Here is a 209,632-nt window from a genome sequence, read left to right on the forward strand (position 1 = left end):
CTATGATGGACCACTTACTTAACTGCAAAATTTATATTTAAATAAGTGAAACAATGACATTATTCCATTCAAGTTGAGCAGAATCACTGTTAGAGAATTTTTACTTTTATTTGTTTGCATGACTTGTTTTTTGGTCTATCCATCTGTCAGTCTGTGGTCCCCACCCCTCCCCGAAGGATAAGACTGACTTGATTGGTTTTATTGTGATGAAATACAGATTGCTTGCCCTTAAATTTTACTCCCACATTTAATGAACAATCAAATTAGAAGAATATTTTGATGAGATGAAACAGTGTCAAGTTTGCCCAGCTATTTACTTATTTTTAAAAAAATTAGATAATTAGATTGGGCACAAAGGAGCAGGCTGAAAGTCACTTATGTACTGTGTAGGTATTAAAACTGGGCTTAAAGGCAGTTATTTTCTTATGTTTTTGAGTGTAATTTTGGTAGTAATCAAAAAAGGAGAAAGCCACTCAAATTACTTCATGCTTTTTTGTAGAGCTTTCCAACAAGAGAGAGAGAGGGAGACCTTTTAACATACGTGGCATTTTTGTATTAACATTTGTTGTATTTTTTCATGATTCTCTATTAAGAGAAGGTTTTTCAGCATTTCAGTCAATATTTTCTGTGATGATATTTTTTTATTTTATTATCTTCTATTGTGCTTTCCCATTGATCCCCATTTGTGTCCTTGAACAATTAATGTCTGTGGCTATTGATAGTACATAACAGTGCGCTGAGATGAGGTGATGTTAATAGATAAATTTTACCAGATCATAATGCCATTAGATTGCCAGCTGGAAACAAGCACCTGCTATAGGGGGATTGCTGGATTATAATCTGCGTCAGATATTTAGACTCAATAGTGGAATGTCTTGTTATTTCAGTTGATAGTGTACATGGTATGTTCTTCAGGAAGAAGTAAGTGGTAAGTATTTTGTTTTAGACTTGCATATTGAGGGCTAGGAATTAATTAGTGGTTGCTGGTTTATTTTTTGTTAGCTCCTATTTGAATGTATTTACATGACCTGAACTGACTTCCTCCTGTGGAGGCAGATAGGGAGATTTACATTGTAATTGTGTAATAAAGATTGGTTATGCATTGGAAATCAGTTACCTGATAATGTAGGAAGGAATCGTAATGAGAAAAATGTCTTGAACCCTTGTAAGAAGTTTAGATCAATATCTTGGTCTTGTTGGATATTGGATGTGGGGAAACATTTCCTACAAAATATTGGACATAGCTGTGACATAAATTCCACTCCTATTTGTAGATTAGGAGGTAAGATTAAAGAACAGTGTTTTTCTATGCATAATGTTAAGTTCAAACACATATTATAAAAAAGTTAAATTTTAGTTGTCAAAACCAGCTGCGAAAGATTTGGAAATTCTCAGCCCAGAATTGACCATCAAATGATCATTTTAGCAACCATTGTCATGCCTTGAATTATTAGCTAGTGGTATGTATAATATATACTTACAAATATACTTACATATATACTTACAAATAAGTTGGATACAGCTGCAGACAGGAGTGTGGTGTGTCCTTGGGCAGGGCACTTTACTCCAGGCATTGAATAACCAACTTGTCTTCTTGTGCTGTGAAGCACCAAATGAAACAAAACAAAACAAAATGAAACCAAATTAAACTAAATCCAACTGCAAATTCATAGACCAGGCTATGTTGTCATGATGATTATTCCTAGGAAACTAAATGGATCTAGGTCTATGTTATTATGATGATTATTCCTAGAAAACTAAATGGATCTAGGTCTATGTTATTATGATGATTATTCCTAGAAAACTAAATGGATCTAGGTCTATGTTATTGTGTTGATTATTCCTAGAAAACTAAATGGATCTAGGTCTATGTTATTGTGTTGATTATTCCTAGAAAACTAAATGGATCTAGGTCTATGTTACTGAGATAATTATTTCTATAAAACTAAATGGATCTATGTGTGTGTGTGTGATTTGCACTTTTAACGTATCTTTAACAATTTTTCAGTCATATCGCTACAATGTCTGTAGTGTGGCAGTTTATAGTGATGTCTAGCACTGGGACATCATGCTGCAGACATGAAGCATGATGTCCCACCCAGTCACATTATCCTGACACCAGGCCAATCAGTCCTAACACTAACCTCTTAATGCTGAGCACCAAGTGAGGCAGCTGTTAGTACCATTTTTAGAAGTCTTTGGTATGACTTGGCCTGGGATCGAACCCACGACCTCCTGCATCCGATGTGCCTAAATGGATCTAGGTCTATGTTATTGTGATGATTATTCCTAGAAAACTGGATGGATCTAGGTCTTTGTTACTGAGATGATTATTTCTAGAAAACTAAATGAATCTAGGTCTGTGTTGTTTCCAAGTGGATGTGACTTAAAAGCAAATATACAAAAAAGCACAATATTTTGCATATACTATTTACCCCAACAGGGAAGTGGGTCCATAACTGACAATACTGTGTGCACCTTTAGATCCAGGTTTGTGCTGTTCACTTCGAAGCATAATCATTATGTAGTGGCAGGTCTGGACATTTATATTGTTTATAGTTGAGTAGTAAAGTGAACTGTAATTTACTGGAAACCATCAAAATATTATGCAGTCAAACTAAGAAACACTAGTTGTTGACGAGATTTGTTAGCTTGGGGACTTACCATTACATATTTTGTAGGCATGTGTGAAGTAGCTGGCAGGGACTTTCTTTAGAAACAGAATTAAGTTTCTTTTAAGATAATTTTTTAATGTTAGTAATGCAATGAATATAAAAAAATTCTTCAGATCTGCAAGAGATTTTGTTCACACACATCCTTTTGTAAATGTAATGGTTGGTCCGTTAGACAAAAGTTATAATTGTTTGACAGTCTAATTATTTTTTTGGGTGCTAAATTGTTAAACTGGGTTAGATGAGATTTCATTGTTAGTACAACCATATCCAGTATTTTACATCTGCAAGAGGGGGCCCCCGAGTGGTCTAAAGCGCTCACTGTTACGGATCACTGCCATCTCACCTCTGTCCATGTGAGTTCAAGTCTTGGATTCGGCTAATGTGTTTACATGAGAAAGCTTGCCAGTAGCTTCTCGTGGGTCGGTGGTTCTTTCCAGGGTTTTCCCAGGTTCTTCCTCCACCATTTATACTGGCTGCCATGTATAGCCTATCTTTTGCTGAAAATGGCATTAAACCCTGCAACAACAACTACATCTGCAAGAATGTAACACTTGGAAAAAGCTGTACACTTACATATACATGTACATCGTCACAAACATTAGTGTTTGTTATCCATGACAAAGACTGGTAGTTACCTGCCTGTGTTGTGAAATTTTGAATGGTCATGCATTGCCTGCCTGTGTTTTGATATTATGATTGTCATGCATTGCCTGCCTGAGCTATGGTACTGTATTATGGTTGTGTCATGCATTGCCTACCTGTATTCTGATATTGTGATTGTGTTATGCATTGCCTGCCTGTGTTTTTATATTATGATTGTGTCATGCATTGCCTGCCTGAGCTATGGTATTATGCTTGTGTCATGCATTGCCTACCTGTTTTGTGATACTATGATTGTGTCATGCATTGCCTGCTTGTTTTGTGATATTATGATTGAGTCATGCATTGCCTGCCTGTGTTGTGATACTGTATTATGATTGTGTCATGCATTAACTGCCTGTGTTGTGATACTGTATTATAACTGTGTCATGCATTGCCTGCCTGTGTTTTGATATTATGCATTTGCATTGCCTGCCTGTTCTGTGGTATTATACTTTTGTCATGCATTGCTTTTTGCAGAAAACCACTGTTCAGTGTACATGAATAGAGTACTTATTGCTTGAGTCTTTGTTGTTGTTTTTGCAGATTTATAGTCTTAAAGGTCAAAGTGGATTAATTAACATATCTATTCTTGTATGTCTTTCCAAACCACAGACACCAGTCATTCAGTGCAGTATGTATGTTGTGGGGTTTAATGCCATTTTTCAGCACACGATAGGCTATACAGCAATATGTATGTATGTATGTATGTATGTATGTATGTATGATACATATGTATGTATGCATGCATGCATGCATGTATGTATGTATGTATGTATGTATGTATGTATGTATGTATGTATGTATGTATGTAATGGCAATTTCAGTGTCTTTGTTGTTTTGCTGCTTAATTCTGACAAACTACAAAGACTCGGATCTGAATTTGGATTATGTGACAGCAGATCTGGTCTATGCTGTTGGAGTTATGTCTGACTTCTTAACATGTACAAAGCATTACAGAGGAGTACATACAGGATTCATACAAATATTAAAAGACAACCTGTACAAAGCATTACAGAGGAGTACATACTGGATTCATACAAATATTAATAGACAACAGGTATAAAGCATTAAAGAGGAGTACATACTGGATTCATACAAATATTAATAGAGAACCTGTACAAAGCATTGCAGAGGAGTACATACATGATTCATACAAATATTAATAGACAACATGTACAAAGCATTACAGAGGACTACATACTGGATTCATACAAATATTAATAGACAACATGTACAAAGCATTAAAGAGGAGTACATACTGGATTCATACAAAGATTAATTGACAACAAGTACAAAGCATTACAAAGGAGTACATACTGGATTCAAACAAAGATTGAAAGACAACCTGTATAAAGCATTACAGAGGAGTACATACATGATTCATACAAAGATTAAAAAACAACCTGCATAAAGCATTACAGAGGAGTAAATACTGGATTCATACAAAAATTAATAGATAACCTGTACAAAGCATTACAGAGGAGTACATACTGGATCCGTACTAAGATTAATTGAGAACCTGTACAAAGCATTACAGAGGAGTACATACTGGATTTGTACAAAGATTAATAGACAACCTGTACAAAGAATTACAGAGGAGTACATACAGGATACATTGTTTTTAATAAGAATTGTATTAAACTAAACAAAACCATACAGATAATTGTTTCTGTAGAAGTTGACTAAGATGTTTCATAAAATTCAAGGATGGGTCAAATGATCAGGGTGGAAATGGCATTCCAAAGTTTGGCTTAAGAAAAAAAATAATCTTTTCTTACTTTTCTTCTTACGTATCAGAAAGCTAACCCATATAAGGATTTATAGACAGCTCAACCCTTTTGAAGTTTAGTTCTCTTTTGAAATGGAAGACAGCTCAGTGGATTCTGCATAATAACACAAGTTTGAAGTTACTTACCATTAAATAAACTTATAACTTGTATTTGGGGCATTTCATGAATGATATTAAACCACCTCAAAGTGTTAATGCACAGAACCATTACATTTTGCACTCTTTATTAGATGTTGAGACTTTTTTGCAACTTTTCATTTGTTCTTTTTACTTTTTTAACCTTTTTTTGAAATCTTTTTGAAATCATTGTCAATCCTACACCTTTGCCACTACCAGGTATGTGACAATCGTTACAATGTGTATAATCTGATACTCATCAAATATGTCATACTGGTACACTTGTATTACCTATTTATTCTGTCATCTAATGTCATACTGGTACACTTGTATTTTCAGTTCATTTTGTCATCAAATATGTCATACTGGTACACTTGTACACTTGTATTATCAGTTCATTTTGTCATTGTTACACTTGTATTATCTATTCATTCTGTCACTGGTACACTTGTATTACCTATTTATTCTGTCATCAAATGTGTCATACTGGTACACATGTACACTTGTATTATCAGTTCATTTTGTCATTGTTACACTTGTATTATCTATTCATTCTGTCACTGGTACACATGTATTATATATTTATTCTGTCATCAAATATGTCATATTGGTACACTTGTATTATCTGTTCATTTTGTCATCGTTACACTTGTATTATCTATTCATTCTGTGACTGGTACATTTGTATTATCTATTGATTCTGTCATCAGATATGTCCTACTGGTACACTTGTATGATCTGTTCATTCTGGCACTGGTACACTTGTATTACCTGTTCATTCAGTCACTGGTACACTTGTATTACCCATTCATTTTGTCACTGGTACAGTTGTATTATCTATTCATTTTGTCACTGGTACACTTGTATTATCTGTTCATTCTGTCACTGGTACAGTTGTATTTATCTGTTCATTCAGTCACTGGTACACTTGTATTATTCATTCTGTCACTGGAACACTTATAATATCTGTTCATTCTGTCACTGGCACACTTGTATTATCGGTTCATTCAGTCACTGGTACACTTGTATTATCAGTTCATTCAGTCACTGGTACACTTGTATTATCTGTTCATTCAGTCAGTGGTACACTTGTATTATTCATTCTGTCACTGGAACACTTATAATATCTTTTTTATTCTGTCACTGGCACACTTTTATTATCAGTTCATTCAGTCACTGGTGCACTTGTATTATCTTCATTCAGTCACTGGTACACTTGTATTATTGGTTCATTCAGTGACTGGTGCACTTGTATTATTGGTTCATTCAGTGACTGGTGCACTTGTATTATCTTCATTCAGTCACTGGTACACTTGTATTATCTGTTCATTCTGTCACTGGTACACTTGTATTTTCGGTTCATTCAGTCACTGGTACACTTGTATTATCGGTTCATTCAGTCACTGGTACACTTGTATTATCTTCATTCAGTCACTGGTACACTTGTATTATCGGTTCATTCAGTCACTGGTACACTTGTATTATCAGTTCATTCAGTCACTGGTACACTTGTATTATCTGTTTATTCAGTCACTGGCACACTTGTATTATCTGTTCATTTTGTCATCAAATATGTCATATTGATACACTTGTACACTTGTATTATCAGTTCATTTTGTCATTGTTACACTTGTATTTATTCATTCTGTCACTGGTACACTTGTATTACTTATTTATTCTGTCATCAAATGTGTCATACTGGTACACTTGTACACTTGTATTATCAGTTCATTTTGATATTGTTACACTTGTATTATCTATTCATTCTGTGACTGGTACACTTGTATTATATATTTATTCTGTCATCAAATATGTCATATTGGTACACTTGTATTATCTGTTCATTTTGTCATTGTTACATTTGTATTATCTATTCATTCTGTGACTGGTACACTTGTATTATATATTTATTCTGTCATCAAATATGTCATATTGGTACACTTGTATTATCTATTCATTCTGTGACTGGTACATTTGTATTATCTATTGATTCTGTCATCAGATATGTCCTACTGGTACATTTGTATGATCTGTTCATTCTGGCATTGGTACACTTGTATTATCTATTTATTTTGTCACTGGTACAGTTGTATTATCTATTCATTTTGTCACTGGTACACTTGTATTATCTGTTCATTCTGTCACTGGTACATTTGTATTATCTATTTATTTTGTCACTGGTACACTTGTATTATCTGTTCATTCTGTCACTGGTACAGTTGTATTTATCTGTTCATTCAGTCACTGGTACACTTGTATTATTCATTCTGTCACTGGAACACTTATAATATCTGTTCATTCTGTCACTGGTACACTTGTATTATCGGTTCATTCAGTCACTGGTACACTTGTATTATCAGTTCATTCAATCACTGGTACACTTGTATTATCAGTTCATTCAGTCACTGGTACACTTGTATTATCTGTTCATTCAGTCACTGGTACACTTGTATTATTCATTCTGTCACTGGAACACTTATAATATCTGTTTATTCTGTCACTGGCACACTTGTATTATCGGTTCATTCAGTCACTGGTGCACTTGTATTATCTTCATTCAGTCACTGGTACACTTGTATTATCGGTTCATTCAGTCACTGGTGCACTTGTATTATCTTCATTCAGTCACTGGTACACTTGTATTATCTGTTCATTCTGTCACTGGTACACTTGTATTATTGGTTCATTCAGTCACTGGTACACTTGTATTATCTTCATTCAGTCACTGATTCACTTGTATTATCGGTTCATTCAGTCACTGGTACACTTGTATTATCAGTTCATTCAGTCACTGGTACACTTATATTATATGTTCATTCAGTCACTGGTACACTTGTATTATCAGTTCATTCTGTCACTGGTGCACTTGTATTATCTGTTCATTCTGTCACTGGTACACTTGTATTATTGGTTCATTCAGTTACTGGTGCACTTGTATTATCTTCATTCAGTCACTGGTACACTTGTATTATCGGTTCATTCAGTCACTGGTACACTTGTATTATCGGTTCATTCAGTCACCGGTACACTTGTATTATCTGTTCATTCAGTCACTGGTGCACTTGTATTATCTGTTCACTCAGTCACTGGTACACTTGTATTATTCATTCTGTCACTGGTACACTTATATTATTTGTTCATTCTGTCATCAAATATATCATAATGTTCCACTTGTATTGTACACTTGTGTTATCTGTTCATTCTGTCATCAGAAAAAGAAATTATTTCAGATTAAACAAGGAGTAGTGTCCACTGACAGAAACAAGAGGTCAAAGTCATTGTATTGTTTGAAGCATGGAGATGAATTTTGTTTCTGTCTGTATAAAACATGGAGAGAAGCATTTAACAGCCATGATCAAATTCCATATCATTTAATATTGAGTGAGTACAGTGCTAATTTGTATGTGTTCTTTAAAGATGTATAATCTGAAACATTTTGGAAGAAATTTAACATTAATCTGAACCAGATTTCTTATTTGAGTGACTACCAACTTGGCATGATGTACACTGGAGTTACCGTCAGCATATATAGGTGTACACTTTTGAAATGTGTTTTAACATTCACTAAGAGTTACTATTATTTCATTATATATACATTTTTGAGGTGTGATATGACATACACTGGAGTTAATATCATTACATTTAGGTGTACACTTTTGAGGTGTAATATGATGTACAGTGTACACTCAAGTTCATATCAGTAAGCATAGGTGTACACATTTAAAGTATAATATGATGTACAGTGTACACTGGAGTTTATATTAGGATGTATATGTGTGGACTTTTGAAGTGTGATATGTACAGTGTACACTCAAGTTCATATCAGTATGCATAGGTTTACACTTTTGAAGTATAATATGATGTACAGTATGAACTGGAGTTTATATCAGTTCATGTAGGTGTACACTTCTGAGGTGTGATAAGATGTACACTGTACAGTAAGTCAGCACATTTAGGTTGACACTATTGAGGTTTGATCACTAAAGATTTTGTTGAGCCTGCCTTTGTGGAAGCTCAAAATTTATTGCTTTGGTGATCATTTGTGTGTTTGTCTGCACACCCATCCATCCTTCTGTCACACCTACAATTTAGATAAGGTCAGTCTCAGTAGTTATTTTAATAGATTGAATGCATTGTAAAGTTTTTTGTAATACTTTTGTACCTAAATAACAGGTGGGCTCCAAAAAACGGGAATCGTTTGAAATATTTTTAACACATTTTAGAAATAATGTATGTTATGAATCAAATCTTTGTTTGCCTGATTAATCAAAATCCACTTGAGGTTGTCAAATGAAATTTGGTTTCTGTGTGTTCTTTAGATGGCCTGTTTTAATTAATTTAAATTAACATTTCTAATTTTAGGACAAATGTTTTTGGCATGCATTGGAGGCATATGTGATTTATAAATGCAAATCTAGTTAGTTCATTAAGTCGGGCTTTCTTTATTGATTTGTGTGTGGCAAATAAGAAGAATGTCAGTCATACGGCATATTTATCTGGTGACTCCAATCAATCTTCTCAGCATCAGCTTTTTGTGTTGTCTGAAATACTTATTTTTCATAGGTGTTTATCAGGATTTACATTTCCAGCTTCAGTTTTTTAAGTTATCTCAAATATGTATGTGGCCTGTTTTCATCACTGTACATCAGCATAACATTTGCTCATGTTATTATTGTATATAATCAGAAGGTCAAAGGTCAAGGACTTGAGGGGCTTTAAGGGAGAAACCATTGTTGTAGGTTAGACTGTACAACATCTGCCTGTTCACACTGGCATCTGCAGCAGCTTACTGCATACTTGATGCTTGAGTGATTAATAACAAATGAAATAGACTTTTAGAGTAAAACAGATGATGCATTACGTACTATGGCAAGCATATTTTTGAGATAATTCTTAGATAAGGCTCCCAAAAATATTGTAAGAAATGATATCCTTTTTCATTCATGGCATTTCCAAACCTGGAAATGGATATGTGTCATTAGCAGGTGTGCAAACTTTGTAGATGACTTGTACCTGGGATAGGAAAAGCCTGTTGGTTTTGTGGTCAAAGGTGAAGGTCACTGAAAAGAAGAAAAATGACTTTTGTATATTTAACTTCAGTTTCAGACCACATACCTTGGCTCAAGCTTGTGGAGGTTGAGCAGCTGAAGTATGGAAGGGGCCATTAGACTTTGGGGATGTAAAGTGAAAGATTCTGATCCTTTTGGGTCAAGGAAAAGTGGTTTTTGCAGATTAACTGTTCTTGAGTGTGTTCCATGAACAAAATTTCTGGATGACTTGCTCTTAGGGTAATAAAGAAACTTTAAACTTTGGACTCTAAAGGTCAGAGATCATGGTCTTGGTAAGTCAGGTAAGAAAATAAAGGTTTCTGAACAGTTAAGTTTAGTTCAAGTCTGCATACATTGACCTAAGATCAAGTTCACTGAAACCCATTGGGTCCAAATGTCCAGAGCAAGAAGTACCCTCCTAATGCCCACACTGACAACTGTTCAGAATTTGATGGGGCCATATAATATGCTGTTCACAGTATTGTTTTTAACTTTGGTGAACAATTTTTCATAGCTTTATCAATGTCAAGTTAATTTGACCAAGACCAGTGTCTCAACCTAGTGGAGCATATCATATTATCTATACATAATTGCAAACATCGCAGACTATGATGTGCCAGTGTTTAAAAGGATGGAAGATCTAGGACTGTGATGTTTGCAGTTTGAAACTTGCTGTACAGGGACAGGCAGGTACACACAATCTGTTATGTCAATTTCAGATTCAGCTGAAGTTGGCAATGTGGCATTAAACTGGTCTTCTGAAAACATCGAAAGCAGCTGGTGACTTCTGAATACTTCACAGTGTCTGACGATTTCTGAACACATCACAGAGTCAGATGACTTCTGAATGCATCACAGCTTCTGATTCCACACATCACAGTGTTCTTTGGTTTTTGAACACATCACAGCTTCTCATTTTTGTACACATCACAGCTTGTGATGACTTTTGAACACATCAGAGCCCTGTTGAATGGACTTTAATTAAAACCTCCTCCTTGTCCATGTATGTAATCCTCGTGGCATATAAACAGGGTGTGCATGCTCTTCATGGACCATGTTGACTTGTCCCGATCCTCATCAAGGTTGTGTTATGGACTGCGAGGTAGCAGAAGGACATCAAGAGAAGCACACAGACAGGGCTTGAGAGATCACAGAAACAATGTCTTACTCAGGGTTGAGGTAAGAATGTTATCATCATGTCTGCTTTAGCAAATAATGTGCATGTCATAGGTATCGCTTCTTGTACAGGATTTATTTTGTGTTCAATAATATTAGCATTTGTGTTTAAATTTGTTAAAGTTCAGAACAAATCAAGACATGTTCTTTGCAGTGTTAAAGAGACATTAACCATAGATTCTTTTAGAAGGAAAAGGGAATTGTTACTCGTGTCAGTCAGGTACTGACAGGTATCACTTATACCAATCAGGTAATGATAAGTATCACTTACATCATTCAGGTCTGGACAAGTATCACTTCCATCACTTGTCAGAAGCTGACAAGTATCATTTATGCCAATCAGGTACTGACAAGTATCACAGATGTCAGTCAGGTACTGACAAGTTACACTTATGTCAGGTACTGATAAAGTATCACTTATATCAATCAGGTGCTGACAAGTATCACTTATGTCAGTCAGGTACTGACAAGTATCACTTAAGTTAGTCGGGTAGAGACAAGTATCTCTGTGTCAGTCAGGTACTGACAAGTATCACTTAAGTTAGGTAGAGACAAGTATCACTTAATGTCAGTCAGGTAGAGACAACTATCACTTAAGTTAGTCAGGTAGAGACAAGTATCACTTAATGTCAGTCAGATACTGACAAGTATCACTTAAGTTAGGTAGAGACAAGTATTGCTTAATGTCAGTCAGGTACTGACAAGTATCACTTCCATACAAAAAGACAGCTTAATGCTTCTTTAATTTTATATGTCCACCATTTTGACAAAATATGTTATGCTATGACCCTATCTCTTCATCTGTTTGTCCTTGTGTCTGTCAAATAATTTTTCCTTCTCCATATGATAACCAATTTCTATTGCATGTACCGTCACCAAACTTTGTGGATAGCTTGCACTTGAGGTAAGAAACCTACCAATTTTGGGTCAAACGTTCTAAGAGCAAGGTAACTATGACTGAGACAAAAAAAAAAGGTTCTGCACAGAACATTCAGTTTTTCACATTTTACTTCAAAGTTTTGTGGCTGACTCGCATGTCGAGTAAGAAAGAAGCCTGTTCATTCCATGATCCAAAGGTGGAAGGTCGGTGATCATATTGGGTGTGCCATATGGAAGCATTTTATTGAATGCCAGCTCAATGCTTGAGTTGCGTAATAAGGGTCTGTGTTGTTGAATCTACTTGATCTCCAGTGAACTGTATAGACTCTGATATACCAGTAAATATAGTGTATGGCAGATCTGGGTTTTGTCTATTCTATTTTATTTCAGGTGAATAGTGTAGACTCTGGTTTACCAGAACATACTAGGTGGTAGATACGGGTATGTGTTGTTAATTATACATGGCCTCAGGCAAATAGTTTAGACCCTGATCTGCATGAACCTAATGCATGGTGGACCATGGTCTTTCTTGTTTATTCTGTTTGATGTTAAATGAATAATGAAGGCCCTGATTAACCATAACATGTTGTGATGGCAGCTCTGGGTCTATGTTAAATGAAGTGCAGGCCCTGATTTAGCTGAATATGTTTTGATGGCAGATCTGGGTCTGTGCTGTTTATTCTACTTGATCAGATGTAAGGGAACAGTGTAGACCTGGCTCCACAATAACATAATGAGCTGGTAAATCTGGGTCAATGCTTGTTACTTTTCTGTGCATTTTATATAAAGGAAGGATTGCATCTTAGATGCTTCATTGCATGACTTCCCAAATGTTTTAAGAAAAGTGTTGTGACCTTGCACTCAAATTGGCACAAAAAAATAGGCGTTATTCACATATATGAATCCAGCATGTTTTCTTGTTATGAATGGAATTCTATGCTCACTCTGTCTGGAAATAACAGCACACCAGTCAGTGATGTAATTGGATGCAGAGTTCTGATTAACTATCTTACCTATGTACACCTTTTGCCCCACATATGCCATTTAACAGAATAGAATAGACAGCACAAACTTTATGATTTTTTAGGAGGGTTTCGTATAGCTTTTGTTATAAATGTAAAAAAATAATAAAGACATCTTCTCAAAAAACTGTTTAGCAGAATGTGGCCAGATTTGACCAAAAAACCCCACCAAAATCCTGGCATAAATGGATTTAAACTTTTTTATTACAAATAATACCAAAAGAACATAAGGTAAGGCTGCTGTTATTAAAACAGAAAGAAAAAAATCTTTTAAATGATTTCTTCCCAGAAACTGCTTATCAAAATTTGACAAAGCATTCTGGTAATAAGGATTTTCGGATTTATGCAAAGTTCACTGTCGTAATTGACCACTATTACTAGAAATTAAAATCCTTCAAATGACTTTTTAAAAACTATTCAACAAAATGTTTTTTTTTTTACAGAAAGCATTTTGGCATGACGGACTTTTAAGATTATAGAAAAATATACGATTTCTGCGATCACATATGGCTACTTTATCTGCAGATAGAAAACCATTAACAACTTAATAAACACCAGTTAATGAACTTTGATCAGATTTGACAGAAAGTGTACTAGGCTGAACATGTTTTTGGAAAATTATGTTGTTCCACCTTCAAATATGGCTGCTGTTAGTAAAATTAGAAAAAACATTTCCACAAGTTTTTCTCCAAAAGCTGCAGAACAGAATTTGATTAACTTTGACGTAAAAATATTTGGGGAACCTTGAAACAGTTGTTTTAGTAGCATATATGAAATCAATAGAAATGGATGAAATTTAAACTGAAAGCATCTTCTTTACCCAAATTTCTTGTTTGAAGCATGCAAGGGAAGTAACCTACGATAGGACTATTTAGAATCAGAATTAAGTTGTGCAGATGTTTTTTCTGTAGATGCAAAAATAAATTTTAGAAAATACAATGCATACCTTTTCAGTAGAAGAAATTATAAACATGGCAACATAATGCATGCTAGAGATTATAGTTAGTGATTTTTAACTTAAGCTGAAGAAAATTACAAAATAGTAATATAACAAGTATTACTCTAAGTTGATAATAATTTGACAGTGTTATAATGTTTATTAGAGTAGTTTGGAAAATGAAGATGTTTTAATGAGGACAATCTTGTGAATGAATTTGTACAGCAAAGTATATTAAAGCAGGATTTTTCCAATAAAGCTAAGTATTGCATGTATGTTTGATAACCTTTTCTAACAATAAATGTTTTGCAGGAATTTACTAATAATGTCATGTCACCTCTAGGCTAGTGGTTCCCAACCATTTTTGGCTGCGACTCTTAAAAAAATATTTTTGCTGGGTCTCACAACCCTATTTCCACATTTTGAAAAGTTTTGCCACCCTAAAAATAGATCATGGTACCTTCCACAACCATCCAGAATGTCCTCGCAACTCTGATTTGTATCTCTGATGCACACAAATAAATGTCCCTAAGTATCAGAATGTTTTTTTTACATATTAATGTGCCAAAAAAAGATATTGCTTTAAGAAAAATATTTTTTCTTGTAAAAATGTTGCCCAAGTTCATACATTTATTTGTGAAGAATTACTGCTTAAGACTAGACCTTATTCATAATTCTTTAATATTTATAAGCAAGTTTGATTTATTTGTTTAGAGTCTGACAATTGCTAGAACTGCCATATTAAAGTGTCTGAAACAATTGTTGTTTATATGTTATCAAATGTATTGTACATTATTTCATGGCATTTTTCTGAATTATTTTAAATTTATATTTTGTATTTTGATGGTTTAAGTAAAAATGTAATAACACAATATGCTTTCCTCCAGAATAACAAGTTAGAAATTCAGTACTTGATCCAGGCTGATGAGAAGGTGGAACTTGAACCTGCAACCTTCTGGTCATGTGTCCAGTGCTTTAACTGCTCAACCACTGCAGCTCCCTTGGGTACTGTTGTCAGTGGTTTCCATGCTAGGACTTATGGGGCAGGGCCCCAGGGGTATAGTGATAGACCCAGGAGTCTATGCTAATTGCACAGATTAACTCCCCTTGTAATATCAAGTAAGTGTATTTATTTCAAGGGTAGAGACTGTCCTAAATTTATTAATTACAGCCAAATTCTCAAGTCCTTGTGCAGGTTGTAACAGTGACTGGTCCTTTTTATGCACATGTTGACATGTCAGCTACCCATGTGAGTGATATCTGGCTCACTTAGACCTCTTGCTGTCGATCTTGTATTGACATGAGGTGGACATAATGTAATCCAATAAATCACCCCACCCCCCAAATCTATGTTGATACTGGTGGACAATATGTGGGTCTGATGTCACCTGTTCATTAAAATGTGCAATTTTGCGGCATGCAGATCTTTCCAGAACAAACCTGTGTACACTTTAGACACAGTAATTGATAATAGCCATATCTAGTGTGAAATTAAAAATGGCCACAGAACAGATGGCTATGCTATTCCATGTGGATTTACAAGTTATCAAAAATAGGATTTGCTCCAGAAATATAATGTAAATGTCACCAAAAGAACCCTTCAGCTGATGGTTGTTCCACAGCTGCAAGAAATACTGGTAAGTGCATAAAATGTATATCAGTGTATGCATCCTGAATTGGGGGTGCATGGGTGGGGTGGTGATGTAGAGCAATGGATATATGTATGTGAGCGAATTCCAGAGGACTGAAATTGTTGAGAAGTGAGCAGAGGGAAACAGGAAAGTGTTGATGTTTACACTTGCATTAACAATTATAGTTTGAATGAATGTGATGAGCATGATAAAATGTGCTACCAGCATCAAAAGAAAGAATAGAGGACATGCCTTTAATTAGTTGATATGAAATCCCATCATGGAGCATGTAGAAGTCAATTAAATGCCTAAAAGGGTTGAAAAAGACTTGACCTATAATTTTACTTCTCCAGTCAAAAACTTGGTTGTTAGTATAACTTGTTTTACAGATATTTATTATTCTTATTCATGTGTTCTGTACATAATTTATGTAAAATATCGCTAAGTTTTACATGTTAAAAGATGTATATGTCTGCATGCAGGTATCGAAAAAAAGGGCACACATAAGTCAAGTATGATTTTTGCATTTTATTTTGATATGTCTAAAAGTTTTTAGTACTGGTATCATGAATTTCAGTCTCATCATGTTTTTGTCTTGAGTGTGATAGGTTGCCAGATGGCTTGAGTGTGATAGGTTGCCAGATGGCTTGAGTGTGATAGGTTGCCAGATGTCTTGAGTGTGATAGGTTGCCAGATGGCTTGAGTGCGATAGGTTGCCAGATGGCTTGAGTGTGATAGGTTGCCAGATGGCTTGAGTGTGATAGGTTGCCAGATGGCTTGGTAATCAAAACATGTTATATTAATATACAACAGCATGCCCTGTGAACACATTCATCCGCTCCCAAACTCCTAGCATCCCAAAAATTTGACAATGGGATACATTCTAGAACTCAAAATTTATGGAGAAAAGAAATCCTCATCCAAACATTAGACATAAAATGATGAATTTCTTTTAATATAGGTGAGATTTAATGGAGAAATAAAAATAGTTTTTGAAAATATGAAGGGCATTTTTTCACACATTTGGTTGCTGTTTCAGAAATCCATTACAATTCTGCATTTAATATCAATAATACATAACCTGTTAGTTTTGCATAGATTGCTATTCTGGGTGAATAATCTTTGTCATAGATGAACCTCTTTAGAGAGTTCTGGAAAGAAACCATAAGATAACACATATCCAGTTTGCTGCCCGGAAATCCCCAGTCCTCAACTCTTTTTCTTGAAAAGCATTTGCAGTTGCAAGTTTGCAAGATGCTGTTGAAATTGTATGCCTAGTCGAGTGTTAATTTGCACCATGAGTTTTGTATTTTCAATTTTTGACTTGGTCTTTTATTGCACTGCAAAAAAATTAAGCCCCCACCCTCCAATATAGTTGGTGTGTTTGGGTTGTCATTATTTATGTACCGTTTTATTAAGGCATTGTATTGTGCCATTCACTGGCAAACCTGACACCTGTTCTTGTCATATATTTCTTTAGTTGGTGAACATACTTTTATACTCCCCATTTTTTAGTACATGTAGATTGAGTTGGTTCAAATAAGGGGTTGCCTACTAGCTGCAAATTATTTTCTTTTTCTTGCTGGTGATTTATTTAGTACTGATTTGTCATCAGTTCTTCCCTACAGACACCTGTCAGTTCTTCCCACCAGACACCTATCAGCACTGGTGTATTTTTTTTACAACAGGTACCTATTAGCACTACTGCATCTTTTACAGTAGAGTAAGTTACTCACAAACCTTCTGTTTTACTAATTTCATTAATTTTGCATATTTTTTCCTATTAGTAATAGCAATGCTACATTCATTAAAGAACATCTAAATTGGTGTGTTACCATGTTATCATCGATCACACACCACATCTTCATCTCTTTACAACCCTTCATTGGCCGAGTGTTTTCATTAGTATTGTATTTGTAATTGTAAGTTCTGTTGTAACTGGTCTCACACCATTTGTCATGATTTGTATTTATGCAATAAAAAAAGTCTGTGACATTGTAAGTACTCACATTTCTTGTTTTTCTTGCATTGTTTGTTCCTTGTTTTCTGACTTGCAGTCACAACAAAGTATGGGAGATGTGGACACAAGAAGGATCCCTTGGGAAGAGTAAAAGAATATCTAGATTTGGGGATTGGGAGTCAGCATGCAGGTGTCCAGTGGGAAAAGGGGATCAGATCAGCTGTGTTCCTTCCCCTAATCCCTCTGAATCCCTACAGGACATTAGGTCATCCCTCTCAGGGAAGTGATTGTCCTTTTCCTTTTACACTGCAATGGACTTTAGGGCCCTGACATGCAGGCAGGTTTGATGTTGTCAGTTGAAGCCCAAGAGGAGGGAGAGAAGCAGGTCCTCTTCCCCCAGAGACTCCATGAAAACAAGAGGCAAGCATTCTTTAATAGTGTTTGCAATTTGGGAATATCTCCTCACTACACAGACAGAGTCTTTTGTGATTGGTGCAGTAAGAAGCACTTTAATTTTTGCTGTTTCTCTTTGACTTTAGTGCCTGATTTCCTTCTTTTCCTTTTCAAAGAGAAATAATACTCCGGTTCTACTATCAAGAGCTATAGGGCAACCCTGTCTAGTATACTCAAGTTTTCTAAAGACCCAACCATTGGTTTGAATGCTCACATTGCTAATCTTGTCAGGTATATGAACTGCAGAGACCAGTGTCTTACTCACTTATGCCAAAATGAATCCTCTGATATGTTTCATGCTTTTCAGCTAAAACCCTCTTTGAGCCTTGGGGTGAAGTTCATTGAAAATCTTAGAATATACTGTTCAGATCAAGGAAAAAACATAGGACAACCAGTTTATACAATCAAACCTGTCTACTGCAGCCACTGACAGGAAATGGCAAAATTGGCCTTTGTAGACAGTTGACCTCTGAAGGCAGGCTTAGCAGTCAAACTTGGTTCATGACAAACTTATGTGTTATGAAGTGAATAACATTTTTTATTTAGCATTATTCGTAGTAGTAACAGTATTATTATTCATATGTGTTATTACCATTAGTAGTATGCTACCATGATACATATATATAGTTTAGCTATTTAGGAAAAAGAAAAATAAGAAAACTTAATAAAATAAGTTTCACACAAAATAAGTTTCACATACTGTATCCTAACTTGGATTTTTTGACTTGCAAATGAGAAGAGGTTTTTATCTTCTCTCCAGGAGAGAAATATCTGTGTGCATTGATTATTCCATCACTCTGCTTTTCTTTTAGTGTCTTATAAAACTCTCTCGATCTCTCAAACACTTTTATCTGATTATTAGTACAATTGGCTCCTAAATAAAATTACTAATTGACAGCTTACTTGTAATTGTGAAACACATGACTGACTTTTTCTTAGGGCAGTTAGTATAATTTTCACATGAAAACAGGTGTTCACACTTTAAACAATTGATCGATTAAGTAGTTGCTCAAACTCACTGAGATAAAAAGTCAGTTGATTTTTGTTTGCAACCATTGATGATTAGATAATGAAAAGAAGCTTCCTGGGGCTATTGTTAGTAACAACTAAACCAATAGCCTGAGATTCCTCTTACCCTTCCCACCCCATTTTTGATGCTTCAACATTTATATTGTAGTGCAGGGTTGGAGTTAATTGTGTGTGGTGCAGAGTTGGAGTCAGTTGTGCGTAGTGATGGCTTAAGGCAGCTGTTCACCAGCAGGCCTAGCAAACCTAACTGATGTTACATCGAGTCATACCTACATGAAATCGATAGGAAAATGATTCATTTTCTGAGTAATTATGAGTATTATAATCATTACGTCTTTAATCTGCTGACTGATGAGACAAAATTACAGCATTGATGAAATTTGACCATTTACTCATCATTTGCATTTGTAGTCACATGACTACACAAATCTTGCAATCTACATGCTAATGAAATCAGAGGTCCAATAGTCATGTGATCTCAATAAACCCCTTTCCAGTGTTGTAAACAAATATGAAAATATTAAATGAAAGTCACAAATTGTTTGTAAAAGAATGAAAGGTTACATAATTCTTAGCATATCATTCTGAGAACAATGACCAGAAACCTGTCGCTGTTGCAGCAACTTGGAGAAAGTCAGATTCATCAGGAATAGAGAACATGTCTAGGATGGTTTTGTTGCATCAGATGACTACTGCATTGATGTGCTCTCTGCTTCATGACTCTGTCTTTGTCAGACACCTTTGGGTTCTACTGGATTACATTAATACATCATTCTTTATACCATGCCTTGCTCATCAAAGAAGAAGTTTCATTTGCATCCTTGAAGTGATTGTTGCTGATAATGAACATGGAAGGCAGGGTAAAATGACTGCTTGGTAAAGAAACACCTGGCTGCTGACTACCAAAGACTGGTAACTGCTGATTACATGACATTTATATAGGAAATGTAGGCAGCTACCATGCAACAGGGAAAATATGACATTGATACATAGACAGCAAAATTCAAGAATGTTTTAATTGTTAGTAATTAGCGCAAACATGATCACATAAGTTAATATGAGAACTCCAAAATTTTAATAAAAATTAATCAGTCAGTGTTAATACCTATCTTGTCTGATCAAGCCTGTGCTTAGATCTTTTTTCTAGTTTCAAGTTGCTCAAATGTAACATTTTCTCTCAAATTTCCCATACCAGACCATGTTCAAAGTTTGTGTTGAGATATGGAGAACGAAATTTATACAGGTTGAGCTGAGCTGACCAATAGGACAGGTTTGACTGTACTTCAGTTTTAGTACTCTGATTGTATGTATTGTATACAGGGTTAGAAGCAGACCTCAAAAACCTCGAAAAACCTGAAATTTCATTTTGACCTTAGAATCCAAAAGAAAACCTTAAAAAAAACTGAAGGAAACTTAAATAAAAAACCTAAAATTTTTTAATGAATAGCTCTACTCTGAGCCTACAAAAATGCTTTTAATTGGCTATCCAAGTGGTTGAGAAAGTGAGAAAGTTTCTTAGCACTTGCAGGTATTTGTTTTTTTAATTATTTATTGATTTTCACTTTATTTTCATTTTATTTAGAAACAGAGACTCATTTTATTTAGAAACAAACACAAAGCATACTTTATAAATTTTTTAATAAATTGTATGCTCACCTTGGAGATAATGTTATAACTGCTTTGTGTCAACTTTAAAACCTTGAGAAAGCCTTTAAAAAACCTTCAAAATTTAAAATTTAATTTCACTTTTAACCCCCATAAATAAATAAATTAGAAATTGTGGGCACTACAGTTGCTATTTATGATAAAAACAAATATAGTTTGGCAATTAAACAAATGTAATTATACACTATTAATTACTTTAAATTGGCTTACAAACCACTGTATCTCCTTGAAATTACCTGTACCCACCCACCATCATTTGAGTGGATGGATATACCACTAACTACACCATATCCTGATGTTAAGGCCCTTTATCGTAACAGGAATCCTCTTACAAGGTGGGCATGGTCGTAGATCCCATTTCATTAGGTGGCAGATGGTCTCACAATAAAGTACAACACTACCTAGACTCACATAGAAGTCAGATCAAAATGCACAAACCCAGATCTGCTGTCACATAATGTGCTGGTTGATCTGGGTTTATGTAGTTTGTCAGGAGTAATCAGAAGAGCAAACAACATAGACCCTGATATGCTGGTGTGTTATGCAACAAAAAATTAGGGTCTGTGTTGTTTGCATTTGGATCTGACTTATAAATGAGCATATTAGTAAATCTTTATGACGAGCAAGTGGAAAATTTGGAACTGTAGAATACTGTACAAAGGTGAGTGGAAATTGTGGAACTGTAAAGTACTGTACAAAGGTGAGTGGAAATTTTAGGACTGTAGAGTACTGTACAAAGGTGAGTGGAAGTCGTAGGACTGTAGAATACTGTACAAAGTTGAGTGGAAATTTTAGGACTGTAGAATATAAAGGTGAGTGGAAATTGTAGAAGTACTGTACAGAGGTGAGTGGAAATTGTGGAACTGTAAAGTTCTGTACAAAGTTGAGTGGAAATTGTGGACTGTAGAGTACTGTACAAAGGATAGTGGAGATTGTGCTACTGTAGAGTCCTGTACAAAGGGGAGTGGAAATTGTGGGTTTGTAGAGTTCTGTACAGTGGTGAATGGAAATTCTGAGACAGTAGAATACTGTACAAAGATGAGTAAAAAATTCTGGGACTGTAGAGCACTGTGCAAAGTTGAGTAGAAATTCTAGGACTAGAGTACTGTACAAAGGTAAGTGGAAATTCTAGGACTGCAGATTACTGTACAAAGGTTTGTGAAAATTCTAGGACTGTAAAGTACTGTACAAAAGTTTGTGGAAATTCTAGGACTGTAGAGAATAGGTTCTGAATACATTGATGCGCATGTTCTTCAATTTACATGAAAGTATAATGAAAGAGGAGAATTCTACTTTAGGTAATGGACTTGTCCATTTTTTCATGGCATGTAATATCAAAAAATAAGTTTATTGAAATGGAAAAGTGGTTTTCTATGATGTATGTATTACATTACATAGTTATAGAATCTAAACTTCATTTGAAAGGACTGAAGGGTTTAATGGATGTATAGATACCACAATAGAAATAAAATTATAGCAAATTCTGGAAATTTAAAAGATGAAGGTATTCAGTATATACAGTGTAAAGTACTCCTGTTAATTATATTCACCTGTTGTGTTAAAAATAGAATTTAGATATAAATATAAGTTTCTAGATTCTTGTAATGACTATAATTCCTATAATACCTATAATTCCTGTAGTGTGTATAGTGCCTATAAATCCTACACTGCTTATAATTCCTGTAATCCTGAAATTCCTATAATGCCTGTAATGCCTACATTGACTATAATTCCTGTAATGCCTATAATGACTGTAATTCCTGTAATGCCTGCATTGACTCTAATTCATGTAGTGCCTATAATTCCTATAATGCCTGTAATGCCTATACTTCCTAAAATGCCTATAATTCCTATAATGCCTATAAATCCTATAATGCCTATAATGGCTATAATTCCTATAATGCTTTTAATGCCTGTAATGTCTATAATTCCTGTAATGCCTATAATTCCTGTAATGCCTATAATTTCTATAATGCCTATAATTCCTGCAATGTCAAGACAGAGCTTTTTTCAGTATTTGATGTTCAGAGTTCAAATATGAACTGTCGAAAAAAGAATAAAAAACCTATTTGTTTCCTCACCTCCCCCCACATTTTGTAGAAAAAGAGCACCTATTAAAGTATTTCTGTCCATTCTTCCATTGGTTGGTCCCACTTAAATTACTGCAAAAATAACTCCCTTATTTGGTATACAATTTGATATTGATAAAACCTTGGCTGAGTTTGATTGTCAGCATTCTACATCATTGTCTTGTAGAGTTATAGCCCCTGATTATTTTATTTGCCCACATTTGTGTCCACCAAGTAATTGACTTAGTTATTGTTAGAGTTCAGGAATATTTCATATGCAGATCTAAAACGGATATAACTTGAGCAGAATTTGATTACCAATTTCCAGTGTTACCACTTACTGAAATTATGGCCACATTTGAAATTAGAGCCTGTCTGCCAATCAAAGGCCATTAATTTCTGGTCAGGTCAACAGACTGTAGAAGTAACTGGTGTTAACTGCAATAACTTGTTTTCGGTATCACCAATGTGTGCTCTTTCATCTTAACAAATTTACAATCCTTGACTTGAATGAAAAGATGCTGACACAAGTTCATGGAATCGGCTTGTTATTCTTGGTTTCTATATTAAGGCTTGAAAAGCAGATCTTTTATTTCAGTTTTCATTGTCTTTTTATTTTATCCATGCTTTACCAAAATAATTTAGATCAAAAGTGTTTATTTCTTCATTTATACACAGTTTAAGCGGAACTGTTGTTTATTACCAATGGAAATTGTTGTACGCTCTTTATACTGGATACAATTTAAGATCCAAGAAATCGTGTCAACATTTTGGTAACAACAAGCTTCAGTAGACTGTTTAATTTCCTGGGAAAATAAAATCCATAAAGCAATAGCAGCAATTACTGTGGTAAATGTACATCAAGGGCATTGAATGCAAATGAACAGGTTTTTCTTTTCTTGCCAGCTGATGACTCAACCTAGCTGTGACAAATTTAGCCACTACTGTTACCACTAGTACTGGTACAGGCAGATGCTGCAGGCTGTAATGCTTCCAAAATATGTATTGGTTAAGGGCAAAAGAAAATGTAGTACACTGCAACCAGTCAATTTCAGAATCAGATGATAACTGCTTTGGGTCACAGGAAAAATAACCTGGTAATTCAGAATACCATACAGGTTCTTATTGATGGTGCCTTTCTAAGCCCACTTCAAATCTGGAAACTCTTGTATTAGATAAATTTTAGAATTTTAGAGGATTCAGTTTTGGACACATCAACGAGAGATTGATGAATGCTATTTTTTAGATGATTACATCGATGCCTGATGTACTGTATGTACTTGGTTCTAGGTCAAGTCAAACTGTGATTGTGATATGCTGTAGCATAATGCACCAGCAGGTCAGGGTCTGAGTTGATTGTTATACTGACTACTCCTAACAAACAAGTCAGACCCAGATCTGCCAGAGCATTATGCATTAGCAAATCTGAGTCTGTTTAATTTGCAGTTGGACTCACCTTATACACGAATACATGCAGTACTCATGAGTTCGATCCAACTGCAAATTGTATAGGCCCAAGTCAGCTTTCACTTAAATAGATTGGCAGAGCTGGGTCTATACAGTTTGTTGGGATCAGGGTCTGTGTTGTTTGCAGTTGGACTTATAAGCAATATAGATGGTACTTATATTACTTGTTTCTTAAAAGCACGAAGAACCTTGTGGTTTACTGTCAAACTTACTTCACTTCACTCAAAACATTGCCATCCAAGCTTTCTGCCACCACACTCATTTCAAAACCTATTCCACCAATTGTTCAGTGTAGTGTAGTTACTATTAATTGCTTGAGGATGTTAACTTTCCATGTACAAAACATATTGATTGCAAAATATAACTTGTCAGATTTGTGGTCAGTCAAAATAAAAGGATGACTGGGTCAAATCTGGGCTAAGGCATCCAGTACCTAATGATGTAATGAGTCAGTTGTGTGCATCCAGTACCAAATGATGTAATGAGTCAGTTGTGTGCTAAGGCATCCAGTACCTAATGAGGTATTAAATGAGTCAGTTGTGTACTAAGGCGTCCAGTACCAAATAAGTTTTCAAACAAATCACTTTAATCTTCATAAATTAGTGTTAATAAAAATATGCCATGATAAAATTAACATAAACTCTCTGTTATGTTTTTTACATTTAAAAATGAAACAATGTTTCTTTGAAATATAATGTTATAAAAGAAATTTTTTTCAGTACTATTGGCAGGTAAACATTATGCATTGTTTATTGTGGAGTACAGACAGATGGAAGGACAGTCTGACAGAATGAGAGTATCAAAATATCTGCTCTCCAAGAAACAATTCGGATAAAAATGAATTAACTTTGTATCTCAAAATCATACAATTTAAGCATGACAATGTTAAATTATGTTATAATCATTCAGTCAAAAAATTTCATAAGGTTTGTGATCTTGTGAGAGTTTCCTCATGTTTCAGACAAAAATCAATGCTTCCATTCTGCCTTAGTTGAGCAAGTTGGACCATGTGGCATATTCAAAGCATGCTATGACATCATTCCTATACAACTGTGTGCATTGATTATTCTGCCTAAAAACCAATGAGTGAATCACTGTCCTTTATGGGGCATGTAGTTGAGAAGAATGTTTTTTTTATCAAATAGTACTTGCTGGACATTATCCAAGGTTGTAGCTTCATGGGACTTGGGTTTACAGCATTAAGAGGTAACATCTGGTGTAATAGTGTAATTGTTCTTGCATTTTTTTTAAAAGCTATTAAAATGCCTTTTTTTAAATAGTTTAACGATTACTGAAAATAGCAATGTTTCGGTGTTAATACTTTTATATTTTGTCATAAGTTGCATTTTTTTGTTTTTATTTGTTGAGAGTATTTAGGAACTTTATGTTCATGCAGTTAGTATTTCCTGCATTTGTACACTCAATCACAGGTTGAACAACCTTTTTACATTTGCATGTGTGGCTTGGTTTAAAATGTTTAATTCTTGTTGATCCAACACAAACTATTCAGTTTTGAAAAGATATATTACACCTTGCTGCCAGTAACATTTTTTGAAACTGTCATAGATCAGGGTCTGTTCTAGGATACACAACAAAGGAATTTTAACCTATTCCTGAAACATTGTTAAAACAACCAACTAAATAGCCTGTAACTCATACATAATACTTTTAAGCCCTGCCTTTATTCTTCATTAAATCCTTCGTATATTCAGAAAGTTTTACCGTTGGTAATTTCACCCTAAAATGTTCAGCTCTAGAATAGACCCTACCTAGATATTGTTTCTTGTGGGGAATTTAAATACATTTTCATCACATTTATTTAATTAAATACTGATTACTGCTGATTTGACAGCAGTCTTTTTTTGAATGACAATCCAAGAATATATCCTTATCTGAAATTTCAGCATAAATTCAAGTCTCTATTTCCTGGAATGTTATTTTTTGATGAACACTGTATTTCCAGAGAAGAATCACCTCAATAATTTGAATAAATGAATTCCAGCCCAAATGAATTACTGGACACAACAATAATACATTTGATTCTGCTAAGATCTTAAAGCACAAGTAATTAATTTCTAGATAAACAAGATTATATAGTCCTCTACCTGACCTCAGAAATAAAATCTTAGATATAATTAGAAGTATATTTCTAAAACTTTAATATAAAATACAACAGGTGTAATTTCCAAAGTTCTAGACTCAGATTGAGATAAACCAAAGTCAGTGATTCAAGACAGGTAGAAAATGAACTTTATTTTGGACATGGGTCAAGTCCAAAATATTATTATCAATAGCATATAATGAAAGTAAAAATAAAATAGAACAAACGATGCAAACTAAATATACATTGATTGTTTGTATGAGCAACTTAACATTTTTTTGTGTTGTTGTTTTAATCCAATATAAGGGCTTTATTAACCAAGCATGTGGCCTCACTTTTGATGCTCTGTTGAAAGAGACCAGCAAAACAGTATAAAATCCAGATCCAATCATTTGATTTTAAGTTTGAATTTTTTTAACATAGCTAGCCATGACTGACTTTTGACTTCAATTACATGACAAGATGTCAGAGCATCTAGCTGCTGGTAAATAGGCGGTCCGAGTGGTCAAGTGGTCTAAAGCACTGATGGTTATGGATCACTGTCATCTCATCTCTGCATGTGTTCAGGTCTCAGATTTGGCCAATGTGGGTATGTGAGAAAGCTTGCCAGTAGCTTCTCATGGGTTGGTAGTTCTTTCCAGGGTTTTCCTGGGTTCATCCTCCACCTTTTATACTGGCTGCCATGTATAGCCTATCTTTGTGCTGAAAAATAGCGTTAAACCCTACAACAGTGACAACCATAACTGGTAAGAATCATTTGGATGGAACTATGCTTGAAGAGTAAAATTAGTCCAATCAGTGATTATCTGCCAAAACTTACATTGGAGAAGAAAGGGAAAAACTTTAGCATAGGGAAAAAAATATGGAACTCCACAAGAACAAATGTGAAATTAGAAGTGGTTCAAACAAGCATCGTTTCAACAGTGCCTACAAAAATTTGACAAAGTGAATGATCTTTGATATAATGGTTTAGCCAAACTGGGGGCAAAAACATTTCAATTTCAGACTCTATAATATGTAATTTCTCTCTTTCTTGTGACATGAATATTGAGAAAAAGACATTTTGTCACATCTGCAAAAATTACAGTAAACCAAAAACCTTGTGCAACCCAAAAATAGTTCAGTCCTAAAGATTTTTGGTTTTGAGGGGTTTCACTGATTAGTCAAATCCATACAGGTGTATAATATCTCCTTTTTATGCAAAAGCCACTGTGTCTCAGTGGTTAGAATGCAAGACTTCCAACACAAAGGGTGCAGGTTTAAATCCTACCATCTGGTCAAGGCATTTCACTTGTGTTGCCTTATCACTGTTTAACTATTTGTGTTGTTCTACTGTAAAACACTAAAACCAAACCGATCCTTTTATGTCCCACCATGAAAATAGACAAGGCACATAGTGTAATTCTTTATTTGTTTTGTCCCATCTGTCCTTCTTGTCTGTTCAAATTTTGCACTTGGCACAATTGCTTCAACATTGTGGGCTTTAGAGTCATGTAGCTATGTGAGCAGATGGCTTTTTGTTAGGAAACATCATATACTTGCTTGTAAGTCAAGTGCAAACAACATAGACCTTAATCTGCCACTGCATAATATGCCTGCAGATCAGGGTCTATGTTGTTTGTTCTACTGATTACTCCTTATAAACTGCTTAAACCTAGAGCTCCCAGCACATTAATAATATGATGGTAGATCTGGGTCTGTGCACCGTGCAGTTCTGGGACTCATCTTTTAAGCAAAATATATGGTTTCACGGTAAACAATATTTATTCAATTGACTTTCAAGTGAAGTTTTATGTTCAGATCAGTATATCAGGCATTGTAAGTAATGGCTGCAGAGTTGGGAAACATTATATGTGAATGTAGAGTTGGATGTGGTCTTGCCAAAATTAGGTCACTTTGCCATATATTTCAAGCCATAGTGACCTTGATTAAATTGACATCCAGATCATTTTCAGAGGCTGTGGACTGCTGTGTCAGGGAATGTTTTTGTGCAAATGCCTTAATGAAGGCAACACAGTTCCACTTTCACACGTATGTTACTTTAATCTAAATTTTAGGCCCAGATGACTTGGACTTAGTTTTTCATATAGGTCAGTTTTGGTCACTTTCTAAAGTATAATTGGCTGGAGGTCAAGTAACTTTGTGTGTGGGTATTATTCTTGGCAAGTATAACACCTTCCCATCAAGAGAAGGTCACTGTGCATTTGACTTTCATAAATACATTTATTTAAATATTTCACTAGAAACAACTTTTTTTTAACCTAACGTGTACAGTAAAACCTGTCATGAGAGACTGCTGGTTTGAAAGCCAACCTGTCTTGAGAGACTGCTGCTTTGAGAGCCATTCTGTCTTGAGAGACTGCTGCTTTGAGAGTCAACCTGTTTTGAGAGACTCCTGATTTGAAAGCCAACCTGTCTTGAGAGACTGCCGATTTGAAAGTCATCTTGTCTTGAGAGACTGCTGCTTTGAGAGTCAACCTGTTTTGAGAGACTCCTGATTTGAAAGCCAACCTGTCTTGAGAGACTGCCAATTTGAAAGTCATCTTGTCTTGAGAGACTGCTGCTTTGAGAGTCAACCTGTCTTGAGAGACTGCTGCTTTGAGAGTCAACCTGTTTTGAGAGACTGCTGCTTCAGAGTCAACCTGTCTTGAGAGACTGGGTTTTCTCCTGCACAGATTATATGGTGCTGTGAACTGTTGTGAGAGACAACATATCTTGGGAGGGCATTATTGTTGGCAGAAGAGGTGGTCTTTAAAGACAGGTTCTACTGTATGCTATTTCCTCAAATTATCTGTTGTGCCTTTTCATAAAATAATCTGTTGACGCAGAATATAAACCGAGTGGGTTTTTGGACTAAATGAATAAGACAAACACAATGTGAGAAAGATGGAAATTTATGAAATGAATTAATAAAGAAAAAAATATATGATGTAAAAATATAATGATTCTCTCATGCTCTCAACATACGACTGACTCAAATCACTCTACACAACATTCACACATTGAAAATAAACCAAAAATATTAAATCAATATGAAGTACAGATCCAAGAAACCTCATGGACTGCAGATACGCTTCAAACAGTATTTTACACTACAAGAGAGATTCACATAATCTTGAATATGAACTCCTTTTAAGATTCAAAATAATCTTATGAACACAACTAAGATTCAAAATAATCTTATGAACATAAAAATGCAATTGGAACAACAATTGAACCAAACGTATGCTTCTAGACCCCTTGTACAGTTGCACGATTCCTTGGGTTGGCCCACACTCTTATTGGCCGCTCGCACCCTTTATGGATCCACCACATGTACAGTCATACGTATACACACGTACAGACAGCATACAGCCCCCTTTTGAATTTGCTACGTCTACGTCCGTGGCACAGACATACGTACATACATACGTATCGACAGCACGCAACCTTACATACTCAGGAAACTCCAGACAGCTCTAAACAACTTCAGACAGCTCTAGTCATATTCACAGTCACAATCACAGTGACAGTCATAATCAGCTACAATAAAACCAAATTGGTCATAATAATAGTTTTTGTATAATCTCTCGATTTTTGTAGCATTTGTACATTTAACTGCCAATCAAGAATGTACCAAACAAGAAGCTGGGGTATTACAGTTGCGATGAAGTTAAAATGTTACCAGACCATCAATAAGTTCTTAAATCAATATTATCCACTTTGTATACTGCCATGTATCTCCAATTTATCTGCAACATAATCCCTTAATTGCATGCCTAATTGACTCAAGTGACTAGTTCAAAACAATTTACAATTTTGATCCACGTCTGTCAGTAGAGAATCTCACATTCATGACTAGCATGGCTGCATTACAGGTTGTTTGTGCATGGCATGCAACTAAAAATTGATGAATGGCGCAGGGTTAGAAGCTATGTTAAGTACATCTCCCAATTTCTGGGCCAGTCTGTATTTTATTGAACTAAATATTTACATTTGTAAAGAATCTGTATGAGCCTTCAGTTTTTACAAGTAGTATGCTTGAACCAGAAATAATGAAATTGCAGTAAAACCAGTCTTGACATGACACACAAAAATATGTTTTACATGAAGTTTGAAGATAATATATAATTAAAGAAAAATTCCTTGCAAGTGCAGTCTATTTTAAACAGGTTTCGTGTATTTAGAGGTACTCAGAGGCTCATTTTAAAATGCTGTATATTCACATCTTTTATATTTGTTCATAATCAGGGCTGTCACAAGTTTGCATTGGATAAGACATTTCCCTTTGTGAGCATTGACTAAGCAGGATAAATTCTTGGGGAAAAATACTGCAAACTCCACACAATGCATCCCTCCCCTGGCTTGTCTCTTGGGTGGTTGTTCGTATCACATGCCTTATATGATAGCCCTGTTTGTGGTCTTACATCCAAAATTGTCACATCCACCATTGGTCTGTAGATTTTGTATGTTAAAAAAAATTGCATAAAGGGTTCATAATGCTTTAGAACTGTGCTGGACTCACAGCTGCTACAGTAGAGTTATCAGCATAAAGAGAAGGTGTAACACCTGACATGACATTCATGTGACTGCAGTGTGAAGGAGATGTAACACCTGACATGACATTCATGTGACTGCAGTGTGAAGAAGGTGTAACACCTGACATGACATTCATGTGACTGCAGTGTGAAGAAGGTGTAACACCTGACATGACATTCATGTGACTGCAGTGTGAAGAAGGTGTAACACCTGACATGACATTCATGTGACTGCAGTGTGAAGGTGTAACACCTGACATGACATTCATGTGACTGCAGTGTGAAGGAGATGTAACACCTGACATGACATTCATGTGACTGCAGTGTGAAGAAGGTGTAACACCTGACATGACATTCATGTGACTGCAGTGCTGGCCATAGCCAATACACCAATTCACCCCCAGAGAGTACATGGTTACTATTATTGCATTGGGGGGAGGTATCAATACATGTAATTCCACTAGTTTTTGGACAAAAAAACCATTTGAAGGTCCTCAAAAACACTTTTTATAGTTGAAATCTAACACCCTTGAAGTGTAAAAGATTTTTTAGAAACCAAGTTGAGTAAAACTCCATATCTATCTACACATTACAGAAATCAGTGATAACATAAATTGATTATGTGATTGTTGTAATTCGGAGAGTTTGGCAGCTGGTTGACAGGTCCGAGGTTCTTGTTGACATCACATGGTGCTGCATGGTCGAGCAGATGCATAGTAGAGGTAGCCATACTGTAAGTCTGCCCGCAAGAGCAATTTTGCATTGTCACATTGAATTACCAAATAAGGTTTGTCTTATTATTCTAGATTATATCATCAATATTTAATAAGGAATGAAAATAATGTTATAATTTGTATGGCTCTTTGAAATTTTTTACTGTCAGAGTTAAATTAGTACTGTGAGTCCTTAAGCCTCTATTTTGATATAGCTGTCAGGACAGAGTTGTTATAGGGTTTAATGCAATTTTTCAGCACAAGATAGGCTATACATGGCGGCCAGTATTAATGGTGGAGGGAAAACCCCGGAAAGAACCACCGACCCATAAGAAGCTACTGGCAAGCTTTCTCACATATCCACATTGGCCGAGCCCGAGACTTGAACCTATGCAGACAGATGTGAGATGGCAGTGATCCGTGACGGAGAGCGCTTTAGACCACTTGGCCACTTGGGGCCCCTGTCAGGACAGAGACATATCCAAAAATGTGTCATGTGTCTTTGTGGTTTATTTAAGCATATCATTTTTAGTACCATTTAAAACAAAATAAATTTTCTTTCGATGGGAAAACTTGTTTGAAATCTAATTCTAAGTTTAATAGCAGTATCCATACAATGACAAGCTGTTTTTGAAAAATAACATGTATTTTATTATGACCACATCTCCATAAAATATTTTAATTGTTCTGATTTGTGCATATTATCATCATCATTCATTGAGTTTGATTTGGTATTGTTTCAGAGATTGATCCATTAAACTGTTGAATTATTGATTTTGAGATATTTGTGAATGGTAAAATCATGCATAAAATTTGAGAGACAATCCAACAGCAGTTTTTAAAATCTCATTGTTGTTTCAGTTTAATTTCATTGGTGCTTCCTAAATTTTGTGTAATCATAGGTTTCAATATTTTTGAATGTAGCATTATTATGCATCTTAGTTTTGAAGACAAGCACTAACAAAAAAATGATGGATTTGATTAGAATACCACACCTTTCTCTGACTCATTAATTGATGGCAGTTCTCAGTTTGTCAGGAAATTGAACTGCATTGATTTTCATCAGCATCCAACTCATTCAAATTTGAATGGCCTGGAAATCCTGATGCTTTGTAGTGATAACTGTGCCAAACATGTATTATTTGTGCAGATATGTTGCTTAATTGTTTTAGTGATTTGGTAAATTACAAAACACACTGATGAAAACTATGTAATTTGTGTGAATAAGTTTGCAGCACTTGTTCTTTAGAAAATTGAATTATACATGCATGTCCACTAACATAAAACAAAATTTGGTCATTCTCAGATAAGGTTGCCTGCTGAAGAGTTGGTTGCTGCCATGCAAAATTATGTTCTTAATCAGGAAGTTCATAAAAAAGACCTGGGAGGAAATGGTGGATGAATGTGTTCATTTCCTGCTGGTCAGCACTGGAATTGTGTCAGAGTTTAAGGACTCACAGTACTAATTCAGCTCTCATAGTAGACATATGGAAACATCATCATATTTGAAATTCAATAACTTAACATTTCTGGGTGCTGATGATCAGACCTATATTTCTCCCTGCACAACTAACCTTGGTGCAAACTTCTGTGTGGAGAACACCATATAAACCATGGCATTTTTTTCATCTACATGTGCATGAAACACGTGTTATCAATTCTGCACCAAATGAATCAGCTGCTACTTTCATTATTCAGTGCTCCTAAGTCAAGTCTGTAAAAATACTAAAATTGCATCAATAGAATTTTGAATTCATTTTTTTAAAATTACAGATAGGATAAACTCTCAAAAGATATTTTTACTTAAATTTAACTTTTCTTTATTAACAAATTATGGACCACCAAACCCGTATATACTTTATTATTTGTTCACCCATATCTAGACTGGTTCACAGTTCTTCCATATAATTAGTACCATGTGTCCTTAACATGTTCACAAAGTTTTTTGTTTGTTCAAAAGCAGAACATGAAATTTGTGAAACATCTTATCTTTGTCTGATGAAAACAAAGTGTTTTTAATGGAAATGTTCTGCAGTCCTCTATTTTTTAATGGAAATGTTCTGCAGTCCTCTGACTATTTTTAATAGAAATGTTCTGTAGTCCTCTGACTGTTTTTAATGGAAATGTTCTGCAGTCCTCTGACTATTCTTAATGTAAATGTTCTGTAGTCCTCTGACTGTTTTTAATGGAAATGTTCTGCAGTCCTCTATTTTTTAATGGAAATGTTCTGCAGTCCTCTTTTGCAGGCTTGATTTTGATTTCTTAATGCCAAGTTAAGAATTTGTGACTTAATAAAACTGTCTGCCCAAATTACTGTTTGTGAAACAAATGGCTGATTTGTCATCATTTATCACTGGATGTTTACCTCCCCAAGTTGTTAGCCACCATGCAAGCATTAACAGGCACTTAATTTTGACACTCACCTTGTTAGCACCCTCATTTGCATGTAAAAGGACAGCAACATGATAGTTCAATAATAGAGGAGGTGTTTCCAATCTTTGTTGTAGATGTGATTGGTTGTACATGCCCATGAATGTATTTATAATTGAACTCAAGTAAGCTTGAAAAATGTGCAGTCTGTTTTATTGGCAGTCTAGGTACATCAAACAATTGATTTATTAATTCATATGGATTGAATGCAAGTGCCGGAGTTCTCTCCCATGATCTATTTAGAAACTTCCATTAATTACTTGGGGTTTAGTGTGTTATCTGGGCTTTGATATTTAATTTCAGAGTGGTTATTTGTAGTATAGTTGGTAATTAATTGAACTGTCATTAAAATTGTCTCTCATTAAAGGTGATATTTAAAAAAAATATATAGGAAGAACCAGAGAATATGAACTTTGTTTTTTTATCAGTTCAAAAAGTTTTCTGTTAACAATGATGACCTTTGTGCCATTATACATTTACTGGTAGTGATTAAGCAAAATTATTCAACAGCAGCAAGCTAAGGATTTTTTAAAGGAAGATTTCAGTTGTTCTACATTCTAATAGATGCAAAATTGATTTTAGCTGCTCATGGACAGCAGCAGTTGCCAAATAAATTCAGTTGATAACAATTCCTGTTGCTTTTCTTTGCTTGGGACATTTTACATTTTTAAGCCCAGGGTTGATGAATGAAGATTTCCGTTCTGGTTGGATTCATATACATTCTCAGGTAAACACATTTTGGCCTTTTAAATTATTAGACTGATGACTACGTACCATAACACGTGACTTTACTGAAGTAATTAAGTTCAGTGATATTGCTAGTTATGCAAGCAGGACTGCGGGAAGGTTTTCTTCCCCAAAAACATTGCTACAAATTAAGTAGTTCCCAGACATTGAAATTATCAGTAGTGCTTATTGTTTCATTATCCTTATACAGTATTAAATCTTCATGTTTGGAAATAATCTCCTGGAATGAAAGTCATGATGGTATTCATGGTTTGTACAACCTGGAATAGTCCTTGAATTTGAGGGGTTGTTTTGAAAACTTCTTAAATTAAGAAAGAAAATTGTTTTATCTGTGAATAGTCGTTGAATGTATCGAAAACCTCATTGAAATTTGCACAATATTCCTTGAAAATTTCTAAGGATTGCAGAATGTTAAACCTGGAAAAATATCACTTTTTATATTCAGAAATTTTGTTAATGACATTTCCCAAAATAATAACTAAACAAAAAAGTAAAATTGGGTTGCTTAAATGATGCATGATGTAGATAATATATCAGGTGGAGTTGTATTCCTTTCCTGTTGTGGCACAATGAAATAACACATAGAGGAAGCTAAATTTCCGTAAGAAAAAAAGTACTACATGTACTTAAAAACTTCTGGAAGCCCCTTTTAATAAGGCCTCTCTAGGGCCATGTGAATTAATGAATTTCTGAACATAAATTACAGTTTAGAAATTGAAAAATATCCATATGGTCAACATAATAACAATAACAATAACTAGGATTGGAGTAAAATGCGTGTATACTTCTAACAATAACTTGGATTGGAGTAAAATGTACTGTGTGCTTCTAACAATAACTAGGATTGGAGTAAAATGTACTGTGTACTTCTAACAATAGCCAGTACTGGAGTAAAATGTGCTTCTAATAGAACTTTGTAAAATAACACCATTGATGAAAAGAATAATATGTATCAAAAATAAGAAATTTTTATAATAACTGGTACTATGTAGTAGTAATAGTTTATTATAGTAATAGGATCACATTAGTTTATCATTAATTCTTTTAAACTACTTGGAGAATTAGTAACTCCTATCATGAATATTGTATCATTGGTAACTCCTATCATGAATATTGTAGCATTGGTAACTGCTATCTTAAATAGTGTATCATTGGTAACTCCTATCATGAATAGTTTCCTTGGTTACTCATATCATGAATATTGCATCATTGGTAACTCCTATAATGAATATTGTATCATTGGTAACTCCTATTATGAATATTGTACCATTGGTAACTCCTATTATGAATATTGTACCATTGGTAACTCCTATTATGAATATTTATATCAGTATTATCTTCTATCATAATTATGTTATCATTGGTAACTCCAGTCATGAATGTTGTGTTGCCAATCTGATATTTCTGATAATTTCATTTGGCATCACAAGTTAAAAAGTCATCTTAAAAATTTAAATTCTTGATCTGTATGCACAAGATAACACATTTCCAGTAGCGCTTCCTGAGGAGTTCATGGAGCCCTTGCTCCCTCTTAAAGTAAAACAAGTGCATATATTTGGTGTGGAAAACAGAGAACATTGGCTATTTTAAGCAAAATTAAGTAATTGTACACATCTCTAAAATGAACCCTCTCTTGGAAACTAAATCCTCGATCTTTTCCTGATCATGTGCCATCAGTTTTGTTTTCAGCAATAACAACATGCAACATATGCTAACTCAAAGTAGTGCACATCAGTTTGGTTAAATAATGTCCCCAGTGTGAGATATATTTTATCTCTCTGCAGAGAGATATTTGCTTAAGATAAATTGGATATGAATGTAAGAAAGCTCTTTGGGAACTAAATTTACACAGTTTTATGGAGACAGTTTATTATATTAATTTGCAGTGGCCTATAGAAGATTACTGGTGTCAAAATTAGTGTACACATTTGTTCAGGAGACAGTTTTTCCTTTTCCAATAGATCAGATATCACCAGGGAAAAAATGATCACCATTTAGAAGCGATTTTAACAAAGAAATGCTAAAATGGCTGAATTTTATTGTTATCCCCAATGATCTCTGATGAACTGTAAAGGGATTTAACTCTTATCGTGCCTTGGAAAATGTGTTGATTTGGGTACGTTATCACTGTTACGCTGTTTGGATTTTTGTGCATATGTTCAGATGATCTTTGCTACCTGATAGTTTGGAAACTATCCTTGGTGCCCTGGTATAACAGTGTTAATTATGATCATAAGGTACATTCAGATCTGCACTACTGTATTGTCTGTGCATTTTGTACACTTTTTCATTAAAAATCTTTTCAAGTGTAAAAATAATTTTTGTTAAATTTCTTTAGGTAAAAAAATTAAATACATTTTAATAAGAAAAAAGTTAAGTTCTCTGAACCAAAACTTTGAAGCCAAAAACAATATTGATTTATTTTATATAAAAAGGACCACTTTTCTAAGTGGCCACATTTTATGCAAGTTGTGTCAAAAAGAGGGGTGCGTGCTTACTAAGGCATGTGTGGATGTTGTCTTGACTAATTAGCACTCTCAAAACTATAATTAATTTAAAATGTTTTTAAAAAGTTGCTGGAACTTTGTATGTGGCTTAGAATAAAGAGAAATGATATTTCATATAAAAAGACTAGATGAATATATGGCTGATTATTGCTACATGTTATCCATCTTTGTGCTGTGGAAATGAACTTCTATTGCCCATAATAATGGACATCCACTATGGAACTTAACATGTATCAACTGAGCTACAGTAAACAGTGCAGAATGCTTTTTTTTTTAAAAACGCTATGCACAATGCATTTGATATTCAAAAGACTCACTCAATAAAATTCATTGATGTACATGTATTGTGAGAGAGATGAATTTGTGAATACAGACTACCTTGAAAATATTTATGTGTTCACAAAATATATCAGATTTAATGGTACAATGGTTTTAATATCTGTAGCTGAAAGAGAGAGGGGTTTTTTGCTTTTAAAGAGACAAAAGAAGAAATCACATGTAGGTATAAGCAGCTCGATAAGACAGGAAGCTGTTGAATCATTCTATGACATAATTGCACTGACTATTCAATTATTAAAATAATACATAATTGCATTGCTGTTCAATTATTAAAATAACACATGGTTGCGTTAACTGTTCAATTATTAAAATAACACATGATTGCATTGATTATTCAATTATTAAAATAATACATGATTGCATTAGCTGTTCAATTGTTAAAATAACACATGATTGCATTGATTATTCAGTTATTAAAATAACACATGATTGCATTGACTATTCAATTATTAAAATAATAGATGCAATACATGGACTGTTCAATCATTAAAATAAAGAAGATGCTGAAGCAATATATAACATGATTGCATGGACTGTTTAATCTTGTATTTAAAAAGCACATTTGTCTTTTTGTCACATTTGACAAACAAGAGGACACAAGTTCAAAACTCAAGTGGCATCTCAGCTTTTTAAAAAATGTTTTGTAGTATTTTTAGGTTCAAACTTTCTTCCAAACTCTCTTATCCTAATTTTAAATTTTTTTAAATACTTAAAAAAATTTATTATAGTAAAACTTTGACTCCCATCTAAGGACAGGCAATTAGGCTATATAAACATCCACATTTGTCTTTCTGTGTGTCATGACTGCCAAACAAGAGATAATGAGTTTGAAACTTGCGGTGGTATCCCAAGTCTTTTTAACTTTATTTTGCATTTTTATCTTCAAACTTTCTCTTAAACTTACAATTAACTTATACATAAACACCCACATTTGTCTTTCTCTGTTTCCTGGCTGCCAGGTAGCTGGATTTCAAAAGTAAAATTAAAAGCAATAATAATTTAATGTAAAGTGCCTAAAGATATATGTGTACACTGGACAGAAAAAAAAAGGATTAGGTCAATTTGGCTGTTGGTGTGTGTGTGTGTGTGTGTGTGTGTGTGAGTGTGTGATTTGGATTTTTAACCTAGCTTTAAAAAAATTCAGTCATATCACTATGATGTCTTCAGTGTGGCAGTTTACAGTGATGTCTAACACTGCAGCATCATACCACAGACATGTAACATCATGTCCCACTCGATCACATTATCCTGACACCAGGCTGACCATTCCTAACACTAACCTCCTAATGCTGAGCACCTAACAAGGCAGCTGTTAGTACCATTTTTGTAAATCTTTGATTTGACTCAGCCGGGGTTCGAATTAACAACCTTATGCATCCAAGCCAGATGCTCTAACCAGTTAGGCCACCAGAACGGTCCTTGGCTGTTGGTGCTGCTGTAAAAAGTTTTCTTTTTTTTCCATATTGCAGTAGTTGTCAATTTCTCCTGGACATGCATCATATCATGGTCTTTTGAAATTGAACTAGAATTTCCAATGCTATGAAATGCATATCTTTGCTAGAACTGACTATTTAGTCTTTAATAAATACCATATGTACTCGCTTGCAAGACAAGTCCAACTACAAACTGCATAGACCCAGATCTTCCATCGCATAATGCACCAGCAGATGTGGGTCTGTTCAGTCTGTAGAGAGTAATCAGTAGAATAAAAAACATAGAACCTGATCTGCCATTGTATAATATGAAGACAGATCAGGGTCTATGCAGTTTGTTAGGAGTAATAAGTAGAATAAACAACATAGAACCTGATCTGCACATGCATTATGCTACTTCATCAGGATCTATGTTATTTGCAGTTGGACTTATAAGTGAGTAATATGGCAGCCTAATATTTGTTTATAATTTTGGTTCTAGTTTAATAAAACTGAAATATCTTCTTGTTGATTGTTTTTTTGTTTTGTTTAACCTGTTTTGTACTAATATAAGCTGGACACATCTTATCTATAAATAAAGCCTTGCATACCTGAAATTGCTAAGCTATTTGTTTGCCATGGCTATAAAAATCCATTTCTAATTGCATTGATTGCTATTAACATGTGACAATATTTTTAATGGCTTCATTAGGTCTCCCAGGTAGAACTTTATCTAGTTCAAATAACAGGTGGAAGAGGTCTTGGCTTCAGAGGTTTTAAATCTTGATCATTTCTTGTTTATTGTGAACCTTTTATATTACATGCAATGCTAGGGTCATCACAAATATTGATAGTGTATTTGTTTTGATTACAACAGCAATACTGGCTTGATCGATTTTCAATCTATTCAGTTTCTGAAGCTTTTAGTTCATTTATATTTAACTATTACAAAGTAGTAGTAGTATAGAACCAAACTAAAAGTAATAGGAAAAGCACAATAAAACCAGGTTAATTAGCCAACTAATTACCAAAATTCTTCTTACATACACTATGCATTCATAAACAGCAATTTCCTTCTGAATAAAGAAAAGTATGAAAGTTTTATTTCCGTATTTTTATCAGACAAATTTCAAACTGATGTTTTATAATAATCAGTGTCATTTTTTGAGTTGATGGAAAAAGCAACAGGTTATGCAGATTAAAGGTTGGAATGTATAATTTCTCTTTTTTTTGCATATAATAAACTTGTTTTATTTGAAAGATCTCCAAGGTGCATTTTAAAATGTAGAGTACATGTAGTTGTTAAACATGTTATAGCTTTGTGTAGCTGCAATAGACTTTTATTTTATGAGAAAATTAATTGGCAGATAATTATTTTATTTTGTTTGCTTTATATAATGATAGAAACCAGTTTTTCATGAAAATAACGTCCTATTTTCATGAACTAATATCTCATTTTGAAAACAAAACAAAAAAGTTTAATTTAGTAGTTACTGGTAGTCTTTATTTTGAAATATTGGTGCTACACAGACTGAAGCCCTTTCAATAGCTGGTAGGAACATGTACATGTATTTCCTGATTGATGATTGTTGATTTAATAGGTAGGAAGCTAACACCCATAGTGGCTGACTTCAGAGTTTACTGTCACTCTGCAGGTGCTTGATGATTGATTCATGAAACAAGTGATGAACAAAGGTTTTATGAAAATCACTTCCTTTTTTAACATGAATTGCCACTGATAGAGTGCAGCCTTAAATACAGTGTAGAATTCCATGCATTTAAAAATTATCATACATTGAAATGATCAATATTGTTTCTTAAGTCTAAGGATAAAGTTACAGAAGAAAGTTTTCTAGCATAGCTTTTTTATTTTTCCAATCGGTTTAATATACTATGCTACACAAGTTAACTGAATACATTTTAGAAAGAATTACGACAATTGTGTCATCATGTCCCATATCTCGTATTATACATTTAAGCTATCCATAGTATGGTGTTTATTTGTACCCGTAATCTTTAGTTGTAGTCATTTAGTCTTTATGTTTATTCTCAGAAATTATTATTGCTGTAAGGACTGGCATTTATATAAGTTGGTAAATTTCAATATGCTGCTTGCATGATACTGTATGGGATGAATGCGGTAAGTGAATGTCCTGTGCATTTGTGAGAAGATGGGGATTTTAGGTTTTTACATGTGTACTACTTTAAATAATATGTTTAGTGTGGTCATGAAAATATTAAGAAATTTAAAATTGAACCATGACAAAATAAAAACCATTACAACAGATATCATTTATTGAGAAAGTACATCAACTTTGCCACTAATTGCAGACCAGTATGTAAATTTCAGCACTTGTGCATGCTTGCATGTAGTCAGTAAACATGATGTACACTGTAGTTAGGCAATGTTCTGATGTATGCTTAGTTATGGGGCAGTGATGGGGAATATTTAAGAAATTTTAAACATTTTTCTTCTATATTATATTTGTCTGTGCTTTCCCCTAGCTAGATGAGATATAAATTCCACAAGCAATGTTACTACTGTTGTTTGTTCATGTAACCATATGAAATTGACACCAACTGTGGTCAGGTGTAGTGTCAGGAAGTCTCCCTTCTGTTTGTTTAAAGTGTGAAGACTCACAGGGCAAATGCAGCAAAATTAGTGAGGGTGTCATAAAACTTGATGCAACTGATATAATCCATAATGAAGTTAAACTAGATTGAGTGGATATCCACTGAATGGAGTGGACATGCACTATTTGTAGTGGACACTTAAACCCTTGCTCCCTGTGTCCATTGTCCACAGTACTGAGTGGGCAATCTGAAATCCATCATTGTACTTTATGTTAAAATTAATGGTCTTAATATCCATTTTCAAATTATCTTTCTTTCCGTCTTTTTGGTTTTCAGTCAAAATCATTGTTGTACTTTTTATAATAGCTATTGTGCCTTGTGTAATGTATTTAAATACTGTCTGCACTTCAGTGTATCTGCCTCTTATTACCCATTTTCTCAAGAAAACATGTGCACAGAAATTAAGTAAAAGGATGGAGAGAGAGAGAGAGAGAGAGAATCACTTGATATATATATGTATGACTCATTAATTTGGTTACTGATAAGATGGCTTGATGAAACATTTTCAAGAAATGATTTTGAGGGCATGTTATTGTGGACCAGATAGTACAAAAGTGGATTCATGGATCTTTGATTTGGAACTGTGCTTTGCTATGTATTACAGAAAGATTACTGGTATCAGTCTGTAGATGGCTTGGATCAGCTAACATCTGTCATTTTGCCATACTGTAAAACTAAACACACACTCAGGATTTGTGTATGACATGATTTTATATTCATGAACAAATTCTAAATGCATTACATTTTAAAATTTTGTACATTTAGCTAAACATTTTTTAACTACACAAGACAAAATCTTCTGGGTGACTGTATTAGGTTTTTTATGTTCAGTTTAGAGAGTTAGTTTTTTAAAATATTTTTAATGACAGATATGTGCACCAGAAAAACTATTTCATTTGCAAGGTCATTTTGGTTTAATGAGGTTATGGTCTTTAGAGGTTTTACAATGGTGAGAAATTGTAGCAAAAAAATAGTTTGCATGGAATAGTCTTGAATTAAAATCTTTATGAAGCTATATCCAACTGAGCTTTAAAATCTATCTTGCAGATGCAGTCAGTTTAAGAACATTTTCATTGAAATCTCTCAAACTTTCAATTTTCACATGTTTTTTAATGCCATCTTTTTCTAATAAAGTGTAACGTTTGGTTATGATGGAGAAACATGAATTTGTCTAGGTTCAACTTGAATGCAGATTGTTTTGTGCTGACTTGCCTGAATAGTGTATTTGCTTTGCACTGTTGAAGTCCCAGGTTCATTATTGGGTTTTGGACTTTGCAAAAGTAGATGGTCACCAACGAGTATCTGTGCTTTTTTTGTATGTTTCTTGTACCATCAAAGACCATACAAAATGAGCTGTTTTAAGTTTGCAAAAATAAATCTTGAAGAGTTCATAAATAAAAATTTTTTTTTTAATGAAAGCAGGGTATATTTGTAGCATCTATTTCTCATGCATGCTTAAATAGCAGACAGCAAGGCATAGATATTAGTTTTTCTAGTGACATACCAGTAGATACCAGGTTTTCCAGTGACATACTGGTAGACTTCCAGTTACATATCGGTAGATAGGTTTTCCAGTGACATACCAGTAGATGTCAGGTTTTCCAGTGACATACTGGTAGACTTCCAGTTACATATCGGTAGATATCAGGTTTTCCAGTGACATACCAGTAAATATTAGGTTTTTGAGTGACATACCATTAGATATAAGGTTTTCCAGTAAAATTCCAGTAGATATTAGCTTCTCCAGTGACATACCAGTAAATGTCAGGTTTTCCAGTGACATACTGGTTGACTTCTAGTTACATATTGGTAGATACCAAGTTTTCCAGTAAAATTCCAGTAGATATTAGGTCCTCCAGTGACATACCAGTAGATATGAGGTTTTCCAGTGAAATACAAGTAGATATTAGGTTTTCTAATGATATACTGGTTAGACTTCAAGTGACATATTGGTAAATATCAGGTTTTTCACAGACATACTGGTATATATTAGGTTTTTCAGTTACTAAGGTGTCATTGTTAGCATTAACATTAATGTTGTTACAACATTTGGATTTTGAAAGAGATAAAGACATGTCACATAAATATTTCTTTTAAATTTATGATTTAATGTTTTACCTTTATCTTTTATCTGTTAAACAAAATTATTTTCCCATAACTGGTATCTACAAATTCTCTATGCAGCAGCAGATAGTCTGGGTAGGCTGAGACTAGTAATAACGACTTTATTTTTCTATTTAATTAAAGCAGGTAACTCAATTAGTTACAGGATCTAATCTGCAGTGAGTTCACCTGTATTGCACAGTATTAACTATATATGTGTGTGTGTGTGTGTGTGTGTGTGTGTGTGTATTTAACAGAAAAGCAGGAGGTATTTATATTAGAACTATTGGACTGGATGAAGATTTTGTCCATTTGAGACATTGATTATGAAAAGATGAAATATCAGAAGCAGCTATTGAGATTATATTTCCATTCTCTTCCTCCCCTCCTCCTCCCCCCCCCCCCCACCATTCACTCTTCTAGCATCAGTCAGTATGTCTTTCCATTAATGACAATGTGTCATCACTTAAGCTCATTGGATAATTTTTCTGCATTGAGGATAAAGGAGTGGCTGGTATGAGTGTTATATTCTTTCATCTTCCTGGTTTTTTAATTGAGCAGACACATGTAAACTGTAGGAAGAAGCTTGTTATCACTTCATGTACTTTGAAGGATTTGACTGCATTGAGGCTAAAGGAGTGGGTGGTATAAGTGTAACAGTATAAGTTTATATTTTCCTTATTTTGTGAAATTTATTTGATGAAAAACTGATGCATTTTCAGAGGTTAGGCTTTAGGAAGGTTAGGCTTTAGGCTTTTCATCACTTCTCTGAGCATCTTAAAGGGTCATACTAAAACTTTATTTGAAAAAATAAATGTGATCTGCAAATAAATAAAAAGTTTACATTTGTTTTCTTTGCTCATTTCTAGGCAGATTTCTTAAAAAAAAAAAAAAAAAAAAATTATTTTTAAGAATTGGTTTTCTCAGAAATTCAAGGGGCCCCGAGTGGCCGAGTGGTCTAAAGCGCTCACCATTATGGATCACTGCCATCTCACCTCTGTCTGCGTCGGTTCGAGTCTCGGATTCGGCTAATGTGGTTATGTGAGAAAGCTTGCCAGTAGCTTCTCGTGGGTCAGTGGTTCTTTCTGGGGTTTTTCCGGGTTCTTCCTCCACCATTAATACTGGCCGCCATGTATAGCCTATCTTGTGCTGAAAAATGGCGTTAAACCCTTCAACAACAACAACAACAGAAATTCAGTGAGTTATCATCACTTTGAATAAATGTCTGGATGGATTTTACTGAATGGTATGCTGGCTAAAACAGTTGCTGTAAAAATGTGTATACAGGTTGCTCAATTTACCTGGCTAAAAGAGTTGCTGTAAAAATGTGTATACAGGTTGCCCAATTTACCTGGCTTGCATACTGGTTGCCCAATTCACCTGGCTAAAAGAGCTGCTGTAAAAATGTGCATACTGGTTGCCCAATTTACCTGACTAAAACATTTGGTATAAAAATTTGCATACAGGTTGCCCAGTTTACCTGGCTAAAACATTTGGTGTAAAAATGTGTATCCAGGTTGCCCAGTTTACCTGGCTAAAAGAGTTGCTGTAAAAATGTGCATACTAGTTGCCCAATTTACCTGGCAGAAACATTTGGTGTAAAGATGTGCATTCAGGTTGCCCAATTTTCCAGCTTCTCCTGTATAAAGTTCTGAAAAAAATTATCAAAGGATTATATTTTAAAAACATTTCAGATGGCAAGTTTTTATCTCTCCTACTATGATCATAATTTTACTGAAATTTTGTAGGCTATACAAGTGGTTGATGTTGATGTGCAGTTAAGGATAATTAACTGGACTGAAGTTTATGGATATGTTTTAATCAACATATATTAATGAAGAACAATTAATAAACCTGAAGTTTTGGGATATATACCTCGTTGCATCAGCATTTATTTAATTTTGTAATATGTACATCTTTTAATCACATTTGTTTTAATTTGGTAATTTCATTCAGATCATGTCACTGTTATTGTCGGCATATATTAATGGAGAACAATTAACAAGCCACATGTGTGTGGATATATATATATATATATATATATATATATATATATATATATATATATATATATATATATATCTGATGTGGCATAATATACTGACAGATCTGGGTCTGTGCAGTATGTTAGGAGTAATTATTTGAACAAACAATATAGACCCTAATATGCTAAAACATTATGCCCATGCTGTTTGTAGTTAGACCGGACTAATAAGCGAGAATATATGGTGATATATTTTCTAACTTCTTTCAAATTATGTCACTATCTATTATTGTCAGTGTATATTAATGACATCACATCTGATAAAGGTGTGTGGACTTGTAGGTCATTTACAGCAATTTAAAATTAGAAATAAAATTGCCCCTAGACATACCATCCATAATTGCTTACAAGTCATGAAACTGCAAACAACAGAGATCCCATATCTACTACAGTATAATGCATCTACAGATCGAGGTCTAATGGTTTTTGTTCTACTGATTACTCCCAACAAACTGCATAGACCCCGATCAGCTGGCACAGAATGTGAAAGCAGATCTGGATCTGTGCATTTAGCAGTTGAACTAAACTTTTAAGCAAGTACATATGGTACCTAAATTGAACCTTATCAGAAGATCTCAGTCATGGAGTTCATTGCCTGTGAGGCAATCTTAATGTTTAATTTTCTTTACTGTTCATGACCTTCAAATTTACACTGTAGAAACAAAATATTTGAAAGATGGAGATAAAACCTGTCAGATGTATTCCAAGGTAAGAGTTTGATATTTTGCTAAATGAAGGAAGAGAAAGAATTAAGGAAAATAAATATGCCTGTTTTTGATTGTTTTAAATGTCTTTTTCCATTACAGATTCACATGATGAAAAAGATAGAAATTGAATATGATCTGATAGAATATTTTCAGCCTTTTCCCCATTGTAATACAAAATATATGTTGCTGTGAAAAGGACATGAGTAACTTCAGTGGCTGGTTTCACAAATCCACGTTTTATTGCTGTGCCTTTATAAAATTGATTGTGTGCCAGTGTGTGTATGTGTGTGTGTATATATATATATATATATATATATATATATATATATATATATAGATAGATAGATACATACATACATACATAGTCCTTCATTTCAGTAGAGTAACTTAAATTATCTAAATGTAAGTCTTCCTATCAAAGGTATATGTACATGCCTTTAGAGTAGCATGGTATTTACCCAACACCGGCATGAAACACAAAACTATATAAACATACATGTCTAAGATCAAACAGACAGCAAGACTGAATTTAAAAAAAATCAGACAGTATTTACTCACTTAAAACATGTCTGTATTAACATTTCAATTCTTGCGCAGCCGTAACAGATAATCACAAAGAGTTAAAGACCTTGCCACCAGAGTATTGAAAACTTCCTTTGAACAAATTGGAAAATTTGACAGTTAATTTGAGCCTCAGATGACAAGTGATATTTTTCAGTTTTACACACTTTATGAAGATTTTGGAGATAACCAGGAACCATCCCGTGAACATATTTGTCAATAAGAACGTCACAACAAGTTACTCAACCATGAATAGTCCTCCAATGTAACTGTAAATAAATATTCTTTGGAAATATTTAATGGTGCATCTAAAATGATACGTACAGCCCATTGTTGTAATTTTAAGACTACATTTACCTGTACAGTTGTTCATTACAAGATTAGGCAAAATGAAGGCATTAAAATAATTATTTTGCTGTCATGGGAAAGGTATTTTTCAGCTATGGATTGGAGCAAAATAATCAACATCTGTGTTCCATTCCATGTTATTATTAATATATACACCCAGTGGTGCTTCTGCTCATACATGTTCAATCAGGGTACCAAATGCTTAGACCCTGTCTATTCTGATCTAGCTAATCTCGGTTTGGCAGATGTCCACATTTAGCTTTGCTTTCATTAATTATCATTTTTTGTTGTTGAGTGGCACCAGTCAATGCGATTCTTAAGGTCATCTGACCAATATCTTGATTTGATTTTGGATTGGAAGCATTTTGATTAGTATCACCTGACTGCATGGGTTGCATGCATAGTAATTTATAAATATTGGAAATAATAGTGGCCCTAAAATGGAGCTTTGTGTTATACCTGATTTAGTATTGGGTGAAAATTCTAAAATAACATACTGATTTGCAAACTTGCTGATTTGCAGACTTGCTGGAATTTGTTACTTCCGTAAGATTAAGACTAATTAATTGATTCAAAGGAAAACTTTTAGCTTAGACAGGAATGTTTCAATGATTTACAAATTCCTATTCTTACTACATGGCCATCTTCCTTGTTATTAATTTTTCAGTCATTTTTGTTCAGACAGTAACACAGGAGTATGAAGCATGTAAGCTGGACTGACCTTCTTAAAATATTTTGCTCTGATATACATCTACTGTTGCTTGGCAATATACTTTTAAATTTTATTTAGACAATAATAAGTAAGTTCAGTAACTTCTTGGTCCTATTTTTCACCAGTTTTTTACATAGGCATACTCTTGCTACTTTTAATTCATCAACCTCCACCCCCCCACATTTGTGTTTATTGTCAAGTTGACAAGATAACAGAGTGATTTTGGTATTTTTTGGGCATGAAGTTTCAAGATCAGTGGTCAGATTCCATCACTGATCCTGTTGATTTGGATGTGTTGAATGTATGCAGACTGTCATACATTTGTTTCTAGGTAGCTTTTGCACAGAGAAAATTTTAGGCATTTATTTATTATTTACACATTCTTCATAAGGAGATATAGCATATTGTGATGAGTGAGATACACCAATTATTGTTTATAGCATATCGTGATGAGTGAGATACACCAATTATTGTTTATAGCATATCGTGATGAGTGAGATACACCAGTTATTGTTTATATTTGATTAGAGTAGGGAATGATGATATGAAACCTGTTTCAAGAGATCACCTTTTCTGCGATTGAAGGTGGTATCTTGAGGCAGGTTTTTTCTCAGGGCTTGAGTTTACTAAATTACAGATATATATGTTTTGCTTGCTTGCTCCAGTTTAGATTCTTAACAACATGAATTCCATAATGTTTTTATTATTTAGCATTTTCAATTTAGTTATCTTGAATATATAGCTCATGATCAAGATTTCTGTTTGCTGATAAGTTTTGCCTATTGCTATGTGATATTGCCATTGTTTTTAGGGGACTGATTAAAGTATTATTCAGTGAGCACCAATACTCAGTGTGATATAAATCTTCACCCATTTTTTTTTGTTCAGTGTTCTAACATTGGAATCAGACTTGTGCAAAGTAGAATCCTCAGCATATAGATCAGATTTTGAATGTTGTAAATACAGGGGTAAGTAATTTATAAACCATATAATACAGGCCCTAAAATAGATCCCTGTGTAATTCCTTTGTTGATGGACCTCAGCTCTGATTTAATGCTGTCAATAACAACTTGTTGGCTGCTGTCAGAAAGGTATGATTTGAACCATAAAAGTGATACATGACAATACTTTTACCATACCTGTCTTATTCCCAGACAGTGTTGGAGGATTTTATAATTCAAAGAGTGTTTTATGGTCTCATGGTGGGGTCAGTGCACATGAAAAATGATGCTTTGTCATCCAATTAAGAATAAACTATTTTTTTTGTATAAGTCTGTACAAAATGATTGAAAAGTCAAATCTAAAAAAAGAAAATAAAGTATTTAATATACATACTTACAAGCAAAAGAAACAGTTGGCAAACATAGTATTGTCAGATATCATCACCATACATATGCACATAGCAGTTTACATAATCACAACCATATTGACATTAGATAAAAACGTGAAAGTTTCTTTCTTTAAAATCCATTGGATGGCTAAATATGGTTTAATTTAGATGCAATCTTTGCTGCTGTCAGTAGTTCAGTAGGGGGTTTGAATGTAATGCAAGTGTAATTTGTGTTTTCTTAGCAATAAATAGGGACTGGATGGAACTGTTGTTCAAACTTTCCTGCTGGATTCTCAGAGCATGTCCTAAATGAGTCGTTCTTGATGACGGTATGTTTGCATTGTCAGAACTGTATCCAGTGCAGTGTGACCACAAGATATGCTTGTCTATATAGAAAAATGAATATACTCTGTACTTCACATTAGGGATTGACCATGTCACAGGAGTTGGGGGTTGGGGAGTGGACATAATATTTCAGATTTAATGGTATCTGTTCCAGTACTACAGTAGTAATAAACACCTATCTCTAGTATGGATGTTAAAACTTGATCAGCACAAAACAACTGTACAAACATGAGTGTGTGCTTATTATTGTCTGTCAGTCAGTTTCATGGCTAGAATCATCCTGAGAAACATTGGTCAATTAATATTTGATATTTTAACAAGATTACAATAGTACAAAATTGTAAAGGTAACAGTCTGTACATAATCAGTTGCATGTCAGATATACATGTATGCTGGTTTGTCCAGATGTTATGTACAGGTGGTATTTCTCTTTCAACATGTGTCATACACTCCAGAATGACTTAAGTCAATATGTTCTTTGCAGTTTGTGTATGTACAAAGAATTACTGGTAGATGCTCTCTGTTGTTACTGTGCTTTACAAAGTTGTTTTTGTTGTAGGGTTTAACACCATTTTTCAGCACAAGACAGGCTGTACACGGCTGCTAGTATAAATAGTGGAGAAAGAACCAGGGAAAACCCTGGAAAGAACCACTGACCCACAAGAAGCTACTGGCAAGCTTTCTTACATATCCATATTGGCAGAACCCGAGACTTGAACCCATGCAGACAAAAGTTTTACAAAGTAAAACTCTGCCATCCGGGAGTTTAGAAATTTAGTTTTGCTGGACTTCACTTGCTTCACCAATAGTTTCCTGAAGCAATGGAAATGCATTGAGATATTTTACCTTAAAATGACTGAAATAACCATGCTTTATAAACACTGTCATCCAAAATTGTCCTACTCAGCAGAATCAAGAAATATTTACCTATGAAAACTCACAATCTATACTACAAGTCATATATTCTTCCAGCAATGGATTATTGCTCAAATGTATGGGGAAACTGTTAAATCTGAGCTTGACAGGATTGATAAACTTCAGAAACAAGCAGCATGCATAATTTAGATGCATCTATTGATCATCCCGCAAAAGCATTGGTTACAGAACTCAAATGGTTCACAATATATGACACGGTAGATTTCACAAGGCAGTTCTTTTATATAAATGTTTACATGGAAATGCACCAGAGAATCTTCAGGAATTATTCAGGCCTTTTTCAACACAATACCAGTTGAGATCAATATCACATGGAAACCCTCTAGCACGAAAACCAAGAACAGAGCAATTTAAAAAGAGCTTCCAATACTCTGGTACAGTTCTGTGGAACAAGCTTCCATTACATGTAAAATCTTCTGAAAATATTACAGTATTTAAGAAGAGATATGAGCATGTATGTGTTTCTAATAGATAATGGAATTTAGTATTTTAATACTAACATGTTAAAATAAACAATAATTATTACTATCTTCACATAATGTGCATTGTTATACTCTCCTTAAGAGGGCCTCAAGGGAGAATAGTCCTTGACTAATGAGCCACCCTCTATAAATCATTACTATTATTATTATTATTATTATTATTTATTATTATTATTATTATTATTATTATTATTATTTTAATATATGGAGTAAAAATATATATGGAGTAAAATTTAACTTAAGAGAAATTTTGTCACTGTTAACAAACTTGCCACTAATCTTTAATACAGAAAAAAACATTCCTCATTCAAGGCAGTGATGTGTAATAACTTTGGTTCTTCAATAAGCACCTCTTTCATTTATCTAAAACTCAAAAGGAATTGGGTTGTTCCATTTTGTCAACTTTAGTGGGCAAATTAGCTTTATGGGCTCCCAAACAGCAGTTATCAAAGGACTTAACAGATCACCTTAGCTATTTTCAGTCAGTTGAGTAACAGGTGAAATGGTGGTCGTTTACATTTCAGCACCTTGCCCTTTAATTGCCTCTATGACAATTAACTGTATAAACTGCCCCAAGGATAGTTTTACACGAGCAGGACAGTGTACCATTTATGCATGGTACATGTTACGGTCATATATTTTATTTTCAGACTGCTGAAAAGTTACAGGTATTTTGTACTTATCAAGTTTCCATGCAGTTATGGTATGGTGAGCTAAATCAGAAGCCTTTTTAAAATCAGGTTACTTAGTTCTAACCAGTTCTCCACTATCCATAGCAAGCAACAATGCATAGATCCGAAATGACTAGATAAGCCTTGCCCCCCCCCCTTAGAGATTGTTACTGCGAACCCCAAGCTTCCCATTAAAATGGCTGAATCTTCACAGAATACAGGCACCATGTCAGATTCTCTCTCGTATATTCCCGATTACATTTCACTTAAATACCTTCCTGATCAAGAGAGACTTTCCAGTAAAGTGTTGCAGAAGGGTATGAACTACTTTACGCAAGGATATATACACGTGATCAAAGTTTTGGAGTTTGAAAATAATATTCACGTAGAAGTGAGATGCTGGCCATCTATGAAGAAGAACCAACCTCCTTACCGTCTGCACATTGAAATTACGGAGGAAAAGTTTGAAGATGCATACTGTTCATGTAAAGCGGGGTAAGATTTAATATTTTTTTGTATTTTTCATGAACTATTTTTATGTTTGAACTGTTTAGTTGTTGTTGTTGTTGTTGTGGGGTTTAACGCCATTTTTCAGCACACAATTGGCTATGTATGGTGGCCAGAATTAACGGTGGAGGAAGAACCCGGGAAAAACCACCAACCCACGAGAAGCTACTGGCAAGCTTTCTCACATACCCACATTGACTGAATTATAGACTCAAACTCACGCAGACAGAGGTGAGATGGCAGTGATCTGTAACGAAGAGCGCTTTAGACCACTTGGCCACTTGGGGCCCCGAACTGTTTAGTAATGGCAGCTGTTATAACATAAGTCATACAGGTCATGTATGTGTTTGGTACAGACTATTTAAGTAGTGTGTGTTATTTTTTACTATTTGATTGCACATTCTTTAAAATGGCAAGTATTCACTCTATTTGGATCCTCATACATCTACATTCCTTTAGAAAGTCATTATATACACACTATTCGAGAAGTACATATGACAAAAACAGATGTTAAATTATGTAAATGGATATATTTTGATGAGGTCAACCTAAAGGTGTTAGCGTACTGTAATCTCAATGAAAGCTGCAGCTGTTGAAAATAAAAATCATATTATCATGTTAGCTGTTAATTTCACCCTAGGTCCTTTTCTCTTTACCCAATTTAGCACCTGGCCACCTATGTAAATGTCCACAGTTTTAGTCTGGGGTCATCCATATATGATGTCACATAATTTGAGCGGATTTTTTTGTACCCCACCCCTGTCCTGATCACAAAACTTGGCTCCCTCATATGACATCATTTGTCAAAATTAAAGTTGATTTGAAATCCCTTTGCATTAGAAAAACAATACGACACTGCATTCTAAATTATTTCTCATGTAGATGGCACTGGTGTTGGTTTTGTGACATCACATTTTTTAAATACCCCAACCCCCATCATCATACTTGTTCAATCCCCCTCGGTGTACGATGTCATATATGGATAACCTCTGGAAGCTTTTTGATGACATTTAAGGTGTAAAGCTTTCATTAGTTGGGACTGAATAGACTTTGCATAAACTATATTACTATTCATTTTTAGAAAAATTAATATTTATTTTCATATGAGTAAATTCACTTACATGACCATGCCGACATACAGTATACTAGAATATTTAAAGCCCACATATGTCAGAAATCAAAGGCAGCAGCACTAAAGACAAACAAAAAACACATCTGACATGTTTTATTTTGTATTTATGTCACTGGGAGTATTTACTAATTGCAGTTATCAGAATTGTAACTTTGACACATGTTGTTTGGAAACTTAATACATGTAATGTGTAAACACTTTCTTTGGCATTTCAAAAAGTGGTGTAAACAGTATGCTTCAGATATATGAACCAATAGCATTTATTTTACTTATTAATATGTATGATATCTGAAAAATGTATTGTTGCAGGGTCACTGGGCATTGGTCCCATGTTGTAGGGCTAATTAAGTCCCAACAGGGTTTCAGACTACAGAACTTCACCACTGTTCCTGACCAGTTGAGCTGCACAAGCTTACCTCAGCAATGGCATGTGCCAAGGGGATCGAAAATAAAACCAGTGCCACTTAACCATGTTGTGGTTGCTAGACCGACAGAGAGTAGGAAAAAGAAGCCAGTGGTTTACCAGACAGATATAAACAAAAAGTGTGAATTTAAAATACAAATTATTTACCAACAGAAATACTTGTTTAAAATCTTATTGTAGATGGAACAGAGAGTTAACTATTTATTACTTCCAGACTAAAATAACACAACAACAAAAAAGCTTTAACACTATGTTTTTATTCATCATGCTGATGCAACATACTTGAATTGATATGTAAAAGAAAAATATTCATGTAAATGTACAGTACAATGTCATCAAATAGAACAAGTAATAAGATGTTCATTGAGAATATGTGCAAAAATTATAGATGCCTATAATAGGCACTGATATGATGTAAGCACAGAAATAACATTGTTTAACATGATTATTTCAGTACATTTCTTTTACATTTAGAGTACAAAAAGTGGATGAAAAGGACATGTCTCATCTCTCTAGTCTGAAGGGAACACCTCCATAGTGCAGAATTGCACCAAACATTCCTAAAGTATCAACACCTCTAGGAGACGTGCAGATCGGGTCAATATTATCGTATCAGGTACTATCCATTCATAGTATATTCAGTGTTCATGCTTAACAAATACATCTTGAAAAAGTGTTAGAAGACAACACACTGTCCATATTTTGTTGGCCTTTTGAAACAAAGATGTAGGAATACAGTGTGATAAAAGTTTGTACGTTTTAACTTTACATATGAGACGTTCTATATGTACCCTATGTTTGGCAATTTTGTTTCTCAAAAGTGTCTCAGAAGCTGTGATTTGCCTACTTGCCGATGCAAATGGTGGAATGTTTGCTTCCAAACCATGTTCATTTGTTTCTTTTGCAATGTTAAAACCTTTGTCTACTATTATGGCATCTCCTTCTTTAATATAACCAATTGATTTTAGTATTTTAAGCATATCATAAAAACCAGATTGGTCTGTGATAGATTTATCTGAAATTGATCCTGTACATTATTCTGAAGCAAACATTACACAACCATTAGGATCACAACATATCAACCCCTTTAGAGTTGTTGCAGATTTATAATCACTATATAACTGGCTCTGTAGGCAAAGTGCACTTGGAATTTGAGTTTTAACTTCAGTTCCATCTATAATAATAATGGTAGTGGGAAACTCTTTCCTATATTCAGATGGCATGTTTTCTATTATAGTATCTCTATGTGGTCAAATTGAAAGCTGGCCAAGTTTTAAATACAAAAGATCGAGCCATATGTTAAGCACAACACTGGCTGACTGTGCTGAGAGTCCAAACCGTGTGGCCAACTCTTTTAAACCAAAACCATGCCTAAGCCTACATATTGTTGAAAAACAGTCCATCTTCCTGACTAAGGCTTTTTATATCCATTCGTCCTGGTCCATATTTGACTGGACACTATATATGGGCTAGAAAGGCCAATAAAGCTAAAATTCTTATGTATGCGTATCCTGTATAGTATTTAAACAATGTTTTCAGTGTGTTTTCTTTATACTTCACAGTTGTTTCACTCAATGTTTGTTTCTTGGCAATTATTTTCTTCAGATGTTGAATTTCTTTATCTTTTGATTACACTTTAAGTTGAAGCTCTTGTTTCTCTCTTGAACTATTTGACAATTTGTGCTTTAGATCCTGATTCTCAACTGCTAATATATCCATTGCTGATATCCCTGTAAAAATAAGAAAAGTATTTCTTTTCTTCATTTCAGACAAAGTACCTGAGAGAAACTACACAAATAACTCAGGACTGTGGTAATACATCTGTGACAAGGGCTTCTCCATTGTGTTTACCAAATGAGTTCAAACCACTCAATGAGAACACAAAGTGCATAAATCCATGTGACACTGAGGTACAGACAAGAAATCAGGCCTTGTCGGATCACTGGTTTCATGAGAGAAAAGACAGACTTACAACATCTAATTTTGGAAAAGTAATATCAAGGAAATCTAAACCCAGTGAAAAGTTTATTAACAGTTTATTTTTAAAAAATGATGTGAAAGCCAAAGCTCTTGAATACGGTAAAAGACATGAGAAAACTGCTAAAGAAAGGTATCTTGAACTGTATGCTTCTAGGCATTTCCATGAGTGTGGCTTTGTGGTTAATAATGACTTTTCATTTTTGGGTGCCTTGCCTGATGGGCAACTGTGTAACAATGGAGTATGTGGAAATGTGGAAATTGAATGACCCTTCTCTGCTAGAAAAATGCCTATTGAAAAAGCATGCAGTGATATACCAGATTTCTATTTACAGAAGGATGAGCATGTATCATTAAAGAAAACAAACAGTTACTATGCACAGATTCAAGGCCAACTTATGGTTACAGGCAGGGACATATTTCAGCTTTGTGGGGTGTGGGGGGCAAAACTTGATTAATGCAAATATCAACATGCTGGCTCAGGATGAATAACAGATTAGAGAGATAGCAATAGCAGGGACATCATTTCAGGTTTCTTTTTTTTGGTGGGGGGAACTTGACGGGCTTGTTAATTTTCGTATATAGGCTATATCAATTTTACAGCACATGCAAATTCATGGGTGGGAGGAATGCCACCCTCCCCCCACCCATGACATCCCAGGTTACAGGTTGTGAATTTTGTGAATTCATTGTGTACACGCAAGAGGTAATGGATGTGGAAAGAATTAAAACAGACATTCCATTTATGACTTAATGTTGCAAAAGTTAGCTAAATTTTACAGAGATTGTGCAATTCCATATATGCAATCTTCAGAATAAGTGATTAAAATACTTACATGGGTTTATGTACTTTAAGATTAATGTCTGAATTTATTCTGAAATTAAAATTGTTAAATTTCATATGTAAAAGATTAATAAAGCTAAACATATTCTGTGAGTTTCTTGGCCCTTACTTAGTTGCGTTTTCTTCTAAATGCAGGCATTTGCATTTATGTTGACTGTTTTCACTTTGTTGTGAAGAAGCTCTCTTCACTGGAAGTTTTCTTGCTGGCATACTACATGAACCATCAACTTGAATGGGGTCTGGGTAATTCGCAGTTGGTCCATTTCCTCCAACAAAGTGCTGAAAAATATGTATATTTACAAAACAATATATGACAATCAAAAAAGCAAATTTGGCATTTTATATTAATATCAACAAAGAAACATTTTATATCTATATTTTAATTTAGATGTATGGACAATGTAGTCTGAAATAAAGAAGTTTTATTCTTATTCATGACCTAGTCATATCATAAATATATTTTCCATTATACATACACTGACAATAACCTAATGTATAAACCTGTTATTAATTCCTTCAATACAAGATAAAAATATCAATAGGGCTGGTATAGGATAAATGTATACTTACAATTAAAGCACTAATATTATAGGGTGACCTGGATGCCCGAGTGGTCAAAAGCTCTCACCTTTACTAGTCACTGCCATCTCACCTACATCCACATATGTTCCGATCTCAGGCTCGGTCAGTGTGGGTATGTGGAAATAGCTTTTTAGTAGTTTCCCGTGAGTCTGTGGTTCTTCCTGTGTTTTTCATCCACCAGATAAACCTGGCCGTCATGTATAGCTTATGATGTACTGAAGAAATGTAGTTAACCAATGATAACAACAACAATTACATAAACCAGCCTTACGAAATGTGTATTAGATATTTTCCTATTTAACATTACTTTCTAGGATACTAAATATACTTATTTACCATAGTGAAATCTAAATTGAATTACCTTTGAGCAAATGACCTTGTGTTGGTTCATTCTGGTGATATTAAGCTGTTTGTGCAGTCAACCACACCCTTTATCCATCGTTTCACCTTTTCCAAATCACGTTTTGGAGTCAAAAAACGTATAAAACAGCCTCCTTCCAACCTTTCTGGATATCTCTCATCTGCATTGCATGTTCCCCATGCACACTGAAGCACCATTTTGTCAATATATCCCAAAAATTTGTGGGTAAAACATGGCGGATGTTACTGTAGCATCTGACGCTGTTGTCCGATTGGTCAATATTTGTGGATTTGATTGACAGGTCGGATCTATGCATTCATCCTTGAGTTTTGTTAATGCAGACTGACAGGATTGTTTCCATCTATTATTCAGGTTGTGATGGGTGAAGTATTTTGAAAGGTAACCATAGAGATGTTTGGAAATGTGCCTTTCAAACAATTTTTTTTATAATGGATGGCAGAAAAGATATAGTTATCTGGATTTTATTTTGATCCCTTTTTATAAAGAGATATACCCTTGTCAGTCTTCAGTTGTGATTGGTCAGAATCCCATTAGCAATGTTTTTGATTATGTAGGTAAGCGATGGAACAGCAATAACGGTATAGTTATTTAAGATGAATGGAAATGTCTGATCCACTCCAGTTGATTTCTTAGAACTTTTTTGTTGACTTCATAGCTCTACACAGGACATAAATGGAATAGTGAATTCTTCGTTACAGGGATTTACACCTAATAATATCTTTTAGCTGGTTGTATCAATGTTTTTGATGTATTGGAGTTTGGGGTGTGGGTTGTATTAATGTTTGATGTATGGGAAGTTACATTTTTACATTAGTGAAGTGCTCATTGTATCTTAACAATATCATTTGCATATCATCAATTAATGTCCCAGCAATAATTCATTGATTTAAAATCTGACAGTAACTTAAATTGGAGTTAAAGCCTTCAGAATTTTTACATTTGTTTTGGACTCAACTGCTTTTTCAAGTGATGTTTTATACAAATTTCATTAGCAGACCATCAGTAGATCTTTCCTACATGAGTTTATAGCTATTCCAATCCCTGACTTTATGACAATAGTCTCTCTTTTGTATGACTTTATTGATTTATGTTACAAGCCATGCAGGTTTCTAAAGGGGTTTCACTCTTGTTTTTGAAGGAGTTATTATGTTGATATAAAACAGAGTTCATAATAGAGTACAAGGTTTCCAGTGATTCAGAGAGGTCTTCAAAGAGCTTAGAGTAAAAGGTTGTCAACATTTAATTGTTATGAAGCATGTGCAGGAGATAACCTTATGCTTTGCGTCATATATATTCATGCCATTACTTTGCATGTACATGTAATACAGATAGGATAATGGCCACTTGCTGATAAATAAGGGACCTGTACTTAATGATATTCTCTGATTTATTGGTATAAACATGATCAATTAGTGTATTTGACATTTCAGTGACTCTTGTAGGTGAGGTAGCAAGTTGATAAAACTCAAAAGATTCAATAATGTTCAGCCATCTTTCATTCTTACAAGCTGAGTAGTCCATGTTGAAATCCCCCATTACAATAACTTCAAGGTCATGATCTAGAGCTACCTCAAGTTAAGTATCAAACTTCAATATCCAGGAGACAGGTGAATCAGTACTACCAGTAGTATTGACTTCAATGAGGCAAAATTGATTTGTATCCATTGATATGGACTCAGACTGATTGATCTAAATATCTTTAAATAGGAAATCTTACTGTCTTTATATAGTTTCATATCTTGCCAAGTTCCATGGGTGTCCACAGAGATTTTTTCTGGTTGGGGTTGGGGAGGGTGGAGCAGAGCCAAAATCAAAGGGATATATTTGTATACTGCAAAGTAGATATTTTAAAACATCAAAATAGCACTTACAACCCACCCCACCCCACTCCCTGTGGATGCCCATGCCAAGCTCATTATTTTGTACCTTTACACTGTGAAAGGTTTCACATAAGCCTAGCACATAAACTTTTCTACTTTGATTTAACATGTCTGCCTTTGTCAGCTTTTGTCAAGATGTTTCTGACATTGATGTTTTGCCACTTGAAGCCCTTACTTGACCAGGCCTTGTCAGATTTTGTCAAGATGTGTCTAATATTGAGGCTTTGCCATTTTAAGACCTTTCTTAACCAGGCCTTGTCAGGTTTTGCCAAGATGTGTCTAATATTGAGGCTTTGCTATCTGAAGCCCTCTTATAACCAGACCTTGTCAGGTTTTTTCAAGATGTGTCTAATATTGAGGCTTTGCCATCTGAAGCCCTCTTATAACCAGACCTTGTCAGGTTTTTTCAAGATGTGTCTAATATTGAGGCTTTGCCATCTGAAGCCCTCTTATAACCAGACCTTGTCAGTTTTTTTCAAGATATGTCTAATATTGAGGCTTTGCAATGTGGCTACAACAGTTGCTATCTTGAAAACCTTATCACGCCTGGGAAGTTTTATTGATAATAGTTTTTAACCTAAATTTTGAAGATATATAGTTTGCACTAAATACAATGCCAGTTGGACCTCAAATATGACTGGCATGATATCCATCTTGAAAATCATGCACTTCCTACACTCCCTAATTGGAAGTCATATCAGTACAGTGTCTTGTTGGGCCTTAAGGAAAATGATACTGATTTGACATACATTATCTCCACCATGGTGATCCTCTTAAAAATCTTGTTATTACTACTTCACCAAAATTCATGGTCCTAGTGACATACGCTTTTCAAAAAGACTTTATTATATCTAGTTGATAATGCATATGAAGAAAACTGGTGTCCTGCAGGTATCCAACATGCCTGCCAGAGGTAACCTATTGAAATTCTTGACACTTACTGGTACTTTCTTGATTGGATGGTCATATTGGCATGGGGTTTTCACCAAAAGTCTTCCAAAGGTTTCTTGTTTGTGCTAAATCAGAATGGTGCCAGTCTTACATCTGCTGAATCCAAACCTGGAGAGATGCAAATGGGACTCTGCCTTATCACAAAGAGATCAACGGATTCCACAAAATGCACAAATCTAGTGAATGGTCAACAGATGAAGGGAACACTCAATTTGAAGAGTCGTGCCCCTTCTTGACAATGAATTGGCCAGAACACCGAGTCAGTACGATCTGAACCTTAAACTGGTGAAGCTGGGCATGGTGTCGGAATTGAAAATCTTATTGCTGAAGAATTTTGGAGATGGTTTCAACACTCTGCAGTTGTAAAGAGAAAATGGTCTAATCTTGAATTCCTGGAGAATAATTTTGGCCAGTTTAGCTTCCTTTTTGAGAGACTGCTTTTCTTGTGAGCCTCCTAGACCATGTGTGTGAAGTTGAAAGTTGAAGCATTCCTCTATTCATCTATTTTGAGGATCCAATGGTAAGGTATAATCTAAATTCCATCATTAGGATTAAACCTCTTTGATCTTATCATGACACAGAATTGCATGTTAGCTATATCTTTGAACAAAATTTGCTGAACGATGCTCATTTGTCTTTGTTGTCATTTTACTTTGAAATGGCAAATACATGAAATCAAGCACAAAGGAAATGACTAATATGACCAGACCATGACATTTTCACATGGTGTTGCTTTCAGGATAAACTTGTATTAATTATTTGAAGGAAATTCTTTTTTATGGATATTCATGTTGCCTAATTTTGTTTAAAAGAAATGAAGATATATTTACAATACAGTCATGGGGTAAGTTTGATGGGACACAGTACAGTGTGCACTGAGGATTTTGGAGAAAAAGATTAACCACTTCAGAAATCAATATCTTTGAACTTGTGAAAACAGTGTTAAATGTCCATACCATTGGTAACATACCATACCAGATTGGGCTTGCTATCTTCAAGGTCAAGGCCACAGCTCACTATTTTGTTTTTCATCACAGTTGCCCTTCTGCATTAAAACTTTAAAACTGTGTCAGATTAAGGGACCAAACTTGCTATACTTGTACATCATCATTCGAAGGTACATCTGTTTCCACATTGAGATTCCATTTGCAAGGTCATGGTTCACTGTACTTTCTCTTCATCTCTCAGATTTTCAGGCCATTTGAGATTAAGACATGAAATTTCATACACTTGTACATCATCACAGAAGGCGTGTCACATACCACATTGTGAATACTATCTTTCATGCCTTGGCCACAAGTAAATATTTTATGTTATCCATCACACTTTTCCACTCTGTAACTTGGAGCAGTTTGAGATTAAACAATGCAGCTTGGTATACATATATGTTTTCATTAATATGTGTGTTGTGTAAGATAATATAGTCTTATCTTCAAGGTCAGTCTCGATGTGTTATATACTGAATTTTTCTGTTACCCCTTTCTTTCCAATGAGTAATTTTAAAGTCACTTTAAATGATGGATTGAAACTTTCGATTATCAGTAATTGTGTCCTGTACCATGTTGGGATCTTATCTTCAATGTCAAGGTCATATTTAAAATTTGACCTTGAGCTTACTAAGATAAGAGCTGATTAAGATAAATGGATGAAGGTTGGTCTACTAATATATTGCTGCAAGAACATGTATTTCATGTCTAAGGTCTTGTTGTGAAGGTCAAAGTCACAGATGAATGCTTTTATATTTCTATGTTTTAGCTTGATATCATCATTGCTGTTTGAAGAACATGGATGAACTATGGTATACTTGCTCTCCTCAGTTCAATTGCACCCATTGGTGTAGCAACCACCCAAGCATCCTTCGCAGTTGTGGGGGTCCAAGGCCAGGCCCAATGGTGGTCCAAAATTCCTATCAACAATATTTTTTTATTGGAAGTGGGCCCCATATAAATTAAGATGTGGGAAGGGGGCCTTGAATTTTTTGTTTTGCTACTATTTGCAACTGGTTGTATGACTGTCAAGGTTTCATCTCCAAGGTTAAGGTCACTGACTGAAATACCAGTAATTTGTGTTTAAAAAAATCTTTTCCTCTTCTGATCTTTAAGATGGGACTCTGAAACTTTGTGACTTTCAACGTCAGTGCAGTAACTTTACAGGCCAAAGAAAAATAGTTTTTTTTTATTGTACTGGTTTTAAAATTTAAGTAGGCATTCAATTTTTTTAATTTGTTTTCTCGAAATTATATGTATATATCAACAACAAAAAATTGTTGTTGATTTTTTACCATGAGGGGGAAGTGATAGGGTTGGCAATAAGAAATAGGGACTGTTGGCCAATCCAAAACACATATTTTTCTTGGTGAAATGACCTCGCCTTGCTAGGCAGGGACAAAAATTCACAGAATTTGCTTTTCTTAATAAAGGTTAACTTGCTGTTTTGAGTTCCATTATATGAGAGAGAGAGAGTAAGAGAGAGAGATGTACATGTTTAATTTTGATTTATAATATATAGGGTGTACATAATTTTTTTTCAGATTTTATATAGTTTTCACAAGTCCAGGTATCTAAAACAGCATGAAATCACTTTACAAATACCATGGTTGTTCTGTATTATTGTGCCTTGAGTATTATACTGATTTTCCAAACTAGACAACAAATTACATTTTAAAAGGAGAGAGAGAGATTGATACTTTTGTTAACTTTTTCTGTAAATTAAAGATATCAATGATGAAATCTGCATTGACATTGTCATCAGACTGTTTTAGCTCCACATCTGTGTCACCATTAAAATGTTGGCTAAGGTCTATGCCAGTGAGAAACTTCCACTCTACATGGACATCACCTCACATCCAGCAGTCTGCTTGACTTTAAGATGCCCCAATCTGGTTAGGTTCATTGCAGGAGTTTATGACAGCTATTTCAGGATGGAGCTGTCAGGTGATCTTCAACAGATGTTGTAAACCACTCCCTGAGACATCTGTCTGCCCTCCTGGCTTCAACCTTCCACAGCATTTGTGGACCACACTGAACCACTTCCAGACAGGACAGGGTCATTGTGCAGTCACCATTGTCTGATGGGGCCAGGTCACTGACTCTTCCTTTTGCTGTGGAGTTCTGCAGATAATGTCACACATTGTGAACAACTGTCCACTGACAAAGTTCCCCAGTGGACTGCAGGCTCTGCGCCTTGCTGATGATGATGCTGTTAAATGGCTGAGCATGCACTGCACATGATAAATAAATAAATAAATAAGCTCTACTGATCATAGACCGATATCTTGTTATCGCTTGATTGGACCTGGAGTGTTCACAAATTACTTTATATGACGTTTTTGTAATAAATATATATTTTGTCATTCAGACATCAAACATGGCTATCGTGGTGGCCATCTTGAAAACCTTGTTACTGCTTCTAAATGTATTGTTTTATCTACATATAGTTCTCACTAAAAGTCCTATGATGTCTGTTTGGTACTGAATAAAAATTGATCTGATCTGACCTTTAACACATAATCAAGAATGTGGTATGTTGGAGTTTTTCGGGATTATCAGATTATTACTCCATTCCATGATAGTCCTTTTTATTCGGATTGGGCTTGATACTTCCTATCAATCTTCTGGGCAGTGTGACTCTGATTTCCATATTCAACATTCACATTTTTACTGCCTGAATTCTAAATTCTAAATGTGACCCAGTCTTGTGTCCCACATTATTGACATAGCAGCCATACTACATTAATATTATTTGGATATCATTTAATGAGGCTAATAAAAACTAGAATAGGCATGAAATTAAAATTGTCTCTCAGCTTACCTTGCCATTAACTTGACACAAATTATTTTCCATTGACCTCAGAAATAAGGTTGCTGAGTCACCAGAACATAATCATGTCTTGGAATCCATTCCATGTTACTACATATCCAGTTTGATCCAGTTTAGCTACAATGTATACTTATGAGCCAAGTCAAACTGCAAACTGCACAGAACCAGATTTGCTATTACTTAATGCACTGGCAGATCTGAGTTGGTGCAGTTCGTTAGGAGTAATCAGTATGACAAACAACACAGACCCTGATCTGCAGGCTCATTAAGCTATGACAGATCAGGATCTATGTTGTGTGCAGTTGGACTTGACTTACAAACAAGTATAGATGTTGGTTTTTCAGCTATGTGGCTTTCAAGTTGGTTATGATTAAATGATAAACTGCACAGAACCTTTTAGTTGTGATGGGGGTTGGGGGGGTGAATTGGCAAAAAGACACACATGCCTATTATATGTTTACTTTGAATAAATATCTTGTTAACACCCTGACATGAGTAATATCAAGTGTCACAGTACCTACTGAATATACTCATGTACAAGTCAGAACAAAATGCAGACTGCATAGATCCAGATCTGCCATTGCTTAATATGTCAGCAGAACTGGGTCTATGCAGGTTTGTTGGGTTCATATGTGCAACAAATTACATAGACTATGATATACTGGTACATTATTTGATGGTAGATCAAGGTTTATGTTGTTTGGAGTTGGACTCAGCTTATAAGCAGGTGTGCGCTAGTTTTCATGCAGACTTGAATATCATATTTTAATAAAATGTCAAACCTCCAGATCATTTGGGTGATGCTGTACCATCAGATTCTTCATTTCTTTTCTCCAAATTGAAATGTCAAACTGTATGCTTTCATATTTTCTGAAAGATCAATATTATCTGTATTATCAAGCCTTCTTACCCTCTGACAGATGTTGCCCCGGTAACGACCTAGAGCTACCATATACACTTGTTTATTAGTCCAATCAAAATGTAAATAACAAAGATCCTGATCTGCCATTGCATAATGCACCTGCAGATCAGGGTCTATATTGTGTGTTCTACTGATTACTTCTAACATACTGCACAGACCCAGATCTGTTGGTTCATTATGTGCCGGCAGATCTGGGTCTGTGCAGTTTGCATTTGGACTTGTCTTTTAAGCTGGTATATATGGTACTTTTCAGCCTTACTTTCTTTAAGGCATGGCAATGTCTCTGTAAAGATTTACTTGTTTTAATTTGGTCAGCATTTTCTTTTTGTCTCTGTAAAGATTTACTGGTTTTAATTTGGTCAGCAATTTGTTTAACTTAGTTCTCCATTTCATTCCAAGATATATCATAATTGTAACATTTTGGAAGGCAAGTTGATCTGAAGTTTCATTTAATGAGTTTTTGGTCAAATATTTGATCTGTTTGAAGGAATCCCAAGAATATGCATTATACACTGTGAAATAAGATGACTGCTGTCTTCCAAATCAATACATGTCTGCAGCTGTACCAGCTTATATGATTTCAGATGTTGTACTTTGCCTCGAGGTCATAAGAATTAATAATTCACTCAGTCTGCCAGACTCAGCAGTCCTGTATGTATGTGCAGTGAGTCAAATCTCTTGAATACAAAGAAATTTAGACAGGACAAAATTCGGTAAGGGTGTGTTAATAATTGTGTCTGGACATATAATCCTCTTCCAGCCATTAGCATTTCAACATGGAGTCTGTTATTAGAGGAAACCTACACATAAGGTAAATTCATTATTAAATTCAGGATTTTTCTACAAAGACTAATGTAGTGGTTGTTTATTTTATTTTACATTATCTTGACAATAGAATCATGATGTACATTTTTATTTGCACTGTAGGAAGAATTATTGATGTATCAGGTAGAATTGATTTTTATAATAATTTTCTTATTCTGGCTTTCATTGTATGTCACTTATTTCATTAGAAAGCTTTGGTCAGCTGGAACTGGTTGGATCCAAACCAGGAAATTAATCATAATTACCATTTGATTTATTGTTAGATTGAGAAAGTGAGCATTAGTCAGAGAGGTAACCGTCTTCAAGATATTGTATTGACTGGTAAACTATTCAGTTTTAATAATAATAATTTTATTTCAAGAAGATGCCTATTTGGTCAATAAACCAATTGTTCATGAAATGTACTGTCTACAGTATATTAAATGTACCATACATATTTGCATATAAATGAGTCTAACTGCAAATAGCAAAGACCCAGATCTACTGTCACATATCGCACCAGCAGTTCTGTGCTATTTGTTAGGAGTAATCTATAGAACAAACAACGTAGACCCTGATATGCAGGCACAATTTGCTGCAGCAGATCTGGATCTTTGTTGTTTACAGTTTGACTCAACTTATAAGCAAGTATATATGGTACATGATCTTCAGATTTTAGATAAGAGAACTATTAAACTTGATAATTGATCTACTACTAATGTAAAATATGTAAGGCATTACAGATGAGTACATACAACAGTCATATCAAGAGTATAAGGCATTACAGATGAGTACATACAACAGTCATATCAAGAGTATAAGGCATTATAGATGAGTTCATACAACAGTCATATCAAGAGTATAAGGCATTATAGATGAGTACATACAACAGTCATATCAAGAGTATAAGGCAGTGTAAGGCATTATAGATGAGTACATACAACAGTCATATCAAGAGTATAAGGCATTATAGATGAGTACATACAACAGTCATATCAAGAGTATAAGGCATTACAGATGAGTACATACAACAGTCATATCAAGAGTATAAGGCAGTGTAAGTCATTATAGATGAGTACATACAACAGTCATATCAAGAGTATAAGGCATTACAGATGAGTACATACAACAGTCATATCAAGAGTATAAGGCATTACAGATGAGTACATACAACAGTCATATCAAGAGTATAAGGCATTACAGATGAGTACATACAACAGTCATATCAAGAGTATAAGGCATTATAGATGAGTACATACAACAGTCATATCAAGAGTATAAGGCATTACAGATGAGTACATACAACAGTCATATCAAGAGTATAAGGCATTACAGATGAGTACATACAACAGTCATATCAAGAGTATAAGGCATTATAGATGAGTACATACAACAGTCATATCAAGAGTATAAGGCATTACAGATGAGTACATACAACAGTCATATCAAGAGTATAAGGCAGTGTAAGTCATTATAGATGAGTACATACAACAGTCATATCAAGAGTATAAGGCATTATAGATGAGTACATACAACAGTCATATCAAGAGTATAAGGCATTATAGATGAGTACATACAACAGTCATATCAAGAGTATAAGGCATTAAAGATGAGTACATACAACAGTCATATCAAGAGTATAAGGCAGTGTAAGTCATTATAGATGAGTACATACAACAGTCTTATCAAGAGTATAAGACATCACAGGCAGTTACATAAATATACATTGTTTTAAAGAACAGTGTTGAATTACATAGAATATTCCAAATGACTGTTTTTTTAAGTATGTTTTAGATTAGACGATGTTTAAAAAACTCTGGATGAGTTAATCATATGTATGTATAATATATATATATAAATATATATATAAATATATATATATATATATATATATATATATATATATATATATATATATATATATATATATATATATATATAAAATATGGTGGAAGGGAATTTCATAGATTGAACTAGAAAAAAGCTAAACTCTTGTGCAGTTGAGAAATCGGTTTAGGATTCAGGCAGATGCAAAGTGTTGTTCAAGATGGGTGACTTAAAACATACCAATACTACTGATTCCTTTTTTATTTTTATTTTTATATTTATGAGGTACCTGTTTTATTGACATTATCATATAATTGTGGAAATAATTTGACATTTTTTTCTCTAAGTTAATATTTGCAGTATATTTGAAATGGCTCAGGATGAAGTAAATCTTGCATCACTGCTAGACTTTGGTATTACTTGTGGCAACCATCAGACAGCTGATTTGATGCCATGATGTCATAGGAATTAATTTTTTGTGGGATCCTCCACTCCCTGTGGGAAGAGACTTCCTTTCAGCACTCTTGCTGATGCAGCAAACAGATTCCTGCATCATAGTCTTCCTACTTCTTTCTAGCTGTAGAATATTTGCAGTTGTGTATATGTACATTTTCCATGCAATTATGTGTATGTACATTTTCCATACAATTATGTATATGTACATTTTCCATGCAGTTATGTGTATGTACATTTTCCATACAATTATGTATATGTACATTTTCCATGCAGTTATGTGTATGCACATTTTCCATGCAATTATGTGTATGTACATTTTCCATGCAATTATGTGTATGTACATTTTCCATACAATTATGTATATGTACATTTTCCATGCAGTTATGTGTATGCACATTTTCCATGCAATTATGTGTATGTACATTTTCCATACAATTATGTATATGTACATCTTCCATGCAGTTATGTGTATGTACATTTTCCATGCAATTATGTGTATGTACATTTTCCATGCAGTTATGTGTATGTACATTTTCCATGCAATTGTGTGTATGTACATTTCCCATGCAATTATGTGTATGTACATTTTCCATGCAATTATGTATATGTACATTTTCCGTGCAATTGTGTATATGTACAGTTTCAACAAATTTGTACAGTTAAACTTCTCTTAAACAGCAGCTCGTGATGCAAGAGAAAAATGGACTAATTATTAAAAATATGGTTGCTTGATAGAAGTTGAATTTTTGTTATAATTTGGTTCAAGAAATCTTGAGAAAATGGATATTAAAAGTACCGAAAATATACACATCCCATGACCTCTTGATCAGGGTCAGTGTTGTTAATTCTACTGATGCTTCTAACAAACTATTTACCTATTCCACCCCAATACAAGCACAGTTTTAGCTTTACTGGTGACCGCTCCAGTGGCCTAGTGATTAGAGTGTCTGCTTCATATGCAGGAGGTTGCGGGTTTGAACACCGCCTGAGTTATACCAAAGACTTTTAAAAATGGTACTAACAGCTGCCTCACTTGGCACACAGCATTAAGAGGTTAGTGTTAGGACTGGCCTGCCTGGTGTCAGAATAATTTGACTGGGTGGGACATCATGCTACATGTCTGCGGCATGATGCCCAAGTGCTAGACATTACTATAAGCTTTCACACTGCAGACGTCATAGCGATATGACTGAGAAATTGTTAAGGCTATATTAAAAATCTAATTCATACACAGCTTTACTGGTCATAGACCAGGAGAGCAAATGGAATGGCCTGTTGTCCATCATCCAGGGTCTGTATATACATTAACACAAGTTTGTTTTTGCTGTTCCGCTTAATCCGCTTGGTGAGTTGTCATTGAACACATTTATCCCAAGTTCTAGTTAAGATTCTAAATGAAAATGGTGATGCCGAGACATTCAATATATCAACTACAGCAGTCATCTTGAAAATCTTGTTATGGATACTTTTTCTGAATGGATGGTCATAATCAGTTTTCACTACAGATTTCTTATGATGTCTAGTCAGTCCTAAATGAAAAGGGTGCCAATCTCCCATCTAATATGGCCACCATGGCAGCCATATTGAAAATCTTCTTGGCACTCCTCCTTACATGGGTTTTTTACCTGAAGATTTCATGTGATGTCTAGTTGGTTCTAAATGAAAATGGTTCTGCTCAGGCATCCATTGTAGTTGCCATAGTGGCCAATTTGAAAATCTTGCTTTTGCTACTCTTCCCAATGGATGGTTATACGAACATAAGAGTTTCATGAAAAATATTTCTAATGATGCCTAATTGGTCCTGAATGATGATGGTGCTTATCGGACATTTAATATGGCTTTCATGGCATGAAAATCTTGGTATCTTATCACTAGTTCTATAAGACGGAAAGACTTATTGTTTTGTCCAGTTAGTAATGTAATGAGGAAAACCCATGGACTTTAATTTTCATTTTGTTAATGTAGTTTTCTTTTCATTAAAGTTTTGTTTTGATTTTAAATGTTTGGCAGGCTTTGTAGTGCCATCCAGCATCTTAGTTTTTGGATCATGTAATTCTGCCAGGGTATATATATATATATATATATATATATATATATATATATATATATATATATATATATATATATATATATATATATATATATACGAACCAACTGTGGCAGCTATGGTGGTGTGTTAGGAAGTGGTATTGTGTGAAGACATCCAATTGCAAGTGAAGCAGTATAACCACCCTGCCAGAGCAAGCACATTTGGTCATATTTCATCGGACCAGAGAGGGCCAGGCAAGGGAATTGGAAAAGAGTAGGGACAAGGTCTTTCATCGACCAAAAGACCGGCACTACAAAGCTCGTCCAAGGAACACAGAGGTCTTGCGACAATACATTTTTGGACTGAGGATAACTCCTCTTTCATCATTTTGTACTGTTGTTTCTCTCTGTTGATCTCGATTGGATAATGACACAACTCTGCGACACTGTCAGCAACTCTGCGACCAAGATGGCAACTGGAAGAAGACACAGTTAACAACTTTGCAACCCAGTCAGCAACACAGTCAGCAGCTCTGCAACATAGTCGGCAACTCTGTGACACAGCGACCAGAGGATGACCCAGTCTGCAACTCTGTGACACAGTCTGCACCTGCGACACAGTCTGCAACCCAGTTGGTAAATCTGCGACCCAGTCAGTGACTCCGCACCCAAGTCGGTGACAAGAGGAAGACCCAGTCAGCCACTCAGTGATCAAGTCACTGGCAGTCAGCAACTCTGCAACCCAGATGTCTATCCAGTTGATGACCCAGCGTCCACAGGACACCAGGTCAATGACTCAGTGACTCAGTCGGCGACCCAGTCAGTGACAAGAAGCCAGGAATAAGACAGCATCCTGCTGAGGTAGAAATCTGTTGTACTCTGGAGTGCCAATACGATATCCAATATGGCCAGCTGTCTGGAAAATCTTTTTGTTGCTGTTCCTCCAAAATGCAAAGTCATATCAAGATGTGTTTTCAGCAGAAGACTTATGATGTTTAGTTGGTCCTGAATGAAAATGGTGAGGATCTGAATTCAAATATGTCTGCCACAATGAACATTCCTAATATCTTGCCACTAATTTTCATGAATGGATGGTCATATGACATTTTTCACTAGTAGTCTTCTAATGATGTCTAGAAATGAAAATGGTGCTTATCTTACAACCAGAATGGCTGCCACAGTGGCTAATTTGAAAACATTATAACTCAGAAATATGGTTTCCAGAGATGGTTTAAACACTTGGCAGTTAAAGAGAAGAATTGTCTTATCCTGAATACCTGGAAATTATTTTCAGACAGTAGAGCATTCAAGGACTCATTTTCTTCTCACATTACAAAGTAAAAACAAACATAATTAAGGCAAATTGGTACCCAGTTGGTATGGCTATGGGCAAATTATCCCAACAATATTTTGGATCTTTAAAATGATCGCATATTTGATTTGCTCTGAAGAATCCATAGTAAACTTCAGCATGTGGTAAAAGCATGCCAAAGTGTAAAGTTTAAAGTGCCTACTTCCATGCAGCAATCGATTTTACTTTGATGTGAGAAGAAATTTATTAAAAAATCTGGGTTTATTGAATTATTTTATATACAAAAACAAGGAATGTTATTCTTTAATTATTTTTAAAATGCACAATATTTAATCTGTGAGAACAGCAAGTGGCTAGCTTTCAGTAATGTTACCAGAAAGTAAGATGCATCCTAGGAGAATTAGAAATTAGGTATCAAATGGTAACTAATTTTTAAGTCCATATAAGGGTGATGCCATTACATAATATGCTCTGCTTCACTGTCAAGTGTATAAAAATAGATGATTACAGATTTTGATGTCATTCGATGATTATCACAAAACTAATTACACCTTGTGATTGAGGCTTTTAGTGCTCAGTCATAGACCTGTATGATTTTTTAAAAATTTAAAGTAATTTTTTTTATATTTTACAACTCATCAGAGCTATCTACAGACTACAACTATTACATAACAATTAACTAAGATTCCTGTAAGAAATTATGATTTGTATGTAAGCTAAGTACTAATTTAGTATCTAGCTGCTAAACAAAAAGTAATGTAAATGAACCAAATTACAGGTTTAAAATTACATAAAACATACATGAAGAAATTTATATTTTAAAATCAGATTAAAAAATTAAAATATACATGAAGTAAGAGTAAGTATTTACACTAGTCATTACAGAAAGAAAATGTAAAACACAGTTACCGTACTGGCTTGCTCGTAAGTCAGATCAAATGGCATACAGTATTTATTCATTTATAAGATTGAGTCCATCTGCAAACTGCACAGACCTAGATCTGCCATTGCATAGCGTGCCAGTAGATCCAATTCTGTGCAATTTGTTAGGAGTAATAAGTAGAACAAACAATATAGACCTTAATCTGCAGGCACATTATAAATTGGCAGATCAGGATATTTGTTGTTTGCAATTCCACTCAATATAAAAGTGAGTATATATTGTAGATAAGATCAGCCATAATATAATGTGCTGTCAGATCTGGCTGTTTGCAGCACTGTATATACTCACTTATAAGTTAAGTCCTGCTGCAAGCTGCACAGACCAAGATCTGCCATTACATAATGTACCAGCAGATCTGGGTCTGTTTAGTTTGTAAAGCTTAATCAGTAGGACAAACAATACATAAACCCTGATATGCAGATGTATTATACAACAGCAGATCATGATCTGTTTTTTTTCTCCAGTTTGACTTGACTTAAAAGCGAGTAAATATGGTTTGTTAAGACTAATCAGAAGAATAAACAACATAGACCTTGATCTGCCATCCCATAATGTATGATATAGCATGAGATATATAATTTTTATCACTTACAAAGGTACATGTATGATGTAAACACTGCAGGGAACTTATAAGAAACCTTTCTCTTACTTCAAAAATTGTATGTGAATGTACTTTAGTGACAGCTGCTTTTGTTGCCATATGAAAAGCTTATTTAACCGTCTGTTCTTGATAAACTGCAAAGGAAATGTTTTAAATAAATGCAGGGTATGTATTCTGCATTGACAGCCTTAGTGACTTATTATAAATGTGTTTCTAAACGAGTCCTAAAAACGTATAGTTCACCTCCTTGTGTTGGTAAATATTAGCTAACAATATATTGCCAAAGAAAATATTTCACAGTTCAGCTATGGTACACCCCAAGACAGTCACCTTTTTTTAAGTGACTACCTTTTATATCAAGCTAGGGTTTGATTTTCCCCAACTGTGCTAATGTGCTGTGGTATTGTTTCAGTTGCCATTTTCCACCAGAATCTCTTGCCATTTTTAGTCATCTCTAATTAAACAGTGAGTTGTCCAATTTCTTAGGTTGATACCAAGAACACTTTGTTTTTATCAAACAGCACATCATATGTTTTAAGGATTTTACCTGTTTTACCATTATCATAATTTGATTACGTTTTACAGAATTTTATCATCTTTACCTTTTCTATTTTATCGTAAAGTACCTCACATCTACATTTATTTAGAAGACTTTTTCTTAAACTTTGTGTACAATTTATGTTTACACTTTTGAGAACTTTTGCTTTTAATTGGCACTGTATAACCATTTTTGTTCTGAGGTGCTGTTAAATGTTGATAATGATTGTTACATTAGCATAAAACACATAATGCTGCAACTTTCTCAGTGCAGCAATAAAGTTTAAGAGATGTAGCAATCAAGGGAAGTAATTCATGTGATAGTGATGTTATATTTGGACTTAACCTGTGTTTCAAGAGTTTCTCCCCCCTCCTTTTTTAAATGCATAACTGTTTCTTGCTTTATAAGAACAGGACAAAATAAAATTGTTTTATTTTTGTTTTGGTCTTTTTTAATATAATTTTTTGGCACTGTTTTGTGATATTAAAGAAAAAAATGCTTTCTATCTGTTGTATATTTTGCTAGTAACCTTAGTGGAATGAGATACCACGATTTATTTATCTATTGTGTCAAACATGTCTGTAGGCAGGGCAGTTTGTTATTATTGACAAATTTTAAGTCAGACTAGCCAAACAAAGAATGGAATTGTTCTCTAAGTCAGAATTGTATTGTTAATCAGATCAAGTGTTTGTTGTGCAGATTATTCTGTGTTGTCAAAATCCCATGCTACTATGTATCACACACTCTGTATGATCATATGATCATGGTGATTCCAAGGCCACCAACTTTGGCACCATTCTTTTTCTGAGTTTTAAAAAAAATCTTAAGAATTTTTTTTATATATTTGGATATATATCCATTAGACATTATTTTGCCCCATTTTCTTGACCTTTATAATTGTGGTGAAGGTTGAAAAACAGAATTTAGAACAATGGAGGTCTTAAAAGTTACCTCCTCATTTACCGTATCAGTAACTACTCAATCGTTTGATCATATCAAAAATAGTTTTTCTTAAAAATTTATTCCATTGGACTCAATAAACTTTCCGTAGGTCATAACAAGAAAATTAATAAGAAAAATTGAGCTATCTTAAGCAGAAAAGTAAAATCTATTTGCAAAAAAATATTTATAAAAAAAAATACTGTCATTTTTATGCCCTGTTTGAATGTAGACATATAATGTGACATTTGTTAATCTGGTTTTCAGTCTATCACCGTTTCTTTTAAATTTGTGTTCAGGTATGAAATTCTTATTGTTTCTAAGAAGGAGAGAGTAGGGTATTCATATTTAGTGAATACATTTCTTGGGTTTTTATTTTATTTTATTTTTTTATTCTTTTGCACTAGCTATTAAAGCGGGTTCCTTCTGAGGTTTCTAAAGATCAAGATATGAATTATTTCAGGGGGTGATGATTCCAGCAAGGATGATGTAGTGAAAATGATCCAAGAAATTCAAGATTGGGCTAGTTACATGAAATTTCACTTATTCATGCTAGTTGAGCTTGGACATTGTCGTCAGCTGTATTTGAGATGGGTCAATAAATCCTGATTCGACCAGCTTCATAAAATATTTATTTTTGCTTTTGTCAGCAGATTTTATCATTATACAAACATATTGATTTTGAGATCAGTTTCAGAGCTTATGATTAAAAGATGTGCTGTATTAAAAATAATACTGCACTGTACACTTAAATTATTAGTTGGGGAAATTTTATTAGGTTGAAATATTAAGTATTAGCAAGCAAGTGTACACCAATGATATCCCAGTAATGTTTCTGTACATATTTAAGAAGAGTAAGCTCCCTTTGTGTTATGAACTCTCCATTTTTGTAGTTAATTCTCTTGCTAAATATCAGGTTATGCCAAATAAAAGAAATGTATTATCAGGTTTTTATACTTATTTATCCCACAAAATGAGGCACAAGGTAACCATGGTGCTTAATGCTAAGCCAATCAGTTCAATCGATTGACCAAATTTATCTGTCATTTCTAGCTGATAAAAACACTTGAGATGAGCTTTGAATTCGATAATTGATAAAGCTTCCTGCCTTATATACTTGCATATGGACTCAGACAACATTGCAGTGTAGAGACCTTATATACTTCAATAAGGGCTCTGAGCACATAGCAGTGTAGAGACCTTGTGTACTTCCATATGGACTCTGAGCACATAGTGTAGAGACCTTGTATTCTTCCATGTGAACTCTGAGCACATAGCAGTGTAGAGACCTTATATACTTCAATAAGGGCTCAGAGCACATAGCAGTGTAGAGACCTTGTGTACTTCCATATGGACTCTGAGCACATAGTGTAGAGACCTTGTATTCTTCCATGTGAACTCTGAGCACATAGCAGTGTAGAGACCTTATATACTTGCATATGGACTCTGATCACATAGCAGTGTAGAGACCTTGTATACTTCCATAAGGACTCTGAGCAAATAGCAATGTAGAGACCTTGTATATTTGCATATGGACTCTGATCACAGCAGTGTAGAGACCTTGTATACTTCCATAAGGACTCTGAGCACATAACAATGTAGAGACCATATATACTTGCATGTAGAGACCATATATACTTGCATGTAGACTCTGAGAACATAGCAGTGTAGAGACCTTATATACTTGCATATGGACTCTGATCACATAGCAGTACAGAGGCCTTGTATACTTCCATAATGACTGAGCAGTTAGCAATGTAGAGACCTTGTAAACTTGCATGTGGACTCTGAGATCATAGCAATGTAGACCTTATATACTTGCATATGGACTCTGATCACATAGCAGTGTAGAGACCTTGTATACTTCCATAAGGACTGTGAGCAAATAGCAATGTAGAAACCTTGTATATTTGCATATGGACTCTGATCACAGCAGTGTACAGACCTTGTATACTTCCATAAGGACTCTGAGCACATAACAATGTAGAGACCATATATACTTGCATGTAGAGACCTTGTAAACTTGCATGTGGACTCTGAGATCATAGCAATGTAGAGACCTTATATACTTGCATATGGACTCTGATCACATAGTAGTGTAGAGACCTTGTATACTTGCATGTAGACTCTGAGAACGTAGCAGTGTAGAGACCTTGTATACTTCCATATAGACTCTGAGAACATAGCAGTATAGTGACCTTATATACTTGCAGATGGACTCTGAGCACCTAGCAGTGTAGAGACCTTGTATACTTCCATATGGACTCTGAACACATAACAGCGTAGAGCCTTATATACTTGCATAAGGACTCAGAGCGCTGATCAGTGTAGTGGCTTACCTTGTAAATTTTCATATGAACTCAAAGCACTAGAAAAAATGTAGTGACCTTATTTTCTTGCATATGGACTCCAAGCTATATATATATATATATATATATATATATATATATATATATATATATATATATATATATATATATATATATATATATATATATATATATATATATATAATACAAATCATATGGCGAATAACAAACCTTTCAAGTGCACTGGATCCAGCAAGGGATCACATGTGTCAGGGATTGATTAAGATAAATGCGATAAACTGACAACAAACTGTGAAGCTAGTATCTTGCTAGCCTGAATGCTTTTGACTCTTTAATGAGTCTTTTTCAAAGGCAAATACAAAACATAGACAAGGCAAACAAATAAAACAGTTATTGTTGTTGTTGTTGTTGTGGGGTTTAACGCCATTTTTCAGCACACAATAGGCTATATATGGCGGCCAGTATTAATGGTGGAGGAAGAACCCGGGAAAACCCCGGAAAGAACCACCGACCCACGGGAAGCTACTGGCATGCTTTCTCACATATCTACATTGGCTGAATCTGAGACTCGAACCGGCGCAGACAGAGGTGAGATGGCAGTGATCCGTAACGGCGAACGCTTTAGACCACTCGGCCACTCGGGGGCCCCCAAATAAAACAGATAAATGGTTATGTTTGCAAACCTTTCATGGCTGTTTCTACAGGAATTCAAACTTTTAACTTAAGTATGTTTTAACTAGTTTATTTCAGCTTGTTGCTGATACTGGAAAATATTTGTATTGACCTCAGAATTGATGAGCCGTAATGACATCTGTTTATGTAAATTTATGTAAGTGCAAATTATATGTCTGATATTTATTGTTATAGTAGTCATAGGTTATTAAGCAAAGTTAGAGAATTAATTATAAGAAAATGTGTTGGCTGCAAAAGATAATTAAAATCTTTAAGTAAAGGGTATGTCAGTGAGTATATCTGACCGGTAGAATACTGCTTTGTCAGTCTTTGTCAGCAAAGCATCAAAAGCCAGACAACATGCCTGGTTAATAAAGTCCTGATATTTAATTCAAGTAAACAATGTTCTATTGATCATGCATACAAATGAATAACAGCAACAATCACAATTAAATAATATCCAGGTCTTCTTAGTCTTTCTGAAATGGCTTACATTCAGGCATTTAATTATAAATAATTTGCCTCTTTTTATGGTGCAATGATTTCAGATTAGCCTATTTTGAGCCATAATCTGTCAGTGCATGTCAATTATTTGTAACCTTGTGTGCCCTTGGGAGATTTTTATGATTACAGATTGATCAAATTCAGCTGCCAAATTGATGTGTCCAGATCGGACATTTCCAATTAATCTTTTGAAGAGACATTTGTAAATGTTAGTGAAATGACTGTTTAATTAACTCTGATTTTTAGGATTGATTTTGACCAAATTTCAGTTCTGGAAATTTCCATGGTTTTGTACATCAGGTTATTTGAAAAAAGCAGTAGTTGTTGTATTGGCAAGACATATATGGATACATTAATCAAATCTTAATCAATTAGTGATCAGTAAGCAGTCAGTTATATCTTGGTGTCAGATCATTTAGCGGGAACTGCTGATTGGTCATCATATTTGATACAGCATAGAATATGGGGTGGGGTGGGGGTTGAATTATACATATAGTACATAGATTATAGATTTGAGGATATTGTTGCTGTTGTTTCAGGAGATATTCCAAAATATGCAGAATAAATATGGGAATTTTTTGTTAGCTTCAAGGAGGTTTTCACAGTATTTTCAGCCCATTGAATCTAAAAACCATCACATGTAACATAAAGGGTTATCGTTTTGTGACCACCGCAGACCTGATCAAAATGGAAAATTATTTAATAGATGATTATCACACTTGCTGATAATAAAGGTAATGGTTTATCGCATTGCCTCGATCAAGGGCGAGGCTAATGTAGATAGTCATAGACTATCGTTGTTGGATTGCTTACTTGGCTCTATTTTTGGACATGAACTGTCCTAAAATAGAATGAAAAATAAACATAATAATAAAAATGCCCAAGGATAAATAAATTTACTGAGATGGATATTATGCACCTGATCCAATCACTGATGTCAACAATTTGAGTAAGCATTATGGGCATCAAAACAAAACATGCAAGTCAAGTGGATTGTATACAGTTAAATTGTCTAATCAGACTTTTAAGGGCAGACGATAAGATGTTTCTTCAGTTGAACTTTCATCAGCTCTTTAGATAAAATCTCACTTGGAAATAAATAAATCTGTCCAATTCAGTAGGATGGGTGGGTGTGGCTGGTATTTCAAAAAGGGGTACTGACAAACATTATTATAATGAAAGGAAAAATGAATATTTGATGCAGTGAAATGAATAACCATTTCAAACTTAATGCATTGAAATATAAGAGAATGTATTCTATAATCTGTCACTGTGTTCTTTGTATTGGATTGCTGTCAGGAAGTGGCTTCACACCCTTATCTTCATTGCCAGTACACTCTCTTGATGTGAAACAAATCTTACAAAAATATTGTGGAAAGGGTCTTATACCAGGTTTTGGGGTTCATGATCTATATAAAATGGTTCCAGACATTAAAAGGGTCTAACACCAGATCATGGAGTTCATGATCTATATACCATGGATCCAGACATTGAAAAGGTTTAACACCAGGTCTTGGGATTCATGATCTATATACCATTGTTTCAGGCATTAAAAGGGTTTAACACCAGATCTTGAGGTTCATGATCTATATACCATGGTTCCAGACATTAAAAGGATCTAACACCAGGTCTTGGTGTTCGTGATCTATATACCATGGTTCCAGACATTAAAGGGATCTAACACCAGATCATGGGGTTCATGATCTATATACCATGGTTCCAGACATTAAAAGGGTCTAACACCAGATCATGGAGTTCATGATCTATATACCATGGATCCAGACATTAAAAGGGTTTAACACCAGGTCTTGGGATTTATGATCTATATACCATGGTTTCAGGCATTAAAAGGGTTTAACACCAGGTCTTGGTGTTCATGATCTATATACCATGGTTCCAGACATTAAAAGGGTTTAACACCAGGTCTTGGTGTTCATGATCTATATACTATGGATTCAGACATTAAAAGGGTTTAACACCAGGTCTTGGTGTTCATGATCTATATACCATTGTTCCAGACATTAAAAGTGTCTAACACCAGGTCTTGGGGTTCATGATCTATATACCATGGTTCCAGATATTAAAAGGGTCTAACACCAGGTCTTGGGGTTCATGATCTATTCACCATGGTTTCAGGCATTCAAAGGGTCTAACACATGGTTCCAGACATTAAAAGGGTCTAACACCAGATCATGGGGTTCATGGTCTATATACCATGGTTCCAGACATTAAAAGGGTCTAACACCAGGTCTTGGGGTTCATGATCTATATACCATGGTTCCAGACATTAAAAGGGTTTAACACCAGGTCTTGGGGGTTCATGATCTATATACCATGGTTCCAGACATTAAAAGGGTCTAACACCAGATCACAGGGTTCATGATCGATATATCATAGTTCTAGACATTAAAGGGGTCTGTTGCCATGTCTTGTGGTTCCAAATCTATAGACACTATAGTTCTTGACCTAAAGTGAACACATAGATGACTGGATGGTACACTAACATCACTGTCGATATAATAGTGAAAGGTTTTATAGGGTTAATTTACTTGCTGAGTTCTCCCTCTCTACTGTATATTAGCACTAAACAGTTGCAAACATTTTGCCAATAAATAACTGGAAGATTTTATCTGTCTTTCATATACATTGTATATTTCAATTATAGAAGAGATTAATTTGCCATGTAGAGTATATTATTAAAGTGTTTATTATTGTATCATACAGTTTTAGTAAATTTCTTTATGTTCAAATATATTTGATAGGTTGCAAGTGTAAACAAACTACTGTGGGTACCAAAATTAATCCTCCTTGCATGTGAGTTTTCATTTGTTAATTTTATAAATCACTGACTTGGAAAGAAAATAAAGCGAATTTTGATTTTTTTCTCCCCCTTAATATTCAAGCCATTCGTCTGTAGCAATTAGTGTTGGGAATCAATTGAAATAAAAAGAATCAATAATTGGTTCACTTTAACCTATCAATCATTGATTTTATTTGTTTGGAGATATTATCTGTATTTTTGTCATGGACGATGTCATTTTCATATGCACTTCTCCTTTAATAACTCATGCATAATGGGGTCCAGAAAGAGAGAAGTCTGCTTAAGCAAGGGTACAAGTCATTTAGATACATGATGTCAGAAAATTTGATAAAGAAATGGAGACCTATGTAGGCATGGGGGTGGGAGTTGGTTTTGTTGGTTGATTACTTGTTTTCTAATAAAATTTGGTATAATTATCAATAATAGCTTTTTTCTAATGAACTTGCTCTCCTTTCTTCACAAATTGCCATTATTGGGTAGATAACTAATCTTTTTGAGAGATCATTAGATACAGGACTCCAACAGGCTGCAATATACACATCACAAGCATAATAGCAAAAACATTGTGTATTATGTCACTGCTTTTTGCATTTGAATTTGGATACATTCAAGTGTTATTGTTGATCGAGATCAGAACAAGATTTCAAGAAACAACAGAATCAGAACTTGCATTATTTATTTTATTGTTCTGTCATTGAAGTGTTGATACTTTACATTCATTGCAAGTAATCTGAAGTTTGTGTTCATCTTTGAGCAGAGCTCTGAGTGCCAACTCTGGAATTCTATGTTCACTTTAAACTTTGGATCATGTTTCTCCATCATGAACCCAATCTATGATACAAAGCATTTCTTGCACCTTGTATGCCTTTAGCTTGGTTTGAACCCAATCTATGATACAAAGCAGTTCTTGCACCTTGTATGCCTTTAGCTTGGTATGAACCCAATCTATGATACAAAGCATTTCTTGGACCTTGTATGCCTTTAGCTTGGTATGAACCCAATCTATGATACAAAGCATTTCTTGCACCTTGTATGCCTTTAGCTTGGTATGAACCCAATTTATGATACAAAGCATTTCTTGGACCTTGTATGCCTTTAGCTTGGTATGAACCCAATTTATGATACGAAGCATTTCTTGCACCTTGTATGCCTTTAGCTTGGTTTGAACCCAGTCTGTGATACGAAGCATTTCTTGAACCTTGTATGCCTTTTAAGCTTGGTTTGAACCCAATCTATGATACAAAGTATTTCTTGCACATTGTATGCCTTTAGCTTGGTATGAACCCAATCTATGATACAAAGTATTTCTTGCACATTGTATGCCTTTATCTTGGTATGAACCCAATCTATGAAATGAAGCATTTCTTGCACTTTGTTTGCCTTTTGCTTGGTTTGAACCCAATCATAGCCTATCTATGATACAAAGTATTTCTTGAACCTTCTATGCCTTTAGCTTGGTTTCCTTGATACAGTAAGTTTGATCACATTACGAATGAATAGAATAACAAGTTGGATTCTTTAATGATGTCACATGCATTAAAAAAATGTTTAAGGCAATATTTCACTGGTCACTTGATTAGAGTTTACCAATACATCCTCATCTAAAGGTCAAGTCAAACTGCTAGCAACAAAGACCTTAATCTACTGTATGATAAAGTGCGTGCAGAGCAGGGTCTCTGTTATTTGTTCTACTGATTATGCCTAGCAAACTGCACTGACCCAGATCTGCTGTATGATAAAGTGCCTGCAGAGCAGGGTTTGTGTTGTTTGTTCTACTGATTATGCTTAACAAACTGCACAGATATGGCAGTGCATTGAGACAAGACCATGACCAGTAGTTCCTTCATGGGCAGGATTTGTGTGCCTTTGAATTTTTTTATTTATTCTGCACCCTTTGATATAAAAGGTGTAATTTAAAAGATAAAACTTAAAGAAGAATTTCACTTGACAAGACTTATTTATTTAATGTTTATTTCTTTAGAGCATTGATACCCTGTTTGATTTTATTTTCCAACAATTTCAATGGTCAATGTTTTGTCCTATATTGTTATTTAAAATGCACTAAGAAATTTTTCTGTTTTAAAAAAAAATCAAAGAAAGTATCAAAACTTTAATGATGCTGCTTCCAAAATTAAAGCTATTTATGACAAATTTAGCAGTGTATCAGGGTTTTATTTACCACTTTTGCTTACAGTTTTTTTTTATAACACCAATATATTTATTTACACACACACACACACACACATAGAGTAATAAGCACTAAAAGTACTGGGGTACACCAGTTCAGTTAGATGTGCAAATCAGTTTTGGGTTTTTTAAGACACATTTTTTGGGGCCTAAGGGGCCTGTTTGGGGATATTTTCTTAAAGAAAAAAATGGGATTCATACTTGCCTCCTAATTATATATTGCAAGTGAGTTGTCTTGCTTGTTTGCCGCTAGCTTATAAGTTGAGTCCAGCAGCAACTGGCACAGATTCAATGTGTCGGCAGTTCGGGATCTGCAGTTTTTTCAGAGTAATCAGTAGAACAAACATCATAGATCCTGATCTGTAGGCATAATATATGAAGGCAGATCAGGATGTATGTTTCTTGCAGTTTGACTCGACTTATAAGCATGTATTTATGGTAAATTAGAAAGTGGTGTATCTGGTAATGATGAAATATCCTTTAAATGGTTATCAGTATAATTGTTGTCTGCATTATGTTGCTGCATGAGTTGTTCTAAATAATTTATATCTCTGTTTACTAGAAGCTCTTATATATTTTTTATTTTCCCCAATTAAGAAGCAAAAAACAAATGTGAATAATTTGTATTTGATTTTGTAACATGATAATCAGATGACTGATTGTTTGACTTTTGCAACCAGTCTGTGATTATTTTTGGATTATATGTAACACCACTAGTACCAGTCTGATTTGTGTGCTGAAAAAACAAGATTACATCATCATGCAGTTAGAAAGTAGTTTCTAAAAACACAAAACAAAAAATGCAACAGGGTGTCATCCATCATACGTTTTTACATGCTGTTGAACAGTGCACCTATTACCATAAATGTCCAATAAATGTCCAAGCAAGGACATTTTATGGTGAGTTGGGTCAGACTTGGTAAAACCAGATTTTACTTTTCTAATGTACTCCAAATATGCCTGTCAGTTTCAATCTTTGTTTCCTGGTGTGTCTTCTGTTATTAATCATCCATGTCTGCTTTTTGAACAAAAAATAATTTAACTCCTAGGGGTCTTTTCACCTACCACATAAATGCATTAGACTACAAACATTTTATCTGTTTGGTGAGGACTTGTCAGAAACTGGAAATCTGTTCCTACTTTCTGATGATAGTAATGATGGTATGTATTTATTTGCTTGAACAGCACATCAGCACAATTCTGGCTATATAGTGCTGAGATGATGTTAATGATGTATAAGATACATGCATTAGACTCCTTCATTGAAAATTAAGCATCATTGTCACATTGAGCTTTATGGGAAATAGTGTTGGATGATGGAAACTTTTTTAAAAAAATCAATATTTATAGTTAGATTCTTTTTAAAATGATGTTTACATTTGTTCACATTTACAAATGTACATTAATCAATAGAAATTGACACGTCATTATCAGAAACGTTTGGGAAACATTTTAAAAGCAATTTATTTTGTAATTTTAGCATTGTCATGCAACTCTTTGTATGTTCACTTTCAAATTAAATGGCCTTCCAACCACATCCTGCTTTGGAGTTTTAGCCATAAAATTAGACCTGGGTGTGCCCTTCAGTGTTTTTTATATATATATGACTTTTGTCTTGTCATGTGGATAGCCTTGTAGGCTACAAAAACTAATGTAATTTATGATGAACAAATTTGATGGAAGAAGTTAAATCATGATACAGCTTCGTGTTTATACGCCATAGCATATCTGCCCCCTCCATTTGTGCTGCATGAGTAATCATGTACAATAAATTGATCAATTCATAACATTGTAAAAATTTAGTTTTCAAAAGAAGTTTGCTAAAATATCCTTTACTGTAAAGACATAGAGGCATGATAGTATAAACCTGGTCCATAACCAATGTCAGTGGTATTCCATCACAAGATACATGTTTTGAGACCAGAAGAGCTTATCTGATGGCATGTTGTCCGTCTGTCTATATCACTATTCCTCCTATGCTGCTTCAAAGATTGCCATGAAACTTTACACACATATTCATTCCATGGTCATTTTGAAAACTTTGTTATGGCTAATACTCCAGAATGGAAAGTCATATTGACATGAAATTTCACCAGGAGACTTCTTATGATGTCTAGTTGGTCTTGAATGAAATGATGCTGATCCATTATCAAATATGGCCACCACAGCAGCCATCTTGATATTCTTTCCACTACTCCTAGATGGGGATTCATATTAACAAAGGGTTTCTGCTGAAAGGTTTCATACGGTGTTTGTCTAAACTAATAATGATAATAATAATAATGATTTAATAAAGACTTTATTTTTATAAGTGACTCGGGTACAAATGAGAAACTAATCTACCTTTTGGCCCTATATCATGTTCATACAAAGATAAAAGCTAATAATAACACACACACACACACACACACACACACACATAGAGTATTTAAACAACTATTCACATAAATGATACACTGCTGCAGAAATGAAAAATGAAGTAAAAGAGGTGGGTGGTGTGGCACATACTTTACTAAGTGCATCACTTTTTTATGATTTCACCCATCTAATACAACCTATTGTGAAAGGAAGAGATGCTTGGAGCAGATTTAATATCATGTGGAATGTTATTCCAAACAAGTGCACCTAAAAATAGAAAGCTATTTTTGAATAGCTCCTCTTTTGGCTTGGGTACTTTGAAATTTTGCCCTTTTAATGATCTTAGATTTAGGGTACCAGTAGATTCTCTTTCCTGGAAAATGTTGTTTAGGTAAGTGAGGGCAGATTTTTAAACCCCTTGTATATTATTTTAGCCTTTCTGAAAATTATTCTTTCATGTATTTTTAAAACTTTGAATGTAAACATTGCAGTTTGAACATTTTCTGTCTGCTGATCAAGAATTATTTTACATTGTCCTTTCCTGGCAGCTGGTAATTTTTCTCATATTTGTAGGTGTTGTGTTCCCACAGATTATATTACAGTAGTCAGATGCTAGTCTGATAAATCAACCCCATAAATCTGTGTTGATACTGAAGGACAATATTGTGGGTCTGATGTCACCTGTTCATTAAAATTTGCAATTTTGCTGCACACAAATCATTCTGGAACAAACCCGCGTACACTTTAGACGCATACTGGTACTTGGTAGCAGCCATATCAAGCGCAAAAATAAAAATGGCCACAGGGCAGATGGTTGTGCTATTCCAGGTGGATTTGCAAGTCACCAAACATGATTTGCTCAGGAAATATTATCTACATGTCACCAAAAGAACCCTTTAGCCAAGGGTAGCTTCACAGCCATGAGAAATACCAATGTGTGCAGACAAATTTGTATGCAGATAATTGCAGCTTTTAATGAATAGGTGATATCAACCCCTCACCCGAAAATCAATATCATCACGGGTGAAGGGCTGATTTATCGGCCTAGTCAGATGCAGTTGAATGTAATTTTTGTAAAAAGTAAATCTGTAATGTAATTGAATGAAGGCCTTGATTTTCTCTCGGAGACAAATGTAAGAGTTTATTTTCTTTGAGCTCCTTTACCTCTGTACAGTTAGCCAGGGGTCAGAACTCTATGTTCATTGCATATACATTATTGTATTATCACCCTTCATTCTAGTTACGCCATCCACTACAGCAAATTCACCTTAAACCATTGTATTTTGCCCTTTGTAACTGAAAGCAGCATCAGGAACAGAATTTTCTGTTCACAGTTACAAAGATTTTAAATCATTCAACAAATAGTAACATGCTTTTGTTTTGTTTTACCTTTGACTACTGCCCTTGGGCCCTAATGATCAGTGAAAGAATCAAAATCCATCTAATGCCTAAATAGTGAAACGCCATGATGACACGTCATGATAATATCCTGTTTTAATTTTTCTTTTGACCCCTTTCCCCCAGTAATAGAGCAAATTATGAACAATACATTCAACAATGACAACCACAACAACAACAACAACAATAATAGTAATAATAATAATACAGTAAAACCTGTCTTGTGAGACCACTTCTATGAAAGAACACCCATCTTGAGAGACCAGGGTCTTTTTGCACAGATTTATTGATTATATAGTGTTATGACCTGTGTTGAGAGACCATTATTTTTTGGCAGAAGGGGTGGTCTTACAAGACAGGTTCTACTGTAATAATAATAATAATAAAAATAATAATAAAAAAGACTTTATTTAGGGAAGGTAACTCAGTTTCAGAACTAATCTACCTTGAGGCCTTCTAGCTGCTATGTACAATATATACAGTATATACAACATGATTATAAAAAATCTTTCTTGAGAGTAAATAATCAAGTAAATTCTAAAAATCAAAGTTTCTAGCCTGGAACATATGTACAAGCATTTGTGAACACATAAACATACATAAAATATAAAATATCATCCTGTATTGGAACAGGGAACACGTATCAGGCTGGGACCTCTAGGTGATGCCTTGGGGTCTTTCCCCAAAAGCCAAGAACTTGGGCTCTGTGATACCATTTTGAGATTCCCACTTCTTTAACTATCTGTAGTATACACTTACGGGGTATGAAAGATGTCCAGTTTATACTTGCAACTGACATGGGCCTAAGGGTCCATATTTACTTTCCAAGAGACTTGACCCCTGTTCATAGCTTGGAAATGGTCAAGATCCCACCCTGTAACCATGAACATACATGCTTGACCTGTGAACCACTTCCTAAACAATTCATAACAAAATTATATTCATATATATTTACAAATTATGTATCATAAAAGGAGAACATTATAAGCCATTGATATTCATTCTATCCTTTACCTTGTACTACTTGTACTCTCCAAATACAAATTTGTGAAACATTTAAACCAAACAAATATTTTTATCAATTCAACTCAGTAATCCATACTTATTTGAGTTCTTAGGTACACTTTTTTTGCTTTTAGTTTTGGCAAAATGTTGGCATCTTACATCAGTAGATAAAATGCATTTTCTTGAGGTTACAAATTGAATTCAGCCAGTTGCATTTGCTTGCCATTGCAATTCCAAATATCACAAAGCGGTCTCATTTCTCTTTCCTGATCCAATATTGGTGACTGAGGGGTCATGCTCCAAAAATGTCATGCATAATGAGTCTTCCAGCAATAATTCCATGTTTATAAAGTTTTATGTGGAAAATATTTGAAAATGTCCTTGTAGATGTAATTAATGTTTTTGTGTATTTTACCTTTGACTCCCTCCAAGGGAACCCAGGGGTGGGAGCCAAGGATGACACCCTTCTTGCAAGTGGATACCACAGGGGCAACATAATAACAAGGTTTCATGAAATTCCATCCAGCAGTTTAGGAGATGGGATAACAGACAGACAGTTGGATGGATGGAACGATGGAGAGGTATCACAGTATCTCTGATGCTTTAAAAAAAAGTATGGGAGGAATAATAAATAATAACAGTAATAATGCCAAATAAAAAATATGTGTTGTTCTGGTTACCCGACTGACCCTATTTTTTGTCATGCGGACCCTGCAATTCTTTTTGGAAAGAAAAAGAAATTTGGGAAAAAAAAGTTAACAAAGGGATGTAATGGATTGTACTTACATAATGCAGGATGAGATGCAGTTTTACCTCATGTATGCTTCAGTTAGATCCATCTAAACAGGCTCCACCACCCAAAAGAACTTCGTACCAACTTACCTACCCTGAATTTGTTTTCAATGTAACCTGAACCACACGTTTTTATTTAGACGATGGTGATATGAATAATAATATTGACTAGAGCAACTGCATTATGGCTGAGCCGTTATGAATCCCCATACTTTTTATTCCATATTCCAAACTTCATAATCCATCACCCAACACCCCACCCTTACAGTGATCCTTGCATCGTAATGCAAATTCCATGTTATATATGATGTGTCTTCCTGGTATCATTGCATATATAAAACATGGTTAGAAAATATTTGAAAATATCATTGTAGTTGCATTTTTAGTATATTTGTCCTTTGACCCTGTCTCAGTGACCCAGGGGCAACATGACCACAAGGTTTATTGAATTTACACCTAGCAGTTTAGAAAGAGATGTAATGAATGGAAAGATGGAAGGTATCGTAGTATCCACAGCAGATTTTTAAAAAAAAATGTGGGAATAATTGGATTTGACACGTACATTATTTACAAGTTGAGTCCAACTCCCAAGAACATATATCCTGTTCTACCTTTGGTAATGTGATGGCATATCAGGGTATTTTTTTTATTTATTCAACTTGTGATTCCTAACCATCTGCACAAACCCAGATCTGCTGTTGCATTTTTGTTTTGTGCAGTTTGCAGTTGGATTCAACAAAGAAGCAAGTATAACCATATCAGTACTTCACTAAACCATGTGTACCTTTTTAAGATAAATACTGTACAATGTGGTTTACTCAAATTAAGAAGATTTTCAAGTCAAGCCTTTTGTTCCTCTCATTTATAAACATCTTAATTGGGTATGTTGAACTAATATTACCATATATGTTTGCTTGTGGGTCGTGTCCAACTGCAGACAGCACAGATCCAGATCTGTTGTTGCATAGTGTGCATGCAGATTTGGGTCTATACAGTTTGTATGCAGAACAAGGAATACAGACCCTGATCTGCATGCACATTATGCTACAGCAGATCATGATCTTTATTGTTAGCAGTTTGATTCAACTTATAAGCAAGTATATATGGTATATTATTTGCAGCTTAACTGGACTTGACTGGACTTAACTGGACTTGACTGGACTTGTAAGGGAGTGTCAAAGGTAGCTCCAAACTAATTAAATCCAAATTGTACAGGAGATTTTTCATAAACATCAGTCTACATTTTTAAAGTTGCACAAGAAATGTGTATGAATAAACAGTCGGTAACAGTGACTAGATAAAGGTCATTTTATATAAAGGTCATTATGGGTATGTGACACTTTAATGTTTATGTCAAGTTAAGCTTTTCAAAACAGCACTTTAACTACTTTGTCACTTGATCAAACATAATTTTGACAGATAAGCAGAGTTATTTCAGCAGATGAAATATTTATGTGGCTACATATATATGTGTACCAAGAGCTAAATATTCATATGCACACTTTGAGGTATTAGACAGGTCATGGTGACTGCTACATACAAGATCAAAGCATATTTTGCATTTCATTTTGTCATATACAATACCGTTGAAATTGTAATGGGTACATTTGATAATTTTGATGTAGTCCAAAGCTGATTTGCTATTGTGTAGTTCATGTCTGAGTATTCAGGTATTCAAACTGTGTTTATGTTTTGTTTGTATGCATGATCAAAGTTTTCAGGTCTGGCTGAATTATCATACATAAATACATTCCAGTTTTACGGGTCACACTGAAATTTTAATTTAAGGAGAATTGAGAGGTCACATTTTATAATGGCAAAATGAGATTGTCAGTGACTGTGCATTACTCAGGATCATTTTTAAGCAGTATCAAAATACACAAAATTCTCATGTCACTTTTTGAAAAAGTTTAATAATTGTAATCTTCAAATCAGTCAAATAGGTAACTTTAGCCCAAAATATTAGAATAATACTCATTAAATGAAAATAATTTGATTCCACCATGTTTTCAGGTGAAATATTGGATAAATTTATTAATCTCTTAATAGTCTGTTGTCGAAAACTTCTTTACCAATACCATATTTTGGTTTGAACTTGCTTCGTATTTCTCTGGATTTAAATCATGAATCAGTGCATTTTTTAACAGTTCTAAAAGTTACTCAATTGGCACAAAAGTTGATTTTAAAGCCTGTCTCATGTCTAAAAGCAAAAGTTTAATTACAAAATACCATGCAAGATTTGCTAATTTTGACAGAATAGCAATGGGTTGTTTGGGGCAATAAAATGGGGTTAGGCACTGATTCATGCCAAGGTGAATTTAACTTGAATGACCTTGCGTGTGAATGCAAAATTTCAAGAGCAACTGTTCCATTGTAATCACACCATACCTTACATACAGGTGGACAGACAGACGTGGATATTAACATATGTATGTACATGTATGTGTATATGCGTAGATATACATGTACATTTCCAGCAAATACCTGTAGAAATAATCTACCTTTTCCACAATTTTAAGTGGACATGGCTGTGATAAAAGAGGGAATAATACTGAGTATGCTGTGCACTGTAATGTTATTTTTTCTGTTTTGTTGTGATACAAAACTGTACATGGTTCTTGTTTGCTTGGTGACCTAATACATTAATCTGTCAATAAAGTTTTTCCTTTTATAAAAAGCTCTTAGAATTTAATCTGTTACCATCAACACATTATTTGATTGTTGATTGATCCATACAGAGTAGTTCTAATAGGTACCCTTGAGAATCTGATATATCTCCAGGTTGTCCATTCTCTGGAGGAAATCCCAATGACGTCATACTTTGTGAAGAAAAATCCATATTATGTCCATAGTCTCTCTTACCTTCTGTTACCAGTTTCATTTCCATATGTTAACTCAAGTTGCAATTTCTTTAGTTATATAATGTTATAACTTGCTGCTTACACGTCTTTTGTTATATGATAATAAGATGTCTACCCCCTTTAAAATGTTGACAACTGCATACTAAATGATATTTGTCTATTTATAAGCCCATCCACTACTTTCTGAAAAGTTGACTGCCCCCCCCCCCTTCAAATTATCGTAGGAAAAATGCTGTAAATGTAGTGGAATTCACTTGATTGGCATTGCTTTAACCTAGGTTTTTGGCATGCATGGTAAGCAATGCAGAGTTGGCAGTTTTCTTTTTCTTATGAATGATTGCTTTTTAGATGGAGTATTTAACTTTTGAAAAATGTTAGTTGTACATCCCGAAGAAAGGGTCATTACCTGAAAAATTGTGAAAAATTACTCTGTCACTAATTATTCATGAAATAAATATTGAAGAAGTTAAGTTTACAAAATTATCAAATACAAAAAGGAAAGAGCATGATGTAGATGAGTTCATTTCATCAGTATGACAACATTATTGAGATTACATCTGCAGTGGACCTGTACAATCTGCACCCATAGGCTGCATACAGCTTGCAACCATGATTTTATCTGGTTTGATTGGGTACATTTAGAAATCGTTATCCATCCCATGCCCTCGAGGAGGCTACACATGCTTGATCTTCAACATTCAACCCTGTTTGAGTATGAAGCCAACAGTCTGTATTTTTCTGAACTAAGAATTTAGCTCATGATCTCAAGAGGAATGATGAAAACCAGATTATCTTCACGGTCATTATCACAACCCAAGGGCAAAGATCCAGTACACTCCTCCTTTGGCTGTGGCTGCCTGTTGCAAGATTTCCACCGTTTCTCATCAATATCTATAATCAAAAATACATCATCGACAATGAAACAAGCTCTTACACTTTAACAAGAGTTATCTTTTGTCAGTTGACTGGTGACTTTGTTTGGAAGAGACACTTAAAGATTGACTTTCTTCAGTCAGTATTATAAAGGCCACATTGGGTCGACTTTCGGAGTACATTTTACTTGTACTCACGATGACTGGTCAAGCAGGTTTATGCATACTAGAAACATGAAAAGCTTGTTCCAGGCAGCCATGGGGGTGGGGTGGGGGGTGGATATTGTGGCATATTTTCACCTGTGATTTGTGAAAATTCTACAATGTGTACTATTACCCTTTGGTTTCAGTTATCTTGTTATTTCATCTTTGAGCAATTTGACTTGGGACAATAAAGTGTCAATTCAGTTATCTAGAGTTAGATGGGACATGGGTTAAATCGCTATTCACTGGACCTTGAACTGATAAGTGGGTTAAAATCATTGTTCACTGGACCTTGAATTGGGAAGGGGTTTAAATTGCTGTTCACTGGACCTTGAATTGGGAGTGGGGTTCAATCACTGCTCACTTAACTTTGAATTGGGAAGGTGGTTTAAATACTTGCTGGACCTTGAATTGGGAAAAGGGTTAAATGATTGTTCAGTAGATCTTGGATTGGGAATGGGGTTAAATCACTGTTTACTTGACCTTGAATTTGGAAGGGGGTTAAATCACTGTTCACATAATCTTGAATTGGTGAAAGGGAAGGGGTCAATCAGTATTAACAATATCTTGAATTGGGAAGGAGGTTAAATCAGTATTCACTGGACCTTGAATTGGGAAGAGGGTTAAATCTCTGTTCACTGGACCTTGAACTGGGAAGAGGGTTAAATCTCTGTTCACTGGACCTTGAACTGGGAAGAGGGTTAAATCTCTATTCACTGGACCTTGAACTGAGAAGAGGGTTAAATCTCTGTTCACTGGGTTTTGAATTGGAAGGTGGTTAAATTTCTGTTCACTGGACCATTGAAATGGAAAGGGGTTACATCTCTATTCACTGGACCTTGAGTTGGGAAGGGGGTTAAATGACTGTTCACTGAACCTTGAATTGTGAAGGAGATTAAATTACTGTTTACTTGACCTTAAATTAAAGTTAAAGTTCATTATGTCTTGGAGTTTATGGTTTGTAGCAACCATCAGAATTGGTATCCTGCAAATAAAGTTATTTCATTACATTAAAAACTATGTCAAGCCATTTCCCAAAATAAAAGTGTCTTCATTTTGTAGAGTGTAGCTGTCTGAGGTCCTAAGCCAAGCTGCAAGTTTTGTTTATTTCATGAAAAACACAATGAATATTGATAAAATTTGCATTTAGCTGCTTTTCAATGCATGCCAACATATTCTATTTCCATTGCTGTTGGTGTCTCTCTTGAATATTGAAATGCTGAACAAGCAAATAAATTTCTTCATTTTAGACCAGGATTAATATATTAAAAAAAGTAATTAAAATCATGTTCACTGTTTCAGCACACGTTGCATTTAAGGCCAGATGTGTTTATTACATGGCTATATCTCTATCGTGTTCATAAATGAAATGTATGCTATCACCCTGGAAACCAAATTTCTGATTCTATTTTGATCAAACTCTGAATTTGGAAATATGTCATCAAGATCTTGGATGAGTTTGATAATGAGAGAGATTCATGCAGTAATGAAATGATATTGTGCCTGATTGGCAGAGTTCGTTAAAAATTTGGATGCCTTATTTCTGATCCAATAACATTCAAACTTAGAGTAAGTGTTTAAATCCTTAAAATTTTAGATGGGATCAACAATTAGTGAGAAACATGCATATTAATGATGTGATCTTGCGTCATATTGGCTGAGCTTGAAACCACTCTAGAAAATTTATTTCAGATTCAGTGTTTATTAAACTTGGCAAATAGATTTAAATAAACTTTAATCTTCAACCTCTTGGATGAATTTGTTTTGTAGGTCTTAACATGATTTTTTAAACACATTTTTTGGCTCTATCATGCAGATAACGCAATGCCTTTCCCAAGGAGACAATTTTGGAAAGCCACCCGAGGTTGGTCTGAGCATGTATTGCACCAGCAACCCATGATTTACAAGTCTGATGCTCTTCCAAAATTGTTTCATGGTTTCAGAAAAATATAGCGAGCGAGAATCATGCATATTAGTGAAAGTAATTTTCCATTATATTAGTTGAGCTTGTCAACACTTTAGGAACTATGTCATCAGATTTTTTTAATTAAACTGGGTGAATAGGCTAATATCATCAGGGTATCCAACAAGTTTTATTATGAGCTCTACGCATACTAACAAGGTCATCTTGCATTTTATTAGCTAAGTTTGTTGCCATTCAAGTAACTGTATTTCTTACTAGATACCGTATATACTCACTTATAGTCCAGCTGCAAACAACAAAGATCCTGATCTACCATAGCATAGTGCACCTGCAGGTCACAGTCCTTATTTGTTCTACTGATTATTCCTTATAAACTGCACAGACCCAGATCTGCATTATGTGACAGCAGATCTGGGTCTCTGCAGTTTGCAGTGGGACTAGTCTTATAAATAAGTATATACGGCAGTAATCAGACTAAGTAAAAATAGACGGTCAAGATGTTGAATGTATTTTATTATGAGCAAGATCTTTGCATATTTATGAGGTGATCTTCATCTGATTGGTCCAGCTTGTACTACTCAGAGACAGTTTTTGGATGCAGTATTGATCAAACTTGGTAGATAGGCTTATATTATCAAAGTCTCAGATATAATAATGAGCGAAACCCATGCATACTAATGCCATGATCCTGCATCTGATTGGCAGAGTTTGTCAACACCCTAGCATCTTTATTTCTAATCAAATTTTGATCAGAGCTTTTAAATACACCTCTTCATCAATAACTCACAAGTGATGGTGTCGATAAATAATGACTATAGTAACAGAGGCTGTCTTTTCATTTACAAATAATGAATATTGACTACAACAGCATAGGCTGTCTTTTCTTCTACAAATAATGAATACTGGTTGCAGTTCTGGTGTGTTTCTATTTTCATGTAGATGTATTGCCATTGGATACAAGTATACACAAAGGTCTATCTGTCAGCATGTTTCAAACTGAATTATCTTCTTTGGTAAGAATGACATCCTGCTTTAGATGTAGGAAAGAAAGCGTAATTTTATTATTAATGTATTGTGTATTTTTAACATTATTTCAGCTCTCTCTCGTTACAAGTTCATGACTTTAAGTTGTTTACACAAAGCAACTATGTGGAAAGGATATGCTCTTTAGTTACCTGCCCTTCTCTGGTTCTCTTGGACAGTAATCTGAGGGGAAAAAATTTGGGGATAACAAGAGGAACTAACTGGGCTGTAAATAGTTTAATTAGTCTATTTAATGAAAGCAGTTTAATCTTTTGACTTTCATTTGTTAGTCACCTGTCTTTGAATATGGGTACAATGTTTACATTAATATATATTCCAGTAAAAAATAAATTAAAAGAAAATTTGTCAGTTTTAAAAATTAAATTTCGTGTCCATAAATTTGATGTACTATTGAAAAATACTGCAAGTTTTGAAAATATGGTGGGGGTGTGTGTGGAGTCCTGATATTTAGATTAATGGATGTAGATAAAATCAACGTAAGTTTAGGAGACATTTTATATATGGTTGCATTTTTACAATATTACATAATCCTGCTTAGTGAAATAGACAATATTTATTATGTAAGCCAGGTGAGCAATATAAGGTCCACCTGGGCCTCTTATTGTAGGAACTTGTTTTCTTTAAAATGTTAAAAATATATGTCCCTAACTTGATATTTTTTCCATGCTAGTTTTTAATTTTGAAAGCAATATTGGGCAGTCCATCTATATTATACATGTTCAAATACATGCAGACAAATTTAGGCAGTATCATACAAAATATGTGCTGGTTTGTTGTTGTTGTTGTTATTGTTGAATTACATTGTTTTGTATTCGTTCACAGTAGATGTAGTCTTAGAAATCATTGTATAACCTTCACTAAATCTGGATACAGTAGACATTACATATCTGGGTCAGACTTTGATGAAAATTAGGTTGACTGAGATATTTATAAGTAATGGTTGCAATTGAGATTACATTGTACAAGGACCCCCCAGATTTGACATTGATGACATTTTTATCTCACCACATGCCTTGCCTATTTTAATTTGGCCATAAGGTTTTGTCATACCAATGCAATGCAGGAGGTGTAGATGAGAGTAATCACTCTAACTGAAGCAGTACTTGACCCACAGCTTGAAGACTATGGTAGCAACCTTGGAGATAGCTACCAAATTTACAGATAGTGCTTTATCAGCAGGGATGTTTTCCACCATATTGCAAAACAATTTTGCCTTATGGAATAATGATAATGAGGTGGCTCAGTCCATCCATCTTTTCATCTTGTATTACACTCAGTTTAGGGTTTGTCTTCAGGTCATTTTTTTCAGACACTTGTAATCAACACAAGTTGGTAGTTAGATGTGTCATGTGGAGTACCACATCCTTCACAGGAAATTAGATCACTGTGATCTATATTTCACGGTTTATTGATCTGGTTAATTTTGTGCTTATCTCATTTACTTGGGAACTACTGACTGTGGAGTCCTGCATGTATGCAGGGCAAGAGCATTCATGTTCTGTGAGCACATTTCTAATTCAGGAAAGCATATCTAATAAGCCAACCCACCCATCCATCTGTTGGTTGTTTTTTATGCAAAATTTACATGGTCCTGTTTGGGCTTCATATAGAATTGTTGTAATTATTTTTTATAAAATGTTTGCGAAATTTTTAATAAAATATTCCTAATTGCACATCTTTTGTTTTTTTATCATATTAGAAGAGAGGGTAGACTTTAAAAGTTTAGGACTGCGCTGGTGGCCTAGTGGTTAGAGTGTCCGCCTCAGATGCGGGAGGTCATGGGTACGATCCCCGGCTGAGTCATACCAAAGACTTACAAAAATGTTACAGTTGCCTCGCTTTGCGCTCAGTATTAAAAAGTTAGTGTTAGGAGTGCTCGACCTGGTGTCAGGATAATGTGACTGGGTGGGACATCGTGCTACATGTCTGCAGCATGATGCCCCAGTGCTAGACACCACTGTAAACTGCCACATTGTAGACATCGTAGCGATATGACTGAAAAATTGTTAAAGCTACGTTAAAATCCATTTCACACACACGCACACTCAGAAGTTTAGGCTTTAAGAGGTATATCTGTTAACAATAATAAAGAGATTCTTAGATCGTTTCTCATAGCCATGACAATACAATGGCCTGACCTCAAGAGCAACAGCATTAGGTGAATAAAAACTGTATTCCAGATGGGTATGTTTAGTTCTCAATCACAGGTTAAGATCTATCCCATTTGTGTTTATACCAGTACATTAAACAAGCAAGACTTGCACACGTGTATTGACAAGATAATGATCTTGTTATTGCCCATGCTTATAAACACAACATTGTGTTTAACTTCACAAATAATTATTAGCTACATTTATGACTTTTTAAAAATTTGTGTTATTGTTGTGTAGAAGATCAGTCACTATTTGACATAATTCATGTCACTATGTTATTTTAATAAATCTAACAAAGGAAATTCCTCTGTTGCTTAGTCATTGACCTTTAAGACTCTAGGATTTTCTGAAATACTTAGACTAAGCTGTTAATGAATATTTTATTATAGCAGTGTTTTCATCTCCAATAAAGTTTTCTGAAAGGAAAAAGGCACCACAGGAGTTGGCAAAATTTTACAAGCCAGAGTAAATTCCTAGACATAAATACAAATATCTTTTGATTGATAAAATATCTTGCTGTCTGCTTTTCAGTGCCCACAGACAATGGGAAGAAATCATTAAACATGTTCTGCCATTTTCATTAATCCTAAATACAAATAAATTAAGTGCATAAATTGTAAGCAGACTATCTTCAAACTAAGGATGTTAATGTTAAAATACTGTGGATTTCAAATTTTTTTTGTATTAACTGCATTATTTTTGGAGCATCCTGTGATAGGCTGTTTTGTTTTACAACCATGCATGGATGCAACCAGGTACCATAGATACATGCTTATAAGACAAGCCCAACTGCAAACTGCGCATACCCAGATCTGCCATTGCATAATGCACCAGGAGTAATCAGTAGAATAAACAACATAGATTTTAATCTGCACATGCATTTTGCTACAGCATATCAGGATCTTTGTTGATTGCAGTTTGACTTGACTTATAAGCAAGTATAGATGGTTCATGTATTTCATGGTTATTTTTCACATTTTTGGTCCTACAGTGGTCGGTCATATGTACCATATACACTGCAAACATGTCTGAATTAGCTGCAGGCAGCATAGACCCCAATATACCAGCACATCATGAACCAGCATATCTGTGTTTTTATTATTTGTTAGGGCTAAATAAATTAAACAAAACAGACCCTGATCTGTCCATGCATTAAGCAGTGATAGATCAGGGTGTGTTTACAGTTGAATCCAAGTTCTTCCTAATTTTATGTGGCAACACGATGGTAGACCTGGGTTGATGCAGTTTGTTATGGCTGGTAAGTTAAAAAAAACAATAGACCCTGATCTGCTGGTTAATTATGATGAGGGTCGGAGTTTATTGTTCTGTTGATTATTACTACTCCTAACACACTACATAAACCCAGATCTGTCAGTGTATTGTGTGATGGCAGATCTGGGTCTTTGCAGTTTGATGCAACTTGTATGTGAGTACAGATGGTATTTATATTTAATTGAATTAAGTCTTCCCATTGCCACCAAATTCCCTCAGCAGAATCACCACTGCAGTTTGCAATTCTGATTGGCTGCATCAATGCTGACCACTCTGGTGGCTTAGTGGTTAGAGCATCCGCCATGAATATGCAAGGTCATGGGTTCGATTCCGAGTCATACCAAAGACTCACAAAAATGGTACTGACAGTTGCCTCGCTTGGTGCTCATCGTTAAGAGGTTAGTGTTAGGACTGGTCAGCCTGTTGTCGGGATAGGGGATAATGTGACTGGATGGCACATCATCCTTCATGTCTGCTGCATGATGCCCCAGTGCTAGACATCACTGTAAAATGTCATACTGCAGACATTGTAGTGATATGACTGAAAAATTGTTAAAGCTATGTTAAAAATCTAAACCACACACACACACACACACATGCATCAATGCTGAATTACAGGCATCGAGACAGTATACAAACAGGGTAAAAAAAAGTAGCTGTGAACATCTTTATGTGCCAAGAATATCAATGCACATTTTTTCTGGTCAACCTTTGGCATACATAGCCAAGTTATCTACCATCTATTGCTTCCTTAGCTGATTTGATGCAGCTGAATGTAAAAGATTCTGTCAGATCCCTTGTTACATTTTTGGCGGAATAATCAGAGTGGGCTCTGTTGATAACGACATAGGTCACATGTCAATTTCTCTAATGTCAACATTTCTAACAAATATTAATTTCAAGTCAGTGCATGTGAACATCGTGGAAATTGCCTTATTGAGTACACAATTATTGTAATGAGCTCATGCATTGATTACAAGTTGAACAAAGAATATATTAAAACAAAAATAAAAATGAGAAATATTCATGGAAATTTAGTAGTAAAAACAATTCATGGATAACAAATATCCATGAAATGAAATTTTGTTAGAAAAATGGTATATTCAGGACAATCTATAAAGCTGTTATCAGGAGCCAAGAAGTCAGTCAGGTGTGAAAAATGGTATATTCAGGACAATCTATAAAGCTGTTATCAGGAGCCAAGACGTTAGTCAGTGACTTATTTGAAATCCTAAACTGTTATTCAAACATAAAGCTAATAAATCTATAACTGTTTCTTGTTTTTTCTCCTAATTCGGGCCCCCTGCATCAAGTAAGAGGTGAATAATGGAGGCAGCCTATTTGCCATGGGACACATTCCATAATGATGTTCCCTTGGTGAAAGATTTGTATTTTATGAATTGTACACTTTTCTGCCTTTGTTTTCAAAGCCTTCTTTTTTCACCTAATCTTTGGAACCATACATTCAGGGTTGATAATAGAGCATACAGGTTCCTTCTTCTTTGAATGGAAAACTGACAGAATAGGACATTTTCCTTTGATTATTAATGCATTGCATTGACACAATCAATGGTGGGGGGAATGACATCAATTCAAATCAAGGTGAATCGAACTTCACTTTTTGGACTTGTAGAGGTGAAATGACAGACTTAAGTGTGATTCTAGAATTAATATTATTACCTGCTACAGCCAGTTATAGTTAATGAACAGGAATAGATACCTTTTTGCAGCAAACTAAATCTTGACTCCTTACCTTTCAACCTTATCACTATGCCTTCATCAAAGGAATGATGTCTGGACTGAGTTCCATGATGAAATAAATGTTGCTCATGCGACAGAATCCTTTTGTACAATGATGGAAGTTCCAATCCTGATGATATCATTGTTCAACTCTAGTTCTGCCTTCGTGATCTCAATAGCCTCCCATATCTTTGTCCTTTGGGTACCATTCCCTGTACTGAGTAATAGCCTCCCATATCTTTGTCCTTTGGGTACCATTCCCTGTACTGAGTAATAGCCTCCCATATCTTTGTCCTTTGGGTACTATTCCCTGTACTGAGTAATAGCCTCCCATATCTTTGTCCTTTGGGTACCATTCCCTGTACTGAGTAATAGCCTCCCATATCTTTGTCCTTTAGGTACCATTCCCTGTACTGAGTAATAGCCTCCCATATCTTTGTCCTTTGGGTACTATTCCCTGTACTGAGTAATAGCCTCCCATATCTTTGTCCTTTGGGTACCATTCCCTGTACTGAGTAATAGCCTCCCATATCTTTGTCCTTTGGGTACTATTCCCTGTACTGAGTAATAGCCTCCCATATCTTTGTCCTTTGGGTACAATTCCCTGTACTGAGTAATAGCCTCCCATATCTTTGTCCTTTGGGTACCATTCCCTGTACTGAGTACTAAGATGTTATCCCTAGAAACAGTATGCCCCAATTCTTTGCAGTGTTCACCAACCACTGTCAGGGATTCTTTAACTCCTGTTTCAAGGCTTCCAGCGGTCTCCCCAGTATAGTTTTTTTCTCTTCAAAATTATCACACTAGAGTTTGTAGATGACCGAGCACTTCTTCAAAGGAGTGCGGTCTTTAGGATGTTCTAAGATGGAACAGGCGGTGTTAAAGGGTGTGTGGATCCCATTAGCTCCATCCTTTCAGAAGATTACAAAAAATGTGTGGTTATTTCACCCAAATTGCCACCTAGTGTAGAAAGCAGAATAATAGTAACTTTTATTCTAGAGTAAATTTTTTCATCAAATTTTATGGATGGCTTGCCTTTAAGGTAATACAGAAACGTTTAGATTCTGCAGTGAAAAGGTCAGAGGTCATGATCATAGTAAGCTAGATAAGAGAAGTAGTGGTTTCTGCTCATTACATTTCGTGTTGTTAAGTAATTACATATGGGACAGTTAAACACAGGTCAGGCGTATACTGTACCATTTAAATTACATTTGTTAAAAATTATTAATTGGCAGCATGAAGACATACTACCTTGAAGATACATAAAACTTAATTAATGGGCATTTAAAGGCATTCTACAGTATAGTTTTTTTTTTATCAAGCCCTGAAAAAATTGTTTGAAGATAATTATAAAAGCTGTTTGCTGTTGCTAGTATCTTTTTTCTGTTTAATTAGGGTCCAAACTATACATATATTTGTTCCAAAGGTCTTATATTGTTGTTTCTCTACAGTGAAATTTTTAATTGGACATGGGGTGGGGGGGGTCAGGGAGTACCTCGAGTGTGTGTTGGCCATCATGTAATTTTGGAGAGTAGAATCTATTATTGTGACATTATTTTGTTTTATTGATTCTAAAAATATAAATTATAATGGGGGAGGGGTATGTAGTTTTAGCATAAAAATATAATTATATTTTGTTGTTGTTGTGGAGTTTAATGCCATTTTTCAGCACACGATAGGCTATGCATGGCAGCCAGTATTGATGGTGGAGGAAGAACCCGGGAAGAACCACCAACCCACGAGAAGCTACTGGCAAGCTTTCTCACATACCCACATTGGCCGAATCCTAGACTCGAACCCACGCAGGCAGAGGTGAGATGGCAGTGATTCATAACGGAGAGCACTTTAGACCACTTGGCCACTCGGGGCCCCTTTATAATTATATAACCAGAAGAAGAAAAAATGTATGATTTTAAGCATGTCTGATTTTTTTAAGTAAATTGTTGCATTATTGTTTACAGTTGGTAAAATAGCTCCAGTCAGCTAATTTTTCTTATTATGTAATCCAATTCCAACTTGAAATTTTTTTTTTTATTTTTTAATTTTAAATAAAATGTGCATGTATGCCTGTGTACATATTTGCTGATACAGTGCCACATAGTTAAAATGCACATGCAGGAGGGATTGAAGTAATGCCTAAAATACAGTTTTTGTGTTCAATTATTGAAAATGTGTGTGTGTGGGGGTGTTTGACATTCTTAATGTTTATTTCACTGATGTCTTTTTGTCTCCACATCTACATGGTTTCCATTTAAAAGTAAGATTGGATCACTTTTTTGTGTTCTTCTTTGTTCTCAATTTGTATTCCATACTCAACTTCTTTGGTGTGAATTTGTTAATTCTTGTTTAATTGCTAGACTGTGACACAGAAAATGTGCTTTTAAAGTTACCTGTTATAACTTAACAAACCTTGAATCAGCAGTGAATTTGAACAACTGCCTGCCCTGGTGATAATTAACCTATATTAATAAGATGAAAAGATGAGATTGGAACTTTGTGTTAAGTAGGTAAGATTAGGTAAGATTAGATATTTACCACAGTAAGTACTAATAATGGCATTTAACAGGAGTAAAATGATTTAAATGGCCTCTTTGAATTCAGCATTATATACTGTACTGTATATACTTGCTTAAAAGATGAGTTTAACTGCAAACTGCACACACCCAGTTCTGCCATCCGATAATGTGCCAGCAGATCTAGGTCTGTACAGTTTGTTAAGAGTAATAATTAGAACAAACAAGATAGATCCTGATCTGCAGGTGCATTGTGCAACAGCAGATCAGGATTTTCGTTGTTTGCATCATGACTTGTATGGTAATTTGATTGTGTAAAGGCCAAGGTCAATAGAACATGACATGTATTAGTGCTTATCAGTTCTGCTGATTGATAAGGAGAGCTTGATTTTAATCAGATGGCTGTAATGGTCATTTCTCTAAAAGTACAGTTTAAAAAATATGCAAAATAGTCATTACTAGAAAACTTCATTTTTTTAAAAAATATGATAGGATAGAGTCATTCTATTGTAGTTGGTGGCATTTCTCACAGGAGTAGACCAGGGGCAGTGGATAACAAACCTGTAAAATGAATCAGGTAATAATCCTATTGTCAAAGATACATTTGCAAACATTTGACAATGTTTTTTGGTTTTTTTTAAATCTGGCATGCTTAAAGGATGGGCTTATCATTGGGTAAATATGGTAATTTTCTAGGTTATGTTATCCTGCACAATATAACTCATTGACCTGCTGAACCAGTCTAAAATGGCAACGATTTTGAGTATGTACTGGGTTTAAATTAGCACATTTTTATTCCTCGGAAAATAGAACTAGAACACTTCACTCAAATAATGTTTTGTAAGAGACAAGTTACATTAACTGAAAAGTGTGGATTTAAATCTGACTTGTAAAGAATATCCTTTTATGGCGGAAAAAAAAGTTATGGGTTGAGTATCTTCAAGTACAAAACTTAAGATAGTTCAGAAAAACCAAAAACGTACAATATTACAGTATAATCAATTGTAAGCCCAGTCCAACAGCAAACGACATGGATTCTGATCTGGTGTTGCATAATGCATCTGCAGATCAGTATCTGTTTTGTTTGCTCTACTGATTACTCTTGCAATTTGCATAGCCTCTGATACTGATTACTCTTGCAATTTGCATAGTCTCTGATACTGATTACTCTAGCAATTTGCATAGCCTCTGATCAGCCAGCCCATCATGCAACAGCAGATCTGGGTCTATCCAGTTGGATCTGATCAGGATATGCGAGTATAGATCAGTCACCACAGTACACTGCATGGACATTGCCAAATGATGCAGTTAATTTGCTTTTGACTTTAATTTTGTAAAATGTGCAAGAATCATAAATCCTTTGGTTAGTTATTGTTTCAAATATCTGTCTGGACTTTGCACTGAAAATTAGGCCAGCCCTATAGTAACTGCCTTTTCCTTCTTTCTGTCTGTCTGTCCATGCACCTAACTGGATGCCATTTGACAGGTAAATGTTTATTGCACAAAGGTGTGCAGTTTTAAAGGTTTAGTCTTTACAGGTCCATTTATTTTGGAGTTTTTACTCTTATTACATCAATTTAAATACCCAATACACCAGATATTGGTAATCAGTATAACTCTCAAAGAATATATTCCGATGCAATTTGGTTTGCATAGTTTCTCATAGTATTATATCTGCCATTTATGACTCGCAGTGTTGTCACATCAGCTCCATTTTGGCTTGTTGTTGTTGTTGTTGTTGTTGTTGTTGTAGGGTTTAACGCCATTTTTCAGCACAAGATAGGCTATACATGGCGGCCAGTATAATTGGTGAAGGAAGAACCCTGGAAAACCCCGGGAAGAACCACCGACCCACGAGAAGCTACTGGCAGGCTTTCTTATGTACCAATATTAGCCAAGGCTGATACTCGAACTCGCGCAGACAGAGGTGAGATGGCAGTGATCCGTAACGGTGAGCGCTTTAGACCACTCGGCCACTCGGGGCCCCCATTTTGGCTTGCAATAATTAACTTAATATCTTCATGTGGGATGTCATAGTTCAAAAATTATTGATATATCCAGAGGCAATATGGTATGAACATTTTCATGGACTTTTAACATGTCCTTTTTAGGAATTTTATGTCTTGTCAGCTCAATTTTGGATAGAGTTATGACCCATTATAAGATTTTTTTTATTATCATATCATCACACAAGTTTTTCCTTCTTACCAGGATAACTCAAGAACTATTCAAAATCTGGTACAAAGAGGTATGAAAATTGTCTTATAGACTTTGTCTTTTATGGCTTTGGTCTCATTTCCACCAGAGGCCCCAAGTGGCCAAGTGGTCTAAAGCACTCTTCTTTATGGATCACTGCCATCTTACCTTTGTCTGTGTGGGTTCAAGTCTCAGATTTGGCCAATGTGGGTATGTGAGAAAGCTTGCCAGTAGCTTCTCGTGTGTCAGTGGTTCTTGCCCGAGGTTTTCCTCCATCATTAATATTGGCTGCTGTGTGCTAAAAAATGGCGTTAAATCCTACAACAACAACAACTCATTTCCACCATTTTTCAAATAGTTATGACCCTTGTGAAGCAAATTGTTGTTTTAACATGAAAATGTGGAATTTAAATTGTAATTATCATAGTCTCAGAGATGTTTTGTTTATAATATTATGATGGAATTTGGTAAAAACATCGTCTCAGTTAGCTACATGTCTTTTATGGTTTTTGTCATGAGTACATATGGTGCAATGTTGTATTCATTGTGAGTGAAGTATAATATATTGTGATATATAATCCATTGACCTTGTTGTTGGATATATCAGGTAGATAGTGATACATAACATATGCAATATATTATATATTTTATGATGAATGTTCTTTGCTTTATTCAGAGTGATTAATCTTTGTTTGGCGTTTATTTTTAAAAAAAAAAAAAAAAAAGCAGAGACCTTGAACTCATTTGGTATAAAAAGTGTTACATTCTTTTTCCAATGATTAATTCACCCCACTCTAGTGTCAATTCAAGAATATGCAATTCATGCTAATTGAAAAAAAATTAACAAGAAGTAAACCATAATATTGCATGAAAAACGTATTTTTTTACCCTATCTTTATTTCTTCATTAATTGCCTCCTATATTGGTGAAATCCCACCACCACAATCACAACTTCTTTTCAAACTGAGGGGGAGATTTTCTCCTTTAATTTTCAGTTCTAGAAGAGACATTGTTTAAATCTAGTGTCAATAAGTCCAAATATTGTACATAATCTACCAGTGATGAGTTTATCCTTGTTTGACAGTCAGGTGTAACAGTACAATCAAGGGTCCAACCAATGGAGATTAGAGAGATATTCTACATATACAGGTAGCTTTACGTGTTTAGCCCAAGTCATTCACCGAGTTTACTATGAACAGAACAGTGAGTATTACTGAATTACTGGCTAGACATGATGTTTTTCTGTTATCAAAGTGGTGGTGATGTACAGAATTAATTTAATTCCAATGCATGTACTGAGGATTATGGGACTTACAAGTTTGAGGATTAAAGGCCTTTATATATCATAATGACATCTTCAAGTTTGAGGATTAAGGGACTTTTTACATCATTATGACACCTACAAGTTTGAGGATTAAGGGTATTTTTATATCATAATAACACCTACAAGTTTGAGGATTAAGGAACTCGTATGTCACAATGACACCTACCATTCGGAAGAGTAAGGGACATTTATGTCATAATGACACAAGTTTGAGGAGTAAGGGACTTTTGTCATAACGTCACCTACAAGTTTGAGGATTCAGGGACTTTTGTATCATAATTACACAGACAAGTTTGTGGATTGATAGTAACAGATAAATTGTACTGTAATGAAACAAAAATTAATTAGTGTGATTTGCATATCAAGACATAAAATTTATGAAAAGTATACATTATAAGTAACTTGCAGTGAACAAAATATAGATGTAAATTAATGAAAATTCACATTGCTTGCATGCTTACATTCGAGAAAAGAGTGACACTTTTACTATTCTGCTGTTTGTATTACCCTTGAGTTGCAACATTGCTGTATAGTAGGTAGCCATGGAAACATGGGAGACTGATAGTTTGGATAGCTTGGAGACATATGACCTTTGTGATTGGAAAATCAAGATGTTTTTGGAGTCAAAGTCAGAGGTAAATACCTTTTGCCATGTATGGCATATTATATGCTGAAAAATGATGTTCAACCCACAACAGTAACTTCTCTTATCAAAGGTTTTTGTATGTATTGTTTGGATCCTGTTAAATATATGCAGTCATGCACTTTGAGTGTGATTTTAAATTCTTGTAATACTGTACAAAGAAAGAGGTGTTTGGTATATTGAGGTCTTGAAATATTTTTAAATCACTTCTAGTGTTTCAGTACAAGAGACTTTACTGTGACTTTTACTATAAGTCTTATGTTTGAAGTATAGATGAGACTAATACAATCTATTATATGCATTGATGTCAGATAGGAAAATTCCTCCTGAGGGTCTTAATTTGTTGGCCAGAATGAGGCTTTGCCAGGTGCCTGCCCACTAATTCTGATCTCAGGGGTAGACATTAATTTCCATGTCCAATACAATTGATATAATCAGAAAAGAGGGATGGCTGTAGATGGTGCATCAACAGCAGAGTGCTAGAAAGGTACAGCATTTTCTAAATATTTTTGAATCCTAGGGAAGTATATAAAAAAAGTTCAGTTACAGCAAAGAATTATGTTCAAGAATTATTGCTTTATTTTTTTGAATTTTATTTCTTTTTGTCATAAATTGTTTTAGAAACGTTGTAGACATTCATGATGTAGACATTCATGACATAAACATAATGTAGACATTAATGACAAAAACATAATTTAGACATAATGACAAAAACATACTGTAGACATTCATTACATAAACATAATGTACACATTCAAGATATAAACACAATGTAAACATTAATGACATAAACATAATGTAGACATTCATGACATAAACATAATGTAGACATTAATGACATAAACAATATGTAGACAGTCATAACATAATAATGCAGACATTCATGACAAACAATGTAGACACTCAAGATATAAACACAATGTAAACATTAATGACATAAACATAATGTAGACAATAATGACATAAACATAATTAGACATTAATGACTTAAATATAAAGTAGACAATAATGACATAAACAATATGTAGACAATCATGACATAATGCAGACATTCATGACATAAACATAATGTAGACATTAATGTCTTAAACATAATGTAGACATTAATGACTTAAACATAATGTAGACATTAATGACTTAAACATAATGTAGACATTAATGACAAAAACATAATGTAGACATTAATGACTTAAATATAATGTAGACATTAATGACTTAAACATAATGTAGACATTAATGACATAAACATAATGTAGACAATAATGACATAAACATAATGTAGACATTAATGACATAAACATAATGTAGACAGTAATGACATAAACATAATGTAGACATTAATGACATAAACATAATGTAGACATTCATGACATAAACATAATGTAGACAATAATGACTTAAACATAATGTAGACATTAATGACATAAACAATATGTAGACAATCATGATATAATAATGCAGACATTCATGACATAAACATAATGTAGACAATAATGACGTAAACATAATGTAGACATTCATGACATAAAAAATGTAGACAATAATGACTTAAACATAATGTAGACAATAATGACATAAACATAACGATGTACACTATAGTGTCACTGATTACACTCATGTGGGATAAGAATATCTCAGATGGCTTTTTTGTATGGGCAGTCTGTCAGACATGTACATGAATGAGAAAAGGGATCACTTTTCCAATGGGGTTGTCATTGGATTAGGTGTCAGCCTAATTTTCTTGCATTTACATGTAGCTCAGTTTCTTAAAATTGATGCATATATAATTCTTAAACTTGATAGGTATATTCATCATTGAGGGTATTACGATACCTAGGCACAATTATTGGTAACAGTGATCTGCTTCTATTGTCAAGCCTGGCTTAGTGGAAGTTGAGTGTGTGTGTGTGTGTGTGTGTGTGTGTGTACAAACCTATCTCCATCCACACCTTAGATGATAGTCAATACTCAACATGGAGAAAAGTAGGGTCACAGGGATTTGCTTTAATTATCAAGCCTTTCTGTAGTGGTAGCTCAACATAATGATCACTTAGGTATCATATTGTGTGTGTGTGTGTGTGTGTGTGTGTGTGTGTGTGTGTGTGTGTATGTGTGTGTGTGCGCCATGTAACCATCTACACCCTAGATTAAGGACAATGGTATAGTCTCTTTGCTTAATTTTTTTATTTTATTTTTATTTTGCCACAGCAGTGCAGGGGAGTCCGTGCATGATTGATTGCTGTTTGTTAATAAAACAGCCAATTGTCGTTACTTCCTACCTATCACTCATTAAGGAAGTGGACAATTAATGTTTTTTGTACTCAGTGATATTATCATTACATTTTGTGTTATGAGGACATGGGTCATTTTTTTATTATTTGGCTGCAGGTTATGTACATGCCTTTTACTGTGTAGGTTATATCACAGGGGCTTGCTTACAATTGACTGTCATACATATACTATATAATAGTTATTAGTTAATAGTTATTATATAGTACAAGTATGACAGGTCACTTGTAAGCATTGATACAAGCCCCTGTGGGTTATATTTAAATTTACTATTGCAGTACCAGTATTAATCCTTAGTTTGAGTATACACACAGTACTACCTGTGAAGACATCAATATAAAGCAACTCCCAATTACCTGTAATTGATGGGTCACACCTGTGCAAGGTGGATTTATAAAGCATGACATGACTTAAGAGTATCACCACACTAATTGAGTTTCTCACTACTCTAATTGAGGTCTTCATGACTGGAATTAAGGTCCTCACTATTCTAATTGAGTTTCTCACTACTCAAATTGAGGTCTTCACTACTCTAATTGAGGTCATCATTACATCAATTGAGTTTCTCAGGACTCTAAAAGCGGTTCTCACTACTTTAATGGAGGTATTCAGTGCACTAATAGAGTTTCTTGTGTATTTTCCTAATTTTTTTAAATACTTTTTTGATCAAATGCAATGCATTAGTTCCATGTTCAGGTGAACCAGGTCTGTCTTATTTGGATAAGGCACTACCCTGCCCACAACAGATTAAAAAAATCAATGTAGAATCAAAAATGTTTTACTTTGTAGCTCGTATTTAAATATTTGTTTTAGATAAGCATTTTTTTAACATGTAATTTGCTATTACAGAAGGTATTGGAATATTTGAAACATTTGTTCTTGTGTTTGTGTAGGCATACAAAGAGTACTAAAAGTGATTACATTAATATAAATCAACTCTTAGTTACCTTTAATAGACCCCGATTGGTCTAAAGTGCTCTCCATTATGGATCACTGCCATCTCACCTCTGCGTGGGTTCGCGTCTCGGATTCTGCCAACGTGGGTATGTGAGAAAGCTTGCCAGTAGCTTCTCGTGGGTCGGTGGTTCTTTCCGGGATTTCCCCAGGTTCTCCCTCCACCATTAATATTGGCAGCTATGTATCGTGCTGAAAAATAGCGTTAAACCCTACAACAGCAACAACAGCCTGTTGTTGTTGTTGTTGTGGGGTTTAACGCCATTTTCAGCACACGATAGGCTATATATGGCGGCCAGTATTAATGTTGGAGGAAGAACCCGGGAAAATCCTGGAAAGAACCACTGACCCACAAGAAACTACTGGCAAGCTTTCTCACATACCCACATTGGCTGAATCTTAGACTCAAACCGATGCAGACAGAGGTGAGATGGCAGTGATCCGTAACGAAGAGCACTTTAGACCACTCGGCCACTCGGGGCCCCTACAACAGCCTGTAATAGATGGGACACACCTGTGTAAAATGCATAACATATTGACAAAATTGAGTTTGTCACTACACTAATTGAGGTCATCAACACAGTAACTGAATTCATTAAATTAATTGAGGTCCTCACAATACCAATTCAGATCCCCATTAAAACTAACTGTATTCAACACTACACTAATTGAGGTCCTCACAACACCAATAGAGGTCCCCACTATAATAACTGAATTCATCACTACACTAATTGAGGTCCTCACAACACCAGTAGAGGTCTCCACTATAGTAACTGAATTCATCACTACACTAATTGAGGCCCTCATTATATTAATTGAGTTCCTTGTATGTTTCTTCATTTGCCCACATTTTTGATAAAATCCAGTCCATTGATTTACAAATTCAGGTGTGTCAAGAACGTGTTGTTTTTGTTAGGTACCAACTTGGATATTACAAACATTACAACAGCAGCATAGCTTATGTTGTATTTACTGGTTCCATTTGATTGAAATAACTGGAATTTTTAGTGCAATTGACCCTTCTGTGTACAGTTGATGTTGCCATTATATGTACAGTTGATGTTGCCATTGTGATGGTTAATGTTGCCATCATGTGTCAGTTATATTGTCATTTTGTACAATTGTTGATGCCATCATGTGTCCAGTTGATCTTGCCATCATTTGTACAGCTGATGTTGCCATCATGTGTACATTTGATAATGCCATTATGTGTACAGTTGATCTCGTCATCATGTGTACAGCTGATAATGCCATTGTGTGTACAGTTGATAATGCCATTATGTGTACAGTTGATAATGCCATCATGTGTACAGTTAAAATCATTTTGCTATCAAATCCAATGTTGCTGTTACTTAGACGGTCATTTGCTGGGAAAACCAGTCTCCATTTGTTAAGAGGATAATGCCTGATTTCAAGAAAACAAACCAATTACAGAATTTTTTGAGGCAGAAATCCTCAGGTTATGGGTAGTATTCTGTCTGTGTCTCTGTCTGTACGTATGTATGTCTGTCTGCCTCTCTTTCATTTGCTATTTCAAACAAAAGCCATTACAAAATCCTTTTATAAAATATACTCAAATACTGAAGATAAAATGTTTCATTTTTAATGATGGTACTTTTGGGCTTAAAGTTTTAGGAGTACCAAACTTGCATGATTAAAACAATTTGAGACACTCCTAAGCATATTTTATATGTTAGGCAAGTGATGTCAGGCCCATTTGGGCCCCATCTTTAATTTAGGCACAACAAACAATATGCTAGGAAATATCCATCATTTACATGCTAAACCATCTGCCCATAGTCTTTAGGTTGACCTTTCACCCACAGCTCCACAAGTTTTACCTTTTTTTTCTTTGCTGGCTGCTGTTTATTCAAAATATTGTTACCACTATTCTTTAGAAAAGGCACAACACTGTCATGTCATTATCTCAGTTTGTTATTCCATTATCTCAATCTTAATTTGTTTTATTAAAGAATACAGCATTAAAAATATATTTCTCTATAAAAAAATCTCATGATCAAAATGATCTGTATGGCTTGATGGTGCATGAAACGATATGACATATACATTACAGCAAAGCAACAGTACTTCATGGGGAAAGTCTTTATTTGGGTTTCTTTAAATTTCTGTACTTGCCATAAGGCAGAGAGCTTTCTGCTATCATGTCCATCCATCCATCAATTTGGTTTGTGTTCATTATCTGTAGTTGTCTATCATCTACATTTACCTAACCAGAGGTTGTGGATGACTTGCATTTGGAGTACGGAATATGTCTGTTAATTTGGGTCTCAAAGGTCATGGTCACTGACTGAAACAAGAAAAACTGGCTTTCACATAGTAACATTAGCTTTACATCACAGAACTGGCCCAAACTTTGTGGATGGCTTACATTTGGAGCAAGGCTGGCCTAGACTTTGTGAATGGCCTACATTTAAAGCAAGGCTGGCCCAAACTTTGGATGGCCTACATTTGTGGCAAGGCTGGCCCAGACTTTGCAGATGACCTACATTTGGAGCTAGGCTGGCCCAAACTTTGTGGATGGCCTACATTTGGGGCAAGGCTGGCCTAGACTTTGTGGATGGCCTACATTTGGGGCAAGCTGGCCTAGACTTTGTGGATGGCCTACATTTAGAGCAAGGCTGGCCCAAACTTTGTGGATAGCCTAATTTGGAGCAAGGCTGGCCCAGACTTTGCGGATGGCCTACATTTGGAGCAAGGCTGGCCCAGACTTTGTGAATGGCCTATATTTGGAGCAAGGCTGGCCCAAACTTTGTGGATGACATACATTTGGAGCAAGGCTGGCTCAAACTTTGTGGATGGCCTACATTTGGAGCAAGGCTGGCCCAGACTTTGTGGATGGCCTACATTTGGAGCAAGGATGGCCCAGACTTTGTTGATGGCTTACACTTGTAGCAAGGTTAGCCAAAATTTTGTGGATGGCTTGCACTTATGGGAAGAAAGTGACCTAGTAATTTGGGACTGAAAAGGTTAATGTTAATGTCACTGAAAGAAGAAAAATAGTTGTTGACATTGAAGATGATTAAACATGGGGCAGGAATATTATGTGCTGTTGAAGGTAATAATTTTTCCTGATCTAGTGACATTCTGATGGAGTAAAACTTGTTTTGAAAAAAACCACTGCTATTAGAGACCACCTGTCTTTAGAGACCAGATTGTCAAATACACAAATTTATTGATTATACAGTATTGTGACCTGTACATAGAGATGATCTGTCTTGAGAAAGCATGACTTTAGTAGAAGGGGTGGTCTTTCAAGACCAGTTCTACAGTATTCCTCCACTACCTTTGCATTATCATCATAAAATTGATTTTTTCCAATTCTGATGAACAATTTTAACTTTTTATTGATCATAAAATATTTTGATCTCACACATAAAATGACACATAAAAGATTAATATTATAAAGCAGGTGATTTGTATCGGAGACTAAGTCTTTTGTCATTATTTCTGATATTGGATGGGACCACACAGGATGTGGTGTCATATTCAGCGTGTATTATTTCTGAAGTATCGACAGAAATGCATTTTTAAACAATGTAGGGGATTTTTAGGGATCCTAAGAAGTCATGCAGAATTCCCCAATTTAGCAATTAGAACCTGTTCATTGTATTCACTTGTAGTCTGATTTTTTCAAGCCCTATTTTATTACACCAGACCACAGACAGTCAAAGCATGACCAGCATGTATGGATTTTTCTTAAACTCATAGCTTTAACAAAGAGCATAAAGTTGAGGATCTATTCTAGAAAATGTGCTTGGGGGATTCATGCTAATGTCTGAAAATAGCACATCATGTTTAGAACCCCTATGTTTATTTCTTCAATCAGTCTTTTATATGTACAAACTGCTCCCCCAACCTCTTCTTCCTTTGAAATGGAGAGGGGTGTGCGTCATAATTTGCCACTCTGTATGTTTAGCTCTGTCGTTGACCCATAGACCCTGGCCATTTGGTACAGTATGCATAGGCAGAGACCCTGGCCATTTGGTACAGTATGCATAGGCAGAGATTATTCTGTGCTTTTCATTATTGACATGCATCAACACCTGCTCATTCAGATCACCTTCATGAAAGCTACACAGTAATTGAATAAAATCTGAATACAATACAAATGCGGAATGAAAACCAAGTTTGTTGCAGTAAGCTTTTATACGAGTTTCACAGAGTGTGTATAGATCAGTTTTGCCAATCTACTACAATGTTGTCTTGAGGTTGGTTGGTTGCTTGGTTGTTTTATTCAATAGCACTTCAGCATTTTATATGGCTATATCATGCTAAAGAAATTGGATCTAAACGCCTTTATCAAAGAAAAGAACCCCAGGCATCCAACCTGAGCTGGCCTGGGTGGGTATCAAACACTCAACCATTGGATTACTATTCCAATGACAAGGCAGCTGAGCCGGACAGGCATGATATTATATTTGAAGTGTGCCATATTAACCTCATATAGAACCAGAATAAAATATATTCCACCCATTGTTAGAAATATAAAGACATTTTTATGGGTCTTTTTAGTTGTATACTTACTCCTAAGCTGTATAAATTTGAAGCAAATGCGTGAATGAAAACGTATAAGCTAACAGTATTTAAATTTGTAATTCCCAAGTTTATCTAATCTTAGTTATAAAAGCAGAATTAAATGACATTGTTCCTTCTGTGAGCTAGGAGAAAAGGTTAACAGACCACAATTAATGCTTTGGATATGATTCTAAAGCTAAAGGTTTTACACACACATACACATGTGTATACATACACACGCACATATACACATGTTCATACACACATGCACATACATATACACATGTGCATACACACACATGCACATATACACATGTGCATACACATACATACACACAAATAGTTATGGTCCAATTATGCATGAATTATTTCATTAAAAAAAATGACAGGAGACAAATTAGCAGGGATTCAGTTTCAGGCCTCATTTTGACTCCATGCCATGAATGCTGTATATTGATAGCAATTCCCTTTACTGTCTGTTTGTCTTCTTGGGGCCACAGTGACTCAGTGATTGAGTATAGGACTCGTAATCCAAGTGTTGGTGGGTTAAATGCCTACCCAAGATGGCTGTCTAAATGTGACCTTGGGAAAGGCACTTAAATTCATTTCCTCAGGGTGGCCGAGTGGTCTGAAGTGCTCATCGTTCTGGATATCTGCCATCTCACCTCTGTCTGTGTGAGTTCGAGTCTCAGGCTCGGCCAGTGTGGGTATGTGAGAAAGCTTGCTGGTAGCTTCTCGTGGGTCGGTGGTTCTTTCTGTGTTTTCATGGGTTCTTTCTCCACCATTAATACTGGCCATTATGTATAGCCTATCTTGTGCTGAAAAATGGCGTTAACCCTACAACAACAACTCTTTTCCTCAGCATGTTATAGCCAGTAAGTGCTAATGCTAATATTGCAGTTAAAAACCAACCAACCATGACTTTGTTCATCCGTCCATCACAAATGATTAAGCTTCGGACATAAGTTTTCTCAGTGTATGTGTGTGTGTGTGTGTGCTGCACCCAAACAGATTTTTCCCAGCACTATACATTTATTTTATACTTACCATATATACTAACTGCTCCGGTGGCCTAGTGGTTAGAGCATCCGCCTTGGATGCGGGAGGTCGTGGGTTCAATCCCCGACCGAGTCATACCAAAGACTTACAAAAATGGTACTAACAGCTGCCTCGCATGGCACTCAGCATTAAGAAGCTAGTGTTAGGACTGGTCGGCCTTGTGTCAGGATAATGTGACTGGGTGGGACATAGTGCTACGTGTCTGCGGCATGTTGCCCCAGTGCTAGACATCACTATAAACTGCCACACTGCAGACATCATAGCGATATGACTGAAAAATTGTTAAAGCTATGTTAAAAAGTCCAAATCCATATATTCTTGTTTAAAAGTCATGTCAGACTGCAAACAACAAAGATCTTGATCTATTGTAGAATAATGCATCTGCAGATCAGGGTCTATGTTCTTTGTAGTACTGATTACTCCTTACAAACTGCACAAACCACAGACCCATATCTGCTGACACATGTGAAGACAGATCTGAGTCTGTGCAGTTTGCAGTTGAACTCGTCTTCTAAGAAAGTATATGCGGTAAGTGACTTCGCTAATGTTTACATAGATCTAGTCAGTGTCTATGGGTTTGGCTGCAGAGACAAGCAAAATTGTGGCTGCATTTTGACTACTAAAAGACCATTGTGCAGAAAGTAGGTCACTGTGCTTGATTATTAATATCCTATGTAGTGTTTACGGTAAATATCTTTCACTGACTCTTAACCATGAAATAAATCTTCTGTTGAAAAAGAAAGCTTCAAAGGCCATGGGTCATTATCACTGGATTTTCAAAACACTCCCTCTTTCTGTAAACAACTGATTCAAAAGAAAGTACCTGACATTTTGTTACCAGAAAAAACAGTCTCTTCAGATTAAATTGATCCCACCAATGAAAACACCCTTAATCAATTTCTTACTAGTGTTACTGCATTGTGTCTTTGTGTCACCTGCTTTTTGGTTGCTATGATGGTGATAAATGATTCTTATCACTGTTGGGGTATATCACTTACAACTATGTTCATTTGTGAAAATGGATCCTTTGATCTGAATAGTGGTACTACCTACCACAAATTAATTTTGCCTGTAGTTGAAGTTTGCTTGGTGCCATATATCTAGCTTAACATGTTAAGTGTTACTATTTACTTTTTCATCCTATCCAGGATGTGTGAAAATAGTAAACTTTTAATAGTGTGTGATTAATGCCTTTGCAGCAGACTTTACCAGGTACAGATATCCTGTACTTTTCACCAGACAATTTATCAGCATGAATTCATTTCCCTTCTTTCATTAATTTAAACTGGGATTCATTTACATCAATGTCCACAGTAAATCTGTCTTCATCTTCAAAGAATTTGTGTGAAAACCAGTTTGGTTATTTAAAGTCTGAAATAGTTCAAAATTGTTGGTGACAGCCTAGTGGGCTACCTGGAAAATGACCTGGTTGCCCCGCTTAAGTTAAGTAATGCAGAAAAAACACCTTGAAATAACTGAAAGTTTTAATACCTTCAGTTACTTTTTTCTTGTTATGATGATAATTTTGTCTTCTTTATTCAAACATTTTAAGTTTAATAAAAGTAGAACAAATGATGGTGTCATTTAGTAGCCCATTTGCTGTCTGATTTAACATATGATATACTGGACAGAAGGATCATGCAGTCTTTGTAGTAACACAGGGGGATACCTGAATTCCAAATATGGTAGCCCATACCTAACCCTTTCATAATCCTTACAGTGTAGCCCAGCTACCTGAATTCAATATTTAGTATCTCAGATCCCTGTTTGGGTAGTCCTTGTGGTGGACGCCCACTGTGCTGTCTGAATCAACATATGGTTGCCCAGACACAACACTATTTGTAGTCATTGAAGTAACACTGGGGGATACATGAATTCCAAATTTGGTAACCCAGACATAGCCCTTTCATAGTCCTTGTAGTGTAGCCCACTGAGCTACCTGAATCCAGACCCAGCATTCACTTAGTCTGACCATTGATCATAAAACTGCCCAGACACAGTAATTGGAAACATGACTAATTCAGAGTTCATTTTTCATGCTGACTTAAGTTGTGCCATACATACAATACAGAACCTTGCATATTGTCCTAGTTTTTTTATATTGATTTTCTCCTCTTGAAATGTATAACCATATATACTCACTTGTAAGTTGAGTCAGACTTCAAAACAACAAAGATCCTGATCTGCCATATGATAATGTGCCTGCAAATCAGGATCTATTTTGTTTGTTCTACTGATTACTCCTAACTACTGCACCAACCCAGATCTGCGAGAGCATTATTCAGGTATCCTCCAGTTATTTGATGGCAGATTGCAGCTGGAATTTTCTTCTGAACTAGTATTATATTTTCCATGCTCAGTCTCCATGTTTATCATGTAACTTAATGATAGAAAAATATCAGAGACAAAGTTTGATCATAGCAGCTACTGCCAACTTCCCATACAGACAGAGTGTAAAATAGCATCACGGATCTGATAAATTATTTCAAATTTGGTAAATTTGTTATAAAAAATGGGTAATTTTAGTTTTAAAAATTTGGTTAATTTGTTATAAAAATTTGGTCAACTTGTTATGAAAATTTGGTCAATTTGTTATAAAAATTTGGTTAATTTGTTATAGAAAATTGGTAAATTTGTTATAAAAACAGTGTCCATAACCAATATACACTATTGGTAGTGTTGACTGTATTGATATAAAATATCTTAAGAGAATTTGTGCATTGTCTTCTTGGTTGGAATTCAATACACATTGCAATACTTGAGATGGGAATCAATGCATACAACAATATGTATCCTACATGTTACCCCATGCCCCATGTGAACATCAGTCCATCTGGATAAGTGGTAATATCAGTTAGGTCACAATACAACAATAACCAATCCATAATGACATATATGGCTCTCAGAATGCACACAGCAGTATGCCATATGAGTTGGGTAAGAGAACAGGGAATGCTGACTGCAGACATAACAGTTAAATAATTATTCCTCTCTAATATATATTTTACATTTTTTTGTATTTTCACTTCATCAATAATGTAGATATACCTACCATATATACTCTTATGTAATTCTAACTCTATATATATATATATATATATATATATATATATATATATATATATATATATATATATATATCTCTGTTGTTGCATAATGCAACATCAGATCTGGGCCTATGCAATTTATTAGGAGGAACAAACAACAGAAAATGATCTGTCAGTGCATTATGTGATGGCAGATCAGGTCTTCATGGTTTTGGCTTGGACTTAACTTCTAAGCGAGTATATACAGTAACTGATTTATTGAACTTGAAATTTTCCTGTATGTTCAAGGCAGCCTAGTCACATTTGAATGGACATAATAATAATATGATGGTAGTTGCTACAAAAATATAACTTTATGTACATGGAAATTTACATTTGTGCATCTCTAAACCATATATTTGGTAGCAAATTAGAATAAAAATGACTTCCATATTCACGAAGATGTTGACCCATGTGTTACCAGATGCAGAGTATGTAATTAGTGTATCCAGTAAAGCCTGCTGTCCTTCCGTTTAATGTTGCTACTTGGTGGCAATTTATGAAGTATGAGCTTTAGCTAACCCCAAAATACAAGTTGTTGTTGTTGAGGGGTTTCAGCACACGATAGGCTATGCATGGCGGCCAGTATTAATGGTGGAGGAAGAACCCGGGAAAACCACAGGAAGAACCACCAACCCACGAGAAGCTACTGGCAAGCTTTCTCACATACCCACATTAGCCGAATCCTAGACTTGAACCCACGCAGACAAAGGTGAGATGGCAGTGATCCATAATGGAGAGCGCTTTAGACCACTCGGCCACTCGGGGCACCTACAAGTTCAAGTAACGTCAATTAACAATAATTAAGAATCAGAAATTAAAAACGCCAATTTTCTGCACAAAATATACTCAGAAACATGACACATATTCATATTGTATGCCGTAATTGGGAATGTTTCATAAAATGGCATTCAACAGAACACTAGGTGTCTTGCCTGCATTTGTATGCTTGTCAGTTATAACCCTGCAGGTGTTGCACTCTAATTTTCAAAAACCTTGACACAAAACTTGGACATTTTTCACAGTAATGACTCAAGCTTTCTGCTAAAGCAGGTGAACAAAGGAAATAAGTACTCATAACAGTTGGCATATACCATCCATACTTGCTTATAAGTTGAGTCAAATTGCAAAAAACAAATATCCAGATCTGCCAAAGCATAATGCACCTTCAGATCAGGGTCTGTGTTGATTGTTGTACTGATTATTCCTCACAGACTGCACAGATCACAATCTGCCAATGCATTATATGACAGCAGAGCTGGGTCTGTGCAGTTTGCAGTTGGTCTCATCTAATAAGCGAATATATTTGGTAGCATCTTGACTCGTATTTGATATTGTCCCTTACTTTCAGTTGAATTCAGGAACTGATGTAGAACATGTGTGACTTTAAAAAGTTAGTGTGTGATTTAGATTTTTAACATAGCTTTAACAATTTTTTAGTCATATCGCTACGATGTTTGCAGTGGCAGTTTATAGTGATGTCTAGCACTGGGGCATCATGCTGCAGACATGTAGCATGATGTCCCACCCAGTCACATTATCCTGACACCAGGCCAACCAGTCCTACCTAATACTAACCACTTAATGTTGAGTGCCAAGCAAGGTAGCTGTTAGTACCATATAGTTTGTGAGCCCTAAGGACTGATGCTGGCAGCATGACCAGTAGACGTAACTGTAGTATGCCTAACTCTTAGTCAATTAAAGCATGGGGCCTGAAGGTGTGGGTCTTGGCTTGTTTGCCTTGCCCAAAGGCAAGTCCAATTGCTGTATATAACATTGTACAAGTGTAATCCAACAGTAAACTACATAGACCCAGACTGCCCATATGCAGTTTGTTAGGACTTATTAGTAGAACAAACATAAACCCTAATCTGCCTAGATTGGGGTCTAGGTTATTTTCAATTGGACTGGACATGTACATGAGTAAATACAGTAAGCACACGAGACAGAAAAAGATATGATTTCCTACCTTATCACTGCAAAAACTGTCTACGTTTAATGAAATATTCCAAAGTTTTCTTTAATGAAGCAAGAAGATTTTGTGATTTAAAAATGAAAAATTTGATTATAAAACTTGAAAGATGTCTTTGCCAGTAGAGAAGTTAATATGCTTACACAGATAAGAGAAAAATAACTCTTACAAAAATATGGAATGAACTGTTTATTCACATGTGCATCGTTCAGCAGTAATTATTACATTGAAAAAATTCATCTTGTAAAAACTGTCACATTCACACACTGTTCTTATAGTGAAAGAAAATTGTATTGATGAATTGCCAAGCTCCATTTTTTAACATACCAGCTGGAAGTCCTGTTATTTTTAGTTATTTACTGTGAAATATAGTTATCCACTGAAGCCTAATTGTTTACTGTGAAGTCTAGTTATTTACTGTGAAGTCTAGTTATTTGCTCTGAAGTCTGGTTATTTGCTGTGAAGTCGCTAATTCATGGAATATAAATTATCATTGATTTCATGTTTTGGATATTTACAGACCACCAACTATTCATGACACATAAAGTACACACAGTCAGATATGATTTTCATACAGTTCTGTTGGAATTATTGATAATGGATCTTAAATCAACCAAATATACAGGATATGCTTAGTTATTTTATACAGCACCCAAATTGAACCACCTCGTTTAAAAGCTTTGGCAGATCCAAGAGGGTGTTAGACAATATTAGGTCTTTCATTAAAATACTAGCATGACAGTTACTAAAAGCAGGTCAAACCTAAAGGAACATTGTATAATGTGAATAAATCTAAATATGTACTTGCTTATAAGCTGAGTCAAATTGCAAACAACAAAGATCCAGATCTGCTTTAGCATAATGTGCCTGCAGATCAGGGTCTTTGTTGTTTGTTCTACTGACTAATCCTAAGAAATTGCACAGACCAGATCTGCTGTTTGATAATGCTATGGCAAATCAGAGTCTGTGCAGTTTGTGAACTCAATGTATAAGTATTGCTGCATGCAAACCTGACTGGTATTGTAAAGGATTTGGACTACTGTTGAATTTGAAATTTTCATGCAGGATTTACTTTAATTAACATTTGTGGGTGACAAATATCCATGAAATTAGGTCCACCACAACAGGTAGTATTGTTGAGGAGCAGTATGGTAAACAGCATGACCCCACAATAATGTTATCTCCATCAAATCAGCCAGTTTACTCCCAAAACACAAAATTGTATACTTATGAATATTTTATGATTTTATAGTATGTGTGACCTTGAATTTTAGCAGTGTGTTAAGGTAATTCAAAGTCTGAACAGGTACTGTATGTTAACTATACATAACACTGGTACTGTAGGTTACAAAAGTGTACCTGTACATCACAGGCACAGTATGTTACATAAATGTACAAGTACATTCCAGTTACAGTATGTTATGTAAATGTACAACTGTACATTACAGGTACTGTAATATGCAACTGTACATCATAGGTACTGTATATTACATTAATATTACAGGTACTGTAATATGCAACTGTGCATCATGTGTACTGTATATTACAATATTATAGGTACTGTAATATGCAACTGTACATCATGTGTACTGTATATTACATTAATATTACAGGTACTGTAATATGCAACTGTACATCATGTGTACTGTATATTACATTAATATTACAGGTACTGTAATATGCAACTGTACATCATGTGTACTGTATATTACATTAATATTACAGGTACTGTAATATGCAACTGTACATCATAGGTACTGTATATTACATTAATATTACAGGTACTGTAATATGCAACTGTACATCATAGGTACTGTATATTACATTAATATTACAGGTACTGTAATATGCAACTGTACATCATAGGTACTGTATATTACATTAATATTACAGGTACTGTAATATGCAACTGTACATCATAGGTACTGTATATTACATTAATATTACAGGTACTGTAATATGCAACTGTACATCATAGGTACTGTATATTACATTAATATTACAGGTATTGTAATATGCAACTGTACATCATAAGGTACTGTATATTACAGTATTATAGGTACTGTAATATGCAACTGTACATCATAGGTACTGTATATTACAATATTATAGGTATTGTAATATGCAACTGTACATCATAAGGTACTGTATATTACAGTATTATAGGTACTCTAATATGCAACTGTACATCATAGGTACTGTATATTACAATATTATAGGTACTGTAATATGCAACTGTACATCATAGGTACTGTATATTACAATATTAAAGGTACTGTAATATGCAACTGTACATCATAGGTACTATATATTACATTAATATTACAGGTACTGTAATATGCAACTGTACATCATAGGTACTGTATATTACAATATTACAGGTACTGTAAAGTTTTATTCAAGCTCAGATGTCACATGAATCATGAGTAAAAGATGGCATGTTGGCTCTCTGCTGTCAGTTGTTATCAGTTATGTCTGGGATAGATAATTTATTTAGTAATTATAACTGAACATCAATTTAAATATAGTTTTAAGCCTCCCATTGTACTTGTGAACAATTATGACACCTGTTCAAAGTGCATACAGTGAGTCACCAAGTCATTTCTTATGTGAAAACTTTTAAAAAAATGAAACATGTTGCATATGGTCCTTAACGTTATGACTAAGATAGTTATAAACAAAATATAATAAAGAAGGAAAACAAAAAATAAACTGACAGAAAATACTTAAGACAGTTAGCTTAGTAACAAGACAATAATGTATGTTCTTGCTTATAAATCAGATGAAACTGCAAACAAAGATCTAGATCTGCTATAGCATAATGTGCCTGCAAATCAGGATCTGTTTTGTTTGTTCTACTAATTACTCCTAACAAACTGCACAGACCCAGATTTTGCCAGTGTGTTGTGCGATGGCAGAACTGGGTTGGTGCAGTTATTGTAAACTTTGTCCTCATTATTCACCTTGAACACTCCTATATATGGACATTCACCTTGAACACTCCTATATATGGACATTCACCTTGAACACTCCTATACATGGACATTCACCTTGAACACTCCTATATATGGACATTCACCTTGAACACTCCTATATATGGACATTCACCTTGAACACTCCTATATATGGAAATTACTTTCCAGAAGCTGCTCACTAAACTTCACCTTCCTGCTAGCTTTATAAAAAAAACCCCATCATGCTGATGATGTAAAACAAATATTGTGTATTGTAGACCTGTATCAAGTCTGCCAGACTGGCAGGCTTTGTCATTTAAGTAAAGTATACTAGGTTGTTGGAGATTTCATCTATAAAACAATTAAACTGTAAACCAGTCTTGGGTCATAGATTCACCATCTTCCAATGTAAACTATAAACCAGTCTTGGGTCATAGATTCACCATCTTTCTATGTAAAAAATGAACCAGTCTTGGGTCATAGATTCACCATCTTCCAGTGTAAACTATAAACCAGTCTTGGGTCATAGATTCACCATCTTCCTATGTAAACTAGCTCTTGGCACCTGCTTTTTTTATCTGCGCTATATCTCAATGTCACCTGGCATATATAGTCAAGCTTAAGAAATTAAATCAGCTCAAATCCATGTGATTTTATGTTAGATTGGGATCAATATTGACAACAGTGGAATGAATTGTAGTATATGAATCAACACTTTGACTGCCACAGTGACCAAGCTTGATCTTCACCCTCTAAAGAGTTTCAAAGGCATGGATCTCCCAAGCTCAGAAAACAGGTGGGCCCTTGTAATGGGATAATGGCCCAGTTTTTTATTTAATGAAATGCAAAATGGAAAAACATTGCACCATTTGAAAACAAAAAGGGTGATCGAAAAATATTATGGACCAAGTATATGTTTCAAGGACAACAAATGCTTTTTTTCAGTTGTTTTTTTTTGTAGGGTTAGTCTTTTGCCATGAAGTCCATGATAAAATATATATATATATATATATATATATATATATATATATATATATATATATATATATATATATATATATATATATATATTAAGGCACATAATATCCATTCCCAATAGGTAATAAATATATTTTGTTGAGATAAATATGTTTTGATTCTTTAAGGAAAAAAACTATTTGCAAAAGTACCCATCAAAAAGATCCACTACAACTGATAAAATATTAAGTGCTGCATTTATACAATAATGACATTGGTCTTTCAGATTACACTGTTCTAAATAAAGCAATTACACCAGTCTGATATACAAGTGTTTAAGATAGTGTACAAATATTTGACCTGTTCTCAAACTTTTAAAGAAGGTTTATATTTGCATAATAAGGCACCAGAAAAACAAATCTCTGTTTACACTGGGTTTAAAATATTTGTAATTGTCTGTTACCATATATATTCACTTACAAGTTGTTTCAAACTGCAAACAACAAAGATCCTGATCTGCTGTAGTATAACGAACCTGCAGATCAGTGTCTGTATTGTTTGTTCTTCTTATTACTCTTATCAAACCGCACAGAATCAGATCTGATGCACATTATGCAAATACAGATCTGGGTCTGTGCAGTTTGTAGATGTACTCAACTTATAATTGAATATATATGGTATCGGGCTTAGAAACAATGTTCAGAAATGGCATATCAGGCAATCGACATTTGATCAAGTATGTTTTCCACAAAACAAATAATCTTTATAACCCACAATATGGTATTAAACACTCTAAATGTTAATCTCTGCTACATAATTCAGTTTCCATGGTCATACTTGAAATATTGTCATTGTGTTGTGTGAATTTACATAATGGCATTTATGGAGTTTAGTGACACTTTATCTTTGCACAGTTTTTACAACATTTCTGTAACAATAGTCATTCCTTCCCAAGACAACAGCATTCCAGAGTGCTCATTTAATGCAGTAAGTAGGTACGATAAACTTGATATTAAACAATCAGCACAATCATGAAAATGTCACAATCCAGGGTTACCATCCATAGCCTTTCTTAAGATGATGTGACACTGGTCTAGATCTCAGATTTCTCAAATTCTTAATCAACAAGCATGAGACAGTAACTTTTTATTTGCATGGCACAATACTCTAAGTGTGAATCATAATTTGGTTTCAGTAATCATACTTGAAAATATTGTCACCGTGTTGTATGTGTTTGTGTAACATGATGGTGGTTATTAGGTTCATTGACACAAGTAAAAATTGTATCACAGTTTTGTTTTTTTCAGTATTTTGCTTTGATTTTATCTTGACATTAGTCACCAGTTCATTTCTGTACAATATCTCAGGTTGTTCAAAACCTACAGTTGCCAAACTTTGTGGATGGCTTGAACTTAGGACAAAACAAAACTCTTTCAGTTTCAAGGTCAAAAGGTCAAGGTCACTGATTTTAAGATAAACTGGTTTCTTTGCAATAATCTGAGCTCACCACCATCTTCAGTTACTTTATGGATATCTTGGAAGAAGCTTATTAATGTCAGGTTCAGAGATCAAGGTCACTAGTTCAAATGAAGAAAAATCATTTTCATGCAAATAATATTAGCACTGTTTATTCCAGAGATGGAAAATGTTGGGCCATACCAGGTCAAAAATTTGAATCATTTTGAAGAAAAAGGCATTTGGTAATAAATTCAGATGCATTATCACTGGCACTCTCATCATGGATTTATTATGTTTTGCAATAAATATTCACTTTTTCATCATTATATGATTTTAGTCAGTCATTGTATCGTTGGATCACAGCACAGATTTCTACAGTTTACATGTCCAATTAAGAAAAGTCCTTTATATAGATCATGAACATTTGAATTAAAGAAACTGAAGTAAACTGTGCTTAAATGGCCTGACTCAATAATGGCTGATTCAAAGTACGTGTAACACTAGACAACTGCTTTTGCTGAAGAAATGAATTTATATCTGGTTATAATTAAAATAAATTTATGTTTATGGGCATTAATCAAAATGTTCCCATATCTTTCAACCAAACATAGGTTAACATAATGCATCAGGTATCTACAACCAGACTAGTGTAATATTATTAGGGGAAACACTTCTGACAAGAATATTTACAAATTATTCTGCTTGCAGACATGTTCCAGATGATGCTGAATACATTACAAATGCAGTGAATGCTATTAAAATATTAACATTAAGTAAATTAATACTTTTAGAAAGGTCAGGTTTGTGCACAAAGTTTCAAATAGTGTGGCTCCATAATATATAAAGAAACTGTTTGATGTGTAAAATAAAACAACAAAACCCCCACTAAATTTAAGAACAGTTTTTGTCATCCATCTTTGTCATGAAAATAATATAAATAACTTGCCAAGAAAACTGTCAATATTCTTGGCCACTAATCTGGAACAGAATCCCAAAGAAAATTAGAGCAAGTGCAAATATACCAATAAATACTTTGAATTAAAATCTGATTGAGTAGATAAAAAGCATTTGGTTTAACAGATGCATTAAAACTTGAAGTAGACATTTTCCAGCTTTCCATTTTCTTAGCTCACTGTTTTTAGACAATATATACAGCATGTTCTTCTATAAAAAAAAATATTTGGGGTGGGGATGCTCAGAATTTTAGTCGGGATAAATTTTCTTTTATGTATCTCTACTAATTTCTTTCCAGGCCCACTAAAATTTGAATGATCAGCTCCTGTAATGGCCATATACAAAATATTTCTTATTAAAAATGCTTTTTTCCCCTTATAAACCCATGACACAAGTACTTGTGCTCATTGTCAACCTTCCCTGTAATGAGCCCTCCAGAATGGGATTTGAATTCCTCATGCATGAGTAACAGTAACCATTCCAATTTAAAATTTATTTCAGACATTTGAGTCTACATTTTTTCCTACATATACACTACCTTGGAAATAAATGCAGAGTCGTTTTCATGGAAGAGTCCATCATTTATACTTTATTTTTTCTATCAGTGATCATGTAGCAGGTGTTCTTGGCACCCAAGCTAATTGAAATCAGTGAAACATATCTGTCAGCCAATGAAAGTGATCACCTTGTGCTTGTTTAGCAACGGGCACACTTTATTCAGCAAGCTTGAATGTTCTTAGTTCAGTCTAAAATCATGCCATAATGATCTTTTGTCTTTATTTTCTTGGGTCTATCTTAGGCAGGGGTGGGCAAACTATGGCCCACGAGCCTTATGCAGCCTGCCATGGGCTTTCATGTGGCCCGCCAAAGGTTTTCATGCGGCCTAGGAACAAGTCATCATTCGCACTGACTCTGTTTATGTTACTCTGTTTATCAAATAAATGTGCTTCTTTTGAAGTTTAAGTTTTCAAATATTAACAGCATATTAACAACTGAAAATTAATTAGATGTTATTTAGAAAAACCTTTTGATTTTGCTATTTCAAATATTAATTATTTTACTTAATGAACTATGCAGCCCGCAACAAGGTGTAAATTTGTGTATGCAGCACTTGCACTGGAAAGTTTGCCCACCTCTGTTCTTAGGCAAGAGAAGTAAGGATCACTGTCCTAAGGGCACCAAGTGAACCTTGTATTATTTTAACATGTCAGACTTGGATCATTGTGAATGACTTGTACTTGGGGGAAAGGAAGAAGCATATCCATTTTGGGTCAGAGAGTCAAATCAACTGACTCCTAAGAAAAATGGTTTAGATTTAAAAAATCCAGTTATTGGCAATGTACTTTTACCAAAGTTTGAGGAAAACTTGCACATTTGGTAAAAAAGAAGCCTGTTGATTTTTGGGGTCAAACTGAAAGAAAAAAACAACAAGTTCACTGACTGAAGGAAGGAAAACAGCTTTTGTATAATAATTTTAATTCTAGGCCATGTACCTTGACCAACCTAAATGTATATGAGAGTTTGCACTTATGGTGTGGACTATACGTTTTGATTTTTTTAATCAAAAGCTCAGGGATCAAGGTCATAGTAGAAAAATTGGTATTGGAGCAGAACTTTTCGTTCATGAGTAATTTCTTTGACCAAACTTTTGGAATGTTGTTCACTTAGAGTAGTGAAGACACCTATAGATTCTGGGTTGTAATGGTCAGAGGTCATCATTGTGGCAATTCAATTTAAAACATGGTTTCTGCAGAAGTTTAGTTCAAGACCGCTTACCTTTACCAAAGATCAAGGTCGTTATGACCTGTTATAAATAATTTCTAAAGTCAACCATACCCAGTTAGTACCTATATGGAGTGAAATATTAAACAAAGGGCATGCATGTGCAATTGATGTACTCTTGTTAAAATTTATAATGTGAATAACAAACTGTAAGTGAAGGAAGTTTTACTGTAAACTTCTCGAAATGTTCATGCCAACTTCCCAAAAGGGTCCTGTTTTATAGAACATAATCATTGCTAATCAGATAAAAGGTTTTTTGACATTTTGGCCTTTTTTGCAGAAAAACCAAATGCATTAACAATGCTCACTACCTATATAATTCAAATTATTAATAAATTTGAATACAAACTGCCCATTCTATGACATTACAACCATTTGAGTCATTTTCTTTTACTCTTGGACAAGTGATCTCATGTATTTCTGTTTCCATTGATTTTAGCACATGAAATTGTTTCTCTTCAGCACCTGGCTGCAGTATTTTTGTAATAGTAAAAATTCAAAAGAAGTTTAATTTTTTTGTTGTAATATTATTCAAAAGAAGTTTAAAAATTTGCATATATTACAATTAAAAGACATGTTTTTGTGCACTTTGTGAGTTTCAATTGACTGTTGATTCCTCTAAGAAAGTCTATCTGATAGTCAATTGTAAACACAATACTGCATGTAATTGCAAGTGGGTAAATGCTTACTGTGCTGTTTCATTGTTATGATAATGTTCTCATGTCCACTACCTTGATATTTAATGATTCATTGATATGTATTGGATTTGTAATATTTTCTGCAATGATTTACTGCATCAGTGTGGGTATTATTGCCAGAATACTCCAATGGATAATGTATGCCAAGTCAGAAAAATACATCACGATCTGATTCTAACAATACGTCACATCCCAAACATGACATTACATCACATCCCTAACATGACAATACATCACATCCCAAGCCTGCCTATTCATCACATCCCAAGCCTGACAAACCATCACATCTCAAGTTTGACATTATATCACATACCAAGCCTGACAATGCATCATATCCCAAGTCTGTCAGTACTTCACATCACATGCTTGACAATATATCACATAACAAGCCTAACAAAAAATCACTTCCCAAGGCTGACAATATATCCCATCTCATGCCTGACAATGCATCATATCCCAAGCCTGACAATACATCACATCTGAAGCCTAACAATATATCACATCCCAAGCCTGATAATACATCACATCCGAAGCCTGACAATATATCACATCCCAAGCCTGATAATACATCACATCCGAAGCCTGACAATATATCACATCCCAAGCCTGAGAATACATAATATCCCAAGCCTGACAATACATGTATATCACATACCAAGCCTGACAATACATGTACATCACATACCAAGCCTGACAATATATCACATAATAGCCTGACTACAATACAATCCTGCCTGACGATAATTCATCTATGCAGTAACACTAAAAGAGGCTGTTTCACAATAATCATGAATTAAAGGGTCAGATCAATACCTCCATGATATTAAATTTATTTTTAAAAGTTTTGTTTTGAAATTTTAGGTGTGTCACTTTTAAATAATTGTTTTTATACATAGTGCAAGGCTCATGCTGTAAGTTATGTTTTTTTACACTAACACTGTTACTGATAGAGTTGTTTCCCTTCTAGAAGCACATTTAAGTGACTTGCTGGGAAATGTTTTCTTGGTTATAAGTGGATTTGATGATGCTTATAAATTCTTTATACATTCTTACACCTCTTTGTTATGTGTCACACTATATTTGTTTGGAATGAAATGTATTGCGTGATTGGAAAATTGTAACCCTATTATTCTATACCTGAAAGAAAAAGTACAATACTTTAAACTTGTATAAGATTATCCATCATTATCATATTAAGACATATTTATGGACATTAATGAATATCAGATGTTATTTTGAAGCAGGGTTGTATATACTTACCGTAATTACCTTTCACATACCCTAAGGTAAGTTGTCATATGCTCTTATACCTGTATAAAATGAGATTTTATAACCTTATTCTGGTATAGGGCAAGATAATTAGATAGGTAATGAAGTTCGACATTAGACTTTCAGCAGAATCAGCAAAACAGTCATGAAGTACACAAGAAATACTAGTGAACTTATCACAGACTTACAGTGGTAACATATAAATTACAAGCAAAGACAGTAGAAGGTAGATAAGTTTGTATCGTGATATATAATGTATCATTACTCTTATATCTAGTATGAATTATATTGCCTGCTAGCTGGTTGGTCAGGTCGCATTAACCTGCTGTCATCTCATGGCTTTATTCCTAAGATCATTTTCATCATGAATTCATTTCAGTCGTGGTACACTCTACTATTTTCACCTTGCATTGACTCAGTGACTGTAGCAGGTGAGACATTGAAAGTAAATTTATTCAGTAAGTTAATTTAATGAAAACTTTCCTTCTTATTGTTTCTATGTGCTGTTCTCCAAATAATCATTCTTCTGATGAACTAATAATAATAATACCTAATCCTTTATTTACACAGGCTAACTTGGCAGAACATCAACAGCTTGAACACTCTGGGACCTAACAAATAACTTAAGATATTGATTGTTCGGGTGAATTATGGATTACTATAATTAAAAGCTTTCTCTTGAGACTTGAGAAAAAAGTTAATTCAAGATGTTTAAGGCAGCAAGATTCAGATTTTTAAAAATAAATACACATTAATATCATTTATTATTTACCTGTTAAACTGTTGTTCAATACGCATTTCAATCAGTATTTGCCTATTGAACTCCCAATTGGGAAATATTTAAGTGTTTTCACTTACACCCATGTGGTAGTATTCTTGGATGTGCTGATTCAGATTTTATATATACATGTATCACAATTTGTTTTTAATTCTATTCAGATTGTTTAACTTAAATCTTTTGAGGACATAAAAGAGGGGGATATGTAATAAATACAAAACCACATTTGCATTTTATTTAGAGTGAGGAGGGAAATAACTCATTTACTAGAGCATATGAGTTGATCTCGGATGGCCTTGATTGATTCCTACACAGCTTAAAGAGCTGGTTGTTTTCATCAGCTCAGAGTGCAACATGCATGCAGTATTGTGTAAATTGATAACAAGCACGCTAAGTACTTGACCACAGTACATTAGTTAAAACAATATTTATTTGAGAAACTTTGTCAAATGCAATTACAATCATGATTTGGGCAGATTCAGTAGAAAGCCTACGCTTATTAGCACTGTCTTCTCGATTATAAGTAAAATCAATATAAAATCAATGATCTCAGTGCTGGTACAAGCAGTTATACAGAAAATATGCATAAACATGCAAAGCATAACAATGAATAAGAACTAATTAATTGCAATTCAAAAGGTTGTGAGTTCAGTCAATTATGTCAATCCTTGGTCATATAATTTTGCATGGTTAAGAGCATTTTTGTGTTGTTTTCAACAGTTAATGTAGGATTCCCAAATAATAATGTTTCAATTATAAGAGTGAAAGGGAGCATGCATAGGATTTGATCTTTAAGATTTGAATATTTGGAACAGTCTAGAAGGAAGTGTTTTGCATTCTTAATTTCACCGCAGGAGCAATAGTTATTATTAGATACATGATTTGTATATGAATCATCAGGGCTGGCGCCAGACTATCTGGCGCCCTTTTCAATGTTAGATTCTGGCCCCCACCCCCCTGAAAAATATCAATTTCAACATTTATAAACATAATGTACATTTGTCTTTTCATACCCAACAAACATGTAAGACTGAATCTACCTGACTGTTTGTCCCTGTATGAAATAAACCAGGATAAAAAACGACCCTCAATAAAAGTGAAATTTATTTATTTATTTTTCACAACTGTTGCTGATTTGGAGAAATGAGCCCCTTGAAATCAGCACCCTAAGTGGCTGCCTAGTTTGCCTATATGGTAGCACCACCCCTGTGAATCATAATTTAAAGTACTGTAATTTGTTCTTAGCTTAGCATGCATGATCTGAGACATACTATCACCAGCTAAGTAGTAACATGGAGTGTTTTTTTGTATCACAATTCAAAAAAGCTTTAACATTATGTATTGAAGGGTTGCTTCTTTCTTCAATGGGTAATAAGGTCCATATTCAAATTGTAGATGGTAGAAATGAATTATAGAACAAGGTCTTTCTGCACATTGGAGGTCAAACATCATTTGAAGATGGAATGGAGTAGGTGTTTTGTTCTGTAAATAAAGGTCGAATCAGATCTTGAAAATATGTATGATCTAGTCCACAGTACTTCCATTGGATATGAAGTACACCCACCCCCACTCCTGACTAGTTATGTCTACTTAGTATTCACTTTCACTTGATTGATTATATTTCAGGAATGAAAAGCTGATGAACAAAACTTTGAAGATATTGAATCAGTTTCCAGAATTAGGCTGTAGTTAAAGCTTTTTATTTGCATTTATTTCACAAAACTATGGATAGTTTCTTTTCATAATTTGCATGATTCATTAGGAAGTTAAGAGGATTCATTCTGTGACATGCTGACTTGACCCTTTTAACTTGGGGTCAAGGTTACAGTCATCAGAAGTTGGATTTAAAAAAAAAAAAAAATTCAGTGGTTGTAATTCCCAACCCCCTTGACAAATTTTCTTCATGCATGAGATGAATCTTTATGTAACTAACACAGTTCAGTCAGTGACCTTGCTCTTTTATCTCAGATCAAACCACTTGAGAGATTTCTTCATACTTGAAATGAATCCATATGAAGCCAAGACAGTGCATTTGGCGACATGCACACTACCCCTTTGATCTAGTGGTGAAGGTCACAATCATAGAAAATTTGCATGAAAGTTTTGGTTAAGGTTTTTTAATTTGTTAAAACTTCCTAAACCCCTTGATTTTCTTCAGAAATTTTATACTGCAGCATACTAACACTCCCTTTTTGACACTGATCAAGTTCCCATGTTTTACAGCAGTGTTTTGATTGGTGGGTTTGACATGCTGGTCCTTGACTTGTTATAAAGCTCATACTTGTATTGGGGAGTGATCATTTAATTACAGAAAAGAGCATGGGGAGTGGTTGGTTTGAGTAAAAATGTCATACTCTAAGAAAGGCTGAAGAAAAAAATACTCATGCTCAGATTTGTTGGGAGAAAAATAATAATGTATCCCACATCACAATACATGTCAGAATAATTCTGTATCCCATGTCTCAATACACATCAGAATAATTCTGTATCCCATGTCTCATTGCATATCAGAATATTTCTGTATCCCATGTCTCAATGCACATTAGAATAATTTTGTATCCCATGTCTCAATATGTAACACATCAGAATAATTCTGTGTCCCATGTCTCAATACACATTAGAATAATTCTGTATCCCATGTCTCAATACACATCAGAATAATGCTGTATCCCATGTCTCAATACACATCAGAATAATTTTATATCCCATGTCTCATTACACAATAGAATAATTCTGTATCCCATGTCTCAATACACATCAAAATAATTATGTATCCCATGTGTCAATACTCATCAGAAGATTAATTGGTCAGTGCCTTTCGGTCATACGATTGAAGGACTTTATATTTTTATGAAGGCTCAAACTTCCAGGTCACTTTGGTTTTACTACTGACCATTAATGGACCATCATTGGTAGCTATAAATGCCATAAAGGATTGATGATAAGGATATGGTCTGACATAATTGTATGATCAATATAAATGAGAATTATTCATTTTGCCACCTTCATCTGACTAGTTTATATTATTATCAGTAGTAGTACATGTAATATTATTATGTCTTACCCCTTATTGTAATATAAATATATTCATATCTTTGTCTCTTGTAGTGGAAATTATATCTGAAATGTAAAGATAGAATAAAAATATAACGCACCAAGTGATGGTGATAATTAGGTCACAGGAAGGAGGATACTGCTTCACAGCTGCATTGAGACATGACTGCTTAGTAACTGTAATCTTATTTTATCCATGATTTGTTTGCTTTCTTTAGACCACTTGATTATTCTGGATAATTTTGCTTCTAAATGCAGGTGTACTATCTAAATTGTTTGCATATCTCTCTTTGTGTGTTGGTGTTTTTATGCATGTTCTTTATTGTACCATGAGAAGACCTTGCTTTAGGTTGAGAAATAGGCAGAAATTGTTTATATTTCAAGCACCATTTTCCAACTTTCTTTTGTGTGTATGTGTGTGTGTGTGTGTGTGTGTGTGTGTGTGTGTGTGTGTAGCCAAATTGTAACAAAAAGTTGAAAAATAAAGCAACTTATAAAACAGCAATATTTAAAAGAAAGAAAATAAAAGATGCAGTTACCTTGTTGTCAGTTCTTATTCCTTATCATTAATATGCACATGGCATTGGTAAAACGGTAATTGTCCATTCCAATCCTGTGACATATGATGGGGGAAAAAAATCATCTTTAAATTAGGAAATCATTAAACTGTTTCATGATAATTATCATCTGGCAGAAATGTGTTTCAGTTTGTTAAATTGTCTATTTAATGTCTATCAGTTTGTCAAATTGTCTAATTCATGTCTGTCAGTTTGTCAGATTGTCTAATTAATGTCTATCAGTTTGTTAAATTGTCTAATAAAACAGCTTCAGTATATTGATTTTTGACATGATGTACCTAACTAGTAGTAGAAAGAACTCTTGCCAGGTCACTGTATAATTGCTTGCATGATCCTGGCCCCACCATATATGCACTGTGTATTTGTATGTCAGGCTAGGGGACACAATTGGTGCCCTGAGAAACAGTAAAAAAGAACATAAAAGATGATTGAAAAATACAATAATCAAATACTTGTGACTGGTGCAGGGTATGACTTGTCCCTGTTGCAGGGGCATGTGCCCATGCCCTGAATATATAACTGGTGACCAAACATGAGGTTTTGGTTTTCACTATAATTTATTCCATCTTTAAATTACTTACCATGACATTTGGTAGTAAAATTAAGATTTTTCAGGTATTAAAGTGCAGTTATACAAATAGTATATGAATAATCACACATGCCGATATATCACCCACAACAGAATTAAAAACCCCAACTTTTGTCTGAAACAACTGTTGGTTTTCGCTACAGGACTGATCAGTCACTAAATGTTGACAAAGTCAGTTACCATTCTCTACCATTTAACACAAGCATAAAACTGAGATACCACAAAAGAAATTACATTCAGAAAAGGAACAAAAACTTGGAGAAGTTTGAAACATTTTATGCATTGTATCATTGTATCATACTACGTGTCACCTATCAACTTGTTGGTCAAGTTGTATTAACCCGCTGTTTTCTCCCAATTATTAGGCTTTTTATTCTTATGATCAATTCAGTCAATAAGGCCTTTGATATTGTCACCTTGTATTGATGACCTACAGCAGGGGCTACTTTGGAGGTGAACTTATTCAAGAAAGTGATTTGGTGAAAAATACTTTTCTTGTGTTAATGTGCAGTGAGGTCTACTTCCGGTTCACTTCTTTTTGATTGATTACATTTCCTGAATGAAAAGGCCATGAGTAAGACTTTGATGTTGAATCATAGTTGTCACAATTATGTTTTGCTTAAAGGCTTTCATTCCCTAAAACCCATGGATGGAGTCTCATAGTTGAGATGAATCATTGTGAATCCAAGATAATAGATTTATTGGTTTGAGATGAATCATTATGAATTCAAGATAATTGATTTATCGATTTGTTAGCTTACTCCTTTTACAGTTTCTAAATTGGCTTATATTTCCTAAGCCCAATGATGAATTATGTTCATACTTAGCATGAATCATTATGTAGCTAAGACAGTGCACTCATTGACATGTAGGCTTCCTCTTTGACCTGGGCTCGAAGGTCATTGATCAATTTGCATTAATATTATTTCTAAGTTTTTTAATTTGCTTTTATTTCTCCTCAGTAGATTTTGTTCATACTTGGAATCAATCATTATAACATGAACATAATTCATTTGATAACATGCAAGCTTACCCCTCTGACATTTGGTTAAAGGTCATTTAATAAAAAATATGAATTTAGGTCTTGTTCATATGTCCTACACCCCTTGATAGATTCTTTATATGATGTAGCTGAGACAATTCCTTCATTGACATACATGCTTGCTTCTTTGACTTTAGTTCAAAGGTCACTGCCATAGAAGTTTGCATTTAGGTTGAAAAGTTTTCCCATTTGCTTTTATTTTGTAAATATCTTGATGGATTTCTCCATATTCAGGATGAATCATTATGAGGCTAAGACAATTCATTTTGCAACATTCTCCTTTTGTCATTGTGGTCAAGGTAACACATTTTGTAGCATTGTAATCAAGGTCACACACTTTGTAGCTTTGATCATTATGCATACCCTGGTCGTATTGGAAAGTTTACACTTGTATTGAAAACTGACTAATATTTGATAGGAGGGGTGGGGAGGGCTGAGAATTTTTTTATTTCCAGCTCCCAGTTGTCATGGAAAATTACTCAGACCTGATTTAAAAACAGAAAATATAATAATTGTATTCATATATTAGTTAAGAAAAATCTAAGTTTAAATGAAAAACCCAGCCCACCTACTCCATCCAGCACCTAACATTAAATAGCCAGTCTCATGTGCATAGGGATGAAGTGGATAATTATCTATTTTTTAGGAAGGGTCAGATAGCCCGGTCACTTTGGTTTTACTACTGACCATTAATGGACCATCAGTGGGAGATATAAATGCCATGATTGATGATAAGGACATGGTGTGACATAATAGTACAGTATGATCAATATGTATGACAGGCATTTTTATGTCATATTCGGAATGACTAGTGCATGCGTCTGGTCATATTTATACCTTTGGTTACCATGTAATTGTCTTAATTTTTGTGGGTTTTATCATTTTGCAGAGATTTTTTTCATCAGTTTCTTAAATTATATGGATTTAGTAAATAGTCTCTATTTTGCCAGGTTCACTTCAAATATTTTATCCACAAACATTGGTACTTCACAAAACATTTTAAATTCAGAATTATATCATTCATTTGGATTTTATTAAGCTTTGTGAGACCAGGCAAGGATCTTGACCAGGGATTAGAACAACAGCATGCAGATAAGTTTGCCAGATTTCATTGCAATATATATGTATATAAATTTTTTACATTTCATTCATATACAATTACTTGCATGTCAGTTTTTTATGTCTTGCTCTCCTCTAGTGGCATCAAGTTATTCTTGTTAGTAACAGTAGTATTATTGTGTCTTTCTACTGCCTCTCCATATTGTTTAAATACATAAAAAAATATTCAGTGGTGGAAATTATATCTGTCATGTAAAGCGAGAAGCAAAAACATAATGCACACTTCCAGATGGTGACTGATGAAACTTGAGCTCTTCCCAATGATGTAGATAACTAGGTCATGCCAAGCAGCATAACAGACATTTTATTCATAATAATATTGCTCATTCTAGTTATGTAGTTTTTAAAATCGATTATTTTCTGTTTCTTTAGACCTCTTCATTAGTCTGGATAGTTTATTTTGTCAGTGCCAAAATGTAAATATTTATTGTTCTGTGCACATCAATCACTCTTTGTGTACCGTCTTCTCTATGCATTCAAAACCTTTTCGTGATACCTGCCCTTTCAGCTTATAAATGAATTTTCATTCATTTAAGAATAAAAGCCAAAAAGCAAGAAGTATCATCAACCAAATGAAAAAAAAGATTATGTTTATTAAAAATAAAGCAGCTCATAAAATGGCAACATGAAAAGCAGTTGTCAGTTTTTATTCCTTATTATTAATAAGTATATGGCAAATATAACATAATAATTATTAATAAGTATATGGCAGATATAATATAATAATTATTATTAAGTATATGGCAAATATAACAATAATTATTAATAAGTATATGGCAAATTAACAATAATTATTAATAAGTATATGGCAGATATAATATAATAATTGTTAATACGTATATGGCAAATATAATATAATAATTATTAATAAGTATATGGCAAATATAACATAATAATTATTAATAAGTATATGGCAAATATAATATAATAATTATTATTAAGTATATGGCAAATATAACATAATTATTAATAAGTATATGGCAAATATAACATAATAGTTGTCCATTCTATATCTATCACTCATATCTGGTTAGAAAAATTAATCCTGTTCTGAAAGATATCATCAAACTGCTTCTTTGATGACAGCTATCATCTGACAAAAAATAGAATTGGATAAATTGTTTATTTCGTTGTTTATTAATGATTGTCTTCATTATATGGGTCTGGAAAAGGCTTGATTGGTTTTTGACATGACGTTTACGTACCAGTACCAAACTTCTAGTCAAAGAAAACTCAAATCACCATGGACTACTTCCCAACTCGCTACCAATTGAAATGCATGATTGTTCTCAGCTGAACAATTTGAAAATAACTTTATGTACTGTGTGTCTTGAAAATTATACATGTAGTTTTCCTGCAGACAGTAAGAATAGAAGATGAAAATAAAATAGAAGATGATTAAAAACAATAAAATACATGTAGTTATGCTTCATGACCAAACATGAACTTTTGGTCTACACTACAAGAATCCTTCTTTAAATTGCTTACAGGGAACATGGATAATAATATTAAGATTTTGCAGATATCAAGGTGCAGTTCTACATGTATTAGGTGTTTTTAAATAATCACTTGTGTTATTCAGATACCACTTATAACGGAATTAATAAACCAAAATTTTAGTCCGAAACTATTGTCTAATTACTCACTAAATGTTGACCAAGCTGACTAGCGTCTTGCCCTGAATTTTTGCCTAACAAACTTTTAATTTACCCTAAACTTTGAGATACTTGACGATACACTGTATAAGATCTGTGACTGTTTTTATTAAGAAACAAATGTAGTTTAATGCCACATTCAGTATTTGACAAATGAAAATACAGTATCCAGTATTTGGCAAATGAAAATACAGTATCCAGTATGTGACAAATGAAAATACAGTATCCAGTATTTGGCAAATGAAAATACAGTATCCAGTATGTGACAAATGAAAATACAGTATCCAGTATGTGACAAATGAAAATACAGTATCCATTGTTTGACAAATGAAAATATAGTATCCAGTATGTGACAAATGAAAAATACAGTATCCAGTATTTGACAAATGAAAATACAGTATCCAGTATTTGACAAATGAAAATACAGTATCCAGTATTGTCAAATGAAAATACAGTATCCAGTATGTGACAAATGAAAATACAGTATCCAGTATGTGACAAATGAAAATACAGTATCCATTGTTTGACAAATGAAAATACAGTATCCAGTGTTTGAAGCATGAAAATACTGCTGCCTAGAAAATAATGTAACTATTTCACACAAGTCATCATTCATAGTTTGACATGAATATTTTGTCCACAAATATCGGAAACTCCAGATTTTTAAAATTTATATTTATGTATATAGTTTTGATATGCCAGGTAGCATCAGTTAAAAAACATAATAAAAGAGTTTTTTGTGCAAGTCAGATGACAATTCTTTAAGATGGTTGGTACCAATGTAAGTCAAATAGTTGATGTCCTATGTAAATTGTCAAATGTTTTTTAAGTCACATTGTTGATGCCCCATTCAAATTGTCAGCTGTCTTATAAATCAAATAGTTGATGCCCTATGTAATTTGTCCGATGTTTTGTAAGTCAAATAGTTGATACCCTATGTAAATTGTCAGATGTCTTGTAAGTCAAATAGTTGATGCCCTATGTAAATTGTCAGTTGTCTTGTAAGTCAAATAGTTGATTCCCTATGTAAATTGTCAGATGTCTTATAAATCAAATATTTGATGCCCGATGTAAATTTTTAAATGTCTTTTAAAATAGTGTTCTGATAGCTTTAACCACTTTTCTAATGCATTGTAAAACAAAGAAAACACTGGTTTAGTAGATTCTGAAGTGTGCATAACATATACCCTTATGTATATCAGATATTTGTAATTTTTGTAATCTGATTTTGATTGATTGAATTAACGTATTCTTGGTTTTAATTTAATTCTAATTGATTCAATTATTATATTCCTGGTTTTAATATGATTATAATATATTGAATTATTATATTATTGGTTTAGTGTGTGTGTGTGTATATATATATATATATATATATATATATATATATATATATATATATATATAAAAGAATACAAATCATATGGTGAATAACAGTCTTTCAAGTGTACTGGATCCAGCAAGGGATCATGTTTGTCAGGGATTGATTAAGACAAGTGTAATAAACTGACTATGAACAGTGCAAAACTAGTATCTAGCTGGCCTAAGTGCTTTCGACTCTTAATGAGTCTTTTTCAAAGGCAATTACAAAACATAAGACAAATAAATAAAAGAGACAAACCGTTGTCTTTGTAAAACTTTACATGACTAGTAACAGCGGTTTGTCTGTTTTATTTTTTTGTCTTGTCTAGCATTATGTTGTATCCAATTTATAGGCACATTATATAATGGCAGATCTGGGTCTATGTAGTTTGTATTTGTATCCAATTTATATGCACATTGTGTGACGGAAGGTCTGGGTCTATGCAGTTTGTAGTTGTATCCGATTTATATGCACATTATATAATGGCAGATCTGGGTCTATGTAGTTTGTAGTTGTATCCGATTTATAGGCACATTATGTGATGGAAGGTCTGGGTCTGTGCAGTTTGTAGTTGTATCCGATTTATATGCATATTATATAATGGCAGATCTGGGTCTATGCATTGTGTAGTTGGGTCTGATTTATAAGTGAGTATATGTGGGGTTTTTTACTTTTCACTTAGAAACAACAACATTTACATAAAGGACAAAGTCAATTACAAAAAAACTTTGATTTTGATTTTGTCATATCAACATGACATACATAATCATTAATAGACTGACTCTAGAAATAAAAATAGCAATCTTACCCAACTGTCACCCATTCCAATGTTTTTAGACATAGAAAAATTTATATCTTTTCACATCCCAAAACTTGTGGTAAAGACTAGGTTTTACATACAAATATTATAATTATAGAAGAAAGAAACCTGTGTACAAACAAGATGAAATGGGGTTTAAAAGACTGACAAAATGTCTTTGGTCAGGACTTATCAAATGGTATATTTATTTCTTCTATTCCAGCTGTAAAACTTTTATGTAAAAATTTTCAGCTTGTACCGTTTAAAGATATTATTGACTGAACATTCATTTGATTGGTTCATTCATTGATTCATTCATTTGATTGGTTCATTCATTGATTCATTCATTTGATTGGTTCATTCATATATATGCACTTTCAGCAGTTGGAAATTTTCTCTCTTATAATTTTACATCTGCTATTCTGTTAACCATTTGTATGAATGGTGAAGAGCAGTTTATTTTTATAAAGATTTTGTGTTTCAGCTGAGACATTCGAAACAAGAACAATGTGTATGTAGAAAAGGTAACATGCTTCCTTGGTTCTCACTAAACATCAAACTACTGCATGACCCTGAGTCCATCCATCGTGTATCACCCATTTACTGTACTGCATCTATCAGCAATTGTTATTTTAATTTTCTCAAAAACTACTGAACAGAATTTTTAGCAAATTTGACAGCATTCTGACATGACAAGATTTCATGGATCCAGCCTTAAATAAAGCATTAATTACAAAAAATTAAAAAAATTTTAAATGACTTTTTCTTAGAAACCACTAACAGACTTTAGATACAATTTGACCAAAAAACATCCAGGCATACAGGGCTTTCCATATACAAATGATTCTTATCTGTCACGAAATAACTGCAAGTGCTGAAAATAGAAAAGAAACTCCTAAACAGCTTCTAAAAAATTGCTTAAAAATATTGTATAAAGCATACAGCCATAGAGGGTTTTTCATATTATGCAAATGATTCTTATCTGTCATCACATATGGCCACCATTATTGAAAACAGAAAAACCTTTAAACAGGTTCTCAATAACTGCTTAACAACATTTGATGGAATGCATTCTGGCATATAGGACTTTAAAATCGATACAAATTATGCACTTCTGCCTTAAAATATTAGTACCACCATTACCAAAAACTAGAAAAAATTGCTATATGACTTCTTCTAAAACCACTTTCGAGAATTTGACCAAATTTGACAGCATCCTAGCCTCAAGGACGTTCAGGTTTTATCAAAGTATGCTGATCTTCCATTAAGTAAGACTACTTTTTTTTAAAAAAAATACAAGCACTCTAACTTGACTATTTTTAGAAAGACTTTACAAAATGTTGACCAAAGTTAACATAAGGTAGCCAAGCAAAAGGGCTTTCCAGTTTCTGCCTATGCTGCCAAATTTATGTGCCATCAGAAATGACCACCAATACTAAAATTAGAAAGAACTTGAATGACTTTCAAAAACCACTAAACATATCTTTAGTAAATTTGACAGAAAGTACCCTGGCATAATGGCATTCCAGTATCAAACAAATTATGCTGTTGTACAGTTGGATATGGATACAGATACACCCCCCCCCAAAAAAAAACTTTCTTTTTTTATAACATATGCAGTCAACAGTATAATAAGAAATTTCTACAGAAAGCAGCCTGTTGACTCAGTTTTATTTGGCCAACAGCTCTTGTTATTAGGTTGGTGTTAAGGGGAGTTGATCTGAGGCCCACTTTGACATCTTGTTTAAAGATTGCAGTGTCTGTAGAAATTGTAATTTATTTGTCATTTCTCAGGATTTATTTCTCTATTGAAGATATGCATACTTTTTTTTAATACACCTTGGCCAATCATGTTATTTTATGTCTGTATGCTACCAATTTCAATTCCAATAAATCAAGTTGTGCACCATCTACACACCTTGTGCAGGGTTTGCACTTGAGGTAAGAAATCCTATCTATTTTCAGGTCTAAAGGTAAAATGCCAAGTCCACTGTGACTGAAAGAACAAAAACGATTTCCTTTTAATACATCTTTTTATACATTTTCTACATCACATAACTGGGCCAAATTTCATGGATTGCTTTCACTTGGGGGTGCTGATTTGGAGGTCAAAATGTCAAGGGTCAAGGTCACTGTGGCTGAAAGCAGAAAAATAGTTTCCACACCACAGAATTAGTTCTATTTTATACACCTGGACAAAATTTTGTGGATGGCTTAGACTTTAAGTACTGATTTGAAGGTCAAAATGTCAAGGGTCAAGGTCACTGTGACTCAAATAAGAACAGTAGTTTCCACACCACAACATTAGTTCTCATTTATAGACCTGGACCAAATTTTATGGACAACTTACACTTAGAGTAAGTAAGAAGATAATGGATTTTGTGGTCAACAAACTAGCAATCTAGTTGACTGTGACTAAAAGAGGAATTGGTTTTTGCACAGCGTGGGCATATAATGTACTATTTACAGTACTCTTGTAACTGAACTTCACTGTTCACATGGCTGATGTATCATATTGGTTCTGTTCTTCTGTTGGATGATCAAATATACAGGATACCCTTGTTGGACCTACATGTACCATTAGCACTCACTTATAAGTCCAGTCAAACTGCAACAACAAAGAACCTGACCTGCCATAGGATAATGCACCTGCAGAACATGGTTTATATTTTCTGTTATACTGATTACTCCTAGCAAACTGTACAGACCCAGATCTGGGGGTGTTTTATGCAACAGCAGATCTGGGTCTGTGCAGTTTTCAGTTGGCCTGGACTTACAAGCAAGTACAGACAGTATCTATAAACAGTTAAACTTATCAGCTGGAAAGTTGTACTGACCCAGGATGAAAAGCTGAATTGATGTATTTTTGTCACTTGATTGAATACATAAACATCAGAACCTTTTTTGATCTTAGCAAATAAGTGAAAGCAATTTAAAGTCAATGAAGGGGAGAAGCAACTAGTTAAGTAGCAGTTTTTTTTTACTTGACTATTTGCCCTCTATGTATCAAAATAAACTGAATGACTAAATGTTGAAGCACTAAGGAAATTACTGAAGGGACAAAATTAGTACAAGAGTTCAAACCAGTATGTTTTATGTGTCATACATGTAATTTGTAATTGGCTGAAAATGTAATTGGACAGTTTCCTGTCTTTGTTACCATATATACTTGTTAAAAGTTGGGTCCAACTCTCTGCACGCTGCATATATCCAGCTTGTTGGGAGTAATCAGTAGAACAAACAACATAGACCCTGATCTGCTGATGTGACAGTCGATACAGATATATGTTGCTTGCCATAGGACCTGACTTATAAGCAGGTATGTAAGGTAATGAAAAAGAAGCAGTAATTTCTAATTGGATCTATATGGTAGTGAATTTCAAGTCAACTAATGCATGTTTTTTTTAAAAAACAGATATGTATCAAAACTTTCTGATGTGATTCTGTGTCACTTGGTGCAATTTTTATTTATTTATCTGATAATTTTTGATGGAACCTTGCATGTGGAACAGAAAATAGAGAATTCCCCCAATAAATTACAACAGCTCATGAAGATTATGTTACAGTAATTTGTCTAGAAATGTACCTTTAAAACTTCATAGTTTCCAAATTAAAAACAGGCAATATGAACTTTTATTGTCTTATTAAGAAAAAAAGTTTTTTTAAAAAAAAAGCTAGATAGATAGTTAAAGTTAGACTACTCTTTTGGTGTACTTTCCTCATACTGTGTGTGCATGTTAACCTATATGTGACCTTTAGAACAGTTGCATGCTGTTTTCATCATGTGTTGATATTAATTTAACTTCAAAAGGGAGGCAACATCTAAGTTCATTATCATCCAACAATAAAACAAGCTTTTATTACAGTCTATTCTCCACTCTTTCATGAAACTTGTATCGGGAAAAGCACTCAGGGCCATAGAGAATGGTCACAGGCCCTGGGGTAAGAAACACTCGGGCCTCTCCTAGTTCTTGTTCAAACAAAATTTGTGTTTTATAACATTAAAAAGGCCCCCATCATGCGCATGGGCCCCAGGGATATATCCCCAATCCCCCCTCCACCTTGTATCGGCCCTGAAAGTACTGGCCCATATCCTAATTGGGTTGTATATTTCAGTATTGGGGAGGTTTTACTCCAAGGTACATGTACTTGGATGTGATCCTCTTTTTGCTGATATGAAAGCATCTTCATTGTCCTTTAATCAGTCATCAAGATATGTTATTTTGCATTACATGTACTGACCTTATATGCTAATGTAATTTTGTGTAGGTATTATTGAAGTTTTTTGTCTTTACATTTTTCAACATTCACATGTCAAAATCACTTAGTATAGTGACTTGAATTTTCTGTCAGAATATCCTGGTAAAGACTGAGTAATTTATTCCACTGAATGAGGCTGCTGTCATAAGGGAGATAATTGACATTTTTTTTGATAACACAAATACAAACACCAATAACATTAATGTTTTTAGATCAGTTTGTATCCAGCATATCAACCTCTGATTCAGGTTTATATCCAGTACAAAAAACAACTTTCAATTTAAGTCCATATCCAGCATATCAGACAACCTCTGATTCATGTCCATATCCAGCATATCAAACAACCTCTGAATCATGTCCTTTTCCAGCCTATCAAACAACTTCAGATTCATGTACATATCCAGCTTATCAAGCAACCTCCAATTCATGTCCATATTCAGCATATCAAACAACCTCTGATTTTTGTCCATATTCAGTATATCAAACAACCTCGGATTCATGTACATATCCAGCATATCAAACAACCTCAAATTTATGTCCATATTCAGTATATCAATCAACCTCTGATTTATGTCCATATTCAGTATATCAAACAACATCAGATTCATGTCCATATTCAGCCTATCAAACAACCTCTGATTTAGGTCCATCTCCAGCATATCAAACAACCTCTGATTTATGTCCATATCCAGCATATTCAACAACCTCTGTTTCAGGTCCATCTTCAACATATCAAACAACCTCTGATTCAGATCCATCTCCATGATATCAAACAATCTCTGATTCTTGTCCATGTCCAGCATATCAAACAACCTCTGATTTATGTCCATATTCAGCATATCAAACAACATCAGATTCATGTACATATCCAGTTTAGCAAGCAACCTCCAATTCATGTCCATATTCAGCCTACAAACAACCTCTGATTCAGGCCCATTTCCAGCATATCAAACAACCTCTGATTCATGTCCATATCCAGCATATCAAACAACCTCAGATTTATGTCCATATTCAACATATCAAACAACCTCAGTTTCTTGTACATATCGAGCTTATCAAGCAACCTCCAATTCATGTCCATATTCAGCCTACAAACAACCTCTAATTCAGGCCCATTTCCAGCATATCAAACAACCTCTGATTCATGTCCATATCCAGCATATCAAACAACCTCAAATTTATGTCCATATTCAGTATATCAAACAACATCAGATTCATGTACATATCCAGCTTATCAAGTAACCTCCAATTCATGTCCATATTCAGCCTACAAACAACCTCTGATTCAGGCCCATAATTCCAGCATATCAAACAACCTGATTCTTGTCCATATCCAGCATATCAAACAACCTCAGATTTATGTCCATATTCAGCATATCAAATAACCTCAGTTTCTTGTACATATCGAGCTTATCAAGCAACCTCCAATTCATGTCCATATTCAGCCTATCAAACAACCTCTGATTCAGGTCCCTCTTCAGCATATCAAACAACCTCTGATTTATGTCCATATCCAGCATATTCAACAACCTCTGTTTCAGGTCCCTCTCCAGCATATCAAACAACCTCTGATTCAGGTCCCTCTCCAGCATATCAAACAACCTCTGATTCAGGTCCCTCTCCAGCATATCAAACAACCTCTGATTCAGGTCCATATCCAGCACATTAAAAATCCTCCAATACAGGTCTATATCAAGCATTTCAGCATGAACAAATGGTTATACGAATCTCAAGAATGTTTCAATCATTCTTCCATCTTGGTTTTGTATTTTGGAACAAGTGAGAGCCTGAAAATATTAGCATTTTGTAACCTTGAATAAAATCTGAGAGTGTCAATATCCTTCCTTATACTAAAGCCATGTTTTGACCCTAAGGTTCTTATGCTGTCAGTAGAGGTGCCTTTAACGAGGTTCAAAATGAACTTTTTTCTGTACTGGCAGCATTTTGATAGTTGTAATATTTTCAGCTAGCAAACTTAAGGTTTTTTTCAGTGTCATTTAGCATATGTCATATTTTGAATCATATATTCAAATGAGAGACTTTTTGTTCTTTTTTCAAATAGTGATTTACTGCCATATCAGAGTTGTTGCAATTTCAAGCTCTGTTGATCCTGCGTGATAAACATAGTTTGATACCTGGTTTATAACAAAGGAAACACTCTTGCTTTGTGTTTCATTTTTTTCCCCTTTTATTCACAATGCTTTGCACTGCAGGTAACCTTTTTGTGAGCTTTTTTCTGACTAATTTTGTTAACAGTATTATGTCAGTACAAGTCGTTTCATGGGATGTTGCTCTATGGACAGCATATCGTTTTTACCTTTGTGTGATAAATTTGTAGCAATAAGGACATGTCAGCTGTGATTGACATTTCTTTCCCAAGTTTTTTTAATCAGGATACAGCTTGGATGTAAACTAAAGGAAAGTAAATGATTCAGACTATTTTTTTCTTTCTTGCAGGAACAGGTACTTCAATAGGCAAGTGTAACAATAAAAAAGTAGATTGTCACAAAGTACCTGTAACTTGATAATTTCCATCCCCCACCTACCATTAAGACGTGTAAGAGAATGAGAAAGTTTGGTTCCCAAAGGCATCAATGTTCATCAGCTTGTATTTGTATCAGCAGTGTACCATATGTATTTGTATCAGCAGTGTACCATATGTATTTGTATCATCAGTGTACCATATGTATTTGCTTTTAAGTCGAGATCTGATCGTCGGTTTCATAATGCATCTGCAGATTAGGGTCTTTGTTGTTTGTTCTACCGATTAGTCTTAACAAACTGCACAGAATCAGATCTGCTGGTGCATTATGGGATGGCAGATTTGGGTCTGTGTAGTTTGCAGTTGGACGTGTCCTATAAGCGAGTATGTAGAGTTTATTCACTATGGGTATATTCATTTATCATGGGACCACTCCGGTGGCCTAGTGGTTTGAGTGTCCGCCTTGGATGCAGGAGATCGTGGGTTCGATCCCCGGTCGAGTCATACCAAAGACTTACAAAAATGGCACTTACAGCTTCCTCGCTTGGCGCTCAGCATTAAGAGGTTAGTGTTAGGACTGGTCGGCCTGGTGTCAGGATAACGTGACTGGGTGGGACATCAAGCTACATGTCTGCGGCATGATGCCCCAGTGCTAGACATCACTATAAAACTGTCACATTGCAGGCATCTTTGCAATATGACTGAAACATTGTTAAAGCTATGTTAAAAGTCCAAATCACACACACACACATTTATCATGGTCTTTTGGGTTGGTCCATCCATAACAGTTGCTTGCCAAGGTCATAACATTGTTAACAGTTGAAAAAACTTAAATGAAAATTTGCTGCAGTATATATTAAGACTAAATGGCATGGCATGTATCATAGTCATGCCACCTGCCTCAAGGTAAAAATCATGCCCATGGAAAATGTAATTCTTTAACTTATCTGGAGTGCAGCTTTTGAACTGCTGAATATATTTTGATTGAAATTTAAATAAAACTGTAACCTGATATATATCTTGACAGTGTATTGCATATTCAGCTATACCCATTGCCCTAGGGTCGATGTCACAACAAGGGATAATTTAAGTCGGTGACCTGTTTCCATTACCATGCTGTCACTTTTTAACCCTTACATACATTTTCATGAAATTTTTCTAATGGCCCTCACTTTGTCATACAGAAGTCATGTTCCTAGCTTAAAAGTCAAGGTCATTAGCAGAGCAAAAGGTTACCAGATGGGTGTATCACATGCTGTTTTGGGTATTTGTGTTTAATTTTTTTAAAAGTGTTACTGTTACATTAAGTAATTAGTGAACAGAACAAAAATTATTGATTGAGAAGTTAGTCATCCAGAGCAAACTTTTTCACTGGCATTTTCATATCAGAGAACAGGTAATGAATGATCACAGAAAAATGTGTTTGGACAGAATTCTTTGTTCCATGTAACCCAATTGTTCTCTCACACATTGTCTGATAGACATTTTTATTTCTGTGACTGGGGAAGAAAATTTTGTATTGTTTAATGTAAATCTTAGAAAGGTCTGTACTGTATTTTACTTGCCAAAAGTTAAATTTGTGTGCAGTGCAGTTGTTGAGGCTTCATTGTCTTAGAACTAATGACTGTCTGGTTAGTTAAGTACAACATGTATAATTGGTTCCCGTAGGTTTTCATACACTTCATTTGGCAACAGTTTCTACACTTGTGTAATTCTGCCACCCTAGGAAGCACAAAATAATATTTTTTTTAAAAAGTTAGTTTCTGTTTACAATACCAGAGCAAATCAACCTTGACACACAGCTAGATGCCATTTGGTAGATGAATTGTATATGATGTGTTGATGTATCTTAAAAGGTTTCTTCTGTCTGATTTTGGGGGAGTTTTCTCCATATTTTGGAGGTCAGTTTTTGCATCTCCCAGCAGTAAATTCTTGTAACCAGCATAGCTTACATGAATATTTCAACATTTCTAATGCAGTGTGATATGTATATTGTCTCACTGAATGTGTCTTTGATGGGTTTTGTCATTTCAATTCTACTTACAGGTAGAGTTATGCACCATGAAAATTAACTTCATATCATTATATGGGATATTGTTGGCAACTAGTTACACAGCACACGAACCATTAAAGATATTCTTGTATGGTTTTCCATAAACTTTGTCTCATAGACTGGGACGTGCCCTTTAGGAGTTTTGTTTCATCAGTTCCATATTGGACTGAGTTATGGCCCTTGACAATTAATTAAACATCTTAACATGAGATGTCACATGTAATTGGCACAGCTCAAGAATTCTTCGGCATATTCTGATGCAGTTTGGTACAAACATGGTCCCTTTGACCAACATGGTCCCTTTGACCTGCATGTACCTTTTATGGGTTTATTCTTGTTTGCCCCATTGGAACAGTTATGCCACTTGTCAAGAAAATTATTGTCTTTACATGGAAAATGCACAAGAATCATTTTACATATTCTAATGGAATTTGATAATAAGATTTTCTCATAGACCAAGATGTGCATTTCATGGGTTTTGTCTTGTCTACACCCTTTGAGTTCTGGCTCTTGTTAGTCACTGAATATTTGTATGTGAGATGCTGCTATAACCAACATTGCTTAGTAATCACCTGACATATTCTGATGCAGTTTGGTGTGAACATAGCTTCATAGACCTACAGTAATTGTCTCATAAACTCTATTTTGGACAAAGTTATGGCTCTTATTTATTGTCATATCTTTATATGGGTTGTTCCATGCATTGATAAAGTCTTGAAAGAGTTGGATTGCAAGTATTCCACATCATTTAGAGGAAGTGTGGTCCCAGAATGATTATTTGCTCTTAACTTTGGTTTCCCAACACAAGTGTTTCTGTCTAAGGCATTAGAGAGCAAACTGTAATGAGCAGGTCCATTTGCAATAATAATAAAAATAATAAATATGATAATAATAATAATATTAAATACTTTGTTTGATTAGGGCATCTCAGTTATAATATTCTGTTTTCCCTCAGATGCATTAAGTTTAAAAGCACGAAGTTTATACCATATATATTTGCTTTAATTGAGTCAAACTGTAAATAACAAAGATCCTGATCAGCTATATAATAATGTGCCTGCAGATCAGGGTCTATGTTGTTTGTTCTTCTGATTCCCCATAACAAACTGCACAGACCCAAATATCCTGGCACATTATGTGGTGCCAGATTTGGATCTGTGCAGTTTGCTGTTGGAATGGACTTCTAAAAAGAATATAATACAAAATGATATTCATTAGCAGAGTGAGTTGGAGTGCATGTATTTCAATATTTAACATGACAACTGCTTTCCAGATTATAGTTATACAATTTGTTCTGAACATGTTTAGATTTGTTCCTGAGCTAATTGCTTTGAAGAGCTCATTCAGTAAAATAGCACAAGTGCACACAAATGAGTTTATAAAAGTATTTGAGTTGAAAATGGTTTTCAGCAATTACCGTTTGTACCAACACAGACCAAGGTGAGTAGGCAGTGATGGGCAGAATGAGTGCTTTAGGCCACTTGGGTCTCTTTGGGCCATCATCGATATGTTGCAGATGGTTTCAAAGTACAGACACACTTGTGTTTGCATAACAAATTGGTACAATTCTGAGGTGTCTTTAAATGATTCTGACACAGTCTGAGAGCATGATTATATTTATTTTTTAAGGCTATTGTCTCCTAATTGGGGGACACACACAAAACATGTATCAACTTTTTGCTGAGGCTTAATATTCAGTCAGACTGGCAGATGTTCAATACAGATGTGCATTGTAAATATATGCACCTTGAACTATTGATAACATGATATATATCGCTTTCAGCATAGGGGTGAGAAAAAGATTTTCAACAGATATATATTTATATTTTTATGAGAATAATTAGCTTACAGAGCATTAATACAATAACCATACCATTAATACAGATTAACCATACCATTATTACAGATTGACCATACAATTAATACAAATAAACCATACCATTAATACTGATTAACCATACCATTAATACTGATTAATCCTACCATTACTACAGATTAACCATACCATTAATACAGATTAACCATACCATTATTACAGATTGACCATACAATTAATACAAATAAACCATACCATTAATAATGATTAACCATACCATTAATACTGATTAATCCTACCATTACTACAGATTAACCATACCATTAATACAGATTAACCATAAAACATATACAACTTAACTATACCATAAATACAAAATGAACCATACGATTAACACAGATTAACCATACCATTAATTCAAATGAACCATACCATTAATATAGATTAATCCTACCATTAATACTGATTAACCATAACACAAATACAACTTAACCATACCATTAATACAAATGAACCATACCATTAATACAGATTAACCATACCATTAATACTGATTAATCCTACCATTAATACAGATTAACCATACCATTAATTCAAATGAACCATACCATTAATACAGATTGACCATACGATTAATACAAATGAACCATACCATTAATACAGATTAACCATACCATTAATACTGATTAATCCTTCCATTAATACAGATTAACCATACCATTAATTCAAATGAACCATACCATTAACACAGATTGACCATACAATTAATTCAAATGAACCATACCATTATTATAGATGAATAATACATGCTTATTTGGACAGCATGTACAGCTAGTAATATTAACAAACATTGCCATTGAAGGAATATTTTTCATTTGTATGAATGGTGAGGAATCTTTTTAGAAAGTGAATAATACATAGGTACCGTAGCTTCTTTACTGTCAGTTTTGTGCACATGAAGCTAAAAGTAAAGCTTTCTCCAAGTACTTATTTTATTTACTTACACTAACTCTATGAAATCTTAAATCTTTCAGATTAAATCTGGTGCTGTGAATAAAAGAAATGTGCAAGGGAAATGGGTGTGGAAGAAATGCAAATATTGACTTTAATTTCAATCTCAAATATACTTCCAAATTTGAATGCTAATCACCATGTGTAATTGGAAGATGAGGTATACAAAATTGAAAATAAAATTACATGCCATCTATACTCACTAGTAAGTAGAGTCCATCTGCAGCCAACATGGATCAAGATCTGCCATTGTGTGATGTGCCAGCAGATTAGGGTCTGTGTTTATTCTACTGGTTACCATATATACTTGCTTATAAGTTGAATCAAACTGCAAGCAACAAAGATCCTAATCTGCCATATCATAATGCGCCTGCAGACCAGGGTCTGTGTTGTTTGTTCTAGTGCTTACACCTAACAAACTGCATAGACCCAGATTGACCAGCGCATTATGTGACAGCAAATCTTTGTGCAATTTGCAGTTGAACTTATAAGTGTGTAGTTGGACTTGACTTATAAGTGAGTAGTGGGACTTGACTTATAAGTGAATATATATGTTACACTTAGCAAACTGCATAGACCCAGCTCTGCCAGTGCATTATGTGACAGAAAATCTTAGTCTGTGCAATTTGCATTTGGACTTGACTTATATGTTACACTTAGCAAACTGTATAGACAAAGATCTGCAGCACATTATGCAATGGCAGATTGGTCTGTCCAGTTTGCAGATGAAGCTGATTTGTAAGTTAGAATATCTGGTATGTAATTTAGTCACTGGAAAAATGTAATTTTTAGATATCATTGAATTTTTTATACCTTTGCCATTACATAAATTCATAATTTTCTTCATATGGTTGATAGGTCCAGCTAGTATTGTATCCTTTGCATATGATGCTATTTTAAGGATTAACCTTAAAATAATCTTTGTGTATGTTATTATAATTTTTGGAGACTTGGATGGCCAAGTGGTCTAATGCACTAACCTTTGCAGATCACATCACATCTCTGTCCATATGGATTCAAGCCTCATCTCAGCCAATGTGGGTGCGTGAAAAAACTTGCCATTAGCTTCCAGTGGGTCAGTGGTTCTGCATAAGTCTTTCCTCCACAAAAATGACTGCCATATTTAGTCTTATCACATGCTGAAAGATGTTTTATATCCACAAAACTAAAGCAAACTAACTAGTTTGTCAGAATATTTGGCTTGCCTGAGAAAATAAAGGCAAAACATGGGTACCATTTTTCTATTGGCAGTGTTGATGTTTTCTTTGTTAGTGTCATTGTTTGCACTGAGTTTCTGCAACACTATGAACTGTTATGAAAATTTGATGGGTGCTAATTGCAGGTAAAAAGAGGTCACAAGGACCTACTTTCATATTCCAGTGACTTAGCGGGTTAGTTTGAATAATACCTCATCAGAGCTTGCGAGACTACCCTGAGGAAAGTTTTGTTGCCCACTATGTGGAATTCATTTATAACAAAACCTCTCAAATCCTGCAAACTTTGTTGCTGAAACAGTGTCATGCAAAAGCAGGATTTTCATAATTGTCCTTTAGGTAATAGCTGAACAAGTTTTTAACACATCATCACAGGTTGAAAATCAGACTTTTACAAAAAACACAAGGAAAGAAAGATATGTTGGGAAATTCATTTTTTTTCTTCTCCATATGACAAATTTATCAAGATCCCATTAATTTTGCAGATGATAAGGCCAGTGGAACCACTTTACAGTAGACATAAATTGCTAAAGAATTCCCAAGGTCTTGTTAACTTTTTGTTGACTACACAATTTTTGTGCAACAGACTTCTGTGATTATTAAAATTTTAAAAGCATTTTTCTTTTTCATTATTTAATATGAGAGAATTGAAATCACCTCATTTTTTTCACAAAGTCTTTAGTGTAATGAAACATGAAGGTAAAAGATGATGTCATGCTGATGAGATCATAATGATATGATCATCGTATTTCAAGCTGCACACCAACACTGATTTTACGGAAGTGGAGTAGGTTTTGGCAGTGCACCATTGCTTACGTAATTTTCTTTCTTTATTTGCAGGTCACCCTTTGTGATGGTGGACCTTTTGACATGGCGAATCTCCCTGTTGTACAGCAGATTGACCGTGATTTCCTGAATTGTGGAATTTGTCTTGGCCGTTACAAGAAGCCCAAAGTTCTGCCGTGTCTACATACTTTCTGTGAACATTGCCTTACTGACTACATTCCAGCAGAGAGTCTTTCTGTGACTTGTCCAATCTGTCGACAGCAGTCCATTTTACCTCTTGATGGAGTAAATGCCTTACAAACCAATTTCTTCATAACAAACTTAATGGAAGTTGTAGGTCAGCCAAATGTGTGTGGTATGTGTGAAGATGATCAGAATAAACCCGGAACAAAATGCACAGACTGTTCACAATATCTCTGTGATAAATGTGTTTCTGAACATTTAGGATTGATGGATTCAAAAGAACACAATATTGTGAGCTTGACAGAAATTGCCTGTATGGCTAATGGTGGAGAAACAAAATTAGTTTGTCCAAATCATGCAGGCAATCCCATTTTGTACTACTGTACATCATGTGAAACAGCTGTGTGTAAGGACTGTACTGTAGTTGAACACATGGGTCATGTCACCATACAACTCACTGATGCTATCCAGGAACACAAGACAACATTGCAAGACCTGATCAAGCGAGCACGTTCACAAGTGCCATCTATAAATGTAGCAATTTCTACGGTAACCAAAGTAATTGAAAATCTGGACCAAAAACATAAAACTGCTGAAAAACAAATTACAGAGACATTTGATGATCTGATTCAGTTGATGCTGGAGCGGAAAAAGGTCTTATTGTCAGAACTCAGTGAAGCATACACTAGCAAACACCAAACCCTATCTGATCAGAAAGATATTCTGGAAAATATTCTAACTAGAATAGGCAACTGCTGTGAATTCACTGAAGACACCATTGGTCATGGGAGTGAAACCGAGATCCTCTTTGTGAAGAAGGAAATGGCTGATAAGCTAAGAGATTTTGCTGGTCTTAAACTACAGTACCAGCCAGAAGAAAATGAGTGCCTGTTGTTTGATACAGCCCATTTTCAGGGCCTGAAGAAGTCCATGAGCAACCTTGGCTACATACGCAGTAACAGTGCTGTTGCTTTCGAAACCACTGCCACAGGTGATGGTCTTAAGACCGCCTATGTGAACCGACCAGCAATCATCACAATCACAACCAAAGATCGTAATGGAGAACTTGTCAAGATTGGCCAGGCCTGCATAGAGTCAGAGTTAAAAGCCACAAATGGAGACCGGATCATCCCTGCAATTAGTGACCAGTACAATGGCTCCTATGAACTTGTATACTTGATACCAATGGAGGGAGATTACATAATGGACATCAAGCTGTTTGGCCAACACATTAAGGGGTCACCCTTCAAGGTCCGAGCTCTTTCTGGAGGAGAGGACATGGACGTCATGGGATGTTCATCCAGGATTCCACGCACTGTTGTGAAGCAGAAGGGAACAAAGCGACCATCCAGCTCAAGGTCTCATGGGTCCAACAGGAGAAGCAATCCAATCGAAGATGACCTTTTATTTAAGATTGGTGTCAAAGGTCGCAATAAAGGTGAATTTACAAATCCACAAGGGGTATGTGCAATAAATGGAAAGTTTCTTGTTGCTGACAGTACTAACCAAAATGTGCAGGTGTTTTCCACGAAAGGAGAATGCAAGATCAGATTTGGTTCACCTGGCAGGACAGCAGGAAAGCTACAGCGTCCAACTGGAGTGTGTGTAACCATGAATGGCAACTTTTTAGTTGCAGACTATGACAATAAATGGGTCAGTGTCTTTAGCCCAGATGGGAAGTACATTAACAAGATTGGAACTGGGAAGTTGCTGGGACCAAAGGGAATTGCAGTGGACAGGAATGGTCATATCATTGTGGTGGACAATAAAGGAAGTTGCGTGTTCATATTCCAACCAAATGGAAAGTTGATCTCCAAGTTTGGTTCTCGTGGCAATGGCAATCACCAGTTTGCTGGGCCACATTATGTTGCTGTCAATGCCAACAATGACATCATCATTTCAGATTTCCACAATCACTGCATCAAAGTTTTCGACTGTGAGGGAAATTTTCTCTTCAGTTTTGGATCCAATGGTGAGGGCAATGGTCAATTCAATGCTCCCACTGGTGTAGCAATGGATGACAATGGAAATATACTGGTTGCTGACTGGGGAAACTCCAGGATACAGGTAAGAAATATAAATAAATGCCTGTCCTGCAAGACTGTGTACACAAAGTCTTCTGCTTATAAACTTGTGCAGATTTTGATTTAACAAAAATGGATGGGTGTGTATTTTCATTTTTTTTGTACCATCAATTGATTCTGTATCTTCTTTCTTGGCAATAACTCCACTTCTTGGCATTGGACAAAATTTTGTGCTTGTTTGTTTAATGTTTCAAATGAAAATAATCTTAATTTCCTGTGTAATATTGTACAAATTAAATCTCCATTATCTACAATCTAAACAATCCCTACACCTGTGCGTGGGAAAACGGAAATAATGGATATCTGCTGTTGTTTACATTACGTTGTTGGAGTAACTTTTCCTTTTAAAAAAGCCTTTTAGAATATGCATTTGAATCGCTTGCATGCACTTTAGCATGTTTTGTTCAACTTCAGCTGTCAGGGTCACATTTTATTGACTATGATGCATCAACTGCTTTTAGATTAATAAAAGCTCTGTGAATCACTAAAGATGTAAAGATAAACGTTCTTTGGAATTGATTATCCATTCCTGTAGGTACAGTAGGTTTTTATGATCCCAGGTATATAATACAGGCAAATATAGTTATTGCTTTGCCCATCCTTCTGTCTCTCTGACTTAAATATTTTTGGTTCTGGAGTAAAACTCTAAATTGATCATGGTATCTCTCTAAAACTTGGTACACATATAAAACTAGTGGTGTTAATGCACATTTTGCTATTCAAAGATACTCAGTTCCGATATTTACTTTTATGTTTTTGTTTGATTTCTGTGCAGCATTCAATCCTTTATACACTTTCAATTCTCATGTATAATCTCAAACATTTAGGTATGTTGACAAAACTTGGTACAGATGTACCTTTTATTTACCTTTAAAATTTGTAAGTTTCTATGTTTTGTATCCATTTTTCTGGCCATTCAACAATCTATGCATTGTCAACCATTTCATTTTCAGAGTTTAACTTTCAAACTATTCTTGGTATCATATCTCTTTGAAAGTGGTGCATGCATTGGCGGTATCTCTTTGAAAGTGGTGCATGCATTGGCAGTATCTCTTTGAAAGTGGTGCATGCATTGGTGGTATCTCTTTGAAAGTGGTGCATGCATTGGCAGTATCTCTTTGAAAGTGGTGCATGCATTGGCGGTATCTCTTTGAAAGTGGTGCATGCATTGGTGGTATCTCTTTGAAAGTGGTGCATGCATTGGCTGTATCTCTTTGAAAGTGGTGCATGCATTGGCGGTATCTCTTTGAAAGTGGTGCATGCATTGGACTACTGATCCAGATGGGCCTTCACAATTCATCATTTTCAATATTTTTATGTTTTTATATTTTTTTGCCTTTCTATCCATTATCCACATTTTTTTGTTTTTCAGTTTAACTCTCAAACTGTTTAAATAGTTTAAGATATCTTTATTTGGCACAAATATTAGAGTAGTAGTGTAGGTGTACCTTTTGATTAGAGTAGTAGTGTAGGTGTACCTTTTGATTAGAGTAGTAGTGTAGGTGTACCTTTTGATTAGAGTAGCAGTGTAGGTGTACCTTTTGATTAGAGTAGTAGTGTAGGTGTACCTTTTGCTGTTCAGTATTTTGACATGTTCATCTGTTTGTCCAGCCATCCATTATCCACACTTTAGTTTTTTAGGGCAAATCACATACAGTATCTCATTGAAATTGTATACACTTTTGGGACAAGTGGTGTAGATGTACACTTTTGGGACAAGTGGTGTAGATGTACACTTTTTGGACTAGTGTTGATGTACTAATACTTTTTGAATGAATGGTGTAGATGTACACTTTTTGGACTAGTGTATATATGTACACTTTTTGGACTAGAGGTGAAGATGTACACTTTTTGTACTAGCAGTGTAGATGTACACTTATTGAACTGGTAGTGTAGATGTACACTTTTTGGACTAGTGGTATAAATGTTCACTTTTTGGACTAGTGGTGTATATGTACACTTTTGGACAAGTGATGAAGATGTACGCTTTTTGTACTAGCAGTGTAGATGTACACTTAGTGAACAACTGGTGTAGATGTGGGTGTGTGCTATTTTTGATTCTTCAGTTTCAGTATTTTATATATTTTTTTGTTTTGTCCATCCAGTTATCATTAACACTGAGCAGAGCTCAAAGCTATTCAAGGCATTTCTATGAATCTTAGTACACACATTAGACCACTGTTCTATGAATCTTAGTACATATATTAGACCAGTGTTCTATGAATTTTAGTACACATATTAGACCAGTGTTCTATGAATCTTAGTACACATATTAGACCAGTGTTCTATGAATCTTAGTACACATATTAGACCAGTGTTCTATGAATCTTAGTACACATATTAGACCAGTGTTCTATGAATCTTCATACACATATTAGACCAGTGTTCTATGAATCTTAGTACACATATTAGACCAGTATTCTATGAATCTTAGTACACATATTTGACTGGTGTTCTATGAATTTTAGTACACATATTAGACCAGTGTTCTATGAATCTTAGTACACATATTAGTCCAGTGTTCTTTGAATCTTAGTACACATGTTAGACCAGTGTTCTATGAATCTTAGTACACATATTAGACCAGTGTTCTATGAATCTTAGTACACATATTTGACTGGTGTTCTATGAATTTTAGTACACATATTAGACAAGTGTTCTATGAATCTTAGTGTACATATTAGACCAGTTTTCTATGAAACTTAGTACACATATTAGACCAGTGTTCTATGAATCTTAGTACACATATTAGACCGGTGTTCTATGAATTTTAGTACACATATTTGACTGGTGTTCTATGAATTTTAGTACACATATTAGACCAGTGTTCTATGAATCTTAGTACACATATTAGACCAGTGTTCTTTGGATCTTAGTACACATATTGGACCAATACTGGACAAATCTTAGTGCACATATTCAACCATTGCTTTGTGAATCTTAGTACACACATTAGACCTGTTCTGCATGAATTTTAGTACATATATGACACCTGTGCTCTGTGAATCTTAGTACACACATTAGACCTGTGCTCCAAAATGAGATGTGCATTTTGATATTCTCATTTTTCCAGTTTAAATATTTTTAGTTTTATCCATTTGTCCTTTCAGCCATTGTTCACAATTGTTTCTGGGACAAAGCTCCAACACTGTTTAAGATATCTCTGTGAAGTATGGTTCACATATCAGATTACTGACATTGATTAGCATTATGCTATTTACAGTTTTTCAGTTTTAAATATAGTAATATTAATGTGTCTGTTCATTGTCTGTCCACCATTCATTTTATTATTTCTGGAGCAAAATTTATGACGTCTTTCTCTTTGTACATATGAACTTTCAGTATACGAAATCTTAAACATATTCTCTCTTCTATCAGACATTCCTGAAAATTAGTTTTCAAGGGACTTGTATTTTCAGCCAATAGAGTATCAGTCCATTCAATGGACTTGTATTTTTGGCGAATAGCACATCAGTCCCTTTGAGAGACTTGTATTTTTCAGTCAAAAGAGCATCAGTCCCTTTGAGAGACTTGTATTTTCAGTCAAAAGAGCATCAGTTCATCTGAGAGACTTGTATTTTCAGTCAAAAGAGTATTAGTTCATTTGAGAGACTTGTATTTTCAGTCAGAAGAGCATCAGTCTATTTGAGGGACTTGTATTTTCAGTCAAAAGAGTATCAGTCCATTTGAGAGACTTGTATTTTCAGTCAAAAGAGTATCAGTCCATTTGAGAGACTTGTATTTTCAGTCAAAAGAGTATCAGTCCATTTGAGGGACTTGTAGTTTTAGCCAATATTGCATCAGTACCTTCCAGGTACTTTTATTTTCTTTTAAATCAACAAGAACACAATTGTTATTCAATAGAATACATTGAGACATAATTCACATGGTCAGGAAATCTGTGTTTTACTCATTTGCTAAAGGTTTTGCTTTCCAAATTCTTTTTCCACATTAGTGTCTGTTTTTGATTTCTTTAATTTTTAGAGACATCTAAAAGATGCACTTAATTGAAATGTGAATATGAAGTTCTCACAAGACCAGTTTTCATTAGTTTTTCTCTTTGTTGTATCCTGCTAAAATAGATTGCATTTATCTTATCATTATCTGATATCCATTATATTTGAAATGTGAACATTCCTGGTGAAAAAAAAAGCTCTTGGATTTATAGAATATCCTCAGTGACTTTTGGTGTTAGAAGGATTCATCCATGTCAGGCATATGGTGTATTGTTTACACTGTCTTACTGAACACAGTTTACATTTTAAATAATAGTCACTTTTCATATTTATCTCTCTTGGCCTTTTGATGATGTAAATTGAGTCCAACTATGTTTTTTTCTGTCTTGCATATATCTTGTAAAATAACAATCACTGCAGTTAAAATTATAAGCACATTTATCAAACTTGTCGAGGATTCATTTCTGTGAGACAGTTTAGTGGATATAGTGTAAAGCAATTTTACCTTATATAGTTTCTGAGTCAAATGTTAAGGACATGACCAAGTACAGTTAAGATGTACCAAAAACAGCTTGACAATGTACCAAACACAATTACAGCTAGGATGTACCAAAAACAGCTTGTACCAAACACAATTACAGTTAGGATGTACCTGAAAAACAGCTTGTACCAAACACAATTACAGTTAGGATGTACCAAAAACAGCTTGTACCAGACACATGCAGCAAGCATATAGGACTGTTCATAGATGCATGAAGATCCTATGGCATCAAACCATTTCAATGGCATTGATTATGATAACCAATACATTAAAAGAAATGATCAGGTGATTGTTGCTCTAATACGAGCTTGATGTGATATGACTGGTATTTGTCATGGACATAAATCCTTTTCAGTGACGGTTTATTGCCATGTCTTTAATAGCTTGCCAAAGAGACTGACAGTTGATGTGTTTAAGCTGTTCCTAATGGGTTTTTATAACTAACCTCAAATACACTCATGTCTACTTGAGGTGAGTTGAAATTAAAATTCCAAATATCTTTTTTTTTCTACAGTCATCTAGGTAGGACTGATTTCCCAAATTTCCAAATTTGGATCAGAAGCAAAGTGACTGCAGCATCTTAAATTGAGCCAGGCATCTCCATACAGCATTAACAGTATAATCTGTCTGTCTGACTGTCTGTCCATCAATCCATTCATACCTTGCAACCTAAATAACCCAGTAGCCATTTGTCATATTTTATTGTGATTAAGATGCAAGTTTCTTTATTCTCACAGTTATTAGTAATTTCCTTTCTGTGGTTAAATAGTTTGGCAGTTAATGCATGAAATGGGAATCATTGTATATTATCATATTTTTGCAGGTATTCGACAACAATGGCTCCTTCCTGACCTATGTCAACACCTCAGCAGATCCCTTGTATGGTCCCCAGGGACTGGCTGTAACTAAAGATGGCCATATTCTGGTGGCAGACTCTGGCAACCACTGTGTTAAGATTTACAAGTATCTTCAATAAGAAACTAACAGCGCTATCACCACAGCATAAAAGGAACATCATCCATCAGCAGGGACGAGAACATCAGTACACAATTTCAATGACAAGAGGAACAGCGTCCACCTGTTGAGACAAAATTGTGAGCCATCTGCATGTAAAAGAGGAACATAATCTGCAGGGACATGGGGAAAAATATTATGCAGGTATGAGGCACATCATCCACATGCAGGGATGAAAGGACCATCATGAATATGCAGGGATGAAAGAACCATCATCCAGATGCAGGGATGAAAGAACCATCATCCACAAGCAGGGATGAATTTAAAAGGACCATCATCGCTATGCAGAAACTAGAGCAATATGTCTGCAGAGTCAAGAGGAACATCATCCATATGTTGATGCTGGAGAGACATTAATATGTTTTAGCTCAGACCTAGCAACATTTCTGAACAAGATGGAAATTATCATCTGCTTCAACAGGAGGGACTAGCCCATCTTTTTGGGACAGAAATTACATTCCTAGTGAAAATTCGACTGCAATTGCAGTGAAATAACACTGTAACTGAAAATTTTGGTTAAAATATTAGTGAGATTTCAATGAAACTTTTGGCAAGATCTCTCTTAAAATTCCTAAACTTTTGTTTAGATTTCACTTAAATGTTGATCAAACCTTTGACTGAAAGTTTGGTGAGATCTCACTAAAAGTGTGACCAAAACTTTCATTGACATTTCATTAAATAACCAGTAAAATTTCACTAAAATAGTGAAATTTCGGAGTTACTTTAGAGTATTTTGCTGAAATTTCAGTAATTTTTCATTGTTGTTTTAAGGTTTCAAGTGGGATAATGGATTTGATTTATACAGCACTTTATTAACTACTGTAATAGATCAGTATAAACGAAACAAAATTGTACAGTTGTTATATCACATACATGAGATACTGCATCACAGTTAGTACATTCATAGGTCCAGTCTGCAGTACATAGACTGGTACATAGTCTACAGTACATAGACTGGTACATAGTCTACAGTACATAGACTGGACTTATGAATGCACAAACTGTGATGCTTTAATTGTGATCACTTGAATGAGCCCTCAATCCATAAGCAGTCATGGCAAATGGTTATCATGATAAATTTACACTTGTTTTACTCAGAACTCTCAAACAACTGGAGTATTTTGCTAATATAACATAAGATCACTCGTGACATTGAAGTATGATTCTCCTTTTGGGAAATGAAAACTCCGCAAAGATATGACCATTTTTGATAGACATGGGTATCTGGCAACAATATAAAAACTTCCCCGCCAGTGATCTATGTGATGTCCCTCCTTAGACTCTGGATGGGAATAAGTTTGGAATTATATTACTTCCAAATCATCCTGGTCGAATTCCTTGTCATTTGACACATTAGATGCTGCTGTTGAGTTGGTAATAGTAGTTAAAATCTTGATGGCAACATTCTAGTCCTGGCGTTTAGTTTTCATGCAAATTGACCAGTTACATACGTTCCTATTGACTGTGCATTATGCCATCCTCATTTCCATACATTTTTCAAACTGTTATTCAAACTTTTGTGTCTCTTTCATGCTTGAAAATTGGAAACGTCATGTTTAGCAAGCGTGTTTTTCCCCATCAATTTTTGTTAAGCAAAGATTCATTGGGCAAGTACAAACTTTTGACTAATCAGAAATCTCTTTACAGTGATCATCTGTTAAATAATATGTGGAATGAATACAGTTATAAGGATTCTTGTGGAATGGACCGGACAAACCATTATTTGAAAACTGGATCAGAGATGATATAAAAATTGGTCCATATCATGGAAAATCAGGTTCAGATCAGGAGAAAAGCAAGTTCTTGTTTTGAAAAGGAAACCAATCTTGTCATCTGTGGGCAGTTAAATCCAATTTAAGTTAAAAAATGGAAAAGTAATAAGAAAAAATGTGGAAAGAAATGAACAATAAAATTAGAGCTTTCAGAAATGGGAAATATGTTTTGCTGAATATTATTCAAAATGTGCAGGAAACAAAAAATAAATTATATTAAAATAGAATTGAGGTTCGTTTTTTATATCAGTGAAGTCGGTTTCTCATTGATATTTTTTTAGTGAAATTTGAATCATGTATTCTCACTGATATTTTTGGAAATTTTGGCAAGATCTCATGGAAATTTAACTAAAATTAAGTGAAATACCATAATTTTGATGATGTTTGAACATCTCAGAGAGTTCCACTGAACTTTCACTCTTCTGATTCTGCTAGGAAACCCACATTAAGTCAATTCTTAAACGATAATGGATAATGCCTGGAAACCTCCATTGACCTAACAAGCTTAAATGTAGCTGCATTTCCATGAATGGACACTAATCCTCATACACGTCTAATTGTCAGATTTGCACGCTTCCCAGATTAAACATCAGTTGTTTAGGTTACATGAACCATTTATTGACCAAATTTCTTGACAGTTTTTTGGCCATACTTTTTTTCATATTCATTAGAAATTCAGTAATATATTTATACTTGATTCATTGAAGTGCTTTTGCATCATCATGGATGCTCTTCAGGTAGGTATATTACATTTGTAAATAAATAATTTGATGTTATTTGTTCACATAATTTAATATATACATTGTAAAAATTATTTACTGATAATGAATAATTTAGAGCAGAAAAGAACTTAATTTCATATGCACTCTAAATCCAGGTCTTAATAGTTCTGATTATTCAAGATTCATGAAAACTTAAGGTGGGATACTTCTTCATACAGACTTAAAGTGGGATACTTCTTCATACAGACTTAAAGTGGGATACTTCTTCATACAAACTTAAAGTGGGATACTTCTTCATACAGACTTAAAGTGGGATACTTCTTCATACAGACTTAAAGTGGAATACTTCTTCATACAGACTTAAAGTGGGAGACTTCTTCATACAGACTTAAAGTGGGAGACTTCTTCATACAAACTTAAAGTGGGATTCTTCTTCATACAAACTTAAAGTGGGATTCTTCTTCATACAAACTTAAAGTGGGAGACTTCTTCATACAAACTTAAAGTGGGAGACTTCTTCATACAAACTTAAAGTGGGATTCTTCTTCATACAAACTTAAAGTGGGAGACTTCTTCATACAAACTTAAAGTGGGAGACTTCTTCATACAAACTTAAAGTGGGAGACTTCTTCATACAAACTTAAAGTGGGAGACTTCTTCATACAAATTTAAAGTGGGATTCTTCTTCATACATTATATCAATCTGCAGATACATTTAGGATAAAAACCCTCTTTCCATTGAATTTTTAAAGAAATACTTTGTTTTACCTTAATGGAATAATCCATACATTGTATCAGTTTCTTGATATGCTTTCAAAGCACATTGTACAGGACTGTATTCCGTGCTTTTCTAACCAGTTTTAAATTATTTTATTTAGCCTCAGACTGTTAGATGTGTCAGATAGTTCTGTCAAGTTATGCTAATGTCATCTTGTATACGTTACTGTTGTATATAGATGTAATTATATGTAGCATGCTCCATAAACATTGATGTAGTTGACATAATAATGACATCAAATTATTTATTTCCATAAATACTTTGCAAGTTTAATGTACCTACCTGAGGAGAGATCATCCATGATGATAATGTGAACTAGCCTGAAAGCTTTTAATTTGAAATGCTGTAAAAAATCTCTTTTCTGCCTATGGCAGATGTCTCTGAATTTTAGATATACTGGCAAGTCATAATGTAAAATGTCGCCTGCAGTTTCCTAATGTTATTGTTATAAAGGTCATGTGACTTAATTATTGGTGAACATAGATATGCATCAACAAAAGCAGTCAGTTGCAGAAAAGTTCATGGTCAGGGCCACAAGGGTTTTGATGTTTATCTAAGTGAAATATTCTCTAGATATTCTTGTTTTACATTACACTTTTTCTTATCCTTCATTTAAGCTTACATTTCAGTAAATATTTGTTGTTGATACATGTATTTTTTGTGACTGGGATCAGTTTTAATCGGGATCAAGGTTTAAAATTTTATAAAAATATGATTATGTTTATCACTGTTAGAATTGACATGGAGTTTTACTTTGGTTGTAAGCAATTCATGTCATGTTTGTTGCTCTTAGTTATTTTACATTCCAAAGTTAATTTAATTTTAAACTGCTATTTTATATCTTTAGATGCATGTTTTTATGATATTGGTTGTTTCTCAAGATTGTATTTTTCCTTTGTTTTATTATGAATTCAAAGGGACACAATGAATTAATTAGTCTGTTTCTCCACTTTTCATTTTAAATGCAGAGCTTATGTGAACAGTTCTGTTTTAGGTTATTCAGCAGTTAACAAAATAAGACAGTATATTGACAGAATAAGACAATATTTTGACAGTATGACAGTATATTAACAGAACAAGACAGTATTTTGACAGAAGATGACAGCATATTGATATAATAAGTCAGATATGAATAGAGTATGACAGTATATTGACAGAATGACAGTATATTAATAGAATAATATTGACAAAATAAGACCGTATATTTAAAGAATAAGACAGTATTAGGACAGAAATATCACAGTATGCTGACAGAATAAGACTATATTGACACAGTTTGATAATATTGACAGAATAAGACGGTATATTGACACAATAAGACAGTATTTTGACATTACTGAATAACCATAACATCTCTCCTGAACCAAATGAGAAATATCGGTGGATTTAGAGGGTTTGGTCAGCTGCTGCCCCATTTCTGGATCCACCCCTGAACAAGCTCTCAAAACTTGCTCTTTCTTTTTCTTACTTTCTTGTTGTTTCTTTCATGACACTTGGAAATTCAGGAACATAATTGATATGCTTAAAATTTATTTTTGGTGGTTATAAAAACATGGAAGAATGTTAGAATCATAAGTAAAATTTCTTCAAAAATTTGCTTAAGGTAGTTTGTTTATATTGAAAATAAAAGTTAGTGTACTTCTTACAAAGTTAATTTTATCACAACATATATTCATATTAAAACTCCCATGCTTTTAATTGATTGTCCTCCACCTTTTTGAAGAAACATGGGGGACATAGCATGCATATTTCTCTCCATCCATATGTCCATCATAATTTTGCTTCTGCTCTTTAACTTTAAAGCCATTAGAGATTAAGGGATGAAATTTGATACATTTATAGATTATCACTAGAAGGTCTGTCAAATTTTGCATTGGGTTCCCATCTTCAAGGTCAAGGTCTTGGTTCAATTAATTTCATTTCTATCTGACTTTAACTCATTACAAAATTTATGGATGAAATTTGGTATACTTATGCAGCATACTAAATGGTGTATTGTGTGCTGCATTTGGGTTCTTTTTGCTTGGTCAAGATCACAGCTAAATATTTTACATGTTTCATCACTTTCCCGTCTGCTCAATTTTAAAGCTGCTTGAGATTAGGGGATGAAACTAAGTATACCCATACATCGTGACCAAAAGGTGTGTCACTTAACACATTGGAAAACACTCACTATTTTCCATTTTGCCATCACACTTTCCCATCGAATCTAAAAATTAAAAGTCATTTGAGATTAACGGATGAAACTTGACATACATCATCACATGAATGTGTGTAATCACCACATTGGGGATCCTATCTTCAAAATCATGATTCATCATTTTTGGTTTTTATCAATCTTTTGCTTCTATTCTTAATTTTAATTTCTACTTGGTATAGCTACATCATAACTTAAACACAATGACACATGCCACATTTTAGGATCCAATGTTCAAAGTCAAGGTCACAGGACAGTCTTTAAGTTTCATTCATGTTTTTCCTTGGTCTTTGATCAAGGTCATACCAGGCAGGTGTACTTGTATAATATACTATTCACAGTACATGTACTAATTTTATTATAGAAAATTTAGGAGGCAGGCTGCTCTGGGCTTAATGTGGGAGAAATACAGTATTGATGCAGCTTGTTCCCGTAACAGTGAAATATTGGCTGCCATTTGTTAACAGATATTGGCATATATTCGCTCAATCTGATATATGTCATGTTGTGGATATTGTATGCAAGTTGAACTTAATGTGATTTAGTTAACATGTGCTTGAAAATAATTGTATCAAGATTTGTTGTGGAAGTGAAGTTTTAAATGACATTGGATGTTTTATGTGTATTGCTACCAGTATATGTTTACAAAGATATAATTGTGTCTGTAATAAAATCTATGAATATGGTAAATTTCAGCAGTTTTCTTTTTACATTAGTTAGACGTACCATAGATTGCCATGTCTACATTCAAGAAAGCTTAAAATTATGTTCTCAAGTACCGTCATTTCTCATAAGTCAAGTCAAACTGCAAACAGCAGAGATCTTCATCAGCAGTAGTATAATGTGCCCATAGATAAGGGTCTGTGCTGTTGGTTCTACTGACCCAGATCTGCAAGCAAATTATGCAACAGCAGATTTTGGTCTGTGCAGTATGTAGTTGAACTCGACTTGTGAGTATATATGGTAATTCATTTTACCACCCAGTCACTGGGCTGTAAACATTGAAAGGTTGTTGTTGTCATTTTAAGCCCACCTGCACAAAGTATAGAAGAGCTGTGCTTTACAGTTAGCGTCATTGTTACTGTGTTGTCATCTGCAGTCACATTAAAACTTGGTATAAATGTTTTTATTTTTGCCTGAAAATTGGTCACAGTTATCCTTGAATCATTCTGAACTTCTTTGGAGATTATTCGACCTATATTTTTGCGAACCCAACCTTTGCCAAAGCATGGCTTTTAGTTTTGTGGGCACCAGTGTGCATTGTACACACATCCACATTCTAGATTAACCCAAATGTTCAAGTTATCTAACTAGATAAAAAGATGGCTTGGGGAAGAGCATTTCTATTTTTTAAACTGATGATTTTTGCAGGTTAAACCCATTAAGAAATGTTTGTCTTTCTGGCAATTATGCTTTTTGAAAAAGGGAATGTTTATGGAACTTAGTTTGGGTGTATCTTGCATCATTCTGAAAAACCACTACATGATGACAGATCAGCATGACCTACATTCTAATGCTAATGACCGATGCTGACAGATTAAAGCATTACAATGTTAAAGTTATGTATACATGTACCTATCATTACCTGCAGCTTTATGCATGGTGTCTACATCAGACGTTTGGACAAAAGTTGCATTATTTTGCCATTCCCAATGGAATGTAGGTCACAGTGACCCGCCAATGTACACAGTGTTTTGATTACAGGTTAACTTCTGCCATAACTTATGTTGTATGCACTTTTATCTTTGTGTGAATTGATCAGAATGGTCCTTGCACCATTTGAATCTTCTTTGAAACAAATGTCAGTAATTACAGAAGTTATTGAATTACATCACATGTGCATGCTTGCACAAAACAAATGGGCAGTTTGACCCTTGACCTTTGTGTCTGCCTTTCTTTGAAAAACATTCGGATAACAATTGCAACATCAGACAGACACTTGCATGCAGGCATGATTGGTTGTCTTTCCAATTATTTCTCTTCTTTTATGTGTAAGCTAAAGAAATGTTTTTTTTCGGGGGTAAATTACTTGATTATAAATTAGGTTTGTAAATATTTAATAAATAAAAGGATAAAATATAAATGATGAGGAATATTAAAGCAGGAGAAATTCTTGTAAATGCTTTCCACTGGTTTTTAATTTTTTTTCTCCATAATGTTTGAAGTTTTATAAAGGTATGGGAAAGCCTTGATTTTTTTTAAGCTGCACTGGTGTAAAAAAGGAGACAAATTTGAAGAGCTTGAATGTCAATGTTAGACCTAGACTATCATAACGACACTACCCCCACCCCCAAGAAAAGTTTTAAGTCGTGACAGCCTTTTAAAAAAAGGTATGATTAAATGTTGTTGTAGGGTTTAACGCATTTTTCAGCACACGATAGGCTGTACATGGCGGCCAGTATTAATAGTGGAAGAAGAACCCGGGAAAACCACAGAAAGAACCACCAACCCACGAGAAGCTACTGGCAAGCTTTCTCACATGCCCACATTGGCTGAATCCGAGACTCAAACCTATGCAGACAGAGGTGAGATGACAGTGACCCGTAACAGAGAGTGCTTTAGACCATTCGGGGCCCCAAATTTGATAAAATGTGGAAAAGAACCAAACTGCTTGTAGACTTATTTATTCTTTCATCGCTAAAAGCTTTAATCTTGTGCATCTTTTTCTCTTTTTAGATGGGATGTGAGTTTTAATTGTATGTAAAGATGTTTCCAATTGCTAACATAGTAATGAGGATAATATGGGTACGCTTGACGCGTGATCTCTGCTGTTGGTGCTTGTTTTGAGTTATGAGACATACAAATGCAGTTCATTCTGATTTCAATACCACTCTTGATTTAACAAATAAAGGACTTTTATTAACTTGCAATGGCCGTTGTTTTTCTGAAGTCACAAAGGTTAAGGCAAGACTGGTTTAAGTTCTGGATCATTTGGATGGCAAGATCCTGAAGTACCAGTCTGTTTTTAAAGGCTCCAAACCTAGACTGCTAGCAAGCTAACAAAATACATGGATTTTTCATCATTCTGCGGACTTTCTTATGACAGTTGCAGTTATATGTACAGATAATCCAAAAGTGCAAATTGTTTTGGATGGTCACAAGAACCAGGCCAAATTTGATGAAGATTCATCCCAGATAAAGTCTTTCCGTGACCCATCACGTTAGTGTAAGGTACAGTTACAGCTCTGTTTAGATATGTTTGCAATTGTCTGTATCTGATAAATGAAAGGTAGATTGTGAAAAGAGATAAAAATAGGATTCCGGACTGATAGCTCAGGCAAATATTATGTTCCCTCAAACTGCAGAGCTGTTCTTAAAACAACATGGCATGCTATAGAAAAGCAATTAGGTCTGAAACCAATTATTACATTTTAGTATTAAAAAAAGATAACTTTTTGTGTAAATGAACTATTTTATTGTAAGATTTTCTTTTGAAGTAAAAACTGTGATGGTTGTCCATTTTACTCTCAGACTATGGTAAAAATTTGCTTTTCAGTGCCTTTCCCCCACCCCCTCCACTAATTTCAAATGACGTAATGGTTGCTAAAATTTCATTTCATTTCACGATAGACCTGTGATGTCACTTTTTTGTCTATTTTGTAAACTTAGATAAATTATGTAAAAATATCTGTATAATAAAAACTTGTTTTCACAAAGTGTTACCTACGTGCTTAGCTGACTGGGGATGAACACCCATTACATTTGGCCTTTATTTGCTTGTTTACTTCAACATTAGTTTTGAATTCCAAAATCTTCTGAGTTTTGTTGTTGATTCTCTTTTTATTGTTTCAAAATAGCTGAATAATTAAAACTATTATGAATAGAGTTCTGAATTACAGAAATATATCAAATTGACAGGTACATGTATCTCAATTTTTATAGATTTATACCAGTGGCATTGCTGATATACTTAAGAGTGCAGATTGCGGACAAAAAGAGAGGGATTTTTTGTGTAAGTACAAACTTTTAGACGTCACCCTCCACTAATACTGAATTAGCTTACACTTGGGAACATTCTAATACGTGACTTAACTTTTCTATCCCATTTCGTGAACTTGAGTATGATTTATCTCATCCCATATTTTCGGACTTCTTACGTGTCATTGAGAGGATATTAATACAGTACTGGAGTCGTTTAACAGAAGAAAGGGACGATAATCTTAAATGTGATACTTCATTAATTATAAACTGGCATGTAAATAATGGCTTCCTGTGCAAGGGCTTTTATAGAGCTAGATATCTCGTAGATGGGACACTGAAGAAATAGTGCCATGCATTGTGCATTTACATAATTAATTTTATTTTTTCAGTATTATTATTTTAAACGAGAGCTAATTTGCCGGAGCAGAAGTATATTTTTTTAAAAAGTTCATTCTTGAGGACAAACAAAAGATTATAAATATTATGTGTTTCTTGAGTCATGGCTTGGTGGTTAACACGTCATACTTCGTGACTGGGCGTGCAGGTTCTAATTCCACCATCGGATCAGTCCGGGTTGGCTACCGTGGTGTGTCAATGGATAAAGCATTTTACCTCAGTTTCCTCTGCACCAAATAACCTTCATGTATTACTGTGCTGTAAAACAACAATCCAAACTATTTTCCGCTTTGAAAGTGGGTTATCTTCTAAAATGTTTAATTTACTTCAACACTGCGGACATACTGAGTTGATCATATTCTTTAGCAAGTGTCGTCTACCTGTTCACATGTCTGGATGTATTTTTCACCATGAGATTGCTCCAGAAAGACTTGACAAATGACACTTCAAGACTCCTACAACAACGAAATTTATATTGTAACACGTCCCGACTTGTTTTAATTCTAATTTATGTGCGTTTGTATTGGTTTAAAAAATTTAAAGTGCAAATTATCTTAAAAGCGACCATTGGGGAAAAAACATAGTCTAGAGAAACGAGGTTTAGTTTTCTGGTTGCGGTTTCATTCTTGAGTAAAGTTTTGCTTATCGCCAGACACTTCAGATTAACTTCGAAATGTTTATATATCGTTATTTATAAATATTATTTAAGTTAAAAATATATTTGAACAGCCTTTGAATAGTTGGCATCAAACTGTAAATTGGCATTTGTTCATAGTTTAAAAACTACAATAAGTTTTCCTTTCTGAGAAATGTACATTCAAGAGTGGTGTTGTAATAACAGAGAGAAAGGTAATTACCTTAAAGTGGTGTTGTAATAACAGAGAGAAAGGTAGTTACCTTAAAGTGGTGTTGTAATAACAGAGAGAAAGGTAATTACCTTAAAGTGGTGTTGTAATAACAGAGAGAAAGGTAATTACCTTAAAGTGGTGTTGTAATAACAGAGAGAAAGGTAATTACCTTAAAGTGGTGTTGTAATAACAGAGAGAAAGGTAATTACCTTAAAGTGGTATGATTTGCATAAATGACATTGGCATGAATACCATGACGAATTTTCTTCTAATAAAGGTTTATACTCGAGGACATGCCTATATCTTGCACCGCTTCAATGATGTCAGTTGTATTTCTTGTGTTGTATACCTTCCTTCCAAGTTGAATTTTCAAGTTTGCCATACATTTTCTTTATTTATATGTGGGGATTGACTGGGCCAGTTTAAACACATTAGTCCATTTGCAGTTTTCCGTGTAGAATTATTATGTAGAAGTGGTCTTGACCGATTTCTTCCACGAGTTCGCATTTATTACCTACATTTCCGCTCTCTTTGAAACGCACTATTAGCCTTGATATTATACCTGTTTATTTGTAGAATCCCGGCATTTTGTGACTCAAACGGGTTATTCTATTATAATGGAAGCGGAAGTATCGTATATTGATCCCTGTCAAATCTCTTAACTGAAGGATATGACGTAACATTCTGAGCTATTATTTGTGTAATAAATAAAGATATTGATATATTTGAGAATCAGGTGTTTCAGGCTTGTGTCATTCTTAAAACCGATGTTGGGCTTTTACACCTCCCATAGTTACCTCACAGTATCTGGGCATGGAGATACCAACAGTTTTCTCGAAAGCAGGGATAGCCACCCAGAGCAGTAGACAAGGGGGGTCAATGCAAGCTGAGTGTCACCAAAACTGCCAAGATGGCTTGCATCAAGCTGTTTAGCACACAACGTTTTTTAAAATTGTAATCTTGAAATATGGCTTGGATTTGCAATGTTAGCATCACGTGTTGCCAGAAATGCCTTCGAACATGGAAAATGCATGCATATATTTGGGTTTGGGATGCGTAACCTATTTATGCGACGAACTTCCATTGACTTATACGCAGGAGTCTGATGTTTTATCAATTAAGTACGACGAAATCTATGACATCACGAAATCTCCTTTTCTGCTATATAAAGTAGCAAATCACATCTAGTCCAATCAGACGTTGTCGTTTAAAGATGTTTTATTCTGTTTTGCAAAGCGCTGAATATAAAACTCCTGAAAACGTGACTAACGTTTGTTGTGTCAATAATGGCACATCGCTATAAAGTAGTTGGTCGATTGTAAGCATTATTCAAGATTTGTCAGAAATTGTAATATAAGTATTTTCATTCCCGGAATTCTGAACTCCAAACATTACCCTGTCATTCTGCAATATGTCAGTAGAGTTGTTCGCACTTTGTATGGAGTATTAAATTTGTGCTTAAAAGATTCGTGTAAAGTTATAGCAAAGTTTTCATGGAAGGTAATACCAGTACTTCTTCGTTTATCAAAGAATTGTCTAAATATGTAAATGATCAATCTTTATCATATAAACATGTTCTATTGCGTTCAAGTAGAGCATGGATATCGATATTTTCGCATAATATCAACTTTAAATGATCAAATAATGCCTAGCTTTCCTTTGTTCGCTAAATTTTTGCGATTTGTCCACGAAATTGAAACTAACTGGTAAATCGGTTAATAGCTCAAGTTCTCTTCATCATCGTTCATGGCTGTTATACCGTCGACACCAGCAACACTTAAAGCAATTGCAAGTTCTTTAATCATGCCATCAGTGTTTCCAGGCGTTGATCATAGCAAGCCCAGACCTGCCAACTCTTTTGCCGTATGACTCAGCCGGGGATCGAACTCACGACCTCCCGCATCCGAGGCGGACGTTCTAACCACTAGGCCACCGGAGCGGTCATATATATATATATATATATATATATATATATATATATATATATATATATATATATATATATATATATATATATATATATATATATATATATATATATATATATATATATATTGTATTCTTTGTTAGATGTCTTTTAGGGGATTATTTTGTTTGTATTTCAAGACACGCTGTGGGGTATGTAAAACTGTATTTTTTTAAGTTGAGTTTGTCCAAAATCATTGACAGTTTTGTAACAAACATTGTTTACCTTTTTCTGACTGATGGATGACAATTAGGATTATTATCTTGCTCTGAGTCAAGGACACTGTTTACCATGTTCTTTATTATAGTATTAGTATATATTAAAAAAAACTCATTATAACTAAGATTTTACCTTGAAATCATTTGGAACCTAGAATTACATTTTCCATTAGGTAATACATTTTTTGAAATAGAAAATGCTAATTGTGATCTAGGTCAGGCAGAGGAGTATAAAATCTTTTTTACTGGACAAATTATTTATCCCTGCAATAACATCTGAACAGAAATCAGTCTTACTGTTGTGTCCAGTATTTCATTTGGGCTGGAAATGTTTCTTCATATAATTTATTCACTGGAATACAAAGTGCACGTCTAAAATAATATATTTTTGGAAACAGATACTTGGATTTATTTTGGAGTACCACTAAATTTTATTCAGAACTTTAATCATTAGGACATGTGCTAGAAATTCTGGGATCATTTGGGATTTAATTCGCAATACCGTACCTTATTATATATATATATATATATATATATATATATATATATATATATATATATATATATATATATATATATATATATATATATATATATATATATATATATATATATATATATATATATATATATATATATATATTCACTCGTTATTGTAGGGAAAGAAAATATTTGTTGAATTTTAAAAATCTTATTGCTTCTTGCTCTTTTCCATTGCCTATTTTAAGCCCACAGTGCTGTAAACAGATAGATAGATAATGACATAATGACGTACGTTTATTATCGTTAATGTTGTTATTCAAAACAACTATCATCGAGTACACTTTAATCCCATCCAAACTTGTAAACATTGAGGTATTATCGCTTGATACTGACACTGATGTTAAATTCAAGAAATAAAAGTACTGAATTCAGTGCACTGTTGGTTTGTACCATTAACTATGTGTTCAAAATCATTAGCGTTCTATAAATACTTTTTTATAGCCTCTATAGTAATTGTTATTTTTATTTTATTTCCATATTTTGTTTAAATTACAAGGACTTGAATTTTTGTGTATGATAATTTGGAAAACATATGAAATTCATATAATTGTTGAAATATCTAGAGCACAAAAATAGCACTTTACTAGAAGATGTATCTTCTTATATCATCACCATTTTGTTTAGTGTGAATATATTGCTAGATTAGAGAGGAATCTTTGTTCAAGAACATTTTAAAAATAACATTTTTACAATTCAGGTTCAAAATGCTTCTTTCCGACTAAGAAATAAAACACTCGATTATGACTCACTGAGATTGATATCTTATAACCTTTTTTGAAAATGTATAGTTTTAAATCTTTATCTCGTGTGTGTGTGTGTGTGAGAGAGAGAGAGAGAGAGAGAGAGAGTTTTAAAGACAAAAAATATGCCCCATACCTTAAGTAAGCTTTCCTCCAACGTTGTAGGTGATTGTTTAATATAGTGCAGATGAACTCCAAAGTATGATAAACGACAGTGCCAAAGTTAAAATGGTAAAAATACCAAATCCGATTTAAGTCTTGGACATATTGTTGCGAAATGTTGAAGGAAGATCAGTCATTTTAGTCTTTGTATAGTATCGTTATACACAAGTGGTTTCATACCGAATTGCTATAAAAGAAAAACTGTTTGAGCGTGGCTTGGTAGTCCATGTTTTCCCATATTTCCAAGGATCTCAAGACAACAATCTCTGTCAACTGTAGAGTACTTAAACGCGCATATACTACGGTAAATTTCCCTAATCACCTAATGACGACACATCACGAAACTCTAATCATTTGATTGCATGGTTCTTCTTGTTTCAATACATAAAATCCTCCCGAGAATTCACCATTTTAATTAAGACATCGAGGAGCATCCATTTTATGAAACAAGTCAATACTATCACAAAGTCCCCTGAAAACCATGACTTTACGAATTACTCGAGTTGAGAAATATCTTTCCAGTACTAACTCACCACAATCAAACAAATAATCACTTAAATCGAACAAAAGATACACGGAAAGGTAACTATGTATAACACATACCCTAATTTTATCACAATATAACTGACGATTATAACTTGACATTTTGTAGCATTAGCTTCCCGTAGTCGAAACTTGATAGGTTATTTTTAGAGTATGCAAACCTTATATTTACATTATTTTAGAGGCAAAATTATAATTTCATTATCTTTTGTTTTCTTTACAAAATATCTTGCACACGCAGGAATGTTCTTTTAATAGAAAACATACTGCAAATAACTTGACTTAGGATTTATTAAAAGCCACGTGAGAATTGTAGACGATACATTTTGTTTTCCCCCTCCATTTTGTTTGTTTCTTTGATTAAACTAGGTCCATTTTGCTATTTTTTAATCAGAACGTATTTACAAATTAGTTATGAAAAGTTAACATTGAATAACTCTAATGGATGAGCCGAGTGACAACATTTAAAAGAATCACTTCATCCATATGTAGGGATTAAATCCGAATTTAAAGAAGATCACTAAGGTAATCGGTAGAAGCAGTAATGAAAATTAAGCAAAAGATGCAGCAAACAGTACGCCAATTTTATCAAGGTCAGGTTCAAACGAAATGCCAATTTTAGCAACGTATAATGCAAATATAACAAACCCGCACTTTTTGTATTATCCATCTTACCGCAATAGTAGCTAGAATCCGTAAATGACGAAATATCTGTATATGTGATCAACCTGGTCCAGACCATGGATTAGGAAGGAAAAAAAAAACACAACCCCAACCCCTCCCTAACCCCTCAAATAAAACAAAAAACAAAAACAAAAAGCAAAATCAAAACAAAACAAAACAAACAACCAAATTTTAATACAAGTTTAATACCCCCTCCCCAAGAAAAACAGCAAACAAACAAACAAATTACTGTACACTTTGAAATCAATTACTAAAGCATCTCATCAGGTTTTAATGGCAACTGTCTCACTCGCTCTTCTTACTTTACTGCAACAAAAACATTTCTTTACACTTTGAAATTTTTTGCTTTGGAGAAATTATCATTACTAATGATTGAGGTTCGAGGGAAAAAAATTAATAATTAAAACAAAGCAATTATTTCTTATCCAAAAACAAATGATCACTTGCATGACCCAAGTCTTACCAAAGGTCGACTGAAAACTCACAAACTGATATTTACTTTGTATATTAGATGTATGGCGGTAGAGTCGGATAACTTTATTTGTGATTGGGACAATTGAAGCTATAACTTATATATTGTGTGACTGTGACAAATGGATGTAGCTTTTATGGCTGGAAATCAATTGTTGTTTGATTGGCCGATTAATATAGTGCAACAGATAAATTCGAAAATTGATTATTGCAGGACACAAAACTGAGCCGGGATTTCGCGTATGCAAAATTTGATATGCTGCCCATGGTCACATTAATGTATGTCTAAAGGTTACATTTGGGTATGGCACAAGTCCAACAAATAAACGTCAGTTACACGCGCAGTCATATAGGTGGCGTTCTACATTTTTGTATTTTGCATAAGGGATTAGAATTTTAAAGACAAAGAATTTCCCTGGGTTTCCTCACTGGTTATACTACCTATTTATAAAAGACCTTTTATATCTTAAGTATTGTTCAAAGAACATTTAATTCCCTTTATTTCTGGGGTATGATTGATGGATATAATATGGGTTATAGAGTATACAGCTTGGCCTTATTCCAGATGTGCATCTTTTAAAAACTGCTAGCTCCGCTTGGTCATTTTCACTAACTAGACCTCAGAGATAACTTGTTAAAAAAAAGAACCGATAACTTTTTTAAAAAAAATACATTTTATATATGTATTAATTCATCCATTGCACTTTCAGAAGCTGGTATTGTCTAACTGGACAAAATTCATTTTCCCTATTTTAATAGGTGCTAATGATAGTGTACTTTAGACTAATTCAGACTGATTTTATTTTAGCATAAGGGAACAGTCATTTTAGTTACCAGTGTGCCCAAATCATGTACAATTTCTATAAGTACAATATCAAAAGAAATGTTGGCCACATTACGTCAAAGTAGCATAGAAGTATGTCAACATTCTCTCCACTGTGCATGTTTCAAATGCAAACAACTTTATCTTACATACGTCACTCTCTCAAAAGTACATAATAACTGGTGAGCGCCCCCATATACAGAGGGTATCATACATTCTGGTGTCATGGGGGTGGGGATCAGCTGCAACGAATATGATTTAAAAAACAAACAAACAAACAAACAAGTAAAACAATTCTCCGTCACAAAAATGTGAAATTAAGCACACATTTTACGGTTGTGGCGAGCAGCAGAGAGGGTGGACAGACCAATTTTGGAAGCGTCCATAAACCAAAATAAGCCTTCCTACGAACGATCGAAAAATAAAAAAGCGTCGACAGATTTAAAAAAAAGCATCGACGTTACTGAGAAAATCTCTCCGGGGTTTGTCTAATTAATATTACTCCGTTGTCGTTGGTAATTTTTTCTAGTTTATTATGTACGCGTTTTACGCAATTACGTCTTCGCCGAGGTCCCACCCTCTCTGCTGCTATTCATCCAAATATTTTATTAAGTCCAATACGATATCTTGTTCTAGGATCATGCAACGTTATAAACCCGTGCGGAGTAGCTTGCGCTCGTGAAAAGAAGTTTCTGAATTTAATTTTATCCATGTCATCGCTGCACCAAGTTTGATGAATATTTCTCATCGTGTGTGTATCAACTCCATTAAACACAACTAAAATATTACATTTATCTCTGATCACTTTTGGTATTTGTGTGTATCGTTGAGTAACATAAATGACATCAGTGTTTTTATGTCTACCTCGAGAAAAAATCCTAGCTGGATTTGATTGTTTATCCAGCATCACATCGTCGTACACAACCAAATTATTAATAAATCTGTCTATGGAATCAACTGATGGTGCTTCATCAATATCGGTTATAAACTCGATAACATCGTTATCTTTATTTATTCGTGCTTTTTCATTAAAATCCTTGAGCACATTATAACATCGTTGATCATCAACTGACGGTGCTACCAAATACAATTTATCCCACTTTAACCATCTCATTATAAGATTAAGTAACAACTGTGTCTTTCCACTTCCAGATGGTCCTATTATTATCATTCTGATGGAATTTGGTAACGCAGGATGGTGTTTGACAGGCTCTCGCTTTCTTGTCCCTGAAAAATCAATTATATCCATGCTGTATAAAATATCTATGGATTTATATTGTGTGAAGTGCAGGACGCGTACCCCGACGGATACACTAACAACTATTACCACAAAAAATAATAGATCAGCGGTTACGGGTAAGTGTACGCGGTGTGGTACAAAGAAGTTTAAATTTATTCCCGGTGATAATTCAGGGACAAAGTCAGCGTTAAAAAAAACAACAACAACAAAAACAAAAACGAGGAGGTGATATTGCAACAAAATTAACAAAGTTACCGGGAACTCCGTGGGCTAAATACCCTGGAGAAAAACATCTACCAGGATATAATTATTGCGGTCCTGGTACTCGACTCGATATCAGGCTTGATAATCAGGATCAACCAAATCCAGGCGAGGAACCAATAAACGCTATTGATAAAGCATGTCATGCTCATGATGTTGCGTATAAAAGCAATGATCTACAACATAGGCATATTGCAGATGTGAAATTTATTCATGCGCTAGATTCTATAAAAAATAAAAATATCAAAGAAAAATTAGCTAATTGGTTAGTAAGGTCCGCGATGAAAGGTAAATTAGCGCTAGGGGCTGGTAATATATGAAATGGAATCGATTTATTATTCCCCAATTGGATATTGGAAAGGTAAAGCAGCAATTAGTAAACTTGCTGATGCAGCAGCGGTTAAACATTCTACTGCTAAAGCGTGGTTATCCAAACAGGCAGTATGGCAAATTTACCTACCGCCACCTAAGCAAATTCACTTTGCACATTTCGATCTTATTGTTCCTAATGAAGTTCATCAAGCTCATATTCTGTTTTTACCACATGATACTGTACGTAGAAAAGCGTACAAATACGCGCTAACCGTTGTTGATGTTGCAAGTATATATAAAGATGCAGAACCGCTATCAACGAAAACAGCATCTGAAGTAGCCGATGCTTTTAAACGAATTTATCAACGAGGTGGTCTGCGATGGCCACAGCTGCTACAGGTTGATCCTGGCAAGGAATTTCTTGGTCCAGTATCATCACTGATGAAACAACATACTACCAAAATACGACGGGGACATACTGCAATTTATCGTGATCAGGCAATTGTTGTACGATTTAATCGAACACTTGCTGAGCGGCTATTTGGATATCAATACGCGAAGGAATTTATTCAGGATACGAGATCTCGTGAATGGGTTGCAAGATTACCAAGTGTGATAGCAGCGTTAAATAATGAAATAACTAGAACGACCAACATGAAACCTATTCATGCAATTACAAGCGCGCATATACCAATACAACGACGTGATCTTTCAGCACAGCCAATATTAGGTAATATCACTGTCAGGTATTTATACGAGCCCGGTGAACTCGAAGGTGGTAAGAAAAGAGCGACTGATCCTATTTGGAGTGTTACCACACATAAGATATCCACCGTGACAAGATCCTCAGGTAGACCCGCAATCTACCGATTAGATTCAACTGCTCCTCAACGTGGATTTGTACGTGAACAAGTACAAGTAATTCCCGAGGATACACAAGTACCACCGCGATCACTTAACTAGCTCCGTTACGTCGATTACACTCAAGACAGGTCAACATGGTATTTTCTCGTGTATGACCAAAATTGTTATTTTTTCTGTCTACGGTAAATTGTCTTGGATCATTTTTCAGATACCGCCATAACATTATACAATTACAACTTGCACAATGATTATTCTGTTGTTGTTTCAGCGCATAGACAACATCAGTGTCTAGATCAAATTCTCGATTATTTTTTTATCAGATTGTTTATAACCAGCTATTTTTTTTCTTATTATATCACTTTGACATTCGTCAATATCATCACTAATCACTGATTCGTCCAAGACGATTCGTCTCAATTGAGATATTTTTCTAACTCGAGACACTGCGAGATAAACTAAGTTTGACCATTCGATGTGATCATCGACGATCCAAACAACTGCATCAGAGATAGTTAATCCTTGAGATGAATGAATCGTCATTGCGTATCCTAGCGTTCACGGGGATTTATCAGCACGTAGAGCATCTTCAACAACATTAACATCAACTGCGACAATATCATTCAGGACAAGATTCTGTTTCCTTGACGCGGTCTGTCCTGGTATATCAACATCAATATTCTGCCGCCGTGTATCAGCTGGTCGATAACATAACGGAACTGGCAGCGTCGGAAACTTTTCTCGTTGTAACTGAAACAATTCCCGTTGAAGTTTATCACGAACTATCTTTCTACTTGCAACTATCAGATCATTTGGTCGCCATGTTTGTAGAAAGTCATTCATGGGTGTTTCTGAACTTATTCCACGCATTACTTCACACTAAATTTTATTCGGTTGTAGTCTGATTAAATATTTAAACTGTTTCAACGTTGCATCAAGTGCTCTATGATCATCAGACACTTCTTCGTAATAATGAACAAAGTTCTTTAGCCATCCATGTGGAGATGGTCCAACAAACGGTGGTGGTTGACCATGATCGCCGCACATTATCACAGCAGTATTTCTTGTTAACAACCAATCTAGAAATGTTTTTAATGTTTCCAACGACACAGTGCATATTTCATCCCAAATGATGATCCTTGGAATGTATTTCTCGCCCATCCTTAAAGATGTCCATGTATCACCCTTCCATCGAAAGAAGCTGTGATAAGTACCTGATTGTACTCCTCGTTGTTTCATTTCTCGCGAGCGTCTGTGTGTAGGTGTCAGCACGATCATATCTGATTTTTGAAATAGTTCGATCGCTCGAGTGGTTTTACCAGAGCCGACTGGTCCGTTTATGTATATCGTTTTATATCTAGCTATTGGATCATATACCGATGGTAACAACGAAGTTGTCAATGATATATTTGATCGCTGGTTTTTATAATAATCATCTTTGATCGTAACATCTGCTGATTCTGAATAATCAAGTATACTTTCTTTCTTTATTCTCCATGAACCCCACGGTGCATCATCGTCCGTAAAATCATCCAACAACGTTGCATATTTCTTATCAATATAGAACGAACCCGTTGCAACCCTAACTGCGGTATCAGGGAATTTATTTATCATAGATAGCAAGTTTATGCTCACGTAGGCCTACATCGATGATCTTAAATGGGTATACTGAGGCGATTCTACATCCATATAGCTTACAATCGTACCTAATCGTGTTTCATTTGATAAATAAACATCCTTGCGGTTTATAAATATATTTCTCGCTGCTGCATTAGCAACTATAAAATCGTATTCGGTATCATCCAGAATTAATCGTGCATGACGTTGTTTATGATCATATGCTCCACCTTGAGTAAACTTTCCAATTATTTTTCTTCCAAGATCCTTTGCTGTTTTATCGCTATTATTGAGTTTAATCTCGAGTATTCTAGGAGCTTCTTTGATGATATCATCCTTGAAAGCATCAGGACATTTTTCTCTAAATTCTTTAATGACCCCATCGAGACTGATATTTTCCCTCGGTGGTAACCAAACCTCGGTTTGTTTCTTATATGATATAATTGCCTCACTAACCACCAACGATACCAATATCGCACAATCAAGCATATATCGTAATAAAACTATTGGTGCCCAGCATTTTTCTGAGAAATGTCTACCAAACCAAACATAACATATCGTATGAAGATCCATAGCAAACTCGAATGATTCAACACAAGCAAATCCAGTTAGATCAAAATCTGGCAATGGTCCATTTATCGATACTCGCGTCATTTCATGTGTTGGATGACCGAACCTTGCAAAATACTTAGAACAACCTCCGTATCCGAGAAAGCTTCCTGGATAACACGAAACCATATCAACAGATATCATATCGTTGTAATTATATTTGGTATTCCACAATCCGCCGTGGCCATACTCGACACAACTTGATTGGATATCCGAAAGAAATTCATTTCGGGTTGGTTTCCACGAATTTTTTTCTCTAGCAACATGAGCTGCAACAGATGGAACAGTAAAACAGTTGCTGAGCAACTCATCAATATTTTCTGAATATCTTTTAGCAAGATTTTTCATTTCTTCATGAAGGGATTCTTTACGATATATTTGACCGTTGGGTCGCACAAATTGATCATATTTTTCATCATCTGAGCTTTTAAATAACCACACTGACAGAGGATCGTTTTTATTTATTTTGTTAATAAAATCAAACATGTTATCATCATAAAATTTAACAGTTCGATTTCGTGGAAACACTGTTACTGCGCTAGTCCATGCATGCGCGTTATGATCAATAATTTCGATCGAAGCTCCTTTCGATTTATACTTGGATTCATATAATATTTCTCCTGTTATCGTCGCTACGGTTATTGGGAATTTTAATTGTTTTCCTAACTCAGTGACATCTTTGATAGACGCCCCGGTATCTTTAACTGTTTCGCCCCACTCATTATTATTTTACGTCTTTTATCTGTTAAACCATTTCCACGGGCCGCGTTTATAAAATGTTCCATTACTCGCTCGGCTACACAGTTTATTTTTGAAAATTTCATCGGCGCCAGTTTATCAACGCTAGGTTTTTCATTTATCACATAGATTCCATAAACAACTGCTGTTACAGGATACGCTCGCTCATACTACGGTTTGTGAGTACCGATCAATAGACCCGGTTTGGAATTTCTACTTAGTATGACAGTTTTTTTATTACCGTGGACAGGATCATATTTGTCACGGATAATCCAGTTATCTGTTTCTGCAAGTATGACAAATTTTATTCTGAAAAGATAACTTCTATCATCGAGCTGCTCAATAATAGCTGCTGCTCTTTTGTCATTCATCGTGCGTCGATGATACCATCAACACCTTTGGCCTTGATTTTGTCATTGCGAATAATCTTGAACGTTCACCAGACATGAGATGCACCATCTGCGTAAAATTCTTTCTTGGCGTCTTGAATTTTATTGATCAAACCTTTATTTTTCCGATCAACCAAATCTCGTATCGGCACGTCAGGAGATATCCTGTCAAGGTTGAATTTACTTGTTTTCCAAGGCTTGATTTGGGATAATCTCTCAAACTCATCCATATTATATTTCAGACAAGTATTTAAATAAAAAATATTATATATAAATGTCTCAATGCAAATGGTTGATGATCGGATCATTAATTCGTTGTAATAAATCCTGTAAAAAGGAATTCTGCGGACAACACTTGCAAAACGTTCACCGTGGAAGCTTAGGACCAATACCATGTCCGCCATGTGGTGCTGGAGTACGAGGAAAACACAGTTGTGTGCGTGTTGTGGTGGTAAACGATACAGAGAGCTTAAAATATATTATGATAAAAAAATAATGACCCTGACAGAGTCAACGACAACGCCATAAAATCCGTGGAGGATTATCTAACTAAGTTTTTAGACAAATTATGATTTAAACAAATAATATTATTATATAATGGAGCAAAATAAAGTTGACCCACATCCTATAATAACAAACTACTAATCAAATATTGATGGTATGATCAGAAATTGTCAGAAGAAAGTACCAGTTGGTTATGTTAATAATCATGGTTATCTATTGTTTACTGCTGGGAAGAAACCTTATCTCTGTCATCGTTTCACATACGAGTGTCACAAGGGGTTGATCAAAGACGGTTTTGTAGTCGATCATATTGACGGGAATCCTCAAAATAATTATTTATCCAATCTTCGAGCTGTTACACAGCGCGAGAATAATACACGTGGTAATACTGGGAGATGTAAAACAACCGGAAGGAGGGCGGTAAAATCTACAAACATAGAAACTGGCGAAGAGATTATATTTCAATCAATGAATTTAGCTGCGAAATATTTTAATATTAATCCGCCTTCAGTACAATTTGTCGCGGAAAATATAACCAGATCTACTTTTTCCAAGAAATATAAACAGAAAATCACCTTCCAATATTGTTAATGAGATGAACTATCATCACTACCTAGGTTATATTTATTAACCATTTATTTAATTATTTATCCTTTTTGGCAAAAAGCCTCACGTTTAAACTACTTATTTTTTGACTCACGTGAAGGGGAGATTATTCTCTAAATATATATTTATCCGTAGATTTCTGATTTTTATGATCGTAATTAGTCAATTAACCATCCACATCGTAATTAATATCAATAATTATACTCGTAGAAGGATATTTATGGTTTTTAGCTTACAAAATTAAAAATTTAAACGTATTTCCCATCATACAATATAGCGGAGTTATTTTTGGATCTGTTACGAGAAATCGAGGTAGAACACGCAGTTTTAACGCAGATATTTACAATCTGTTTAGGAACCGCTATTATAATACAATTCGATCTGCAGGTAAAACGTTTAATAATGCAGTGGTAGCATGTACATATATTTTATCAAGGCAAAACACGCTGTTACAATCTGTTACGAGAAATCTTGGCAGAACACGCTGCTAGTGCAGTTATTTACAATATATTTAGAAACTGCTGTTTTAATGCACAAGTATTTACAATCTATTCAGAAACCTCTGTTTTAATGCACAAGTATTTACAATCTATTCAGAAACCGCTGTTTTAATGCAGAAATATGTATACCTTACAATCTATTCAAAAACCGTGGTTATAATAATTTCTGAAACATATATTGTTAGATGATTCGATAGCTCACTTGATAACGCATCTGACCGTGATACTCGTGGTCCCAGGATCGAATCCCATGACTGATAACCGTCGGTGGTTTACGCATACTTGCGATTTTTATAATTAATTGGGGGGCTCCGCCTGAGGCCTCGAAACTCAACAGAAAAAAAGACACCCACCCACCACATCACTGGTGGTAGATACATGTTTTGTATCACCCACGGGCTGATTATATGGGTCGGTGTCAAAATCTGTTGAGCGTAGAGAAGGCCCCCCGTATATGTTGTGCCGTCCTTGTCATTCATTCATTGTATATATTCCATGTCATTCATTCATTGTATATATTCATTGTATATATTTCATATATGTTTGTACTGTCATTCATTCATTGTATATATTATAAATACTACGTGTTGTGCTGTCCTTAATTAAGATTTCATTCATTGTATATATTTTATGTCATTCATTGTATATATTCCATATACCCCTTGAACTTGCTAAAAGACTCGAATAGAGGTTCAATGTGGGGATTGTATATGTTGTGCTATCCTTAATTAAGATTTCATTCATTGTATATATTTCATATATCCCTGAACTTGCTAAAAGGCTCGAATAGAGGTTCATAGGGATTGTCATTCATTGTATATATTCATCATAGATGTTGTGCTGTGCCCCTGCCTGAACTTGCTAAAAGACTCGAAAAGAAGTTCATAGGGGATTATCATTCATTGTATATATTTCATATATCCCTGAACTTGCTAAAAGACTCGAATAGAGGTTCATAGGGATTGTCATTCATTGTATATATTCATCATAATGTTGTGCTGTCCTTAATTAAGATTTCATTCATTGTATATATTCCATATACCCCCTGAACTTGTTAAAAGACTCGAATAGAGGTTCAATGTGGGGATTATCATTCATTGTATATATGTATATATTCATCATAGATGTTGTGCTGTGCCTCTTCCTGAACTTGCTAAAAGACTCGAATAGAAGTTCATAGGGGATATTTTTTTTCTTTTAAATATATATATACTAAATAATGAACTATGAAAATATCAATGATGTAATTGTGCAATTAAAAAATTAGAAAAAGACAGTATTAATATATCTGATTAACTGATGAATCCTGAAAAGATTATTTCTGATTTTGAAATCTTACAAGAACGTAAAAATGATGGTATTTTTACACTGTCGTCTGAATACAAGTTCATGAAACGAATTCAGGCGGCGATGTTCCGGTCACTAGCTGCAGTAAAAGATGATCAGGTCAAGGAATTCGTTCCTCTCTCTGCCGCAGTAGAAAAAATTAGATTAGAGTTATCCCACGAATACGAGGCAAAGAAAACGATCAGTACTCGTATAGGACAATTGAGAAAAATCATGTTAGCGAGTAACCTCGTTACTGGTGAAACGATCCAAAGTAACTTCGTTGGTGAAACGACCGAACACGTGTAATATTATATATTTATTCTGAAATATTATATTTATTCTGAAATATTATATTTATTCTGAAATATTATATATTTATTCTGAAATATTATATCTATTCTGAAATATTATATTTATTTTGAAATATTATATATTTATTTTGAAATACTATATATTTATTCTGAAATATTATATATTTATTCTGAAATATTATATTTATTTTGAAATATTATATTTATTCTTAAATATTATATTTATTTTGAAATATTATATTATTCTGAAATATTATATATTTATTTTGAAATATTATATATTTATTTTGAAATATTATATATTTATTCTGAAATATTATATTTATTTTGAAATATTATATATTTATTCTGAAATATTATATATTTATTCTGAAATATTATATTTATTTTGAAATGTTATATTTATTTTGAAATATTATATATTTATTCTGAAATATTATATATTTATTCTGAAATATTTTATATTTATTCTGAAATATTATATTTATTTTGAAATATTATATATTTATTCTGAAATATTATATTTATTTTGAAATATTATATTTATTTTGAAATATTATATTTATTCTGAAATATTATATTTATTCTGAAATATTATATTTATTCTGAAATATTATATATTTATTCTGAAATATTATATATTTATTCTGAAATATTATATTTATTCTGAAATATTATATTTATTCTGAAATATTATATATTTATTCTGAAATATTATATATTTATTCTGAAATATTATATATTTCATAAAATCTGATTGATTTTGTTAATTTTAAGTACCAATCACCATATCAATTTCAGAATTAAAAAAATATTTCATAATAAAATATTTCTGAATAAATATATAATATTTTTCTTGTAGTATTTTTTGCAAAATTGATCGATTTACACGATTTTGAGTACCTAAGTACCCATCAGAATTAACAAAATGATCGATTTGCACGGTTTTGAGTATCAACCACCATATCAATTTCAAAGTAAATAAAATATTTCAGAATAAATATATAATATTTCAGAATAAATATAATATTTCAGAATAAATATATAATATTTCAGAATAAATACAATATTTCTGATAAAATACAATATTTCTGATAAAATAAAATATTTCAGAATAAATACAATATTTCTGATAAAATAAAATATTTCTGATAAAATACAATATTCTGAAAAATCTACGATCAAAGATTTTACGATAAAAGTCTTAAGATTTCACATACAGATTTACAAGTAGTTGTTCCCCACGCATATCAATAAAGTGTCCAAGGGGGTCAGTTAGTTCAAAATTTATTCGTGTTAACATATTATTATGACACCGCAGATAAACAGGATTAATTGGTTCTTGCACGATCAAATCCCCAAGGGGAACTTGTGGTGTGAACGGGTATAAAATGTATCCTTGTTGAGCCTGATTTGATTTTCCGAGATCTATTTGATAGCTACCAACGATCACATCACAAACTAGATTAACCGCGATCGTTGAGGTTATATTAACGATTCCTGGAGATACATGTCTGCCGCCGGCGTGTGGATCATTATTATATCTAAGAACAGTTGCTGGTGGGGATATTTTTCTCCATACATCGAGTATTTTAGGAAAGTTTTCATCAATGATATCATTGACGGATTTTCTTAATTTATCTGGATTATAATCAGGGAACTTAAACGTTGCAAATATCATCTTCAGTTATTTTGTATTTGGTTGCGAAGGATTTTTTGTAATCGTTTGATGACTTAAGAACTATATCTCTAATTCTATTATAGATAACTTCAGAAGAATTAACTATATAATTTAAAACTTCTATATACCTAATGATATTATCGCGCGCAGATGTCAAATCAAATAAATATTCCTGAAAACTATCACGTAAGTTATTTAACTGTATTTTATGGTCTGAGTTTATTGAAGAAAATATATAATCAATATTCAAAGCAATAACACGTTTATTAAGGTTATAAAAAGGAGCTATAGGATCATAATAACGTTCTCCCCCATCACCTCTGGTTTTACTTCTATGTAATCTAACCAATCTGAATTCATTTTAATATTATGACGAAAACTATTCTTCGACGTAAAATCACTCCTCGTTGGTTCTGGTGGTCCATGATATTCTGGCGCAATATCAGGCCAACCTAGTACGGATCTTATCGTGAACTGATAAATATCTACGACATAATCAGGAGAATGTATCTCAACCGCAGAAGATAGCGTCGGCTCATGAACTTTAATCGATATTTTTGATTCTTTTCCTGTTATTGATTTTATTCTACGCGCAAATTCCTCATTGATTTGTTCGATCTCATAACTACCAGTTGGTATTCCAACAACGACCCAGTCAGGTGTTCCATCGGGTTTGTTTTATTAGCAAATACAAGTGAATTATTTGCTGGTGTACCATTACATGATCTCGATCTGATATTTGGCCAACTATGGTATACTCGTAATTGCGCTAGTGCAATTTCATTCGCGCGAATCGCAGTTGGAAAATTGATATTAAATTCAGGATTACTCGAGCTTATCGAGATCATCGTGGTCTTGTGCGGTGTTGTGTTTGTCACGATCTGCTGGAGTAATTCCGTCATTATTAATACTCGTACCTTTAACAGCACTGTTATATATTTTAATCATTTCTGAAAACTCAAAATCAGATATAATTCCATCACTGAGACTCGCTGATAACAACGAAGATAACTTCGAGCATGCGACCGTCGCTGTATGCAATCTTATCATGTAATCGGATAATTTTTCATTCGTGCAAGTGCATATTTTTTTGCAATGATATTGAGCACACCTGCAATCGTTGTTGCTGCTGAAATACAAATAGTTACAGCTACTGGTGCCATCATTGTCACCGCTGATAATATCACACCGGTTCCAGCAACAACAGCGGATACTGAATAAACGATTACATCGACGATAACTAGTCGTCGTCGATATTTCTTTACTTTTACCGTGTATTGTTCGACTCTATCTTTTAAGTTCGTTTGCCATTCACGCGCTTGATTGTACCTATAATGTTGCGATGCAGCATCATTTTGAACGTCGATATAGGTACTCATTATATTTTATACAGTAACCAACTGAGGTATTTCAGCTACAAATTCCAAACACCACCAGTAAGATGTTACGGTTAATTTTTTATCAGCTGCTTCCAGAATAAATATTTCTTCGTTTCCGCTATTTAATACAACAGATACAACCCCGGAAAACTTATCAGTTGAATGGCGCCATGGATACGTTGTACATATTTCAAATTTTACAGCACTGAACACAGACAACCTGTACACGCCAGTGACTGTTGCGGTATATTTGATAGTTTTATTTTGCTGCGACCATGTTGCGAATCCCGATGATACTGTGTATACGATGTTGGTAATATGTCCGGGAGTAACCCCGCCGAGAATTTTAATCAATCTGGTTTTATTAACTATCTCAGGAATCCCCGCTACGATGTTTTGCTGTGTTTGTTTGATCGTGTCGATGTTCGTCTTGATATCAACGAGTTTTACGTCAACGACCAACGGATTACCAAAAAATTCCTCTGCGGTTTCATTAATTTTTCTAAAATTTCTGCGAAGATTTGTGAACGCGTTTGTGTGAACGTCATACTCGGCCCGCAACATGGATAATTTACCATCTACGGTGTTGTAGTTGACGTCGACGTATTTTTTTGTTGCGGCATCTTCGTCGGATGTTGGATCTCTCAAAACTATTATCTTATTCCCGTTCATGTTGAGTTCTCCCGTCATTTTCGGACTTTTTCTTAACGCGTGAAGAAGATCTTCTTCCGTAAATATCAACCATTATATTTTAAGATCTGTTTAAAACGAATTGGTTGCTTGTATAATCATGCGCGACTTTATATGGTGGTTTGGATGATTTTGATATAGTGTTAAGTACATTAATTACTTCACGGCCGCATATTGGCGGATCTGTCATTGTTTGTGTGGGTAGCGTTGAACACCAAACCTGCGCGTGAAGTGACGCGACATACTTGATAAATTCAATGGGTGGAGCTAACCCGTATGAATCAAAATAAACGATTCCACGTGGATCAACCGCGTATGATACCCAATGAGTACCGGGTCCTGAATTCGAGTCAAGATTAACGATACCTGTTTCGAGTTTGTTCGGTTGTTTCGGTAATTGATCTCGCATAAAAACACCTCTGAAGTTTTTTATTTTTAATCGTTTAGCAGCATCAAGTAAATCAAAATTTGATGCTGGAGTATCTAACGAAGTGATCCTGGAAGCCTCAGACCTCTTCCCCAACGAGATCCCGGTAATCTTAGGCCGCGTCCCTTTTTTTTGTACCCCTTTCCTGTTGCTTTCTTTAGAGCCATTCCAGCAGCGGTTCCAACAGCATCTAATGCGGCTGATTTTGCTACGGCTGGAGCCTCAGCAGCTATTAACGCTGGAATAGCCGCGAGAAGTGGAAAAATACCACCTGTTTTAACTATGTCCTTAATCGCACCCGCAGAGAGCTTAAGTTTGACGCCAGTCTTTGATTGTTTTGCGCCGTTAAACTGTTTAAGCTGGCGTTCTGATAATGATAGTTTATTTTGACCACCAGTGATCTGATCTCGCTTTAGTGATATTTTCATTCCGCAGTTTTTTGCGGAATTTGATTGAAGGTTTTAATCTGACCAGAAGTCAGACTGACACAAACGTGATGATATGGCATTTTATGATAAATACTTGCCACGCTCCAAATAATGATTAAAGATTTTCCACTGGTGCATCAACGACTCTCATTCGACCACTACCACCTTCAAGTAACATGGCTTTATCGCTGAGTATAACCGCGATTGCTCTGTAATCAACACCACCTGTATTTAACATTGCTTTAAGATGTATATCAACGACAGATTGTTTTGATAGATCAAGATGCTCCAGTGAAAAATAATAAATCGGATACAAAGTTCTGAAATCATGCTGTGATATTTGCAACCCAGTATCAACATTTTGATCACGTCCCATGAATGACATCAATCGATGATATACACGTCCTATACTATTTTGTTCATAATTTAGTTGTATATTCTCTGTTGGTTCTTGTTGTCCGTTTATCCGTAAAGAAATATATGTGATACCTAGTTTGTCAAATATCATATGAGAGTGAGTTTGTAAGCCTAATCGATCGTGGTTCTGAAACGCAATAAAAATATGCCGTGGTGCAGAAACACCTTGTTGTGATGCTATATGCCATGTAAACTGACGGTTAACGTCAGTTTGTATACTATCCGTGCTTGTTGTTAACCATGACAACAAGGATTTACCACCTGTGTCCATGAAAGAAATCAACTTTTGTTCTTTTGCGATCGTTGGAGTCATTACCGGCATCCACAACCATAGTTTTTTTAGTATTACTTTACCAGCATCACCAACAGGTCTCCACAGAGCATCGTTATCATCACCCTTTCTTACAAGAACAACCGTGTGTATAGCTCCAAAAATAACCTTTCTAACATTTCTACAAAATCCAAAAATATGCGATAGTGGAATTGTACATGAAAGACTTCTATTGGCTCCTGACAACATATTTCTACGCGCTGCAAATCCAAAGTTGAAATTTTCATTAGCACCATGAACTACTGGCCACACATCAGCATCAGCGTTATTGGCAAAATTTCTTGGTCGTCTTATATTATACGGATCACTTTCAGGGTGATTAGAATTATCTTTTACAAACATCATTGTGGGACCTGCTGATCTTGCATAATCATCAGAATATCTTGCCAACCCTATTATTGTTGTAGCAACGTCGACATCTTTCTGAATTGATTCAATATTTTTTCCATCGATCATATATGTGGCGCTATCAAATAATGCCATGATCCCGTTGTTGACAAAACCAATTTTTACTTCATTTGCGTAATTAGTATTATCCGTTTTTACAATTGTACCTTCTACCTTAATAAAAGCCTCGGCGGGTAAAAAGTATCTACTTGTGTCATGAACTTGTAGTTCAATTCTTCCTCCACGTTGATCTGGTGTTCGTGCGTCATAAGAATAAAACTGATAATCACGTACCGATTCATCTTTAAGGACAGGTTTTTCCACATCAAATGCTTCGTCGGATATGCGCTTGAACATTTTATTGTAATTTTTTCCGTTTAACACGTTGATTACCGCGTTCGGGAAATTCCACTTCGGGAAGTTCCACTTCCGATATCAAACTTGAAATATTATTCCTTGATTCACAGAGTCCTTGATCAGCTAACGCTGCCAGTTTTTGATTTGCAGCTTGATTTATTATTTTACTTACGTCTGCGGGCATAATTTCAGTACTTGGTAATTTTACTGGTTGTGATCTTCGTCGCATTAATCGTGCTAGTCTATCTTTGATCGCCGAGAACGCCTTACCAGCAACATTGACAATTGCACCAGGAGCTTTTTCACGAACACCATCGATAGCTTTTATTGATAATTGTTTTGAAATAGGCGCTGCTTTTGGGGCTAACCTTGTAAATAATCCCTGAATAACATCACCAAATCCATCTCCGTAAATTGCTCTATAGATTGGTAATCGTGAGTTTACCGCTCTGACCTGTACGGATTTACGATGATTATTATGTATGATCATCTTATTTTATTTACCATTTATCTAACAATTAGTCACTGTAATCATCAACAAGTTCGTCGATAAGTTCTCGGTAAACGCCGATATCCATGATACCACCTTGAAATAATCGCCGACAAATATCTTCTGCTTCATTGGTTATTTCTGTTGAGTTATTTCCGGCACGTTTTCCCCCTATGAGAACTTTTAACCGTGAGACATCATTGAGGATATTATTAGGACAAACATAATTATTTCCCACTGTATTCAGGGAAGAAAGACCACTTCCAGTTGCTCCTTCTTCTTCCTCACTTATTGTTCTGAGAGATTGTGATAATATTGATTCTTTTTTTACAAGATGCATGTTTATTTTTCTGCGATAATCATTATATACCTCATCATTAGAATAAACTCTATCTTTATTGTAATATATACTATATATCCATTTATACCAGATTTCGGGATTACTAATACAAGCGGAACTATATTCAGGTTTTAAAAATTCTTCTTTTTTATCCTTACTTTCTGCTGCAAGTTTTGATAACGTATCAATATCTCTAATTTCTCTTATGAATCTGATGCCCCCCTTGGTAACTTTATTGCTCAGCATAATCATTTCATTTTCATCATCTTCCTCTTCTTCTGGTTTTATTAATTCACGATATTTCATATCACCTATCTCAGTACGAAGTTTTCCAATATCTTCAAGTATTTCTTCACCAACGGGTGGAGGTTGAGCTGCAGCTATATCAGTTGGAAGATCTCGTAAAATCTTTTTTGTTTGTTTGGTTCTTCTTGCTATTTTTTCAGTCTGCGCTGCAGTTTGTTCTAATACTGGAAAAATACCCTTTTTTCTCTTCTCATCTTCCTCCTCAATATCTCCCCATATAGTTTTTTCAACAGCCGCTGCAGCTTTCTTAGTAGCTACAGTGACGGGTTTAAACAGTTTTTTAGTGTCTTCTTCGTACTCAACTTGTGATTGTTGCAGCGCTTGCAAGTTTTTTCTAAATGAGTCTCTGACAGGAAGAAATTTTTTGATTGCTTCTAATCGTTCTCGAGCTATCCTTGCAGTATGAGATCCCGGATGTACTATTATTTTAATATAACATAATGATTTAATTATAGCAGCAGAGAGGGTGGGACCAAGGCGAAGACGTAATTGCGTAAAACGCGTGCATAATAAACTAGAAAAAAAATCACCAGCGACAATGGAGTAATATTAATTAGACAAACCCTGGAGAGATTTTCTCAGTAACGTCGATGCTTTTTTTAAAATCTGTCGACGCTTTTTTATTTTTCGATCGTTCGTAGGAAGCTTATTTTGGTTTTTGGACGCTTCCAAAATTGGTCTGTCCACCCTCTCTGCTACTTGGCGTGACTGGTGTGTTACGTTAACAGTGGCCTTTGTCAATGCGGCAAACGGTGATCATATATACCTCCACGTGATATGGCTATCTTTTTCTCTCCTTCATTAAATGCATACATGTATGTTAAACGTGTGTGAATATATGAAGTCTTATTATAATCTTAATTCCACATTCCGTGCTATCCAAAATGCAAATATCTGTATTGGATAAGTGTAAGTGTAAATTTCAAAAGGGCATGGCTTTTCCTCTCAAGGGCACTAAAGAAAAAGCCTTTGTGTCTATTTACTCAGAGTATGCACAGTATCCAATAAACGTGCGCCAGAGTAAATTGATGGTCAAATTTCAAGTAACAAGTGACTGTACGTTTGTGTGTGTGTACGTTTTGTTTGTAGCCGGTGTGTGTGTGTGTGTGTGTCCGAACACCATGGAAACCCCTACCTAGCACCAGCACTGATCCAGTCCTGGACCTTTTTTTTTTTTGTTGTTATTATTGTTTTATTACAGAAGTCAGTGGAAGAACCCATTGCGCAAAGGCTTTACATGATGGCTTGTATCCCGACTTTCAAGAAACACTTTTCTTGTCTACAATTCTCAGTTGAATAATCGGTGTAATAAGACCAGGGTACCAGGCACACCTTGCGTTGACAAATCCACGAGAATATAAAAATATAAATGTCCAGCAGTTAACCTATATAATGCTCAGAAAATGACCACATAAACCAAACAATATCATAAAGTCTTAGTTTTGTTTTGACAAAACCAAATATGAACGATGAGTATACATCGGTTTTATGTGTAATATCTTGTATACAGTGTATATATTGCCATCTAATTTTCGTTCCAATAGAAAACACATTAACACCGAAGCAATATCTAGGACAACAGGTTTTTGTTTACTCCAGCTTGACCCGCTTATGACACAAACTAGTCATCAAATACCATATGTAGTTATTTTACTTATGTACTGTATATAATCGCATATAACTTGAACCCAACCGTAACAACATAGGCCCTGATTTTCCATTGCTCCGAGAGCCGGCGGATCACGTTCCATATTTCTACGGACTAGTTTTAACAGACTGCATATATCCAGATCTACCAGTTCATTACCGTATACACCAACTGAGGAGTCTGATTTAACTGCAAGCAACATAGCTTCTAATATGTTGTCGTATTATACGCCATCAGATCAGGATCTATGTGCTTTGTTCTATTGATAAATCCTAACAAGATGTAACGACTCAGATCTTTAGGTACATGTGACAATAGATCGGGGTCTATGCTGTTTGCATTTGTATCCGAATTAGCCGTGAGTATATACGATATGCGGTTTTATACTATTGGTTACGATGAAGACCAATGCAGCTCGAATGTTTGGACGGGATTTTAGGTGGTGAGTGGATTGTACTTTAAACAGGAAGTGAATTTATAAAGACATTTCAGTCAAATAAGAAACTTTAATTTTATTAATTATGATGTGAAATTAAGAACTCGTGCACTGAGGCATATTACAGTGGAAGCTCAGAGAGGACAGGGTGCCATGGACTTAATGTGAACAACAGATACACACACGACATGACCATGATTTAAATGGTCTTCACAGATAATTGCATCAGCAGGAATATAATAAACATGAATCACGCTTTACACTTTAAAAAATCCAGCTTTATTTAATTACGTTACATCTGGATAATTAGACACCTCTCCTGGTTATTATTCGAAAAGTCGACATAATGAAAGAACGGTCTTATTACACAAAGATGGCCTCCGTATAACGTTGCACATAAATCATTACTCACTGAATATTGACAATTCTTATAATACATGGACATATATGAATTAATAGAATCATATTTAATCTTAATATTCATGATTTTATTTTTGACTGAGAGCAGTTGCATCCTTTCAATATATAAAATACTTTGTTCTGATGGCATAGGTAAGCAGACGACTACTAAACAAAACAAATAGGAAGGAAAATACATTGAAATACATTTTAAATCTCTCTCTCTCTCTCTCTCTCTCTCTCTCTCAGGGTGGTATCTTAGAACTCGTTTCTTTTTGTGTTATGTAAAGATATGATAACTAGCACGGTTCTGATTGTAAGCTCTCATTGTAGGTAGACGACTGCTATCGTAGTTACACATTAAAATCCCGATTAATTTTTTTTAGAAAGCTTGGGGACAATAGAATCCTAAATTCTTTTGCTCACTGAAAATAAACGAATCATTACACGTGGGAAAGGCAAAGTGTATCATATTTGGATCGAAGCGAAAAGTTAGAAAGAAAAAAAAAATCATGGAATTTCAAAATGACTTGTAATGGCTACATAATCAACTCTCAAAACAGTATAACATATGTTGTTCTCCATAAAGAAAACTTACTTTTGGGTGAATACGAAGTTACGTCAATAGTTTATTTGAAAAGGTAAATGCCAGGTTATTGCTTCTTATTACACATAGTTAACATTATGTCCCGCGCTAGTATAGTATAATTGCGACTATTCTTGTTCTTCTTGAAATGCCAAAATTGAAATTGTCAAAAATCTCGAAATCAAACTGTAAATAAAGCAGAATAAAACTTTATGATTTGTTAGTAATATTAAACCAAGATCATGCACCAGGGACTACGAACTTATATATATATATATATATATATATATATATATATATATATATATATATATATATATATATATATATATATATATATATATATATATATATATATATATATATATATATATATATATATATATATATATATATGTGTGTGTGTGTGTGTGTGTGTGTGTGTGTGTGTGTGTGTGATGTTGGAAAACGGTGCGATGAAGCGGACAAATTAACAATGTCGGTGGTATGTTGTTTCAAAAGGGATCCTTTTGTTGTTGGAAGTTTTAAGGGCTTTTTTTGTATCAGACAAGACTTTATTTTTTCAGAGCATTGTCTGTTTTTACAGCCAGATCTATTTTTTTTTTCTCGTATCATTTTCTCTTTAAGTGCCCTTTCAGTAAGGTCCTCACAAGTCTGTGCTGGACGAAAACTTCTCTCCGGCGACGGGGCCCCGAGTGGCCGAGTGGTCTAAAGCGTTCACCGTTACGGACCACTGTCATCTCACCTCTGTTTGCGTGGGTTCGAGTCTCGGATTCGGCCAATGTGGGTTGTAAGAAAGCTTGCCAGTAGCTTCTCGTGGGTCGGTGGCTCTTTCCGAGGTTTCTCCGAGTTCTTTCTCCACCATTTATACTGGCCGCCATGTATAGCCTTTCTTGTGCTGAAAAATGGCGTTAAGCCCTATAACAACAAGTCCCCAGTGACCCCAACTCGAGAAAAGTTTACCGCAATCTCAGCAAAATAGCACCTTATCCCCATGAGCATATTTCCCAGGGCAATATCGCGAACCCCATACAATGGCACTGTGAGTTCCCCGTCTTCTCGTTGAGCTTATCCTTATGCATTGAAAGCGATCACATGGACCGAGGGGAAACTTTCTGATTATATGTTTTGTTAATATGGATTGGTCATACAGGAATGACCACTTCGTTGACCACTCCAATGTAAATCTGACTGTGGAAAGAATTTGCTAGCAAATCACCCAAATTGCCCGAGTTGCTCGAGTGTTTCTGCCTATTTACTCTACGCGTCAACAGTAAATTTGCGCAGGATTTCAGGTTTGTTACTTGATTTAGTGGTGATTGCTCAATCCTTCACATAAATCTTGTAATACACATAGATTATGTGCTATTTGCAGTTATGTCTTCGTTTATAGCTTTGTTAGATTTTAGTGATTATTTGTTTGATTAGGGGGAAGCCATTTCTCAACCCTAGTAATTAGTCATCTTTCAGGCGCATACGTCATAATGTACAACATTTACGATACTTAATGATAGTACGGACTAGAGTCGTAAAACGGATCCTCTTTAATTTCTTCACATGGGAAATTATCAGTATTTTGTTGGGTATATTTATTTAAGAATTTGAGATAAGAATAATTATTTGTATTCGTTGCTTAGGTTGTCTTTTGTATAGCATACTTTCAAGAACGAATTTTTTTAGGGTAAGGCTTACTGATAAATTCATACAAATGTGAAACATGAAGAACCGTGCAAGTGAGAAATTATTAGAGTTTCTTGATGAGTGGTCATCAGGTGATTAGAGAAACATTATTTGCAGTCTTTGCTCGTTTAAGAACATTTCAGTTGACGACGAATGTTGTCTTCAGCTCGTTGGAAATCGGGAAAGAAGGGACAGTCAAAAGCAGACTAACGAGGAAGTTGTTGAAGCCTCGGTAACGAGACCCCTTGCGCATAAAAATATGTTCGCATAAGAGGCTGTCATTTTGGTGTCGATTACTGAATCATTGACTTCAAGATAATTCTGGTCCTTTTGCACAAAAACAAGGTTCAGAAGCTTCCTTGCATTACAAACTTGTGTGCCCTCGTGCGGTTTGTGTAGAGGAAACTACATCCGTGGTGACGAGGATTGCATTATTGGGATGACTGGGTTTTCGAGAGTTGTCAATTTAGTTTGTGGTGTACTGTATTTAAGAAGGGAGTTGTACAAAAAGGACGAGGATGGTAGTGGTTAGTGGATACATTCTGATACTGGTTTGATGGGATGGTTGTTGCAAGATATTATTGGTCTACAAGAGAGGTTTTATCATCAATGTGTCTTGCTTCATGCAAATTCTGTTGACTTATGATCGCTGTGTATTTTCTGTCAGATCTTCGTCCACTTTTGTATAGTACCTTTCTTCTGACAGTTGGTTGCTGACCTCAGGAAGGTGCCGTGCCGTTGGAAGAGCATATCTTCCAAGGGGCTTTGGGGTTGGAAGGATTTATCCGCTGTTTTCTTTTATCTTTCTAATTCTTTTTATTTACATTGTTACGAGTCTAAGCTCTTACAAAAAGTAACAGAAAAGAGTGAAGACAACAAGCTTTGTAAAATTTAACAAATAATTTATTTCCCTAGAATATCAAGCGAAAAATGAGAAAAAAAGAATGTACGGTTTTACGAATCACATCCAAAAGTAATTAGAGAATTAAAAAAATAGAAGTCCTAGTAATAAAAAGTCCTGAATGAAACTGAGTTCGAATCCCGATGAAATTCAAAATGGAAGACGATGACATTTATTGTAATTTGCGAAGTGCTGTTATGTCAACAGTTTATTGTTGAATCACAGAAAATATTATTCCAGTTTTGAATTTCGTATAAATTTCAATGATGTCATTGTCCAAGAAGTTTGTAAGAACACTTAGGTATTTTCAGGGAAAAGAATCACTTGAATTCAAAATAATTTGAAGAAAATAAAATAATTAGCCCAAACTGGTCACAGCATAAATCTTTTCAAGTGTCAAGGCACGACTAATAAATTCTTATCATAACATGAGTTATAAAGCTAACTAAAACTCAAAACAGTTGCCCGGATGGGGGTCAAGAAATCATCTTTCCAGAAGGAATATAAATTTATTACATGATAATTATCACGTCGTCCATGTATGGCCTGGACTTAACTTAGTAATTCTTACTCTGAGAAAGAATAAAAAAAATTTAAAGTTGTTTACCAAAACTGTCACTGATTCTGAATCAAGGTCAGAAACTAGATACAGTGTTTCTATTATTAGCTGTTTATCAATGAAATAAAAAAGTCAGGTCAAACAGGACTGAACTTAATTCTGAAAAAAATCAAGTCCAGTAAACAATATTACATTACAATAACATATAATGAAATATAAAAATAAAATAAAACTAACAAACAAATAATTAAATTATATATACATAACAACATTGTAAAACTTTACCTTTAATCAGCGCTGTATGACCACTGGTGTGATGACTTGCCGTTGTATCCTGGTACATATATATACATACAACTTTCCACCACCTTCTCTTATAAATAACTTGTCATTGTTTCTCGCTGTGGCTTTTATTCGGGATGCTACGCTAGAAGCGAATAATGCGCCGCTATCAACAGCAAATGGCTTTCGATTAATGACAATATATTCGCAATGAGGTAGATAGGCAGGTCACCCCAACAGCTTCTCGTAATTAATAAAATAGATTTCAGGAAATCTCGCTCGCAGTTTTCTTAGAAGATAGACTCCTTTATATAATATGAATATGAAGTGTCTAGTCATTTTGTTATATTCCTTTTGTTTAGGCTAAATCTTTAATAGTTCTTCTTTGTGACAAAATGTAAATATTTATTGTTCTACACGTGTCACGGTTTTGTATGTGCTTGTCTATTTATGTGTTATCTCATTGTCATCCTGTGGAAAACCTTGGTAAAGAAAACTGTTATTTTCCCAGCGCCCTTATACAACTTTATGTCATTATATAGCTAATGGTTTGCATTCCAGTTTTGTTTCTTTCCAAATCATTGGGAATCCGACGCCAATCAATGATCGTTAGCTATGTCAGTGCGTTTGAACTTTCTCAGTCTGTCTTTCTATCCAACTATGATTTTACACAGGTGCATTATCCCTACGAGTTGGAACGTAGGCTGCATAAAAAGGTCTTCCTTCTAATTTTGGATAATTACAAGGGAATAACTATAATCAGATGTTTCAGAAAACCTTTTGCATCCATTAAAAAAAACAACATAATAAGTCATTATCTCCAAGATGCTGATTTATTTTGTGAAGAAGTTGGTTTTAAAAATGATTATAGTACCATTAATTATATTTTAAATACAAAATGTATATTTTATTTTGTTATAATTATTGACTACCCAAAGGCATTGGACTACGTGCTTAGAATTTGTCTCTGACAACAACTGTAATAGTAGGTTGTAAAATAAAGGATGTTATTCAAAAGGTTTGCAAGAATGCCAGATCCTGCGTAGGGCTTAGTTCTGCTTGCTCAAAATATTTAAATTTCTAATGTCGATGTATGTACGTCAAGGTGAATATCTTTCACCAATTTTATTCCATATTTTTTTAATGATCTTGTTGAAAATTTACTTCATATGCATACGTTATTTTAACTGACATTTGTGATGTGGCTCATATTTCTTTGAGACAATTCAGATGTTTAAGTCTTTTTAAAACTCTACTTTATTCGTTATGCTGTTGATATCATATTTGCTCAATCAGTTCCTCAGTTGCATGTATCTTTATATGCTAAGGATTTTACATTTATCTTGTCAAATCGGAAAACTTGATGTAACTGAACCAATGACTACGGTAGTATTATCTTCCAAGTCAGGAATTAATAATTTTACATCTACAGTGGTGTAAATATTAAGCTGTTAATTATGTGTGTATAGTTTCTTCAAGTAAAAATAACTTCAACCAAACGAAAGCCAGTCTTGTTATGGTATGTTCTTTGTCTCACGAAAAGCTAGATAACTGAGTTCATTAACTGAGCTGTATCTATTTGATGCTGTGATTTTGGCAAGATTAATTTCCGGTAAAAAAAAATATTTCGGGGTTTGAATAATGCAAGTACAATGGTGTATTTCATATACAGATTTGTTGTTGTTGTTGTTGGGTTTAACGCCATTTTTCAGCACACGATAGGCTATGTATGGTGGCCAGTATTAATGGTGGAGGAAGAACCCGGGAAAACCCCGGGAAGAACCACCGACCCACGATAAGCTAATAGGAACTTTCTCACATACCCACATTGGCCGAATCCTGGACTCGAACCCACGCAGACAGAGGTGAGATGGCAGTGATCCGTAACGGAGAGCGCTTTAGACCACTCGGCCACTCGGGGCCCCCATATACAGATTTGTACAAGTACATTAAAGATAAGGAAATCTACACTTGATATAATATTTTATAGCGGATTAGGAAGAGTATAAATTGTTATCTCGGTAATGCTAGAAAGATTGTCTTTTTGCAGAGAATTCTTTATAACAAGACAGATACAATTTCACGCATTCTTTATGATATATTGTACCTCTTGCCGTGTAAAGAGATCTTACACAGGTGGCTGATATGTGTTAAAGATATTTTTAATAATTGTGGACTAATCGAATTAAGGGACAAACACTATGTTTGGTTTATAGTTTTGGGTTGGTGTGCTGTTTTACAGTATCTCAACACATGTTGGTATTATATACATAGGTAATTGCCCAAGGACACATCACATTAGCAGGATTTCAACCCGCGCCCTTTCTGTTGCCAATCAGACGCGCTAACCAGTCGGTAGATATAAATTTAGATATATCAAGCAAAGGCACCCAAACATGACATAATTGTACCGTACAGGCCTGGAAAGATTGACTTCATCAATTATGGAATATTTGGAAATAAATTTGACTTTGAATAATATTTGGCTATGATCCCAGCTAGACCTGGTACCATATGTTTGGACATTTTCGTTGTAGTGGTGACCTGGTACCATATGTTTGGACATTTTCGTTGTAGTGGTGACCTGGTACCATATGTTTGGACATTTTCGTTGAAGTGGTAACCTGGTACCATATGTTTGGACATTTTCGTTGTAGTGGTGACCTGGACTGCCCTCTGCTACAAACAATAAATGGGTGACGAGTTTTACTATAGTTTTAATTGTGCTTATTTCTACAAGGAAATATATACGTTTTGATTTCTGCATTTGCTCAGTAAAGCAATCACTGTTACCTTTGAAACCTTCAGGAGCAACTTAGATACCTTGGTAATAACTAGAATAACAGAATGCCGTAAATTTGTATTGTCATATTTTAAATGACGCTTCCACTCTTCAGTTCATATCATACGTAGTTCATTGTTTACATTGATGCGCATTAATTTGTGCCAGCATACTCTTGAGCGATCTTTAGTGAAATAGTATGTCTCAGATATCTCTGTCCTTAAGCTGATGCTATGCAATTAGTTCTACGACAAAATCCTCAAACATACACCTGTAATAAAGGTACGCTTACATAAAAGCTAGCTGAACCAACGAGACAACGAATGCATATAAGGGACATCGATAAAAAGAAATATTATCTCGTAGGTCAAGAGTCGTAATGTTGCTGCAACAAGATAATTGCCGTGACCACAAGATCATCCAAGATTTCTGTCTCGCGGTTACACTTTTTGTAACCGATGTCCATTCCGTGCTTCCATGCGATAATGAAAAATGTATGAAATTTAGGTGAGCAGATGCTACGTGTGGTTTTCGTTTTGATTCCTTTTGTTTTAATCAGAGCGGTTAAAGTTTATTTAAAAATCGAGGCGACTATTGCACTACCGTTTTCTGCTTTCTGTTATGTGTAATACGTATTCTTACGAGTTTACGCAACAAGATTGTAAAATTCAACAATAATTTATATCCCTAGAATACAAAGTGAAAAAAAAAATTACGGTATTGGGAATCAAATCCCAAAATAGTCATATAATTACAGACACAAGTCCTGAATATAAAAGTCCCGAATATAAAAGTTCCGAATATAAAGGTTCTGAATATACTTTAGTAGAGATCCAAATTAAGTCCAACGCTGAAAGTTTGGATGTGTCTGTGATGACCTGTATAATCCTGATGTGCTAATTGTCTTTTGTTGGATCACAATAACACAATCCGAGAATCCTTTTATTTGAATTTCAAGATAAATCCAAGACTTTTTCTCCAATAATATTTATTTAGAACACTTTATATTTCCATGGAAGAATATTTTGAATTAACTTCGTCCAAATCAAAATAATGCGCAACAATGATAATATAATTTGATATTGCCAGATGTTAATGCAAGAATGAATAATCTTTCCAGTGACAAGACTATATTGTCCTTTACTTGACCTCAGGTCACAAGTGAAATTTTATCTACGACAAAAAAAAATATCTAAGTAGAATAGCCTTCTGGAAAGTTCTTAATGTTTACAAAATAAAATGTTATTTGTTATTAGAAAGTCTGTTACTAAAATTATAATATATAACCTAGGTAATGTCAGGTACACTAGGTAAATTGTTGGGTATCCCAATAACCTAGATAATGTCAGGTACACCAGGTAAATTGTAGGGGAATCCCAATAAACTAGATAATGCCAGGTACACCAGGTAAATTGTAGGGGAATCCCAATAACCTAGATAATGTCAGGTACGCCAGGTAAATTGTAGGGGAATCCCAATAACTTAGATAATGTCAGGTACGCCAGGTAACTTGTAGGGGAATCCCAATAACCTCGACACAGGCCCAAATAAACATAGTACACCCATACACATAGAGAAAATGTAGGTATGTATTACTTGTTTACAGAATAAAATCTAAAAAAAAATTCAGGTCAAGTAGAAAATAAACATGATTCTGGAAAAGGTTAATTTCAACATACAATGTTACATTTCAGTAGCATATAATTAAATAAATAAAAGGTAAAGAATATAACGAACAAACAATGCAAATTAAATATACCTAAGAATATGTTGTCAATTTCTCAGGGTTACTAATTTACAGTGTTACTAATTTACAGGATTACTTTTGATTTGTATCTTGTCGTATCTCATAAGAAATGTGGTAATATCCACTCCATAGGTTTACTGTATATTAAAACATTTATCCACAGGTGATCTATCGGAATATGGCAATAAGAGCTGTAATAATTCCAATATCTAGTAAACGATTTTCTTCTCAGTAAAGTGATTAAACCAAATGCTAGTAAAAATACGCACCTTGACATTGCTTTTGTCAAAGATTTGGTTTTGATTTAGATTTTGTTTAAAAAACGTAGCTTTAATAATTTTTCAGTCTTATTGCTACGATGTTTGCAGTGTGGCAGTTTATAGTGATGTCTATCACTGGGGCATCATGCCGCAGACATGTAGCATGATGTCCCGTCCAGTCACATTATCCTGACATCAGTCCGACCAGTCATAATACTAACCTCTTACTGCTGAGCGCCAAGCGAGGCAGCTGTTAGTACTAACTTTATAAGATTTAGGTATGATTCGACCGTGGATCGAACCCACGACGTCCCGCATCCGAAGCGGACGCTCTAACTAATCTTCCCCCAAAACCCCCACACTTTTACGCATAAAAAATACAAACATATTCTGACAAATTGTCTTTCACCAAAATTATATTTTCTTAGTAAACATATCCAGTTTAAACGTTTCCAGACTGTGTTGTTAATTTAAAATTCAAATTGCACAAAATTAATATTTATACGGTGATAGTTTAACAAATCTCACCATTCCCAACTTTGCAATTAAAATATAATTTCATATTAAACCATCCCTTTTACGGTTGTCGTTCTTTCTTCTAACCAAACTGTAGCATAACATCAAGACCGATCCGGAGGTCCAGTAGTCTGATCGTCCGTCACAGATGCGGGAGGTCGCGGGTTCGAACCCCGGCCGAGTCATACCAAAGACTAAAAAAAATGGTACTAGCGGCTGCATCGCTTGGCACTCAGCATTAAAGGGTCAGTGCTAGGACTGGTCGGTCTGGTCTCAGGTAATTGATGCTACTGTCTGCGGCATGATGCCCCAGTGCTA

The 209,632-nt window shown here is 34.6% G+C and overlaps 2 protein-coding genes and 1 pseudogene across 5 annotated transcripts; 2 read left to right on the forward strand and 1 right to left on the reverse strand.

Moving 5' to 3' along the window:
• Positions 1-803: 803 nt before the first annotated feature.
• LOC149798245 (tripartite motif-containing protein 2-like) lies at positions 804-170,383 on the forward strand. Of its 4 annotated transcripts, XM_089963373.1 has the most exons (4): positions 804-928; positions 10,991-11,450; positions 156,501-158,696; positions 164,034-170,383. In XM_089963373.1, exons 2-4 carry the CDS (start codon positions 11,310-11,312, stop codon positions 164,184-164,186), a joined length of 2,490 nt encoding a protein of 829 aa, XP_089819499.1. In that variant the 5' UTR covers positions 804-928; positions 10,991-11,309; the 3' UTR covers positions 164,187-170,383. The 4 variants fall into 4 exon arrangements, with proteins under 4 accessions (XP_089819499.1, XP_089819501.1, XP_089819502.1 ...); XM_089963375.1 differs by lacking the exons at positions 804-928; positions 10,991-11,450 and adding an exon at positions 46,582-46,814; XM_089963376.1 differs by lacking the exons at positions 804-928; positions 10,991-11,450 and adding an exon at positions 66,003-66,429.
• LOC149798246 (uncharacterized) lies at positions 52,166-57,172 on the forward strand. Its single transcript, XM_089963377.1, has 4 exons — positions 52,166-52,693; positions 54,147-54,380; positions 54,736-54,877; positions 56,031-57,172. Exons 1-3 carry the CDS (start codon positions 52,395-52,397, stop codon positions 54,797-54,799), a joined length of 597 nt encoding a protein of 198 aa, XP_089819503.1. The 5' UTR covers positions 52,166-52,394; the 3' UTR covers positions 54,800-54,877; positions 56,031-57,172.
• Positions 54,884-58,222, reverse strand: LOC149798247 (uncharacterized; annotated as a pseudogene).
• Positions 170,384-209,632: the final 39,249 nt, after the last annotated feature.

This window comes from Sinohyriopsis cumingii, chromosome 6, assembly GCF_028554795.1.
Source record: "Sinohyriopsis cumingii isolate HCF-2022 chromosome 6, ASM2855479v2, whole genome shotgun sequence".
NCBI classification, from domain to species: Eukaryota; Metazoa; Mollusca; class Bivalvia; order Unionida; family Unionidae; genus Sinohyriopsis; species Sinohyriopsis cumingii.

Excerpts from the sequence above, each read along its gene's own strand:
- LOC149798245 (XM_089963373.1), top strand. The coding sequence starts at position 11,310 with ATGCTCTTCATGGACCATGTTGACTTGTCCCGATCCTCATCAAGGTTG. Across the intron at positions 11,451-156,500 it reads ATGTCTTACTCAGGGTTGAG|GTCACCCTTTGTGATGGTGG; the intron begins GTAAGAATGTTA and ends CTTTATTTGCAG. Across the intron at positions 158,697-164,033 it reads GGGGAAACTCCAGGATACAG|GTATTCGACAACAATGGCTC; the intron begins GTAAGAAATATA and ends ATATTTTTGCAG.
- LOC149798246 (XM_089963377.1), top strand. The coding sequence starts at position 52,395 with ATGGCTGAATCTTCACAGAATACAGGCACCATGTCAGATTCTCTCTCG. Across the intron at positions 52,694-54,146 it reads TACTGTTCATGTAAAGCGGG|GGTCACTGGGCATTGGTCCC; the intron begins GTAAGATTTAAT and ends GTATTGTTGCAG. Across the intron at positions 54,381-54,735 it reads CAGACAGATATAAACAAAAA|AGTACAAAAAGTGGATGAAA; the intron begins GTGTGAATTTAA and ends TTTTACATTTAG.